Source organism: Acinonyx jubatus, chromosome A1 (genome assembly GCF_027475565.1).
Source record: "Acinonyx jubatus isolate Ajub_Pintada_27869175 chromosome A1, VMU_Ajub_asm_v1.0, whole genome shotgun sequence".
NCBI classification, from domain to species: Eukaryota; Metazoa; Chordata; class Mammalia; order Carnivora; family Felidae; genus Acinonyx; species Acinonyx jubatus.
In genome coordinates, this window is record NC_069380.1 from 164,312,404 (window position 1) to 164,600,761 (window position 288,358).

A 288,358-nucleotide genomic window follows, 5' to 3' on the forward strand; every position below is an offset into this window, starting at 1 on the left:
AACAAGATCCATCTATATGCTGTTTACAAGAGACCCACTTTAGACCAAAGATGCCTTGAGATTGAAAATGAGGGGATGGAGCATCGATCATGCTAATGGTCAACAAAAGAAAGCCGATGTAGCCATACTTAGGTCAGACAATCTATACTTTAAAATAAAGACTGTCACAAGAGATGAGGAAGGGCATTATATCATAATTAAGGGGTCTATCCACCAAGAAGACCCAACAATTGTAAACATTTATGCGCCAAATGTGGGAAAACCCAAATATATAAATCAATTAATCACAAACATAAACTCATGGATAGTAATACCATAATAATAGGTGACTTCAACATCCCACAGCAATGGACACAATGTCACAGTAATGTACAGATCATCTAATCAAAAAATCAACAAACAATGGCTTTGAATGACACACTGGACCAGATGGACTTAACAGATATATTCAGAACATTTCACCCTAAAGCAGCAGAATATACATTCTTCTCCAGTGCACATGGAACTTTCTCCAGAATAGACCATATACTGGGACACAAACCAGCCCTAGGTAAGTACAAAAAGATCAAGAACATACCATGCACATTTTCAGACCACAACGCTATGAACTCGAAATCAACCACAAGAAAAAATTTGGAAAGGTAACAAATACTTGGAGAATGATAACATCCTACTAAAGAATGAATGGGCTATCCAAACAGTTCATTTTTTTTAACGTTTATTTATTTTTGAGACAGAGAGAGACAGAGCATGAACAGGGGAGGAGAAGAGAGAGAGGGAGACACAGAATCTGAGACAGGCTCCAGGCTCTGAGCGGTCAGCACAGAGCCTGACGCGGGGCTCGAACTCACGTACCGTGAGATTATGACCTGAGCCGAAGTCGGACGCTTAACTGACCGAGCCACCCAGGTGCCCCATATAACTTCAAAGAGAAACTGTAATTTAATTTTAAAGCAAAAATTTCCAATATTTATATACTTTAATAATTTAAAGAAAAATATTAAATATCTTCTGCAACTCACAAAACATGTCTATTCATCAGATGCTGGTGGAGGCTAAAAGTTTTTACATTGTCCTCTAGGTTTTTTCACATCTTACCTAATTCTGAAGAAGCAAAGACAGTCACCCGGATTCATGACATATGACAAATTTGGGCCAAAAGGGAGTGGAAAAAAACAAGGAAGATTCTATTATTGTAACCTAGATGTAGAAATTAGATAGTAAGAATGCTTCAGATTGCAGGCTTTAAAATTACACAGCTTTAGTTTGAGTCTTTGCTTCAACATTTCTAAGTTGTGTTGCTTTTGGCGAGTTATTTATTTAAATTTTCTGCTGGTATCAACAGCGAAATGAGGTGAATAATTTCTGCAGTGTAGAAATGCTAGATGGATTAAATGAGATAATACAATAAAGATATTACCACAGTGTCCAGCATGGAATAAACTGATAGAATTGCCATTTGCTCCATCTAATGCAATGATTCCCTAAATTTTCTGCACATTAGAATCAGGGTGCTATTTGAGAATTAATAATCTCTGAGCCCTTTTCCCAAACAATTACATTAGACTCTTCATGGGGGGAACATGGTCTTGGGTACTTACAAATATAGGAGTTTCTCTGGGCTTCTAGGTGGCTCAATTGGTTAAGTGTCCAACTTCAGCTCTGGTCATGATCTCTCAGTTCGTGTGTTAATGAATTAATGAGTTCATGAGTTTGGGCCCTTGCATCAGGCTGTACACTGACAGTGCAGAGCCTGCTTACGATTCTCTCTCTCTCTCACTCTCTCTCTACCCCTCTCTGCCTTGTGTTTTCTCTCTCTCCCTCCAAATAAAAAAATAAACTTTAAAAAAAATCTAGGATTTTCTAATGTGCAGTTGATTTAACTACTACTTTCTAATGGAATGGAACATGGGTGTATACAGTTGACTTATGACTGGAAAAGAAGGCGATTTACCACTAAGACATCACTTTACACCAATCAGAATGACGAGTATGAAAAAGACAAGAAATGACAAGCGTTTGTGATAATGTGGAGAAAAAGGAACCCTTGTGCACTGTTGGTGGGAATGTAAATTGGCACTATGGAAAACATAGTCACTATGGAAAACATAGGTTTTTTAAAAGGTTAAAAATAGAAATACCACACTATCCAGTTATTTCATTGCTGGGTATTTATCCAAAAAAAAAATGGATTTGAAAGGATATATATACCCCTATATTTATTGTAGCATTCTTTACTACAGTTAAAATATGGAAACAGCTCAAATGTCTATCAGTAGATGAATGGATAAAGAAAATGTGAGATAGATAGATAGATGATAGATATATAGATAGATAACTAATGGAATATTACTCAGCCATAAAATATAATGAAATCCTGTCATTTGCAACAATATGGATGGATCTGGGGATATTATGCTAGGTAAAATAACGGACAAAGACAAATTCTATATGATTTCACTTATATGTGGAATCTAAAAAAGCCAAACAAATGAGCAAAAAAACGGAAACAGACTCATAAATATCAAGAACAAATTGGAGGCTTACAGAAGAAAGTGGGGTGGGGGGTGGGTGAAATAGGGGGAGAAGAGTAAAATAAAAAGAGACTTTTCTGAGCCTTTGGTTGCCTTGGTTGTTTCTACATTGATCTTTTAAAATTCCATGCAAAAGAGGCAATTATCTTTTATTTAATTTTTATGAGACTCTTTTAAGTGAAAAGCTTTTTTAAAATTTCTTTCTATAGCTCAGATACTTTCCTAATTCATACATAAGACTTTCTCATTTGTTTTTTAGATTGGCAATCACAGAGCTATAGAATTATAGAATTACTATTAATATTTCTGAGTCTTTATAGAAAATGCTGTGCATGGGTAAATATTTCTCATCTATGCTCAAGACTGTTTCTGAACATTATATAAGTAGATTTTTTTTGTTTTTCTCAGGTTGAACTTGTGCTTTGATTATTCTTTATCAGTCAGTTTTTTAGGTGGCACTTCATATTTGCTCTAAGTTCACTGCAAAACTTACACAGTTAATTATTCTTCCAAACAACTCAGAGGTAAAATTTTACCCACAGGCCGATTTGTTTAAATATGTAAATTTCCTTCAAATAAGGAACTAGAAAAATTGTGAGAAATTCTAAAAAAAAATTATTTGTACAAAGAGCACAGGACACCAGCCCCATGCTGACAGAAGCCCAGGTGTCACACCAGTCCTTCCATCCTCACATTGGCAAACAGAAACCTCTACACTGGAGCCTTTCTTGGCGACTGGGCACTTTTGGAAGACTGAGCCACAGCAGGAGCTGGAGCCAGAGTCACAGCTGCAGCCTGGGCCTTTGTTTGCCTTGGTCTTGGATTTTGGCTGGCAGAACCTGAGACCCTTGGCAATGTGGGCATGAGTGTGTTTCCTGAGCTGAGAGTAAGCAATGTGGGCAAGTCAATTGAGCTTGAGGCTACTGCCCTTTGGGATCTTGGGCTTGACCTCCTTGGGCTTGATGAGGACGTTGATAGCCTCAGCATGTGCACTAATGGCCTTGGCGTTGTTGGCCTGCATCTTCTTATGGCCCTTTTTGTTGTGCTTCTAGGCAAAGTACCTATTCCTCAGGAACTTCAGGTCTAAGTTAAGACCCCAAAAGATTCATATCTTTGCGACTGGGTTTCTTGATGCCATTTCTCTGCCATTTTCGTGACTGATTGTGTGTGGTGTGGTCCTTGGACTTGGCTGTGTCTGCACCAAAGCCCACAGCCCTCAAAGTGCCTTCTTCTTCTTCTTCTTCTTTTTTTTTTTTTTAATGTATTGAAGCTGTTTTCTTTGCATTGGAGATCTGGATCATAGTTTAAATCATTAACCTGATAATGCTTTATAATTACTCATTATCAATGAGGACTCCATGGAACCCTCAATAATAAATTCTATTTGAGAGATTTAAAGAAATTAAAACAGATTGAAAATCAAATTTCAAGAGCTCTTAGAATTATGGGAAAGAAGTACATAGTTAAAGAACACTGTGCTAGGAGTAGCTAGCTTTTCCAGACTCCATCAATACCAGTTAGATACAGGTCACTAGAGCACACACAGAAGAAGACAGTGGGGCTGTGAGTGGACATGGACACTTTACAATCAAACTTCTCTTGCCATGTTTTTTCTTATATTACCAAAAGCTATGATTGAACAACTGGTATTTTTAAAAAGATTTTTCCTCTTCCTTGGGTTCAAAACCATTAAAATTGCTGACCATAATTTCTTAAGCACTAATTAGAGGGCAACTGAAGAAAATCTAGGCAGAGCATGGACATAAGCAATGAATCATGTTAACCACAAACCCCAAAATGCTAACTAAGTCTTTGATGAAATTCCCAGATAAAGATAATTAGCAACATTTCCCTTTGTTTGACTTTTCTTTTGCTTCAGAAGAGAACTTATTTTCATATCACGTGCTTTCTTTGGGGAGAACAATCTGGAATTTCTTAGCATATTTTGTGGTATTTATTTTTCTCTTGATGTATTTCATTCACTGAATTCAAAACCTACAGCATTTTCATCTTATTTGCAGGGCTCCACAATGTGAGATCTCAAAGTACCAAAAGCTATTTAGCTCAGGTTATGTCAACATAGATTGGGTTTGTTGTATCTGGATGCTGGTGCTGGAAAACAAAACAAAACAAAACAAAACACCTTGTTCTTCACTTGATTCTGGCTCCTTACTTCCATAAGCTGCTGGCCATTTCCCCTTCGTTACTTATTTATTCAGCCTAACTGCCAACACTTTTGACCCATTGTTGAGCTTTGATATGTCAACTCTGCTAGATTCTCTAGACTTTCCTTTTATACCCAGAGCTATAAGCATTTATTAACTGTGATCTTAGTAGCAAAATTAGGTCTATATTCAACTATGACCTGATTCCTATTCCCTAGCTTTGAATAGAAGAACTAATCTAGCTCACTTTTTTTGTGTATGTGTATGTCTATCCAACTCTTCTCATGGAGAGTAAGATAAAGATTCATGGTAAGTTAAATTCTATTAACTACTTTCAGAATCTACTATTCCAACCTTCTTCATACACATATATAAAAAAATTAGTAATGTCCTGCTGTCAGAAAAGAGAATATTTGCGTTGAAGAGTGAAAAATGTTTCTCTGACTCTTACCTGTGGAATTGGAGAGCAGATTTGAACTCAATTTACTGATATTTTGTCTTCATAAACACTGAAGCTGAATGAGAACAATGTAGCCTGCTTCTCTAAATTCTTCTTGAACCCTTTATGTGTGTGGGTGATGTAAATCTTCCTCAATCACTAATGATCCCATTATTCTCTGTTCACCTATTCTCTGTTCAGTTATTGTCAATGATTCTCATTGACTCTCAGGGAGAGCCTTTTCTCTTCAGTTGATTCAAAGATCTTTAGTGTTACTTCCAAGTATTTCTCTTTACACTCACCAAATGGCAATGACTCTTCAAGTCTTCTGTATACACCCTATTCTCCAGACTCTTCTCTCTACCCCACATAATCTTGTATTTACCCAAAATGTTCTTTAAGCCTGTTTAGGAGCAAGTTTATTACATTTATATTATTTTATTTTACATAGAATTGCATTCTAACAGACATCACTTTTGGAAGAGTTTTAGTCTCTGTTCTCATTTAGTATTAATTACATGTTTCAGAGATTTTTCGTAGTGTGTGATCTCTTTCATTCAGATACATACACATATGTATATATGTGTATATATATATAAGCAGGGTTGATAATCAAAATAATTCAGTGACTAGAAAGGCATAAGCATAGAGTAAACAAATTAACAAAACAAATCAGTAGTAATATGGCCTATTATATTACACTGGAACATGCTGGCTGAACATTAAATATGTGCGTGTCTGTGTGTGTCTATGTGTCTAATAATTTACAGATATGATTGGCAGAAATGATGACAGGTTTGCATTTTGGAGAGAGATATCTTTCTTTATAGAAAGTTTAATCTCCCTTTCAAGTTACAGTGATTCTCTGTAAGTTCTTAGATGCTAACTCTAAGTTGTCACCAATTTATTTTCATTTAGCTAACAAAATGAACCTTGGACTCCCTAACTAATATCTTGTCCTTGAGAGAAATATCATTGGCCTAGGGGTAACACAATTAATCTATATTGAAGTAAAGATCATTTATTTTTTTAATAGACTGCAGACATGAAACCTCTTTTTAAAAGACATCTTTTATGTTTGTTAGCTTGTTCAGCTGTTTAACTTTTAAAAAGATTGTGAAAATACAATTTCTTGAATTGCATGAAAAGTTAAAGTTATTACCGATTTAAATATATCAATGATATTCCCTACCTGGTATGCTTACAATGTTATAAAATATTGTTCTCAGTTCATTGAACTACTATTATAAGTTTTTACAAAATTTAGTTAAGCATTACAGTGATAGATCATTGATACATAAGGATGTAATTCAAAGTAAGTAACTGCAAATTTCATAAGGCAAACTTTGATTGTAATGTGAATTATGTAATTTTATTAGATAATTATACTTCAAAAATTGAAGCAAAAGTAAACAGATTTAGCTTCTGTCAGATTTAAAGCTATCAGCATTCTTTTCAGTATCCCTCTAGTGTTATTAACATCATATGACAAGTCTCTGATAAAACAATATGTAGGTGGATTTTTTCCTCTGGCTTATACCTAGGTATAAATGTTAATTTTTTTAATGTTTTATTTATTTTTGAGACAGAGAGAGACAGAGCATGAGCAGGGGAGGGGCAGAGAGAGAGGGAGACACAGAATCTGAAGCAGGCTCCAGTCTCTGAACTGTCAGCACAGAGCCCGATGCAGGGCTTGAACTCACAAACTGCGAGATCATGACCTGAGCCAAGGTTGGACGCTTAAGGACTGAGCCACCCAGGCGCCCCATATATCTAAGTATAAATATTAAAAGAAATGAAATTTTAGATTACTAATGATGAAAATTTAAATGCTGTGGTAGCCTATTAGAGAATAAAATGTTGATAAATGGAACCTAGTACAATGCTTGAATCACAATTCATATTCTGTTTAAGTAAGCATTTAGATTAACCCACTGATTAGTTATCGGTGAAAACCATGTGGAGTTTTCAGATAACATAAACTAGAAGGCAATGCACACTAAACGTATACTTTTTATTAAACAAGAATTTATGTTATACCTTAAGGAAGAGGCATTAGTAGAGAATTAGTAACATTGTGTTTAGCTACTTTTTAAGATTTTTTTTCTAATTATCCAGAAACATTGTTCTTTCTCCATTCATGTAATTTTTTATTTGTAGACTAAAAAGGATAATTTTATTCATATAAAAACTTTAGACTTTTCTTGGCAATAGACTGTTTTCATATGAAACCACAATAAATATTTTAGGAAAGAAATTAAAGACATATAGAAACAAGGCACATGTTGAATTAAGAGACACACTATCCTACTTTATAACTGTTATGCTAAATACTCTCTGTAGTGGTGAAATTTACCAAAGCATGGCAAATTTGAAGAACAATTATTCATAGTCACAATCATAAATGACAGCAATCATGAAACTGTCCTTAAAATACCATCTTTAAACAAAAATAATTAGGTAATAATAAAAATATGGCCTCCAACAAAATGTTCAAAAATAGATTCAACCTCTTTTAAGTATACTAAGAAATATATATGTATACCAGGAAATTTTTATTAGAACCTTATTTGGCATTCCTTTTTCCTTCTATTAATTAGGAGACTGTTTATATGTGTATAAGGCAAAATTCTTCTTTTAGGTTTATTATGTATGAGAACATACCAGGAACATAAAGAACTACTCAAAACAATGTAAAGAAGGATCTATATGATCTAAATCCAAAATTGGAGAGTTTAAAAGATGACTCTTCTATATGAAAAGAAATTCAAATGTTTATACCCTTTGTTAAAAAAAATCCCTATCTTCAGATCTAAGCAGTTGAAAGAAGAGAGAAATTTAGATCCAGGTTCTAAATCTAGTTGGTATTTATAAACTTCTGAATATAAAATAAAGTTACTAACACAGTGTTAGTGATGAACTCCTCCTAAGGTGGCCCTCAATAGAAATTTCAGTGAAGGGGTACTCAAATGGCTATAGATGAGAGATTTTTGAAATTCAGTTAATAATAACAATTGCTATTACTCATTGAACTGTAACGAATATATCTGAAAGTATAATCTGTAGGTACTAACATTTTACAGATTAGGAAGTGATACCTAATTTGGGTAGCTGGACTGCTATCACAAAATTAGAGATGGGGCGCCTGGGTGGTCAGTCAGTTAAGCATCCGACCTCAGCTCAGGTCATGATCTCACGGTCTGTGAGTTCGAGCCCTGCATCGGGCTCTGGGTGACAGCTCGGAGCCTGGAGCCTGCTTCGGATTCTGTGTCTCCTTCTCTCTCTGCCTCTCCCCAACATGTGCTCTGTCTCTCTATGTCTCTCAAAAAATAAGTAATGTAAAGAAAAATTTTTTTTAAAATTTGAGATAGATCCAGGTATAGAACTTTGGACTGTCTGATATCAGCATTGGTATCCATAGTGCTACTTTTCAGCTCCTGAATTTTTTTCTATAGCACTTGGATTGAATAAACTTTTAGTTGTTTCTGATGGAGAGTGCATTTTCTACATGCATAGTCACACCCCAAATCCTTTAATGCAATTAGGGAACTGCCTAGGGCATTGTGGCATGAATGAAATATTATCCTTTTCCTTGATGACCTAATACAATAACTTTTTTGAGAAGCTACTATGTTTCATTGTATTTATTTACACATATAGAAGTGGGAAGTGCTGAACTCATGATGCCTTGTACAATTTTAGACAAAAGGTAACTTTTATACTGCTTCACTTATGACAAGTAGTTATTTCCCTGGAAGAGATATTGAGAGATTCAAGAAACTTGTCAGTGTAGCGAGATTTTGGAACTTGTCAGTGTAGACCCAGGAAATAAACTGCAAAAACCTTGGCAACATAAAATAATATAATGGTGACTACAGTTTGGACTTTTGTCCAAAGAAGTTGGGAGACATTGTAATATCAAAGCAAAGGCTTAACTTGTTGGGATCTGTATTGTAGCAAAATGACCTTGGAGCTGTGTGTGAAGTTTGGTGTGAAACGAGGGTAAACCAGAGTTAGAAGACAGAATTTAGACACTATTTCAGTGGTTCAGAACAGAAATAATGAGGGCCTGAATGTTAGAATGAATAAGAAGAAAGGTTTTGATTGATACAAATAAGGGCTACCATTGAGAGAGCTTCATGAATCACTGGTTGGGAGAGGAGGGACAGAATATTTAAAGAAGAAATGATTTGAAGTTTTCCAGCTTGAATAATTATTGGAATTAAAAGTATCAATGACTCAAAAGAACATCAAAGCACTCTGGGGAAAGTGAGTTTTCAAGAAGTGATTCTAGAAGCCCCTTTTTACTTTCTGAAGAGAGAAGGTGTGTGTGTGTGTGTGTGTGTGTGTGTGTGTGTGTGTGTGTATTTTTATTTATATATGCTATATATATATATATAATGCTACATATATATAATGCTATATATATGCTATATATAGATTATGCTATCTATATCTATGTGTATATCTATATACTAATATGATGTTATGGTATTTTGTCATGAAGAAAGACTAAAGTACTATTATGGAGTTGTTTTGTTTTGTTTCTTTTCTTTCTGTCCTCTTGTCTCTGAAGATTTCCTGTATTCTGACTGTTTCCCAACACTAACCTAGTTAGTTTTATTTACTGAACGGTAAACGAAGAGGACTCACCTAAAGGTTCTTGGTTTTGTTTTGCTTTGCTTTGTTTTGTTGTTCTTCTGTTACTGCTAAATCCCATGTCAGGAAAGGACTTAAGATAGCACCAAATCTCGAACAGGTTCAATCAGTTTGAAATTGCTTAAGACTACATTCCAATATTGTTTGTCAGGCCAGAATGGAAGTAAAATTTCCAGACCTCTAGGAAGACACAGGAAGTAGAAAATGAATAAGGCTGATAGTTATTTAGTGGTTGTAAGAGATTGCTGTCTTTACTAGCTGAATTTTTAACATTTTTTTAAATATCACATTTTTGAAGAAGAGCATTACCTTTGTATATCAGGACTAATCATTTCCACTAGCTTGATACCCTGACCAATAAATTAAGAACTATGTTATGGCAGCAATGGCAAATGAAGAACTCAAACAATTACCTGGAGAATACAGCCACTGAACGTAAAAACAAATAAAAAACTGTGATTATATACAACAAGATGCACTACCATCCTGATCCATCTCAAAAATAATTTCCTGATCTATGTTTGGAAAAGAACTGCATTCTGTAACACGTTAATAAAAGTAAAGGAAAATAAATGCAAAGAAAGGAGGGAAGGAAGGAAGCAGCAGCAATCGCTACACAGATTCTAGCTAAAGTTTAAGTTATGGTGAAGGTAAAATATAGCATATACCCGTAAAATTCTTCTAACCTTTATGTGCAATGGCAGAGTTGAATAGTTATGACAGAGACTTGTATAGCTCAAAAAAGCTAATATAGTGACTATGTGGCTCTTTACAAAAAATGTTTGCAAACCTTTGATCTAGTTAATGTTATAATGTTTTTTATTAGGTAATTAGGCATTATTATAAACTTGTTACATTTATATGGTGGTTTATACACACACACACGCGCTATTTAACGTGATAAGATGTAATTCTCTTATTTGTTTTTTGCTTACCTAATAAAATCATATGACCATATGTTTATAATTTCAGCAAGTAATTTATGTACAAAGTCATATTTGATCACATTTTTAATCCTAGTATGTTAGATTTCACAACCTTCCGGCATCATCTCAAACTACTAGAATATTTAAACTGATTCATAGTCAAAGAACTTTGGCAAAAGACTGATCTATATCTCTCTGCCTACATACTGGATTCATTGACCAAATGGTACAATAATCCTGACTAGAAATAAATAGTGAATCACAGGCTGAAAGCTACCTTGAGAACAATTTAATATATTCTGAGAAGAAACTTCTTTAAGACAATTTGACTCTATACTTGTACTTCTTTCTAGTATTGATATTTTGTTGTAAAGATTGTGGTACAGATACTATGTAATAATTACCTAAGATTTATATTAGAACAAGAAAAATACAGCATATAATTTTTTAAATAGGTATCTTGTTTTGCATCCTGTAATAGTTTGAAAAGAGGACTGTACTGAAAAACATTGAAGCAAAACTCAGTGTTAAAAGGAAATCTATTTCTGGTCAATTGACTTTTGAAATGATTTTATAGTGTTGAATATACTTTGAATGCCCTGTAATTTAACACCAGAAATTCATAAGTTAGTATGATATTCTCCAAATGAAAAATTAACTACTTTTTAAGATAAAAGTGTGATCAACCTGTGTGATTTTATCTCTGAGGAGATTCTATGGGCTACAAAATGTTCAAGGTGTTTGGGATATCAGTGTACAATGATTGATGTATAAACAGTTCCTTCTCTCAGTGACTTTCCAATACAGTGCATGAGATAGAAATTAGACAAAAAAAGTAAAGGTAAAATAGTATAGTATAATAAAATATAAAAATAGTGTAATAAAATATTTAAAAATAAATTAGTATAGTATAATATAAGGAAAGGAAAAAGACTAGGGTACAAGGATAATCACTGTTTTTATGATTTATAATTGGAAATAAATGAAGAAAATGTCCAAATGTAAGGATTAACGACACCAATTTATAGTCTTACCAAGCGTAGGGAAGAAAAAATTGCCAGGTATGAATCTCACTCCCATGTCTTCTGAAGTGCCTAGGAGAAAATTGAATGGACAATTATTTAAATGTTCTGTATGTGGGGTGAGCGCTTTGGTGACTTATCCTTGAAGCAGCACCATGAGTCTCTAGATGAACAACAGCAATCCTGTCCAGCTCCCAAGGAAGGCATTAAGGGATGAGGTGGGATTCAGAGTAGAATTAATCTTAGAGGTACTACAAAAAATTTATTAAAAGAATAGGGCAGGGAATGGGGAAGATGGCGGCATAGGAGGACGCTGGGCACACCGCGCGTCCTGCTGATCACTTAGATTCCACCTACACCTGCCTAAATAACCCAAAAACCTCCAGAGGATTAGCAGAATGGAGTCTCCAGAGCCAAGCACAGACGAGAGGCCCACGGAAGAGGGTAGGAAGGGCGGCGAGGCGGTACGTGCTCCACGGACTGGCGGGAGAGAGCCGGGGCGGAGGGGCAGCCTGCCGGCCAAGCAGAGCCCCCGAGTCTGGCTGGCAAAAGCAGAGGGGCCTGGCGGAGTGTGTTCCGACAGCAAGCGCGACTTAGCGTCTGGGATGTCATAAGTTAACAGCTCTGCTGGGAAAGCGGGAAGGCTGGAGGACAAAGGGAGGGAGAGTTGCTGAGCCCCCAGATGACAGAGCTCAGCTTGGTGGGGAACAAAGGCGCTCACCAGCGCCATCTCCCTCACCCATCCCCCAGCCAAAATCCCAAAGGGAACCAGTTCCTGCCAGGGAACTTGCTCACTCTCCGCAAACACCCAATTCTGTGCTTCTGCGGAGCCAAACCTCCTGCAGCAGATCTGACTCCCTCCCGCTGCCACAGGGCCCCTCCTGAAGTGGATCACCTAAGGAGAAGCGAGCTAAGCCTGCCCCTCCTGCCCCCGTGCACCTTGCCTACCCACCCCAGCTAATACGCCAGATCCCCAGCACCACAAGCCTGGCAGTGTGCAAGTAGCCCAGACAGGCCACGCCACCCCACAGTGAATCCCGCCCCTAGGAGAGGGGAAGAGAAGCACACACCAGTCTGACTGTGGCCCCAGCGGTGGGCTGGAGGCAGACATCAGGTCTGACTGTGGCCTCGCCCACCAACTCCAGTTATACACCACAGCACAGGGGAAGTGCCCTGCAGGTCCTCACCACGCCAGGGACTATCCAAAATGACCAAGCGGAAGAATTCCCCTCAGAAGAATCTCCAGGAAATAACAACAGCTAATGAGCTGATCAAAAAGGATTTAAATAATATAACAGAAAGAGAATTTAGAATAATAGTCATAAAATTAATCGCTGGGCTTGAAAACAGTATAGAGGACAGCAGAGAATCTCTTGCTACAGAGATCAAGGGACTAAGGAACAGTCACCAGGAACTGAAAAACGCTTTAAACGAAATGCAAAACAAAATGGAAACCACAACAGCTCGGATTGAAGAGGCAGAGGAGAGAATAGGTGAACTAGAAGATAAAGTTATGGAAAAAGAGGAAGCTGAGAAAAGAGAGATAAAAAAATCCAGGAGTATGAGGGAAAAATTAGAGAACTAAGTGATACACTAAAAAGAAATAATATACGCATAATTGGTATCCCAGAGGAGGAAGAGAGAGGGAAAGTTGCTGAAGGGGTACTTGAAGAAATCATAGCTGAGAACTTCCCTGAACTGGGGAAGGAAAAAGGCATTGAAATCCAAGAGGCACAGAGAACTCCCTTCAGACGTAACTTGAATCGATCTTCTGCAGGACATATCATAGTGAAACTGGCAAAATACAAGGATAAAGAGAAAATTCTGAAAGCAGCAAGGGATAAACGTGCCCTCACATATGAAGGGAGACCTATAAGACTCGTGACTGATCTCTCTTTTGAAACTTGGCAGGCCAGAAAGGATTGGCACGAGATTTTCAGTGTGCTAAACAGAAAAAAAATATGCAGCCGAGAATCCTTTATCCAGCAAGTCTGTCATTTAGAATAGAAGGAGAGATAAAGGTCTTCCTAAACAAACAAAAACTGAAGGAATTTGTCACCACTAAACCAGCCCTACAAGAGATCCTAAGAGGGTTCCTGTGAGACAAAGTACCAGAGACATCACTACAAGCATAAAACATACAGACATCACAATGACTCTAAACCCGTATCTTTCTATAATAACGCTGAATGTAAATGGATTAAATGCACCAATCAAAAGACATAGGGTATCAGAATGGATAAAAAAACAAGACCCATCTATTTGCTGTCTACAAGAGACTCATTTTAGACCTGAGGACACCTTTAGATTGAGAGTGAGGGGATGGAGAACTATTTATCATGCTACTGGAAGCCAAAAGAAAGCTGGAGTAGCCATACTTATATCAGACAAACTAGACTTTAAATGAAAGGCTGTAACAAGAGATGAAGAAGGACATTATATAATAGTTACAGGGTCTACCCACCAGGAAGAGCTAACAATTATAAATGTCTATGCGTCGAATACCGGAGCCCCCAAATATATAAAACAATTACTCATAAACATAAGCAACCTTATTAATTAGAATGTGGTAATTGCAGGGGACTTTAACACTCCACTTACAGAAATGGATAGATCATCTAGACACACGGTCAATAAACAAACAAGGGCCCTGAATGCTACATTGGATCAGATGGACTTGACAGATATATTTAGAACTCTGCATCCCAAAGCAACAGAATATACTTTCTTCTCGAGTGCACATGGAACATTCTCCAAGATAGATCATATACTGGGTCACAAAACAGCCCTTCATAAATTTACAAGAATTGAAATTATACCATGCATACTTTCAGACCACAATGCTATGAAGCTTGAAATCAATCACAGGAAAAAGTCTGGAAAACCTCCAAAAGCATGGAGGTTAAAGAACACCCTACTAAAGAATGAGTGGGTCAACCAGGCAATTAGAGAAGAAATTAAAAAATACATGGAAACAAACGAAAATGAAAATACAACAATCCAGACGCTTTGGGATACAGCGAAGGCAGTCCTGAGAGGAAAATACATCGCAATCCAGGCCTATCTCAAGAAACAAGAAAAATCCCAAATACAAAATCTAACAGCACACCTAAAGGAACTAAAAGCAGAACAGCAAAGGCAGCCTAAACCCAGCAGAAGAAGAGAAATAATAAAGATCAGAGCAGAAATAAACAATATAGAATCTAAAAAAAAGGTAGAGCAGATCAACGAAACCAAGAGTTGGTTTTTTGAAAAAATAAACAAAATTGACAAACCTCTAGCCAGGCTTCTCGAAAAGAAAAGGGAGATGACCCAAATAGATAAAATCATGAATGAAAATGGAATTATTACAACCAATCCCTCAGAGATACAAACAATTATCAGGGAATACTATGAAAAATTATATGCCAACAAACTGGACAACCTGGAAGAAATGGACAAATTCCTAAACACCCACACTCTTCCAAAACTCAATCAGGAGGAAAGAGAAAGGTTGAACAGACCCATAACCAGCGAAGAAATTGAATTGGTTATCAAAAATCTCCCAACAAATAAGAGTCCAGGACCAGATGGCTTCCCAGGGGAGTTCTACCAGACATTTAAAGCAGACATAATACCTATCCTTCTCAAGCTATTCCAAGAAATAGAAAGGGAAGGAAAACTTCCAGACTCATTCTATGAAGCAAGTATTACTTTGATTCCTAAACCAGACAGAGACCAAGTAAAAAAAGAGAACTACAGGCCAATATCCCTGATGAACATGGATGTAAAAATTCTCAATAAGATACTAGCAAATAGAATTCAACAGAATATAAAAAGAATTATTCACCATGATCAAGTGGGATTCATTCCTGGGATGCAGGGCTGGTTCAACATCTGCAAATCAATCAACATGATACATCACATTAATAAAAAAAAAAAAAAAAAGAGAAGAACCATATGATCCTGTCAATCGATGCAGAAAAGGCCTTTGACAAAATCCAGCACCCTTTCTTAATAAAAACCCTTGAGAAAGTCGGGATAGAAGGAACATACTTACACATCATAAAAGCCATTTATGAAAAGCCCACAGCTAACATCATCCTCAATGGGGAAAAACTGAGAGCTTTTTCCCTGAGATCAGGAACACGATGGGGATGCCCACTCTCACCGCTTTTGTTTAACATAGTGCTGGAAGTTCTAGCATCAGCAATCAGACAACAAAAGGAAATCAAAGGCATCAAAATTGGCAAAGATGAAGTCAAGCTTTCACTTTTTGCAGATGACATGATATTATACATGGATAATCCGATAGACTCCACCAAAAGTCTGCTAGAACTGATACATGAATTCAGCAAAGTTGCAGGATACAAAATCAATGTACAGAAATCAGTTGCATTCTTATACACTAACAATGAAGCAACAGAAAGACAAATAAAGAAACTGATCCCATTCACAATTGCACCAAGAAGCATAAAATACCTGGGAATAAATCTAACCAAAGATGTAAAAGATCTGTATGCTGAAAACCATAGAAATCTTATGAAGGTAGTTGAAGAAGATATAAAGAAATGGAAAGACATTCCGTGCTCATGGATTGGAAGAATAAATATTGTCAAAATGTCAATACTACCCAAAGCTATCTACATATTCAATGCAATCCCAATCAAAATTGCACCAGCATTCTTCTCGAAACTAGAACAAGCAATCCTAAAATTCATATGGAACCACAAAAGGCCCCGAATAGCCAAAGTAATTTTGAAGAAGATGACCAAAGCAGGAGGCATCACAATCCCAGACTTTAGCCTCTACTACAAAGCGGTAATCATCAAGACAGCATGGTATTGGCACAAAAACAGACACATAGACTAATGGAATAGAATAGAAACCCCAGAACTAGACCCACAAACATATGGCCAACTCATCTTTGACAAAGCAGGAAAGAACATCCAATGGAAAAAAAACAGTCTCTTTAACAGATGGTGCTGGGAGAACTGGACAGCAACATGCAGAAGGTTGAAACTAGACCACTTTCTCACACCATTCACAAAAATAAACTCAAAATGGATAAAGGACCTGAATGTGAAACAGGAAGCCATCAAAACCCTAGAGGAGAAAGCGGGAAAAGACCTCTCTGACCTCAGCCGTAGCAATCTCTTACTCGACACATCCCAAAAGGCAAGGTAATTAAAAGCAAAAATGAATTACTGGGACCTTATGAAGATAAAAAGCTTCTGCACAGCAAAGGAACAACCAACAAAACTAAAAGGCAACCAAGGGAATGGGAAAAGATATTTGCAAATGACATATCGGACAAAGGGCTAGTATCCAAAATCTATAAAGAGCTCACCAAACTCCACACCCGAAAAACAAATAACCCAGTGAAGAAATGGGCAGAAAACATGAATAGACACTTCTCTAAAGAAGACATCCGGATGGCCAACAGGCACATGAAAAGATGTTCAACGTCGCTCCTTATTAGGGAAATACAAATCAAAACCACACTCAGATATCACCTGACGCCAGTCGGAGTGGCCAAAATGAACAAATCAGGAGACTATAGATGCTGGAGAGGATGTGGAGAAACGGGAACCCTCTTGCACTGTTGGCGGGAATGCAAATTGGTGCAGCCGCTCTGGAAAGCAGTGTGGAGGTTCCTCAGAAAATTAAAAATAGACCTACCCTATGACCCAGCAATAGCACTGCTAGGAATTTACCCAAGGGATACAGGAGTACTGATGCATAGGGGCACTTGTACCCCAATGTTTATAGCAGCACTCTCAACAATAGCCAAATTGTGGAAAGAGCCTAAATGTCCATCAACTGATGAATGGATAAAGAAATTGTGGTTTATATACACAATGGAATACTACGTGGCAATGAGAAAGAATGAAATATGGCCTTTTGTAGCAACGTGGATGGAACTGGAGAGTGTGATGCTAAGTGAAATAAGCCATACAGAGAAAGACAGATACCATATGGTTTCACTCTTATGTGGATCTTGAGTAACTTAACAGAAACCCAGGGGGGAGGAGAAGGGAAAAAAAAAAGAGGTTAGAGTGGGAGAGAGCCAAAGCATAAGAGACTGTCAAAAACTGAGAACAAATATTCATGTGAGAGAGAAGCCAGAAATTTCCCCTTGATCACAATGAGAGGTAAGTTGTCTTTAATATATAAGAAACAGGTGTTAGTTTCCTAGATGCTTGTACTGTTATTAGAAAGCTATCCAGGTAGCTTCTTGTTGGAGAAAGGACAAGTCAAATAATTTGGGGGGGGGGGGAATTGGAGGGTTTAGTTGAGAAAATATAAACCCTGGGTACAGGCAAAGAAAATGAACGTGTTTGAGATTTCTGCCTGTGACATAGTGGATTCCTGAGACAGTTCTAAAATAGAGCTTCAAATGACATGGCTACCAATGACATGGGAATGATGAGGCCTGGAAGGTCTATAGTAGGGAGGAGCACAACTGCAGATAGGCAAAATATTCAGCTCAGCCTGGCACGTGACCCTCCATATGAGCCATCATTTTACCACCAGTACAACCATGCAGACCCTTGCTGGGATCCAATATCTTAATTTCCCCAGTAAGGGCATAAAACAGGCAACCGTACCCTAATTTTGTGCATTGCATTTAAGCTGTCCATGCCAGGAACAACTGTGCAGCCAGCAATCTTCTTGGTTGATTCAGGAGGTAGATGTTTCTCATTCTCAAATTTTCTTTTTGGGTCAGTAACTGGGAATTCCAAAAAAATAAAAATTACAGTTATGATTGGGGAATATACATTGAAACAAGAAGAATGGATTATCAGTACATGTGTGTATGTATGTATGTATGTATGTATCTATTTTTCTCTCTGATCAGTATCTGGAGGTTGTAATAACTTTAAATTTATAATGTAAACTGGAAATTAACTACAAAATTAATCAGTAGTCATGTAGCACCCCCTCCATCAGCCTACTTAAAAGTATCCTAAATGAACATGTAGTCCAAGTAAAACTGAACAAATACATCCTTAAAACAAGTCTCCTCTTAAATATTTTTAAAACTCTAAAAAAACAACAAATTAAAACAAATCTCCTCCTCTCAACAATATCCTTGTCTCTATTTTTTTCCTCTAAATAAATTTCAGAGAAGTCAATGAAATCAACAGAGAAATATAGAGACTGTGCAGATGGAGTGACTTTTAGAAGACAGACTGATATCTAAGCCTTTTAGATTTGACTAAATCTGCTTGAACATATGAAAATAAAAAAGGAAACATATGAGCTGCTCTGGAAAGGAAATTAAGCTCTCAGTAGAATCTATACAAATAGAAGAGTTTTTCCCTTTTGTTTTGGTTTGTTTTACATATTAGGCTTCCATATAAGATCTTGATTTTAAGGAAGTGGTTTGTTGCTTTAAAAATGCATTTTCAAGGATGTTTCTAATCTGGTTTGATGGACTGTCATTTTAAATTAGATGAACATGAATTAAATAATACCTACATCATTAGCTCTATGTCATCAAGCTTGCCCCTTGGTTTCTTTGGGTCTCAGTTCTAGTATTTGATAAACACGGATAAAAAATATATTTTTAAAATTTTTTAATGTTTATGTATTTTTGAGAGACAGAAAGAGAGAGACAGAGTGTGAATGGGGGAGGGGCAGAGAGAGAAGGAGACAGAGAATCTGATGCAGGCTCCAGGCTCTGAGCTGTCAACACAGAGCTATGTGGGGCTCGAACTCATGAACTGCGAGATCATGACCTGAGCCAAAGTCGGACACTTAACTGACTGATCCACCCAGGTGCCCCAGGGATAAACATGTTTTATGATATTCCAGAGTTGCTTTTGTGATTAAATGAAAAGCATTTATGATCAAATGTATACAAGTATACAGACCATTTTATCCTCCTTTCCTTGCCTCTGTATTAGATCTTTTTCTAATATGAAATGTTCTTTCACTGATGTTTCTTAGACAAAAGCATATCACCAAGTCTTGGTAACAATTGTGAGAAAACATTGTTTAGGTGAAAATTTTATTCATTTTTATTTTTTTAATGTTTATTTATTTTTCAGAGTGTGAACGTGAGCGGGGGAGGGGCAGAGAGCGAGGGAGACAGAATTGCAAACGGGCTCCTCACTCTCAGCACAGATCCTGATGCGGGGCTCGCACTCACGAACTCATAAGATCACGACCTGGGCCGAGATCGAGAGTAGGATACTTAACTAACTGAGCCACCTAGGTTCCCCTGTTTAGGTGAAAATTTTAGATAAACATTGTTTACTTTACATATTTCAAGCACCTATAATAATAATCTTAAGCCATTGATATTGTTTCTGACACTCTTCAATTATTTTGGACTGGAAAAAACTTTGACAATTGGCTTTTTTGTAATATATACACATTTATTTACACATCTCAATAGATAGATAGATATTAAGCATTTACCAGGCAACAGCTAGACCTAGTGAATATAGTGACTCAGTAAGATACAAACTATAATCTCACAGGTCCTGCAGAAAGTTAGAGTGATGACACAGAAAGTGTCTAAGGGACTAGTTCAGATCCGATGGCCAGCAAAACATTCTGAGAAAATCACATGTAAGTTTAGGTTAAAATGAGTTCTCCGTAGAATGAACTCTCCCTTAGAAAGATGACAGGAAGAAGAGTTCAGTTCAGCTGGAATAAGTGGTAGAAAAGCCTTAAGACTGGATTGACTTGAGATATTTGAGAAATAGACCAAAGTCCATGGGTCAGTATTTATGGACAGAGGGCAGTGGCAAAAAAGGGGATTGAAGAGAGCAGGGCGTATAGGTAGAGCATCTCTGTAGGATCGTATACCTTAGGAGGCTTACTGTAGGGCCAAGATATAATCTTTTTGTTTTTAAAAGGCCCATTTTTGTTTCTTTGTTGGCAAGGAATAGTCAGGGGTCAAAGAGAAGCATAGAGACCAGTTAGAACACCAAGGTAGAGAATATGTCTCAGGTAGCAGTAAGGGAGATGGACAGGATTAGACAATAACAGGTTATTCCCCATAGCATATGGTTTTATTCATTTACCAGGCACTCCCCTACACACACACACACACACACACACACACACACACGTTATTTTAAATTTCTCTCATTACATTATTGAATCTTTCCTCAAATGTTACCTTTCATCTATTTTAGATGAATTCTGTCCGTTTCCTGAGAATGTATTAATCTGATATTATCAATAATAGTCACAGAAAGCTAATTTGACTATTCAAAAACTTTTCCACCAGTTATTCATTTACTATATCATCTTTAATAAGTGTGTGTTGAGTGTACCACTGAATGAATGAGTGAATCAATCAGAAGATGGGATGAAATTTTCATATCTTTGTTTACAGCCTTCAAATTCTAGCTGTGAACTTCAACGTCCCTAGAGATGCCTTCTTGTTTCTCTGGTTGCATCAATCATCTGTCCATGAATGATCAGGACAGGTTTTATCAGTGACTTTGGTGAATATTTGATTATGCTTCTTCATGCTTTATCGCACTTTGCTTGGTTTGTAGGTGCTCCTGGAACATCTGCTTTTTAATTGGTTGATTCCAAGTCTTTTTTTTTTTTTGGTTGCTATTATATTTATTAATATACTTATTAAGCTGTCTACTACTCTGTTAGACATGTTCAAATAGTTTAATTAATCTTCTTTTTTTGCTTTTTTGATCCAAGTACTTAATTTTTATTAGAAATAGCAGCACAAGCAACTGTCCCCAAATTTGCTCCATCTTTATATTCTTATTCAGCATATCTTCTAGGTAAACATTTCTACAGTTAAATATTCATTTGCTTACTTATCTTTTACTTATTCTGAACTTCTGACTAATCGATGGCCCTTTAATATATTTAATTAGAGTTAGACATTATAGAATAAATAGAGAATATCTAATCGGGCAGTCTCAAGCTTGCCTTTAACAATGCAGTATTTTTACAAATGAAATCATAGCATACAAATAAGAAAATAAAAGAGATAATAGAAAAGTTGTTCTTTCTGAAGGAGCTGGTGAGATGGAACCTTCTAGTTTGTTTCAATTTCCCATAAAGTTGCTTCTGATAAGATTGGAGGAACCCATAGCCTCAAATGAATCCAGATTGCAAAGAATGGATTTAATACAGCTTCTTATGTTACAGATGATGACACAGAAATCCAGAGAAATTTATCCAATACAATGCAGCCACCTCGAAGCATAAGTTGGGGTGGCTTCTAGACACCGGGATCATAAGGTAGCAGTATTAAAAAAATCAGAAAGTCTTTGATGTTAAAAAGACTTGGTGTTAAGTACTGCCATTTACTTCTTATCACTTTTGTGATCCTGTGAAATTTACCTACTTTCTCTGATAATACAGGCTTTTTAGGAAGTTGTGATAATTGCATGCAAATAAATGATAGTGTATAAAATGTCACCATATTCTATTCAGTACTTTCAGTCATCTTATGGTTTACATAGATAATATTATTCCATTTTACAGATGAAAACATTGAAACCCAGGTATTAACCCAGTTAATAAGTGACTATTCTAGGAATTGAACACATAGACATCTGATATAAAGTTCCATTATATTACTGACAACAGATGTTAATTAAAAAAGAAAGGGTGATGGAGAACCAACAGTGCTATATGTATTTAATGTTTTGCATTGCACTTCCAACATAACAATCTCATTTTTAGTCCATACCAGCCTTATAAAGTAGATTTTGTTACTCTTCTTTCACAGAAAAGGGAACTGCAATTGAGGGGTTAAATAACAATGTCACACAAGTAGAAATCAGAAAACTGGATTTTACCTCAGGATTTTTAATCAAGGACTATTTGAAATTCATGGTGATTTTTCACTCAAATATACGATTCTATTAGAGCCAGATTGAATCTGTTTTGTTACTTGGGACAAGTGGAAAGAACCTACTGATCCTTGCTTCCTGTCTTTTCCTGTCCACTTATTTTTGCTAAATCTCAAAATTACACTATAAAACCTGGAATTATTTAAGAACACAGCAGCATAAATTCTTCTTGTATTTAGGGAAATAGGCAGGGCTTCTTTTCTTCTTTCCTTGAACCTCTTGGTACTTACATAATGTTGAAAGCATCATTAGTGAGATGCTCATCAGAATTTGATATGTATGCTGTGTGTCTAATCTGGGAATCTAGCATCTTGGAACATGCATCAGTGCCTGCTGGCACTCCAGACTCATGACAGTACTTACAGAAAACGCTCTGGCAGGCCACAACATAAACAGAGCACATGGAAATTACTCAGGATAACTTCCTCCAGGCTATTCTTTCAGCCACAAGACAATACAATACCAGTGTTCATCTAGTTCTGCTGGAAGTCAAATGACTTCTGAGTAGCTTCCAACATCCTCATTCTTAAATTATGAATCTATCTTCCAACCACAAAAACCTGCTTAGTGTGTATTTTCTAGTAGTTAAGAAATTCACACACCCACAGGGAGCTAACTACATATTTCCATTTTCTTATTTCTTCTGTCTTGCTTTCATAATTACATGTCCGGACCATCAAGAAAACACCCACCACTTTTCTTATATCCATTCCCACAAAACCTAATAAAAACATTGACACCTACCTTAAAGTTCTGTACCATTTATCCTTTTAACTGGTTATAAATATCAATAGGATTCCATTGCGGAATATTTTAAAATATAAAAAAGCATAAAGAACAAAAAATCCTACTGGAAGTACTCCTATATTAATGTATTTCCTTTTGGTGCTATGCTTTGAATGTATAAATGAATGTGTGTCTGTGTAGGAGCCAATATTGATATTACGTTGTATGTAGTAGGTGTATTTATTTATTTTCATCTTATATTGTGAACAGATCATTAAATATTTAACAGGTTGCAGAATATGCCGTCTCATGATTATTTCAAACAATATTTAAGCATTTTCCTATTGTTTGCAATTAGATTCTTTCCAAATGCTTCTCAGTAATTCTGATATTAATCTATTTGTGTGAATAACCTTTGATTATGTCTGACTGATTCCTTAGGACAGAGTCACGCAAATAAATAAAAGCCTCTAGAGGATTACTTCATTTTAAATTTCTTAAAATAGTTTGACACAATTAGTTTTCTAGAAGACTATGGAAATTTATGCACAAAACTGCCACTCTTTCTGGTTATTGTAAAGATACCAATGTCTAGTTTTTGTAAAAAACTTAGAAAACAAAGGAAAAAATAGAGAAAAAACAAAAACTACACCAAGTTATACTTCACCAGATTACCCTAAAGACATTTTTGGAGCGCCTGGGTGGCTCAGTCAGTTAAGCATCTGACTCTTGATTTCTGCTCAGGTCATGATCTCATGGTTCATGAGGTCCAGCCCTGGCTTCTGGTTCAGTGCTGACAGTGGCGTGGAACCTCCTTGGTTTCTCTCTCTGCCCCTCCCCCACTCGCACTCTCTCTGTCTCTCAAAATAAATAAATAAATAAACTTAAAAAGAAAAAGACATGTCTTTCCATACAGATATATGGATAGCTAAATTATAGATGTAGTGAAATAGAGAACTAGAGAGAAAAAAAGACAAACGCTAAGATCTTACTACAGAGATGAGTTCCTAATTCTTTCATTGAATGCTATGACATGCTCACTTTATTTGTTTGTAAATACTTTAATATGAAAAGAAAAAAAAGTTATTACATATATTTATCAAGTAGAACATTTTGGATACTTAGCAATACTCTTCTAAACATTTGCCAACATTTTAATACACTTTATAGTTTCATTTTTATATTAAACCCTTTTAAAATAATTTTTATGAAAGTATTATGAAGATGTAACTTTGATTTTATTTTGTTTATAATTCATTTGTTTATTCTACAATATCTATACAGAGATGGGCAATCTTAACTTATGCTATGCCCATATAAATTAGAAATATATTAATGCTGCTTATTCTGTCCATAGAATTATGATTTATCTCCATTGAACTGCTCAGCTGATCAGAGAAAATGAATTCATATAAGTTTACCTAAAGATATCATAGCTGTACTCGTAAGTATGCACATGCATGCGCATGTGTGTATGTTTAAGAGAATTCCCCTCCCCTACATTACAGCCAAGTCTGGGTATAGCTAAGCCTGAAGTTTTTCCCTAAAGAAGACTAGAAAACTGCACAGAGCAAAGAAAAGTGGAAACATCATGTGAACTCATCAGAAAGTTTAACCTCCCATCAGTCTGGTTTTTATAATAAGTGAAATATTCCCTTGCCTTCTTTTCTGGATCCAAAAAATATGTTTTATATATCATATAAATATTAACTCTTCATCTAAATTAAAGACACTTAACAGCAGGATCTGTGTTTTATAACTCTTTATATCCCCAAGGATCTAGAGCAGCGCTCTGCACACAATACATTTTCAACAAAAATTCTTATTGATTACCATAATGAAGTACATGGTTATTTTTCTGTCTCAGTAAGTTTATCCGTTGGCAGAACAAGAAAGAAGGAAAGGCTGAATTTTTGTCAGTTCACACTGCTCATGCTTTACAGATTTCAGTCACAATTCTTCCCAGTCCCTGCCTTTCTACATGTGTAACTCCGGAAACACACAGTTATTGAGCATCTGTGTACACTGTGCTCCAAGACCTTTATATCTGGGCTCAGTATTTCTTAGTGTTTTTCTTTTTTCCCAAAAAACTTAGAATAGAAAGCTGCAATAACCATGGTGATGGAGGACAACAATAGGGCCTATTTTATAGGTTTGGCTATTTGTTTTAAAGGCAGAAAAATGTACTGTATTATGAACATACTTGGTCTGAAGTATAGATAAAAATACAACAGAGAGGAACTTTTGTGTACTGTATTACAAAATGGCAAAAGGCAGATGGTGCAATAATATTGAAGGAAAATACGAGGACTTAAAATTAAAAGTGCATATAAAAAAAAAGAAATAAAGTGATACAAGTACTAAGGGAAGAACAGATTGTTTTGAGCATGTTTTGTTTAGAAAACTAAATGAGAAAACAAAATTTAGAAGGTAGGTCAAAGGATACTGGGCTTAGAAGAGGACAGACTCAGGATTTACAACCATATGTGAAATACGTTAAACAAAAAAACATGGGGCAGGTGAATGAAAACAACATCCATAAATACAATGATGCAAAAAAAAAGATGTTTTGCATTTAGGAAAATCTAATACCAAGGGGAAAGAAAATAAATGAATAGGATGAAATACATTCTTATACAAAAGCACCTACAAATCTCTACTTCACTTTGCAATGAGAGGAAGCATATTGATATGAAAAAAACAATCAGACTTTAAGCAGGATCAAGTTCGGGGCTGAAAAACTTTAGGTAGCTACGGATAAAATTTGGAATAATGTACAAAGCAAAGTTATTAAAATTTCCTTTTAATAACTGAGGACTTCCATGGAACCAAAATAGAAATAGAGAGTGGTGTTTGACCATGGGATATACTTTAAGGTTGTTAAACAGATGAATTTTTTTTTAGTTTTCCTAGGACAGCAAAACATATCGTAGTAGATGAATTATAACTACTTTTTATTTTAGGTTTGTTTAATTAGAGATTAATCTTGAAGAGAACTGATTTGTAACGGAAAGTTACTATGTAAAGAAAATACATTAGATGTCATTAAAATCTACTTTGTCAAACTTTTTTGTCTGTGCCGCACAAAGACCATGATTCACGTGGGAAGCATGTGGAATATAAGCAGACGTATGGTGCACATGCAACTGGCAATACATTCAGGTGAAAAATTAATCTGCTTTGCATTACTAGTAGAATCTTTGAAAATGTATGTTATTTTAAAAGCAATGTGCTGCTATAATATACAGATGCCAACTCTTCCCTCTTACTCATTAAAAATATATATAAATGTAGAGACTAATCACCACGCATCAAGGTTTTATAAGTGCCATCTGTCTGTCTATTACTCTAAAAAGGGCTGTGCTGGGCACAAAATTAGTTACTCCAGAATATCTCTCAAAGTGCTGCCAACATTTACTACCATGCTTCAGTACTCATCATCATTTCTCTCCTAAACTATTTTTCTCCATTCCTCATTATTTCTGAGTAAATTTTAGAAGTGCAATCTGATTGCGCAATTACTCTGCTAAAAATCTGTATGTGGATTACCACTGCCTTTGTTAAAGCTTAAATTTAGTACCATATTTTACCAGATCTTTCTTCATCTTGTTCCTGAATTCTATTCAAGCTCTGTGACTACCATTCCTGCCATGTATCCTGTGATGCAGGTATATGTCATAAATTATGGTTCATCAAATGGCCAATGCTTTCTCATGGTTCTGTGTCTTGGCAATTACAGCTTGCTGTGCCCAGATCTCCATTTCCCATATTATCCATAGATTTAATGTACTTCCTCAAATGTAGGTTCCCATCACCTTCACCAAACCTTTTGTGACCACTCCATCCTCCCCTGTCCCTAGCACACATACCTAAATTTCACTGGGTGTCTTCCTCCTATAACTCATTAATAACATCTCCACACTATTAAGGTTGCTGATTTCTTTATTTTCTGAGTTGAAAGATAATTTGTTTAGTTACATCCAAGCTTCTGGTAACTTAAAAATTGTGAGTCCTAGTTTCCACATGTGTTAGAACCAGTCTTATTGTGACCGTGGAGCAAAATGAGGTGTGTAAGGTAGATTCTACATAAATGAACGATCCCTTCCTATTGCCCTTTTTCCCCCATTTTCACCAAAATTAGAGTTCTTCATCTGCATATTTTTAAGACTTGGAAAAGTTCCTAGCAGGAATTTAGGATAATATTGATGAAGAAAAGGAAAAGGGAGGATTAAAGGAAGGAGGAAGACAAGGAAGAACAAAAGAGGGCTAGGAAAAGAATTATAGCTTGGAGAGAGTAGGAAGTGGAGAGTAACCCAAGCTCACACAGATGGAGTTGGATCCCCAGATTTCAGAATCCATTTTTCTCTCCTTCCAGAGGCCCTGTCTCGTTGTTTAAAGGGGAACAAGCATCCTCTCCTGTTGCTCAGATTCTGGTTTCAGGTTCTCACTCTTGCTTTTAAACACTGTTTTCTCAGATGTTTGAGGTTTGGGGAAGGAACAGTCCTTGACTCAGGCATTTTGTACCTCATGAAGCCAAGATTGAGATACAATCTATTTAAGTATTTACTACTGTCTCCTGTCTAGACTTATGTTCTGGCTCTTCTCTTATTTTATTATAATGATGTATTTACACCTGTCTTACCCAATGTAAGGCTGCACTAAAATGTTAGTTTTGGGATTTAACAAGTGTGTACTACTCATTTCTTTCCAATTTCCTTACAAGCTTCTGTTTTGCAATTATTTTCTGTTTAAGGGGAATAGTTAAAGGTTAAATCCTGTTTTCAGTTTTTGATATATGCATGGATTAGGACAAGATTTAAATTAAATGTAGGCTTACTTTCTCCTCCTAATACAATATTTTGTCTTTAAAACAAACAGCCACAGAAATGATACCTGAAATAAATAATAGTAATAATATTAATGTCCTCAGCAAATTTCCTTTGTAACCTAGGATTCTGTTTTGTTTCATATTGTTTTAGGTATGTGCTTTTCATTTATGTTCTTGGAAAGCTAATAGATTTCTGAAGGGTATGCTTGAATGAGAACATCTTAAAGTGTTATAGAGAAAAAAGACACTGTGAATCTCAGCATGTGCCATATATTGATCCAACTGGTTGAATTCGTAAACTCAGGTAACTTCTCTCCAAAGCTCCGAGTATGTCTCATCATGATTATTGCTCACTCTTTTAAGTCTTTATTCTTATATCACATTCTAACTGTGTGTAAGTACTCACAGATAGCCTACTTATTAATCTAAGGTAGTAGAAGCTGGGGATTGTTAGACTGCAGAAACAGTTCCTAAGAGATCTGGGTAATTTTAATTAAACAAGTTTTATAAATAAATAAATAGTAGAGTACATCATCCCTAATGACATAAAATGGGGCATAAAATGTCCTTCGATATAAAGTGGTAAAACAAACACATTAAAAAGGAGTTGAAGCTCAGGTCAGAACATGTATAATGAGAAAATGCCTAGAAATTCTAATGACCTTATGGTTTTTTCGGGTAACTTTTATCCAACTAACAAGAAGATTTACATATCATATCAAAGAGATGCTACATTAAGGATGATTAATGGAAAGAGACTTCTCATAATATGCCACAAAATCTTTGTTCTCATTCTTATCAAACTTTTTCTTTTTAATGGATGACTTGGATGAAGATCCAGAAGCCAGGCTTGAAAAGATTATACTACACTGGAGGAATAACTACCACCACATTACAAGAAACAATAATAATAAAAAATACAATTATATGCCCTGGCATTAGGGAAATGTAAAGTATTGGATTCATGGTTAAAAAGAAAAGAAAAGAAAACAAAACAAAACAAAACAAAACAAAACAAAACAAAACAATTGCAGGGCACCAGGGTGGCTCAGTCGGTTGAGTGGCTGACTCTTGATTTTGGCTCATGTCTTGATCTCACATTTCGTGAGATAGAGCCCTGCACTGTCAATGCAGAGCCTGCTTGGGATCCTCTCTTTCCCTCTCTCTCTCTCTGCCCCTACCAGCCATGATCTGTGTGTGTGTGTGTGTGTGTGTGTGTGTGTGTGTGTGTGTCTTTCAAAAAAATAAATACACTTGAAAAAAAAATATTGCACACAATGTGTGAATGGAGGGTTAGAGAAAGGGTTTTGGTAGTTGGGGAGCTGTGTGCTTGGATAGAATTCAAACAAAATAAAATGAAATAAAAAGTCTACTTTGAGGCCCAAGAAAAGAAAACTATTTAAATAATAATAAAAACACAGTATTTGATGAAATAACTGCCTTCAAAAGACTGAGAGCCAATATCTCACCCTGAAGTCTATACTAAAATAGTAACAATACCGTTTTCAAGTCAAAATTTAAGAATATCATGAAAAATCAGCATGTATTCAAAACATGGTGAACAACATGGAGAACATGCCAAAAAGAGCAAAGATATAATTAAAAGTAATGGAATATTGAGACAAGGGTGAGAGAAAGATGCAAGCAGCTAAAATTAGTCTTAGAGCTACAGAGACTGGATAAAGAACAAATGGATATTATTAAGAAGATGCAGATTACCTACCTTACAAGACAATATTTTTAGAAAACTGATCTATTCAACAATGAAATGACCTGACTCAAAGAACACTGAGTTTCTTGTCACTTACAGTATCTGAGATCTATAATGAATGACCACTTGTCAGAGATACTGACATTGATAATTTCTACTTTGGGTGGGTAGTTAGGCAAGGTTATGTCTTGGGTCAGTTCCAACTCAAAATTTCTATGATTATTTCAAGTGAAAGTGAAAAATCTTTTAGATTTGATGAACTCACAGTGACATGTGTAAGTATCATAGATAATAAATGCCTGCTAGCCAGCTGGGGCCAAGAATGAACTCTTCTTCTTTTTTTATTACACACAAAGACTGTTTAAAAATTTATTTGAGGAGCTGATAGTGATTCATCCCCTCAGAGCAGTCATTCTTGAATTAATTTGATATTGTTAGAGGGGCTTACATGGAGGGGAATAACACACACACACACATGCACACACACACATTCTTCTGGGAGTAATATAATAAACTACAGTATTTTTATCACTAGAATTTGTGGTACCAATAATAAGAACTTGCCCTTCTCATGCTAATCTAATAGCAGATATTCTTGTTTTATTTCAAATTCATATATGAACAAAATAATAGGGATTCACATGTATAAGTAGGTCTGAAATATGTCAAGCAATTCCATAAATCTAAGTCAGATTTTCTACATGACAAATAACCATTATCAATCTCACGCTAAGTGGATGTTTAAATTTTCAGAAATCAAAACAATTGAAAAATAAAATCAATCATCATAAAAATCAGAGCTATAGTTCATCAGTCATGAGGTGTCAGAAGGTCCCATATTTCCATAACTCCATTCAATCTGAAATAATCAGACAGTGAAAATAAGTTATAAAATACATAAATGTCACTTTCACTTCCCTAGTGTTTTGAACCTGGAAAAATTTAGATTCACAGAGACTCCACTCAGACATTTTATCTCAGTCTACCCCTGCATCACTAGTTTGCATCACTGCAAAAGGAGAGAAAAAAAATTGCTGAAGCAAGCTTCACAATCTGACCTATTTTGTAAGGATCCTGTTAATCCAATGACCATGTTATGCTTTGGCTTATACTATCAAAATTAATACCCCTGTTTGAAAATGATTCATACACTGCATATGAATAAACCCAACATTTTCTTCTTCTCTTTTGTATTTGTATATAGACCTTGGTAACAAATCTGTACATTTTTTCATTAAAATTATAGTTCAGTAATTATGCACTCCCATCTTGGAATTTCATTCTATATAATCTGTCTCCTCCATCTATTTCTTGCCAATTTATGAATGAACAATTTTTACAGATTCAGGATCTCCATGTGAAGTTATTCTCTCTGTGGCTTACATTTTGGCTGTTGGCAAAGAGTACCAGAGACAGCTCAATCTGATGCCAACTTTGGCAGGACTGAATTTAAGCAGTTTTCCAACATATTTGACTCTGATAGCCTCCTTTCCTCGGTTTATTTGTATTCTGAGAGAACACAATTATAGGCTACAGCAAAAGGGGAATTTAACTTTTTCTTTTACATGTTCTTCATTTATATTTGCATCAGCAAGAATTAATCCATGTCAAACAATATTCCAAAGATCAATCTTTTTCCTTGAATCACATATTAAAATACTTCTGAGTTATTGCTAGTCAACAATGACCTTCTGATCTTAGAGCTTGATCTACAGAAAATGCAGATAGATCTGCTTTGGATTGGCACAAAATGTACTGTTTGAAACATTGCCCAATAACTAGAGACAGAGGTACTAAAGCAGATGATGTGTAAGCAGGTGCTTTTCAGGCCTCAATGACAGCATTAGCAGCTCTGGTTGGAACCAATCTTTGTTTTGCCAGTTCCCCAACAGTGCACAGTGAAGCATATTCTTTTGCTTTCCAACACCAATGTGCTTGTGGAGGCATGTTTTATATTTTATAAACCAGGATAAGTTTGAGATTCTTTACCCAGCTTTGTACAAACTGCTAAACACTTGTTCTGGTGCCCAGACCATGCCCATGCAGTTTGAGGAGTTGACTGTAACAACATCCCTGTTTTGCTGCTTGTAAAATAGAGCTCATAAGAGTTGTATTAATCTTCTGTTGCTGATATAACAAATTGCCACATATTTAGTGACTTAAAACAACAAAAAAATATTATCTTAAGTTCTGTAGGTTACAAGTCCAATTCACTTCTCACTAGGTTAAAATCAAGGTGTTGGTAAGGATGTGTTCTATTTGGGAGGTTCTTTGGAGGAATCCATTTCTTAACTTTTCCAGCTGTTAGAGGCAACCCACATTCCTTGACTGATGAGCCTCTTCCATCTTCAAAGCCAACAACTACCACCCAAGTTCTTTTCCATTTAACCCACCTAGATAATCCAAAATAATCCTCCTACCTGGCAATTAGCAACCTTTAGTCAAAAGTTTGGCTTTCCTTGTCATGTACTGAACATATTCCCTAGTCCCAGGGATCAAGACATGGACATGTTTGGAGGGCTATTATTCTGCCTACCACAGTTGGGGTTAACAATGTCTTTCTCTTATCCCGGGAAGAATTGCTTCACCTTTGATTGTGATTCTAATTTATTTACTACAATTAAATATATAATTGTAAAATACATATCATTTATTTATTTCATATTTTTAAGTGGAAATGCTACCAGAAAAGTGGTCTATACTCTCCTTTTGGCTAACAGCTCATGGGGAGCAGAAGGGAAAAGCAGACAGTTTATGAAACTATGGTTCAATCCTTTCCTTTAACCAACATCTTAGACCTTTTGATTCTTAGGCAATAGATTGGAGCTTTCGAATTCATTCACCTTATTTTCCAAGAACTGTCATAGAATTTCTGGCAACAGCTAAAATTTTTGGAAAACTAAAACCTTGGTGACTTTCAAAATAGTGTTGAATTAAAATATATTACAAACACAATAAAACATTTAGAAGCTATGCCCAATTCCAGGAAGTTTCTTTATTTCTATTTCATTTCATTTCATTTTATTTTTTTTACCTACAAAGACTTATTCCCTGTAGCAAATGGATATGTATAAGGGTAACTTTTTTCATGCTCTTAGTGCTTAAGGATCAATTTAAAAAATTACATATAAAACTGCATTTTTTCAAAAAGGATGAAATTTGAGTTTTTATACTGAAAGTAAAATATGTAAATGTTATTAGAGAAAAATGGCTTTTTTTATGAGACTTATTGCCCAGAAGATAAGATTGAAAATTTCTTTCATTTTAGCACCAGTACTGGAAGGAACTGTGTGTTATTTGCTTTGAAAATTTAAGGCTAACACTGTTTTTTTTTTTCGCACAATTAGATAAATGCAATTTTTGAAATGAAACATTAGAAAAATATACACATTTCTATAATTTCAAAAAGTTTTAACACCAAAATTTTCTTTCCTAGTCCATAATCGTAACGCTAATAATACTGATTCTTAAATCAAATCATATAAATGAATGATTAAGGATATAGATAGGTAGATAGATTACTTAGATAGATATGGATATATACCTGTGTATACATATATACATAATTGGTACGGATAATTGAGTATCCTCTATTAATAGTATTACTACCAATGAACAATGTCTTTTTAAAATCTTTTCATGTTTTGGAGCACTTAGGGACCACATTTCACTACATTTAATTCCATCTCTGAAATTTAATTTTACAGATATTTTTAGTTGAAAAAAATATTCACAAAACACATACATAAAAGTAACACTCTACAAGTACACAGCTTAACGGCTTTTCACAAATTGAACAGAGTTGGGTAGCCAGCATGCGGATCAAGAAGCAAGTACCCCAGAGTCTGTGTATAAGTGGTTTCATCACTGTTTCCACTCACAGAATAACTATCCTAACATCTAATTTTTACTTTATTTGAGATGCATGTAAATGGAATCATGCAGTGTAATTTTTTTCTCACTTCTTTCATTCAACATATTTGTGAGACTCTTGTAGTTGTATGTTGTTCACTTTCACTTTTTTATAAAATTTCATTGTATGATTATACCACTTCACCTATTCACCCCAGTGAAGAGGATTGTTGGGTTATTTCCAGTTTGAGCTATGAAAAGAGTTTCACTATCTTTATAAGTGTCTTTATCGTGAAACACACGCACATGCACAAAGCAATTGTTGGACATGTATCCAGAAGTATTAATTGCATTTCCTTGTGACTACTGAAGTTGAATAGATCTTAAGGTCTTTATTGGCCATTTGATATTCTGTTTGAGTTACTATGTAAATATTTTGTAATTTTTACATTGTTTTTTTAATGGATTCTCGGGAGATCATTGCATAGATAATGTAACCATGGCCCAGGGATACAGTAGCATCTGGCTTCAGGGATCCCAATGAGACCAGGTTCTACCACTCGCTGCTGACAAAATCCAAAGGCAGAGAGACTAGTGGTGGTGAAACAAGAAAAGAATTTATTTCAGTGAGGCTAACCCTGGAAGACAGAAGACTAACATCACAGGACTGTTTCCAAAGTGCTGAAAATATTTCTAGGTTTAAAAAAGAAAAATGTGGGTCAAAGGTCTGGTGGGTATGTGCAGGTAGGCAGTAAAGGTCAAGTTGATCATTGTCTTGGGGTCAATCACAGAGGATGGTGTCAGGGCAGTTCCTACTGCAAAAGGAGGTAGTTTTGGTTCCCATTACAGGGTGATTTGCCTACTGAGATTTTGCCTGAGTTAAAATATAAGTTAGAAAGAAGAATTTATGTCACTGTCCAGTTTTCCCAGCACCATTTGCTGAAGAGACTGTCTTTTTTCCATTGGATATTCTTTCATGCTTTGTCAAAGATTAGTTGGCCATACATTTGTGGATCGATTTCTGGGTTCTCTATTCTGTTCCCTTGATCTATGTGTCTGTTTTTATGCCAATACCATACTGTGTTGATGATTACACCTTTGTAATACAGCTTAAGGTCCAGAATTATGATGACTCCTGCTTTGGTTTTCTTTTTTTTTTTTAATTTTTTTTAATGTGTATTTATTTTTGAGATAGAGAATGACACAGCATGAATGGGGGAGGGTCAGAGAGAGAGGGAGACACAGAATCTGAAGCAGGCTCCAGGCTCTGAGCTGTTGGCACAGAGCCCAACGCGGGGTTCGAACTCACAGACCGCGAAATCATGACCTGAGCTGAAGTCGGGCGCTTAACCAACTGAGCCACCCAGGCACCCCTGGTTTTCTTTTTTTAACATTATTTTGGCTCTTTAGGATCTTTTCTAAAATTTGCATAAAAATTTTAGAATTGTTTGTCCTAGCTCTGTGAATAATGCTGGTGTTATATTGATAAGGATTGCATTGAATATGTAGACTGCTTTGAGTAGTATTGACATTTTAACAATATTTGTTCTACCAATCCGTGAGCATGAAAAGTTTTTCCATTTCTTTGTGTCTTATTCAATCTCTTTCGTAAGCTTTCATTAGTTTTCAGCATATATATCTTTTACCTCTTTGGTTAAGTTTATTCCTAGGTAGTTTATGGTTTTGGTGCAATTGTAAACGGGATCAATTCCTTGATTTCTCTTTCTACTGCTTCATTATTGGTGTATAGAAAAGTCACAGATTTCTGTATATTGATTTTATATCCTGCAACTTTGTTGAATTCATGTATCAGTTCTAGCAGTTTTTTGGAGTACTTGGGTTTTCCATGTAGAGTATCATGTAGTCTACAAAGAGTGAATGCTTGACTTCTTTGTTGCTGATTTTGAATGCCTTTTACTTCTTTTTGTTGTCTGATTGCTAAGGCTAGGACTTCTAAAGCTCTGTTGAATAACAGTGATGAAAAGGGACATCCCTGCTATGTTCCTGACCTTAGGAAGAAATCTCTCAGTTTTTCCTCATTGAAGATGGTATTAGCTGTGTGTTTTTTGTATATGGCCTTTATGATCTTCAGTTATATTACTTCAATCCCTATTTTCTTGAGGGCTTTTATCAAGAAAGGATGCCATATTTTGTCAAATGCTTTTCTGCATCTATTGAGAGGGTCACATGGTTCTGATTCTTTTTTTAATTAATGTGATATATCACATTGGTTGATTTGTGGATATTGAACCAGCCCTGCAAATCAGGAATAAACCCCCCTTGATTGTGGTGAATAATTCTTTTAATGTATTGTTGGATTCAGTTTGCTAATATCTTGTTGAGAATTTTTGCATCCATGTTCATCAGGGAAATTGGTCTGTGGTTCTCCTTTTCAGTGGGGTCTTTGGTTTTGGAATCAAGGTAATGCTGGCGGTGCTGAAGAATGAACCTAGACCACTTTCTTACACCATATATAAAAATAAACTCAAAATAGAGGAAAAGGCTACATGTGAGATACAGAATCATCAAAAGCCTAGAGGAGAAAATAGGCAGCAACCTCTTTGACCTTGGCTGGAGAAATTTCTTACTAGACATATCTCCAGAGGCAAAGGAAACAAAGCAAAAGTGAACCTTGGGACCTCATCAAGATAAAAGCTTCTGCACAGTGAAGGAAACAATCAGCAATACTAAAAGGCAACTGATGGAATGGGAGCAGATATTTGCAAATGACATACTGATAAAAGGTTAGTATCCAAAATCTATAAAAACTAATCAAACTCAACACACAAAGAACAAATAATCCAGTGAAGAAATGGGCAAAAGTCATGAATAGACACTTCTCCAGAGAAGAACCCAGATAGCTAACAGACACATGAAAAGATGTTCAACATCACTTACCATTATGGAAATACAAATCAAAACCACAATGAGATACCATCTAGACCTGTCAGAATGGCTAACATTAACAACTCAGGCAACAACAGATGTTTGTGAGGATGTGGAGAAAGGGAACACTTTTGCACTGCTGGTGGGAATGCAAAGTTGTGCAGCCATTCTAGAGAACAGTATGGAGGTTCCTCAAAAAGTTAAAGATGGAACTAACCTACGACCCAGCAGTTGCATTACTAGGTATTTATCCAAAGGAATGCTGATTTGAAAGAACACATAAAACCCAGTGTTTTTCACAGCAGGATCAACAATAGCCTAATTATGGAAAGAGCCCAAATGTCCACTGACTGATGAATGAATAAAGAAAATGGGTGCCCATTACGCATAATAGTGGACTACTACTCGGTGATCAAAAAGAATGAAATTTTGCCATTTCCAACAATGTGAATGGAACTAGAATGTAGTACGCTAAGTGAAATAACTCAGTCAGAGAAAAACAAATGCCATATGATTTAACTCATATGTGGGATTTTAGAAACACAACAGATGAACATAAGGGAAGGGAAGGAAAATAAGATAAAAAAAAAAAGAGAGGGAGGCAAACCATGAGAGACCCTTAAATACAGAGAACAAACTGATGGGTGCTGGAGGGGTGTTGTGTATAGGGATGGGCTAAATGGGTGATGGGCACTAAGGAGGGCACTTGCTGGGATGAGCACTGGGTGTTATATGTAAGTGATGAATCACTAAATTCTACCCCTGAGCGAATTATTCCTCTATATGTTAACTAAATTGGATTTAATAAAATTTAAAAATTAAAAAAAAGGAATAATTTAATCAGTTGGTAAGTACAGACTGACATCAAAATGGAGGTAGTTGAATTCCACTTTCAATAACAACTTATTATGTTCCAATATGTATTAAAATAAAATAATGTTATTAATATAATTTATTACATTCATTACTGTCAAGATAATTTTAGAAACTTAGGACATTTTGTTTAATTAGTCTTTTTCTATGTTTTGCATTATTTTCTTCATGCACTTTAAGTTTCCCCATTTCAAAAGTCAGTTCTGAGATAAGTAGATGACTGTCTTCTGAGTTGCCCCAGAACACGGTATCATTCAGGTGTAGCTTTACCATACTCTGTTGATATCTTCAGGTTACTCATTTTGCCTTCCTCACTCAATTAAAGATGAATACAGTAGCACAGGGATTAAGTGTGCTGCTTTGACTCCTAATAGCCAAGTTCAAATCCTGGGTTTGCTGTTTACAAACTTGTTGACCTTGGACATGCTATTAACCTCACTTTTAACACCTATAAAAATGGGGAATTATTGACTCTTGCCTTATAGGTCTATTATGACTATTAAGTGAATTAAAGTTACGAAGTCTTTAGAACTCTGCCTTAGTAAGATCAGTAAACAGTAGCTATTATTACCTATGCCTTGTGGTAGAGATCTGTCCAGACAATAATATGTTACCTTTATGTTACTATCATTATAGGTCAATAAATCTTAATTTTACTAAGACTTGTGTAGATTTTTTCTTTGTTTTATTTTTTTTTTAATTTTTTTAACGTTTATTTATTTTTGAGACAGAGAGAGAGGGAGGCACAGAATCTGAAACAGGCTCCAGGCTCTGAGCTGTCAGTACAGAGCCTGACGCAGGGCTCGAACTCATGGACCGCGAGATCATGACCTGAGCCAAAGTCGGACGCTTATCTGACTGAGCCACCCAGGCGCCCCTCTTCGTTTTATTTTTGTTGTTGTTGTTGTTGTTGTTTATTTTTGTTTTTTATCTTAGCCATCAAGTACTCCATTACCTAGTTATATCCTTTACATTCCAGTTGAAATTTCTGAATCCTAAAAAAGTATTTTGACCTTTCTCTCTGTTATCATTTCCAAGTACACAGAGAATAGTAACTCATTTCCTTTGATTCCCTTTGTTTCTCTAAATTTTGATTTTTTGGAATCTCCTGCACCAGTGAGTATGATAGATGTCAAAGAGTCTTCTTCTATGCTTTCTGTTGTCAAAGTGACGATTTCCTTTCATCAATCTGCTTCTCTACTCAGGTGCTAATAACCTTACTTGAAAGTACTAAACACATAGTTCACTAACTGTAAGGGAGAAATTTGCCTTAAAGTAGCATGAATCTTGATAAAGTAAAAGGCGATCAGGATTGGGATCCTAAACAAAGCTGATTAACTAGATTAGTGAGGATCAAATCTGTGTCAGGAAGTCAGGAAAAAATGAATGCCAGGATAGTCAATATTAAATACGTTTGAAATTTAGAATAACGATGTATTTGATTTGGAAGGTTGGACCTGGGAATGATTTTCCCTAACAAATGTTATGAATACCAATATGATTTATATACATCTTTTATTCAGAAAATGTAGAAGACTTCTGTTTCTGAAGATTCAAGATTTGTGTGCCCTGCAGCTATTTTCCAGAAAAGTTTCACTGTTTAGTAGAATAGATACAGCTAGCGTAACGTTTAAATAAATGAGAAAAAAATGAATTTAATTTCAAAATACTTTAAGTATTTATGATTGTACTATAAGGGTGTTAGACTAGACAATGACCAAGCACAGACTTGTCAAAGAATCTTGTATAGGACCTTTTCCAATTTCCATTTTTATTCCTTCATTACTTACATGCATAAAAATATAGGTTTCTTGTCAATGACAATTTTACAGATAATTCACTTATTTGCTTGAAAGCTCCTTGCTTGTTTCCCCTGAGAAGACTAATAATAGACCTCATTATTCTTAAAAGAATCGGTTAAACATAATATAGTTACTGATAAAAAAATTCCTCTTATGCAGAAGCATTTAGCTAGAAATAGAAAATCATATTTTCTGTCATGTTTCAATGATCATAAGTTCATGTAACTAGATTGAGTTACCCTCTCATTCCAATAGAAAATAATTAGTAATTCTTTTCCGTAAGGAATACTATAATATTAAATATGTTTATATAAAGAATTGGTTTTGGGGTGTCTGGGTGGCTCAGTTGGTTGAGCAGCCAAATATTGATGTCACTTCAGGTCATGATCCCAGAGTGGTGGGATCGAGCCCCTTATCAGGCTCCGCACTAAACATGGAGCCTGCTTGAGTTTCTCTCTCTCTCCTTCCACCCTTCTCCCTGCACCACATCTCTCTAATTAAAAAAAAAAAAAAAAAAAAAACTTAGAAAAAAAGAATTGGTTTAAAGATTTAAGATAGTACTGACAATAAGTTTTAACATACCTCTGTGTACAAGATGTAGCTATATGTTATTGAAGTTAACTGCCCAATTACCATAGTAAAAATGACACTTGTATATTGTCCACTTCAAGGTTGTCAACAATAGATGTATGCTTACTACATCAAGTTGACTATCCTTAAAACATTGGAAACTCTTTTATTATAATTTTACAAGCAGTTTTGTTAGTTTTATGAGACCAAAAAGAAAAATCATTCCCCTTATTTTATAAGCATACATTTTCTTTTTTCCAAAAACTCATTATGTACTCATGAAATATTCCTACCCTACTCCAAATTATCTCTGCATCATGCTCATAACCTCAGCACAAAGTTCAATAGAGGTTTATTGAATATGTTGGCTTTAATCATTGCGAGCAGTAATGATGAAATTTCACTAGTTTTTGTAAATATTCTCAGAGGCCAGCTAAATCTCAGTCTGTCCTGAGACCATCCAGTTTCCAGATGGTCTTACAATAGAATCTCTTTCTTTTGCCTTGAAAAAACATGTAAGTTTTAAAAGCCAGAGTTTTTGGTAGTGTTGCACATCTACAAAATACACACACAGGGTAATTACTTCTTGGCTATGGTAACTAATATGTAAATATTTTAGAAAATAGTAAACTAACTTTAAAAGTTTTGCAAGTGCCATTTGCCTGCATTAGGAATGTTTAAACAATGAATTTGCTGAAAACTGTTAAAAAAGAAATCTGGGACGGCAAATGTCATTTCTAATCAATATGTTTTATGGTAATTTTATTCTATTTTTTTTGTATTTTTAAAAACAATACTTCAAAATGTACGTGTGTATAGATATAAACTTCTTTGACACTTGAAATATCCCTATTTTTCTTAAATGACCAGCTTTATAAGTCATTTATTGTTATTCTATTTTGAATACTTGTTTCTAATGAGATGAAATGCCAGTTTCAGGCTTAGTTTTGTGGACAATTAGACACACCAAAAAATCACCACCACAGAATCATTGTTTAGTGAGAGGCCTTAAGCATGGAAATTGCTAAAATAAACTTTTCTAACCACAATGGTAAATGGTTTATTCACAGTGGTAATGGAACTATTTGAGCCACTTAAAGAAAACAAATTATGTAGTTGCATTACTGCCACTGCAGAACACCACTGTTTTGTTTTGTTTTATTTTATTTTATTTTATCATTTTGTTTTATTTTATTTTATTATTTTATTATTTTTAAAATTTATTTATTGTTTAATTTACATCCTAGTTAGTTAGCATATGGTGCAACAGTGATTTCAGGAGTAGATTCCTTAATGCCGCTTACGCATTTAGATGATCCCCCATCCCACAACCCCTCCAGCTACCCTCTGTTTGTTCTCTATATTTAAGAGTCCTTTATGTTTTCTCCCCTTCCCTGTATTTATATTATTTTTGCTTCCCTTCCCTTATGTTCATCTGTTTCGTATCTTAAAGTCCTCATATAGTGAGGTCATATGATACTTTTCTCTAATTTTGCTTAGCATAATACCTTTCAGTTCCATCCATGTAGTTGCAAATGGCAAGATTTCATTCTTTTTGATTGCTGAGTAATACTCCATTGTATATATATACCACATCTTCTTTATCCATTTTACCATCAATGGACATTTGGGCTCTTTCCATACTTTGGCTTTGTCGATGTCACTGTTGTAAACATTGAGGCTGTTTCCACTTTTCCACTTTCTCTTCTGTTGCTTTTTTTTTTTTTTGGACAGTGTGCTTTTCCCGTATTCCCCCCATCTCTGCCCTCTCTCCACAAGCAAAAACATCTCCCTGCCCTCTGCAGCTTCTCTCTCCCCCAGTTTACCTCTTCATGCTGCATACCTGCTGAGTTCTGTGGTTCAGGTTGTGTGGATTGTTGTGTTAACCCTCAAATCAGTTTTCTAGGTGTGCAGGACGGTTTAGTGTTGATCTAGCTGCATTTCAGGGATGAGAGATGCAAAAAAATCTTCACTGCTGTTCTGCCATCTTGACCCCTCCTCTAGAACACCACTGTTTTAATAAAATGTGTATTATTTTTTACTTGCTCCTTTTCTCATTCCTCCTCTGTCGCCACCAAACTGAGTCCCCACTAAAAGTTTAAAAGTCACATTTTAATCTGATACACAAAATATTCAGAATTAATGTTCTGGTATTACTTTCCAAGTTCAAAGAACCAAGAAAACATTCTGTCCTCTTGACTTCTTAGGATTTGGGTTTTCTTGAAAATCATGAAATAATTTACATGTGGCATGGCAAATTTTTGAAAACAAATATATCTGTATGCTTTTAAAGCAATATTGTTTAAAGTATATTGAGTGTTTATTTGCTTTAGTTAAGCTGATCTCCTTCAAAACAATGGTAAATGCACTTATACTCATTTTAATGATGAGAATATTTAAGATTCTTCAATATGTCCTCCAACTTAAAAGAGTGTCATCCAGGTCAAAAAGCCATGTTAAATAACTAATCATCCTCAAGATTAATTTTTATCATTAATAAGGTATTTGAGAAGAGAAAAATTAATGTGAAGTATATTTTTCATGACAGTATTAACTAAAAAAGCCAAATTTTAGTTTACATTAAATGTGGATACATCAAACATTGGAAAGGGAGTAGACTGCCCAAAAAATGAAATTCTTAAGATGATGGGCCTGGGATGGGAAAAAAGTACAAATTCTTATGAAAAACTATATAAAATTTTAAAAAACACACAAAGAAATAATTTATTTTTCTCTTTGGATTTTTTTGTTTTCTTTCCTAGTTTCAGCAGTCTGAGTTCCATATAGTTTTAGTAACCAGGCATAATCATTCTTAACTACACACACACATACAAACACACATTTGTGCCTCTATGTATGTATGCATCACTTTCTGTTCTCATGCCACTTATATTTTTGTCTATATTATCATATTTGTTATTAAATGATTGTTTTATAAGAATAAATTGTAGAAATTACAGTAGGAACTGTAGAATGCTTAATAATTAAAACAATTTTGGGGGGGGGAAGGGCAGAGGGAAGGAGAAAGAATCTTAAGCAGTTTACACACCTGGTGCAGACCCCATGACAGCACTCAGTTCCATGACCCCCGGATCAAGAGCTGAGATGAAATCAAGAGTGAGATACTCAACTGACTGAGCCACCAGGTACGCTGAAATTGTAATAATTTTAATTAACTGTATGTCATGGAATATCTTGTATAGCACATCCTGAGGGTTGTTGAGTAACAGATTAAAATTTTATTAAGAAAGCAAGATAAAAAAAAAACTTAGAAGCTTTGATTATCATACACTAAGGACAGCTGTGGTATTCAAAGCTAATGGTTGGAGAACAATCACCTACTGCAAAATTGATAGTACAGATTGACCGTGAAAGTACCATTAGAGTGGAAAACACACACACACACACACACACACACACACACACATCTTTATCTATTCAGGAAAATAGACATTGAGTATTTTGTGTGAAAATATCTGTTTTTCTACAATGTAATTTAAATGTTTCTTTCCTCTCTCCCTACAACTAGAGCTGCAATACTTCAAAACATTTTTTAATTAATTAATTAATTTTTAAAATTGTATTTATTTATTTATCTATTTTAAATTTTTTAAAAGTTTCTATTTATTTTTGAGACAGAGAGAGACAGAGCATGAATGAGCCGGGAAAAGACAGAGAGAGAGGGAAACACAGAATCTGAAGTAGGCTTCAGGCTCTGAGCCATCAGCACAGAGCCCAATGTGGGGCTCGAACTCACAGACTGGAGATCATGACCTGAGCTGAGGCCAGATGCTTAACCAACTGAGCCACCCAGGCACCCCCTAATTTTATTTTTTTTAATTTACATCCAAATTAGTTGGCATATTGTACAACAATGATTTTAGGAGTAGCTTCCTTAATGCCCCTTATCCATTTAGCACATCCCCCCTCCCAGACCCCCTCCGGTAACCCTCTGTTTGTCCTTCATATTTATGAGTCTCTTATGTTTTATCCCCCTCCCTGTTTTTATATTATTTTTGTTTCCCTTCCCTTACGTTCATCTGTTTTGTCTCTTAAAGTCCTCATATGAGTGAAGACATATGATATTTGTCTTCTTTGACTGACTAATTTCACTTGACATAATACCTTCCAGTTCCACCCACAGAGTTGCAAATGGCAAGATTTCATTCTTTTTTATTGCTGAATAATACTCCATTGTATATATATACCACATCATCTTTATTCACTCATCCATTGATGGACATTTGGGCTTTTTCCATACTTTGGCTATTGTTGATAGTGCTGCTATAAACATGGGGGTGCATGTGTCCCTTCGAAACAGCACACCTGTATCCTGTGGATAAATGCCTAGTAGTGCAATTGCTGGGTCGTAGGGTAGTTCTATTTTTAGTTTTTTGAGGAACCTCCATACTGTTTTCCAGAGTGGCTGCACCAGCTTGCATTCCTACCAGCAGTGCAAACGAGATCCTCTTTCTCCGTAACCTCGCCAACATCTGTTGTTGCCCGAGTTGTTAACATTAGCCATTTTGACAGGTGTGAGGTGGTATCTCATTGTGGTTTTGATTTGGATTTCCCTGATGATGAGTGAAGTTGAGGATTTTTTCACGTGTCAATTGGCCATCTGGATGTTTCCTTTGGGGAAGTGTTTATTCATGTCTTTTGCCCATTTCTTCACTAGATTATTTGAGTTTGGGTCTTGAGTTTGATAAGTTCTTTGTAGATTTTGGATACTAACCCTTTATATGATATGTCATTTGAAAATATCTTCTCCCATTCTGTCCGTTGCCTTTTAGTTTTGCTGATTGTTTCCTTCGCTGTGCAGAAGCTTTTTATTTTGATGAGGTCCCAGAGTTCATTTTTGCTTTTGTTTCCCTTGCCTCTGGCGATGTGTTGAATAAGAAGTTGCTGCGTCCAAGATCAAAGAGGTTTTTGCCTGCTTTCTCCTCGAGGATTTTGATGGCTTCCTGTCTTACATTGTGGTTGTTCATCCATTTTGAGTTTATTTTTGTGTATGGTATAAGAAAGTGGTCCAGGTTCATTCTTCTGCATGTTGCTGTCCACTTTTCCCAGCACCACTTGCTGAAGAGGCTGTCTTTATTCCATTGGATATTCTTTCCTGCTTTGTCAAAGATTAGTTGGCCATACATTTGTGGGTCCATTTCTGGGTCCTCTATTCTGTCCCATTGATCTGAGTGCCTGTTCTTGTGCCAGTCCCATACTGTCTTGATGATTAAAGCTTTGTAGTAAAGCTTGAAGTCTGGGATTGTGATGCCTCCTGCTTTGGTTTTCTTTTTCAAGATTGCTTTGGCTATTCAGGGTCTTTTCTGGTTCCATACAAATTTTAGGATTATTTGTTCTACCTCTGTGAAGAATGCTGGTGTTATTTTGGTAGGGATACCATTGAATACATAGATTGCTTTGGTAGTATCAACATTTTAACAATATTTGTTTCTTCCTATCCAGGAGTATGCAATCTTTTTCCATTTTTTGTGTCTTCTTCAATTTCTTTCATAAGCTTTCTATAGTTTTCAGTGTATAGATTTTTCAACTCTTTGGTTAGATTTATACCTAGGTATTTTATGGTTTTTTGTGCAACTGTAAATGGGATCTACTCCTTGTTTTTTCTCTGTTGCTTCATTTTTGGTGTATAGGAATGCAACTGATTTCTGTGCGTTGATTTTATATCCTGAAACTTTACTGAATTCATGAATCAATTCTAGCAGTTTTCTGGTGGAATCTTTTGGGGTTTCCATATAGAGTATCATGTCATCTGCGAAAAGTGAAAGTTTGACCTCATCCTGGCCAATTTGGATGCATTTTATTTCTTTGTGTTTTCTGATTACAGAGGCTAAGACTTCTAATATTATGTTGAATAACAGTGGCGAGAGTGGACATCCCTCTCTGGTTTCTGACCTTAGGGGGAAGCTCTCAGTTTTTCCCCACTGAAGATGATATTTCATCATTGGGTCGTTCATATATGGCTTTTATGATCTTGGGGTATGATCCTTCTATCCCTACTTTCTTGAGGGTTTTTATCAAGAAAGGGTGCTGAATTTTGTCAAATGCCTTCTCTGAATCTATTGAGAGGATCATATGGTTCTTGTCCTTTCTTTTATTGATGTGATGAATCACGTTAATTGTTTTGTGGATATTGAACCAGCCCTGCATCCCAGGTATAAATCCCACTTGGTCGTGGTGAATAATCTTTTTAATGTATTGTTGGAGTTGGTTGGCTAATATCTTGTTGAGGATTTTTGCATCCATGTTCATCATGGAAATTGGTCTGTAGTTCTTTTCACTGGGGTCTCTGTCTGGTTTTGGAATCAAGGTAATGCTGGCTTCATAGAAACAGTTTGGAAGTTTTCCTTCCATTTCTATTTTTTAGAACAGCTTTAAGAGAATAGGTATTAACTCTTCCTTGAATGTTTGTTTGAATCCCCTGGAAAGCCATCTGGCCCTGGACTCTTGTTTTTTGGGAGATTTTTGATTACTAATTCGATTTCCTTACTGGTTATGGGTCTGTTCAAATTTTCTATTTCTTCCTGTTTTAGTTTTGGTAGTGTATATGTTTCTAGGAATTTGTCCATTTCTTCCAGATTACCCTTTTTATTGGCATATAATTGCTCATAGTATTCTCTTATTATTATTTTTATTTCTGCTGTGTTGGTTGTGATCTCTCCTCTTTCATTCTTGATTTTATTATTTGCGTCCTTTCCTTTTTCTTTTTTATCAAACTGGCTAGTGGTTTGTCAATTTTGCTAATTATTTCAAATAACTAGCTTCTGGTTTCATTGATCTGTTCTACTGTTTTTTGGGTTTTGATAGCATTAATTTCTGCTCTAATCTTTGTGAATCCTGTCCTCTTCTGGTTTTTGGGTTTTATTTGCTGTTCTTTTTCAGCTCCTTAAGGCATAAGGTTAGGTTGTGTATCTGAGGACTTTCTTCTTTCTTTAGGAAGGCCTGGATTGCTATATATTTTCCTCTTATGACCGCCTTTGCTGTGTCCGAGGGTTTGGGTTGAGGTGTCATCATTTTCATTGACTTCCATATACTTTTTAATTTCCTCTTTAACTGTTTGGATAGCCCATTCATTCTTTAGTAGGATGTTCTTCATTCTCCAAGTATTTGTTACCTTTCCAAATTTTTTCTTGTGGTTGATTTCGAGTTTCATAGCGTTGTGGTCTGAAAATATGCATGGTATATTCTCGATCTTTTTGTACTTAGGGCTGATTTGTGTCCCAGTACATGGTCTATTCTGGAGAATGTTCCTTGTGCACTGGAGAAGAATGTATATTCTGCTGCTTTAGGTTGAAATGTTCTGAATATATCCGTTAAAAGTCCATCTGGTCCAGTGTGTCATTCAAAGCCATTGTTTGCTTGTTGATTTTTTAATTAGATGATCTGTACATTGCTGTGACATTGTGTCCATTGCTGTGGGGTGTTGAAGTCACCTACTATTATGGTATTACTATCAATGAGTTTCTTTATGTTTGTGATTATTTGATTTATATATTTGGGTTTTCCTACATTTGGTGTATAAATGTTTACAATTATTAGGTCTTCTTGGTGTATAGACCCCTTAATCATGATGTAATGCCCTTCATCATCTCTTGATGCAGTCTTTATTTTAAAGTCTAGATTGTCTGATAGAAGTATGGCTACATTGGCTTTCTTTTGTTGACCATTAGCATGACAGATGGTTCTCCATCCCCTTACTTTCAATCTGAAGGTGTCTTTATGTCTAAAGTGGCTCTCTTGTAAACAGCAGATAGATGGATCTTGCTTTATTATCCATTCTCTTACCCTATGTTTTTTGATTGGAGCATTGAGTCCATTGACATTTACAGTGAGTACTGAAAGACATGAATGTATTGCCATTATGTTGCTTGTAGAGTTGGAGTTTCTGGTGGTGTTTTCTGGTCCTTTCTAATCTTTGTTGCTTTGGTATTTATTTATTTACTTATTTATTTATTTATATTTTCATCTTTTCTCCCCTCAGAGAGTCCCCCTTAAAATTTCTTGCAGAGCTGGTTTAGTGGCCACAAACTACTTCAGTTTTTGTTTCTCTGGGAAACTTTTTATCTCTTCTTCTATTTTAACTGACAGCCTTGCTGGGTAGAGAGTTCTTGGCTGCATATTTTTCTGACTCAGGACATTGAATATATCCTGCCACTCCTTTCTGGCCTGCCAAGTTTCTGTGGATAGGTCTGCTGCAAACCTGATCTGTCTTCCCTTGTAAGTTAGAGACTTTTTTCACTTGCTGCTTTCATGATTCTCTCCTTGCCTGGGTATTTTGGGAATTTGACTATGATATGCCTTGTTAATAGTTGGTTTTTGTTGAATCTAATGGGAGTCCTCTGTGCTTCCTGGATTTTGATGTCTGTGTCTTTCACCAGGTTAGGAAAGTTTTCCACTATGATTTACTCACATAACCCTTCTACCCCTATTTCTCTCTCTTCTCTTCTGGGACCTTTATGATTCTGATGTTGTTCCTTTTTAATGAGTTACTGATTTCTCTAATTCTTAAATCATGCTCTTTTGCCTTAATGTCCCTCTTTTTTTCTGCTTCATTATTCTCCATAAGTTTATCCTCTACATCACTGATTCTCCGTTCTCCCTCATCCAACCTTACCACCACAGCATCCATTCTTGAGTGCAGCTCAGTTATAGCATTTATTTCATTCTATTTTTTACTTCTTTAATCTCTGCAGAAAGGGATTCTAATCTATTTTTGACTCCAGCTAGTATTCTTACTGTCGTGATTCTAAATTCTGGTTCAGCATCTTGCTTTTATCTGTGTTGGTTAAGTCCGTGGCTGTCATTTCTTTCTGCTCTTTATTTTGGGTGAATTCCTTCATTTTATCATTTTGAAGGGAGGAAAGAAATTAATGAGTAGAAAAAATTAAAATTAAAAAATTAAAATTAAAAAATTAAACTCACGCACACAAAATTGAATAAATGATGCTAGATCCTAGGTGTGTTTTGGTCTGGGGGTTAAAAGTGGCCTGATAGATTAAAAAAAAAAAGGGGGAAAGAAGAAAAAATAATCATTTGAAAATTTGAAAAAATGAATACAATGAAGTAGAATAAAATGAAATGATGGACGTAAACTAGAATTTGAAAAAAAATTACACAAAAGTAAAAAATATAGTAAAAAAATAAAGAAATTATTTTTAATAAAAATTGAAAATAAAAATGAATTTTTTCTCTTCTCAAGAAAAAGAAAAGAAATGAAAAAAAGAAAGAAAGAAAAAGAAAGAAACAATATTGAATAGATGGACCTGCTAACAAACTGAAATACGACTGAAATTACTTCGTTTTTCCCCTAGAAGTCAGAATATGAAGCACTTTATTGTCCATAATTAGGTGGTGACACTTGAAGAGCAAGGTTGGCCCAGTTGGGCGGGGCTTATTGTAATGGCACCGTTCTCCACTAGATGGCAGTGCTAGTCTACTGGGGGTGGATTGTTTGGCGCTAATAGGTGCATATACGCATGCACGGGATCGGTGAAAATGGCATCACCCAGATACCCAGTCTCCAGTATCGGAATTCTGTTCTCCCCAATCAGCCATCACACATCCATCCTTTGTCTTCAGCTTTCATCCACTCCCTGCTTTTACACTGTCCCTAACTGAGCCCCAGGTAGTACCTCTCTCCTGAGTTTTGTCTCAGATGTGGCTGTTTTCCCCGGGCCCTTACTTCTGAGGGACTGTGGCTTTGACCCTTTCCACCCCTCTGAGGGAGGGTCTCACCAAGCTATGGCCAAATATGGGCTGCAACCAGGAAAGTTAGCATTATTTTGTTGCTGCCGATTCCTAGAGACTGTGGTCAGATGCCAGCCTGCCCCAGAAGAAATTCGCGAGATAGTGTAGCAGCAGCATTTCAGGGATTATCGAAAATCTCAACACCCATCTGGCACCAGGCTTCACCTTTAATGACTTTTTTCCAGCATCAGTGAATGTGGCCGCTCTCTGGTGTCTGCTGGGCCCAGGTTGCCTCACAACCTCTACCAAATGTCCTTCCAGCAATGGAACCGCTTTTCCCTGTGTGGCCTGAGAACCTCCCAGACCCCACTCTATTCCTGGGGATTCACCTTTCCCATCAGAGCACCGCCAGGTATGGAGCTGCGGAGTTGCAGCCTTTGCGCTCCCCTTGTTTACAGTTTTAATGGAAGTTAAACCCTCTCCTCTCTCCTTTCTCCCTTTTTAGTTTAGGCCCTGCAGCTGTTTCCAATTTTCCACTTTCTCTCCAGCTGCTTTTGGGGGGGGTGCTTTTCCCATATTCTCCCTCCTGCCCCCAGTCTCTGTCCTCTTTCCGCTCACAAAAGCAGTTACAGTAAGGGGTGACCATCTGCAGACCAGGAAGACAGTACTCACGAGTACCCAAAGTCACAAGAGCGATGAGAAAAATACATCTCTGTTGAAGTCACTTGATCTGTGTTATTTTGTTATGGCAGACCTAGCAGATGAATTTACTGGGTTTTACTGTTACATGGGCATTCTCATTTAATCCAGTAATATCTCTGAGGATATCAAGCAGGCACAGAATTAATTCAAATTTGGGATTCATTGAAAGTGTTTTTAAAACTTATTCTTCTTAGGGGTACCTGGGTGACTCAGTCAGTTAAGCATTCATTCAGCTCTGGATTTTGGCTCAGGTCATGGTCTCTTGGTTCATGAGTTTGAAACCTGCATCAGGTTCTGCACTGACAGTACAGAGCCTGCTTGGGATTCTCTCTCTCCCCCTCTCTCCACCTCTCTCCCCCTCTCTCCGTCTCTCTCCCCCTCTCTCTGACTCTCTCCCACTCTCTCTTTCTGTCTACCCTCCTCTCAAAATAATTGAATAAACTTTAAAAAAATAAATGAAACTTATCCCTAAATATTTCCTGAAAGTATAGAATATGGAAACAAAATTACAAATAACACTTGAAAAGTTAAATATTGAGCATATTAAAACTGATCAGTCTCAAACAATTTATTTGTAAAATTAAGGTATTAGAATGTACATCCCTTAGTTCTGCAGTTAGTCTGACCATTTCATAATCCTGTTTTTTAAAAGTATATTTGGTAGTTCCTTTAAATGGCAATCATTTTAGTTTATGAAACTGAAGACTATTGTCCTTTGTTGTGGAATTAGTCAATTTTAAATGCAAAAGGAAAGGCTGTATAGGTGACCTGAGAATAATCAGCATCAATGTGAAAGTTATCTATAGTTGTAAAATAATGATCTAAAAAAGACAGAAGACAAAAAGGAGGTCAAAGACAAAAAAATTACTCTGCGGTAATGCCTAAAGCCAGCCACTGAATTATGTATCTGGATTTCAGACTCCATCATAGAATAAAATCTCAGACTGATGCTCTTAGGTATAACTTTTTTCCTATTAACGTTACTATCTAACTGCTATATAAAATGTGAATATACAACACATACAATATATTGTAGGATTTAGGAAGATCTATAATAATGAGCTTCAATTTGGGCTTGTAGGTGCATCATTAAAAGTCATCCTCCTTATGTGACAAATTAATAAATAAAAAAATAGCATTTAAATGCCTAGAACAATATTTTACTCCGATGACCTTAGAGTCATAGTTGGAATTGATACTCATGATTCCACACTAAGAACTTGTATTAATAGCAATCTTTAAAAACAACACATTATAAAAACGATTAGAAACCAATCAAAGATATCTTTCTTCTTAATGGTAAGCAATGATTTTATGACATCTCAGATCAATTTTTTGTTCCAGTTGTTCCAGCCCAGTTGTTAGTAGAACACATGTGATAATCACTCCATGAGCTCTATGAGTTTACAAGTTAATGCAAGAGTAAACACACACACACACACACACACACACACACACACACACACGGAGTTTGAGAAAGAATAATATGGAGATTTTAGTACTGTTTTAGGTAGAGCAGCATAGTCACTGAAGGTCTTTTGAGAGTGGCATTTAAGATGAAATCAGAATAATAAATGAGGTTTCAGAAGAGAAAGAAGAAAGGGAGAGATTTATCAACAGGAGAAAACATTTGGGAGTATCTTCAAAACTTGTCATGGGAAAAAAGAAATAAAATGTCAAAGACAATGAAAAAACATAAGAGAGAGAGAGGAGAAAGGAGTTAAAAAATGAAGAGAGATATAAAGGTCAGGTAATCAGGTCTTGTAGTCCTATTAAGGAATTTAGATTTATTTTTCTAAATTAACAGGAAATAATAAAATATTTTAAGAAAGATTTAATACTAAGATTTATCCTAGACACTGTAAATTTAGCAGATATTGGTATAATCTATTGAGATACAAGGGATTTTTTTAAATATTGTTTTCTTTTTTTTTTTAACTTATTTCAGTTAGGAATCAAGGGTCCAATGTAAGAAGTGTTAATATTAGGATAACTCTAATGCATCAGTATGAATATCCAGTTAGAAAGATATCTATAAGAAAGGTCTGGAAAAAATATTTTTTAAATATATGTTTTGGTAAACAGAAGAAATATAAAGTTATGAGAAAGGAAGAAATTAGCTGGATAAACTATAGATATAAGGGAGAAGCCTTAGAAGGTCTGGAAAAGTAAACTGAAAAAAATATCTAGAAAGAAAATTAGAATTGTGTGTGTCATGGCAGATATGGAAAGAAGGATCTAGGAAGGAGTGGTCAACTCTGTCAATATTGCTGGGAGGTCAAGTAAGATGAAAACTGAAAACAGATTCTTTTTTTGGCCATTGATGGCGATCTTGGAAGTTTTAGCAGAGGATTGGGAACCAAAGGCATATCAAAATAGATTTAATGAATGCATGAAAGCTTCATATAAAATTTTTATAAAATTTTATTGAGAGACACTTATAAAAGCTTAAATAAATGGAAAAATACCTTATGTTCAGTGATCCAAAATTCAATATTTTAATGATGTAAAGTTTCCTCTAAAATATCTATAGATTCAAAGCCATCTCTATAAAAACTAACAGATTTTACAAACATTATCAATATGAATTTTAAGATGTATGCACCAGGGGTGGCTGGGGGGGTCAGCTGGTTAAGCCTCTGAGTTCAGCTCAGATCATGATCTCACACTTCATGAGTTTGAGCCTTGCATCAGGCTCTGCGCTGATAGCACAGAATCTGATTCTCTGTCTTTGTCTCTCTCTCTCTCTGCCCTCTCCCATTGGTGTTGTCTCTGTCTCTCTCAAAATAAATAAATAAGTAATGAAATAAACGAACAAATAAATAAATAAATTATAAATAAATAAATAAAATTTATGCACAAGATTATCCAAGAAAATTTTGAAGAAGAATTGGGTGTTTAGAGGGACTTGACTTACCTGATAGTAAATGTATTATAAATTTTTAGCAGTAAAAACACTGGTACAGTAGAGTGAAAAAATGATAAATTAATGTCAACTAAGCAGAATACATAAACCTTAAACAAACTCATGCATACATGGACACTTACATTTGTATGTGCGTGTAACTGCATATTGGTGAAAAAAGACAGGATTTTTCAATGAGTTATTATAGAACAACACTGTAAAGGATTTAGAAAATAATATAGTACACACCATCTTTATGTTTCCTGGATATGTTGAGACTTTTAAAACAAAGACAAAAAGCATTAACATCTCCACAAAGATTAATCTGAATAACATTAAAATATATCTATCGTCAAAAGAAACTAAGAGTCAAGTTAAAATAGTAGCCCTATGGTGGAAAAAGATATTTGCCACAAATTTAACCTAGTATCTTAGTATTGAATATTTAAAGTGCTCCTAAGGACCAGTAAGGAAAACTAAAACCTACTATCTAAATGAGCAAACAACTTGAGCAAGCTGCTAACAAAAAAAGAAACTACAAAGGCACCTGGGTGGCTCAGTCGGTTAAGCATCCAACTCTTGGTTTTGGCTCAGGTCACAATCTCAAGGGTTAATGTGATAGATCCCTGCAGGGAGCCTACTTGGTTTCTCCCTTTTCCTCTCTGGCCCTCCCCCTCTCATGTGCTCGCTCTCTCTCTCAAAATAAATAAATTTAAAAAAAAGGAACTACAATGGCCAATAAATAAAACATTAAATAACACCTAAATTAATTAGAAAATTCTACTTACAACCACAGGGAATACTGCTACATATTCACGAAATTTGAGGGGGTTGGGGGAGTCTGTCAATCCGAAATGTTGGTGAAGAGGTGGAGGAACAAGAATTTCTGGTATCATTGTAATTGCTATAACAACTTGGGAAGACAGGTGGATAGTGTCAGAAGATACGCTGATGATACATTTAGCCTATGACTAGCAGCTGCACTCCTAGATTGATTGCCTAAGGGAATTCGGTGCCCATGTTAACCAGGAGACACATATATGAGTGTTTATGTCAGCCTTGAATGAGTAAATGCTGAAAACAACTCAATGGTCGCCAACACTAAAATCAGGAAATAAATTAAGGAAAGCACTTTACAGCAACAAAAATGAATTAATTGTGATTATATGCAGAATGTATAAAAACAAACATAATATGTAGGAAAGAGAAAGAAAGAAATATATACAGTTCACTTTTATTGATGTACCTTATTAAAGCTGTCAAAACAAAATTATTTTAAATAATTTACACATTGATTTATACAAGCAAAAGCAATTAAACAATTAACATAAAAGTCAGGAGAGGGGTTACTCAAGGGGTTGATGGAAGTGATTATGGTCTTTATGTATGGCTTTGGGGATCCTGGCAAATTTTCTATTTCTTGACCAGATCAAAAAACTTGTTTGCTCAAGGGTTCACTTCATATTTGTCCTTTAAATTTCACATTTATTTATATGTATTTGCCTGCATATTAATGCACTCATCTGTGTGCTAATGCTAACAACAACATGCACACAAAGCAGAATTAGTCGAATATTAAACAGTGACTCTGAAGAAGTCTATAAATAGGAGCAGAGCTACAGGATGGTCATAAAAAGATGTAAAGTTAAGATGGATTTTGTAAACATGGGTGGTGCTCAAGCATTTTATTGATGTAAAAAGTCAGCCTTATACATAATTTTTTTAAATTACTGCAAACCTGCTAGTTAATATCTTTCTATACTTCATTATTAGATAGTACCACATTTTTAAAATATATTCTTAGCGCTAATAGTTTGCATTTGGAAAGTTGCTTTCTTCAAAATCCACTGTAGTATTGCAAAAATGTGCTTATGGTAAGCAAATACTTACTGAGATCAAAAAGTTTAGCTTTCAGAATTTAGAGCAAAAATAATTTCCATTTAAATATACATAATATTCACATGATTGTACTTAAGTTGGAAAGGCAATAGAAAGAGAATAACAACACTATATAACAGATTTTGCAGGTGATGAACACATTCTACAATAATAATGGGATAAAAATGTCATTTCTTGCTGCAATTCACTTATTCCTAGAACAATGTTTGAAAAAGACCAGTTAATAATAAAAGAAAGGGAAATTACAAAAACAAGGCAAAATTACCCTAACACCAACTGCCAAAACATTTTTTATATACCACTTTGGGTTTTTCCATCTTCACTGAAGTATAATTGACCAAAATTATTTATATTTAGATTGTATGATGTGATTTTTAAGGTGTACAATAAAATGATTTAATATATACATATACATTGTGAAATTACCACAATCAAGGTAACTTACACATCTCTCATCTCATGTAGTTACTGTATTTTTCCTTCTTGGGGGGATGAGAAGGCTTAAAATCTGTCTTGTAAAGTTTTAAGTATACAATAAAGTATTTAAAAAATTTTTAACATTTATTTATTATTGGGGCGCCTGGGTGGCTTAGTCGGTTGAGCGTCTGACTTCAGCTCAGCTCATGATCTCACAGTCTGTGAGTTCAAGCCCCACGCCTGGGCTCTGTGCTGACAGCTCAGGGCCTGGAGCCTGCTTGGGATTCTGTGTCTCCCTCTCTCTCTGCCCCACTCCTGCTAATGCTCTGTCTCTCTCTGTCAAAAATAAATAAACATTGGAGTACTACATGGCAATGAGAAAGAATGAAATATGGCCCTTTGTAGCAACGTGGATGGAACTGGAGAGTGTTATGCTAAGTGAAATAGGCCATACAGAGAAAGACAGATACCATATGTGTTCACTCTTATGTGGATCCCGAGGAACTTAACAGGAATCCATGAGGGAGGGGAAGGAAAAAAAAAAGAGGTTAGAGTGGGAGAGAGCCAAAGCATAAGAGACTCTTAAAAACTGAGAGCAAACTGGGGGCTGATGGGGGGTGGGAGGGAGGGTAGGGTAGGTGGTGGGTATTGAGGAGGGCACCTGTTGAGATGAGCACTGGGTGTTGTATGGAAATCAATTTGACAATAAATTTCATATATTTAAAAATAAATAAATAAACATTAAAAAAATTTTTAAAAATTTAGTTATTATTGAGAAACATAGAGACACAGAGCATGAGCAGGGGTGGGGCAGAGAGAGGGGAGACAAAGAATCCGAAGCAGGCTACAGGCTCTGAGCTCTCAGCACAGAACCTGACGTGGGGCTCGGGCTCACAAACTTCCAGATCATGACATGAGCTGAAGTCGGTCGCCTAACCAACTGAGCCACCCAGGTGCCCCTACAATAAAGTATTAATACCAACAATCATAAGTACATTAGATCCAAGAATTTATTCATCTTATAAATGAAAGTTATACCCTTTGATCATCTTCCTATTTCCTCACTCCCTAGTCCTATCACAACTTTTTTTTCCACTCCCCGTTTCTATTCGTTTGACTTTTTTAGATTCCACATATAAATGATATCACAGAGTATATGTCTTTCTGTGTCTGGCTTATTTCACTAAGCATAATATCTTCCAGGTTCATCCATATTATCACAAAGGACAAATTCTCCTTCATTTTTGTGGCTAAAAATATTCCATTGTATATATAGATCGCATTTCCTTTATTCACTTATTTTTTAATTAAAAAAGGTTTATTTATTTTATTTTGAGAGAGCATGAACAGGGGCAGGGCAGAGAGAGAGAATCCCAAGTAGGCTCTGTGTGGTCAGCACAAAGCCGGATGTGGGGCTTGGTTTCATGAACCATGAGATCATGACCTGAGCTGAAATCATGAGGTGGGAGCTCAACCAACTGAGTCAATCAGGAGCCTCTCTTTATTCTTTTATTTACAGACACTTAGTTTGTTTCCATGTCTTTGCTATTATGAATAATGTTGCATTGAACATGTGCAGATGTGTCTTCAAGATAGTGATTTCATTTCCTTCAGATATATAGCTAGAAATGGAATTATTGAACCAGGTAATCATTCGATGTTTAATTTTTTGAGGAATCTCCATACTGTTTTCTATAATGGCTGTACCAATTTACTTTGGATTAAAAGTGATTTTATATTCTTATGAAGAAGATAGAATTGGACAAAATTTATGACTTAAATTAAATAGATTATACAACCATAGAGCAAAAAATACAAATACAATAGTTGTTTCAGAGTATATGTATTTTAAAATTCATATACGTAAAATTTTGGAGATAGTTTAGTCATTTTTATGACTGCTTTATTATTCAAAAGATACACAGCACATGACTTAGAATCACTAAATATATGAATGAACAAAGAAAATATTATTGCCAATTATATATGTGTCTATATGTGTGTAAAGTTCTATGTACACTCTTATTTTTCACAATTTATTGGATTTCAGTGACTTGTGGCAAAGAAGACTCAGGTCTCTTTACTTCTCTCCATTTCTGTTCCAGGGCAACAGTATTGCTAGGTTGTGATTATTTTGTGTCTCATATTTCACTGTTTTTCCATGGATAGAAGAAATTTATTCACATGGGATGGGATAAAAATGTGTCAGGTCAATGTCTTTACTCCGTGCTCATATTCTACCACTAAATCACCACTCATTCTGCCAAAACAAGAAACTAGTTCATTGATTTACAATATGAATGGCCTCTGTCTGTTGTTATAAACACACAAAGCAGAGAATCTTTCAGGACTTTGTAATAAAAAGTCTTGGATGTGAGATGAATGACCTACAAAAGATGAGGAAATCTACCCCTTTCTTCACCTCAGTAATGTCTGTTCTGTGTGTAGAGAGTTGATTTCTGCTCAAGGGATATAAAACTGCCCATCTTCAGTTGCATCAAAATTCTTAGCAGTATTAGGGGCTCTGAATGAATTAAGCTTTGTATATGTCCCTATACAGAAAGATTTAAAAGATTAAAAAAAAATAAATGCCTCAAGTTTAACTAGAGGGATGTGTGTGTAGACACACATCTTCTCAGGCAAATTTTGTGTGTCACTTTTCTCATTTTATAGGAAAGATCATAAAAATAATTTTGATTTTTTTCTCTACAAATTTGATTAGAGTTATTCCAACAGTAATCTTTGATCTCCAAGTATCTTCTTCTACTTTTCAATATACAACCTAATTTAGCCTAAGTTGTCCTCTAACTCACTCAACATTTTTAAAAAAGAATTTCTGATCTACATTTATCTGACAAGGTGATGTATCTTTTTGAAGTTTTGTCTTCCTTCACATCATGATGGCCTGTCACTCATGTGACAAGGAGTTTAAGATGAATGGAGTTAAGGAGAAAGGTCAAATAAAATGCACTGCCAGGCTCTGGCATGACACAATCCATCAAATGAAAGAGCAAAACCTCTTTAGCCTGTAAGCATTCAATTACAAATTGTCAAATGTTCATGATAATCCTAACTTCTGAGATAAACTGAAAGTGAAGTTTCAAAAATGGAAAATGGCACTAATTTAGTGAAAATAAAATTGGACAACCTTCAAGCATTTTTCTGTTTTTAAATGAACATCATACTAAATTATATCTTCAGAATTTGTTTTATTTCAGTGTTTGATTTTATTTAGATTTAAAACTGAATGCTTCCATGTTAGAAAATTGCTTTAAGGTTGCCTGCAAAATAGCATCAAATCTCAAACTCAGTGATTTTAGCAAATATGAAATAAACTCACGTGCCCAGATAATAACAGGTGCAGCATTATATTTCACTATCTTAGAGCTTACAAGTTAATAAAAAGATCAAGGAATATAAATTTGGATATTTTCAGGTGAAAGCAGTTATGTTCTAATGGGGGAAAATGGTATGAATGGCCAAAGGGACTAGTAATTTGACTACAATCACTAATCACTAGTTGGATTTATTACAAAAGTTGAGGTTGTAAAATACCATGTTAAAATTTTACTTTTTCATACTCTAACTTCAAATTTTGGAATTGATATTCATACCAACCTTGAAAGAAATAATTATCATCATCAGAACTCTAAGCAGTTAACAATCACAACATAGTCATACCTTGTTAAAAAGGTCACATAATGAATGAATTTTGGAATCCCAATAAAAACTAATGGAAAAAGATCAATTAGCAGAAACAGAGAAGCATTTGGGGGGGAAAAGCCCATTTTGCATGGAAAGCTTCCTATTCTTTTTTACTTGGAGAGGGGCTATATTAATGTCTCCAAAGCAATTCATTCAAATTTCCTAATTAATTTGTTCTTCACAAGCTAAAAAAAACAATCACTTGAATTTTAACTTCTTACTTCGCCAAGTAAAGTTTTCAGTATACTCAAGCTGATCTTACTAGTAGTACTTTCAGTAGAAATATCTTTAGATTTTAAATTTAAGTTAGTTTACTAATTCCATAAACAAATAAGGCTGGTTTCTTAAGAGTAATTATTCATATTTTAAAGTATTTCATTATAGGCATGATTTAGTACATATTTTAATCACTTCTCTTGTGCTATATAAAATTTATCACTTATGTCAGATATATCCATATATATGTAATTAAGAATATCTATGTATGAAAATTATTTGTATATTCTTTGCTGTGGCTTCTCAAGTATTGTGTGTTGCGTATCATAGATATCCTTCTCTGTCAAGAATGTGTTTAAGTTGCATATAATGACTCTTATGTTTTCTTAGTTCAATTAAATTTTTATTTCCTATTCAACATCTCAGATGAAATGCAAACTCATTACTATAAATTTTGTTAAGAAATTAGATCATACCTGAGAACTGAGATCTTTTGATAAATTTCTACCTCCCAAATTTTTATGACATGATCCTTTTTTGAAAGGAAATCAGCTACTTAAGAAATGAGGTAGGAACCTGGAGTAGTGGGGCAGATAGACAATTATTTTCCAACTTAAAAATGCTAAAGAATATTCAGAACTTTTTCATGGTATGGTTTTATTTTCAAAGTTAATATAGTTCTCAGATGATATCTGTTCATTTCTTGAGTACACTTTAGAAAAGATAGTTCTAAGATACCAAATAACAAGATCACAAATAAAATTTTCAATAATATTACATTATTGATAATCTGATATCACAGCAAAAAAATTATAACAGAAAATTTGAAAAAGAAGTTTTACTCTTTGTCTTGCAACCACACTATCTTCATATATTGCTAAGAAGTTGATATATATATATATATATATATATATATTTATATTTATATTTTAGTGCAATCTAACCAGTACAGAAACATTTCAAATGTGTGAAATTAATAATGGACTGATCACAAAGCATTTAGCAAACATGGTATCTGAAAAGAACTACTAATTACCATGAAACAATTTCTGCAGGTGCTTGGAGTGGGTTAACATTTTTGAGTGATAAAAATTAAGCTGTTCAAGTGTAAAGGGACAATGATAAGCTGCTTTAGTTGTGACTAAAATTGTAACTGCATTAGAGTCACTGGATCAGGTAGGTGATGTCTCTCTAAAGTGATTGTCATCTAAGAATCTTACATCTCAACCTGACAACCAAGATATATAGAAGTTGATGAGCCACCAAACACCTCAGTGCCCCTTGTTTCAAATCAGATGGAACGCAGGAAGGAGGGATAGCTACCTGTCACATCATAACATAGTTGAACATACTGGCTAGGGAAAAAGGTCACAGGCCCAAAGGATAGAAAAAGAAAAAGAAGAAGTACACATAATGATGATTCACAGTCTTTCATTCCAAGATCTGGCCACTTGCTTTTTACCAAACACCTGCTAGAGTTGTATATATGATTTTTGTAAATGAAACTGTAGCAGATTATATAAGATGAACTTTATAGAAATGACAGAGTTTTAAATTATTGCTAACCACTTTGTTCTAAGGCTAACCAGCTTGTTGTAGGATAATCAATGTTTCCAGTTCACAGTACAATATGAAAGTATATTCAGAAGTGTAAAAGTATTTTTAGGAATGAAATTCTTAAAAATAATCCACTATTCAAGTTAAATAGTAGAAAATTAATACAGTAATTAAAATTACACATTGTAAAATGTCTTCTATTTTAAAATACTCCTCAAGTGTTATAGGAATTTCCCATTTTTCCAGTTTTATTGAGATATAATTGACATATGGCATTGAACTAGCTGAAGGTATGCAACATAATGTTTTGATATATGTATATGTTGCAAAATTATTATTATGAGTCTAGTTAACATCTTCACTTTACATAGTTACATTTGTTTTATAATTAGAACTTTTAAGATTTACTGTCTAGAAACTTTTAAATATGTAATACAGTATTAGCAATGATAGTCACATGTATATCCCCAGGATTTATTTATCTTCTAGCTGAAAGCTTGTACTTTTTGAGCACTTTTACCCATTTATCCACCCTCTGACCCTCACCTCAGCAACCACTGAAATGTTCTCTGTTTCTTTAGGATTATTTTTTTAGATTACACATATATTTGAGATCATAGAGTATTCATCTTTATCTGTGTAAGTTATTTCATTTAGCATATTGCCCTCAAATCCATCCAGGCTGTTGACACAGTTTCCCTCTTTTTATTCCTAAAATATTCTATTCTCTCTATATATACATATACATATACATATACACCACATTTTCATTATTCATTCATCCATGAACACTTAGTTTACTTCTATGTCTTGGGTATTGCAAATAATGCAGTAATGAACATGGAGATGGAAATGTCTCTTCAAGATAGTGATTTTGTTTCATTTGGCTATATGCCCAGAAGTGGGAATGTTGAATCATATGGTGGTTCAATTTTTAATATTTTTGTATAAACCTCCGTATTTTTTCTATGGTGGCTGTAGCAATTTGCATTCCCATCAACAGTACACAAGGATGCCCTTGTCTTTACATCCCCACCAACACTTGTTATCTCTCATCTTTATCAGGACAGTCATTCTAACAGCTATAAGGTGATATGTCACTTTGGTTTTCATTTTTATTTCCCTGATGATTAGTGATGTTGAGCACCTTTTCATGTATCTGTTGGTCATCTCTAAGTCTTTTTTGCAAAGATGTCTATTCAGTTTTTCTGCCCATTTTTAAATCAGATTGTTTTTTGCTATTGAGTTGTATGAATTCTTTATATATTTTGGATATCAACTCCTTATCAGATACATGATTTGCAAATGTTTTCACCCATGAAATGTTTTGTAGATTTCATGAATACAGCAAAGGTGTTTTGCAGTACATAGTAAATGGGCTAGAGAATGCTTTTAAAAGAACAATATTCCTTGCCATGTCTCCTGATTATATTGTGAAGTGTAGTGCTTTGGACAGAACATGAATAGAGACAACTTTACACATAGTGATGGTGATATGACAGGAAAAACACATTGAGGTACCATTGGAAAGAAACACATTGAGGTACTATGGAAAGAAAAGTTGTAAGTTTTCATGTAGAATGCAATTAATATTTTAATTAAAAAACTATATTTAAACAATATGTTAGAAACTAAAAGTCATATATAAAAACAATCCCCTCACTTCAAAAAGTAGGTTATTTTGGGGGTGCCTGAAGGACTCAGTAGGTTGAGCATCTGACTTTGGCTCAGGTCATGATCTCAAGGTTTGTGTGTTCAAGGCCCACATCAGGCTTTGTGCTGATAGCATGGAGCTTGCTTTAGATTTTCTGTCTCCCTCTGTCTCGCTCATTCTCTCAAAAATAAATAAGCATTAAACATTTTTTTAAATCAAAAACTAAGTTATTTGTAATCTTTGCTGATATTATTCCTGAATTGTTATTTTATTCTTCAGGCCTCCAGCTATTCACTCTTCTACTAAGAATCAAAGATCTCTAGCCCTAGTTCAGAAAGTAGTGTAAAACGTGAATAAGAAGTTTGCCAGAATATTAGTCAAACTTAATACTGAGTTCGAGGCTTAAGATGGCTATGCAGATCCTCTTTATATAATATTGGGCATACTACATAATTAATCATATCCTTGACTTATGAAAATATCTTTAAGTTCAGTAACAGTTGATGTTAAACCAGATGCACTAATCTTTACAAAGTCAGTGATCAATGACTATCAAAGATCAGCAATTAATTGCATGAACATATCTATCAGTAGCCATTTTTCAAAAGTTATTTTTATACATGGGGAAAAAGCTAAACATTTTTACAATGTAGTATTTTTTTAACCCTCTAACATTACATAGTTTGTGTAAATCGCTGCCTTTATTGCTCCCTTGCCAGGCCTGGATCTCCCAGAAGTTAGCAAGAAAGATTTTGAGCTGAATTTTCTTTCCACTGTGACATATCACTACAAATTGTTTCCAGCAAATTAAGTTACCTGTGGTAAAATTAACTAAAGTACATGTCTTTGATCATTAAATCTAAGGGTAAAACATCTAAGCCCAGCCAAGTAGCTGTAAAGTGACCCTGTCTGAGGCTCTCCAGGCTACTATAATAAAATACCTTAGACTGGGTGGCTTAAACAACAAATGTTTATTCCCTATAGTTCTAGAGGCTATGGGGTCCAAGATCAAGGCACCTAAAGATTTAGGGTCTGGTGAGAGTCTGCTCCTGATTCATAGATAGGCTTTTTCTCACTGTGTCCTCATATGCCAGAAGAGGAAAAAGAGCTCTTGGAGGTCTCTTTTGTAAGGGTAGTAATCCTTTTTCAGAGGGCTTCACTCTTGCATTCCCACCAACAGTGCACAAGAGTTCCCTTTTCTTCATTCCTCACCAGCACTTGTTCTTTCTCATCTTTTTGATGGCAGTCAATACATGTGAGATGTGAGGTTATATGTCACTGTGACATGTCATGGCCTTTTAAAGACACACTTCCTAATACCATCAAATTTGGGTTTGGATTTCAACATATGAATTTTGTGGAAACACCAATATTTAGTCAATAAAAGAACTAGTGTTCAGAAAGGTTAGAACATTTCAGACAGACACAGAGTGTGGAGAAGATGACTTCCAAGTATCTAGAATGAAATATGAGGCAAATAACATTCATTACTTGAGGTACGCAATAAAACATAACCCTTGCAAAGGAAACTGAAATGTCTTTCAAGTTTATGTGGAAGAGAAATCTTTACTGGAGGCAGCTTATTTAGGAACAATTCCCTACTACTATATTGACATTCCAGATACATATTCTAAGCATATGGAAGAAATTGATGTTGTAAGCATTAAGTTAAACCAAAAAAGATGTTTAAACAGGTAATACAATGGCACTAAATTCATATCTATCAATAATCACTCTGAATGTAAGTGGACTAAATGCTCCAATCAAGACATAAGGTATCTAAACGGATAAAAAAATAAGGCCCATCTATACACTGGGGCCATTTAGACTCATTTGGATCCAGACACTTCCAGATTGAAAGTGAGGGAATGGAGAAACATCTATCATGCTAATGGATGTCAAAAGAAAGCCAGAGTAGACAAACTTCTGTCAGAAAAACTAGATTTTAAATCAAAAACTGTAACAAGACAAGAATGGCACTATATCATAATAAAGTGGTCTATCCAACAAGATCTAACAATTATAAGTATATATGCCCCCAATTGAAAGAACCTAAATATATAAATCAATTAATAACAAACATACAGAATTCATTGATAATAATACAATAATAGTAGGGGACTTTAACATCCCACTTACAACAATGGACAGATCATCTAAGCAGAAAATCAACAAGGAAACAATGGCTTTGAATGACACACTGGACCAGATGAACTTAACAGATACGTTAAGAACATTTCATCCTAAAGCAGTAGAAGACACATTCTTTTTGAGTGCACATGGAACATTCTCCAGAATAGGTCACATCCTGGGTCACAAATCAGCCCTCAACAAATACAAAAAAAAATTGAAATTATACCATGCATATTTTCAGACCAACATGCTATGGAACTTGAAGTCAACCACAAGAAAAAAATTAGAAAGAACACAAATTATATGGAAATTAAAGAACATCCTACTAAAGAATGAAAGGGTTAACGAGGAAACTAAAGAAGAAAATATTAAAAAAAAAGTATATGGAAGCAAATGAAAATGAAAACACTAGAGTCCAGAATCTTTGGGATGAAGCAAAGGAAGTGATAAGAGGGAAGGAAGTATCTAGCAATACAATACTATTCAAGTAGCAAGATAAGTCTTAAATACACAACCTAAACTTACACCTAAAGGAGTTAGAAAAGGAACAGCAAATAAAGCCTAAGGCCAGCAGAAGAAGGGGAATAATAAAGATTAGAGCAGAAATAAATTATATAGAAACAAACAAACAAACCAACAAACAAAAAACCCAGTAGTACAGATCAATAAAATTAAGAACTTGTTCTTTGAAAGAATCATTAAAATTGATAAACTCCTAGCCAAACTTATCAAAAATCAAAGAGAAATCATGAATGAAAGACGGGAGATCACAACCAACAAAACAGAAGTACAAACAATCATAAGAGAATATTATGAGAAATTATATGCCAAAAATTGGGCAATCTGAAAGAAATGGATAAATTCCTAGAAACATACAAACTACCCAAACAGAAACAGGAAGAAATAGAAAATTTGAACAGACCCATAAATAGCAAAGAAATTGAATCAGTAATCAAAATCTCCCAACAAACAAAAGTCCAGGGCCAGATGGCTTCCCAGGGGATTGCTACCAGATATTTAAAGAGGATTTAATACCTATTCTTCTCAAACTGTTCCAAAAAAATATAAATGGAAGGAAAACTTCCAAACTCCTTCTCTGAGGACAGAATTACCTTGATTCCAAAACCAAAGATCTCACTAAAAAGGATAATTACAGGCCAATATCCATGATGAACATGGATGCAAAAATTCTCAACAAAAAGGTTAGCAAATCAAATCCAACAGTACATTAAAAGAATTATGGGGCACCTGGGTGGCTCACTCAGTTAAGCGTCTCACTCTTGATTTTGGCTCAGGTCATGGTCTCATGGTTTGTGAGATGGAGCCACATATCAGGCTCTGTGCTGTCAGCCTGGAGCCTGCTTGGGATTTCCTCTCTCAATCCCTCTCTGCACATCCCCTCCTCAAAATAAATTAGTAAGCATTAAAAAAAAATTCCTAGTGTGCTTTGGAAATTGAAAAACAAAAATAAATGCAATGTCAGATTAACACTTATTAGTTTATTAATGTAAATCAGTCTACTGGCAGAATAAAGGAAAAAGAAGCAATATGATAAATTCAATAGATGTATAAAAACCATTTTACCAAAATCAATACCCAGTCATGATTAAAATAATAAAACAAACTTCTACTAAACATTGTATTAGTCCATTTAATAAATCTAGAAAAAGAAAATTTAAAAATATCAGAAAGGGCAAAACACAACTGTCATTACTTAAAGATAACATTATTATCTGCAAAATTCTATAAAATATACAAATTTTTAAAAAGTGAACTTACCAATATCCAGGACATAAGATCAAAAAAACAAAAAAACAATTCAGTTCAGGTCATGATATCATGTTTGTGAGCTGGAGCCCTGCATCAGGCTCTGCCTGAAAGTACAGAGCCTGCTTGGGATTCTCTCTCTCCCTCTCTTCTCTACCCTTCCCGTTTGCACACACACATGTGCATGTGCTCTCTCTCTCTCAAAATGAATACATAAACTTAAAAAATATATACATACAATATGATTCCACTTGTAAGAACTTCAGAACCAGGGAAACTAATGTAGAGTGGGCAAAATCGGAACAGTGGTTGCCTGAAGGCATAACTGTTGACAGAAAATGGATATGGAGCAACTTTCTGTGATAATGGTAATGTTTGATATTTTCACAGGAGTGCTGGTTACACAGGCATATTAATTTGTCTAAATTCATTATATGTGCATCAAGATGCATGCATTTACCATTATATAATTTTAACCTCAATAAAACAATAAAAGCCCTGTACTACAACCTTGAACTTTAAAGGAATAGAAAGGATGAACGTATATTGGTTAAATTTAAGATTCACAAACTTTAAATACAGTAATACCTGACAGACTTTAAAATCATTATGTAGTCTATTTAGTTTTCTTGGGATGTTTCTACTTCTCAAAATTCAAACCTTATAACTGAAGGAATAGAAAAAATGATGGAGGACAGCTTCAATCACCAGAAATAAAGAGAAGATCCATGGGTAATATTGTTCATTTTTGGATAGATTATAAGAAAGGTGACAAGAACCCCATGTTTCTCAAAAGATGTAGGAAAAATTTAAACTCTAGAGAGATTTACATGAGATAAGAAAAGAATATTCTGATATTATATTTGGTGTAACCTAAGAAAATTCCCCAAATACTTGGTGATTATCTTTTTCTGGAGATCCTACAAAGAAAATAATTTTTTCATATAGTTGTCATTCTACATATAGATTCTGCAATTTCTTGATATCCCTTTCAATTCTGTGGATGTGGCTACCTAGGGATAAATAAATGTAGAAACAGAAAGCATTAAAGCATTTGTGACTCCACTGCTTCTAAAGCATAATTCATACAGTAGAAATAAGACAACTGAATTTTATGCCTGAGAAAAGGTAGGTTATGTGTCCCTTAAGTCTAAAGTGACATAGTATAAATGGATTGCTCCGTTTTTAGAAATATATCAACTAAAACACTGCTAAGGGTTAGTATGGAAAGGCATATTCTTCCTAAATGTCAAAATATATAAATATTCATAGCACACATTGCAGCCCACATTTTAATGCACTGCCTACGTTATACCATTGGAGTGAGAGACTTGTAAGAACAGTTGCTCATGTAACCGTGATACCACATAGTAATGGGGGGATAAAGGTCCCTAAGACAAAAATGGGCACCAGCATAGATACTTCTAGAGAAGGTCTATTTTTTTTTCTAAATGGCTTAAGTGCTTAACAATCATGAAACTTGTTTGTTTGATATCTAAAAAATTTACATTATTTTATAAAATGAAGAAATGGAAATCCACACAAGGTCCACAAAATTAGGCTTTATCATTTACTAGAAAGGGAAAAATCCAAAACAAAAACAAAAACAAAGAAACTGAAAGATTACAGAACAACTATTATACCTTGGAAAATAATATTATACTCAAAAGAGATTTTTTTCTTGGAAAAAGGATGTTTTTTGGCTTAAATAAATTAATGAATATCCTATTACTAAAAGAATGAATAACCCTTGGTGAAAATAATTTTTCTGAAAACTGAAGAACGGGCAATGCTGGTACAGTACAACTGCTAGCATTAACTTAAATTATTTCTAGTACACCTGTGTGTTCACAACGCTGCCAAAAGTAATATGAAAAGGTGGTGGCTGCATGCATGTGTGCACATAGTGCACAAATGCATAGTGCACTTCACAAGTGCTCTCGCTGAGCATGCAACCTTTAAGTCATCACTAAAAAACGCACACGTTATTTGAAATAATAAAATAATCTATACACTAATTTAGTTATCAATATCATATCTGAGATGAACATAAATCAACCATTTGGAAGATGAGGGGTAAATGCAAAGCTGAGGGGAAATTTTGAGCAAGAACACCAAGAGATATTCTTCATGGAAATATTTGAGTCCGATGAAAAAAAGTCTCTGAGTTTCCTGTTAATTAACCTACTGAATTTCCAAAAATATTTAATAATCATTAGGATATTAAATATGCTTCCCCAATCATATACTATAAATTTATTATTTTCTTTAAACTTAATTTCTTAAAACTTAACTTTGAAATATATCCCGAATATTATTGGAGTCACGTGTATTCTAGGTTAACAAGTATAAGGGGTAATTCTCAAAATTAGATACCACTGGATCTTTAGCTAGTACTCTACCAATAAAATAGATATTAAAGGTTTCTTCTAGAATCATAAAATCAAGAAAGAATTGGCCGTATGCACAAATATATAGTAAGAGATCATTTATTCATCTTTTCCTGATCTAAGCATTCCCTCTTAATATGTCTCAAATGTTCAAGAGTTTCTTCTTGCATACATTTAGTAGGTAAACATTACTGCATTAAATACTGTTAATACCAGTAGTATTAACTAGATTTTCCTACTTAATCTATTTTTATCGGGAAATTTGTTTTTAAATATGGGTTGTAGTACCAAAATAAGTATATGCCAAAGAGATAGTGTTACGCTTGATTTTCAGTTTCAATTTTATATATCTGTTGAGACTGAACATACCATTATTTGGGAAAGAGGTATTGAGTTTGTATTTAGTACTTTATAAAATATGTGTTTTTAGTTTTGCTTGGCTTTTCACTTTTATTGAACTTTTTTTTCATTTATAAGCTTTTAATTTGATGCAGCAAAATTCATAGCCACAGTAAATTATAAAGCTACAGTATTTGTTTTAGTATTTTTATAGTATAACTCATAAACATTGTTTAATTAAAAAAATAAAGATTATTTTGCCCTGTGGATCAATATCATGTGAGTGATCTTAATAAAGTCACTTTTTATCATTATTTTTTTTACTCCGCAAAATATAGTCATCTGTTATGGAACTATCACAATAGTTCAATGGCTTAGGCTAGTATTGAATAGTTAATTTAGTTAAAAACATGTTTTATTTCAAGATATTTTACAACAATAAAAATGACATTTCCACAATTTACACTGCATAAAAGGTGACCTTGAAGTCAGTGCACTAGATTTTGTTGAAAGACAATTCTACATGGATCTCTCCTTCTTCCATATATCTTGCAAACAGAGGCATGAACTATCTCTTTTTATGAACTACCTTTTCAAGGATGCTTGTTCAGCAAACATTGTTGGAATATAGCGATAGTGTATCTCTTTGAAGCAAAGGGCAGATACGTTAAGTCCCCATTAAGAAAAGTTCAGGCTTCCCAAACTTATGGTTTCTCCCTGTAATGCAAACCAGTACACATTCAGATATTAGTCTGAGCACAACTACATCACCACATGGGAATCAGGGTCAAATAGAACCGACCCAAAATACACTAATGCTCATGATGCTTGCTGTGATGTGAGTAACAAAACCCTTTCTGCCTAGCAGTCTCAGTCAGCATCCATAAAACAATGGCAAGTTAACTTGTTACCTTGCAAGTAGGATAACATCTCAGATCTTTCACAGTTCTTGACTGGTTGGCATTGAGAATATGATGTTGACAGAAATGGTTTTCTAGAAGAAGAAGGATGAGAGCTTCTTGGGCTAGGATAGGGAATACAAGATGACTCCCTGGGATCAGGATAGTGCATGTTCTTGCCCTAGTAGTGAGCAACGAGGAGAGGCTATATCCCAATGTCCTAGTGAACGGGAATAGAAGAATCAGTTTTTAGAGGCTGAGCAGTGAAAGCATTAAGTCAAGCTGTTCACATGTTGTGTCGTTTGTTGTTCACACTCCTCTGAGGGGACAGTGAGTGTTGAGAAAAGGATATCATTATGTAATGGAGAGGCAAACTCCATGGTCCTAGCTAAAATCCATGGCTCCTTGGCAACTAAATGAAGATGCCCCAAAAGCTAAAACAAATACTGTCTGCAAAGAGGAATTTTCAATTCCATATGTAGCTTTGGGCAGACAGAAAACATTAGAAAAACATTTTAGTTAAGCCATGAACAACGTGGCATAAAAATGAAAGCAAATGCAAAGACTTGCTTAAAAACACAGTCATTCTCTCCCTGTGTACTCTGTTTCCTTTCTCCCTCTCTAACATAGCCTTAGCTGGAGACTAAACTGGCAGGTTAAAGCACATCTCTTTGGAGCCACAAACTGTGGAAACAAATCATGGCTTCTTGCTGAGCCTTCTGGTCACTATAGTAGGTTGAATAGCAGTCCTTAAAAGGTATGTCCAAGTACTAACCCCTGCTATCTATGAATGTTATTTTATTTGGAAATAGTTCATTTTCAGATGTGATTAAGTTTAAGATTTTGAGATCAAACTGGATTTAATTTGGGCTCTAAATCCAATAATTTGTATCTTTATATGAGAAAGGAGAGGAAGATTTGAGACATACAAACACAGAAGACACCCAAAGAGAAAGACCACATGAAGACTCAGGAAGAAAAGTGATACATTTACAAGCCAAGGGACACCAAGGATGATCTGCAGCCACCAGAAGCTGCAATTGAGGCATGGAACAGATTTTTTCCCCCGAGCCTTCATAAGGAACCAATCTTGCTGACATCTTGGTTCTGGCCTCTAGATCTATGGGAAAATAAATTTCTGTCATTTTAAGCCATCAAGTTGTGGTAATTTGTTAGAGCAGTCCTAGAAAACTAGTCACTATTTGCTGCCCATAATAAAGGCCTATTCTCTGATAAGAATGACTGAAACCAAGTTGCTGATTAAACCTGCACTAACCAGATTGCACTAATTACTGCCTGCTTAAATCTATCATCATTCCAGATGTTGCAATACATTCATCATCAAAGACTGGAACTCTATGTGTACTATTTCCAGGTTATAGGACTGATGCTCCAGTTTCATCAGCTGACTTTGTCCATACCACTATGGCCCTTAACATTAATATGAATAATATTTGACTTTCTAGATCATTTGAAGTCTGAAAGTGGTATGAGTTTTATTGCAAAAACAATTCAACAATGGGCTGAGTGCCCTTTAATGGAACTTCCACAGTACCTAAGATACATAAACATCTGGTATTGCTGAATACTGGAATAGTCTCCTCAAATATTACTCAAAAAGATTTCTGATTCTATATCCATTACCTCTTTCTGGTCTTAACAATACATTTTGGTTATATAAATGCAGCTGTCCCCAGAAAGAGTTCATCTCCTCTTATTCTTAGCAGTGATCAGAGGGTAATGAAAGAAGTAATAAGTTGAGTACATTGTTTGCCAAGTCCTCTACAGTGACATATATAAGGTACATAATAGGTCTCTATTAGTTTTATGAAAGTTACTTTGTCTCTTTTCTCCTGGTTCTTCTGGATGAAAGCTCTGAGTGTAAAGAGGGTATATTTAGAATAAAAGTTATAGTATAGCTCCTAGAAACACCAGTTTTTCAGAGGCAGGGGAAACAATTATCCCACCACTTTTACAGGGAATATATTAAGTCCTTGAAAGTATAGGGGGAAGAATAACTTTTTTAAAGCTATCCCTAGAGCCCTCTTCCTCATGAAGTAAAATACACTCTGGATTTTTTTCCTACTCTCATTCCTGCAGCCCTCTGTGGTGGGCAGAATTATAAGTTGGCTTCTATCTACCAATGACCTCCCCTACTGTTGTGATCATTGACTTCCTTTCTCCTTGAGTGGAATGGGTTTTGAGACCAGCTTCTAAATAGTAGTATGAGATGTGATAAGATGTCTCTTCCTTGATTAGGTTACATTATATGGCAGTGATAAAGGGCTTTGACGCCTGTGACTATGTTAATAGATATATTACAACTATGCTTTGCTAGCATGATCAGAAAAAAATCCCTTTGTTGGCTTAAAGAAGTAAACTGCTAAGTGAGATGGCCCATAGAGAGAGCCATATGTCAAGGAACTGCTCCTAGCCAATAGTCATAAAAAAAAAAAAAAAAAGACTTCAGTTGTACAGCCACAGTAAATAAACTCTACCAGCAACAAAAATGGGCTTGAAAGTAGATCTTTCTCCATTGAAGCCTGTGATGTTATGCGAACACAGACCTAGACAGCACCTAAATTACAGCTTATCAAGACCCTGAATCAGAAGGCCCAGATAAACTGTGCCCACACTGCTCACATACAGAAACCATGATATAATAAGTGTGTGCTGTGTTGAGATGCTAAGTTTTTGGTTATTTGTTATACTACAATAGAAAACTAACATAAAATGTCTTAATTCTTCTATTGGATATCATCACCTCCCATGGCAAATACTACCTGATTGTTGGAATGGACAAAGGACAGGTTGGTCTAACTTCTCTTATGAAATACCTCAAGAACAAAGGGTAGGTTCAATTACTCAGACTGAATACAGACTTTAAAGACTTACCAGTACAAAAGGAAATGCACCAATGGAGCAATGGAAGCAACTGTGACCTCTGCTAATGTAGGTCCCATTTGGAGGACCTCAACAATTCTAAATCACAATTACTTTCCAGGGGTACAATGTGCATCCTTGGGACTGTTTCTTGTGTATAATACAGGCATTAACTTGCCTCCCTCCCCAAAACAGTGATGTGCACTTTAATGGTGGTCATAACAGACCTGTAATTGCTTAAGGGGACACCACCTGTAGATCACGTAGCACTCAGACCTTGAGAGGTTCTCTCCTAAATTGGATATCTCTTGGACACTTAGAAAAATTTCTCGGGGAGGGAGTATTAATGTTATCATATACACAGTGCAGGTAAATGTCTCTATAGTGGGAATTATACAATTAGAAAAGGTGTTATGAAATGAGTTTATAACTCATTAGCTAAAGAGATCAGTGATGCCATCTCAGACTCAGCTCACTAACCATGACAGTTGTGGATGACAGAATTACCTTAATTGTCCCCCTTGTAAAATAAGGTAAGTCTATATATTTACTAATATATCATGTTGTAGCTTAATGAATACCTTAGCCAAGAGGAAAGGTCAATACAAAAATGCCAATTAGATAAAAAAAAAAGACACTTAGTATTTTAAGTTAGACACTGGTAGTTTACAGAATTTTTTGACTATTTCAGTCTGGGACTGTTAAAGGCATGGTTGAAACAAATGACAAAGATTGGTCCCATCATGCATCTTGAAGTTCCATTGGTGTAGACTTAATTAAATGGCTGAATTAAAACAACTGAATTCATTTGGTCCCAGTCTCTGATCATCAGGTTATTTAGAGTGCCTAATAAAGAGGTTTAGCCATGAAAAAAAAAAATCCAGTCCCAGGATGGTGCAGAAACAAGGAGTGGATATTATTAGGAGACATTTCTCAACAGATCTCTAGCATTTCTGTATATCTAGAAAACAGAAGCATGTAAAGATGCTCATGTGGTAAACAATCTTGAAATACAGAGAGTTCATCTCCTTTCAGAGCAAACAGTCATGCTTATTGCTCATTATAAATTATTTGGATTTTCTGAGCTCAAGGTTCTGTCCTATAACGTAACCTGGATGCAGGCATATCAGGGTAGCTCTGTGTGGCTGAATAGGACTTGAAGTGCAGGAGGAATCAATGCAAATATTATGTTCACATTCCATGCTGTAATGTGAGAAACAGTCCTTTGCTCTTACCTGGAAGTCCTGCATGTACCTTCTGAGAACATACTTAAAAAACTGTGGCAGGCTAGCCATTTAGCTTATAAATAGGGTAAAATCTTAAATCTTTTATTGTTCTTTACAGATTTTAAAATACCTTATTTGTTGTGAAATTTGAGAATGCTTATAGCCAGGGAAGAACTTTTATATCCAATTTTTAAAATCAGTTAATTTTACTAAAGAAATAGAAACAATGACATTATTTGCATTTGTATTATATCAGAAATAAAATCATATTCTTTTAGCTATGTACTTAATCACTGTTGTTTGAGATTTTTTTCCTCAGTGATAGAGTTTATTTAATTATGTTTTCCAACAACTAACAACTGTCCATTTATTTCTCCATTTTCTCATAAAAAAGTATTTTAAAATATTATCTGATCAAGAGCCAAAAATAAAAATAGTTTACAGTATATAAATTGAATAACAAAATATTTCTTGAGATACCATACTTTAGGAAGTGATTAGGATTAACCATTTTGAGAATAGGTAAAGACCTATGCTTGTAGTTTTTACACCATAAAATTCATACCATTTTGCAAATTAACATTTTCCTTATAATATGATCTCTCAGTACATTCACATCTACATCATCCATTTTATCATGGTCTGGTGTATAGATATCTTGTAATGCATTTAATAATTCTCTTATGATGAATAATTTGGTGATCTCTCGTACTTATTTTTGTGTTAATATAAACAATACTGAAATGAACATCTTCATTCCTTAGATTCTCTAGAATACATTCCTGAAATTGGAATTGCAGGATTACATATAATTTAATTAATTTTCCTCTCTAATGTTTTTAAAATTTAAGTTAATTTATTTTACATCTAAATATCCTTCCTTAATATACAAAAAGTTGAAAAGCTATAACTAATGTATGTCTCTGTCATGAAGAAATAAACTGAGCTATGAAAATTCACCAAAACTTATAAAAATGCACCAAAAGCTGAACTCAAGTAAATGAACCTTATCTTTAGAATTAGAAACAATGAATTAATTTTAATGAAATAAGTATGATAGATATACAATAATCATGAGGGAGATGATATACCTTATTATGATGTTAATTCTTTCCAAAAATTCATCTATAAATCCAATGAAGTCTTAACCAAGAGAAACTATCAGCTAAATAAAAGCAAAGTTGGCTTCTTCACAAAATCTCATTTTATGAAGTATATAAAATACAGTTAAGGAGGTAATATGGAAACAGAATTATTATCCTCACAATCTTATTATAAACAACAGAGAAAGTATTAATGATTAACAACTGCAGTTGACAGTTGAAGTAGAGCAAAACTTTATCCCCTAAACTTAGAGAGTAAATGAACCACTTTTTACTGAAGATCTGCAATGAGTCATGCCCTTTGTCGGTAGCTTTATAAATATTACATTGAACCAGTAATTAGTTCAAATGAACATACTGAGATAACCATACAAAATGTTTTATTTACTCTCTATTGCTATATTTCAATGGGTCAAAAAGAAAAAAAAGAATTACTATTGGTTCTTTAAAACACCTTTTTCCCCCTGAAATCTCGATCTTGCACCAATTCCTGTTCAGACACCAAATGCTGACTCAGTGTCTATTATATCTCACTACTTATATTTGTGAATACTAACTTAATGCTTTGACAACTGGCTGTTTATTTCTCTGAACCGGTTACAGTTGACCTTTGAACAACACAGGTTTGAACTGCTCAGGTCCAGTTATACTCAGAATTTTTTTGTAAATACAGTGCATTACTGTAAATGTATTTCTCTTCCTGATAATATTCTTTTTACTTAATTTTTTTAACGTTTATTTATTTTTGAGACAGAGAGAGACAGAGCATGAATGGGGGAGGGTCACAGAGAGAGGGAGACACAGAATCTGAAACAGGCTCCAGGCTCCGAGCTGTCAGCACAGAGCGCGACATGGGGCTTGAACCCACGGACCGTGAGATCATGACCTGAGCCGAAGTCAGACGCTTAACCGACCAAGCCACCCAGGCGCCCCGTCTTCCTGATAATATTCTTAATAACATTTTCTTTTTTCTGGCTTGTTTTATTGTAAGAATACAGTATGTAATATATATAACATGTAAATATGTATTAATTGACTATGTTATCAGTAAGGCTTCTAGACAACAGTAGGCTATTGGTTGTTAAGTTTTGGGGGAGTCAAAGTTATATGTGGATATTGGTGCAGGGGTGTCAGCACCTTTAACCAGTGTGTTGCTCAAGGATCAATAGTAATACCATTTAAAAAATTTAATATATGTAGTTATCCTTTAGACAAGATTTGATCTAAATACTATATTCTTATTTAGATATTCTTTACCTAGTTCATGAGACCAATTTATAATTTGATATATTTTTGAGTAAGATAGCATTTATTTAACCCATCAAGAATATTTAAATAGATGAATTTAGTGGACCAATGAAACTTACTTTCTGCCATATGAATAATATTATAGGAACAATCTAAATGTTTTCCAAAATGATGCATTTCAATAGGCACATTGGTAGATAGACTCTTAAGTGTAACCTATGAACATGCTGAATTCCTAATATTAGTAAAATCTTACACTGGCCTGAGGATTAATGAGGTGACTTCTAAATGTTTATTTATTTTAAAATAAATTTATTTATTTACTTTGAGACACAAAGAGAAAGCATGAGCAGGGGAAGGGCAAAGAGAGAGAGGAAGAAGAGAATTCCAAGCAGGCTCCACGCCATCAGTGCAGAGCCTAACACAGGGCTTGATAGCACAACTGTGAGATCATGACCTGAGCCAAAATCAAGAGTCAGATGCATAACTGACTGAGCCACCCAGGTGCCCCAGGTGATTTCTAAAAAAAAAAAAAAAAAAAAAAATACCAGATGAAGATAGTTTTTGAAAAACTATGATATTTATATGTATTTTTTAAGAATTATAGCTAATAGGAATATTTATTGACCCATGTGGTTGTATCTCTTCAGGTTGATAAACAAGAGCTGAAATTAAAATGCCTCGTTGGAGCTCAACTTATATAGATTTTCATTTCACATCCTGCATTTATAGAACTTGGTATCTTATTGCCTTCTGTCGCCTCTCATTAACTATGTCAGTCTATCTCCACACTGTACATCACATATTACAAGGATGTAATGCAGCAGTGGAAAGGAAAAGAGGATCCTATTTGTATTGGCATCATATATCCACTTTGAATTGAGATACTGTCTGATCAAGATCCAAGAAAAACATGAAGAGAAAAATGGACCAGGCCTCCATCAATATTGCCTTTTGAAATGATTGAGAAATGTGGTAATACTTGATACAACTGGATTTCTGTCACATTAAATAACAGATGTTCTGGGAGCTCCTTCACTACAACAATCTTCATCCCCATATCCAAATGCATTCAAAGTTCTATTAGATATACTTAATGACCTGTTGCCCAAATTTTCCTTCTAATTAAATTATATCATCTAGGTAAATACAAGTAGGAGAAGTTAAATTAAATTAAAAGTAATTTTTTCCCTCCATTATCTTGAACACTGAGATCAAGCCTTTTTTTTTTTTTCAACTGAAGATTATTCAAGATAAAAGGTTATTCCATTTAGAGGAGAAAATGAAGATCAGTGATAGTTTGAGTACATAAACAGCATGAAATTTTGTAACTACAGAAAGTAATTAAAATGCTGTTGGCACTTTTGTGAATTATAATTGTTTTGTTTGGTCAAAAGCATAAGCTGAAATTAGCTTGTCTAAGCAGTCTGCCCCCAAATTATAATGTCTAAAACTTGTTTATTTGATAAAACCTATGTTTTAGATGATTATATTTTTGTTCTGTTTTGTTTTTACTTTTCTATTCAGGAAGGATCATGGCTTCTTTCTGAAGACATTAATAAAAGGAAACTACATTTCAATAATATCAAAATGTTTTGGAAACAAAAATGGATTATTTTATTAGCACTCAACTTAAGTTCTGAAACTACACTTTCCCACCTCATATTACTCTTGGGAAAAGAGTAGATTAAGATTTATCTTCAATTAAATTTATGATTCAAATAAAAGTTTTTGATATTTTGATGAGCGCTGGCATGAAATACTGGCAAAATCCTCATTTGGATCTGTTTTAAGGAATGGTTGGAAATGGTGTTCAAAATATAATGTATTAATATCTTGCACAAGCTCTAAAATATGTTAATTGTCCTACCAGAATTTCATTTGCCATAGGAACTATGCCCTTTTTATTTAAGTAACTACCTGACAGTAACAGAATGGGCATGAAGAATGGAGTCTGTAGAAATGCTTTATCAAAATTAAAATACTCAACTTTTTCAACTATCTTTAGAAAACAAGTTAAGTAAAATATTTATATCTAGAATACTTGAAATGTAAGAAATAAAATTTCTTCACAAATTGAATAACTGTTTCTTAACTATCCAGACAAATTTTCCACCTTTTTTATACGATAAAAGGAATATTTTGTTTTAGTTTTAAACACAGTACAATAATCCGTCTATGTATTCTTGGCATTTTTATACTAGTTGAGTAGTAGAATTTCTCATTTGTTTTGCAGTTGTTTTTAAAAGGTACTACCTTTATTTAGAAATAAATGGAAAAATCTTTGGATATTTATTAAGTAACAAGAAAATAGTGATTATAAAAAAAAACTGATATTGAGAATTGAGTTGTTCCCTGTTTCTTATATTTCAGTATCTTTTCCAAGATGCAGTATTTAAATTACATAATTTTAAAAGTCTGAATACAAATATTCAGTGAACATTGACATTGAAGTCATTTTTAAATCATTATTTATCAGTTGAAATTTTTTCTGATTTACATTTAGAATTTTATTTTAATACTGAAGTTACATGATTTGGAATCATGAAAAAGTTAACTGTTTTTTAAAGTTTATTTAGAAAGAGACGGAGAGAGTGCAAGTGGGATAGGGCCATGGAGAGAGGGGGAGAGAGAGAGGATCCCAAGCAAGCTCCTCGTGCTCAGTGCACAGAACCCAACAAAGGGCTTGAACTCACAAAACCACAAGATCATGACCTGAGCCGAAGTCCGACACTTAACCAATTGAGCCATCCAGGCATCCTCTGGCAAAGTTAACTTTAAGATAATTTTAGATGATAAGAAAATTGCCCTCTCTAAATGCATATGATGCGTAACTCTGTGACCCAGTTTGGCATGTGTTTATGCATCTTAACTTTTTATACATACATATACAAAAAGACTACACAGCCAATTCTGAAAAATGGTTGTGAAAATACTAAATTATTGATTCAAATATATCCTGAGTTTTGGAGATGTTGACAGAAATGTCTAATCATTTGTGCATAATTAGAATTAGAGTGGCTACCTGTATGTGTTTCTAGGGCAAAAAAATTTTTCGCTTAAATTAAAAAAAATTCATGTGGATATTGAAAGATAAGAAAAATGACACATTTTTCTTCAAAAAGTGGGGCTATCAGGGACACCATTTCAAAAAAAGAATGTGCAATTAACAAAACAGATAAAAGTAAACTGAATATGAGACATCATGTCATATTAAAAGAACAAAGAAAACTAACTGTAAGAACTCCTAAGGAATATAAAAAGATACATTAATATCATGGCAGTGTTTAGAGAGTATATTTATTTTTACAACTATCTTCTACAGTGTGCACTTAAACTATATTTATAAAGCACCAAGTTAAATGTCTATTTATAACGTATTTTCTTTTTTCCAGCTTCATTGAGGCATTACTGACATATAACATTGTGTGAATTTAAGGGACAACATGATGATTTGCTACACATATATATTGTGAAATGCTAACCACCGTAACATTACTTACTACGTCCATCACCTCACATAATTACCTTTCTGTGTCTGTATGTGATAAGAACATTTAGATCTATCCTTCTGGCATCTTTCAAGTATATAATTGTTAACTATAGTCACTACGCTGTGCATGAATTCTTCAGAACTTACTCATCTTCTGACTGAAAGCTTATACCCTTTGATCAAAATCTCACCATTTCCCCCATTTTCCAGATGCTGGCACCCCCCATTCTATTCTCTGTTTTTATGAATTCAGCTTTTTAAGATTGCACATAGAAGTGAGATTATACAGTGTTTGTGTTTCTCTGTCTGATTTTATCTCATATAGTAGAATGCTCTCAAGGTCCATCCAGATGGCAAGATTTCCTTCTTTCATTAGGCTGAATAATAATCCATTGTAAATGCATTTTATCTTAGGTGTTGTGAATGATACTGCAATGAGTATGGGTGTGCACACATCGCTTTAGGACCTTGATTTCACCTCCTTTGAATATATACCCAGAAGTGGGATTGCTGTATCATATAGTAATTTTATTTTATTGTTTACTTGTGTTTTAATTTGAATCCAAGGTAGCTAACATGAAGTGTAATAATGATTTCAGGAATAAAACTTAGTGATTCATTACTTACATATAACACCCAGTGCTCATCCCAACAAGTGCCCTCCTAACGCCCATCGTCTGTTCAGTCCCTCTCCCCACCCAACACCCCACCAGCAACCCTCAGTTTGTTCTCTGTATTTAAGAGTCTCTTATGGTTTGTGTCCCTCTTGTTTAATCTTATTTTTTCTTTCCTTCCCTTATGTTCATCTGTTTTGTTTCTTAAATTCCACATATGGGTGAAATCATATATTTGTCTTTCTCTGACTTATTTCACTTAGCATAATACCCACTAGTTCCATCCATATTGTTGCAAATGGCAAGATTTGATTCTTTTTCATCATCAAGTAATATTCCATTGAATATATATACCACATCTTTTTTATCCATTCATCAGTCAGTGAACATTTGGCCTCTTTCCATACTATGGCTATTGTCGATGCAGCTGCTATGAATATTGGGGTGGATACGTCCCTTTGAACCAGCATTCCTGTATCCTTTGGATAAATACATAGTAGTGCAATTGGTGGGTCATAGGGCGGTTCTATTTTTAAGTTTTTGAGGAGCCTCCACACTGTTTTCAAAAGTGGCTGCACCAGTTTGTATTCCCACCAGTAGTGTGAAAGGGTTCATCTTTCTCTGCATCCTTGCCAACATCTGCTGTTGCCTGAATTGTTAATTTTAGCCATTCTGGCAGGTGTGGGATAGTATCTTATTGTGGTTTTTACTTGTATTTTCCAGGTGATGAGTGATGTTGAGCATCTTTTCATGTGTCTGTTAGCCATCTGGATGTTTTCTTTGAAAAGTGTCTATTCATGTCTTCTGCCCATTTCTTCATTGGATTACTTCGTTTCTTTGGGTGTTGAATTTGATAAGTTCTTTATAGATTTTGGATAATAACCCTTATCCAATATGTCATTTGCAATTATCTTCTCCCATTCTGTCAGTTGTCCTTTAGTTTTGCTAACTGTTTCCTTCTCTGTGCAGAAGCTTTTTATCTTGATGAGGTCCCAATAGTTCATTTTTGCTTTTGTTTACCTTGCCTTTGGAGACGTGTCAAGTAAGAAGTTGCTGTGGCCAAGGTCAAAGAGGTTGTTGTCTATTCTCTCCTCTAGGATTTTGATGGCTTCCTGTCTTACATTTAGGTCTTTCACCCATTTTGAGTTTATTTTTGTGTATGGTGTAAGAAAATGGTCCAGGTTCATTCTTCTGCATGTCGCTGTCTGGTTTTCCAAACAGCATTTACTGAAGAGACTGTCTTTTTTCCATTGGTTATTCTTTCCTGCTTTGTCAAAGATTAGTTGGCCATACATTTGTGGTTCTATTTCTGGGTTCTCTAATCTGTTCCATTGATCTATGTGTCTGTTTTTGTGCCAATACTATACTGTCTTCATGATTACAGCTTTGTAATACAGCTTGAAGCCCGGAATACTGATGCCTTCAGCTTTGTTTTTTTTTTTTTTAATTTTTTGAGGAACCCCCATTATTTTCCATAGTAGCTGCACCAATTTATGATCCCACCAACAGTGTGTAGGATTCTGTTTTCTCCACATTAGTGATGCCACTTATGACCTCTTGTCTTTTTGATGATAGCCATTTTATCAGATATGAAGTGATATCTCATTGTAGTTTTGAGTTGCATTTCCCTAATGATTAGTGATGTCGAGTGTCTTTTATTGTACCTATTGACAATTGGTAGGTCTTCTTTGGGAAAATGTCTATTTGTCCCTAAGACCATGTTCTAGTCAGATTATTTGTCCTTTTGGTATCGAGTTGTATGGGTTTCTTACATTTTGGATATTAATTCTTAACAGTTTGAAAATATCCATAGGATGTCTTTTTGTTTGTTGATTATTTCTTTTACTATGCCAAGTTTTTCAAATTTGATTCATTCCCATATTTATTGTTTTCTTCTGATGCCTGTGTTTTTGGTGTCATAACCCAAATCACTGCCAAGATCAATGCTATGTATCCTTCCAGGAATTTTGCCATTTCAGGCCTTTTGTTTTTGAGTCTTTAATCTTTACAAGTTAGTTTTTGTGAGTAGTATAAGATAATGGTCCAGTTTTATTCTTCTGTATATGATTATCCAATTTTCTGAAAATATCTTAGTGAAGAGATGAATACTCTTCATTCCCTTGCCATGTATTAGTTGACCATATATGTGGGAGTTTATTTCTGGACTCTAAATTCTGTTCATTGGTCTATGTGCCTATTTTTATGCCAGTATTACAGTGTTTTGATTAGTACAGTTTTGTCATATGGTATGAAATGAGGAAGTGTGATGCCTCCAGCTTTGTTCTTGTTTTTCAGAACTGCTTTGGCTATTCAGTTCCATACAAGTTTTAAGATTCCATATACACTTTAGGATATAATTTTTTTCTATTTCTGTGAAAAATTTCATTGAAATTTTCATAGAAATTATATTGAATCTGCAGATAACTTTGGGTAGTATGGACATTTAAAAATATAAATTCTTCTAATCCATGAACACAAATAGCTTTCCATTTATTTGTGTCTTCTTAAGTTTCTTCATTAAAGTCTTTTACTTTTCAGTACACAGATCTTTCACTTATTTGGTTAAATTTATTCCTAAGTATTTTACTGCTTTCGAGGCTATTGTGGTTTGAATTGTTTTTCTTGTTTAGCTATTTCATTGTTAGTATATAGAAACACAACTGATTTATGTATCCTAAAAATTCACTGAATTAATTTACCAGCTTTAATAGTTTTTGGTGAAGTCTTTATGGATTTTCTATTTATAAAATCACATCATCTGCAAAGAGACAATGTTATTTCTTCCTTTCTGATTTTGGATGTTATGTTGAGCTATATATTCCTTCTATATCCAATTTGTTGAGAGATTTTATCATGAAAGGATGTTAACTTTTGTCAAGTGCTTTTTCTACACTTACTGAGATGATCATAGGAATTTCATCTTTTATTCTACTAATGTGGTGTATCACATTTATTAATTTGCATATGTTGATCCATCTTTGCATCCTAGGAATAAAACCTACTTGATCATGATGTATGTTCCTTTTATAGTTCTGTTGAATTTCATTTGCTAATATTTTGTTAAGATTTTAGCTTCTATATTTATCAGAGTTATTGGCCCTCAGTTTTTTGTAGTTCCCTTATCTGGTTTTAGAATCAGTGAAATGCTGACCTCATACAATGACTATTCCCTCCTATTAAGATTTTGGAAAATTTCCAGAGGTACTGGCATTAATGTTTCTTTGAAGATTTTGTAGAATTCACCAGTGAAGCGATCTTCATTGCTGGGGTTTTGTTTGTTGGAAAGTTTTTGATTACGGATGCAATCTCCTTACTGGTTATTGGTCTGTTTGGATTTTTTATTTCCACAGGATTCAGTATTGTTAAGTTTTATGTTTCTAGGAATTTGCCTGTTTCTTCTAGGTTATTCAACTTGTTGGCATATTAATTGTTCATAGTAGTCCTTTCAATTCTTTATATTTCTGCCATATCATTTATGCCTCCTTTTTCATTTCTGATTTTATTTACTTAAGCCCTAGCTCCCGTTTTCTTAGTCTAGATAAAAATGTGTTAATATTGTTTCCTTTCACAAACAAGGTCTTAGTTTTCTTACTGTTTTCAATTGTTTTCTGTTTTCTATTTTATTTACTTTTGCTCTCATATTTGTTGTGTCCTTCCATTTGCTGACTTTGTTTTGTTTATTCTTTTTCTATTTCCTTGATGTGTAAAGTTAGGTAATTATCTTGATCTTTTTTCTAATCCAGAGGTATTCAAAAAATAGAGTTTGAACTCTCAACAAAGAGGAAGTCACATTATCTGAGATGCTAAGATTCCCATATACCATTAACACATAATAATATCCAAATTAGTATCTATCAAAAATCACATCATTTCAAAAATACTACTATGTAGAGAACATTGATTCTGAAGCACAGACCCGGGAGTTGGCAGCCAGGAGAACAGTGGGCTCACCTTGTCCTGCTGATCGCTTAGATATCACCCACATCTGCCTAAATAACCCAGAAAACCACCAGATGACTAGCAGAATGTACTCTCCAGAGTAAAGCATAGACAAGAGGCCCACAGAAGAGGGTAGGAAGGACAGAAAGGCAGTGCGTGGTACATGGACTGGAAGGGGGGCTGGGGTGTTGGAGGGGCAGCCTGCCAGGCAAGGCAGAGGCCCAGAAGTCTGGATTGCAAAAGTGGAGGGGCCGGTCTCTGTGAGTTCTGACAGCCAGCAGGACTTAACATCTGGAATGTTAAAAGTCAACAGTGCTGCTCTCAGAGAGCAGGGAAGGAAAGAGGACACTGGGAGGGAGAGATGTTAAGCCCCAGAAGACAGAGCTCAGCTCAGCTCAGCTGGGGAACAAAGGCACTGGCAAGTGCCATCTCCTTCTCCCATCCCCCAGTAGAAATTCCAAAGGGAACCAGTTCCCGTCACCGAACTTGCTTGCACCGCTCAAACGCCCAATGCTGTGCTTCTGTAGATCCATCACTCCAATGGGCCTTCCTACCTCCCTGTGCTGCAGTGCCCCTCCTGCAGGGGACCACTGATGGCAAAGCCTGCCCCTCCTGCTCCTGTCCACCTTGTGGATCCATCCCAGCTAATACACCAGATCCCATCAAAGCAGCATCACAAGCTTGGCAGTGTGCAAGTAGCCCAGACAGGGGCCACACCACTCCACAGTGAGTCCTGCCCTTGGGAGAGGGAAAGATAAGGTACACACCAGTCTGACTGTGGCCCAGCGGTGGGCTGGGGGCTGGCTTTGGATCTGCAGCCCTGCCCACCAACACAAGTTACTCCTGACAGCACAGGGGATGTGCTCTACAGTTTGGAGTCACTACAGGGACTATCCAAAATGACGAATCGGAAGAATTCTCCTCAAAAGAAACTCCAGGAAGTAGCGACAGCTAACAAACTGATCAAAAACTATTTAAGCAATATAACGGAACAAGAATTTAGAATGATAGTCATAAAATTAATCGTTGGGCTTGAAAAAAGCATAAGGAGGGCAGAGAATCTATTTCTACAGAGATCAAGGGACTAAGAAATAGTCATGAGGAGCTAAAAAATGCTATAAATGAGATGCAAAATAAAATGGAGGCGGCCATAGCACAGACTGAAGAGGCAGAAGAGAGAATAGTTGAATTAGAAGATAAAATTATGGAAAAAGAGGAAGCTGAGAAAAAGAGAGATAAAAAAAATCCAGAAGTATGGGGGGAGAATTAGAGAGCTAAGTGATTCAACCAAATGGAACAATATCCATATCAGGAATTCCAGAAGAAGAAGAGAGAGAGAAAGGGACAGAAGGTGTACTTGAAAAAATCATAGCTGAGAACTTCCCTGATCTGGGGAAGGAAAAAGGCATTGAAATCCAAGAGGCACAGAGCGCTCCCTTCAGACGTAACTTGAAACAATCTGCATGACATATCATAGTGAAACTGGCAAAATACAAGGATAAAGAGAAAATTCTGAAATCAGCTAGGGATAAACAGGCTCTAACTTACAAAGGTAGACCCATGAGAAGAGTGGCAGACCTAACTACTGAAACTTGGCAGGCCAGAAAGGAATGGCAGGAAATCTTCAGTGTGATGAACAGAAAAAATATGCAGCCAAGACTCCTTTATCCAGCAAGTCTGTCATTCAGAATAGGAGAGATAAAGGTTTTCCCTAACAAACAAAAACTGAAGGAATTCATCACCACTAAACCAGCCCTACAAGAGATTATAAGGGGGATTCTGTGAGTGAAATGTGCAAGGACCACAAAGTACCAGAGTCATCACTACAAACATGAAACCTACAGACATACAATGACTCTAAACCCATATCTTTCAATAATAACACTAATGTAAATGGGACTAAATGTTCCAATCAAAAGACATAGGGTATCAGAATGGATAAAAAAACAAGACCCATTTATTTGCTGTCTACAAAAGACTCATTTTAGACCTGAGGACACCTTCAGATTGAAAGTGAAGGGATGGAGAACTATCTATCATGCTACTGGAAGTCAAAAGAAAGCTGGAGTAGCCATACTTATATCAGACAAACTAGACTTTAAATTAAAGGCTGTAACAAGAGGTAAAGAAAGGCATTATATAATAATTACAGGGTCTATCCATCAAGAAGAGCTAATAATTATAAATATATATGTGCCAAATATGGGGGCCCCCAAATATATAAAACAAATAATCACAAGCATAAGCAACCTTATTGACAAGAATGTGGTAATTGCAGGGGACTTTAATACCCCACTTACAGAATGGATAGATCATCTAGACACAGGATCAATAAAGAAACAAGGGCCCTGAATGATACATTGGACCATATGGACTTGACAGGTATATTTAGAACTTTGCATCCCAAAGCAACAGAAGATACTTTCTTCTTGAGTGCACATGGAACATTCTCCAAGATAGATCACATACTGGGTCACAAAACAGCCATTCGTAAGTATAAAAGAATTGAAATCATACCATGCACACTTTGAGACCACAATGCTATGAAACTTGAAATCAACCACAGGAAAAAGTCTGGAAAACCTCCAAAAGCATGGAGGTTAAAGAACACTCTACTAAAGAATGAATGGGTCAACCAGGCAAGTAGAGAAGAAATTTAAAAATATATGGAAACAAATGAAAATGAAAATACAACAATCCGAACACTTTGGGATGCAGCGAAGGCAGTCCTGAGAGGAAAATACATTGCAATCCAGGCCTATCTCAAGAAACAAGAAAAATCCCAAATACAAAATCTAACAGCACACCTAAAGGAACTAGAAGCAGAACAGCAACGACACCCCAAACCCAGCAGCAGAAGAGAAATAATAAAGATCAGAGCAGAAATAAGCAATATAGAATCTAAAAAAACTGTAGAGCAGATCAATGAAACCAAGAGTTGCTTTTTGAAAAAATAAACAAAATTGATAAACCTTTAGCCAGGCTTCTCAAAAAGAAAAGGGAGATGACCCAAAGAGATTAAATCATGAATTTAATGGATTCTGAGAAACTTAACAGAAGACCATGGGGGAGGGGAAGGAAAAAAAAGTTAGAGAGGGGAGGGCCAAACCGTAAGAGACTCATAACTGAGAACAAACTGAAGGTTGATGGGGGTGGGAAGAGGGGAGGGTGGGTGATAGGTATTGAGGAGGGCACCTGCTGGGATGAGCACTGGGTGTTGTATGGAAACCAATTTGACAATAAATCTCATATTAAAAAAAAAGAAACTGAAAAAAATAATTCTGAAGCGCAGAAAATTATCTGCCCTTGTGATTCATTTAACAAAGATTTTAATTTAGTATTATGTGACCAATAAAAGATTAAATCGCAAACTGAAAATTTGAAGCAAAGAAAATTTTATGTATTCTGTAGTTAGTATGTGTGATAATACTTTCATTTCTCCTCTTCTCAGTTCTGCTTTCTAAGCTGATGTTCAGATAAAATTTTGGAGAACTTAAACATTATTGTTGAGAAACTTGTAAGACTAATGTCAAAAAATCCATAAAAGTTTTTTGTTGATGGAAATATATCCATTGCATCTATAATTTTAAGGGAAATGTGGCATAATGTGCTCTGAGTCATGTGAGAAAATTATTTTCCTATAAGGGACAAATCTATGATTTAGTAAGAATTGTTTCCCCATTTTTTGATTATTCTATCCCGCAGTCATATTTCCTTCTAATAAAAGGCTATATAAATGTTTTGTAGTCTATATTAATAGCTACGATATAATGTTTATATACTCATGAATGACATCATTCTCTGAAAGAGAAATTAATCAATATTGACCCACAATAAAATATTTATAAACTGACATATGTCAAATTTCCTATTTATGTATAACAAAGTCTGTAAAATCACCACAACACTTAACACTAAATCCACCCAGGGGCACCTGGGTGGCTCAATCAGTTAAGCGTCCAGCTCTTGAGTTTGCTTCAAGTCATGATCTCACAGTTCATGAGATCAAGCCCCATGCTGGACTCTGCACTGACAGTGTGGACTCTGGTTGGGATTCTCTCTCTCTCCCTCTCTCTCTCTGCCTGTTTCTCTCTCTCTCTCTCTCTCTCTCTCTCTCTCTCTCTCAAAATAAATACATCCTAACTAATTATGACCAAGTAATTTGAAATTTCAGAATGAACACACAAGTACAGGTTTTCTGTGTTTATTATCCTAAAGTCCACATGTCTCTCATGACACTATTACTTTGCACATATTGTTTCCTTCTAGCTCTTTTTTCCATATGTGTTTCAATAAATTGTAGATATTCTTTGAGAGGTCTTCTAGGAAGTCTTTGTTATCTTCCTATCTGCTCACCTCCTACAGCTTCTCTTTTCCTCTAATATACTAGTACACTACATGCTCAACTCTACTATTATACTATTTTAAATTCTTTTCTTCAAATCAACATAGAGTACTCTTTACAAAGCTTTGTACCCTTAAAAAATCTGCATATATTGCATAATCTAGTGAACTGCATTATAATATTTAATAAACGAATAAAGTAATAAGTCAGAGAACAAAGTATTTAAAAAGTGGAGCAGTAAAAGTGGATTTACAGAAAAATGAAAATAGCAGTTTTCAATTTTATTTTATTTATTTATTATTATTTTTTAATGTTTACTTTTGAGAGAGACAGAGAGCAAGAGCATGAGTGGTGAAGCAGCGGAGAGAGAAGGAGACACAGAGTCCAAATCAGGCTCCAGGTTGTGAGCTGTCAGCACAGAGCCTAATGCAGGGCTGGAACCCATGAACCCTGAGATCCTGACCTGAGCCAAAGCAAGAGGCTTAACCAGCTGAGCCACCCAGGTGCCCCACATCTTTCGATTTTAAAGATGGCATTACAGGCAAGAATTTTTCACTTAAATTGTTGCAGCTGAGAAGACTGTTACATCAAAATCACTCTCTCTGTCTGTGTCTCTTTCACTCCACACAGAAACACTGTTCTGAATGTTCTGAACATGATGATTAGCTTAGTTTGATGCTGTTAGAGTTTGAGAAAGCTTAATCACCTTAATTTTAAATGGCACCCTGTTTTCTGAAGTTGTTGTCCAATGATCCATCATTATTATATGGCATGTTCACTCAATCTCTTTTTGCCTCAGTTTATGTTATAAAAATGTTTCCATTTCTTTCCTTTTTCTGCCCCTGTTCTTTCCAGTTAAAAAATTGACCATTCATAAATTCCTTGGCTAATTCATGAATTTCCCCAATGTTTTCACTTTGTTGTTTAAATATTGAAGAAGAACTTAGGTAGCAATTACACCTTCAAGAAATGGATGTTAAGCCTCTATTAGATTCACATCCAAAGAGTGTAAGTTATGTTAAACTCTATAAAGTTTCTGTTTGTTAAGGAAATTGACACCACACAGCAATTGACACTGCATGACAACTGTGTGACTTCTAAAGTTATTAAAAATAAATAAAAACCATCAAAAGAGAAGCATTTGTGTAAAACACTGATTTTATATGACAACCTGAAGTTGAACATGTTTCCCATTATTTTTGAGCCCTAATGGCCCTGTTTGCTTTCTTACAAAGCATAAGTATTTCCATTTGATTATAGTTACTTACAACTTGTTTTAGTTACTTTAGTAGACTGCAAGCCTCTTGATGGAGGAGAGAATAGCACTGAAGTATTTGTTTTTCTCATCTTTGCGAGTTACTTACATGGCATGAAGGAGAGAATAGTATCCTTTGCTTTATTCCGAGAGGGAAGTGATTTGCTTGTTCATCCTTTCCAAATCTATCTGATTTGAAGGAAACCTTATGGAAGAATAGAGTTTCCCCATGTGTTCTAAGTGCTTAAAAGCAACTGTGTTTAAAGCATAAAGTTTTGAAGTAGTCTACTCAGTTTTTAACAGTTCTCATCTGGAAATGGGGATGTCTATCCTAACATTTTTTCAACTGTGGTTCTTGAACTACCTCAGTAGATACTTACAGGTATTATTTATATATGGCACGCATGAATCTTCATTTTCAACAGTGTCCTGTGTGATACTCATGCTTGCTAAATTGAGAGAATCTAGTATGGCCTCTGAGAAAGTGACTACCTAAAAGTAACACAGGTTCTCAAAGATAAAACAATAAGACTGGTTTTGAGAATGAATGTTTCAAACTCAGTGCTGCTCAAAAACCTAGTCATGTTGTTGGGAGCAGATCGCTGATTCAATTTCATTGCTGGTAGATCAGTCTGTTCAAATTCTCTATTTCTTCCTCCTTTAGTTTTTGGTAGGTTATATGTTTGTAGGAACTTATCCATTTCTTCTAGCTTATTCAATTTGTTGGCCTATGATTTCATAATACTCTCTTACAATTGTTATTTCTGTGATGTTGGTTGCTATTTCTCTTCTTTCATTTGTAATTTTGTTTATTAGGGTTCTCTCTCTCTCTCTCTCTCCACCTTTCTCTCTCTCTCTTTTTCATGAATCTGGCTAAAGGTTGATCACTTTTGGTGATCTTTTCAAAGCACTAGCTTTGGCTTTCATTGGTCTATCCTATTGGTTCTTTTTAGTGTCTGTATCATTCATTTCTGGTCCTATCTTTACTATTTCCTTCCTTTTGTTAGTTTGGAGTTTTGATTGTCCTTCTTCTTCTAGCTTCTTTAGGTGTAAGGTTAAGGCGTTTATTTGAGATTTTTCTTGCTTCTTGGGGTAGGCCTGTGTCTTTCCTCTTAGAGTGCCTTTTCTGCACCCCAAAGATGTTGGAAATCTGTTTTGATTTTCATTTGTTTCCATGTAATTTTTTATCTCTTTATTTTCTTGTTTACGCCATTCATTGTTTAGTAACATGTTATTTAACCTTCATGTATTTGTAATGTTTTGAGATTTTTGTTGTTGTTGTGGTTGATTTGTAGTGTCATAGCTTTGAAGTCAGAATGACTTTCATCTTTTTGAATTTGTTGAGACTTGTTTTGTGGTCTAATATGTGATCTATTCTGGAGAATGTTCCATGTGCACTTGAAAAGAATAGGTATTCTGCTGTTTTAGAATGGAATGTTCTGCATATATCTGTTAAATCCATATGGCCCAGTATGTCATTTAAAGCCATTGCTTTCTTGTTGATTTTCTGTTTAGATGATCTGTCTATTGATATAAATTGGGGGTTAAAATTCCCTGTGGTTATTGTATGACAATTGATTAGTTCCTTTATGTTTGTTATTGACTGTTTTATGCATTTGGGTGCTCCCATAAATATTTACAATTATTATATTTTCTTGTTGGATTGTACCTTTTATTATCACATAGTTCCTTCTTTGTCCCTTGTTACAGTCTTGGTTTTAAAGTCTATTTTGTCAGATATAAGTATTGCTACCCTGGCTTTCTTTTGATACCATTTGCATGATAAATGTTTCTCCATCCCCTCACTTTCAATTGGCAGGTGTCTTTAGGTCTGAAATAAGTCACTTGTGGTATATGGGTCTTGTTTTGATCCACTGTGTCACCTTACGTCTTTTGATTGAAGCACTTATTCCATTTACATTCAAAGTAATTATTGATAGATATCCATTTATTGCCATATTATTACTGGTTTTGTGGTTCTTTTTTGGTTTCTCTCTGATCTTTTCTTCTCTTGCTCTCTTTCACGGTTTGTTGACTTTCTTTAGTGATATACTTGGATTCATTTCCCTTTATTCTTTGAGTATCTATTACTGGTTTTTGATTTTTGCTTACTATTTTCATATAACATCTTTTGCGTATAGCAATCTATATTAAGGTGATGGTCACTTAAGTTTGAACTCGTTCCTTACTCCTCTCATCCTCACCTTTTTGGCAGATGGTGTCATACTTTAAATACTTTTATTTTGTGAGTCCCTTCTCTTATTTTTATAGATATACTTCTTTTACTGCTTTTATGCTTTCTAGTTTTCTTTCTTTTGTTTGTGGTCTTTCCTTTTTGCTCAGTGTCTCCTTTAATATTTCCTGTAGGGTTAGTTTAGTGGTCCTGAAGTACGTTAGTTTTAGTTTGTCTGAGAAACTCTTTATCTTTCCTTCTGTTGCAAATAATATCTTTGCTGGATACAGTATTCTTGGCTAAAGACTTTTCCTTTCAGCAGTTTGACTATATCATGCCATTCCCCCTGGAGTGCAAAATTCCTGCTGAAAAATCCACTCTCAGCCTTATGGGGTTTCCCCTGTATGTAACTGCCTTGTTTTCTCTTGCTCCTTTTAATTTTTTTTTCTTTATCACTACTTTTTGCCATTTTAATTACATGTGTCTTGGTGTGGACTTCTTGAGTTGTTTTTTTGAGGGGATCTCTGTGCCTCCTGGATCTGGATATCTGTTTCCTTCCCCAGGATAGGAAAGTTTTCAGTTATTATTTCTTCAAGTAAGTTTTCTGCCCCCTTCCCTCTGTCTTCTTCTTCTGGGATCCCTATACTATGAATGCTGTTACACTTGAGGGAGCCACTGAGATCCCTAAGAATATTCTCAATTTGCATAATAGTTTTCCCTATCATTTGCTCAGCTTGGTCACTTTCCATTTCTCTGTCTTTTAGGTCATTAATTCATTCCTCTGCTTCCTCTAGCTTGTAATTTATTTCATCAAGTTTATCTTTAATTTCATTTATTTTGCTTTCATCTCTGATTGGTTCTTTTTTGTTTCTTTGTTAAGGGTTCACTTATTTCCTCTACTCTTTTCTCAAATCCAGAGAGTATCTTTATTGTTATTACTTTAAGTTCTCTATCAGGTATGTTACTTATATTCATTTCCCCTAGGTCTCTTCCTGTGGTTTGGTCCTTTTTTTTTTTTTTTTTTTTTTTTGGGGGGACATATTCCTTTGTGTTCTCATTTTGTCTTACTCTCTGTGTTTGTTTCTGTGTTTAGGAAAATCAGCTACATCTCTTCTCTTGATGGTAATGGGCTTATGTCCAATATGACTAGACATATTAACAGGTAAATTCTACTAAACATTTAAACAGGAGTAAATACCAATAATTCTCAAACTATTCCAAAATATAGAGGAGGAAATAAAACTTCCAAATTCATTCTATAAGACTAGTATCATCCTGATACCAAAACCGGATAAAGACACCACATAAAAAGAGAACTACAAGCCAATATCTCTGATGAACACAATGCAAAAATCCTCAACAAAGTACTAGCAAACTGAATCCCACAATACATTAAAAAAAACATACACCATAATCAAGTGGGATTTATTCCTGGGGTGTAAGCATGGTCAATATCCACAAATATGTCAACATGATACATCATATCAACAAGAGAAAAGATAAAAACCATATGATCATTTCTTTTTTCTTTTAATGTTTATTTATTTTTGAGAGAGAGAAAGAGGGAGAGAGAGACAGAGTGTGAGAGGGGGAGGGGCAGAGAGGGAGGGAGACAGAATTTGAAGCAGGCTCCAGGCTCTGAGCTGTCAGCACTGCTGAAACTGACAAGCCATGAGATAACCTACTGAGCCACCCAGGCACCCCTGATCATTTCAATAGATATATAAAAAGCATTTGAAAAACTTCAAAATCCATTCGTGATAAAAACATTCAACAAGGTAGGTCAAGAAGGAGTATATTTTGACAATGAAAGCCTCATATGGAAAACCAAGAGTGAACATTATACTTAGTGGTGGGAAACTGGGAGCTTTTCCTTTTAAGGTTGGGAACAAGAGAAAGATGTTGACTCTGACCATTTTTATTCAACATACATCTGGAATTCCTAGCTATAGCAACTAGAAAACATAAATAAATAAAATGCATACAAATTAGTAAGAATGAATTAAAACTATTTGCAGATGACATGATATTCTATGTAGAAAACCCTGAAGACTCCACCAAAACACTACTAGAACTGATAAATGAATTCAGTAAAGTCATAGAATACAAAATAAGGTACAGAAAACTGTTGCATTTCTATACATGTGAATACTTCTATACATGTTATACTCCTATAACAATGAAGCAGCAGAAAATAAAATGAATAAAACAAACACATTTATATTTCCACCAAAAGCAATAAAGTATCTAGGCATAAACTTAACCAAAGAGGTAAAAGACCTGTGCATTAAAACTATAAAAAATTGATGAAAGAAATTCAAGATGACACCAAGAAATGGAAAGACATTCCATGCTTATAGATCGGAAGAAAAATGTTAAAATGTCTTCACTACCAAAAGCAATCTCCAGATTTAATGCAATCCTTATAAAAACAGTAACAGCATTTTCAAAGATTTAGAATAAACAATCCTAAATCTGTATGGAACCACAAAAGACCCCGGATAGCTAAAGCAATCTTGAAAAAGAAAAATGAAACTAGGGTATCACAATTCCAGATTTCAAGTTACATTACAAAGGTATAGTAACCAAAAAATATGGTATTGGCACAAAAATAGACACATGGATCAAACGAAAACCCAAAAATAAACCCACAATTATATGGCCAATTAATCTTCTATAAAGCAGGAAAGAATGTCCAATGGGAAAAAGACTGCCTCCTCAACAAATGGTGTTGGAAACACTGGACAGCAACATGCAAAATAATGAAACTGGACCACTTTCTTACATGATATACAAAAATAAATTCAAAAAGATTAAAGACCTAAATGTGAGACTGGAACCATAAAAATCCTAGAAGAGAGCAAAGGCAGTATGAAATTTCTCTGACATTGACCAATAGGAACATTTTTTAGATGTATCTCCTGAGGCAAGAGAAATAAAAGTAAAAATAAGCTACTGGGATGACATTAAAATAAAATTCTTTTGTACACTGAAGGAAACAATCAACAAAACTAAAATGCAACCAGTTGAATTGGAGAATATAGTTGCAAATGACATCTCTGATAAAGGGTTAGTATCCAAAATATGTAGAGAACTGATATAACTCAACACTCAAAAATCAAATAACCCAACTAAAAAATGGGCAGAAGACATGAACAGATATTTCTCTAAAAGATATACAGATGGCCAACAGACACATGAAAAGATGCTCATCATCTCTGATCATCATGGAAATGCAAATCAGAACTACAGTGAGATACCACCTCACATCTGTCAGAATGACTAAAATCAAAAACACAAGAAACAAGTGTTGGTGAGGGTGTGGGAGAAAAGGAACCTTTATGCACTATTGGTGGAAATGCAAACTGGTGCAGCCACTGTGGAAAACAATATGGGGTTAAAAATTAACTCCTCAAAAAGTCCAAAGTAGAACTACCCTAGGATCCAGTAATTACACTATTGGGTATTTACCCCTAAAATACAAAAACACTTATTCAAAGGGATGCACTCCTATGTTTATTGCAGTATTATATAACCAAATTATGGAAGTAGCCCAAGTGTCTATCAATAGATGAATAGATAAAGAAGATGAGTTATATATACAATGGAATATTATTCAGTCATAAAAAACAATAAAATGTTGCCATTTGCAACAACGTGGATAGAGTTATTGAGTATAATGCTAAGTGAAATAAGTCAGAGAAAGACAAATACCATACGATTTCACTCATATATAGAACAAAACAAATGAACAAAGAAAAGAAAAATAAAGTGACAAATGAAGAAACAGATTCCTGACTAAACATGATTATTGGATGATTACTGGAGAGGAAGTGGGTAGGGGGATGGATGAAAGGGGTGATGGGGTTTAAACAGTGCGTTTGTCATGATGAGCACTGGGTGATGTATGGAATTGTTGAGTCACTATATTGTACACCTGCAACTAATATAACACTGTATTTTAATGATACTGGAATTAAAAAAAAAAGTTAAAAGCCTTGCCATGTACGGCTATCACTAGTCTACCAACTCCAGTGAGTTTGTGCAAAACTGCCCATACAGGTACCATAGACTTTTCCTAGCTACAATGTATATTGGACTCATGACAATAAGGCTAAATGGTACACTTTACCTTCAAAGCAGAGAGGTATTTTCAAACACTCAGTATCTCAGCTCATGAAACATGTAGGACTTAGCCTTTGAAAAGCCTGTGCATAGAAATGAGAAAGGTGGGCCTTAATGTCAGGAACTTGGAAACCATATTCTTGAACTCTTCATTTGAAGTTTTTAAAATAAAGTGAATTATTAGGTGGCTTTACTGAATGCTCAAGGGTTGAAGTAATTTCAGTCTATGCTTGATGTAAAGTTCAAGTATAAAACTGAATCAATTTTTTTCTTCTCTACATTTCTTGACCAAAAGATTTAAAAACATGTATATAGGATAGTGAATTTATAGAGTAATATTGTAGTTTCAATTTTATTGCTTATCCCTCCGGAAAGCACTATAAATTACTCCAGAGAATGGAATAAACTTTCATTTAGACATATGTGGCAAAAGAGAAAGAGAAAGAATACAAAACTGTAATAGTGACAAAATATTTTCAAATATCATAATCTCCTTTATTTTCATACTACCATTTACAAAGTAAGCAGATACTTTATATATCAGAAATCATTATATTTCAAGTAATAGAAAAATGAACTAATTCAGACTTTTAAAATAAAGGGAATTTTTAAGTCACTTCACTGTACAATGTGTGGGTTATTCTAGTTTCAATAGAGGCTGATATCTGGGGTTCCAGCAATATAAACAGGACATGCATCACTCTCAGCTATTTTTCCTTAATCTTGCACCCATTTTGTGAGGCACTCTGTCTTTGCATTTGCAAATAGGGTGTTAGCCTCTTCTACTACATGCTCCCGTGTTCATAGGCAGCAAGAAAGAGAAATTCTGCTTTCTTAACAGCCAAATAAAAGCCATATAATTGAGACCCATAAGCTCTGTTTGCCCTGACTATTTCATATTTACTAACCTGGAAAAATTATCTTGTCCAAAAAGGTAGGTCATGTTGACTGGATTTAGCCAATCTTTGGGCACCCACTAGAAACAGAGGTGGAATAATCTATCCCTCATAAACATTGTAGGTGGGAAATTCTGGGTACTCTTAGAAAGATGATTAAATGATAAAATGCCAACTAGTAGATGTCCAATATATTATTGAAAATGGATACTTTTTAAGAAAAATTGTTTAATAATTTTTGAGTCTTTTTTTTGAAGAGCCAGAACTTTCTTTCTTACCTCAAATTGGGCTATAGAAAATTTTCTGACTGTTAAATTGTCTTTCATGGTTAGAGACCTAGCTTTTCATTATTTAGTGAGCTAGGTGAATATTACTACTCATCCAAAGTTCATATTTAGATTATCTTTTATTTAGAAATAATGTCAACTGCAGGAAACCAACTACATTGGCTTAAAAAATATGCTATCTCCCACCCCCACCCCCCACTCCATGTAATGTACAGTCAGAAGGTAAGCAGTTCAGAAGGTGGTCAGGTTTTCAGTGGCATAAGAGACAGGATATCTGTGATTCTCTATGCCCTTGGTTACCAGTAAGTGCAATAACTTTATACCTCCAGAGACCTTGCCAGCAACTGGAGCAGAAAGAGGAGCAGAATGGGCTTTGGCATCAGAAATTATCATACCTCCTTGGCCACTCTAGCTTTAAGGGACTCAGAGAACATGAGGACTTTTGTTTTTCTACCAGAATAAAACTGAGCAAGAGAGAAAGAACAGGAAGAAGGTGCTAAGTGAGTCAACCTATATTGTCTTCTCCAGATAATATTCTCTATTTTTTTATTGCATTAACCTATTTAGTAACAAAGAAGAGGCCAATCCTAAAAACATTAAAAGCCTGAACTATATTAAGCCTAAGTCTAATGTAAAGAATCTAGTGATAAAACAGATCCACTTAAGGGCTTTTAAGTTTCTTGCTTTAGGCTAGACTAAGATTTATTTCACAAGGAAATTAGAGGTCAGAGGGGGTGCTCAGTACTTACCATTGCTGGTAACTATATACAGGTACAGTCTTCAAAAATGAACTGTATACATTACTCAATTATAAATATAAATGGTCCCATGGTGTAGGAAAACTTGGTTGACTGTCATACCATGGTAGTCATCTTAAAGCCTGTTTTTTAAAAGCACTGGATTTTATGTGAAGAACAAAGGCTGAAGAGTTTCAAGCGCAATAAGAACATTCCATTCAGTTTAAACATTCTTCTTGCATACAGGAGAGTCTGAGCAAGAAGGCTCCCTCCGTTTTCTTTTTCAGATTCACTTTCCCAGTAAGGGAAAAGCCCTAAAAAAAAGGATAATGCTTAGTAGATGATCACACTTGACCAGAATTTAATGAGAGAGATTTTTTTGTGTGCATCTGCTATAAAACTATATGTGATGATACATTCTACTGTATTATTCAGTGTCCTCTAAAAAAAGACAAAAACTCCCTCAAATTTCAAAGTTAGGGGAAGAAAACACTTCCTAAATAACTGATATGTTTTTAGATTATATAACCATGTATAAAAACCCTTCTACAGGCAGTGTATGTAGTTTCAATGATAAAAACAGAAAAACAAGGTGAAAGGGAGAGACAGAGGAAAGAAAGGCATATATATATGTATATATGTGTGTGTGTGTATAAAAGTGAGTACTGCTTTGGTTTCTATTCTAGATATATCACAATGAGAGAGAAAAAAAGAAAGAGCTTGATAGACCAAGAGACTCTAGAAAATATCACGGAGGAGCAAAACTCTAAGTTAAATGTGTCAATGAAATTTTGTGGGGTGGATGTGTCCTAAAAATATTGAAATGCAGAATTTAGTGGCTAGGAGCTTGGTTTAGAATCAACAGACCCTCCAGGATTAATTATTAGCAGTGCAACCTTAAACAGATTACTTAACCTCCTTGAAGTCAGTGTCCTTCTATGTTAATTGGGAAAAACTATTGGTGGTTTACAGTGTTATTGTGAGAAATGAATAGCATTATATCTGTGAAACACCAATCCTAGTGCTAGTGCTTAATAAGACTTAGTATCATTTGAGGATTTTATCATTTATCTCACCCAAGCAAAAAAATATACCAAAAATATGCAAATGTATCAAAAAACCCCCTAAATATAAGCATATAACAAGATCTATTATTTTAAAGTTTAACAGGGTAAAATATGAATATGTTTGTATAAAATTTGATAAATTGTATAAATTATAGGGTTTTAAATGTCATCTTTAAGAAAAAGGTATAAAATGCCATACATGGAACCCAGACTGTGGGAAAAGCTGTGTAAGGAAAAACATTGATTCTTTAATAAACAGAAAGAAGCCAAGAGAAATAAAGTACATTAAGCCTGTAAAAGGTTGCCTTGGAAATATTTAGATACGACATTTGTTAAAAAGGGATTGTAGATTCTGCTTTGACATTGATAAGAAAACCTGGAACATGTAGGTCCCTGTGGCAAAGTCCAAAGCATTACAAATGTTAACACGTAATATCAATGAAGTTTTTCATTATCCACTCATTCACTCACTATACTTCAGAGTAGGGGTGTGTCTTTACAAAGAAAAAACAGCATGTGTTATTTAAGCAGAAGCAAAATAACATGGTTAGTTTGAGAAATTCAAAGAACAACGCTGAAATAATAGAGAATGAGGTTATAAAGATGTAGTGTGATCATACTGTATAATTTTGGATTTTATTCCAAGTGGTACACTGCATCCTAATATCCCCCAAAATATATAGCAAAATAACCACATACTTCAGCCTACGTTGATAAATTCATAAGAAGGAGGTATTAGTTGAACATCTTTTGTAATCAGTTTCAGACTGGTATAAGTTTAAATTATGAGTAGGCAGGATTCTGCAATTTGGTTGCCAAGCAAGTGATACACTTCTATCTGTATTGCAGTCTTGGAGTGGGCAGAGATGGTAGAAGGAAGTATGCAAGGTAGATCAAAGAAACTAGACACACTTTAAAAGCCCTTGAAATAAACCCATCTCCTGACATTTTAGTTATTAATTGTATTTGCATTTACTGGTTTGCTTTTTTATTTATAAGATTATTTCTTTTTTTTAATTTTTTAATATTTATTTACTTTTGAGAGAGATACATAAGCATGAACGGAGGACAGGCAGAGAGAGAGAGAGGGAGACACAGACTCCAAAGCAGGCTCCAGGCTCTGAGCTGTCAGCACAGAGCTCGAGTCAGGGCTCGAACACGCGAATTATGAGATCACGACCTGAGCCAGAGTTGGAGGCTTCGTCGACTGAGCCACCCAGGCTGCCCTATGTAAGCTTGTTTCTGAGTGTAATTACATTCCTCTGTTGATTTATAATGCATCCTATATAAGAATTAGACTTTTTAAGGATTTACAAATCCTTACATGAAACTAAAGTTTGGCTAGGATGTCAAGCAAAGCACATAGCCATACACTGCTGTAGGAATGTCAGTTTGTACATACACTTTGGAAAACAATTTAGTGCTGTAATAATACCATGAAAATACAAAAGAAATAATAAATACAAAATTCATGCTATTAGTTACTTCCTAGCTGATTCAGCAATGGTCACCCTTGATGTTTCAAAAGCAAGGCTGTTTTTTAATTGATTGGTGTTCAGGAGTTTTCTTTTATTATTGATTATTACTCTTAATATTGCATGTGTATTTCATAATAAAACGGAAATAAAACCTTTTTCAGTATGAAAGTAATCATCCCAAACTGAAATTGTTTACATGCATTTCATATAAATGTTTGTAACAAAGTTACCTCATATGGTTTCTGATCAATTTCTAAGCTTTAAAGAATAAAATGAACAGTCAAATCATCGTTATAAAGGTGACTTTATCTTCTACATAAAGATGAGAAAATATTCTTATTGAAATAAGGGAAGACTATTATTGGCACTCTGCGATGCCACAAAAGTATGTATACATCCTTATACATATATCAAAAGGCTTTCACTACAAACTTGTGTTCTCCCTTGTGAGTATTCAGAAATATACGCCTCCAGTAGCTAAGCTGTAAGAGTTGGAAATTAAAAAAAAAAAAAAAAAAATAATAATAATAATAATAATAATAAGGGAAAATTTAAATTTTCCTGGCCTCTGGCATCTATGTAAGACAACTACTGCTAGATGCAATGATTAACTCTGCCTAAATATTAGAACCACTTGGAAGAAATTTATCAAATCCCAATGATTTGTGCCTCACCTTTAGAGAATGAGATTTAATTGGTTTAGGTGGAGCCAAAGCATCTGTAGTTTGGAAAAGATCTCCCAGATGATTCTAATGCACTATCACTGTAGTTCTTGAACTTTGATCACCAGACTAGCAGCATCAGCACCTGTGATCTTTTTACCCATTCTTACTTAGGCTCCACCCCCCGAGCTGCTGAATCAGAAACTCTGGTGTTGGGGTCCAGTAGTTTGTGTTCTTACAAGCTTTCCAGGCGATTTGATGCTTCCTGAAGTTTGAGAACCAGTACGATGTGCTGTAAGGTATTTCTTTTAGATTTTCTTTCCTAATTTGCTCCTCAGTAGGGAAAAAACGTCGTATCAGATTGGAAATTTTGAGACCAGACACTGAGTCTGCTAGGCTTAGCTAATGTTTGCTGAATATAATTGCTTAGGGGTAGCGCTAAACAAACGTTTGTTACTGTAGCAAGTGTTTGTGTAGAATCCTTGAAGTGTTTAGGGTTTGGCCCAGTTTAAAAGTTGATGGTTCCACCACATGAGGACATGTTTAAGACTCATCTTTTTAATGGCTTCTTGGCTCCATTTTAAAAGCCCTTGACAGAAGTGATTGCATTTTATTTTACCTTTTGGATTAAACAGCAGATCCCTTACCCCTTTGGATCAAACAGCAGATCCCCACATACTTCAGGTGGGGGAATGGGTTGAAGCCACTGGTGAAAATTACACGTTAGAGTTTAGAAAGGTTTTTCATCAAATGGATGTAGTAGAAAAGCTAGATGGTGAGAGAACAGGAGAGCAAGTTGTGGTCAAAAGAAGGAAGTAGGTACTGGAAATTGTAAAGCGTGAGTTGAGACTGTATGAACATCGCTTGGAATATGCTTTACGAAGCAGGATGCAGACTCTGAACGTGATGTAAACGTGTTTAACTTGTTTCTGTTAGTCTGTGTGTACTGAGTACAGAGGACTGTTTAAGATGTGGCTGCAAATCCTGGTCTGACATTTCCTGTGTGGTCATTTCCTAATCGGGCAGGTGCAGCTTGTACTTTCTCCTCCCCTTGCATTTATGTTTAAAGAGTATCTTGTGGATATTTTAATATGCATTTCCTTGATAACTAATGTGGTTGAGATTTAGTTCTATTCTGTCATTTTTATTTCTTTTATGAGGAAGAGTGCTCTGTTCAATTTTCTGTTTTCTCATCCACTACTTTGTAACATTGTTAATTTCATAAAAATACATGAATATCTTTCTTATAATAAAAAAACCAATATTCCTAATACTGGTTCCCACCCTTGTTACCATTTGATAAGTCTTGCATACTCTTTTTATGTATGAGTATTCATAGAAATGCCTAATTTTAGTTTCACTTTGTGATTGTACACATACCATATCATTGTTTTTGTGCTGATAGGGAACTTTTTTTCCACAAAACAGTAAGCCCTGATCTGTCCACATCAGTGTCTATAGATACACAATTTAACTGTTACATTATATTCTAGTTTACAGATGGATATTTTAGGGACATGTGGAGTTAATAACATTTTTCATTAGGAGCAATGTATAATTGTGTCCTTGCCCACCATACCCTAATATGGTAGAATATAAAAGATCATGTCTAACCTAGTCACTGTTATCCCTGGGGCCTGGAAGGTCATTGGTACATGGTTGAAAATAGATAAATATTTGCTCAATAAATGACTGAATGGCTACACATACTAGTTGGCCCTTCAGTACTTAGAGGGACTTAAACTGTAAGTCTAACTATACAGGATCCTTTTGAATTCGGATGTCAAGATGGCTGACCCAGGGATATGTAGATTTCAAAGTTTTCTAAGGTATTTTTTTTTCAGACTTAAGTATGAGAAAAATTATTTTTCAGAGTAGTGTTTCTCTAATAATTATGCCAAGATCAACAGCAAGATTACCAAGAGGGAACTTGTGAAGAATGCAAATTCTTTGGCTCCAACGAAGATCTACTAAATCAGAAACTGGGGCTGGGGTCCCACAATGTCTGACTTAACAAGCCCACCAGGTGATGCGAATTTCTGAGAACCACTGCTTTAATAAATAACTTGATTTTGATTGAAGACAGCTGTTTTTAACTAGCTACCAATGGTAGTAAAAATTAGCAGTATTTTTTTCCATTAAACATTAAAACATGAAATAAATTGTGATCATAACCTACTATATTTATTATGCCAGTGGAGAAAAATAGAGAAGTTAGAGTGGATTTCATGGGGAGCCTATATAAACAATCAAATTATTTTAATACCACATCTTAACCAGTGTGAAAAAATAATACTGTTCTCAAATACACAATGTTCTTCCTTATTATTTTTTTAAATGTGTGTGCTTCGGTTATGGGGAAGTACATAGCACAACTTGTATAAAATACATGGTAGTAATTTTTTCTTAAGATTGGGTTTCCAGCACAAATAGGGCTATATTTTTATAATTAGGATGTTTTTTTTAATCTCTTTAGTTCCTTTTCATCAGTACATTTATGAAGATGGCAGAAGATATTAAGAGGTCTGAGGTTTTTTTCTTTTTTTTTCCCTCCCATTTTCCTTCTAGTCACAGAGTACTTCAGCATGTTACAATGCAATTTCACTCTCTAGGAGACGGCTATAATTCATTTCTCTTTGTAAACTGAATCAAATGCTGAGAGTATTATGGAGAGCCTCGGCTCAGGACTTCAACACTAGGCTGAGAGGCCTGCTAAGGATGGTGCAGTACAAGTTCTGGAAGCCTAATTGACTCAGTTTGTTCTGTAATAATAATTACAGCCTTTCTTAATTGAGGCCTGTGAAATCTGCCAGAGAGTTTTTAACTCCCTTTTTCCTTTACAGATTTAATCAAAGGTCAGACTCTTTTAAAATGAGAAATTATTATTTTTTATGTATAGTTATCTCCCTAAGGAAATGCACTGGTGTCTTATGAATTACTGATTGCAATTCAGGCAAGGAGCATGTACCTTTTAGGATATGTAAGAAATAGAATGAAAAACATTTCAATGAACACAATTTCCCTTAATCTCTCCTGAAAATACGTCACAGTTTCTATCACTTAGAAGGAATTAAGTATTTGCTTAAAAACTCATCGCTTTAAAATTGGTCAGTTAGAATTTGTCTTTCTAATAAATGGAAATCTGTTTCTTTAGTAGCCAGAAGAATTTTACCAGTTTACTGAAAGTTACTGTTTACCTTGTTGCATTGCCAACTTAAATATCTTAAAGATTTTACTCAGTTACATGAAGAAAAGCATATTCAACATTTGCAAATAATCACTTAATGTATGTTTTTATTTTAAAGTATCTCAAGTCCTTTTAATGAGGAGCTTATGATAGACACAGAAGAAAAAAAACCTATAAGAATATTAGGGAATTTTGGGGGTGCTGGGGTGGCTCAGTCCGTTGAAAGTCGTACTTTGGCTCGGGTCATGATCTCAGTTTGTGGGTTCGAGCCCTGCGTCAGGCTCTGTGCTGACAGCTCAGAGCCTGCAGCCTGCTTGAGATACTGTGTTTTCCTCTCTCTCTGCCCCTTCTCCACCTGTGCGCACTCTAGCGTGCTCTCTCTCTCTCAAAAATGTTAATAAAGTTGAAAGAATATTAGAGAATTTTATATTTCACATGACAAATCTACATGTATTTTATACAAAAATAAATACTATTTAGCCATACATAGCTTTAAAATAGGGTACAAAATTGGGGCACCTGGGTGGCTCAGTCAGTTAAGCGTCTGACTTCAGCTTGGGCCATGATCTCACAGCTCATGGTTTTGAGCCCCCGTCAGGCTCTGTGCTAACAGCTCAGAGCCTGGAGCCTGCATCGGATTCTGTGTCTCCCTCTCTCTCTCTGCCTCTTCCCCGCGCGGGCTCTGTCTCTCTCTCTCAAACATTTAAAAAAAAAATAGGGTACAAATTTAAATGCACCTTGGTTTCTGTTCTCAAAGTATTTTAATCTGGTGAACTATTAAGATACTCAAAATCACTAATGTTGTTAAGAGGCTTATATATTGATATAAAAATCACTTTTGGAGGCTTCTCTTAATTAAAACTAAACTGCAATGAATTTGTCTTCCTTCTACTCCCCTACTTCACACCAGCACTCCTACACTTCTTTTTTAAATATACAGCAGGACTTGGCAATAAACAACTCTGAGAAATTAAAAAGAATTAAGTACAAACTGATACGGAAAAGTCCACTGGTATGCTAGTCTCAGATGTTGGCCCTAATAGCTGAGCCTTGGGTTCTGAGAAGCCGGGTAGGGTAGAAAACACAACTTGGGTTTGATGAGGAACTTGGAATTAACTACCTTCAATAAAGCTCAGAAGCAAATGAATACTTGATAATCAATGGGAAAGGAGGTGGAAAAAAGCCTATCTTTGAAAATTTGAAATACCATGACTGGGCCACTTCAGGTTGTGGCTTGTGAACTCCAAATACCTGAAAAGTAAGAAAAACCTAAATCCATAAAATAAACATAAATTGAACAATTATGTGCATTCATCAAGTTCACAAAGAAATAAACACTGCAATAGCAGTATTAGTTTCATAACCACAAAGGGATCCCCACTGAAGTTGACACCATAATTAAGAAATTTATAAAATAAGGAGAAAAATCCTATATGATGAGTCCATACATCTGATAAACACAAAGAACCTCTGAAAAGAGGACAGTTACCTGGAAAATAATATGAAACAAGTAGGATTTAAAAAAAACTCTGAAGTGTTTAATTATTTTTGAGAGAAAGAGACAGAGCGTGAGGGAGGGAAGGGGAGAGAGACAGGAAGACACAGAACCCCAGCAGGCTCCAGACTCCATGCTGTCAGCCAAGAGCTTGACACGAGGCTCGAACCCACATACTGTGCGATCATGATCTGAGCCGAAGTCAGATGCCTAACCAATGAGCCACTCAGGAACCCCTGAAATAAGTAGTTGTAAAATAATTACATGCATAAAAGCTGAGTTAGGGTCTTGGGGGGAACAGTAAAACAAATGGGGATATTAAAAAAACAGAACTCCTAAAAACCAACATAACTATTCAAATTAATAACTCCTATGACAGATTAAATAGCAGATTAGGCTCTGGAAGATTGAAATATGGAAGGTGATTTAAGGGAAACCCAGAATGCAACTATAGAAAAAATGATAGAAAGCATGAAAGAGGGGTTAAAAAATACAAAATACAAAATGAGAAAGGCCTTTGCACATCTGCTAAGAGTGTCTACATGAAACGAGAAAGATGGGGAAATATCAAATGAGATAGTGGCTGAACAAGTTGGAGGGTTGAAGAAAGACATGAGTTTTTAGAAAAACACAATAGATCTTCAACTCATGATGAAATGACAGAAAGTAAAAGTCAAAAAGCACATTCTAAACATTACTGGAAAGAAAAATTTCTACAAAAGGAGAAGCAATGAAATTGGTACAAGATTTTTCATCAGCAGTAATAAATCCCTGAACATGAAACAATAGCCTGAGAATGCAGTATGGGCAGAAAACCTGGATTTCTTTTCCAGTCAAGTCTATTGACAAAAATAGGCCTACAGAAAACATATTTCTTAAGATGTCACATTTGACATTGTGAAGAAAAAGATGTTCAAGCTTACTAGAACAAAAATACATTTCAATTCCTAACTAATGACTAGATTATATGAGTAAATAAAAAGGAAGGAATAAATTTGCCTTTACTTGCAGTGATGTGATTGTCTATGTAACATTTCAGATTTTCTATGTATTAGAAAAAATTAGCATTTAGCTATTGCTCTTCATGTACAATTAGCAAAATTAAAATGCAAAATTAAAAGTAATTGTATAGTAGTAATAAGCAAATAAGAAATTGACTTAAAATATTCTCTTGGCATTACAAAGTAAAATAAAAGGTTCTGAACTAAATAAAAGATGAATAAGAATTTTATGGAGAAGTTGGAAATTTACTGAAATGACTTTCTCTCTTAAGTCTTACTTTTTCCAAATGCAAACATACCACATGCCCCTTGTAAAAGATAAAATGATTCAAGTGATTAATGTGTATTACAAAAATTATATTCTCACATCATCTGCCATTCTCAATCATGTTAAATATTTGTGTATGTTTTTTGAGATGAAAGAAAGCATAAATGATACATGTAAGTTTTAAAGCATATGAAAACTGATGCTATACTTAAGAAATGAACCATTATCAACACCCTTCATGGTTTGCCAGCAGTGTAAGGTAATCACTGTTAAGAATTTTTTAATCATTAAAAGAAAGTGTTTAAATACTTAATAAAGGGGCCCCTGGGTGGCTCAGTCGGTTGAGCTTCCGACTTCGGCTCGGGTCATGACCTCGCGGTCCGTGAGTTCCAGCCTGGCGTCGGGCTCTGGGCTGACCGCTCAGAGCCTGGAGCCTGTTTCAGATTCTGTCTCCCTCTCCCTCTCTCTCTGACCCTCCCCCGTTCATGCTCTGTCTCTGTCTCAAAAATAAATAAACGTTAAAAAAAAAACTTAATAAAGCGGCAATATACCATGTGCAAAGCTAGAAGAAAACCTATATTAACGATAGCTTATTTCTATAATATATATGGATATACATATATACACATATATGTGTGCATACACGTTTCTATTTAAAGTTCTTATCATTTTTGGTAACTTGGCAAGAGGATAATAAAAATCAAAATGGAAAAAACAGAGCAATGGATAACTAAATTATCAAGAAGATAACAGAGTAAAACATATTTACCCATAGGAATGTATAAGGTGATAACCCATATTTTACAGTCATAGAAATAAAGAGGTTGTATATTGGCACAGGTAGACTGTATGAATAGGATAGAGAACCCTGAAAGATAACAGAATGCAGAAACCTAGTACTGATAACATTGTGTCCATGTCAGTTCATAAACTGTAACTAATATACTGCTCTGGGGGCAGGTGTGGATAATAGGGGACCTGCTTGTATGGAAGGGCAGAGGGCATATGGGAAATCTCTGGACCTTCCTCTCAGTTTTGCTACAAAATAAAACTGTTCTAAAGACCAAAATCCATTAAAAAACTAAAGAAATTGAGCACATAGTAGCAGCAGCTGGAAAAATGGAAGTTACACAATTGCTGCCAATATGGAAAGAAATGATATAAAACAAATTGTATTTTTAAAATTCTTAGTTCAATAATCAAATATTCAATATTTTAAAAGTAAAATATAGAATAAAATATTAAATGATTATGAGTTGCTTGAATAATATACAAAAGGCACAAACCACAAAATAGAGGTATATGTTGACATAATTTAAAAATGGATAAATAACTTATGAAGTTCATAATTTGATATATAAATCAATTGATAAATCCAATATACATATTTCTTAAAATCACAAAGAGTTACATGCAAGATATTGGCTGGAAGAGAATATGTATAAAACATGTTACTAGCAAAGAAATATTTTGCAGTTTTCAACACTATGGACAAAAAACTAACTCACAAATTTTAAAAATCTTAAGATGAAAGAAAATGGATAATATATATAAACAGGCAATTTAAGGATGAGGAGATCTAAAAGGAAATATACAAAAAGTTGCTAAAATTCACTTTGTAATCAGGGTAATCAAGAACAATTTCTTATAACCGACAAAAAGCTATAACTAGATATATGTAAAATTGACAATATTATCAATAAATGATCTCTTATTTAAATTTTAGGATATGTGGGGTGCTTGGGTGACTCAGTCAAGCGTCCAACTTTGGCTCAGGTCATGATCTCACGGTTCATGTGTTCGAGCCCCACGTTGGGCTCTGTGCTGACAGCTCAGAGCCCAGAGCCTGCTTTGGATTCTGTGTCTCCCTCCCATGCTGCCCCTCCCTGCTTATGCTCTGTCTCTCTCAAAAATAAACATTAAAAAAAGTTAAATTTTAAGATGTGAAACAAGTGGACACATGTCCATAAGTATAAAACTGAAATTAAGAACAGTGAGAGGTCTGAAAAATCACTCTTCTTGCAAGGTAACAATTTATCATGTCAGTTTCATGCACGCTAGTAGAAGACACAACACGCAGGATCTAAGACAAAAGACTTTATTACTCATGGCATAGTAGATAGCTTGAAAATCAATTCATCTTCGTTCCTCTGGCCCAACACTTCTCATGGAGGTAAATACTATGTACATAATGCACCTCCCTCACAGTTTAGGAAACCAGATCTTAGGAAACTAGTAAACCTGCCCCAAATTTCTCCTGGAAAGAGATGTTTTTATTATTAGACAACAAATGAATGCCCCAGAGGGAGATTCTGTCTTCTAAAGCTGTTCATTGCAGAAATGTCTTTGAAAAGATAATATGTAAACTTATATAAGATATTCATAGATGCTATGGGAAATTGTCTCTCAGTAGTAACAAGAATGGAAATGACCCAGTAAACTTCAAAATAGTGATAATATCTGTGGAGTAAAAACCAAACAACCCCCCCCCCCAAAAAAAAACCAGATTTCTAAGATGCTTTCAAAAATAACACTAATATTCTATTTATTTCAAAAAAATAGGGAAAGTCCTACTTACAGAAAGGAGGGAGTAGCTGCTGCCTAAAACAAACAAAAAGTGGATTAAGAAACAAATTATTAAAAGCCATCACGGAGCTACTAAGGCAATGGAACTTAGAAGATTCTCCACTTGATTTTAGCCAACAGGCTGAGAAGCAATGGGACCTGGAAGATTCTAGAGAGAGGAGAACTGTGCAGCAGACTTTCTGTAGCTGATTTTTCTCAGGGAGTATCTACCAATTCTAGGTATAGGCAGGAGACGAAGTGTCTCTATTTTTCCCATTAAGAGTTGCCACTACCAATACGAAATGACAACAGCCAAGATATTGGTGGTTTTGCAAGACTTGAGTAATGTAGTTAAAAACTTTCCAATCTCAAACATACAGTTACTCTTATGAAGACCTTTTCCAAATCCTAAAGCTATATTGTAGAGAGACAGGTCTTAAAGGTACGGTGACAAGAGAATTGGAAAGCAGGGGGCTAAGACTCTCCAGGAGCCGAAGCATCAGTCTCCTGGCTCAAGCCTGTTTTATTTTTGCAAATTGTCTGATAACAGCAAGCACATACAACAGAGTATTTGGAATCTTGACAGGTCGTGCACCTGCAGTGTATTCCATACTGGGCCATGAGTACATCTGGCACCAGACAAAACATTCTTATCCCAGGCCTGGCACCCATATGATGTCCTTCTGGAGAGAATGAGCAGTCCCAGTGGCCTTCCGTCCTGGGAATGAAACTGCTTTCAGTTTCGTCCTGTCCTGTCCCTTTCCTTTAGGACATTCTTACGATGCCTCTTGTCTCTTGTTCTCCAACATTATATGGATTAGAAGGGAGTATATACTTCACAACCCTTTTGCTGTTATTCTTAACCATATGACTTGCTTTGGTCTATGAGATTTGAGCAGAAGTGACAGTGAAACAGTTCCAAATTTATCATGTAGAAGATGCTGTATATTTCTAGTGTCCCTGTTGGGAGTTTTTGACACTGTTCAAGAAAGAACATATTTGAGGTAGCCAATATCCCTGACCTGAGTTTGATAGATTTTGAGTATATCAAACTCACCTAACCAATTCTACCATCAATACAGAAACCAAAAGCCCTGAAGGAATGCCGATTAACGTATGTCACTGAGATTTTGGTGGTGTGTGCTATATAGCATCGGTGTGATACTAGATGACTAATACAGAAATTGGTACCTAGGTGAAAATTGTTAACAAAATCTTAAACATGTAACACTGGCTCTAGGGAAGGTGTTAGATAGTGAGTAAAGTGTCAGCAAATGCTGGGATCAGTGGACCCATAGTTATGGAGTGCCAAAATACTTGCTAAAGCTTGAACTCCAATAAACGGAAAGAAAAAAAAATCTAGTTTATAATCTTGTGGAGCTGGGTGAGGGACCTATGAGACACAACGTTGGATGAGTGAATTGTCTGCTTCTGTTGTAGATCACACGTGCCTATGTGCAAAAAAAAAGCTAAAAATATATACAAGAAAATTACTGAAATGCATACGAGAATTTATCAAGTAAACAGATTATATACAAAGTTAGAGTCCAGTACTTGGCATACCTGTACAGTAGCCAAACCATGAGGATCAGATTTTTAAAATATTTCCCTGTACCACAACATCAATAGCATAAAATCTGTAAATGGTATACAAAAGATATATAGTAAAAACTAAAATTATTGAGAATAACTAAAGGAGACATAAATATTTCATGGAATAGTAAATCAGTTATACTCTATAGAGGAAGCACAGCTCCAAAAAAAAAAAAAAATCCAACCAGTTACATTTTTTTGAGAGGAAGCAAAGGCCTAACAAATTCTAAAGTTTATATTGAACTCCAAAGGCGAAAATGACCCTTGTGAAATGCAAGTAGAAATGATGGACGATGAAGAGTAGAAATGTGATAAATATAAATGCCTACTGATTGTAATTACCCCAAATAATAATGCATTGTATTTTTCAATATGTGTACAATTAACAAATATAATATTTACAGCACAAAGAAAAATAGAAGATCTAAATACTGCCATATGTTTCTAAAAATTTAATCCATTATTAAAACTTTTTCAGAAAGAAAAGTCCAGACTTAAATCATTTTGCAGGTGAATCTTCCAAACCTAGAAGGAGGAAACATGACCAATCTTATATAAAGTCCTCTAGAGAATAGAGAAAGAATATTTTCCAACTCTTTAAAGGAGACCCTGTATCCTTCATAATAACCACAACAAGGACTTTATAAGATGACAAAAAAAATCCCTTCACAAGATAGCAAATCAAACAGGTGAATTATCAAAAGTATACTGTATCATGACTAAGTGACAGTTACTCCAAGAATGCTATAGTGATAGGAAATCAGTATAATTTAACATATTAATCAAAGAAAGAAAAATTACATAACCCCAAAAGTGAAGAAAACTATTAAATCTTAACATGCAATCATGTTTAAAACACAAAAACTTTTTATATTAATATGGGGGAAAAGGACTTCCCTACTCTAAAAAATAGCATCTGCCAAAAACTTAGACAAATATCATGCTCAATGGCAAATTACTGAAATTCTTCCTCTAAGGAGAGCAAAACAAGAATGCTTGCTTTCAACCTTTCTAATTAATATTATCCCAAAGGTCCAGGCCAAACCATTAAGTGTTGAAAATAAGTAATTAGTATAATAAAAGAGAAGGAGAAATGACTTAGATTACTTGCCAGTGAAATTATTGTATATAAAGAATGAATAATGAATGATAGTGAATGGTTAAACTGGTTCATCCAGATTATTAAATAGAACTCAGCTAAAAAGGAAACAGATTATAGATATACAAACAACCATGAAGATGAATCTCTGGGAAATTATGCCAAATGAAAAAAAAAATCCAAGGTTTACATACTATATTATTCTCTTCTTATAGTATATCTTTAACTTAAAAAAATACAAATCTCTATGAAGAAAACACAAATGGAATTTCTGATGAAGCTGTACTTTACCAAGAATCCTTAAATTATAGATACAGATAATTCACATTCACTTAGTCATTTATCCATTCTTTCCAAGGTAATATTCTATCCTTTTACCGTATAAGCAAGTAACTGCACCAAAAAAGTAAGAGCCAAAAAGAAAAAAAATGCACAAAGTACTAAAGGATGTCAAGATGTTAATAATTGTGTAAAAATTAGAATTTTAAAATACAGTTGAATCTTTAAAATACCTGATGAGAGGGGCGCCTGGGTTGCTCAGTCTATTAAGCATCTGACTTGGGCTCAGGTCATGATTTCACAGTTCCTGAGTTGAAGCCCTGCGTCTGGCTCTGTGTTGATAGCTCAGAACCTGGAGGCTGCTGTGAATTCTTTGTCTCCCTCTTTGCCCCTCCTGCTCTCTGTCTCTCACACAAAAATACATAAAAATCGCACACACACAAAAATTAAATACCTGATAAGATTAAGAAAATCATTTCAGTTTTATACACACAATTTGCCTCATGACAAAGCACTTACAAGAGCTACAAAATTTAGAAATAAGATATACATTCTTTGTTCACAGAACTAATAATAGTCCTTAATCTTTTTATTTTTCTCTTAGTTTCAGGTGTAGAAATTAGTATTTCATCACTTGTATACGGCACCCATTGCTCATCACAACAAGTGCCCTGCTTAATACCCATCACCCATTTAACCCGTCCTCCTGCCCATCTCCTCTCCAGGAACCCCTCAGTTTGTTCTCTATAGTTAAGAGTCTGTTTTCTGGTTTCCCCTTATTTTACCCCCTACGTTTATCTGTTTTGTTTCTTAAATTCCAGATGTGAGTGAAATCAGACGGTATTTGTTTTTCTCTGACATGCTTCACTGAGCATTATACTCTCCAGTTCCATTCATGTCACTGCAAATGGCAAGATTTCATTCTTTTTATGACTAATATTCCATTGTATGTATGTATGTGTATATATATGTATGTGCATATATATACACATTCACACACACACACACACACACACACACACACACACACACACACTTCTTTATCCGTGTGTGGTTCATTTTGGCCATTCTGACAGGTGTGAGGTGATACCTCATTGTGGTTTTGATTTGGATTTCCCTGATGATGAGTGATGTTGAGCACTTTTTCATGTGTCAGTTGGCCACCTGGATGTCGACTTTGGATAAATGTCTTTTCATGTCTTCTGCCCATTTCTTCATTGGATGATGTGTTTTTTGGGTATTGAATTTGGTAAATTCTTTGTATGGTTTGGATACTAACCCTTTATCTGATATGTCATTTGCAAATATCTTCTCCCATTCTATCAACTGCCTTTTAGATTTGTTGTTTGTTTCCTTTTCTGTGCAGAAATCTTATATCTTCATGAAGTCCCAATAGTTCATTTTGCTTTGTTTCTCTTGCCTCAGGAAGGGAAGTGAGAAATTGCTGTGATGATGTCAAAGAGGTTACTGCCTGTGTTCTCTTTAAGGGTTTTGATGGTTTCCTGTCTCACATTTAGGGCTTTCTTCCATTTTGAGTTTATTTTTGTGTATGGTGTAAGAAAGTGGTCCAGGTTCATTTTTCTGCATGTCGCTGTCCAGTTTTCCCAGCACCACTTGCTGAAAAGACCGTCCTTATTCCATTGGATACTCTTTCCTGCTTTGTCAAAGACTAGTTGGCCATACGTTTATGGGTCCATTTCTGGGTTCTCTATTCTGTTCCTTTGATCTGAGTGTCTGTTTTTGTGCCGGTCCCATACTGTCTTGATGACTACAGCTTTTTAATACATCTTGAAATTAGAATTGTGATGCTTCCACCTTTGCTTTTCTTTTTCAAGATTGCTTTGCCTATTTGGGGTCTTTCTTTGTGGTTCTATACAAATTTTAGGATTGTTTGTTCTTGCTCTGTGAAAAATGCTGGTTGTATTTTGATAGGGATTGCATTGAATGTGGATATTGCTTTGGGTAGTATAGACATTTTAACAACATTTATTCTTCCAATGCATGGGTATGAAATGTTTTTCCATTTTTTTGTGTACTCCTCAATTCCTCTCCTTAGTGTTCAATAGTTTTCAGAGTACAGATCTTTTACCTCTTCGGTTGGGTTTATTCCTAGGTATCTTATGGTTTTTGGTATAATTGTAAATGGGGTTGATTTCTTGATTTCTCTTTCTGCTACTTCATTATCGGTATATAGAAATGCAAGAGATTCCTGTACAGTGATTTTGTATCCTGAAACGTCATGTATCACTTTGTATCCTGAATTCATGTATCAGTTCTAGCAATTTTTTTGGTGGAGTCTGTTGGATTTTCCACATAGAGCATCAGGTCATCTGTGAAAAGTGAAAGTTTGAATTATTCCTTGCAGATTTGGATACCTTCTATTTCTCTTTGGTGTCTGATTGCTGAGGCTAGGACTTCCAGTACTATGTTAAATAACAATGGTGAGAATGGACATCCCTGTCTTATTCTTGACTGTAGAGGAAAAGCTCTCAGTTTTTCCCCATTGAAGATGATATTAGCTGTGGGATTTTCATATATGGCCTCTGTGATGTTTAGGAATGTTTCATCTATACCTACTTTGTTGAGAAGTTTTATTATGAATGGATGTTGTACTTTGCCAAATGCTTTTTCTGCACCTATTGAGAGGATCATATGGTTCTCAGCCTTTCTTTTATTAATGTGGTGTATTATGTTGATTAATCTGTGATTTTTGAACCACCCTTGAAACCCAAGAATAAATCTCAGTTGATAATGGCAAATGATTCTTTAATGTACTATTGCATTCAATTTGCTAGTATTTTGTTGAGAATTTTTGCATCCATGTTCATCAGGGATATTGGCCTGTAATTCTCTTTGTTAGTGAAGTCTTTGTCTGGTTTTGGAATCAGTATAATGCTGGCCTCATAAAATGAGTTTGGAAGTTTTTTTTTTTTTTTGCATTTCTATTTTTTGAAATAGTTTGAGAAGAATAGTTATTAAGTCCTCTTTAAGTATTGGTAGAATTCTCCTGGGAAACCATCTGGCCCTGGACTTTTTTGTTTGTTGGGAGATTTTTGATTATTGAATCAATTTCTTTGCTGGTAATCTTTCTGTTGATTTTGTGTATCTTCCTGTTTCAGTTTTGGTAGTTTATATGTTTCTAGGAATTTATCCATTTCTTCCAGATTTTCCAATTTGTTGACATACTATTTTTCTTAATATTATCTTATAAACATTTGTATTCCTGTGGTGTTAGTTGTTATTTCCCCTCTCTCATTTGTGATTTATTTGGGTCCTTTCTGTTTTTGGTGGTTAGGGGTTTATTAATTTTATATATTATTCTATAATACATTTGAAAAGACAATTTTAGAACATACTAGTGGTTCCCAGAGGTTAGGGCTAGGGGAAGGTGGTGGTGGAGTGAAATGGGTGCGGTTATAAAATGCAACATGAGTGAGCCATGTGGTGATGAACTACCAGTCTCTCCACTATAATGGAGGATACACAAACCTACATGTGTAATAAAGTTGTAGAAAGGGGAACAGATGTACAAATTGACACACCAAAAGACTACATGTAAAACTGGTGAATTCAAATAGGTTGTGACATTATAGTTTTACAGTATTACCATTGATGGGAAAATGGGTAAAGTATACAGAGCTCTCTGTATTCTTTCTTACAACTGGATGTGAATTTAGAATTATCTCAAAAATGTCAATTTAAAAAGTTATATGGAGGCACCTGGGTGGCTCACTCTTTTTAAGCATCTGACTTCAGCTTAGGTCATGGTCTCATGGTTCGTGAGTTCGAGCCCAGCTCCAAGCTCTGTGTCTCCCTCTCTTTGGCCCTCCCCCACTTGCTATCTCTATCTCTCTCTCTTTCTCTTTCTCTCTCCCTCAAAAAAAAAAAATAAAAATAAACACCAAAAAATTTAAAAATAAAATACAGTAAATTCTCCTATCAACATATTGTCTGAATTTAACTTAAATTTATATTAAATGGCCAAATACTGTTAGCAATTTCAAATGTCCTTTATACACTGAAGTTTTATACTACCCTGAATTAATGACTTTAAATAGCATTTTTATGACTACTCATAATTTGGGTAAAAAACATTAAAATCTCTACTTCTATTTAAAGTCATGATTATTAAACTTAACTGTTCTCAAATGAATTCTGAAAATTCAGTTATTTTCTCAAATGAGCTTTCTCTTTATTTCTCCAAAAGTATGTCAAACCTTTTCCCTACATTCTCTAACCGTATACTTCCAATTTACTCTCATAACTTGACCTCATTCCTTGAGAACATGAAACATACTTGACAGGAACTACTTAATCTTCTTTCTAAAGCATCTAATAAATTGAACTGCATTTGGAAATCTTTCTTCCCATCAGAGTCAGTTGGGACAGTTGCCTCCTATTAAAAGCTGATCTTCATACTAAGGCTCTGCCTTCTTTTGCTTGACCATTCATTAACATGAGGAAGGGTTGTCAATAACACCACACTATTTCTTCTGAAATACCTTCTACTCTTCTGCCCAAAGAATCTCAGACCTTTCTTTGTCTCCACGTTCTCTACGTGCTTGATACTTCGGAGTACTTCAGAGTTTGAGCCTATCTAATTTTCTTTCCATTTGCAATCTTTTCTAAAATGCTCAAAATGACCAACTATATGCCACAGATTTCCAAATGGGTACCTATAACTAGAGTTCAGCTAACTCCCTATGTGCAATCTCCTCTCGAATTTAAAACTTTCATCAGCATTTCTACCATAGTGTTTCTTGTCTTAGTAAATAGCATACTAACTCCTTAGTTATTTAAGAAAATCTCACAAACATGCCACCATGTGTAATCAAATTAATCTCTCTGATGTATTTAATCACTGCATCAGCAAATCCTATTGATCGTTATTCCAAAAAGAAATAGAAAATCTCATTTTCTCTAATACTATGAACTTTTCTAAGCTATTGTCTTATCTTACCTATACTGCTTAAAAAGCTTTACCTCATTTCTGCAATCTCATTATTCTTTGCCTATAATACTACACATTTCCTTAGGTTTTCATTTTCCATTGAATGGCCTCAGTGGCCTTTTAAAAACACATTAAACATTATATCTCCTTTAGTGCCTTCCCTTTCTAGACTAAAATTAAGACTCCAAGGATCATAGCCTGTAGGAACTTACATGATCTATTTAGGAAATCAGATAATTTGGCTTTTGCTCATCAACCCCCATTTTTATATCTCTATGCTTCTCATATACTTAAATCCGGACATATTGTCCTTCTTTTACAACAATATGCCAGAGTATTCCTCAACACCTATATTTTCGATATTCCAAATTTCTGGAAAATTCTCCATACTTCTTAACATTTCAAGTTTTTGGAATTTGAATCTCAGATCAATAGTCATCTCTTCAAAAAGGTCTTTCCTGACTTCACCACCCAAAGTATCCTCATATCAAGCTACTCCCCTTGATCCCATCACATATAATTTTTCATTTAAAGAAGTAAGAATTGATTGACTTATTTAATTGATTACTGACTGCTTTGGTGCACTAGAATTTGAGCTTTAAGGGTATGGATATCATTTGTCAAATCCATCTCACTTCCAAGTGATTAGAATGAGACTTGAAACACAGAAGCACTCAATAAGTATTTTGAATATATGTTAATAGTAGCATGCTCTCCTTCAGTTATTGCCAATTTTTCTTATCCATTTTAAGAATAGAAAGATCTAAAGACAATCCTTATATATCTTCTGGGATCCTTCTAATTAATCATTGCATATAAGAGTGATATTTTAAAACAATTCTGAGTAAGACAACTCATGCTTAAGTATTTCCATTGGCTTCCTATTGTTCTTAGACTAAAGACCAGACTGTAACTATTATACAAAATTTTCGATGGATTGGATTTTGCCTTTCTTATTGTTTTTTCACCATTATTTTCATCATATTCATTTTAATATCAGCTGAATTTTGTCTTATTTCAAAGTTTCCTAAATGGATTAGCCTTGTAAAACCTCAAGTTACTTATTTTATCCTAAGAGAAGTGGTAAAAATTAAGTACAACATATTAACAAATAAGATGGAAAATTGAAATGAATGTAGCCCTAATATTTTAATGCATTTACTTTGGAAATTGAACATGAATTTCAAAATATTCTCACTACTTCAAAGGATTTCAAGTGTGCTAAAATATATACAGGCAGCAATTTTTGTCATTGGGAACTTTTGCAAGTATAGTTGTCCAATAGGATATTATTTCAATAATTTTTAACAAAAAGAAGAGTTACGATTATTCATAAAATGTTACCTTCTCAATCTACAAATATGTTTATCCTTGTGTAGATCATAATTCTAAAATGTAATATAAGATTATCAGTTCTTGGTAAAAAATTAAAATATAATTTCAATATTATGCTAAAGGCATTGTTATGTGTCATCCATGAATTGGCTTTTTATATTGCAATTTAAGGATTTTTTTACCTAATTTAATCTGCAATTACCTTAATTTTAATAGTGTAATAAATTGCACACAGTTAATTAAGCATTAGAGTCATTTTTTAAAAGTGTGAATCAGTTGAATAGTGGCATGGTTTCAGTGAAGAGATTCCAGGTTAAGTTATAAAATTTAGTATAACTGACATACAGCTATATTGCTTATTTTTTCCCTTGGATTTGGATGAGCAAATCACGTTACATCTCCTGAGGCCAACATTAGAATGAAAACATTTTAATGAAGAAAAAACACATTTAAAAGAGCAATTTTTTAAAACATTTATTTTTGAAACAGAGAGAGAGAGAGAGCATGAACAGGGGAGGGTCAGAGAAAGAGGGAGACATAGAATCTGAAACAGGCTCCAGGCTGTGAGCTGTCAGCACAGAACCCGATGCGGGGCACGAACCCACGGACCGTGAGATCATGACCTGAGCCGAAGTCAGACGCTTAACTGACTGAGCCACCCAGACGCCCCAAAGAGCAATTTTAAAACGTAATATGAGCTTTATTTTCCAGACTTACAATTGGTAAACATATAAGGAAATATTTTTGGAATTCAAATGGAAAGCAGTAAATTCATGGAGTGCTGTTTACAAATGAGTCTTATTAGCTATAGCTATGTAAAGGTGTGCTTAAGAAAGAAGATAGAGAAACAACTTAGAGTGGATCAATGGAGAAGTAAAGTTTCAGAAGGTGAATCTTATCTCTGAGAGAGCTAATCCAAACAAAGGAGAAAAGAATATCTGTAGATTCATGGCACTTCAATATCAAAATGAGACACACTCAGGACCTGGACAATAGAGGCTCTCACTAAATATTCGTTCATATTCTCCCATCACTTGCACTTAAACATTTTGGAAAAAATATTGTGTGTGGTTGTTGTTTTGCTTTTAAAGATAAAGGATTCCTTCTTAGACAAGAAACAGACTGAATGAAATGGAGAGAAAAAAAAGCTACCAGTGCCCGATGTGCCTTAAAATATATATAAGTGTGCGCACGCACACACATAAACACACACACATTTCAAAAAAGATAGTAACATAGTATCAATAGTATGTATTAAGCTTGATTTTAAGCCAATCCCACACGTTAATTTATTTCTTACAACTTTGTTAAATTAGCACCATGATTACCTCCATTGACAAAAGAGAGTAACAAAGCATAGTAATTTCCTTAAGGTCACAAAGCTGATCAAAGTGATGGAGTCACATCACACTAGATACTCTACAAACAAATGTACAAGTCAAATTCAGGAGCTCTTGTTATGAAGCTTATGAGGACTCCATCTTTCCCCTTCTCTTGAAGTCTTTAGGTACCCTTCCTTCACAGCCTCACTTAGTCTAGAATCACTGTCTTACAATGAAGCAACTCTACAATTCCATGATTATGTTTTAAAAGGACTATTTCATCCTGAAATCCTGAAATCAAATTATTTCAAGGAAATATTTGTGTATTTGCTGAAAGTGTATCACATGGGTACTCAAAGTATGCTTACAAAGTGTTATAATATCCCTCCATCTGATCCTCATGTACGACAGTGAAACTTTTGAAAGCCCAGGAAATCTGCCATAGAGAATAGTTCACTGATACTAACATCTTTGTTCTTCAATGTCAATGTTGCTTCATCCTTACCTGTTTACAGTTGAATTTTGATACTATTTTGAATGAATTTTAAAGTGATTTTTTCCACCAAATGAAGTAAAATGAATCCAGAAGGAGGTGTAAGCAGTGTCCTTTCAAACTCTCTTCCTTTTGTACTGTCAGAATTCTGTGTAATTTTAACATAAGGGATTCAGTCTATCACTGAATGGTTTTATTTTATTACACCATGATAAGTGATTCCAAGTAGCCTTAGTTGTTTAGTCATAGCCCTTCTGTCAAAAAAATATCTAAAGAAATGTGCAAAGTACAAAGCTTTCCGCTAAGAAAGGGAGGCAGGTAATTAATTTAGTTCCTAGAAAGATGATAATTATCCACTTATCCAAAAGCCATTCTGCTATTAGTAGCCATTGCTTTTAAAATTTTAGAATCCATAAGAGCATTTCTGAAATTAAAGTCACTATTAAAAATTACTATTTTACCAAGAAGTGATAGTAAGCAAATTAGGTGCCTAATACAGTTTAGAATTATCATCAAGATATATAGCCTCATTTGTAGATATTTCAGTGAAATTTTAAATTAGCCTATAGAGGAAGAATACTTAATAATAAAATAGATATAAGAAGCTCAATAGATTTGACCTGACATCTATATTAACTATGAGATTCAAATCAAGGGCTAGTCATAATGAACCAAACAGAGCTAGCCCTGTGGCTCGCTCTTTTCTTTCTTTCTTTCTTTCTTTCTTTCTTTCTTTCTTTCTTTCTTTCTTTCTTTCTCTTCATTTGTTCTTGTTCTTTCTGTGTTTCAAACATAATGATTAGCAGCTGCCTGAATCTTCTAGAAAGGAAAATACAAGAAACTAAATCCCTGCTTTCATTCTTCATTTGTGTCTGACAATTAAGGTAATATGCTTTTATCTTTGTATACCTAATCAAAAGCAGACCTTGCAGAGTCAGGAAGGCACCAAAATGAAAGCAAAAGATTCTGGCCTTAGGAAGCATTTTAGGGGAGATGTTAAGTCATAAATTATGCATAAATAAAGCCATATTAATGTATAAATTGAGAGATTCCCTTTTATACTGTTTTCCTAAATGGGCTCATCACTAAAATAAAAAGAAAATATGATGCAGTTTCTTTCTGTTTGCTAAACATGCTTACCATTTTTCTTAACACAGAAAAAACCCATAAAAATATTAAGTGGTTTATAGGGCTGCAAGGTCCCCTCCAGTTACTGCCAATTTTACTTGTTAGCTTTAAGAATAGAAAGATCTGAAGACATGCTTTATTTCAAGAATTTCAAGCCTAACCACTTAATCAAAAACAGTTTAGAAGTTAAAAAATGGGTATGACTTCAACACATTCTAGCATGCTGTCAAAGAAGCTCAGGTGCACATTTTCCCTGGCCGTTTTTGTCTTTAAGGAAGGAAGAGACTCTGATTCCAAATACACATCAATATTTTAATTGACCTCTTGTTCTCATTTTCCTTAATGTTACAGAGAGAAGTCTGTGCCTTTACCTGTTGAAAAACAAAACAAACTTCTTTCTCACAGAGGTTGGGGGCAGTATTACGATATTTAAAGTATTTTCAAAGAGGCTTTGACCCTTGTCAGAATAATTGTTAGGAATATATTTACTTATATTAAAAACATGCTTTGTGGCACCTGGGTAGCTCGGTCAGTTGAGTGTCCGATTCTTGGTTTGCCCATGCATATTTGGGGACAAATCTGACTTAGGTCATGATCTCAAGGTTTGTGAGTTTGAGCCTTGCATCATGCTCTGTATTGATAGGGCAGACCCTGCTTAAGATTCTCTCTCTTCGTCTCTCTGCCCCTCCCCCACTTATGCTCACTCTCTCACTCTGGCTCGCTCGCTGTCTCTCGAAATAAATAAGTGAATAAAAAAATATGTGTAATGGAACAAGAATAAAATATTACTACAGTCTCTATGATTCAGATGTGACTTACCATTTATTGTCAAATTAAATCTATCTACTATTAGATAGAAGTATACATGGCTTTGGGGCCTGGAAAAGTAGATGTCTATCTTCCTCAATCATCATACACTTGGCTTTTTCCAAGAACGGAGTATATGCCAACTACTGGGATAAAGTTGGAATACTTGGTTTATGGATCCAGACGATTCATTAATGCAGCATTTCTTAAACTCTTTGACATCTCTGGATCATTGAATAGACATTTGGAATTGAATGGACCATAACATTGAGGTAAATTAAGAAAAAGTGATTTATTGGGAAAGAACACAAAGTGTTATAAAAATGTTAATAATTTCATATTAGTAACAACGATATTGTTTGCATCTTACGTTAATACTTCCAGTTCTTATTTAATGATAAATAGCTATTGTTGTCAGAAGTTTGCATATCCAGGGAGTTTCTTGTCTTAAAAAACCTAACTTATATTTCTTATGTCTTACTCAAAATAAACATACACACTCACTGCTTGGAAAATTGACACACACACACACACACACACACACACACACATACATACATAGGACGGAAATATGGAGAGATTTCTCCTTAAGGGAAATGGGAAAGTTTCAGCACTTCATCAGAGATGGTGATGTTAAAGGATTGTCACGAGTTCCTAAGTTCCTGGTTTCCTGACTTGAATCATATATATGTGTGTGTATATACACACACATATATACACATATACATATATATGTGTATACATGTATATATGTATATATACACAGATATATGTGTATATGTGTATATATGTACACATATACATGTATATGTGTGTATATATATTCCATTCTTAGCTTGATAAAGGCTACATTCTTAAAAGGAAGACGTAGACTATCAAATAAACATAAAATGAAATTTCAGACAACAATGTATGTTTTGAAGAAAAATGAAGCAATATATAGAAGGAAAAGAATAAGAAGAGCTATTTTATTTTTGTGGGATTCTCTGTTAAGGCAAAATTTGAGAAGATGTATGCAAAAGTGAGAAGCAAACAAAAAGTGTCTCAGGCAGCAAGAGCAGTGAAAGTGAGATCCTAAATGGGGGAATCCTTGGCAGGAAAAAAAACAAACAAAAAAACCCACAAAAAATAGCCAAGCAGTATGAATGGAGTGAGAAGGAGCATGGTAGGAGATTAGGTCTTAGAGAGCAGGACATGGGAGAGGTTGGGACAGATCATGTAAGGTTTTTCAAGAAGAGTGTTTTAAACTAAATAAAGTATGAAACCACTGAATGATTGAGGATAGGGAAAAACCAGTTCCTGCTGATATGTTTTTAAGAACTTTGATACTTTATATATAAACAATTATAGGAGCACAAGAATGAAAATAGTGAAACAAGTTAGGAGGCTATGCAATGATCCAGATGGAGAAGATACTGACCTGACATAAGTTGAAGCAATGGGGGAGGTAAAAAGTTGACTGTATCCAGGATATATTATGATAGCAAAGTGCATAGGATTTACTAATATATCAGATACATGCTATGAGAGAGAGGAGGCAAGGATGACTATAAAACTTTTTCCAGAGCAATCAGGTGAATTGTACAATTTCTTAAGATGGGAATAAAATCAGCTGGAGAAAGGTTCAGTAGTTTTGTATTGGAAATGCATTTTGGGATACTCAGTAGACATGCAAGGTGAATTGTTGAATGTGAAGCAACGTATATGACTACAGAACTCAAGAATGAGGCTGAAATTAGAGCTCTATATTTGGCAGTAAGAAGCAAATCGTGTTTCAAGCCATGGGACTAGGTGTGATCACACAAAGTGCAATTAGGTAGTGAAGAAGATGCAAGGAGCCTGACTCAGCAGGAGCAGCCAGAGAGGTAGGAGGACAAAACAACTGTTATTGAACTCCAAATACATACTCATTTAATGAATATAAAAATAAATCAGTTTGCTTATAAATTGCAATCCACAGTGAGGTTTGTCAAAAGAGTGTAAATCTATTTTTGTTGCCTTTTTTTTAGTAAAAAAACACTACTACTGATATATATATATATATATATATATAGTATATATATACACTATATATATATACACACAATATATATACTATATATATACATATATATACTATATATACACTATATATATATCTACTGATATATATACATATATATGTCTACTGATATGTATATATACACACACACACATAAATGCCTAAATGTGTGTGTGTGTGTATATATATATATATATATATACACATACATATATATTTGCTTATAACTGTTCTTTGTATATAGAGCAATGCCTCGCACATACTTGGTACTCAATAAATATATGTTAGATAAATAGGGGGCTAAGCAGAAAAACAGTAACATAAACAAATTTGCTTTGAAATTGTTACTCTGTAATGTGGAGAATATTCTTTGGCAAGGCAAAAGTGTCTATGGGAATAGAGTTAAGAATGTACTGTACTAACCCAGGCAGGAGAATTTCAAAGCATGAACTATGAAGAAGGAAATAGAGATGATGAAAAACAAAGATGTGAGAGCTATTTAAGAAGTAAATTACAGAGCAGTAATGAATCAGTACTGGGAATGGACAAAGTGCATAGGGTAACTTCTAGATTATTCACTATCAGGATAACACAGTCGTTCTTATTACTATTCTAGGAATAAAGGAAAAAGGTGTCTTGGAAGGTTGGGGGGGGCATGGGCTCATTCCAAAATATGCTGCATTTATTACCTGAAAATGTAAGAGGTTATTAGAGACACAGTTCTGGAGTAGAACAATGAACTATGAGTTGGAGACACTTTTGAGCCATCTGTATATAAGTAACGACTGAGACTATTAGATGAAATATCTTAGGCCATATAGAATAAAAGAAAAGATAATTTAAGACAAATTGTAATGAACTAAAAAATACAACACTGAGTGAAGAATGATGAATTTGCCAACAAAAAAGCCAAGTCAGACCAAAAGATAAAAATAGAAAATGAGAATGATAATTTATCATGGAAGTCAAATTTTAGGAAAGTAAGTTTCAAAAGGATGTAATGATTGACAGTGGTGGAAAAGGGTGAGACTTCTGTCTTGGGGAATGGCATATTTGTTGATGGTCCCTCTACAAAGAGATAAAATCACTAACTTAAAAAAAATAACAGCGTAAAATCTGACAATATGGTAATAAATTATGAGGTAAAAAGATTTCCAGAGTGGAACAAATAAATATTATTTAAGGAAATTAAAAAATGGCTGTTTTCAAATGCTATTGAGAACTAAAAGTAAATACTAGAAAATCCTTGATGGTTTTAGAGAAAATAATTTTATTGGTTTCCTTATCAAGAATTGTTTGAGGCACTATTGTGCTTGAAGTCAAATTGGACTGGTAGAGAAATCTGTACCAGGTGAATAAATGAAGAGCATGAATATTACCCTTTCTTTAGAGAAGTAGAGCAAAGTACTGACAAATAATTGACTGATAGGGCAATAGCTATCAGATGATATGGGGTGGTGGGGTTTATTTACTTTTCTAAGGGAAAATCACTGAGGGTACTAAAAATAAAAAGCCCTACCTATACACATAAATACTTCTTTGCTACTCCGACAACTCAATCATTTTTGATCCACTTGCAGTTTATTGCATAGATTATAAAATGAAAAACTTCTTTATAATGTATATAATTTCATTAACAAGTAGGATACTTCTCTTTCAAATATAGATATACACTTCAGTAATGCATATATGTATACATGTGTGTGTGTATCCATATACATAGGATATGTGGATAAGCTTTGTGTGCATATGTGCACACACACACAAACATCCTATGTACTTTAGTGATATCAATCATCTAAAAAGAAAGCAAATGGATATGTTTACATAATAGTAAATATTTTTTCACATCATGTATCATTGATTTCATATCACTGTCAACATTGCATTTATGAAAAGAATATTTTCCAATAGCTACTTCTGTTTTTCTGAGTGTGTGACTAAGTTCAGAATTGGTTTTATATATTTCTCTGCAAAAGTTGTGATTTTTAACCTCTTTTCCATCTAAGGAGTAAAAATATTCATAAAGCTTCTGTAATTTTGTTCTCTACCTTACATTTAACAACTAATCATTTCAATAAAAAGCATGATCACAAAATTAGTATTAATAACACAGTTTGGAATAATACTATAAGCATACACAGAAGACCTCCTTACAAAGCCAGAATATGCTGCCCTATACCTAGAAAAATTACTTGATGTTTATTGTGTACATATCAACTGTATTCCAGAGAAGTCGCTTGGGTTTGACAGAAAATGATGAAAACTCTCTAGTGGTTTTATGTTACTCTTTGAGAAACATTTAAGACACGATGAAATTCTCCAATAAAATCCAGTTTTAGAATACTCATCCTTAAACATCCCATTAAAAAAAGTTATCTTTGATGGCTACTTATGTGAATTAGAGTTTTCCCAGCACAAGGTTTGCACATTCTATGTGTGTTCTAAGTTCCTACATACATTATCCTGAATGTATTTTTCACATTAGTTGGTCCATCTCCACAACTGTTAAATCATTTCTGAGTCACTGATTCATGTCTTAAATTAGAGTAATGGCACTGAAATGTGACCTATGATAAATTATTAAACATAAACAATAAAAAGTAAATGATGTGAAACACTTTGACAAAAATTACCAAGCCTTGTTTAATGAATTGTAACAGAGACCAACTCAACAATGTGATTTTGTAGTTCATGGGAAAGCTTTAAAAATAAAGAGATTGTTGGGTCGCCTGGGTGACTCAGTTGGGTAAGGGTCCGACTCTTGGTTTCGGTTCAGGTCATGATCTCACAGCTTGTGAGATCAAGCCCTGCTTCAGGCTCTGTGCTCACAGCGTAGAGCCTGCTTGGGATTCTCTCTTTTCCTCTCTCTCTGCTCCTTCCTTGTTCATGTGCATACACACATGCTGGCTCTCTCTCTCGATAGGTAGAGAACTAAGAATATAACAATATTGAATCAAAATCTGAATGGATTATACATTTCACCTTTCAGATTGGGTAAACACAGAAAATTGTTTCTTCTCTCTCTCACCCTACTCTAAAAAGCAGCAGCTCCATCTGCAGAAAATGTGTTTGACCACAGAGAGCTGCAATGGTCCATTTACCACACTTTACAAACACTGCACTAATGACTGCTTCCTTATCACTCTTCACCTATTAAGACGTGCAATAAACACATCTTTTAAAGTTTTACATTACTGTGGCTTCAAATACATCTTTTATGTGCAGTAATGATTTTCTAATGAATGTATATACCTCAATGTCTTCTAAGTATTGATTAGTATAAGCAGGCTAATTTTAATTCCTAGCAATTTCCATTTGTCAACGAGATCTTTATCAGTTTCCTACTGTATGCCTAGCCTCATTAAGAAAAAAAGATTTGGGCCAGAGCTACAAAATTGCGACTTTTCTTTCTTAGAAGAAAAGGTAGTGGTTAAAAATTACCATATTTAATGTACAATTCCTTGTCACTTAAAAATAAAACATTTTCAACAAGAATGTAAAAACATTAATTTTGAAAAAAAAAGACACCAATAATAGTTTGATTCTAATGTTACTGGTAGACTTCCTCAAGGGGTGAAATTGACATGAATTTGTTTTAGCCCTTAATCATAGGTATTTAACACAGTACAATATATTCAATAAAATTCACAATAAGTATAATTTTGCTGACTCTAATCAAATAAGTATTTTTGTCTTTCTCTATCACTTTAACTTTATGTAACATGTTACATTTACCAGCTTTAAAAAGTATAATCCGAGGCTTTTTCGCATGAACATTTTCCTTTATCCTTCATGTTTGTCATTTTTTTATTTATATAACATTCCTTTTAGCTCATACACCATAATGTTTAAACACTTCCTTAGACATATTTAAATTTTTTCAATTTTATGATTTCACAGGTAAATTTTTAACAAACTTTCGCTAAGCATATAGCATTCTACTTTATTTTTTTATTTTTTTATTTTTTAAGTTTTATTTATTTATTTATTTTTCCAATATTTGAAATTTATTGTCAGATTGGTTTCCATACAACACCCAGTGCTCATCCCAAAAGGTGCCCTCCTCAATACCCATCACCCAGCCTTCCCTCCCTCCCACCCCCAACAACCCTCAGTTCTCAGTTTTTAAGAGTCTCTCATGCTTTGATTCTCTCCCACTCTAACCTCTTTTTTTTTTTTTTCTATTTTAGCATTCTACTTTTAGAGAACTGTTTCCTTAAGTCAAATTTTCAGAAATGGGATGACCCAATCAAGAGATTGTTTATAATATATTTTGATTTGAGTCATGCACCATATTGTTTTCAAAAGATCTTACCAATGCGTAATACCAGATTTCTTGTGTAGGGAAACACTTTGAAAGTTTCTTGACGTATCCTGAAATTGTTTTGGGATAACAACTACAAACTAAATTCTTGGTGATGTTTAAGTGGCTATTAAAATGTATTTTTCATTTCCTACTATCTAAACTCTCCCCAAGGTTTTTTTTTTTTCCCCAACTCTCTGCATGTGGCTGTAAATTAATAAGTTTCATTGATATCTCGGTGATACAGCAATGCCCACAAACTTGCCATTCTGTGATGTTAAATAAAGCATACTTGAGTATAAAATTCTTATAAAAGTGAAATTTAGAGTCAATTCTAAAACTTAGAAAATGCTCCAATGCGACTTCCCTGAAGAATAGTATAAGTGTCATCTCTCTGAAGAGGAACTGAACATACATAAATGCACTGCCATTTTGAACGTCAATAACAGTACCTGAAAAACAAGTAGCTCATATTTTGCAATAGTTATTCTCATGTGGTGTTTTGAAGTTGGTATTTCACATTCTGAAAGTCACATACTAATAGTGAATGTAATAAATAGATTGAATAAGATCTCCTGGTTGATTTTTGTTCACAGGAGAGAATTTAAGGTTTTTTTTTAAGAGACTAACTTACCCCCCTTTCTTTGGATTGAGTAGAACATCTAGAGGACTGTACTATGGCAGCACGCTGTGTTTAAAAAAAAAATAAACTGTATTTTTAAAAATACATATGATATTCCACTTTGATCAATAGAAGGCCACGCACGTTTGGAACTAACAGGTCATTTAAATGGTATATATCAAATAGCATAGGGTGCAACAATGACCTAGCTTAACAGGGAAATTGCAAACTAGTTTTATTCAATTCCTTCATAAAATGAGATAGGAAAAATGTTTGTTTCCCATATCCTATTGCCATACAAAATGTCCAGGACCACCTACTCCTATTCAGATGAGTCTAGTGGTTCAAACTGTGAGATGGCAAGTGGTCCAAAGGCTATAAATAAACAGGGATGCAGAAGCAGCAACATTCTAGAACTTGTGTCCTTTTTCATGTCAATGACTCTTATTTGTCCACTCTTTCCTTTCATACTACATATCCCCTATGCCATCAGTCTCTCCCTCTCCTCATTTACCTCAGGTCTAAAATCATCTTTGGATGGAGAAAAATTGCTCTCCAAGCACATGTTAGAATCTTTCAGTTTATTACTTAGGCTATTGTTTTCTCTACTTCGTTTTTGTTTCTATGTATGCTGAGAGAGGGGATGAAAGAAGCTTAAGGTTCCAATAAAATGCTGGAAGGTAAGTAGGGAAATGCGTAGGCAACACACAGGTTAATACTTCTAGACTTAACCCGGCTACCTGTGTTATTGCTTACAAGATAACTTCAAATCCTAGTTTCCCTTTGTAATTGAGTTTAAAGCTCTGGGTAGTTTGAATCATTTTTACATAAAGTGTAGGCAAGAGGTGAATCTAGTTGTCATTGCTCCTTTCATTTTTCCTTGTGAATGGAATCGAGGTCATCAAGTATTCCCATTTCTAATAGGAGAGTCATAGTTATGAATTCGCAGGCTAACATCTGTAAGTTCCATTATGTTCTGTTACCTGAGAAAATCTCAGAGTGATTTAACATCCATGTTTAAACAAATAACTGAAAGTTCTTCAATTTGAAGCACTCTTTTTGAATACCAGATATAAAACTGTAGATTTTAATTTAGCTACAACATACTCATGACTGAAATAAGCTTGAAACTTTTCTGCTTCTAATTTTTTAAGAAAGGAATCCTTTATATCTTTCATGGAAAACATACAGCCTCTCCCAAGGTTGACCTACATAAAATCTCAGGCTTACTTGCAAAATAAATTTCACATGTTCTATACTTCATTATCTTAAGGAAAACATGTTTCTTCAGCTGGATTGTTTGTAGTTTACAAATGGATTCTCATCCTTTGTTGGGATATAATTACATTGGCTTTATGACATTATTTATAGCCTTATAATCCATTACATAATACATTGAGTCTCTCAAACAGTGCTGTGACTGGGAATCTGTGTGCTCTTAGGGAAGGATACAAGTAAAGTATAGGGGGGAATTAAAGACCATTTTCAAAGCTTAGTAAAAATCCCTTCAATTAAAATTAAACGTACACATTTTTCCTTCATAACTGTGCACCTTGAAAAATGCTTAGGTAGTAGGTTGTGCATTTGCAAAAGGTATGCAAGAACGTATCAGCAACTTAGTCCTACCTCATCATTGTTTCATGCTTTGCTTTGCTCAGATCTGCATGGCTATCCTCTATCCCACCATGAGAAGGTACTTAACTTTCTCATATCAGCTGTCATCATGTCATTTTAATGTGATTTGTTTTTCTTTAACTGATTGTCACCCTCTAACAAAATGGACTCCTTCAGAATTAGAATACTGCCTGCCTTCATTGCATCTTCCCACAACTAATAGATCACAAATAATTTACAACTTCCATCAACCTTTGAAAAATCTCACTTATCTTTCATATACGCTTCTTACTTCTCCCCAAGTAGGATACACATTCTAACTAGTATTTTTTTTGGATTAGCAAAGGTGAGCACTATGCCTTGGGCCCTAATTTTTTATCACATATTTATTGATAATGATAATGCATTTAATTGTATCAAACTCTTTCTGCTTCTTTTAGCCCAAAGGTATTTCTGTGTTACAAATAATTGATTAATGTAAAACAAATCAATATGCAAAATAAGAGTAAGTCATAAACTAAAAATACATAGAATAACAATTTTTGAACATAATTATTTTACCTCATTAGAAAGACATCAGGATGAATTGTCCAACATTGTATAATGTCCAAATGCACAGTTTTATTTTTAAACGCCCTTGCCTATTTATTTTATATATGTGCAATCTTAGATTTAATTCATATATTAAAAAATAAATATGCATTAACCAAATTCTATATAGCAAGTACAATGTTTATATCAGAATGCATTTCTTCTTAAGTTTTATTAAATATAAAACATAAACCTCTGCCTTTCTTACATCTAATGTTTGGTTGTTTTTTTATGAACCACAAAGGTGAAGAGAAATTCTACATAGAACATACTACAAGTAGAGGCATCTGTTTATTAAGTAGCTTCCTATACTTCGATATTAATGACTATATATCTCTTAAGAGGCAAAATCCATGATAATTTGGGATTGCTTTTATCATATGCCAATAATAATACCTAATAATCAAGATAAACACCTCTTATAATTGAGTAAATTTTTTTGGAAGTGGGTAAAACAACTAAAATAATACTCTCCTATTTCAATTAGACATTCATAATTTTAAAATAAAAATACTTTCAGTAAAAATTTATCCTTAGTTTTTATAACTTATTGCATTCAGTACAATTCCCTATATCTGAATCTGAGCCTTACCATTTACTAGAGGTAGAACCTTTGGGAATTTTTAACCTTTCTAAGCCCTAGTCACTTTATTTATAAAATTACATCATGTGGGTTTTTTTTTTTTTTTTGAGATTTAGAAGAGACTTCAGATGGATAAAATGCCTGACAAATTGTAAAAGCTCTATAAGTATTATTTTTATTGTATGGATTTAATTTTAATAGTATAATGATTTCTCTTGTAATTCTCTGCTGAAAACATATGCAAATAAAAATCTTCTCAAGAACACTTAGTCTTTCCTCCTTCGGGGGCATCCAGCTTTTTATGAGATAGAAAGAATCTTCTGTCCTTGGAGAAGTCCTTCAAGTAGTACCTGAGTGTCAGTCAAATGGCAGTTATCATACATCTATTATAGTTAATGCCTTTCAAGATATTATCCTCTCACAAGCCCAAGGACTATAATTATTTGGAAATAGATATTTTCCTTAAAATTGGTATGCTTTAACCTGTTTGAAACCAGGAGGTCAAGGAATATTTAAATTATAGTCTGTTTCCTTCTTACTTAGAGTTCAAAGTTTTTTAAATGAATATTTCAATTACATAGGTCTTCTTAGGCTTTAAAAATAATAGAAAAATGTCATTTGGGTTACTTTTTACCCAATCATAACTTTATCATCTGTCAACTCACCAAGGCCCATCTGGAAGTGTTGCCATAGAAGTCTGGGCACTTAGGGCTCTCATTCTTCTGAATGGCTTCTGGCTCTTTGGCTCATTCTCTTGTGTATTCTAACAACACAACACTGGGACATATTGTTTATATAAATGTCAATAAAATGAAATTGAGTCCCACAAATAATCCTATCTAAACGTTTTCCAACATTTTACTTCCAAAAACTACCTCAAGATCTTCATAAACTTATTATCACCAAAAGGCATAGTGGGATTACTTTTTTCAAAGAAACACTACTTTAAAAAATCCATTATAAAGTCACAATCTTTAACAAGTTTAAGGATTATGATGAGTTTCAAAATCAAATATGAACTCATGCCTTACATTACATCATAGTAAAGAGATGTGGACTATCGACAGTTTAAAATCAATTTGTTCTATCTGAACAGAACACAGATCATGAGATGAATAAATAGAATTATACACATTGTGCACAAACAGAAGTTGCATTCTCCAACCAAATAAAAGTCTTTTTATGTTTGTGAGCCAGGAGGTGGGGAACAGGGGATGCTTGTTAGGTATTGATTTTTGTAGATGCACACATCTGCATAATGATCTTAGTTAACAGCATTACCTAATACAAAGTGCATGGAGATAGCTAAGCTGTTTAGACTGCCAGAGGAAGTAAAAAGTAGAAAAGAAGCTGGAGCCTACCTGTGCCTTGTTCTATGTATACAATAATGCAGCAGGAGTTCAAAGTAAAGTCAAGAAAATACTGAGCAATGGGCCTTTTCCCAAATGTAAGGCACGGTAAAATGTTTAAATACGCAGACTTGTTTGGAGAAATTTGTCCAACCTTCTTATTTTAAATCTGTGTTTATATATATTATAGACTATATATTACTCCATACCCGAGTTTTTTACTATATTTCTGAGATACCACTTGATAGGTTAGTTTTAGATGCATCATCTAGAAATCACATAATTATTGAGTATCTACTCCGAATTGGGTCAATCAGCAAAGAAGTGAACACAAAAATCAGGATGCCAGCTTTTGTGGAGCTTTGTAATAGTTAAAATTATAATCAACTAAACACACATATTTATATTAATTTTAGATACTTCTGTAAAACTTTATACTTAATTTTTAAGTCATATTTATAAAAGATAATTACTTAGTTGATTTCATTGCTAAGTATACATTTTCAAATTTGTGCCAATCTAGGGATGCTTTGCTGATAGGTTTCTCCCTTCTTTCCTTCCCCTTGTGCTTTCTTTTCTTTTTTATAATTTTAAACTCAGAACATACATATCAATTTTTTTATTTTCATTATATTCAATTTATGGATCTAAAATAATTGACTTTAATCATTTCCCCTAAAAATGGACAACTATTTATGACATTTTTACTATTTGTAGTAATGTCCCACTGAACATATATATTGAAAGAGTGTGTGAATTCTAGTGCATATTATGAGTATCTTCACAAGATAAATTTCTAGAAATAAAATTGCAGGCTCAAAAAGTGCATTTGAAATTTGGTGTTGTGTTAAAATATCTTACCTTGAAAAAATGTTATGCCAACTTATATACCAATATTATAGTATAAGAATACCTGTCAAATCTTTGCTTCATTAATCCATTTATTCATTTATTCAAGAAACATTTATTGCATACTTACAGTATGCCAGGCACTATTATAACTAATGGATTATCACAGAGAACCAGCCAAGAAATTTTGCTTCCATATCAGAATCTTATATTCTAACAAATAATTAATGAGGCCTGTCCCAAAATACTTGATTTTGTGATAGCCTTCTGGCCTTAAAAACATAAAATAAAAAAGGATTTTGAGAAAAAAAATTCTCTATTTGAAGACCACTACAAAACTCAGATAATGTATCCTGGTGAGAACTGAAAATACACAAGATTTATTTACAAAATAAGAGTCGATTTAATTACTAAAAGGCATTATAATTATCTCACACATCTTATTTTTGCAAAACATGAAGAGGTCAAGGAGAAAATTATACTCCCTTTAGGGCCATAATTTGGTATTTTAGCAGCAGAATGCAATCCTAGATCACTGCGCCCTTAAACATTCTCTAATAATGATTTCATTCACTTATTTCTTTGCACATTACCTAGTATAATATTGTATTATTTTAATCGTTATCCTTGTATTTCCCAATATTTTCACATTCTACAAAAATCTTATGGAGATAAATTTGAGCAATTAGTTTCAAATATTTAATATTAATTTATGAATTGGAAATCCATGCACAGGGTTACAATACATGCTACATAAAAGACGTATAAAGTAAATTAAGTGTTCTTTCCATTGCGGACCCAGAGCCATCCTGGTGGCAGCCATTATTGTATTTCTTGTGCATACTTCAAGAAGTAGTGTAAGTAGTCTAGGCATATGTACTGAAAAAAAAGGTATGCATATAATTTATTGACCAAACTGAGACATTTTTGAAAGTGAAATGGTGTGCAAGTATTATGCCAGGACAACAGGTAAAAATTAGAAGGTAGCAAACTGAGATAGTTGGTCATCCTATATGTGTACACATATATTGGGGTGAATATATATTTTAATTTGATCTATATAGCATCATACCTCACACTCTTCTTCACCTTCCTTTTTTCACATAATGGTATATTTTGGATATATTTGCAGAGATTATACATAAAATTACTAATCCTTCATAATGTCTACATGGACATCTCATTATTTCCCCTGTTGACATTTAGATTATTTCTGGTTTTTTACTATTACAAATAATGTTGTATTAAATATCCTTAAATACCTCTATATCTATCTATATTTCTCTATATATAGGTCATTTTGCTTACATGTAAGTGTATATGTATAATCAACTGATAGAACTGTTGAGTTAAAACCTATGTGTCTTTAAAATTTTGATGGATATTGCTAAGCTATCATCTTGAAAAGTTCTATCACCAATATAGAGGATCCCCTTATTTACTCAAATGATTGACAGTGCAGTGAATTATCACAATTCATTATGTATGTTAAATTTATTAATATTTAAAAATTATGTCTTGTTAATTAAAAGAAATAATGTTTATTTTTGAGAGAGAGAGACAGAGACAGAGTGTGAGCAGGAGAGGGGCAGAAAGAAAGAGGGAGACACCAAATCCAAAGCAGGTTTCAGGCTTTGACCTGTCAGCCCAGAGCTCAACATGGGGCTCAAACTCATGAACCATGAGTTCAATGCCTGAGCCCAAGTCAGACACTTAACCAACTGAGCCACCCAGGCACCCCATGTCTTGTAAATTTTTATTTTCCTTTGTATGCAACTCTCATTTAACATGTTTTAATTTCTTCATGCCCATTTTTTGTATGAAATTATTGATCTTTGCCTTATTAATTTACAAGAGACATAAGTTATTTTGTACTGATGGATGAATTCTCATCCATTCAGACATATGCATTGGGTAATCAATGCCTACATTTCAGTTTTATTCTTATTAGCGATGTTGGTTGTTCATCAAAAGAAATTCCAATTTCTCAAGGATTTGATTGCTGAAGTCAACTGAGGACTCATGTAGGCATCGGAGACAAAATCTATAATGGGGCTTTTCTCAAACAGGAACCTCAGTGAAGAGTGACTAGACATCTCCATGGCTTTCACTCAAGTGCATACCTAGTATTTATTTAGTAGAAACTTTGGAGCAGAGTGGCAGGTTGTATAAGTAAAATGAGAAGATGGTTTTAAATAACCTCTAAATCTCAAAAGCTTGAAATAACAAAGTTTCATTTCTTGCTCAAGTTACGTAAAAGCTGTGGCAGCTGCAATTCAACTACCTGCACCCCAGTAGTCTTCTATGGGTCTTTTTTATTCTAGCAACCAGGCAACAGCCTATACTGAAGTGTGCTGTTCACATGGCAGAAGGAAAATAGGAAAAGTGCTGAATCATATTGTCACTCATAAACTTTCTTCTCATTGTACTCAGACTTGTTCACACATTCTACTGACGAGAAAAGTAAAACGAGAAGTTGATGAGCTGAGGAAATGTACTCCTCCCATAGGGAGATATTGACCCTCACATGGTAATGGACAGGGTTAAATAATCCTGTTACAGCAAGTAATTGGAAAGAATATTGTAATCTACCACAGACAATATTTTGGCTGTGTTGTTCATTTCCTTCCTTTCGTTAGTTAAAATGTCCTTATTTCCTTCAAAGGAGTTACCAAAAAGTCCTATCAAATCACAGTGTTAAGGCTCAAAGTCCAGGATCTTGATACAGCCTTGGCATTTGTTCCAGATGTGAATCTTCTTGATTCAAAGGCTGGAGTTTGAAAAAGATTACCTGCGCGCACACACACACACACACACACACACACACACACACACACACCTCTAACAACAATTAGGGATTAATCACACAGTCTTTTTCAGATAGAAGAAATGGAGATACAAAGCAGTTGATGTTCTATAACAATGCTAAATTTGGGGGATAGGGAATAATTTTTAATGCACTAACTCACCTCATCTACTTCTTGGAAGTAGCCAAAAAACTAATAATTCTCTATAAGCCCTTAGTTCTGTGCTCTGGGAGGTCCTTCCCTATTATTCTCTTCAGCCACATCTGAAAACACCTTTGAAGAATATGCACTCTTCAGCCCGGCTGCAGCTTGTAGAATATTAGGCACCCAAATATCATCTTGAGTTTTCCATAGTCTTTTTTTTTTGACCAAAGGTGCCATGGCTCATTAATGACTGAATTGAATTTTTTTCTACTTGCTTGCAGTCAGCTCCATATGCCAACACTTCACACCTACAATTCTTTTAAAGGTGGATATCTCTTTTCATGTGTACATATTTGTATTTGTGAAGTCATATTCTAAGTTGGGGCACTAACCATCCTTGTAATTTCTAAAGGCTAGACTAGTTGCTCTATACAGGTGTGTGTGTGTGTGTGTGTGTGTGTGTGTGTGTGTGTGTGTGTGTGTGTAGGGGGATAATCATGGTGGATGGAATCAGAATTTTCAGCAATAGACCTTCTTTAAACCACACATGATCTTTACCTTTCCAGCTATACATGTGATCACCATTAGAGATTCAGAATTTAGAAAAATTCAGAATTCAGAAGTTAGATTCAGTCTTTAGAAAACATCCTGAATTCTAAATATATGTCGGGATAGTAATGAGTAATAGCAGCCTAAAAAGGAAACTTACACTACCCAGATATGGTGGTTGTAAGAAGAGATTTCTGGAAGTATTATTTAGAAATTATTGATGTAAAAGTTACAAATATTAACTTCTATTTGCTTCTTTGTATTTTCTAAACAGAGGCAGGTTATTATGTTAGATGCTCTTGTAACATCAGGTTTTTATGCATGCAGGAACCAGTTGTTAATTGATTCCTCCAAAGGAGAAAAAGAGGAAATAAATCCTTAGCTAAGAATTTTTCTCTTGTAATGTTTTGGCTAACAAATATTCTTTCTCAAGAAGAAATTTTAAGGTGACAATGTTGTATCTCAGTATCTATCATATTAAACAACAGAGAAAGAAAATCTTTCCTATACTGTAAACAAGATGAAATTATTTAGGTATTTTTGATGACATTTATTTTTCTTACTGAAATTAAAATCAATATACATTTTCCTTTTCTTTCCTCTATCAATATGTATTTACTGGCTTACCCTTTGATGGTAAGTGCGCTATTCACTTGAGATGAGGTATGCAAAATGCAAACTTCCTTATGCAATCTGGAGTAAAATAAGAAGGACTGAGCAAGCAGTCCCCAAACAGTAGAGTACACACTAGTCAGGAATAAGGGGAGTGGCTAAATGAAGAGGCAAGAAAGTGCTTCTGGGAAATACTGGGAGAATTCACAGAGGAGGTACCTAATAGAGTCTTAAAAAGTGAAAGTAAGATACTGTGAGTGGATACAACATCAATGCAAACAGAAGAAGCATGAGAAAATAAGGACAATGAACATATTAGCATACCTGAAGTCTAACTTTCAAGAGAGACCTGAGTCCTAGACTGGTCAGCCCTATGAGATATACTAAGAGAGGGGCGCCTGGGTGGCTCAGTCGGTTAAGCATCTGACTTCCGCTCAGATCGTGATCTCTCCATTGTGAGTTTGAGCCCTGCTTTGGGCTCTGTGCTGACAGCTCAGGGCCTGGAGCCTGCTTCTGATTCTGTATCTCCCTCTCTCTTAGCCCTCTCCCGCTCACAATGTCTCTCTCTCAAAATCAATAAAGATTGAAAAAAAATTAAAAAAAGAGAAATATACTAAGAGTAAAACTATTCTTCAGTGTCACACTATTTATTTATTTATTTATTTATTTATTTATTTATTTATTTATTTATTTATTTTTACTAAGTGTAGTATTATCAGATGAAGGATTTAAAACCACGAACCTGATAGGCTTGGGAAATGGATTGGCATAGGGTGATGTTGACATCAAGGAGACCGAGCTATTGTCATTATAAGTGAGACAAATACAGATCTGAAATAAGACCTTAGCCATTTTCTTTCAAAACTCACTTTTTGAAATATTTTAGGCATCTATTTCAATAAAGGTATTCTTTCTACCTATTTCACTACAAACATTAATAATTGCTTTGTGCTACTACCATAATTCTGAAGAAAACCCTAAAATTTCACTGTTTTTACTTAAAATATGCAATAGTCAAATGTCCAACCATTTTAAAAGATTATAATTGATAAATACAAATGCATAGCTTCTTTAATTTCTATAAGGAGAAAGGACAAACATGTTGAATGTTTTACATAAAATATTAACCCAACAAGCAGACAGTTACCATTTTTAATTCACATTGCCATTCCTATTTAAGAGGGACACAAGATAAAATGGAGGAAAATTTACTGAACATTATCTGTTTAAGCAGGGACCTAATCCGGTGGTTTAACTCTCCTAATAAATATTGCTCCACATAAGGGCTGTCACTATATTCTGTACTACACAGCATATTTTACTTAGCCAAACTAATTATCAATAAATCTGCCAGAATTCACTCAAAATATTCTCCTAATTAATCAGAATAGGAATAAATGAATTGAAAAACATTATTAGCCCATGAAAGAAATCTTACCAGTTTCTAGAGTTACTTAACTGATTTGTCTGTCTTAATCCTGGCATACCCATCAGCCTTTGCCTTTCAAGCCAGTTAAAAATATTCTGATTACCTGGGATGAAGAAATTATAAAAACCTTTTAACAGCACCAAATAATTGTGATTCTTAGCTGGAATACATTTATTTGCTCAAGCACACTTGATTCTGGTAATAAAATTCATGTCTCTATTCATACACTAAAATAGTAACCTCTGTGGTTCTTCAATCTTTAAGTGACTCCTGTTCTTTTAGAGTACTTTCATTTACTTTTTTTTTGTTTTGGCTCTTCCATAATTTCTTTTGATCTCTTCCTCAACAATTACCAGTGACTGTGTCAAAAATACTTTCAACAAAATTTTAAATGCCTTTTAAGTATAACAATTAAGCTTCATTAAGGCATAACAGTCTAAATCTTAACAACAATAATCAGTACTAAATGAAACAGACAACCTTCCATTTGTTTTTTTTAAATAGTCATAAGTGTTTTATTTTTTTAATATATGAAATTTATTGTCGAGTTGGTTTCCATACAACACCCAGTACTCATACCAACAGGTGCCCTCCTCAATACCCACGACCCACCCTCCCCTCCCTCCCACCCCCCATCAGCCCTCAGTTTGTCCTCAGTTTTTAAGAGTCTCTCATGCTTTGGCTCTCTCCCACTCTAACCTCTTTTTTTTTCCTTCCCCTCCCCCATGGGTTTCTGGTAAGTTTCTCAGGATCCATATAAGAGTGAACACATATGGTATCTGTCTTTCTCTGTATGGCTTATTTCACTTAGCATCACACTCTCCAGTTTCATCCACGTTGCTACAAAGGGCCATATTTCATTCTTTCTCATTGCCCTGTAGTACTCCATTGTGTATATAAACCACAATTTCTTTATCCATTCATCAGTTGATGGACATTTAGGCTCTATCCATAATTTGGCTATTGTTGAGAGTGCTGCTATAAACATTGGGGTACAAGTGCCCCTATGCATCAGCACTCCTGTATCCCTTGGGTAAATTCCTAGCAGTGTTACTGCTGGGTCATAGACTAGGTCTATTTTTAATGTTTTGAGGAACCTCCACACTGTTTTCCAGAGTGGCTGCACCAGTTTGCATTCCCACCAACAGTGCAAGAGGGTTCCCATTTCTCCACATCCTCTCCAGCATCTAGAGTCTCCTGTTTTGTTCATTTGGCCATTCTGACTGGGGTGAGGTGACATCTGAGTGTGGTTTTGATTTGTATTTCCCTGATAAGGAACAACGTTGAGCATCTTTTCAAGTGCCTGTTGGCCATCCGAATGTCTTCTTTAGAGAAGTGTCTATTCATGTTTTCTGCCCATTTCTTCACTGGATTATTTGTTTTTTGGGTGGAGTTTGGTGAGCTCTTTATAGATTTTGGATACTAGCCCTTTGTCCGATATGTCATTTCCAAATATGTTTTCCATTGGCATTCTGTTGGTTGCCTTTTAGTTTTGTTGATTGTGTCCTTTGCTGTGCAGAAGCTTTTTATCTTCATGAGGTCCCAATAGTTCATTTTTGCTTTTAATTCCCTTGCCTTTGGGGATGTGTCAAGTAAGAAATTGCTACAGCTGAGGTCAGAGAGGTCTTTTCCTGCTTTCTCCTCTAGGGTTTTGATGGTTTTCCTGTCTCACATTCAGGTCCTTTATCCATTTTGAGTTTATTTTTGTGAATGGTGTGAGAAAATGGTCTAGTTTCAACCTTCTGCATGTTGCTGTCCAGTTCTCCCAGCACCATTGGTTAAAGAGACTGTCTTTTTTCCATTGGATATTCTTTCCTGCTTTGTCAAAGATTAGTTGGCCATACTTCTGTGGGTCTAGTTCTGGGGTTTCTATTCTATTCCATTGGTCTATGTGTCTGTTTTTGTGCCAATACCATGCTGTCTTGATGATGACAGCTTTGTAGTAGAGGCTAAAGTCTGGGATTGTGATGCCTCCTGCTTTGGTCTTCTTCTTCAAAATTACTTTGGCTATTTGGGGCCTTTTGTGGTTCCATATGAATTTTAGGATTGCTTGTTCTAGTTTTGAGAAGAATGCTGGTGCAATTTTGATGGGGATTGCATTGAATGTGTAGATAGCTTTGGGTAGTATTGACATTTTGACAATATTTATTCTTCCAACCCATGAGCAAGGAATGTTTTTCCATTTCTTTGTATCTTCTTCAATTTCTGTCATAAGCTTTCTATAGTTTTCAGCATACAGATATTTTACATCTTTGGTTAGATTTATTCCTAGGTATTTCATGCTTCTTGGTACAGTTGTGAATGGGATCAGTTTCTTTATTTGTCTTTTGGTTGCTTCATTATTAGTGCATAAGAATGCAACTGATTTCTGTACATTGATTTTGTATCCTGCAACTTTGCTGAATTCATGTATCAGTTCTAGCAGACTTCTGGTGGAGTCTATTGGATTTTCCATGTATAATATCATGTCATTTGCAATAAGTGAAAGCTTAACTTCATCTTTGCCAATTTTGATGCTTTTGATTTCCTTTTGTTGTCTGATTGCTGATGCTAGCACTTTCAACATTATGTTAAACAACAGCGGTGAGAGTGGACATCCCTGTCGTGTTCCTGATCTCAGGGAAAAAGCTCTCAGTTTTTCCCCATTGAGGATGATATTAGCTGTGGGCTTTTCATAAATGGCTTTTATGATGTTTAAGTATGTTCCTTCTATCCTGACTTTCTCGTGGGTTTTTATTAATAAAGGATGCTGAATTTTGTCAAATGCTTTTTTGCGTCGATTTACAGGATCATATGGTTATCTTTTCTTTTATTAATGTGATGTATCACATTGATTGATTTGCGAATGTTGAACCAGCCCTGCATCCCAGGAATGAATCCCTCTTGATCATGGTGAATAATTCTTTTTATATGCTGTTGAATTCGATTTGGTAGTATCTTATTAAGAATTTTTGCATCCATGTTCATCAGGGATATTGACCTGTAGTTCTCTTTTTTTACTGGGTCTCTGTTTGGTTTAGGAATCAAAGTAATACTGGCTTCATAGAATGAGTCTGGAAGTTTTCCTTCCCTTTCTATTTCTTGGAATAGCTTGAGAAGGAAAGGTATTATCTCTGCTTTAAATGTCTGGTAGAATTCCCCTGGGAAGCCATCTGGTCCTGGACTCTTATTTGTTGGGAGATTTTTGATAACCAATTCAATTTCTTCACTGGTTATGGGTCTGTTCAAGCTTTCTATTTCTTCCTGTTTGAGTTTTGGAAGTGTGTGGGTGTTTAGGAATTTGTCCATTTCTTCCGGGTTGTCCAGTTTGTTGGCATATAATTTTTCATAGTATTCCCTGATGATTGCTTGTATTTCTGAGGGGCTGATTGTGATAATTCCATTTCATTCATGATTTTATCTATTTGGGTCATCTCCCTTTTCTTTTTGAGAAGCCTGGCTAGAGGTTTATCAATTTTGTTTATTTTTTTCAAAAAAGGAACTCTTGGTTTCAATAATCTGCTCTACAGTTTTATTTTAGATTCTATATTGTTTATGTCTGCTCTGATCCTTATTATTTCTCTTCTTCTGCTGGGTTTAGGGTGTCTTTGCTGTTCTGCTTCTATTTCCTTTAGGTGTGCTGTTAGATTTTGTATTTGAGTTTTTTCTTGTTTCTTGAGATAGGCCTGGATTGCAATGTACTTTCCTCTCAGGACTGCCTTTGCTGTATCCCAAAGCGTTTGAATTGTTGTATTTTCATTTTCGTTTGTTTCCATATTTTTAAAAATTTCTTCTCTACTTGCCTGGTTGACCCATTCATTCTTTAGTAGGGTGTTCTTTAACCTCCCTGCTTTTGGAGGTTTTCCAGACTTTTTCCTGTGGTTGATTTCAAGCTTCATAGCATTGTGGTCTGAAAGTATGCATGGTATGATCTCAATTCTTGTATACTTATGAAGGGCTGTTTTGTGACCCAGAATGTGATCTGTCTTGGAGAATGTCCCATGTGCACTCGAGAAGTATGTATATTCTGTTGCTTTGGGATGCAGAGTTCTAAATATATCTGTCAAGTCCATCTGATCCAATGTATCATTCAGGGCCCTTGTTTCTTTATTGACCATGTGTCTAGATGATCTATCCATTGTTGTAGGTCGGATATTAAAGTCCCCTGCGATTACCACATTCTTATCAATAAGGTTGCTTATGTTTGTGAGTAATTGTTTTATATATTTGGGGGCTTCCATATTCGTTGCATAGACATTTATAATTGTTAGCTCTTCCTGATGGATAGACCCTGTAATTATTACATAATGCCCTTCTTCATCTCTTGTTACAGCCTCTAATTTAAAGTCTCGTTTTTCTGATATAAGTATGGCTACTCCAGCTTTCTTTTGACTTCGAGTAGCATGATAGATAGTTCTCCATCCCCTCACTTTTAATCTGAAGGTGTCCTCAGGTCTAAAATGAGTCTCTTGTAGACGGCAAATAGATGGGTCTTGTTTTTTTTTATTCTGATACCCTATGTCTTTTGGTTGGAGCATTCTGTCCATTTACATTCAGTTTATTATAGAAAGATATGGGTTTAGAGTCATTGTATGTCTGTAGGTTTCATGCTTGTAGCGATGTCTCTGGTACTTTGTCTCACAGGATTCCCCTTAGGATCTCTTGTAGGGCTGGTTTAGTGGTGGCGAATTCCTTCAGTTTTTGTTTGTTTGGGAAGACCTTTATCTCTCCTTCTATTGTATATGATAGACTTGCTGGATAAAGGATTCTCAGGTGCATATTTTTTCTGTTCATCACATTGAAGATTTCCTGCCATTCCTTTCTGGCCTGCCAACTTTCAGTAGATAAATCCATCACTAGTCTTATCAGTCTCCCTTTATATGTTAGAGCATGTTTATCCCTAGCTACTTGCAGAATTTTCTCTTCATCCTTGTATTTTGCCAGTTTCACTATGATATGTCGTGCAGAATATCGATTCAAGTTACATCTGAAGGGAGTTCTCTGTGCCTCTTAGATTTCAATGCCTTTTTCCTTCCCCAGATCAGGGAAGTTCTCAGCTATTTCTTCAAGTACACCTTCAGCACCTTTCCATCTCTCCTCCTCCTCTGGAATACCAATTATACGTAGATTATTTCTCTTTAGTGCATCACTTAGTTCTCTAATTTTCCCCTCATACTCCTGGATTTTTTTATCTCTTTTTCTCAGCTTTCTCTTTTTCCATAATTTTATCTTCCAGTTCACCTATTCTCTCCTCTGTCTCTTCAATCCGAGCTGTGGTTGTCTCCATTTTATTTTGCAGCTCATTTATAGCATTTTTAGCTCCTCCTGTCTGTTCTATAGTCCCTTAGTCCCAGAGAGCAATAGAGTCTCTGCTGTCCTCTATACTGTTTTCAAGCCCAGTGATTAATTTTATGACTATAATTCTAAATTCACTTTCTGTTATATTGTTTAAATCCTTTTTGATCAGTTCGTTAGCTGTCGTTATTTCCTGGAGATTCTTTTGCGGGGAATTCTTCCATTTCATCATTTTGGATAGTCCCTGGGGTGGTGCGGAACTGCAGGGCACTTCCCCTGTGCCGATTGAATAACTTGTGTTGGTGGGCGGGGCCGCAGTGCGACCTGATGTCTGCCCCCAGCCCACCGCTGGGGCCACAGTCAGACTGGTGTGTACCTTCTCTTCCCCTCTCCTATGAGCGGTATTCCCTGTGGGGTGGCATGGCCCATATGGGCTACTTGCACACTGCCTGGCTTGTAGTGCTGGGGTCTGGCGTATTAGCTGGACTGGATCCGCAAGGTGCACAGGAGTGGGAGGGGCAGGCTCAGCTCACTTATCCTTTGGTGATCCACTTCGGGAGGGGCCTGCGGCACCAGGAGGGAGTCAGACCAGCGCGCCCGGAGGGATGGATCCGCAGAAGCATAGCATTGGGTGTTTGCGCGGTGCAAGCAAGTTCCCTGACAGGAACTGGTTCCCTTTGGGATTTTGGCTGGGGGATGGGCGAGGGAGATGATGTTGGCAAGTACCTTTGTTCCCCGCCAAGCTGAGCTCTGTCATCTGGGGCTCAACAACTCTCCCTCCCGTTGTCCTCCAGATCTCCTGCTCTCTGAGCAGAACTGTTATCTTATAACCTTCCAGATGTTAAGTCCCACTTGTTGTCAGAACACACTCTATCCGGCCCCTCCGCTTTTGCAAGCCAGATTGGAGGGTTCTGCTTTGCTGGTGGGCCACCCCTCCACCCCAGCTCCCTCCGGCCAGTCTGTGGAGCGCGCACCGCCTCTCCACCCTTCCTACCCTCTTCTGTGGGCCTCTCATCTGCACTTGGTTCCGGAGAATCCATTCTGCTAGTCTTCTGGTGGTTTTCTGAGTTATTTAGGCAGGTGTGGGTGGATCTAAGTGATCAGAAGGATGCGTGAGCCCAGCATGCTCCTACACCGCCATCTTCCTCCGACAACCTTCCATTTGAAGATAAACTGACTTTATTTCTTTTCAAGGCTGAGGATCCAACTGTCTGCCCTTTCATAGGAATTTGACCTTAATATTTGTAACTTTGTTGCTTTATTCTGTGCTTCTAAGCACTTACATCATCCTTTTTTCTAAATCTCTGAAGGAAATATCTTTTAAATCACCATGAGTTTTCCTAAGTGGAGAGTATTAAAAAAGTGGGGAAGTATAACTACACTGGAGAAACATGGCAAACACTACGTCAGATGGGTGATAAAGGCTAATATCTTCAGTGAAAAATTATTTTGATTTTACTATCATTGATATATGTGATAAGAATGACCTTCAACTTTGTAGTCTTCTTCCTAAAGCCTTGTAACCCCCCTGTAAACATAGAAGAACAAAACAAAACAAAACGAAAAATGGAAAACATCAGAAAAACTCAGAGTTGTTTTACAAAAAAACCTGACCAATACTTCTCAAATACATCAACAGCATCATAAACAAGGATGTTTGAGAAACTCAGAACAGAGGAAGCTAAACAAACATAATGATTAAATGTAAGGTAGTATCATGGGTGGAATCCTGGAACAGAACTAGGGCATTAGAGAGAAACTAAGGAAATCCAAGTAAAGCGTTGGGTTTAGTTAATGGCATTATTACCAATGTTGGTTTCTTAGTTTTCACAAATGTATGATAGCAATGTAAAATGTGAACTAGATGAAAGTTATTCAAGAGGTTTTTATACTCTCTTTGGAAATTTTCTATCTACCTAATCCTATTCTAAAAATGTTTTAAGTTTATTTAAATTTTTTTCTTAAAACAGGAAATCAATAACAATGTAATAAACAGGCAAAATAGCCTCACATGTGTACTTGACAAATAGTATATTGATTATTAACAGGACTTCCGCATGCATTTTATACCATGAAGTATTTTGTACTGTGGACTTGCACGTTCTGAGTTAAGCTGTAATCATATGGTAAGGGGAACACTTTGTCAAAATTACTCTTGACAGTCTATTAAACAACCACAAAATATGGAACATACTGTCTTATGTATACTACATTCATTGTAGAAAGTCATATCAATTCTTACAAATCCTTCATAGTCAATGTTCCTCCATGGTCCCTTTCCTAATAAATATAATCCCCCAATTTAATCTTCCTAACCACTTGAACAAACAGTGTTATTCATGTATTTCTCACTGATGTGGGAACTCTTTGGAGAATCTCCACTTTCCTTTCAAAGACACTAAAATGTGGGTTGATAACTTAAGATCTTACTGTGTTTATTCTCAGAGGCACACAATCTTTGAGAAAAATGCTGAATCATCATCTCTGATTTTTCTTTATTTCCTAACGGTTCAAATGAGTTCTAGCAGGTACACGTGTGACTCCACTGTTCCTCAGAATGTTGAATGCCTTTATTAGTATTTAGACATTTCATGACCAAAAGGACAAATACTTTATTTAGGTAGGAAAGAGCTAGGTATTGGTATTTTTAATTGGAATAAAGTCAGTGAACTATATAAAAGAAAAATTCATCTAAATATGAAAACTAGAAAATCATAGATGATCATCAAATTGTTGTTTGGTCAGTTTAAACATTAACTTTGAAGCAATTACATCTAATCCTAGTGTTGCTATTGTGCCATTAAAGGAGGTACCATTATTTTGGTATGTGATGTTGGTTATTTATCTTGACACTGAATTAAAAATCCTAAATGAAAATTACAAAAATTCTTGATAAAACTATTAAAAATTAAAAATTTTATCAAGTAATAAAGAAAAATTAACCAAAAAGTTTAATTGCTTATTCAATATTGATAAAGAAAAAAGAATAATCAGAAGTTTCATCTGTTAGTAAAGATTTTACCTAAGTTATATGAAGTAAAGATGTAGCAACTAAAATGGGCAAATTTGGTGTTGTTCATTGAATGTTACTGATTGTTGACCCTTCAGGCATATAGTACACTTACTTGACACTCAATATCACATGGGTCCAATTGAGAAGTTCTCGCCAGTGGTGTATGTAAATGATTTGTAACACTTCTTGGTCAAATGTTTAACTGATTGTACAAATCTCCAGACCTTTATTTTTCTTCCAGCAATGTGACAAACAATAGTCAAAATTGTGTTTGCCCCATCAGTCTGGTTCTACTTGTCACTCTGAAGTTCTACTGAATGGAGTTACTCTCTTGACTAGGTTGTCTTTTTGCATGAGAAAACAACCAGAAAATAAAAAATAAAAAAACAGAAAACAACTGTGTAATTGTAAGTCACTGAGAATTCAGAGTCCCTGGTTACCAATATCATAACTTTTGCTTAAACAGTGACAATACCATTTTTTAATTGAGGAAACACCATATAATTCTAGCCCTAAATAATTTACTATTTTAATTAACTACATTCACTGAACAAACTAATTAAATAATTGCCAGGCTTTTCACTTCACAATGGATTTCAGGCACATAAGAAATTTAAAAAAAAAAACCCACATTGTTTTAAGCATGAAAAGTAGACATTTAGTTGTAAGACATTAGAGATAATATTCCAATTATAGTATTATCACACCCTACACTAAAGACCAGCATTGAGCTAACACCAATATTTGTACAAGTGAAATTAAGAGCATTCAAAAAAATTTGAAGAGCTAGGACTCATGTATATGCCTCGAGTAGGAAACTCAGTGTTTGCTTTGAAGGAATATTCAATGAATGTTTCTCCTCTACCAAAATCCTTCCTGTCTCGTCTTTAATCATCCATACTACACAGATAGAACATTTTTCTAAACTCCTACAATACTCACAGGGTATGTTAAAAAGTTAATGTATATTTTCTTTTATTTTAATCATTACTTTATCTGTAATTATCTGCAATAATCTCATTTTCTCAGCACATTGGATAGCAAGACCAGAACCTTACGACTTTTTTCATAGCTTACCCTTCCAACTACTTCAAACAATCCTAGGTATTTTTTTTAAGCTGGAAGATTCAAATCTAACTTAAAATACATATTTTCCATGAAAACTTCTTAAACTAATTTCAGTGTACTTAGATAAGGTTCTTATTTCTACACACATCTTCAATATTTCTATTCCATAAGTAGAGTATCAATTCAAATTTATTAACAAACTCTGACATCAACAAGTTTACTCACCTAAGTGTTATATTTTCTTTTTTTCTCTTGTATTCCACCATATTTCCTAAATTTTACGTCTATGTTCTAAACTCTAAAGAAGTCTTAACTACTAAATATAGGGATGTATATGGGTCTAATAAGGAGCATAGATAAGCCAGAAAACCCTATAGGTTGATTAAATTTGGAAAACAAGTTTAACTTGATCAAATATTCTTTATCAAGTATGCTTTTTAAAGATAAAAATTTTCAATCTGGGAATTACATAAAATAGGTTATTAAAATCTCTCAAACATATGTGAAAAAATTTCAACTCATTCACAGAGAAATGAAAATTAAAATCACAATTAGATTCAATTAAAAACCCACCAGATTAACAAACATTTAAACAGATCTGAAAATGCTGAATATGGATTAAAATATGAGTACTATGAGTGCAAACTACTATACTACTTGGGAACATTATCTGAGAGATTTTAAATTATATAGATTCTACAGAAGAGCAATTCAATTTCTATACACATATATTCTAGAAAAGCATTTGTTCATGTGTACCAGAAGATACGTACAAAAATGGTTTTAGTAAGATTTTTGTAAACTAGTCTGAACCTATATGAACCACTCCTAGAATGGGCAAATTTTTATTATATTCAAGCAATGTAAAATTACATAGTATAAAAATAAAGAGAAGAAAAATTCCTCTATTCTTTTAGATTCTGTGCCTGGGTCTAAGATTTTAACTTACATAAAATAGACTAACATAAAAAAAGCATGCTTATTTTCTTTAATATTTTTATGTGTACAAAGGAATTTTCCTGAACTGCCTGTTAGGACCAAGAGCTTATGTACGTTTTTAACAAAGTAATGATAAATTTGTGGAGAAATGACAAGACAAGGAAATTTAATCTAGGGGCAGTAAATTGTGGGAAAGTGGCTGCATATATATTGGTGAAATTAATGCAAGATAAGGGTTATTTTATAGATTTTTTGAATAGGTAAAATTTGGCATCATCTGTCAGAATCCAGTAATAAGAATTTTCTTTTCCCGGCCCAGAGGGGGCACCTTTCTCATGGTGAATTTTATGACATGCTTTTAGGTAGAAAGGAGTTCTGAGAGCTCTTCCTGTGTCTGCTAGACCTTCAGTGCCTTCAGCTCAAAAAATTCAATATGCTAAGTTACATATTTTGGGCATTACATGTTTTGAATCCCCTTAAAAGTGATGGTTAATTTTATGTGTCAAGTTGATGGCTGAGAGATGCCCACATTACTGATAAAACATTTCTGGGTGTGTCTCTGAAGATTTTTCTGGAGTACATTAATATTTGAATTAGTAGACTGGATAAAGAAGATCACCAATGCTGGTGGCACCGTCTGATCATGTGAGGGCCTGAATAAAACAAAGAGCAGAGGATGGGTAAACTTTCTGGCTGCATAAGCTGAGACATCTATCTTGTGGCCTCAGAAGCCAGCACTCCTAATTCTAGGGCCTTTAGATTCAAACAGTGACTTAACACCATTGGCTGCCCTGATCTCAGGCCTTTGGACTAGAACTGAATTACACCACCTGCCTTTCTGGTTTTCCAGCATCCAAGGCTTCCTATTGTGGGACCTCTCAGTCTTCCTAACAGAGTGTGCCAATTCCTATAATAAATCCCTCTCTCATTTCATATCTCTTTCATTTCATATTGTTGTGCATTGTTGCGTATTAAAGTTTTCCAGAAAAACAAAAACAGTTTATGTATGTTGTGTGTAGATATATGTAGATACTACATAAATTAGTTTTTGAATTCTTCTGCAATGCCAGAATGCATTTTTAAAAATCTATATATAGAAAGAGAGAAAAGAGAGATTCTATTTTTGTTTCTCTGAAGAATCCTGGCATAGGCACTACAGAATAATATAAAATAAGCTGGCAATACTTTGCGTAGGAAGCAAAGAACACAATTTTACATAGTAAAATCTACATAGTGTAGATTAATTTATATAAAGTTCAAGACAAGGCAAACTAAAATAGTGTTGTTAATTGATAAATACATAGTAAAATAAAAATAAAATAAAAATAAAAATAAAAATAAAATAAAAAATCAAGAGAATTATTACAAAGATCAGGAGAGTGATCATTTTTGCAGGAAGAAATATTTTGGAAGAGAGGCATACAAAAGGTTCAAGTACTAGAAATACTCTCTTTTTTGAACAAGGGAATGGTTATATGGATATCCATTAATACTTACATACATGAGACATATATATATTCTTGTGTTCATATAGTATTTATCACAATAGTAAAAATCAACCAGCTTGAATTGTATATGATGTAGGCTAGAGTAACAACAAAAAGGGTAGAGGGGAGTAAGAAAATAATTATTAATATACAGAAATGTATTGGTTTATTTTCCTGGGATCTTGATAAAACATCTATTAGCTAAATATTTCTTGGCATAGTTCAAATTTATAAAGGGCTTAACAAATGAAATTGACTTCTATAATAAAGAGACAAGATACCTGAAGAGCCACAGCACAGACAGCTTAATTGGGTTTCATTAAGATTTTGATTATATTGGCATATATAGTTATGCAATGTGGCATATGATACTCAGACTATCAGGCTAGTAAATGACTTCAGAATTAACTGTGGCTTTTGGAAATTAGGTGATTAGTGATTTAAGAGCAAATGGAAATAAAAGAAAATGGAAAAGAAATAAAGGAGCACTTGGGGAAATTTTGTGTAGTCATTGTAAGATATTAATCTTTGCCATATTATTTTTCTCTCACTTAGATTATGCTCCCCATTTAAAAAAATGAATATAGATATTGTAGACTTCAAATATTCATTTATGTACTATATATAAAAGGTTTTTTATTATTTTTATAGACCTGAAAGTACAAGCAATCTTCTTAGTTTTATAGATGTTGTTCCATAGGTAGTCAGTGCCTACCTCCCAAAGGCTTCTTTAAGGATCCATGAGGAGTTTATTCCTAAATTAAAATGTAATCTTAGAGTAAAATTCAAAATGACATTTTAAGCCCATTTTCCTTTTTTCACCTACTTTAGCCAGTAGAAGATGTAAATTTTCTATTGCATAACCATTTCTAAAGGAAGAAGACATTATGTTTACATGCATTTTGCATAGCATAAACTAAAAAAAAAAAGTATACCTTGTGTTTAGCACTTATAATGCATTTTCTATATATTGCTCTCCATTTCTTATGTGTGCTCTCACCAAATAATACATGTATGAGCTGTGGTGATTTTTTCCCCATCAATACTGGTCCTATTGATCCAGAAAAATATTCTCTCACACACACGAATACTGGTATATAAGATGGAGAGATAGTATTCAATAATATGGCAGAATAAACAATACAAATAACCTCTCTAAAGACGCATAGGAATTCTGGCTTTAGAACTTAGAAGAAGACACTTAGGTGAAAAATATTATAAATATCCCCTCAATTATATGAATGAGTTCACAAGAAAGTAAACAAAATCCCCAGATGCCAAAAATGAAGAGGAAGCCAAAACCAAAGTGGCTGCATGGATACAGTATTGGAGGCATTGGGGGTCCATGAAGTGGGAAGTCAGAACTGAAATGCCAGAATAATGCCAGCAGAGAGGCATCTACTGCCAGTAGAGGGATATAATGAGAAAAATCACGTGCCTGCCCTGAGCTCCAGTTGGAAAATAGGTACCTGTGAAATCGTGACTAAAGATCTGCTTTTTCACGAGCTTATAGTTTCGGAGATCCTTGCCAAGCAAGACCAAGATAACTTAGTTATACAATGACCCTCAACCATGGCTGCACAAAATTTGTACATATAAAGCTTAACAACATTAACATTATAAAATTAGCACAAAAATGAATGTGCTATAATGAAAGAATGAGAAGATTTAGACTCCCAGAATTTTCAGATAATGGACTTTTGGAATATAGAGTATGAAAAATATATTTTGAAATTTAGTAGATAAAAAAATAAAAAATGAGAAGGAAGAAAATAACAGAATAAGCCCCCAAATAACTAAGTACATTATTTAAATTATCAAGTACAACTTACTAAAATAACAAATAAGATTATTGATATTGTATATTCAGTGGATTGATAAAAAGCTTAGATACAACTAAAGACTGATTAGCTCAAAAATAATATAGAAGGGATTATCTATACCAGCACAGATAGAAGATCAATAAAAAAATAAAAATTAAAAAACACGTAGAAAAGTTTAAGAATGCTAATAGTCATTCTAGAGAAATGGACAAGAAAATGGAGACACTATTCAAATAAATGATAGTTGATATTTTCCTAGAATCAATGAAATATGTGAATTTCAAGATATAAAAAGCACAAGATCTGTAATGAATGTTTATATACATGGTAATAAAACTTTAAGGCACCAAGGGCAAAAACATTTTTAACTTTCAAGTGTATAATAAATTCTTAATTATAACCCACTATACATTAGATCCCCAGAACTTATTCATCTTTATAACTGGAAGTTTGTACATTTTAAGCAACATCTTAGTTCACCCACCCCCAAGTTCCTGCTAATCACCATGCTAGTTTCTGCTTCTATGAGTTCTACATTTCATGTTACACATACGGGTGATACAATACAGAGTTTGTCTTTCTCACTTAGCCTAGTGCCGTCAAGGTCCATCCATGTTGTTGCAAATAGAAAGTTCTCCTTTCTCAGAGCTGAATAATATTCCATTGAATATACATACCATTTCTTCTTTGTGCATCGTTTGATAGGAAATTAGGTTGTTTACATATCTTGACTATTGTGAATAATACTGCAGTGAACATGGATGGGCAGATATCTCTTGAAGATCCTGTTTTCATTCACTTTGGATATATATCCAGAAGTGGAATTGCTCTATCATATGGTATTCCTGTTTTTAATTTTTTTAAAGGACACTCCTTACTGTTTTCCATAGAGGCTGTATCAAGAAAATACTGGCCTGGTAAAGTCATCTTGGAGTATTTCCTTCTCTTCATGTTTGAAAGAATTTGAATGGATTGACATTAATTCTTGAAATGTTTCATGGGATTCACTAAGGAAGCCATCTGATATTGGGCTTTTCTTTGTTGGGAGGTTTTTGACTACTGAATAAATCTCTTTACTAGAAAGTGGTCTGTTCAGATTTTCTATTTCTTTTTGATTTAGTCTTGATCATTTCTTGGAATGATTCTTTTCTGTTGTCCAATTTTTTACTGTATAATTGTTCATAGTCCCTTATAATTCTTTTTTTGTTTCTGTGATATTAGTTGTAATATCTCATCTTTCATTTCTGACTGAGTTCTCTCTCTTTTTTTCCCCTTAGTCTGGCTAAAGGTTTGCTAATTTTGAACCAACTCTTAGTTTCATTAATCATTTCTATTGTCTTTTTAGTCTCTATTTATTTCCACTCTGACCTATTATTTCCTTCCTTCTACTAACTTAGGTTTTGTTCTTTTTCTAGTTCTGCGAGGTATAAAGTTAGGTGGTTTGAGATTTTTCGTTTCTTGATATATACTATGTCTTTTGATTGGAAAATGTCAATTTACATAAAACGTTTATTGATACTTATGCGCTATTGCTATTCTGTTAATTTGTTTTCTGGCTGCTTTGTAAAGCTTCTTTTACTTTCTCCTTTATCATGATCTTTTTCCCTTTGTTATTTGATGTTTTTCTACAGTGGTATGCCAGTATTCTTTTTATCTTCTGTGTATCTACTACAAGTTTTTACTTTGCGATTACCATCAGGCTTACATAAATCTAGTTATAACAGTCTAAGCTGATATCTATTTAAGTCTGAACACATATTAAGCTCTATATTATTACCCCTCCTCCCACACATGCATTTTTATATTTTTAGTGTCACAATTTATATCTTTTTACTTTGTGTTCACTCACAGATTATTTTAAAATTATTTTTGCTACTTTTGTCTTTTAACTTTCATGTTAGATTTGTAAGTGCTTTACTTGCCACCATTACATTATTCTGAATTTAACTATATATTTACCTTTATATATTTAACTATTCTGAATTTCACTATGTATTTATCCTTTCATGTTTTCTTTTTCCTACTTAGTGCTTTCTTATTTCATCTTGAGGAAATCCCTTTAACACTTCTTGTAAGGCTAGTCTAATGGTGATGAAGTCTTTCAGCTTTTACTTAGCTGGAAAACTGAGACTGTCTGTTTCAATGTATTTTCTCATTCAAACAATGTATAGGAGTCACTCAATTTATAGATTTATTTCGGTGATAATTTCCCTATGTACAACTGTACCTTTAGTGTGTTTGTGAGAAAAGGGGAGTTTAGGAATCTCCTATGTTACCATCTTTCAAAAATCCCTCCTTTGGGGAGCTGTCCAGCTCAGGTGGTAGAGCATATGACTCTTGATCTCAGGGTCATGAGATTACTTAAAAAATAAAAAAAAAATTGGGGTGCTTGGGTGACTCAGTCGGTTAAGTGTCCAGCTCTTGGTTTTGGCTCAGGTCGTGCTCATGGTTTCATGAGTTTGAGCCCTGTGTCAGGCTCTGCACTGACATTGTGGAGCCTGCTTGGGAGGCTCTGTCTTTTTCTCTCTCTGCCCTTCCCCTGCTCATGCTGTCTCTGTCTCTCTATCAAAAAAAAAATTAAATAAAAATATTTTTAAAAATCCTGTTTCAAAAGGTTTTAAATTAGCCATAAAGGAAAGGCATTTTAAAGAGAAATTATGATGATTAGACTTACAGCAGACTAACAATTACAAGAATAGATGATAATACAAACACTGGGGAAAAGTTCCTACAAATGCAGAGAATATAACCATCCATAATTGTATACCTATTTAATTTTTACTTAATGAAAAGTTGAAGAGAATTTAGACAAATTGTTGATTGAGTCTACCACTTATTAACCCTCAATACTAAATGTTTAATAAATTTACTTCACTATAAATAAAAAAGGGAAGAAATAAGAAGGAATAGTGAGCAAAGGAACTGGTACGTATGTAATGTAAACATATTACATATGAAATGCTAATATCCAATATATGTTGGGTGTGGAATATAACATATAAGTAAAATATACAGGAATAACATGTATCACAGAAAACAATTATTAGTTTTGAGAAGTTCTAATGGCCTCACATACTTCTTAAGGATAATGGAACTAGTGGTGAGTACGTGTGTGTGTGTGTGTATGTGTGTGTATATGTATATCAGTATATGTGTGTTACCCATAAATACTTACAGATAAAATAGAGTGTATAGTTCTAAAACCATTAGAAGGAGGAAAAAGGAAAAATGTATTAAATCCAAAGAAAGCAACAAAAGAGATTAAGATATTACAAAATAAGATTATAGCAGGAAGTCGCAAGCATTTATCATTGTGATACCTGTAAATGGTAGAAATTTTCCAGTTAAGTACAGAAGTCATAGGAGTAAATAAAAAGAAACAGAGACAAACTTTGTACTATTTATAAACATAAATTAGAATGTCAAAGACTGGAACTGAAAAGACAAAAGACAATTAAACTCATCAATTAGCAATGAAAATAAATGGTATAGTGAGGTTACTATTAGACCAAATAAGTTTTCAAGCAGAGAGTCATCATGCTATAATAAGATATAATTTGGAGTTTGTATTTGCATATTTTATCATCATCTCCCTCAATCTTTTGACACATATAAATACGTAATATAGTCTCAAAACACATGAAGAAAGAATGGACAGAATTCAACCGATATCAACAAATTAGCCATCAACCCTATTCATATAAAAAACTGGACACATTTTAAGCCTTAATGCAAGACTTAGAAATTTTCAAAGACCACATTTTGTGATCAAAATTCCAAGTTTTTAATTCTTTCATAAATTTCTTGAGAAGCATTCTTGATTACAGCAATACCTGAGTTCTTAAATACTTAAAAACTTTTTCAATTGCTTTCATTTTGAAAGCAAAGGTTGGCTGAATATACAACCCTTGGTTCATAAAAAAATACCATTAAGTTAAATATATAAAACAAGGTTACTATGAGAAGTTAAAAAAAATATAGTAAATTAATAGAATATTTTAATTTATACCACAAAGAGAAATCATAATGTGATTAGGAAATTCAGCACCTGTTTTATTTTTATGAAAAAGAAGAAACTGTTAGAGAAAAAAAAATAAACCTGAGATTTCCCAGTTGAATAAAATCCATCAGCAAACAACAGTGACAAATAAATAATTAAAATATTTATTTAAAATCAGAAGTAAAAATACATGCTTGAGTGTTTTCATTACTGCCTTTCAATATTTTATTTGAGGGATTAGGTAATGTAAATTACAAGAAAATGAAATAAAAATTATAAGCTATTAAAAAAACTTCATTACTTACAGATATCTTTATTCTAACAGAAAATTAAATAGAATTTATAGACATTTATTTGAATTTATTAGGTCAATATGCAATCAATTACAGCTTCATTATATAAAATGAATTATTTTTTCAGTATCCTAGAAACAAAAATAGAAGCCACATAATTGAAGAATAATTGCATTTTTCTAAAAGTAAAAATATTGGGGGGCACCTGGGTGGCTCAGTTTGTTAAGTATCTGACTCTTGATTTCAGCTTAGGTCATGATCTCAAGGTTCATGAAATTGAGCTCCATGTCAGTCTCCATGCTAACAGCATAGAGCCTGATTGGGATATTCTCTCTCTCTCTCTCTCTCTCTCTCTCTCTCTCTCTCTCTCCCTCCCTCCCTCCCTCCCTCCCCAGCTCCCTCTTTGTCTCTCAAAATAAACTTTCAAAAGCAATAAAAACGTTAGGTTGCGATGACTACATTTAACAAAGCTGTGTAAAATATTTTTGAAGAATATATGATTTTATGAAAAGACATTACAATGGAAAAACAAAAAGGAGAAAGAGGAGGAGGATGACAGGGAAGGAGGAGCGTGTACCATGTAATGAATGGAAACACTACCATATACATACCATTGCACTCCAAATTCACCTATAAAGTTAGTGTCATTCCATTTATAATGACAACAGGTTATACTCATGAAAATTGTAAAGCTCATGCTAAAATACATGTGGAATGGACAAGAACCAAAATTTTTGGAGACAGAAATGAAGAAATTTGCTATCTCAAGAATAAATTGATGATACTTAAATTTACATAGTACTTTTTAGCTGCCAACATTATTGTTTAATGTTTACATTTAGGGGAGCCTGACTTCAGCTCAGGTTATGATCTTGCAGTTGGTGGGTTTGAGCCTCACATTGGGCTCTGTGCTAACAGCTCAGAGGCTGGAGCCTGATTTGGGTTCTGTGTCCCCCCCACCTCTGCCCCTCCCTTACTCATGCTCTTTCTCTGAAAAATTCTTAAAAATTAAAAATTTAAAGTATTATTACTCTCCACAACAATTAAGTAAGTTCTCCACAACAATTATATAAGTTATAAAATCCCTATCTTGTAGATGAGGAAACAGTGATACGGAGGACAGATAATTTGTCCATTTTCACACAGTGTAGAGACTGAATTTAAACCTGGACCTTTTGGTTGTATAGTCTTGTTCATAATTATTATATTAATAAATGTCAAAACATTATTGAACTTTGAGCATTATTGCAAAGTGTTGTATTAAGCAGGTATAAACAGAGATGCTAACTGATCAGAATAGAAAGCCTGGAATTTGGCTAAAAGATGTAGGAATGTTTACTATGTAGCAAAGATGGTTTTTTAAAAAAAATAATGTTGATTTTTGAGAGAGAGACAGTCACAGAGTGTGAGCAGGGGAGGAGAAGAGAGGGAAAGAGACACAGAATCCGAAGTGTATCCAGGCTCTGAGCTGTCAGCACAGAGCCTGACGCGGGGCTCAAATTCATAAACCACGAGATGAAGACCTCAGCTGATGTCAGATGCTTAACTGACTGAGCCACCCAGGCACCCCAAAGATGGTTTTGAATAATCAGGATTGGAAGTAAGGTTTGAACAATTTGATAAAAAAAAATTCCTTGGACAATTCAAAATTACTTGCAGGTAAATTCAAGGCTGAAATATATAAAGTAAAATTTAAAATGTCTTTATAATTTTAAAAATTTTGTTTTGAAAAGGATTTTTAACATAGACACAAAAACAAGTAGGAAGAAACTGATTATTATAACCATGTTAAATGGAAAACATCTGTGTTTCTATAGCTACCAAAAAAGGACAAGAAACAAGTGACAAACTAGAAGATATTTGCTACATGTATCAAAAGTTTTGGTATTCAGAATATTTCTTTTACAAACCACAAATGAATAATAATGATTATTATAGAATTATTTTTATGTAATAAAATTATAATTTTACTTTTTTGTATTTAGATATACTTTATTATAATTTAATGTTTATATTTACATGTTACTACTTATAATAATATTTTTATATTTACATTGTTAAAATTATAATGTATAAAATACAAAGTATAGGTTTAAAGGATATACCTGCATATGTGCTGAGGTAGAGATGTATAATATATTATGGCAACATCATTTAAAAAACTGAAATAATTGGAAACAAATCAAATGCCCATTGCCAGAAGAATTTTAATGGAAATGTGGTATAATAGATAAATGTCATAAACCAACTGGGAAAATTATACAAAACTATTATAATGTATTTAACTTTAACTCTACAATACAAACATAGTAAATGTTTATGGATACATACATGTGTATTAAAAGTTTGAGAACACATGTGGAAATGCAAAATTAATGATAATAGCCTTTTCTGTGGAGAGATGAATAACGTGGAAAGGAAATGGGATGGGGAGTATTAAAGGAGCCTCCATATATTGTGTGCTTTATATCTGATGCTGGTTTGTAAACCACAGTAGTGTACAATATAGACTTTGGCTTTTTTTTTTTGAGAAATTAATAATGTAAAATATAATATGCTCTTTCATTAAAAATTCATTAAGAGTTGGGGTGCCTGGTTGTCTCAGTTGGTTGAGTGTCTGACTTTGGCTCAGGTCATGATCTTGCAGTCAGTGAGTTCGAGTCCTGCTTCTGGCTCCCTGCTGACAGCTCAGAGCCTGGAGCCTGCTTTGGTTTCTGTGTCTCCCTTTCTCTCTCTGCCCCTACCCACCTCACACTTTCTCTCTCTCTCTCTCTCTCTCTCTCTCTCTCTCTCTCTCAAATATAAATAAACATTATTTTTTTAATTTGTTCATGGTTGTTAATTTAGGAAGAAAGAAGATTTAAAAAAAAAACTCCTAAGTGATACAATTTATTAATGTTGCAGTAAAACCCTTCAGTGTGTCTAATAATAGGACTATGGGCTTTTTGTCTGCCTTCTGCAGTGTCTATGCTGTCAAACAAATTGTAGTTAAGGTGGTAACTGAGTATTGCCGTATACTGATATCTGAACCATAACTGGGATGATTTTGAGATAAAAAGTAACACCATGGTGTTTTTTTTAAATAATTGTTGCTTATTCTAATACTTTTCAAATAGAGATGGAAATTAAATGAGGATGTTTCTTTACAAGCAACATATTTCCAACTAAACTTTTAACTCTCAGTTCATCTAATACTCAAATTTAACAAAGTACAACTTGTACAATGAATCAGAGATAATCATTAATTACTGCATGCTCTAAAATGGGTGTTATCTTTGTGTAATTGTTTTTATTTATGGAGAAAATGGAATATTTGCACTTGTCTGTAGGAAGGCTAAATCTCATACAGATCAAATGACTTAGAAGATACTGTTATCACAAAGGAATAAAGTACATTTGCCTAAAATATATTTGTTTTTAAGTGCCCAAGCTGCCATCTTTAAAGTCTTGTGTCACCACTATCCCAAGCCTAACACCTTCCACCACATACACACACACTTGCTTCATTCTTTGTCACTTACCTGCAGTTTCTATCTGAGGTCCTAAATCATCCTTCTGTAGTTTTCCTATTTCACAAAAATGCATAGCCTGTTCTAAAGTCTGTCATCTCCATGTCTCTGAGGACCATCACCTACAATAATTCTGGCATCTGAAGTACCACAGTCTTTCAATTAATCTCTCATCCTTACAACATGTTTTGCAAACTCATTAGGAACTTCCAACCACTGATTACACAATTATTTTTTTTATTCTTTCCATCTCTTCACAGCCAGATTTAAAAAATAAGCTCTATATACTTATCTCCCACTTATTCTCTCTTAATCTGGAATCCCTTACTATGAAACTTAAATCCTACCATTTTACTGAAACTATTCTCGTGAATATAACCAACATCATTGTCACCAAACCCAAGGAATGTTTTCAATCCATATCTTCATTGAATATTCAAACTTATTAACATAAACACCTTTACATAAATTCATACCCTGTAACAATTTTAATGGCATCCTACATGTTTATATATTAACTTATCCAAACATAATTTCCTTATCTTAGTATTTATTCTATCCACTAGGTTGCAATATTCATTACCTTCAATTTTGTACAATTTTCCAGGTCATTGACATTGACTTCTATAATGTTGAATAAATTTTGGCTGGTACTGCTTACCATTTCTTTCTTGAGGTCTGTCTTGGCTAATGTAACATCAAACTTTCCTGATTTTTCTCCTACACCTATGGGTTTTCCTTCTCTGTCTCCTTAACACTCCTCCTCTTATGACTAATTATACATGGTGAAATTCCTTAGAACTGTACCCCAAATCGACTTTTCTCCTCAGGCTAATCTCTCTACATAGATGATATTATCCACCCTAATAGTTTTGATTATGAACAATATGATAAGGGCACCAACACTCAGGTATCATTAATTTGAACCTCCTTTTTGACACATCTCATTATGATGGCTTAGATGAACAGTATCTTCTTCCAAACCCCTTCCTCCTCTACTATACAGCCTGATGGAAATATAGTGGGACAAAACTCCAAAAGAATGTTGATTATGCATATTTAAAAATCTTAAAATATTTAAAATTTTGGATTGAATAGTGCATTGCTAAGATTTTTTTCTAAAAGCAATATACTTTCTATGCATACTTTCATATATTTTAAAATATTTCCATATATTTTATATATTTGTCATTATTATATATTTCTATTTTATACGTCATGGATAAATACATAAAACATTGTAGTCTTAGTGAAAAGTTGCAGAATTCTAGTCTTCATCAGTAGGGGTTTGGTGGAGCTATTTTGGTTTACAGAGACTAAAAAATAGTAAAACAAAACAAAAAATTGTTTTTAAACAAAAATATTAATGAATATATAATATATATGATATATTACTAACCAAAAAAGTAGTGTTCAAATGAATTTATAGAACATTCATCTTAACAATATGAGAACAATCCTTTTTCTAATGAACATAGGAGTATCAGTCATTTTCTTTCATTATAAAGCTATCTATTTTGGTGAAAACAATGTTAGACCTTAACTGATCACTCAATTTATAAAAGCCAGCAAGAAGTTAATGAGTTTTTAAAATGTTTATTGATTTAATTTTGAGAGAGGGAGTGAGCACAAGCAAGGGAGGGAGAGAATCCCAGGCAGACTACATGCTCAGCATGGAGCCTCATTCAAGCACAAAGTCCCACTGTGGTGCTGGATCTCACCACCATGAGATCATGACCTGAGCTGAAATCAAGAGTTCGTTGCATAACTGCTGAGCCACCCAGGACCCGCAAGAAGTTAGTGAGTTTTTACTTGTGAATTATTTTTCTAGTTTTCTCTTGTTTGGAAGATGAACGGTAGAGAGTCTCATTCCTTTCCATCATGGAGCCAATACTGGAACTGCAGTTGGTTTGTAAGAAGAATGTAGACCTGACTTAAAAAAGACTTTTGATTATGAATATAAATCAAAACTACCCTCCACAGTGAAAGGCAACCTTTAGTGTGGGTATTAAAGTATTATTTGGGGCACCTGGGTGGCTCAGTCTGTTAAGCTTCCAACTTTGGCTCACGTCATGATCTTGTGGTCTGTGAGTTCAAGTCCCACCTTGGGCTCTGTGCTGACAGCTCGGAGCTCCAAGCCTGGAGCCTGCTTTATATTCTATATCTCCTTCTCTGTCTGCCCCTCCCCCTCTCGTACTCTGTCTCTCCCTCAAATGTAAATAAACATTAAAAGTTTTAAAATAAATAAGTAAATAAATAAAGAAAATACTGCCTTATATATAAACCTAACTACAAAGTTAAATATGTCAACTGCTTTGTATATAATAGGTAGTTCTATTTTTTGAGAAGAATTATTGCTTACTTCCTAAGAATCATTTTGACTATTACTGTGTAGAACCTATATATGGGATTGCTAAATAAGAATTTAATTACTGATACTGACACATTAATGTTAGCAGTTTAAAAAATATTTTCTCATCCTTTTCCCTCTATTATTTTGATAATATTTCTATTCCTGTGGAATAAACTAGTTAAAGTATACTTTTAAATAATTTGTTTCAGTTTCACTCACAAAAAATAAAAATTATGAGATATTAACAGAGGCAGTTATATAAAAAATACCATTTTGGGGTGTGTGTGTGTGTGTGAACTTTTTTCCTTTCTTGAAAGATGACCAAATTCAGAAAACAACAAAAAGTAAGCTGTAGCTACTCTAATCACCTATATCCAGAAGTTCAAAATATTTTTACCTCTACTGCTTGCTACAAATTTATTCAGACTAGAATTGCCAGAGGCAAAATCTGAATTCTGCTTTGAAAGTCCGTGAAGGGGAATTAATGTCCAATTTGATCTGTTAAATTAATTAAACAAAGTGACCATTAGACTGATGTGGTTCTGATGCTGTGGTGTGCTTATGTAAATAAGCAAACCAAATTCTAAGCCTGTAATGCCTCCAGTTTACCAAACCAAAATGCTAAGGACAACACATCACAAACAGCTAGGCTTTAAGCTGCAGTCAATCAATAATTTCCTTACACTGCTTCTGCCTTTTCTCTCTAAAAGTCACTCTGCTAACACCCATCGCTGCCGATGGGACACTCTTAACCACTTCCTGTTTGGAGCTACCCAATTTAAATACATTTTTGCTCAATTAAACTCTTAGAAGTTTTAATATGCCTCAGCTTCTCTTTTAGTAGTTCTGGAATCAGAAGAGGAAACTTAGAGTGACCGCTGAGAGCCCCCAGGATCAAGGAGCAACCAGGCTTGAGTACCTGCTCAGCCTCTGGGGCAGCATTAGTCCTCTGTAGTGGGTGGGTGAGTTTCTGCTAGTTCCTGGATCCTAGTTCTACAACGTTTGCATTACGAGTTTTCAAACTCTGAGCACTGCTTTTTCCACATTGGGTTCAGAAGCCACCACAGTGAGGCTGAGTCTGACTTGAAAACCAGACTGGTTATAGACTTGGATGGGTCTGACTTAGAACCCGACTGCTTCTGGGCATCGGTTCCAGGGTCAGACTGGGTGGGACAAAGAAACAAGTCTCGTTGAGGGGTCAGACTGGTTATGACTTAAATTCTATCCCAGTACAGTTATTGTTGAAGGTGAGGAGAACTGTTGGGGCAGCCAACTCACTCCAGAGCCTGTAGACAGAAACCTGGGAAAACTGACAGAAGCGGGCAAAAGGTAAGATTTTTTTTTTGAGAGAAAGAGAGAGATGAGCACAATCTGGGGAGAGGCAGAGAGAGAGAGAGAGAGAGAGAGAATGAACATTTTCTTTTAATGTTAATTTTTCAGAGAGAGAGCAGGTGCAGGTGGGGGAGAGGCAGAAGGAGAAGGGGACAGAGGATCTGTCAGGGACAGTGGGCTCTGCACTGACAGCAACCCTGATGTAGGGCTCAAACTCATGAACCATGAGGTCATGACCCAAGCTGAAGTCAGGCACTCAATTGACTGAGCCACCCAGGTGCCCTGAGAGGGAATGAGTATCTTAAGCAGACTTCACACCAGTGCAGAACCTGACATTGGGCTCATCTCACAACTATGAGATAGGGACCTGAGCCAAGATCAAAAGTCAGAGGGTTGGCTGACTGAGCCATTCAGGTGCCCCAAAGGTAAGAATTCTTAATGATGTCACCTCTCCCAGATGTCTGTGGTGCCTGGTCTAGAGAGGAAGGAAAAATTTCACCTTGTCTCTTTTTTTCCTAATTCAGATTGTCAGGAAAAAAAAAATTAGTTATTGATCCTTTCTTTCCCAGAGACAGATATTGCCATATAGTTTGTCTTGTTTTGTGCTCTGAGAACTTGGCTTGCCAACTGTCAGGTTGGGGATCCTCAAAATATGGCCAGACACAAATGTGGGTTGCATTCCATTTGCAGCTGGAGTCTTAACACTGTTTTTCAGCTCTCAGGAAAATTGCCCAAGTCTTTCTTTTGGTTATCTTTGGGAGTCTGTGCCAGGAATATTTACTGTTTGCCATGGCTAAAACCCACAAGATATTGAAATTTTTTTTTCTTTTAAGTAGCTCTGTGGTCAGAAGTTGGCCAAATTGGAAGCTGATATTTAGGATCTGATAGGAACTTTTAGACCTTCTTGCCTAAAACTAAAATGAAACTATGTACCCAAAGAGAAAAAAAAATTATGAATCCTTTTTGGAAGGATTTCTTAAAACTTTCCAAACAAATGCAGCTCTAAATCTAGAACATAGGAATCTTTTGACTTCCATCTTAGTTGAAGATCTCTCTGGTATAAAAAAGCGAATTGAAGATAATGTAGTCAGATGGGCTGAATCAATTTCTTCACATCATCCAGGTTTCAATAGAATTCGTTGAGGGATTAAAAACAACTGTTTGTCTTACAAATTGAATCTTCAGAAGAACATAAATTTTACTCTAGAAACTATTCAAAGCCCACCTATCCTTTGTACTAATCCCGAAACACCCGCTACTCTTCCCAAAAGACTTGCAGATATTGTAAAATAGGCAGTATCTATGTCTATTTAGGTAAATTATAAATGTGTGATATTTTTCTAACTCTCGATGTTATTGCCAAAATTAATTTGTAAAGAGCTCTATTTAATTGGCTTAAAGACAAATAAGTATACAAATCAGGTATACTCTCAGAAATAAACTAACACAAATGTTTTTCAAGTTCCTGTGATATAGGATAATCTTCAGTAAATAAAAGCTAGTTCAAGTTTGTTGGTTTAATAAAAACAGAAATGTTTTTAGAGTTAGCAGCCTTAAATACAATACTTTTATTCCATGTAGGTTTCACTGAAAAGCAAGATCATTTCCAAATAAGATAAAATACTGAAACATTCGTTACTGATCACAGGTTTATTCAGTTTTGGCTTTCTTTTACAGAGGAACTAAAGATATCTGGGTGTATTCGTAAACATGTTTTGTGTTACACTGAAAACTATACTGTGAGGAAGAATAAACTCCTAGAAATTGTGAAATGTACCTATAAATTTACCAATCTGGAGGATACAAGTGTAGCCAACATTCCACAACTTATTTCTTAGTTTCCACTAGGAATAAATGATTCTAAATGTTCAGAATTCTAATCAATATTTGTAATTTAAAACTTTTTTCACCTCTGTGTAACATTCTATATTTGCCTTTAAAATCTGGTCACTTTAGTTAAATAGATAATTAAGTATTATTTCATAATGATCTGAGATCCTATTTCATCAAATATTCGTAACTTTGACACTTTAAAACTTCCCCAAATCACACACACAATTGGAAACATTGGTTGTATTGCTAAGGCTTGACTGGAATGTCATATTTGAAAATATGCATAAAATCAGATATAACCAGACAGTTTTAAGAAACTAAGGTTGACTGAATGGAGCCAATAAAAGCCCCTTGTAAAACTGTCCTGGTGTCTTACGTACAAAGTTCCTGAGAGGCTTACCAGAGTAAGGAAGGTCACTCACTGGCAGGCCCAGGAATCTCAGGATAACTTGGGTACCTCAAGAGGAGAGGAATTTGCCCAAATCTATAGGTACTTCAGGTGAAATCTGATGGAGGGTTCTGGGCTTGGCTTCTTAGACCAGAGTGGCTTTAAAGTCCAATCTAAGATTCCTTATGTAAATTTCTAGCAAAATAGATATTAAAAGAGCCTATGTGATTAGCCACTATTTTTGATACACTTGTGTAAATAATCAGGCCAAGTTTAATGGGACTGGACTTATTTTGCAAACAAATTAGTCTTACTGTGATTATCTTTCATAGAACTGAGGGTGATTATAGAGGAAAAATTTTATTTCAACAGAAAATTATAACACAACCTTATAGATATCAGATTCTAAGTCTGTTCATTGTCTCTGAAGTTTTATTATATACCTGCAAACCAAGCTGGATCCCAAATTCTCCTAGTTTCCTCAAATATCTGGCTATAATTCTCCAAACTAATGTTTTTAGTTTTCTCCCACCCTTCTGATTTGGAATCATTAAGAATAAAGATGGCCGTTGAACCTCTTTGGAAGGGACCATACCAGGTCCTCCTCACTACCCAGATAGTAACCAAACTTTAGGAACTTGAACCTTGGACCTACATCCCCCAGTTAAAAAGGGCTCTGTCCAACTCTTGGAACCAGCTAGAGATCTAGAAATAAAATAGAGCAGGGAGGTTCCTCCAAGGAGTAGACAACATCTTGGGGTGGGTAGGTTGCCCAAGATCAAGGATAAGATGTTCATCTCTAATATGAAACCTTTATTCCTTTTGCCTTTTTGCTATTTGCTTTTTTCTTTAGTGAATAAGGAGGAAGACCATGCTCGTTAACCCTGGCAAGTAGTGTTGAATCTACTGCTAAGGCCATAGCAGAAAAAAAAATCCCTAGACTTTCTTGCCTAGGTGTTTTTAGATTATAGAATTGCTTTAGAGTACTTACTGGCTGAACAAGGAGGAGTCTGTGCCATAGCAAATACTTCTATCTGTACCTAGATCAACATTGCTGGTACTATAGCAAATACAAGAAATAAGCCACTTGGCTGAAACAGATTGATTTCCCTTTCGTTACATTCTTTGATTTATTTGATACCAACTGGCTTGGTTCATGGAAATGCTAGCTAAGGAGTATATGTCAGTCTTTTGGCATTATCCTAATAATTGTTATCATTGTAGTTTCCCTGGTACATTATGTTCTGTCAAATGTTTTAAATGAATGTTCACAGCCATCAGCAATACATCAGATGATCTCATTGTGCTTAGAGAAACAGAAACAAGATGAACAATGGGATGAACAGCATAAACAATTCTCCCACGAATCTGACATCGTAATGTGAGTTTCACAATGAGACAAGAACAATTTAACTCTGATGGAGACTGAGAGTGGCACCAGCAGCAAATTTTTGTTTAATCTCTCATGTATGAGAGGATGACCAAGTGAGGGGAATAGTTAAATTGATTAAACAATGAGGCCATTAGACTGATGTGGTTCTAATGCTGTGATGGCCTAAGTAAGCCAATCAGAATCTAAACCTGTAAATGCCTGAAGCTTATGAAACCAAAATGCTAAAGACAATCAATCACTAATAGCCAACGACGCTCTAAGCTATAGCCAATCAATAATTTCCTTACTTTGCTCCTACCTTTTGGCCATAAAAGTCTCTCCCTGAGCTCCTGAAGCACTCCTGGCCACTTCTGACTTGGCACTGTCCAATTCTAATAGATTTTTGCTCAAATAAATTCTCAAAAGTTTTAATATATCTCGGTTTATCTTTTAACAGGTGTAAATTTCTCTTTTTGGCCCTTTATTTTATTTTTCCTCTTACTATGTTTATAACATGATGAAATATTTTCCTTAATCTTGAATTGGCTTATGGGAGTCTTCTGTCACTTGTGCCATTCAATAATAAATAACACAAATATTAATTTAGCATAAGAAGGAAAAACTTTATCCACAACAGTCACTGTTCATTGGCACATGCATTAAATCCATATCTCTGAGGCAAGTCAGTATTGATTTCATTCCTACTAATTATCTTATAATGAATACATTTTTAACGATTCCATACTTTTCTTCTAAACAGATGTTTCTTTAATGGTGTTCTTTTTTTTCTGCTGTTAGACTGTTCAAATAAGTTGGCACCAATTTGTTAGGTTATAAAACTGGGTATTTTGTTGGAACCAATTTTGTATTAGCATAAAACTTCAGTACACTTGGTCCTTAGTGTTTCCCCATGGAGAGGATGTAGCTTTTCTCACCATTTAATTCTTTCATTCATCAGTGTTTTATTTGCAAATTGAGGTTTCTTTGGTGGGTATCTTTTTCTGTGCTAATAGGCTACTAGCCAGTTTTGCCCAAGAATTGTGTAACCCTTCAGGGTTAATTTCAAAAGCAAAGTAATTCAATTTCCCAGCAATTCCCTAGAAAAGATAAGTACAGGACAGGATGAGTGCAGACATAGAAGCGAGCTTTAAACATTCCTTCTGAGGTAGACATATTTATTTATCTCTACCCTTAAACCTTAATTACACAGAATGTTGGAAACAATGGCAGACTCATCACTTGCACTTATTACTGTAGGCACAGGCCATGTAAGTTGTGAAGGAAAAACTGAAATAACCCAACTGAATTTTTAGCTCATAGGTGAGGTAAGTACGTAACTTTCAAAGTAATTGTTGACCATTTTTTAATTTTTGCCATAAAAGCAAATATAGGATCTCAATAAAATCCATATTACTGATGAAAAATGCACCTACCCGCTCCAGTTTTACCATCATATCAATTTTTCATGACTGAATCTGACATTATCTCTTCCCCTCTCCTCTTTTACATGATAAGTGAAATAAACTATAGAGGTAAAAGAAACTTGATGCCTCATGCAAGTTTCATAGAATAACGAAGCAGAATTTGCCCTTTTCTCCGTGTTCTCTCTGATAGTGTTACATCATTACCTAAGAATCACGTATACATGCCAAACACTGGAAATCACTTGATTCTATGTCACCCTTTATTATTATTACTTTGTTTTTATTTTTTAGTTAAACTCTATACCTAGCCTGGGGCTTGAACTGAAGACCCAGAGATCAAGAGTCATATGTTCTACCAACTGAGCCAGCCAGGCACCCCTTATTGTTTTTTTAAAATGACTTTTAAAGGGAAAATTTCATTAAGTAATCTTGATTTTCTTTGTACTGTGAAGTAGTCTTTTTAAGTTGCATGGAAATAAAATTAATTTTTTTGAAGATATGGGGAATTGTTTTTCACATGATAGAGAAACAAATCCCCATCCTTCAAAAAAGTCACCATTTCCCTTATGACAGATAAAAATATCCATGTGAATATAATTCTGTGAGTAAAATATTACAATTTTAAATTACATATAATAATCGTTTATCACCCTGTGACTTTTTTGGTTTAAAAATTTGGTGTTTATAGAGGGATTTATTGTTTTAACTATGCCTCACTTGCAAAATTCCGAAATTAATAGTGAATGCTTAACACAAAAAGTCATAAAAGGTATGTACCATCTTCCCTGATGTGTTAATTGATGTCATCATGTGATTTTCAATAGTTTTCCTTTACAAATGTGACATCACAAATCTGTTATGAAGACAATGCCCACTTTTTTTCCTTATTAAAAAAAATTGTTTTAATGTCTGTTCAGTTTTGAGAGAGACAGAGCATGAGCAGGGGAAGGGCAAAGAGAGAGGGAGACACAGAATCCGAAGCAGGCTCCAGGCTCAGAGCTGTCAGCCCAGAGCCCCATGTGGGGCTCAAGCCCCTGAACCATGAGATCATGACCTGAGCTGAAGTTGGATGCTTAACTGACTGAGCCACCCAGGCTCCCCTCACATTGTGTTTTTGAAGAATCTTAGTATAGTGCCTAGATCATAATATGGAACTATGAAAGAAAACTTATTAAGTTAAATTACTAAATCGAGAATATGCCAAATAAAGCCATTGATCATTGATATTTTAAATCTAATGTTTTAACATTTGTTACTAAATTCCACAAAATTTCTAGTGACTCTCATTCCATACCCTACTGCCTCTGTAGAATAAATTCTAAAGAATGAGCAGAACTTAGAATATATATGTGTGTGTGTGTGTGTGTGTGTGTGTGTGTGTGTATTATATATATATAATAGTCCCTAGTTATTTGCATGCACTTTAAGTTAGGCTGGACTATGCTTACAATCAATTATAATACTCTTGTTTCCTAAAACATTGAACTCCAGAACAGATTGCTTTTGCTCTCATCCATTTTTTCTTTCTCCACTTGCCACTATCTAAAATTATCTTGCTCCCTTTTGTTTGTTTATTCTTTTGAGGTAGTAATTTAGTTGTTTATTAGCTATATTCCTCACTCCCAAATCCCTCTACACTCCCAAAGCCCCTAGCTTACACAAAAATATTTCCAGAAGAACAGGGACTTGGTTCATCTCATTTATTACTGTATCCCCCAGCTCTTAAGATAGTGCTTGTCACAGAAGACATACTAAGTAAACATTTCCTCATAGCTCAGTCTCTGAGATTTTGCATGTCCTTTATTCCTTTTCATTAGTGTTGTGTATACTGTTGTAGGTATAGTGTATATGATTCCCCTTACCATTGAGTTATCATCCAGTTGATCTCCATATTTTTCTGTTCATTCATTTCAGGCTGAGGTTTCTTAGCACATTAGTAAGTCAAAACCATTTGTTTCCAGCCTCTTCTGAGCTGAGATGTTGTCCTACTAAATAATGCAAAGCATATGTTACTATTTGTTCTCTTGAAATTGCAGGTGTAGACTCTGTTAAAATGAGAAATTGAATGTCCTGTGTTGCTCATTCCTTCATTTTGCTTGTTGAGTCTATCTAAAACTATTTGGAGATGTTGACAACTAATGCATTGTTGTATTAAACTCACAGCAGATAGTATTTTAGTAGATATAGGTAGCTGTTCATGGATACATTTTTGAACAAGCTATATTCCTTATCTTCATTTCAATAGTCTTGTCATTTATCCTATTTTTATTTGGAATCAATTTTACTTATGAAAAATATTTGATTTGTAGTTCTTTTCAAATTCAATAAAATATGTTTCTTACTTTCAAAGTCCTGGAATGTACTAGAATTAATTTATGGATAGTTTTAATGACTATTTTTTTTCAAATCTGTAATGAATCTTTTTTTTTCTTTTTAGCAGTATTTCTTCTGTGGTTACCTAACATTCTAATTTAATATTTGAAAACCACGAGACCAGCGATGCCACCCTATGTTTTTTTAAAATGTTTTATTTATCTATTTAAAAATTTTTAATGTGTTTATTTTATTTTTGAGAGAGAGAGACATAGAATGCAAACAGGGGAGGGGCAGAGAGAGAGGGAGACACAGAATCCATAGCAGACTCCAGGCTCTGAGCTGTTAGCAGAGAGCCCCCCCTCCATGTGGGGTTTGAACCCATGAACCGTGAGATCATGACCTGAGACAAAGCTGAGTGACTGAGCCACCCAGACACCCCATTAAATATTTTATTTATTTTTGAGGGAGAGGGAGAGAGAGAGAGAGAGAGAGGGAACAAGCAGGTGAGGTACAGAGAGATTGAGGGAGAGAGGATCCCAAGCAGTCTCTGCACTGAGAGCAGTAAGCCCAATGCAGAGCTTGAACTCATGAACTGAACTATGAGATCATGACTTGAACCAAAGTCAGATGCTCAGCTGACTGAGCCATGCAGGTACCCCTCCACCTTGTGTTAAATAATATTACATTGCCAGTATTCAGTTGTGTTTGATATATAATGTCCAACCGAAATAATCTTACTTAACACTAAAGGTGACTTTAAGAATAAAAACTATAGTAATAAGAAAAAAGAATTTAGATTACCATACAGCAATAAATATTATAAATAAAATCTCTCTATATCTCAAGTTGATTTTCAGACTATAGTGAATTTTATCATTTCCATTGTACAGGGTTATAAATTCTTGAAGGGCTTTATGTCACAAAAAATTGTCACATATTCCTTAAAATCCTCATTCTTTTTCCCTTAGGATAGTAGTTTAATTGTTCTTTTTCTGCCTCTTTTTCCCCCTATTGTGGGAAAACAAAATTTAGTAACAAATGATCTTGTCATATTTTGTGGACAAATTTACTAAGATGTGCGACAAGAGATTCTGTTATAGATCAGATTATATATATTTCAAGAACAGATATATATACATATACATATATATATGTACACACATATATGTGAGATATACAACATTCATGAATGGAAAGAAAGAAAAACAGACTAGGAAAACTAGTAACAATGGGAACATTTCCTGTCAAAAACTGATAGTACATATTTTATAGATAGAAAAATATTATTTTTAAAACATGGCAAAAGAATGATCTAAAAGGTCAGTGGAACAAAATACATAGCTTATAAAGTAACCCTAAAATTCCAAATTATGAAAATCCATGTGTGAAAAATAATTAAAAATACACACTGAAAAGTTAACAATGTGTTTGCTTTGAGTAATGATGAGTAATTCATTTTTATCCTTTTTCTATTTTTAAATTATTTACAAAAACTGCATATTTTCTTTATAATTAAAAAAACCCCTCTAAATTCTAAAAATTTTGAAGTGTTTGGGTTTTAAAAAATGATAATATAGACTAAATGATGATAATAAAATGTAAATCCGTTTCCAGGGAAAAATAATTCTTCACATTTACCTGTAAAATATTTAACCATTGGAACTGAAACTTCAGAATTCTGGATCTATTAGTAATCCCAATAATGCCTTTCAAAATAGTGGGTTTCTTATGTTCTGTTAAGAATTAGCTAAGCCATTTCACTGACCATCTAATTGGAATTTTGGTTGGTTTTAAAAAATTTCTAATTCAATTTAATCTAAGCCATCATGTGAGGAATAATTGATTCTTTCTAAAAGAAAATAGATGTTATTCCAGTATGAAGATGGTCTTTACAAACAAGTTTTTTGGTCTATTTTTCTCTGTCTCAGAGATGAAGAAAGTGGTTACATTAATATTATTAATACATTATTACCATAATACAATTGTTTTCTGGATTCCTTTGCAGTATCACTTACATTACTCTTGCATAGCCAACCAACTAATTAATTAATTGTTTTTTAAATACGGAAATAATCTTTACACCAAAAAAGTTGAACTAAAAAGTAGGCTCAGGAAAAACAAAACAAACAAACAAACAAAAAACCACTATGGCATCTGTCTTCCTTATAAATTAAGGAATTTATCTGCTTTAAAAATGTCAGTATCAAGACACTACAACTATTAAATTTTTGAAAGCAACTTCTGTACTGGAAATATTTTTGTAACTTTTTATTAAAGTGTGCCTCCTAGTTAGTGTAAGATCTGTTGAAATGTTTGTTCTTTCACTTGACTGCTCTTCATTTATATAAAGAATCTATATAGTCCCAGAAAGTTTGGGGGTTAAATATCAGTACTTCAATAGTTTCTACAATAGTGTAGTTTTTCTTTCTTTTTTTTTATGTTTATTTGCTCTTGAAGGAGATAGAACGTCAGTGGGGAAGGGGCAGAGAGAGAGAGAGAGAGAGAGAGAGACAGACAGACAGACAGACAGAGACAGAATCCAAAGCAGGCTCCAGGCTCTGAGCTTTCAGCATAGAGCCAGAAGCAGGACTCGAACTCACCAACTGCAAGCAAGATCATGACCTGAGTGAAGTTGGTTGCCCAACCAACTGAGCCACCCAGGCGCCCCTACAATAGTGTAGTTTTTAAACAGTTCCATTCTGATAAACTTCATTTGGAGCCTCCATAATAAGTTAATATACTTTACAAAATTTTCAGGTGCCCCTGTGCCCTAGTGTCTTGATCATGCAGAGTGACAGAAGGCTGTGGCTCTTAAACTTTTTCACATGAACCACAGTAAAAAATAAATAAAATAACAGATAGAATGATAGATAGAAATAGATATAGATATATTTCATCATAATTCACTGCATAACATTATTGGGTATATTCCATGCGCCATGCACTCTGCTGTGTCATGTACTAGGTATTCAGAAGTAATGGCAGCAATCAAAAACTTTAGCCCCCATGTAATTAATAATCTAGGCCTATCCGTCTCTCTGCCTGCATCCCTCAAGTAATTATTCCTTTGTATGAGTAATGCAATCTTATATTTCTTATTCCATCTGTCCACTCTGATCCTATTCTCTTCTTTTTAGTTCTAAAAAATAAAATAAGGTGCTCTTTATGACCCACTAATTGTCTCAAGACTCATTAATGGATCTTCTTTAAAGTCTGCTTTGAAAAATACTGCCATATAGGTGTTACATACTTTAGAAGCAGCCTAGAATTTATTTATATCTCATTGTTGGCTTCTGTCACCAATTTAAACATCTAGTCTTTTTCACTGAGCTGCTTTTGAGATAGGACTCTCTGAATCTATGTTTATGTAACCTGCTTTTAATCTAAATGGGGAATCTTATATTTATTTCTGTCAAATTCTTCTTTATTGGTTTTAGTCCATCATTCAAGCCTATCAAGATTTTTGAAATCCATCACTGTCATGAAATATATTGGATAATCCTCCTAAATCTGTCATCCACAAATACGAAAAGGGTGGCTTCTATGTCATGATCCAAGTCACTGATAAAAAATACTGCAAATTCTTGTACTTTTCCTTTAGAGATCTCCTTAGTGTTGGCATGGATCCATTAATCAACATTTTAGAGTTGTATTTGCGTGTCAAAACACAAATCTCCCTTAATTATTCTAAGGCTCAGTCTACAGTTTTTCATTATACTAAAAAATCTTAAACTATCAAATATGTACTGAATTCTTGATTTTTATGTTCCCGAGATATGATAACCCATTCAGAAATATATAGTTTCTGTTTACCCCAGTCCCAACTAGTTGCAACTAATAATTGCCTTCAGTTTACGAGTTCAGCTCAAGAGCAAATAAGATTCTCGTATCATAGTGTCCTGGGAATCATTCTCAGAACTAAGGGACGGTCTAGAACTAGCCTTCACTGATGCAAGTGCTGAAGGGATAAGCAGCATTCTTGGTGGTCACAAAATCATTCAGCTATTGCTCTTCAATTTACCATTGATTTCCAACAGATATGGCTTTTTATTTGGGCACCAGGTCTTACTGTCGATAACAAGTCTTGAACAGGACTGGAGTTGGGTAAGCAAGGGCTAGACACTCTTAATCTACTTTTAAAAAATCTTTTTCTGGCCAGACATCTTACTTTGGATGTAACTTACACTTACCTCAAAGAATGTTATTAAAATGATATCATTAACATAATATAATTAACAGGATATTTTCCCTAGGTAAGAGCATAGGGCAAGATATTAACCAGGGATGCATTTGAATCCTTACTCTATTTACCAATTTTTATGTAACTTTTGTAAGATCTTGATACTTGTAAAGTCTCTGTTACTTCATGTATAACCTGGAGTTAGAAATACATACCTCACCTACCTCATAAGTTTCGTGTAAGAATGCAGATTATACTGGAAAGAATACTAAATGTTCACTAAATGGTGGTATGAAGGAGCATGAGGCAACCTGAGGGCAAATACAGGCTAACAGCAACCCCTCTCCCCCAAGCAAGTGGGATATGTGTGATATTCCTCAGACACTCCTAGCTGTCCAGGAACAGGGGAAAGGAAAGAAAGCAAATGGTTGACTGATAGAGATCACAGTCATGCAGGACAGGAGTCTCCTTCAGTTTATGGATAACTTAGTAAACTGCAAGAAAAAGGCAATCTTCTCCATATCCTAATCTCCAGAAACCGATAGACTCCGTTTCCCGGAGCCCTTATATCTCCCTCATCAAGATGCAAGGAGGTTTAAGTGCTTGCCAAAGGAAAATAAAACATTAAATTCCCTTGCTTCCTACAGCCCATTGACAAGTTGTTGAAACAGGCAGAGTAACCTTCCTGTAGGAGCTCCGCTGCTTAGATGATAACATTTTTCTGGGGGCAAAAGGGAATCTTGGCTTAACATTATCCTGACCCCCAGGATCCTGTGTCTCCTTAAACACATTAAAATCCCTTTGCAAACCTCCTTTATCTTTAACCCCCAGGTATAAGTTGGCAATTATACTCTAAGCATATGGTCCCTGGTATACATCTGAAGGGTCTCATGACTGAGATTTTACTAAACAGTAATAAATGATGTTTTCCTAACAACAGCTAGCCCCGCAAGGTCCTGGAAACCTTGCTCCCAAAATTCCTTAGTGACTTAACACTGTCCCTAACCCCCTCCCAACCTGAAGGTATGTAGTCAGTCACTCTTCACAACCCAAGTGCAGCTCTTTCTGCCCACATGTCCTGTACCCATTCTTTAATAGAATCACCTTTTTGCACCAAAGACATCTTCAAGAATTCTTTCTTGGCCGTTGGCTCCAAAGCCCTACCATCAGCCCAAACCCCATCAATAGTATAGTATCAATTGGTATATTAGTATCATCCTTTAAAATGGGTCACTGCTTCATCTGCAGAAATATCAAATTCATAATCCAAAGGGGGAACAATTTTCTACAGCATCATCTCATTCTACAGATGCTCTCTTTTTACTTCTGTGTAAGATTATTCCATCCCTCAATGTTGTCCATATTTCTTCCTCCGGAAAATGCATGCGCATTTCATTCTTTATAGGCATTTATATGCTAGTCCTAGATCTGCAATTATTCAGCAGATCATTTAATCTCTCTGAGCCTCATTTCCCTCATTTGTAAAGCAAGAAACCAACACTTAATTTGAGGCAGTGTTTTAATGGACGTAACATATGTAAAATTTTTAAAGCAGTGATTGACACACACCGAGTGCTCAATACATGGTAGTTATTTTTATTTCTAGATTTTTTTCCTATTCATTTTTTAAAAATGCAATCCATAATAAATAAGAAAGGAAAAAGAGGTCTTCAGATATTCTTTTTTCCAACAGAAATATTCCTCTGTCCTCCCACAAAACTGCAATAACCTTTCAAACCTTTCTCTACCTTCCTCTTTAAGCAACTAACTAATAAATCTAGAAGAACAGCCAAATTCCCAGTGAGAGGCAAAGTGCAGAGCAAATATATCTGGCATAGTAGTGAGAAGGCATCTTACTATGAAAAGTGAAGGAGTTAGTAATTAATTGCATAGCCTTTTAAATCAGGCAGACAGAACTGGGTCTGAATTTAATCTAGACATTTACTTGCTGAGTCACAATGTAGAAGTTACTTACCCTTTCTTAGCTATTTCCTATTATATAAAATGAGCATAATAATAGCATTTTGTCACTCAGTAGAAAGTGATATAAATGAGAAATGTTTAAAAGTTTAATACTTAGTACTGGCAGGTAGCAAATAATTTATAAATAGAATCTCATTGCTATTTCTCCTTCCACTGCTCCATTTAAAACCTCCTTTCTAATATTTTTCATTGATAATGATGATCAAAATTATTTTACCTTTGGAATGTGCATTTTAGCAATGTGCATATTGCGTGAGTTCTTCAGATAAGAACATTTAGGTATCCTGTAGTATTATTAATTGACCATGTCAATTACAGCAGGATTTACATGCTCATCAGAAGGAAATGATAGTCTCCAAATGTCTAGTTTCTGTCAACAATTTTAGTCATGGAAGACTATAAAAATCTTATTGTTTTGCTGTTTTTGTTGCTGTCATACTTGATGTAGTTGTTATTCTTACTGCATGTTTTAACATTTTGTGTCCTGACTCTTGGATCAAAATACTTCAATGACATTTCACCCAAGTCCAAAGATATATGGAAAAAAGTAAACATAATTTCAGTACTTCCCGGACCCATGTGTAGCTTGTAAGAGATTCCCAAATTCTCAGGTTGGGAATACAAATGTTAGAATTTTAAGATTGTTGGTTTGGAAAAGTAAGATTGTAGAAGACTGTTGGAAAGCATCTCCTAGATATATTATCTTTCTACATGGACTAGGCACCTTTAAAGTGGAAAAAGCACTTTTCAGTCTCTTAACTCTTTTGAAAGTCTCCACAGAGGGAAAAAAAACACAACTCATTTGAACAACTGGGAAAATGAACCTAAAAATAAAAGTATCTACAAAATAAACACTCATTACAAATCTTCTGTGTTTCACAAATTATTTTAAGGCTAAGGGTACAGTGATAAGAAGATTAGCCCTGCCTTGGGGAGCAGGAAAAGGCACACATAGAAACATTGAGCAAAATGCAATGCTTAATATGCCAGAGTTAGAGATCTATTGAAAAGGAGGGAAAAATATTTTTGTATCTATTTAAGGCTTTACAGAGAAGGCAACATTTAAGTCATGAGAAGTTCAATACATGCACCAAAGATTAGGCTCTTAGGAGTTGAAAGAGAAGAAATAGCAGATGGAGAGTCTCAACTGATGAGAGAGAGAGAAAGAGAAGGGCTGGCCAGAGGAGGGAAGCAGAAAGAAAGGGAGGGGAAATAGAGAAGGGAAGGAAAGAGGAAAGAAGAGAATATAGGAAGTGACCAAATAGTAGTACATCTTGGGCATTAAATATCCTATTAGTACTAGCTGGATATTGATGAGATTCTAGTGGTATCAGATTATTTGGTATAAATAACGAAGCCCTAAATCCATAAATCAATAATTTGGTTATCGCATATTATTTTTTAAAATGCTTAGTTCTGGGCACCTGGGAGGCTCAGTTGATTAAACGTCTGACTCTTGATTTTAGCTCAGGTCATGATCTCACTGTGTGAGATCAAACTCCATGTTGGGCTCCTTGCTGACAGCACAGAGCCTGCTTGTCATTCTCTCTCCCTGTCTCTCTGCCCCTCCCTCACTCAGTGCATACACTTTCTCTCTCTCTCTCTCAAATAAATATTTTTTTCCTCATGAACATAAATACCAAATCTTTAATAAAATTTCAGCCTATTAAATCCAGTAACATGTAAGAAGATATTCCATAATAACAAAGTGGCAGTTATCCCAGAAATGCAAGGTTACTTTAATTCTTCAAAACTAATGAATGTAATTCACTGTATTACCAAAAGAAAAAAGAAAACAAAATCACATGATCATTTAATAGCTGCAGATTGGTCTTTTGCTTTTCTTTACATACATTTGTTATTTTATTTTATTTTATTTTTTCAATATATGAAATTTATTGTCAAATTGGTTTCCATACTACACCCAGTGCTCATCCCAAAAGGTGCCCTCCTCAATACCCATCACCCACCCTTCCCTCCCTCCCACCCCCCATCAACCCTCAGTTTGTTCTCAGTTTTTAAGAGTCTTTTATGCTTTGGCTCTCTCCCACTCTACCCTCTTTTTTTTTTTCCTTCCCCTCCCCCATGGGTTTCTGGTAAGTTTCTCAGGATCCACATAAGAGTGAAAACATATGGTATCTGTCTTTCTCTGTATGGCTTATTTCACTTAGCATCGCACTCTCCAGTTCCATCCACGTTGCTACAAAGGGCCATATTTCATTTTTTGTCATTGCCATGTAGTACTCCATTGTGTATATAAACCACAATTTCTTTATCCATTCATCAGTTGATGGACATTTAGGCTCTTTCCATAATTTGACTATTGTTGAGAGTGCTGCTATAAACATTGGGGTACAAGTGCCCCTATGCATCAGCACTCCTGTATCCCTTGGGTAAATTCCTAGCAGTGTTACTGCTGGGTCATAGGCTAGGTCTATTTTTAATTTTTTGAGGAACCTCCACACTGTTTTCCAGAGTGGCTGCACCAATTTGCATTCCCACCAACAGTGCAAGAGGGATCCCATTTCTCCACATCCTCTCCAGCATCTATAGTCTCCTGATTTGTTCCTTTTGGCCACTCTGACTGGCGTGAGGTGATATCTGAGTGTGGTTTTGATTTGTATTTCCCTGATAAGGAGCGACGTTGAGCATCTTTTCATGTGCCTGTTGGCCATCCGAATGTCTTCTTTAGAGAAGTGTCTATTCATGTTTCTGCCCATTTCTTCACTGGGTTATTTGTTTTTCGGGTGTGGAGTTTGGTGAGCTCTTTATAGATTTTGGATACTAGCCCTTTGTCCGATATGTCATCAAATAAATATTTTTTAAAAGGTTCAGTTCTCAACCACAACTAAATGAATGTAGTAATTATACTTCCAAGATTAACACTTTATATAAAACTTAAAAAAAATTTTGTCCCCGAAACCCCTAGTGTAAATGGAAGGTATGTGTTAAAGACTAAATCAAAGTTTTCTAAGTGAAGTTTCTGAACCTCTTCTGCCCTTTAGTGATTTTTATCACTTTTCTAGCTGATGACAGAATCTACCTTTTGACAATTTATTTGTGATTTAGATAAGCCCACACTGAAGCAGATAATCTCATAAACTGAATTATCAATCATATTTGTTAGATTGTTAGAAATCTAGGGAGAAAAAAATTATAATTTTTATAACTTCTATATTTGTTTCCAATAAAAAAACACGTTCTTCATTTATGTAGCGGTATTTTTACTTCACAAAAACATTTTGTAGTTCTTTGAACTTGAAAGTTTAAATCTAAGAGTAAATTCATTACTTGATTTTGCTTATGTGTTACATTATGAAGTATTACTTCATTCATACATAAGTTACCTTATGAAGTATTACTGAATCCTTAAAATTAATAAATATAAAATATATCTTTAGTATAAAGTCCTATTCAATCAGAAAAAGTCAATGTGTAAGACATTATGACTGAATAATCCAGCTGGTTACTTGCTTTCCATACTTCACCTTGAAACCTAAATTAACTACATCATAATACAGAGTTCTATAGGTTATCAACAATATTTTGAATTATATTTGAAGCACAGAAATAGCCTTTAAGGTTACTTTCTCTGTTATCCTAATTGGCTAGCAGTTTCTCCTAAGTACTAGCTAATTGGTATAGAAATAAATCATAAGCCCATTTTACTCTAAGGTAAAAGGTCAGCATGCACCCTCTAGTAATGTGCTATTCTATTTTTCTGGCATATATTTTGCAGATAATTATTGTTCTTAGAGTCAGCACACTATAGGCTCAAATATGACTGTGGATTAATTGTATTAATTGTGATGATTGAACTATTTTCCCTCAAGCTCCTATGGACTCTGATCATGACACATAATAGGCAATCATTTACAAAGACTGATGGAAATTTCAAATTTAAATTGTATCGATAATTATTGTTTTAGTTATTTTGACTTGCTGAATAAGAGCAAGCACATTACTGGCATTTATGAAAGAAAGAAACTTCACAAATACCAGGCACACACTGACAGGTCCTGGATAAAAATGGCAAGTTAAGGTGAAGGTGTTGGAGTGACCAAAGTATTAAGGTCCAGGTGGCCCATCAATGCAAAGCTGGCACATTTTATATACTGTAGAGAAAGGATGGGACTGGGGCACCAAGACATAACTAGCCACAAACCGTGCTCATTCTCTTATTGATGTAAAGAGAATATTTGTTACCCATAACTAAAGGGAAAATAGGTAGTTTCCAGAAGGAAAAATGCACAGAATAAAAGAGTACACATTTTACAAGAATATATTTAAATTAAAAAAAATAGTATAAGTTCATTAAGAGGATCTCCTGTAGGGAGATGGAAATTAGAATGTGATTTGGTGATAAAGGGAATTAATTAACAAAATACATAGTCTCTAATGAATTGATTTAAATCAAAACTTCAAGAAAAATATCTTACCCAAATTCGTTCAAATAAAAACAGAAAACCTTAGTCCAAGAAAATTCACAATGCTTTATCATTACCTACCAATATACAAAGATTAAAATTGTTTTGAGAACAATAGTCTTCAAATTCGAATATTCCCCATAAGATAAAACAACACTATGGGAATAAATAGATATTCCTATTTCCCTAATGCAGAATCACTGAGAGAGATGAAATTAAGGTACATTTATGAAAGCACAGAGCACCAAGACTGGCACAAAATAGACCCTGGCCTCAGACAGGAATTAAGATGTGAATCCCATATTCACAGGGTACCCACATTCCATCTAAAAGCACAGGACTGGCTCATTTCATAATCACAGTTCTAGCTACTCAGTGCTGCTCATTCATTTCTTACCATTCTCATCATCCTTTTTTTTTTTTTTTAAGTTTATTTATTTTGAGAGAGAGAACAGGGGAGGGGCAGAGAGAGAGGAAGAGAGAGAATCCCAAGCAGGCTCTGGTCTGTTAGCCTGGAGCCTGACTGATGTGAGGCTCTGTCCTGAGAATCGTGAGATCATGCTCTTAGCCAAAACCAAGAGATGGATGCTTAAGCAAATGAGCTACCTAAGCGACCTCCCTTCATCCTTTTAAATATTCACTCTCCTGGTCATATTTAGTAGCTTTGAGAACTAAGGCTCAAAGCTTTTCTGGGACCTAAGAAGACATTTTGATGATAGATCTAAGAACCACTGTTCTGCTTCCCCTTATCTAAATAAATAAATAAATAAATAAATAAATAAATAAAATTTCACATAAATGCATTTTTGTCTTTACCTGCATTGTAAAGAATAGATGTTAGTTTGATCAATAAGAGTGCAGAAGTACATGGGCTCCTGGGTGGCTTACTTGGTTAAGCGTCTGACTTTGGCTCAGGTAATGATAACACGGTTTGTGAGTTCCAGCCCCAGCTTGTGTTTCTCTGTCTCCCTCTCTCTCTGTCTGCCCCTCCACTGTGTGTGCTTGCTCTCTTTCTCTCTCTCAAAAATATATAAACATTTTTTTAAAGTGTAGAAGCACAGACTGTTGCCACTGCTTGGGTTCAGGTCAAGCTTTCTCACCAGCTGTGTGAAATTTGGTCAAGCTGTGTTACTCCTATCAGTTAATAATTCTAAAACATACCTTTTTTCTCAGTGAAGTTATTGTGAGATACTTATAACCTCACATATGTTTTCCATTTTTAAATTGTGGTAGAATATACATAGCATAAAATTTATTACTGTAACATTTTTAACTATTCCGTTCACAGGTATTAAGTACATTTATACATACTCTTGTGCAACCAACACCACCAGAACTCTTTCCATCTTGCAAAATTGAAACTCTCTGCCCATTAAACAATAACTCCTTTTCATTTGCTCTCCCCTCAGCCCCAGGCATCCATGATTCTGCTTTCTATCTCTACAATTGGGTCTACTTTAACTGCTTCTTAAGAATGGAATCATACAGCATTGTCTTTTTGTGACTGGCCTATTTTATTTAGTATTACGTCCTCAACATTCATCCCTGTTGGGGCACCTGGGTGGCTCAGTTGGTTGAGAATCTGACTCAGGTCATGATCTTGTGGTTTGTGAGTTTGAGCCCCACATCAGGCTCGCTGCTGTCATTGTGAAGGGAGCTCCCTTTGGATCCTCTGGCCCCTTCTCTCTGCCCGTGCCCACTTATGTTCTCTCTCAAAAATAAATAAACATTAAAAAATTTATCCATGTTGTAGTATATGTCAGAATTTCCTTCCTTTATAAAGCTAATACTATTCCATTGTAAGAGTTTAGTACATGTTACTTATCTGCTTATTTGTTGATGGACACTTGAGTTGCTTCTATTTTATTTATTTTAAAAATGCCGCTATGAGTATGGGTATATAAATATCTCTTTGAGATCCGGTGTTGAATTTTTTAACTATACCCAGAAGTAGAATTGCTGGGTCATATGGTAATTCCTTTCAATTTTTTTGAGAAACCATGGCAGCTATACCATTATACATTCTCCAGCAATAATCCACAAAAGTTAAACTTTCTTCACATCCTTGCCATCATTTCTTCTTCTTTGTTTTTTGATAATCATTTTAATGGACATGAGGTAGTATCTCATTATATTTTTGATATGCAATTCCTTAATGATTAGTGATGTTAAGCATCTTTGCATGTGTTTGCCATTTTTATATGTTCTTTGGAGAAATGTCTATTTAAATCCTTTGTCCCTATTTACAATGAGCTGTTTGCTTTTGGGTGTTAAGTTTGAAAAGTTCTCTATGTATTATAGATACTAATCTGTTATCAGATATATGATATGCCAATATTTTCACCAATTCTGTGTATTGCCTTTTTGCTCTATTGATAGTATCTTTTTTTGTTTTTTTAATGTTTATTCTTTTCTGAGAGAGAGACAGCACAAGCAGGAAAGCAGCAGAGAGAGAGAGAGGGAGACAGAATCCAATGCAGGCTTCATGCTCTGAACTGTCAGCACAGACCCTGGCGTGGAGCTCAAACTCAAGAACCATGAGATCCTGACCTGAGCCAAAGTGGGAAGCTTAACTGAGTGAGCCACCCAGATGCCCCTGTTGATCGTATCTTTTGATACACAATTTTTAAAGAAATGTTAATGAAGTTCAATTTGTCTGCATTTTCTTTTGTTTCCTGTGCCTTTATTGTCACATTTAAGAAGTCATTGCCGGGGCACCTGGGTGGCTCAGTCAGTTAAGCGTCGGACTTCAGCTCAGGTCATGATCTCGCGGTCTGTGAGTTCAAGCCCCACATCAGGCTCTGGGCTGACAGCTCAGAGCCTGGAGCCTGTTTCAGATTCTGTGTCTCCCTCTCTCTCTGACCCTCCCCTGCTCATGCTCTGTCTCTCTCTGTCTCAAAAATAAATAAATGTTAAAAAAAAAAAAGAAGTCATTGTCAAATAAAATGTCATATTTTGTTGTATGTTTTCCTCTAAAAGTGTTAGTTTTAGGTCATACATTTAGGTCTTTGATACATTTTTTAGCTAATTTTTGTGTTATTGTATTAGGTGAGGGTCCAATTTTATTTTTTTGCACGTGCATATCCAGTTTTTCCAATATCATTGAAAATATTGTCTTTTACTCATCACATGGTTTTGGCCCTCTTACTGGAAATCATTTAACCATATGTGCAAGGGTTTATTTCGGAACTGCATTCTATTCTTTTGGTTCATACTGTCTGTCTTTTTGCTAGTACCATATTATTTTGATTACTGGAACTTTATAATGAGCTTTGAAAAAGCAAGTATGAATCTCCAGGTTTGTTCTTTTTCAAAATTATTTTGGCTATTCAGGGTCCCTTCAGATTTTATGTGAATTTTAGAGATTTTTCTATTTCTACAAAACCATTATGAGGGTTTTCGTAGGGTTTAAATTAATTCTTTATACCACTTTGGATAGTATTGGCATCTCAACAATATTCATTCTCTGATCCAGGAACATAGGATATCTTTCTCTCCATTTGTCTTTAATTTTTTTCAGAAATGTTTTATAGCTCTTATGGCACAAGTCTTTCATCTTCTTAGATAAGTTGATTCCTAAATATTTATTATTTTTATTGAACTGTTTTTTTTAAATTTCCTTGTAGATCATTTATTGATAGTATATAGGATTACAACTTGGTTTGTATACTGCTTGCCTTATATCCAGCTACATTGCTGAATTTATTTTAATATTTTTCTGTAGAATCTTAGAGTTTTCTAAAGATAAGATTATGTCATCCATTAAACAGAGATAACTTTACTTCATCTTTTCTGATTGGACGACTTATTTATTTTTCTTGCCTAATTGCCCTGACTAGGACTTCCAATTCCACATTGAGTAGAGGTGGTGAAAGTGGGCATTTTTTTCAGTCTTTGACTATTGAGTATGACTGTTGCTGTAGATTTCTTATATATGTCATTTCTTCTGTTGAAGTAGTTTCTGTTCCTAATTTGTTGAGTGTTTTTATCATGAAAGAATGTTGAATTTTGTCAGTGCTTTTTCTGCATCAATTGAGATAATAATTTTAAATGGTTTATTATCCTTCATTTTGTTAATCTGATATATTGAGTTATTTCCTTAGGTTGAATGGTCCTTGAATTCCAGGAAAACCTCCCACATGATTGTCTTTTAATATGCTGTTGAATTTGGTTTGCTAGTGTTTTGTTGAGGATTTTTGCATCCTTGTTCATAAAGGTAATTGGTCGGTAGTTCTTCTTTTGTGTAGTGATTCTGGCTTTGGCATCAGGATAATGCTGGCCTTATAGAACACATCAGATTTTTCCCTCCTCTTCAACTTTTTGGAAAAGCCTGAGAAGGATTGGTGTTAGTTCTTCAAATATTTGGTAGAATTCACCACTGAAGCCATCAGGTCCAGTGCTTTCTTTGTCAGGTTGTTGTTGTTGTTTTAACTAATTATGGGATATTCAGATTTTCTCACACTCTCTCTCTGTCTTTCTCTCCCTCCCACCACCCCCACCCCTCTGGTTTGTATTTAGGAATATTAATCTGATTCAGGAAGCCAGAGCTGCAAAAACAGCTCTGTGGTAAGCCAATATCTGATCTTTCCTTGCTGCTATGAATATGCTTCTACATATTTTCAGGTTCCCATGTGGAAATATCTAGCTCATTAAAAAAGATGAAATTAAATGTGATCTGGAACCTTAGAGAATAAAGTGTTCTATAGGGCCATATTTGTCAGAATGTCTAGCTCCAGTCTGAGCATCAAGGCATAATTGTTTAGTTAAGAATTCTCTAAGGAATTTGCCTGCCTTCTGTATATTGAGTATTGTAAATATAATTTGAGTTTTCCTTTATAATCCAGGCAATTATTATAAAATCAGTTTGGGTGTTGTATTTTATAATAGTAATGGTTCCAAGACATATAAAAGTGTTCAGGGCTTGTGGCACAATATTAGTCATGTTTTTATTTTATTTTATTTTATTTTATTTTATTTTATTTTATTTTATTTTATTCTATTCTATTCTATTCTATTCTATTCTATTCTATTCTATTTTATTTTATTATTTTTTTAGTTTGTTTCCTTCCTACTTCACTGTCACCTTTCTCTCCTAAAGACAACAATGTAGAAATCCATCATCTTTCCAAGTTTGCTGCTTCCCAATATCATGTGCTTCAAAACAAAATAATGAAGCATATATAAGTTGTGGGTAAGAGTAGCTAGCATCTGGCTAAAGGAATGTGTAGTTTCCCTATGAGTAAAAGACAGGAACTTAAATGTATTGACTCTGATTTTTAGCTGGCCGGCCAGTGACTTACATATTCTCTTCATATTCTCTCTACCTTATTTGCCTAGAAAACTGGCCTATTGCATTAGATGCTAACACTTTATGGGTTGTAAATTGCAAAGAAGTCAAGATTGAAGGAAATTGAAGAAAAATTGAGAAAAGTGAGGCTAGGGAGGTGTATCTTCACAGCGACCCTATGGACAAATATGTCTCAAAAGAATCTCAGTAAGAAAATGATGGTAGAAAATGTATTCATTGGCTTTGTTTCATTGATCAACATTGCCTCATAGAGATCAACTCCCTTACACATGTTGGTTGTGCTGTCCACTCTGAGTGGTTACCAGAGCTAGCAAGTTTCCAGACGGCAATGATAGCACCCAAGTATAATCCACAGGGTGCAGGGCAAGCCAGTAAGTGAGTGTGAACTGGCAATCCTCCTTGCCAGGCCTAGTAAACTATTGCACTTCTGTGAGCTCACAATAGGCCTTTTGTCCTCTTCTTGGCTCCAGGGGAACAGAGACTCACCAGGGAAGGAGGTCAAATGGCCTTGAACAAGGCTTGAGACAAGTTACAGTTGGGATTGTATCTCTGAGAGATCTGAGAGCAATTACTGCAGTGGGCTAGTCACAAAAGCCTGGCCCTTCTGAGATGTATATGAAACATTCCAGGAACCTATTTCTGGTGATGATGGAAATCCCCTTTGGGCCTACAGATATGCTTCTGGGAATCTTTCTCCAGAATCAGCATAGTAGTCAGTAGAAAATCATGCCTGAGGGATCCATGTGGCATGTATTCTAGATCCAAATATTTTAAATTTTTGTTAGGTGAGGGGACACCCAAACAAGTACAGATCTTCCTTAACTCAAGATGAGGTTATGTCCCAATAAACCCATCATAAGCAGAAAGTATCATGTTGAAATTACATTTAATACACCTAACTTACCAAACGTCATAACTTAGCCTAGCCTACCTTAAATGTGCTTAAAACAGTTACATTAGCCTACAGTTGAGCAAATTCATCTGACACAAAGACTATTTTATAGTAAAGTGATGAGTATCTCATGTAATTTATTGAAAACTGTACTGAAAGTGAAAAACAGAATGACTGTATGCGTACAAAATGGTTGTCAGTATATCAATTGCTTACCCTTGTGAACCCATGGCTGACTGGAAAGTGGGCTGGCTGCTGCTGCCCAGCTTTATGAGAAAGTGTCTTACTGCATACAGCTAATCTGGAAAAGATCAAAATTCAAAATGTGAAGTATGTTTTTTTACTGGATGCATATTGCTTTTGCACCATCGTAAAGTCAAAAAATTATAAGCCAAACCATTGTGAGTCAAGGACTGTCTGTAATCTAAACTCCATCCTCACACTTTCCATTTGTTTGATAACCAGTAAAAATTGATTGAGTGTAGTTTTCTCTTTTAACATATATGAAATGCTTTCTACACAGGTGTGATATTTAGTGTTTACAGATTATTTGGCAGGGTACATGTAGAACCAGAGGGAAATAAGACAACAGAATTTTTTAGACTACTTTTTACAATGCTTTGGGAAGATTTTCTTCAATATTTATTTCTGGAGGCTGAATTATTATAGACTCTGATCATAAAACCATAAATTGGAAGTTACTTATAAAGTGTGTGTGTGTTTGTAACCATATAATTAAATTATATTGAAATACCAAGATGAGATGGCATTTTAAGTATGCATCATTTCTCTTCTATATTAAGCAAATAAATATGTTTTTTCTGATGTTCTAAGATTTTGATAATTTCTTCTTAACACTGGTAGTTTTTGCTATTCTGAAAATAATTCTTAATAAAGTTGAAAAACAGTGAATTATCAAGCACATACTCACACACAAACACAGAAGTTATTCATCTTCACAGCACACTGGAAGTCCAGTAATGAGATAAATAATAATGTAATTTAATTTTATGTGTTTCCAGCAAGTACTAGGCATAAAAAAGGTCTGCTCACTAAAATACCAATAAAATCTGGGAACTTCCTTTTAAAAGGGATCATTCTGCCTCTCTATTTACTCTCTAGTTAATACTACTCTTTTTATCAACTTGTTCAAAAAAATAGTTGTTTTGAAAGAAAAAAGAATGCATTCACATAGGCAATGTCTCTGCATTCCTGTGTCTTTCCAAAAAGGAGCAGGAAAGGGTTTCAATAATCCTAATTTCTGGGCATCCGGCAAAAACTGTTTGTTCCAAATCCATACATATGCTGAATCACAACCTCGGAGGAGGGAGATTTTGCTATGGAAATTCAGTGAGCAGTAATCTTAACATTGACTGAGGATTAAGTAAATGGTGAGAAAATGGAGATCCCCTTGTACCCAGCAGTCCTTATAACTGCTAATTTACTACATGATGCTAATTAAATGAAGTTAGCCTCATAATGGCAATGTATGGTGCCTGTGTAGGAAAGCTGTTAACATAATTATATCTCTAACACAGGGGGCAAAGCAGATTACAATTATTAGAAAGCCATGGGATACAGACTACCCTGAGCTTTACAACATTAGGAAGTGGATTTACAATCCTAAATTTCCCAAATACCTCTACATTTTATATTTAAGTTTCTATTCCTTAGGTAGCATTTAATAGAAATATTTGAAAAGTGAGCATTCTTCCATATTGATATTCTGTCAATTTTCAAATTCAGAAGTGAGAGACAGAGTATGTGTTTATGCGTAGAAGTGTGTGTATGTGGGTAAAATATATTTTGGTGTACAATTTCCTGCCTTGTCAGAGAATTACCTCTTTGGAAAGATATATGATGTGACAGTTATATATCAAACCCTAAATAAAAATTGATATATAAAAATGAAAATATCTTAATATGCAATACTGGATCCCATCTCTCACATACTTTCTATCTCTTATCTCCTACCAAGGCAACATATTATTGAATATCAAAGAATATCAGACTGAAAAAAGGACAAATTCTCAAAGTTAAAGTTATTTTCAAAGCCATTTTGCCTTATTAAATACTCCTGGCCTTCAGTAATGCCCTAACTCTAGTATTACACAAAGGGGGAAAAAAGCTGGCAAAACAAACTTGCCCATTTTCATAACACTTGTTTATTATTTTTAATAACTAGTTTTAAGAAAGGCATACTTTGTAGTACAAACAGAAATATTTAATTTAAACAAAAGCAAAATTTTTAGAGTGAATCTGAGCAAGTAAAGAGGGTAGTATTCAAACACCAACAACACACACACACAAAAAACTAAAGCCTGTAAGCTAGTCATGTACAATATAACAAATATTTTAAATATTATTACTCTTGAATTCTGGTTAATCTGGCTTTTTGAAAATTCTAAAGTGTTATAGTGTTTGCCTTGAATATCTGAATAGTATAGAATATCTTTAGAAATTAATTAGCTGATTAAAGATGAAGGCAGCAGAAACTTTCTAACCTCTAATGAGTTACAAAGAAACTGGATATTTATTGATGACAGAAGAACTAACGTTTGTTTATGCCCTTCTGTATTTCCGGAACTTAATATAGATTGTCTAGTTTAATTTTCAAAACAATTATACAAGACAAACACTGTTATTGTTTTGCTTTTATTGATAAGGAGTCAGAGATTCAGAAATGTCAAATAACTTGTCCAAGGCCACCCACCCAACTTCTCTCCACATCTACTTATGTATACCATCATCCATGCAACCCTGATATCCAGTACCCTTGGATGCCAAACAGGCCTCAGAATTTACTTTCTTAATATAAAAGAACAAGAACTTATGTTTATATATTTATTTTTGTTTTAACAATTTTTATGTTGAAGAAAAGACAGAAAATGATACTATGAATACCCATATATTCATATAACCATCATTCAGAGTATTCAAATGTTAATTTTTTCATTCTTTGCTTTATACATATATTTATATTTAAATAAGAATTAGAGTTACCTTTGTGCTTTTGCCCTGATCTCTGTTCTCTTTATTACCTCCTTTAATGTGTAATATTGCCATCCACACTCAAAATATCAGATCTGTACCTGCAGCTAAAAATATTATATAAAATACACTTATTTTATATGAATGCTTGTATGCTGAACCTATGCAACTCTTCTCATTGAACGTTAAGTTTTAACATAAATTAGATAATAGAGATTTAATTCACCAATAATGGGAATGGATACATTTATACAATGGAATACTACATAGCAGTTTAAATAAATGAAATAAATTTCTAATTAGTTGGAATATATTCTATTTTTAAATAAAATTTATTTTTTAAAATGCATTTATTTTGAGAGAGAGAGAGCAGGGGAGGGGCAGAAAGAGAGGGAGAGAGAAGAGAATCCCAAGCAGGCTCTGCGCTGTCAGTGCAAAGCCTGATGTGGGGCTTGAACTCACAAAGCATGAGACCATGACCTGAACTGAAATCAAGAGTCGGACGCTTAACCAACTGAGCCACCCAGGCACTCCAAAATTTATTCTATTTTAAATGACAAAATAAGTGGCGTGTACTATTATTGGGTTGTGAGGCATTGATTAGAGAAGCACAAATTAATCAAGAAAAGCAAGGTATAATGTTAGCTTTGAAATTTGAGAACAGTATGTAAAGGTACAAATTGATAACATATCCACCAGTGAAAATTTAGTACTTCATTTTGTGACTTTCTCATTCAGTACTCTTATTTTTATTGTGAATGTGGTTGAGATTTCTAATATATGCCATAATTGCATACACATGTGTATGTGTATATATGTATATATTCATGTATATGTATATATTCATAAATACGTTCATGTACATTGTATATGAAAGAGTATATAAATATATAGGAATGGATATTATATGAAGATAATATAGATAGTGACATTATTTATATAGTATACAAATATAGATCAATGTTTTTGTTTCTTTAAAAATTTTAGTTAGATTTTTATTTACTTATTTTTATTTTTATAAATGTTTGTTTATTTTTGAGAGAGGACAGAGTGCAAGCGGGGGAGGGGCAGAGAGAGAGGGAGACAGAGAATCCAAAGCAGACTCCAGACTCAGCTGTCAGCACATAGCCTGAAGTAGGGTGGAACTCGTGAACTATCATGACCTGAGCCAAACTATGAGATGATGATCTGGCCCAACTAACTGAGCCACACAAGCACCCCTAGTTAGATTTTTAAATCCTCAGTTCTTGTATTTTAACTTGTGATAAAAATTCTTTTTGTATTTTTCCTCTCATCATCCTTATGATTTCTTTAGACTTACCTAACTTTATTCACCTATCCCCTGAGTTTTATATTTCAGTGTATATGCAGTTAAGATGTAGTTTGTGAGTAACAGAAAACCAGAAAAAATATCTTGCATAACAAGTCTAGAGGTAGTATAGCCTCTGGGATAGATATCTTGTACAGTTCAGTTCATATTGTCAGTATCAAATTTCTTTCCATTTCTTTGCTTTGCCATTTTCTATGCATCTTTATAATTCCACTGATAGCCTCATATATAACAATATGTAATGTTTATAGCACATAATATTTATATTAGTTGTCATACACACACACACACAGATACCTTCTGCCTATAATTTATATATAACATGTCATATATATATATATATATATATATATATATATATATATATATATATATATATATCTGGGTGGTATCTGGGTATCTGGGTGGCTCAGGCTCAGTGGGCTAAGCATCTGACTTCGGCTCAGGTCATGATCTCACATTTTGCGGGTTCGAGCCCCACATCGGGCTCTGTTCTGAGCTGGGAGTTTGCTTCAGATTCTGTGTCTCCCTCTGTCTCTGCCCTTCCCTCACTCATACTCTGTCTCTCTCTCTGTCAAAAATAAAAATAATAAAAACATTTTTAAAAATATATAGGCAGAATATTCACATAAAACAATCTAGTTGAAAAGCTAAACTTTTTTTTTTCTTGTTAGGACAATGGTATTGTTTCCATCATATCTCCTTGACCCAAATTCTGATGTATTCCCATTCTAGAATGAAATCATTAGCTGTGTAGTGGGATTTTCTGTGTATCAATAAGATCTGTCTTTGGAAGTTGGTCTTTAATAAGCACCTTGGTGGCATTTAACTAGGTAGATGAATAGGGTATGTTTGAAAAAAATAAAATAGAATTTCTATTTGAAGGAAAAATGGTGAAATAGTGCTGGTAAGAAAATGAACATTGTTAGGGTATAATCACTGTTTTCAATTTCAGAAAGTTATCTGATTTTTTTCCAATTCTGTCTTCCTTTACACATAGTCATATATTTTTCTTTGATTTTAATTTTTCACTTTAATTTTCAAATATATTTTTTAGTGTCTTTCAAATTATTTACAATTTTTCATTCAACAAATCTTTAGTTCTTTTCACTTTTATTCACTTTTTCCCCTCTGTTTTTTTGCAATTTTTAATTTTGTTCATATTTTGTACAGAGTTCATTTTTTTCCAGTTCAGTTAATTGTAGATAATAAGAAGAATCTGACACATAATTTATGAAATTTAGACTAGTAATTTCTTATAGTTAATTCAGGTTAGAATTATTTGGGTTATTAATTTCTAAAAGTTTATTTTTTTCTCTCTCAAACACTCCAACATCTCTTTATTTTTCTGGGCGGTGAACAGTGTACATTTAATCCCCTATTTCTTGTATGGATCATGTCAAAGAAAACAAAGCAAGGGCACATTTTATTCAGTAATAAGTTACTGAAAGTGGTAAGAGGGTTCCCCATGAACTGAATTCAACTTCCATTTGTACAGAGGTGACTATGAATTTTAAAAGGAAAGTGAGGAGGTAAGAGGGGGTACTGGGGTGGGGGACTATTGAGCAGACTCAGGGGAGAAGAAATTTATAAAAGCAGAAGAGGTCTTGGTCTGTATGACTAGACCATCTGGGTTTGCTAACTGGTGCTAATGGAACTTAGGCTCCTATCTTCCCACAGAGACTGAGAGACAGGATTCCTATGTTCAAGTGTTGGCCGGAGGAAACAGTAAATACTTTGGGCAGCCTTGCTCTTTCTCAGGCAGACATTTTAAAGGGAGCTGGGGTCATCCTAGGGATATGGCCTTGAGCTATTACAAACTATGCTAGTGTTTTTCAAGTCTCTTGTGTCTATGAGTGAGTGAATGAGTGTGTGTGTGTGTGTGAGAGAGAGAGAGAGAGAGAGAGAGAGAGAGAGAGAGAGAAAGGGAGTTGGTGGGGTAGATAAAATCACATGTGCTGTATTTCCCAATAGGTTTTAATAAATGTTGAGTCCTAGTCAAGAAGAGGGTTCAGGGCAGTCTGACTAAAATTTGGTCAAGAAGAATCTGTCAACCATTACTTGGAGTTTCAGTAGTTCTGCTTTCTACAGCAAAGGCCACATTCTTCTCAAAATAGGAATCACTCATTTTCTGGGTCAAATTGTAGGAGTGTTATCTCCAGTGAGTTACTACAGAGTTAGCTGAAATGTGTTCCTCTCACTTAGATTTCTCTCTTCCTTTCTGGCTTATGATGGTTTTTCCTTTGTTTGAAAATTGTTTACTGTGTGTTTGAAATATATTTTATCATAAAGTTCAGCATTTCTAAGGTGTTAAAAAGGACAATTCACTTCAGTAAAATAAACCAAAATTAAAATAATATGGTATATAATATCAAATTGCCAGAGGAATAATAGAAATATTTTTTTTATTTTACCAGTCAAGCATTCTACCAGCTCAAATATTTATCAATAATATGCATAATTATATTTTAATTCCTGTGTATATAATAGAACGAATGATAATTAATGTTATGCATTTGTGTGAGGCTACAAAAACCGAATTGTTAACTAGGGATACTATAGCAATTCTGAAGTACATTTGAGGTACAAGTTCCCCCCACCCCATTCCAGAAGTAGAGCATTCCTATGAAGCCTTTTGTAAGCCAAAATGGCATAAAGTGAAGAAGCAATTACCATTACTTCATATGGAAAACTTTTTGAGCATTTCCAGGCCACCCGAATAACCTCTTTTAGGTTTTTCTGATACCTTAGGACACATCTTGATAACAGATGTGGGAAAGAAATTGAGATAAAGCATAGATGCTCACAGACACAGCTCAAAACAATGGCAGCTTGATGCTGAGGTGCTGAGTGTAGTTCCCAAGGAAGAAGCTTGGAAGCGCCACTCTCACTGCTTGCGGTGTGTGGTGCCTCTATGATGGCTAGCTGCAATACAAAACAAACATTGAATGCTCTTTTTTTGGTGTTTCCCTTTTTTCCTAAAGGTGAAAATCCTCTTCAGATTTCTTTCAGTTAGCAAAAACAGGTATATTTGTAGGTCTTCTTAAAAAATGATTTGGTGCATTGTGAACTTGCAAAAAGCAGGGGATACCTGTCACTGAAATATTGTCCTAAATTATGTTTCATTCCATCAATCAAATATGCTCTAATTTGCATACATATAATCTATTCTTTATGGTTTAGAAAGTACTTAAACTGCATTTGAAGATTCTGAAGTCACAATTTAAACTCTAATTAAGAGCTTTGAACTTCTGTGATCTACGTGGTTTGATTTTTCCATTCCTGATTTTATATACCTTGCATATTCCATTTACTACATAATGAAACTATAATTTTCATGGAGTATTATGTACCCTCTGAATTTTAAGTTGTATTTCCATAGTATATGAAACATGACTGCAGCAGAGGCAAATTCTTGTTGCCAAAAACGATACCTGTGGCAATTTTCTACATTTATTTCCAGAATTCTCATCCTGCACATTTCTTGAAAATATTTAACTCAAGTGATTGGAACCAAAACTAATTACTTGAACACGATTGCCTGAATTAAACCAAGTGTTTTCTTGTGAGATTTCTGCGACAGTGCCATACATCGTGGGGTGAAAGACATAAACCTGGAGTGCCCAGAAGTGTGCGGTATACATTCATTTAGATTAATTCTTACTAAAGAAAAAAAAGAGGCACTTCCTTAGATACTAAGCCATAGTTAGAATAAAATATAGTAAAACCTTGGTTTGAAGCATAATTCATTCTGGAAACATGCTTGTAATCCAAAGCACTTGTATCTCAAAGTGAATTTCCAGTTAGAAATAATGGAAACTTAGATGATTCATTCCACAACCCAAAAATATTCATTTAAAAATTATTACAATACTGTAATATAATACAAAATATTAAAATACAAAATATAAAGAAAAATAAATGAACCTGCATTTACCATTGAAAACCTTAGAGGCTGGTGTGAAGGAGGCAAGAGAGAAGAGGGTTCTTTTATAGGACAACTTTCACTGTCAGTAACAGAATTACTGCTATCTTTTGCCTCAAGGGAATCTTTCTTTTCGTGGAACTTTAACAAGGAACCTATCCAATGACACTTGCTTTTGCCTCCTTTTGAGGATTTTGTGGAAATGTGACATTGCATTGTCACTGAACAGATTCATTGCTTGCCCTGTTACAGCCTTGTTCAGATGGTGATTTTCTATAAAATCTTGGACTGGTTCCCACACTTTACATATCTCCATAATATCATTTGAAGTGAGGGATTCCTCGGCCTTTTTCTCCTCCTCCTCTGTGAACAAGATGCACACATAGACTTCTTATAAAATCTTGCAATTTTGGCTACTCGTGTACCTTGTTCGTACTTCTTGATGATTTCCTCCTTAACTTCCACTGTAATCATCTCCTTCTTCTTACTGTATTTCTTTTCACCCTTTTTCTTCATGGGGCCCATTGTATATGCTCATGTGGATGTTGACTACAGTACAGTATTAATAAACTCATTATATACTGTATTTATTGTAACTGGCAATAAGGCACCAGAGGAAAGGGTTTATATCTGCAGGCTGCTTGACCTAGAATGAAGCAAAGCATTCCTAAGCTTACTTTTGTATGGAAAAGCAAAGGACTGTCCATACATTCTTTGAAATGACAAAAAAATATACTAATGCCAATTGTAGGCCCCTTTCAACATTCTGAAAAATCACTGATTTCTGCCAAACACCACAGCCTGTGACCAAGGATCCGAGCATGGGAGATGATCACCCACAATCCTGCATCAAGAGAGAGAGGGAGAGAAGAACCATCATTTCAGTTGTGATCATGGGACATTTGGTGTCGCATACTATTCATATTGCAAGATATTGCTCATTTATCATTATTAAAATTCACTAGATATGTTGGCTCATCTTGAGGAACACTTGCATAACAAGTTAATCGCGATGCAAGGTTTTACTATACTGTTTTTAAAAATTGTTACGTGTCTAGGGTATTATACTAAAAAGTAAGACATGTAAGTTTAATATAAGATATGGTCTGTGTGCTTAATGGATTTATAATCTACTTGGGAGAGTGGTGATTTAGTGAAACCATATCATGTTTATGCTAAGTTCCAAATTAGACTTTTAAATAAAAATAGAGCTAGGAGGACAGAAACAGAAATGATTACCAGGCTCAAGATGTTCTCAGGAAGTTGTCAAAGAGCAACTGAATGTTAGACTGGGACTCAGTGGAGGAGAGATAGGTTTCATATCAAATTTTATAAACTCAAATACCCTTTGGAGTCAACCCATGGCTCCGGTGGAAGCCACATCCTTCAGTAGGTGAAGTCCTAACAGGGAGATAGCCACTCAATTTGATTGGATTCTGCAAGAGTTGACCCAGACTTGGCAGATATCCCAAATTTTATGAGAATAAGAAAATGTGAAATTTATATTAAATGTCCAGATTTTTAAATACTAACAAGCAATAACATAAAAAACCCCAACCATTTTGCAGGACAAAAAAACCCCGCCAAAAACAAAAAAACAAATGCAGTTTTAAACCCACCATTGCTGCTGGTGTGAAACATCTGATTTTAAATATATAGCTAGTTAAAACAGAGTGGAAATTGCTATTTCAGTTACTGTGCTTCAGACAGTAGACAATTTTTAAGCTTATATGGAGAGCATATTGCATAATTGGAGGGAAAAATATGTACCAGTTTGGCTAAATAGCTGCTGTGGTGGGAATTAAAAAAAAATGTTTTTAATTATTTGAATGAGAGTTATTATGTCAATTTTTAATTGGTTTCTAGGGCAAACAAGTTGATAAAAGTGGGACAGGCCAGGAGCCAAAATGATCTACTGACAGGAAAATATCAATTTCTCTAAATAATAAGACACCATAAGAAAATACTTTTATAAAGAAAAAACAAGTTGTATATAAAATATCTAACAGGGTTTTATTTCAAAGATTGAAATTTGTAGAATATTTTTTCAGAAGAAAACCTTTTATAAATAAATTTACAAATAAATATAGAACTGCCAATAGAATTCTAAAATTTATATGTGTTCCAATATGCATAAACACAATTTAATTTTTAAAAACTAACTTGTCTTTCCTTTATTCTACTTGAAACCCATTGGTAGATACGAAGTTGGAGATAACCTCAGTAGACATATGTAAATAAAAGTTTTCAGAAGGATTGCATGACCTCTACTCCTACCTAGTGTCATGGTGATAGATGGGGTTACCGTCTGCCCACTTATACCTTCATCACTTTGTAACAAAGCTCTCTTTGGCCTTCATTTATTTTTTCAGACAAATTGTTTTTTTTTTTTCAAAACTGCAAATTAGAGAAATACTTTAACTTAAAAATTCTTACTGAGTTACAAGATTTTAGTCAGTAGGCATCTGGCTGGTAAATAATTGAAAATTTACGTATACTCCAAAAGTATAACCAAAGGTATTCATATAGAATGAAGATGTTTACCATCTTGTATTTGTATTTGTTCAACATATGTTATCATAGTATTTGTTATCCTAAAATGTTTATATAAGTATGGATCAATATAGGGCAAGTAGGTCAGATATATTTTTTTACAAACTCTTTTGATGAATATGTCTTCACCTATTTGAAAGTTAATTAAAAGTTCAACTTTATTTCTTCTTAGTAGAGGTTTTGTGTTAGAAATTTGTCGTATTGGTGTCCTGAGTTTAATTATTGTCACTTTTGGATTAAAGACTTACCTGCTAATTTATCACACATACCTGACATTGAAATTAAGTTTATAGAATCATCTGAATTTTGATTCATGGATAACTTGAGAAGTAAAGATTTCATTAGAATTAACTGGTAGGAAAATTATTGAAAAGTCCTTAGCGGTGAGATTTTAAAAAAAGAAATGCTGGCGACACGCCTAAAGGAATAAAGACTGACAAGACTGTGCTGTCACACAGTTTTCATGATTAAGTATATTTATACTTTTTGTTGAAACTCCTATAAGTAATATGATGAGTAAATTTACTGAAAACTATCTAGATACATATATATATATATATATATATATATATATATATATATATATATGTAGATATAGAGATATAGATACCTTATTTGGGAGGTGAATTGCAACAAAGAAATCTCAATGGGAAAAATCAAAGATCAGGGGAAGACATAGAACTTGATCAGTTTTACTTAATGGTCTCTACAGTAGGGGTATTTTTTTTTAACCTGTAACTTTAATATCTCAGTTCCTTAAGAACTTCCTTCAAGTTCCTTGAAGCCATGGATTAAAGAATAGGAAAAAAAAATAGAACCAAGAAGAAAAAAGATTTTCTTCTGTTTTCCGGGAAAAACAAACGTTTCTCAAAAATTGAAAAAGAATTTAAAATTACCTATTGAGTGAATGAAAATAACATAAGAGGGAATTTGCCAACCCAGGTGTAAATATTTTCAGTGTTCTGGGTACAATTCAAAAGTAGGGCTGGATGAGAATTTATGAGGTGCTTACTGGGGTTTCAAGACTATTGCCTGACAAGGGATTTGACCTTCCTCCCACTGTGAGTTACACCTGATCAAAAATTGATAGCTTGTATTAATTCAAAGTTGATTTAGGTAGTTCAATTTCAGTTCATTTTATTAGGTTATAGAAAGAATGAAAATGTTCTGTATGATAAAATCAGGAAGCAAGAATTTTTCTCACAGTAACACAGGATCAAATTTTTAGTAATGGTTTTTGCTTGGTTCAATTGGCACATTGAACATTTCCATGTCCCTAAAGATGAGTAGTTTGATCGAAAAGAGAGATGTCCAGGTGCAGAAATCTAATAGTACTACTCAGTATGACTTAGATAGCAACTCCTCAGTAAAAGAAGAGAAATTACTTCCAGAATAGAGACTGCTTAAGCAGACACCATCTCGAAAACTCACTGAAGTTCTTAATAATTTTGTTGGCTCACAAAGCAGCCCCTAATAATGTTTTCAACTATATGCTAACATTGTTTATTTTTAAGGTGATACCATGAAAAAATATATTATCTGTGTGTGTGAGTATGGCTGAGAAGCTCAGTGGTATCAATTAGTCATTAAAGCACCATCAAATATATAGAAATGATGGCTGGCAGTGGTAACAATTCTAACAGCCTAACAGTCTGTCAGGTTCCAATTCTTTACCCTAGAGTCCTGGATGACCCAATGCCTTTGCTTGAAAAGTTACTCTATTGACAGAGGTATATTTTAAGATCTATATTTTGCCTCTAATTTTTTACTTTTTGTGAAATAGTTATTGCAAGATGCAAATTAATGTATTTGAGGAGGTATTTTGCAGTTAAAATCTGACATAATGCTTAATGATATAAATCTCTGTGTCTCACACTTCTGAAATATTGACAAATGGTAGACTTCTTTTCTTCCTTTACCTTATTAGTGAATATTCAGGAATATAGAGTTCGTTACAGTGTTGAGTCCAATCTGCAAAATTGGAAAGGTCAGCAGATGTGTGTAATCTTCAGTATACACTTATGTTGTAGTTGTTGTTTTAGTTCGTTTGTGATGATGCCAAATTATTTAAAACACAAAATATGAAAGCATTGTTGCCCTTACATTAAACTTTAGTATAAATTGAAGCTTTAAGAAGCCTCATGTTTTTTCAATAAAAACATAGACATATATTTCTGATAAATACAGCTTTTAATTTTCAAAGTAGTATTCAATACACAACGGCATTACAATACAGATGGCAATACACATGGTATTTCAAATGGTTGAAATTCCTTTTTTAACAAAAATATTCACTACTGTGTTTATAAAATTGAGTTGATCAAGGATAGTGCAAGACACTGAAGATAAACCAGGAAAGAGAGAAGAGTTTGGGAGCTAAAACAGCATGTACAACATGAGGAAAACACTTCAGTAAGTAGCTTATCTCCCTTTATGCATACCAATCTGAGTAGAAGAGAAGGAGACAACAGAAAGAAATGTAAGAATGGTTGACGGACTAAAAACCTGTGAGGAATATTTGAGTGCACAATAAAACTTAACCTTTCAGTCATCAAACAGATCTCAGGGCACCTGGGTGGCTCAGTGGGGTAAGTGTTTGCTTTTGGCTCAGGTCATGATCTCATGGTTTGTGAGTTTGAGCCATGCATTGGACTCTCTGCTTGTCAGCACAGATCCTGCTTCTGATTCTGTTTCCCTCTCTGCCCCTCCCCTACTTTCACTCCGTCTCTCTCTCTCTCAAAATAAATAAATTTTTTTAAAAGGCAAAGAGATCTCCATTCCTCAGTCAGAAGTTGTTAGCATGTGTAGTGATGGCATTGTGAAAATAACCATATAGAGGCATCAAAAGACATGAAATAGGCAATGAGACAACAGTGACAGTGATTACAATGAATAGAGGAATTTACAAAGTCTCCCAGATGGCTGAAATAACAGGAAATTGTATAGAAAGCAGGAGAAAAATGGATAAAGGCCAAGTGGTATTACTTTCAAACTATCTAAAGTGAAAGGATAAATTGTTACTGTTGCTTTTTTTTTTATAAATTTTCAGTATGTTGCAGACCAATACTTTTGTGAAGTGAAATAAAAATAAATTATACCAAGAATTAACTGAACATGGATTAAAAACCTAAAGTTAAAAGGCAAACTATAAAACACATAGAAAATAACATAGGAGAAAACCTAGATGACCTTGGATATGGTGATGACTTTCTAGATGCAACACCAGAGGCACAATCCATGAAAGAAATAATTGACAAGATGAAGAAGACAAACCACAGACTGGGATAAAATATTTTCAAAAGGCACATCTGATAAAGGACTATTATCCAAAATACACAAAGGACTTGTAAAACTCAACAGTGAAAAACAACAACAGCAACAACAAAAAACCAGATTAGTGAATAAGACAAAAACTATAATAAACCTCTCACCAAGGAAGATACACAGATGACAAACAAGTATAGGTGAAGGTGCACCACATCATAGGTTATTAGGGAAATGAAAATTAAAACAATAATGCAATACCGCTATGTACCTATTAGAGTGGCCAAAATATAGAACACTGACAACAATAAATGTTGATGAGAATGTGGAGCAACAGGAACTCTCATTTATCACAGATATGGCAAAATGATACAGCCATTCTGGAAAACATTTTGGCAGTTTCTTACAAAATTAGCATACTCTTAACGTAGGAGTCAGCAATTGTACTCCTTCATATTTATCCAAAGGAGTTGAAAACTTATGTCCACAAAAAACCTGAAGATAAGTATTGTTCACACGTTTGTTTGTAACCACCAAAGCTAAGAAGCAACCAAGATGTCCTTCACTAGGAGAATGGGTATATAAACTGTGGTACATGCAGAAAATGGAATATTTTTTAGAGTTAAAAAAGATATGAGCTATCAGTCCATGAAAATACATGGAGGAAACACATGTTACTAAATAAAATAAGCCAATGAGAATATGATACATGTATGATTCCAACTATGTGATATTCTGGAAAGGCAAAACTGGGATCAGTGAAAATATTCATGGTTGTCAGGATTTGACAGAAGGGATGAGTTAGACTGAGCATAGAGAATTTTTAGGACAGTGAAAATACTCTGTATGGTATTATCATGATGGATATGGCCATTAAACATTTGTCCAAACCCACAGAATGTACAACACCAAGAGCAGATTGTAATGTAAATTATAGACTTTGGGTGGTTATGTCAATGAAGTTTCATCCATGGAGAAAAATAGAAAAATAGAAAAATAGCTTGGGTGGCTCAGCTGGTTAAGCGTCTGACTCTTGATATTGGCTCAGGTCATGATCTCACAGTTCCTGGAATTATGCCTCGCGTCAGGCTCTGCACTGTAAACACGGAGCCTCCTTGGGATTCTCTCTCTCCCTCTCACTTTGCCCTTCCTGAGCATGTTCACTCTCTCTCAAAATAAATAAACCTTAAAATCTGAGAGCAAGATAAATAATATTTAAAAGTTAATAAAGTGTCATCCTATTAGGGGATATCAACAATGGAAGAGACTATGCAGGTGGCAGGTCAAGGGGTATATGGGAACACTCTATCTTCTCAATTTTGTTGTTAATCTAAAGCTCTAAAATTTTCTTTAAAAAGCAAACAAATAAGTAAAATAATCTTGCCTTCTAAATAAAGAGACTTGATGAAGAACAACAATCATTTATTTAGTAATGAATATAATTTACCATAAAGTACAAATTACATATTTAGCTAACTTCTTTGAAAATGGACTTGCAAATACATAAACATAATGGTATACGTATAATCATCCTCCAGTAAAGACAATGTGAAGTTCTATTTGTACATATAACATAGTATGCTACTAAGACAGGTTATCTAATTTTTAAAATGTTTTTGAGTGTCCATGGAGCATTTCTCCTTTTTCAAGTGCTATAACACAAGTGCTATGTTTTCTTACACAGTTGCTATAGAAACTCTGTATGTTATTGGATAGTAAATTAGGAAACTCATAAAGCCTTTTTATAACACAAAGATTAGAAATCTTGTTTGGTTGCTGCAGTTATTTGCAATGTATCCCTAAAAAAGAATTGAATGACTCTAATCAAGTAAGTGATGTTTCTCATTGCTACCATTTTTCTTGTAGATTTCCTTACCTAGAGTAAATAATGATACTGTGATGAGTAGTTAATGGATGAAGAAAAACATCTTATATGCATAAATTCTAAGAGTTTACAAATACACATGCATATACACATATACATATGTATGTGTGTATATGTGTGTATTTAAGTGTACACATACACATATGTATACATAGATGTTTTTAAAAGCTTTAATTAATTCAAAGTTGTAATTCATAATTGCATAAATGTTTGCTTCTGCGTGTACCTATGAAGGTGAGAGAAAAATCTTCACAAATAACACAAGCTCACTGTTGAACCATTACACCAATGTATGCTGAGAATATTAAAATAGTTTCTATTATATTGTGTCTTTCTGGACCTTTATGTCCATCATCCTTTAAATAACAGTGAATATATAAAATGTTAAGATGTGGGAATTTAATTTGTACTGCTGACAAAGTGAGATTGTAATGGTTGTAACATTCTGTTATCCATGGAATTTTCTATTCTTTGGAAGTTAATAGCTCTCTTTTAAATACCAACTTTTTAATTCAAAACACAAAGATTGGGACTACACTGACATAGTGAAGGGCAAGTAATATGACATAATCACTTGGTGAAATCAAGGTTTGCCTTTATTGCTTATTTGGAGAAAAGGGCCCTTTGATGCCTTTAAGGTGGGCTTCCACATCACCAAGGAGAACTAAAATGGTCACTAATGTGGAAGAGCTGTAAGGTAGAGAACAATCTTAAAACGTTACTAATATTTCTCTAAGAATAAAAACCTAAATAATTTATTAAAAGCTTAGAAATCAAAATGGCTATACAGGCAAATATAGTTGCGTTTGGTAAATGTGTATTCCTCACAGAGAAATGTCATTGCTCACCATCCAGCTCACTCGTCAAATATCAGAGTATCTGAATATTGGAAGTACCTTGAAGGTAGAGGGGTCTTATCTGTATGAAGCAAGTGCCTAATGTCTAATAGCTGTTGACTAAATGTTTGTGAATGAATAAATGAGAAAGTAGACTGCAGTCTGACTTTTCAGGAATACGTCTCAACCCTTCCAAGTTCTATTTTCTTGAGAAGCATAGTTGAGGGGAAAAAGAACATCCATTTTTTTGCCTATAATGTTTCAGTATATTGGTCATCAGTAAATAATGTGATGCATGGATGATACATTGTATTTCTTTTTAGTAAAACTCTGATATGATTAAAATATAAGTAAGCTGTTTTCTATTTCTAGACAAAGTTGCACTTTTCTATTTGATGAATCTTCCTTGTGAAATAATAATACCAACACGGATTTAAAATAAATAAATAAATAAACAAATAGAATGTAGCCATTCTCAGTGGGAGAAAAAAGTGATCAGTCAACTCTGTGAGATCCTTCTAACCTAATATCTGACAAAGTATGGTCCCTGGATCAGAAGTTTTATAATGGCCTGGGGAATTTGGGAAAAAATCAGTTACATGGACCAATCTCAGACCTACTGGATTAGAATCTCTGGGAAAGGTGAGGCTTAGGAAGCTGTGTTCCTAAAATGACCCCAGGGAATCATTATGTTCATTCAACTTTGAGAAGCACTGAACAGCCAGATGGGCCTTAAGACATGGACATAGGCTTGATTTTTACTCACCACCTCTCGTTTATTTTCTTGAGTGGTACTTTGCAAATATGCTGTTGAGTAGAAATAATTAAAAAACACTACCACATACCTGCATTAAAAAATAAATACATGATTTGTTGCCACAGTTCAATAAGGTAATGTCAACATATACTGACACTAGAAAACCAGTGACTATGAAAGTTCACTCATGCTTCCTAAGAAGGATCTCTGATTAACACTGTTTATCTGAGATTCTCAGAAGTTCGTTACATTATGTCAGCTATTTTCATAGTGTGTTAGGATTTTTAAGAATGGCTTAAACTTGCTCAAAACTACACACATAATAATAAGATAAAAATTAGAAAAATAAATCTGCCTCCTATTGAGTACTCAGTTATGCCAGGCACTCTTATGGGACCCTATCCATACACACTTGTGAATTTCAAATATATGGGGATATAGTCCTTCTTATTTAAAAAAAATTACCTTAAATTTCCAAAAATAGTTCAACAAAACATCTCAGTGTCTGCCAAAATTTGTGCTGTAAAATATTTCTGCCAGGTTATTCTTGAAGCAAATGTGGTCAATATGTTTGGAATGTATTACTACGCTCTATTGCTCTGTTGACAAATTCAAAGTAGGTATCATAATATTAAGGGTTCTGAGAAGTTGTATACTAAGGATACCAGTTTAAATTGTCCTCCAAGTATTTTTTACCATAATATTATGTTTTATAGTAGTATAATAGTTTCTAATGTCACAGAACTGGTACTCTAACAATATATTTTTAGAAGGATTCTTCAGTTAAAATATTTTTTTTGAAAGATAACCTAGGATTCAACTATTTCTTGCTCCTAAATCCAGAAGAAGGTGTGCACATATGTTTAAGGCATTTGTACTAATCTTTGAGACATTGTAACTAAATATTACATTCTAGTCCTAATATACATTTCTTACCAAACTTAATGGAACTGTCTAAGGTAAATTATTTTTGATACCATATTGATAGATCCCAGGAGAAATTTTTGAAGTCCAAGTTAGATTCAAATACTTACAAATTAGACAAAGAGTTTGCTGCAGTCACATTGACAATAATATTATTTCACTGTTTTGTGATTGAAGTAAACACAATTTAAAAATAGTTTGAAGTAAAGTCAAAAAATACAATATTTAGACAGGGTATAAGTGGCATAATTGACATCTTTTAAGAATAAGATATTGTTCAGTTATTATTCTTTTCATTTTTCTATCTTCTTGTCATTCTTTGACATCACAAACAAACCATGATCTATCCTTTTCAATGAATGAAGGGTAAAGTGACATCAAAATGTCTCTTTTTATGATATTTACCATTATCAGTCAATGGTCCTTTCTTCCCATTTGTTTTGAATTAGATATAAAATCCCTGTCATGGAAAGACATCATCATTTTGCTTTAAGCCTAACATGATTTGTTTCTTTTTTAACATGTGATATGTGAATAATTTACTTTCTGTTTTACGTGTTTCATAAATATTTTTGTTGTACTTGGCAATTTTATCTTTTCACCCCTTTCTTTAGTAAAAATACATTTGTGAATACATAAGAGTGAATATAATGAAAATGATCAAAGATTAAAAATTAGTTATACATTGAAGGTTGTGTTTTTTATAGTAGAAAAATGACAACCTTACAAGTTCCATGGAAAAATAATTTTAAAATATCTCCAGAGCTCTCAATTCTCAATAAAAATTAAATGGAAAGATTATTGACACAATGAGAAAAGAGAATATAAAGCATTTGGGTTAAAGCAATGAGTCTGATTTTCTCTATTTACCAGTGCACATTATGCCACCATTTTACTGTATCATAAGTGTGGCTTAAAATAAATGAAAATTGTCCCTAAAATGAGTTTCAAAAAAGTATACATGTGTATGAATCTGAAGTCAGGAGGTAGAAAGAAAAAGGATTCAGTCAGTACCTCCAAAGTTAATATATCTCAATTCTATTTTTAGGCCATGTTAAGATCATTAACAATTGTAATTGTTTTTCAGAAATCTAAAAATATTCTTTATCAATACTACATTGCAAACTGGACAGCGTATTCTTTCAATTTCATAGTTGAATAATGTTTCTGTGATGAATGGGGTCTTCAATTATTTCCATTGATTATTATGAATTCAGCTGCTCATGACAATATGATGAGGATATATGTCGATAATTTTTAGGTCTCCCGTTAATGTAGTATGCTTAATGAAAAAGAGGCAAGTGTAGCCAGGATGGCCGTAGAAGTTTTTTCGTTTACCATACAAAACCATTGATTAACTAGGCTGGATCTGAACATTGCAAAATGGTTAATGTCTCAAAACAATTAACCTCTCAAAATCATTAATCTTTCAAAATACATAGTATAACCATTATTGTTAAACTAGGTTAGAAAATAATAGTATGTGATGGTATAATGGCTTTGATTTCAAAGAACTCACCTTCAGCATACTTTGTTAAAAGTGGGTTTCTTTAAATTTTTCTTGTAGAAACCTTATCAGGACCAGTTTCAATAATTTATTTAATACATAATTTATACCTGAAAGGTTGAAATTCTTATAGATCAATAACCATGCATATTTTTTCCAGGTATGTATGCTGAAGTGTTTGGGTAAAGTAGATAGCTGAAATGTGGTGATATTTTTAACTTAAAATATTTAATGAAACACAAAATTAACCCATACAGCAAAACATTAATACTTGTAAAATTCATATAGGACTATTACATAAGTCTCTCTAATTTATGATTAACATTTGGTAGTGAAAATTGGAAACAAATCATTACACAAAAACAGATGTAAAATAATAAAAATAAGAGTAAGCCTTTCTTTTTTTATGATTTGTGTAAAGAAAAGCTTTTAAAATAAGATAAACACTAACAAGACCATAAGAACTAACTAATTTGATAGCATAAAGTGATGCAATTTTGAACTTTACACACAATCAATACTAAAGGAGTCGTCAAAAGACAAATCATAAACTGGAAAAAACTGAAACCCAGAAACCTGCAAAAAGATTGTTATTTTGTCTGTATGGCTTATTTCACTTAGCATAACACTCTCCAGTTCCATCCATGTTGCTACAAAGGGCCATATTTCATTCTTTCTCATTGCCATGTAGTACTCCATTGTGTATATAAACCACAATTTTTTTATCCATTCATCAGTTGATGGACATTTAGGCTCTTTCCATAATTTGGCTACCATATGGTTTCACTCTTATGTGGATCCTGAGAAACTTAACAGAAACCCATGGGAGGGGAAGGGAAAAAAAAGAAGTTAGAGTGGAAGAGAGCCAAAGCATAAGAGACTCTTAAAAACTGAGAACAAACTGAGGGTTGATGGGGGGTGGGAGGGAGGGGAGGGTGGGTGATGGGTATTGAGGAGGGCACCTTTTGGGATGAGCACTGGGTGTTGTATGGAAACCAATTTGACAATAAACTTCATATATTGAAAATAAAAGATTGTTATTTTGTATAAATGTCATATGCAAGCCAATAAGAAAAGTAAAAATAAAACAAAAATTGGTTAAATTGCATGTATTCAAAATGATAATTGGTAGTTCCAAGTTATTGATTCTTACAATAGCATATGAGAGTTTCTGCTTCCCTACCTTCTTGCTAACTTCTATCAAATTTAATATGTAGTTTCTAATTTGATAGGCAAAAATATTTGATTATTTCTTATATTGGGAAAGAGATACGTTTTTATGTGTCAGAAGCTATCTGTTTCTTTTTCCATTAGTTAATTACCTATTCATATAATTATGTGAAAAAATAAACACACACACATATATATCCAGAGTGTGTATACCTATGGGAAGTAGAACTCCCATGAGACTCAAATTTTAATGTATTTCCTTTTGTACTCTTTTAACATGAGTATTTTCTTTTATAATATAAATTTTTAAAAATATCCAAAGTAGGTAAAACTGTTTATCAATATAATACTCATGTTTTAGTATCGAGAGATAAGATTTTTTTATAAGATAGCAGCAAATATATCTTCACTCACAATTAAGTTATTTCTGGTCTTGTGTTGTTATACCCAAGTGATCTGAAACGTTATGACACAAAATTATGCTGTCAAAAATAGGAAAATGAGTACCAGCTCCATCTTTGCCAGGAAGGAAATGAAACTGAGTGCCTCAGAAATGCTTATATTGAATGATCTTAAACTTCATTTTGGATTTAGGTAGGGGCTCATTATTTACTGAAATCACCTTTCATCAAGTTTGCTATCATTGATTGAATTCAGACATTCTTTTATTATATCCAAATATCCCGTGGAAAGAAAATAGCTTTGGAAAAAAAAATCTGTCAACCATTGCATGTATATTCTCTCTTCAGTTGCAACAATGAAGATGTTATTTCCCAAACCAGCTATTTATTTAAATTACCAAAATTTATGAAAAAATTTATTTAAATTATAAATTTCCTAACAAAACCAGGTTATGTCACGTCTATCCCTGTTCCTTACATACATGTATTGAGTTCATCTATTATCAGGTTGAGCTTCTTTTTTTTTTTAATGTTTATTTATTTTTGAGAGAGAGAGAGAGAGAGAGAGAGAGACAGAGTGTGAGCAGGAGAGGGGCAGAGAGAGGGAGACACAGAATCTGAAGCAGGCTCTAGGCTCTGAGCTGTGGGAATCAAACCAATGAGCAGCGGGTTCATGACCTGAACTGAAGTTGTATCCTTAATCTACTGAGATACACAGGTACCCCTCAGGTTGAGTTTTGATAATCAGATTTTTGTTGTGTTTTTTTTTAATGCTTATTTATATTTTTGAGAAAGTGAGAGCACAAGCAGAGGAGAGGCAGAAAGAGGGGGGGAGAATCTTTTTTATTTTTATTTTTTTGAGATGAAAATTACAGATGCTGAATTTATTAGAAGGAAGAGCAAGGGTGCCTAGGTGGCTCAGTCTGTTAAGCCTCCAACTCTTATATATATTATGTATATATGTATATACATATATACATATATGTATATATGTATATATGTATATATATTATGTATATATATATATAAAATTTATTTTCAAGTTGGCTAACATACAGTGTTATATACAGTATAAATACAGTGTGCTCTTGGTTTGGGGGTAGATTCATGTGATTCATCACTTATATAACAATACCCAATGCTCATCCCAACAAGTGCCCTACTCAATGTCCATCATCCATTTCCCCCCTCCCCAACCCCCTCCAATTAACCCTCAGTTTGTTCTCTATATTTAAGAGTCTCTATGGTTTGACTCTCTCTCTCTGTTTGAAACTATTTTCACCTTCCCTTTCTCCCATGGTCTTCTTTTAAGTTTCTCAATTTCCACATGTGAGTAAAAATATATGATATCTGTCTTTCTCTAACTGATTTATTTCACTTAGCATAATAGCCTCCATTCCATCTACATTGTTGTAAATGGCAGGATTTCATTATTTCTTATTGCCAAATAGTCTTCTATTGTACATATAAACCACATCTTCATTCATCAGTTGATGGACATTTGGGCTCTTTCTCTAATTAGGCTATTGTCGAAAGCTATAAACATAGGGGTACAAGCGCCCCTATGAACCAGCATTTCTATATCCTTTGGATAAATTCCTAGTAGCACCCTTGCTGGGTCATAGGGTAGTTTTATTTTTAATTTTTTGAGGAACCTTCACACTGTTTACCAGAGCGGCTGCACCAGTTTGCATTCCCACCAACAGTGCAAGAGGATTCCCATTTCTCCACATCCTTGCCAGAATCTATTGTTTCCTGAATTGTTCATTTTAGCCATTCTGACTGGTGTGAGGTGGTACCTCAATGTGGCTTTGATTTGTAGTTCCCTGATGATGAGTGACGTTGAGCATCCTGTCATGAATCTGTTGGCCATCTGGATGTCTTCTTCAGGAAAGTATCTATTCATGTCTTCTGCCCATTTCTTCAGTGGATTATTTGGTTTTTTTGGGTTTGGAGTTTGGTAAATTCTTTATAGATTTTGGATACTAACTCTTTATCCAATATGTCATTTGCAAATATTTTCCTACATTCCATCGGTTGCCTTTTAGTTTTGTTAATTGTTTCCTTTGCAGTGCAGAAGGTTTTTATCTTGATGAGGTGAGATCCCAATAGTTCATTTTTGCTTTTATTTTCCTGGCCTTTGGAGACCTGTGGAGCAAGTAATTGCTGCTGCTGAGGTCAAAGAAGTAGTTGCCTGTTTTCTCCTTTGGGGTTTTGTTGGTTTCCTGTCTCACATTTAGGTCTTTCATCTGTTTGGAATTTATTTTTTGTGTGTGGTGTAAGAAAGTGGTCCAAGTTCATTCTTCTGCATGTTGCTATCCAGTTCTCCCAGCACCATTTGCTAAAGATACTGTTTTTTTTGTCTTCCATTGAATATTTTTTCCTTCTTTGTCAAAGATTAGTTAGTTATACATCTGTCAGTCCAATTCTGGGTTCTCTATTCTATTCCACTGGTCTTTTTGTCTGTTCTTGTGTGAGTACCATGCTGGCTTGATGATTATAGCCTTGCAATAGATCCTAAACCCAGGATTATGATGCCTCCACTTTTGATTTTCTTTTTCAATATTACATTGGCTATTTGGGATCTTTTGTGGTTCTACACAAATTTTAGGATTGTTTGCTCTTACCTTTGAGAAGAATGCTGGTGGAATTTTGATTGGGATTTCATTGAATGTGTAGATTGCTTTGGGTAGTATTGACATTTTAACAATATTTGTTCTTCTGATCCATGAGCACGGAATGTTTTTCCATTTCTTTGTGTCTTCTTCAATTTCCTTCATAAGTTTTCTATAATTTTTGGCATACAGATATTTTATATCTTTGGTTAGGTTTATTCCTAAGTATTTTATGGGTTTTGGTGCAATTGTAAATGGGATTGATTTCTTGATTTCTCCTTCTGTTGCTTCATTATTGGTGAATAGAAATGCAACTGATTTCTGTTTTGTATCCTGTGACTTTGCTGAATTCATGTATCAGTTCTAGCAGCTTTTTAGTGGAGTCTTTCAGGTTCTCCATGTAGAGTATACTGTCATCTGCAAAAAGTGAAAGTTTAACTTCTTCTTTGACAATTTGGATGCCTTTTATTTCATTTTGTTGTCTGATTGCTGAGGCTAAGACTTCCAACCTATGTTAAACAACAATGGTGGGAGTGGACATGTCTGTCATGTTCATGACCTTCGGGGGAAAGCTCTCTGTTTTTTCCCATTGAGGATGATATTAGCTGTGGGCTTTTCCTATATGGCTTTTATGATGTTGATGTATGTTCTTTCTATCCCTACATTCTTGAGGGTTTTTATTAAGAAAGGATCCTATATTTTGTCAAATGCTTTTTCTGCATCTATTGACAAGATCATATAGTTCTTATCCTTTCTTTTATTAATGTGATGTATCATGTATCACATTGATTGATTTCTGGATATTGAACTAGCCCTGCAGCCCAGGAATGAATCCCACTTGACCATGGTGAATAATTCTTTTGATAGACTATTGAATTTGATTTTATAGTATCTTGTTGAGAATTTTTGCATCCATGTTCATCAGGGATATTGGCGTTGTAATTCTTTTTTGTGGGGTCTGTATCTGGTTTGGGAATCAAGGTAATTCTGGCTTCATAGAATGAGTCTGGAAGCTTTATTTCTGTTTCTATTTTTTGTAACAGCTTGAGAAGGATAGGTGTTAACTCTGCTTTAAATGTCTAGTAGAATTCCCCAGGGAAGCCATCTGGCCCAGACCTCTTATTTGTTGGGAGATTTTTGATAACTGACTAAATTTCTTCACTGGTTATGGGACTGTTCGATTTTTCTATTTCTTCCCATTTGAGTTTTGGTAGTGTGGTGGTATCTAGGAATTTGTCCATTTCCTCGAGGTTGTCCATTTTGTTGGCATATAATTGTTCATAGTATTCTCTAATAATTGTTTGTATTTCTGTGGTGTTGGTTGTGATCTTTCTTCTTTCATTTGTGATTTTATGTATTTGGGTCCTCTCTCTTTTCTTTTTGAGAAGTCTGGCTAGGGTTTATCAATTTTGTTTATTCTTTCAAAAAACCAGCTCTTAGATTCATTGATCTGTTCTACTGGTTTTTTGGATTCTCTATTGTTTATTTCTGACCTAATCTTTATTATTTCTCTTCTTCTTCTGGCTTTGGGATTTCTTTGCTGTTCTGCTTCTAACAGGTGTATAGTTAGATTTTATCTTTGGTATTTTTCTTGTGTCTTGAGATAAGCCTGGATCACAATGTATTTTCCTCCTAGGATTGTCTTTGTTGCATCCCAAAGGGTTTGGACTGTCAGGTTTTCATTTTCATTTGCTTCCATATAAGTTTTAATTTCTTCTTTAATTGCCTGGTTGACCCATTCATTCTTTATTAGGATGTTGTTTAACCACCATGTATTTGGAGGCTTTCATTTTTTTGTTCTTGTGGTTGACTTCAAGTTTCATAGCGTTGTGATCTGAAAATATGCATGGTATGATCTCAATTCTTTTATATTTTTGAGGGGTGTTTTGTGACCCGGTATGTGATCTATCTTAGAAAATGTTCCGTGAGCACTCTAAAAGAATGTGTACTCTGCTGCTTGTGGATGAAAAGTTCTGAATATATCTGTTAAGTCCATCTGGTCCAATATATCACTCAAGGTCATTGTTTGTTTATGACTTTTTGCCCAGATAATCTGGCCATTGCTATAAGTGGAGTATTAAAGTCCCCTACAATTACAGTATTCCTATCAATAAGATTGCTTATGTTTGTGATTAATTGATTTATGTATTTGTGTTCCTCCAAGTTGGGAGCATAAACATTTACAATTGTTAGCTCTTCTTGATGGATAGACCCAAGAATTATGATATAATGCCTTTCTTCATCTCTTGTTACAGACTTTAGCTTAAAATCTATTTTGTCTGATATAAGTATGGTTACCAGCTTTCTTTTGACTTCCAGGAGCATGATAGATGGTTCTCCATCACCTCACTTTCAATCTGAAAGTGTCCTCAGGCCTAAAATGGGTCTCTTGTAGACAGCATATAGATGGATCTTGTTTTTTTATCTATTCTGAGACCCTGTATTTTTATTGGAGCATTTAGTCCATTTACATTCAGAGTTATTATTGAAAGATATGGATTTAGTGTCATTTTGTTATCTGAAGGTTCCATGCTTGTGGTGATATCTCTGGTTCTCTGTAGTCTTTGCAGTGTTTCACTCAAAGAGCCCCCCCTCCCCCCCGGCTTAGGATTTCTTGCAGGGCTGGTTTAATGGTCATGAACTCCTTCAGTTTTTGTTGGGTCTGGGAAAGCCTTTATCTCTCCTTCTATTCTGAATGGCAACCCTGATGAATAAGGGTTCTTGGCTGCATATTTTTCCTATCCAGCACATTGAATATTTCCTGCCACTTCCTTCTGGACTGTCAAGTTTCAGTGCACAGGTCTACTACTATCTTTGTGTGTCTACCTTGTAGGTTAAGTCCTGTTTGTCCCTAGCTGCTTTAAGAATTCTCTCTTTATCTTTGTATTTAATCTGTTACACTATGATATGCCATGGAGAAGACCTATTCTTGTTTAATCTGAAGGAAGTTCTTTATGCCTCCTGGATTTGGATGTCTGCTTCCTTCCCCAGATTAGGGAAATTCTCAGCTGTAATTTGTTCAAGTAAACCTTCTGCCCCTTTCTTTCTCCCTTCGTTTTCCAGAACTCCTATGATACAGATATTGTTATGTTTCATTCAATTACTTAGTTCTCTAATTCATCCCTTATAGTCTAGTATTTTCCTATTTCTCTTTTTCTCAGCTTCATCATTATCCATAATTTTATCTTCTTATTCACTTAATCTCCCCTCTGCCTCCTCCATCCTTGCTATCACTGCATCTAGTTCATTTTGTAACTCATTTATAGTATTTCTTAACTCATCAGGACTATTTCTTCCTTGTTCTCTTCAGCAATAGAGTCTCTGCTGTCTTCCATTATTTTTTCAAGCCCAGCAATTAATCTTATGACTATTATTCTAAGTTCTTGCTTAGTTATGTTTTTTATACCTGTTTTGAGCAATTCTCTAGTTGTCACTTCTTCCTGGAATTTATTTTGAGGAGAATTTCTGCATTTTGTAATATTGGCTAGTTTTCTGTCCCTTTTATGTTTTAATAGGGGGGTGGTGGTGGAAGAGGCCTTATCCCATACAAAGAGAGAAATGACAGGGAAGGGAAAACGAAAAGAAAAAAAAAAGATCAGGCAGAGAATCAGAGAAATTATATGGCTTAATCCAGAGAGAGAAAGAGGAAAATAAAGAAGGAAAATGTCTGGTTAAACAAACCAATAACCAATATAACCAGACTAGAGAAGGGAAAAAAATAAGGGGTGAAAAGGAAAAAAATATATACACACACACAGAAAGAGAGAGAGAGAGAGACAGAATAAGAATTTACCAAGAATCAAAGCAGAGAATGCAAAACCACTGGACAGATATCTGACGGTGCCATGGAACTGTTTCCTACCCTGGTCTGAAAGACAGATTGTCTGGTTTGATCAGTGTCAATCTTGCTCTGTTAGATATGCAGTTACCAGGCACAGAGGGGCATGGTTTGGTGTAGGCAGGTCCAGCCTCCACTGCGGGCCTGCTGTCTGTTCCCTGAATCCCCACCTTGTTGGTAATGGGGAGAAAAATGGCAACATCCCAGTCTCTCTTCCATAGGCCAGGTGTCCCAAATCACTCTGTTCAGGCCATCCTTGCAGTGCTGTGTGGTCACAAGCAGGCCGGTTTTGTTCTGCTCCACAGTGTCCCATGCCTCCCAGGTGCTTGGCTGGGATTCAGACCTTGACGTCTTAAAGGCTCCCACTCTGTGTGCCCTGGTTCTGTGCAAGTGTGCCACTCCACCCAGCTAACTAAGGGCTTATGGATCTTCACAGTGCCCAGCAGGTACCAGTGGGCTTCTCTGTCTCACTCCACCATCCCCAGTGTCTCTCTGGTGCTCAGCTGGGATTCAAACCCTTATGGCTTAAATGATCCTGCTTGGCACACCCCAGTTCTGGTGTACTGTCACTCCAGGATAATGTCACAAAGGGCATCTGGCTAGCAGGCGGCCCGCGGGGTCTTTTGTCCTTGGAATGGGTATTTGCCTTCTTCCCACAGCACTCAAGGGAGAGGATTGCTCTCTCCAACTGTGCCTGGGAGCTAGATACCAAACAGGGGCTGGCTCCCCTCCTCCACAGGCATTCAAACAGGGCTAAGAAAATCCCATAGTTGCAAATTGGTTCATTCTCCGTTTTTTCCATTCCCTGGTCCATGGTTTTTCTCTTGACAAAATAAAATCCTACACTTCCATAGCCTCTCTTTCTCTTCCTTTTGTCTCTCCACAGAAGGAGATCCCTCCCTTCCATTCCTACACCCCCCATTTTATCTCTCCCAGTTTGCAATCGTGCAAGTATGGCTCTCCACCTTGTCCCTGTGGACTCCTGGAGACATTTCTGTCACTCTGTAATCCTGGGTTCCTGGAATTCCAAGGCTTCTGGTCTCAGTACTGCTGTGTTTGAGGGTTGAGAGAACTTCAGGTCCCCCTACTTCTCTGCCATTTTGACTACTCACCAAACGGGGAGAGAATCTTAAACAGGTTCCATGCCCAGTGTGGAGCTTGACAAAGGTCTCAATTCCATGACCATGAGATCACCACTTGAGTTGATATCAAGAGTCGGAGACTTAACCGACTGAGCCACCCAGACATCCCTGTTGTGTTTTGATGGTTCAAACACTGAATTCATCAGACATCTTCAATATTCTCATATAGAACACTGTTAACTAATATTTGGGTGAATCAAGGGTTCCAGTGTGGATAATTAATAAGGAGAAAAGCCCATGATGAATTCTCATTGAGCCATGTATTTTTTTTAAATTTAAACCCAAGTTAGTTAACATATAGTGTAATAATGTTTTCAGGAATAGAATTTAGTGATCCATCATTTACATGTAGCACCCAGTGCTCTTCCCCACAAGTGCCCTCCTATTATTCATGCCCATCACCCATTTAGCCCATCTCCTCACCCAACACCTCTCGAGCAACCCTCAGTTTGTTTTCTGCATTTAAGACTCTCTTATGATTTGCCTCCCTCTCTGTTTTTATCTTATTTTCTTCCATTCCTATATTCATCTATTTTGTTTCTTAAATTCCACACATGAGTGAAATCATGTGATATTTGTCTTTCTCTGACAGACTTATTTTGCTTAGCATAATACACTCTAGTTTCATCCACGTTGTTGCAAATGGCAAGATTTCATTCTTTTTGATTGCCAAGGAGTATTCCATTGTGTGTGTGTGTGTGTGTGTGTGTGTGTGTGTGTGTGTGTGTGTATCACATCTTCTTTATCCATCAGTCAATGGACATTTGGACTCTTCCCATATGTTGGCTATTGTTGATGCTGCTGCTATAAACATTGGGGTGCATGTGTCCTTTCAAAACAATTCTTGTATCCTTTGGGTAAATACCTAGTAATACAATTGCTGGGTTGTAGGGTCATTCTATTTTTAATTTTTCGAGGAACCTCCATACTATTTTCAGGAGTGGCTGCACAAGTTTGCATTCCCACCAGTAGTGCAAAAGAGTTCCTCTTACTCTGAATCCTTACCAACATCTCTTGTTGCCTGAGTTGTTAATGTTAGCTATTCCAAAAGGTGTGAGGTGATATCTCATTGTGGTTTTGATTTGTATTTCCTGATGATGAGTGATGTTTAGCATTTTTTCATGTGTCAATTGGCCTTCTGGATGTCTTCTTTGGAGAAGTGTCTATTCATGTGTTTTGCCCGTTTCTACACTGGATTGTTTGTTTTTTGGGTGTTGAGTTTGATCAATTCTTTATAGATTTTGGATACTAACCCTTTATCTAATACATCATTTGCATGCATTTGACCTGCCCAGTTTCCTTAGTGCTAGAGAAGATTGCTAGTCCTGGGCCTTTGGCTTTTGTTTGGGAGCTGCAATGTATAACAGCATTAGCGTCAGTACCACCACCACCACCAGCAGCAGCAAGAGTCATTCAAACCTATTTTCTCTTCCAAATTTGACCTAATTATGCAATCAGTCAAAAAGATATGAATGCAAGGTAAGAAGAATTTACATTCCTTTTAGGAACTCACTTTTATTAAATGTCTTTAACTGACTTTAACTGACTATCAAGGATTCAGAGTCAATGTTATATAGAGGAATTTGGGTTTTTTTATTAATTGCAAGAGGAAACTAAAGTTAATTCACTAACATTGAAATCCTTAAATAATTATCAAGCTACTATATACATTTGGACAGTCATGTGGTCTATTTTGCATATTCGAAAGTCATTATTATGCCATAGGGGAGGGGAGAATCCAAAGATATACTGAGATCAAGATGAATGTCTAGTCTTAATTTTGATTTTCTGAAGTTTCTCTATCCTGAATAAAAGTGGCAAAAGTAAGTCTCATGCCCATAAAGTTGTGGTAGTTATCAGAGTCCTTCACTCTTAAGAGAATGTAAAATTATCCAATGATATTTTGTTTTCAAATGCCCTAATCTGTAAACTTAGTCTAGAGTTTTCTTTCTGACCATTAGCCATGTTCCAGTCTTCAAGACTTATTTTAAAATAGCAGTTTATAGCTTCACAGTGTGTTTGATCCAATTTTGCCAGAACTTTAGAATCCCAGTCATCTGCAGTAAAGGTGTTTATTTGAATCATCTTTCACCATGTCTTTACCTACTGCTGTCTAGTTCATCAAACTTCCAGTCTGTGCTTTGTCTCTCTCCTTGCTCTGAATTCCCAGTTCAGTGAATCTGTCTAATATTAATATGTGGAATGACTCATCTAATATTTGAGCCATAATTTAGCCATATGACAGATTTATTTGCAGGAGAGAAAGAAAAATGAATTAAATGATAGAATATGTTGAGTCTCTTCAACTTTTGATACTGCTGTGTATTTTTTTCACTATTTTTAACTAGAAACACAGAATTCACTGCAAGAATGGTAAAATGGAACATATATGCATAGCATATGAAACTACAGATTCTCTACTTTACACATAATTAATTATTATGTGTTATCATTAGAGAGCAATTTCAAATTTGTAAGCATAAAAACAATTCCAGATTCTCTGCAAAAAGGGACATTAAAAAGACAAGGCAATGAGGTATAAATTACTCTTGCTAAAGAAGTTAAGGACGAAGAAAAAAGATATTGGCAACTGGCTACATAGTAGACTAAACAAAATAGAAATTGATCTTTTTATTAAGTTTTCAAAGTGAAATTGTCTGTATTTGCTTACTATTTTTAATTATTTCATTTCATTTATTTTCTAATTGTTTGGATGCTACTCCCTACTGAAGTTAGGAGTCACAGTGGAAAGTAATGGTAAATAACAAGTGCCCTAGTGTCCAGGCAGAAGTCTCCCACTAAATAAATAAAGACACTCACAGAGGAGAACATATCTCATCAGAGTTCTTCCAAAAGTCACTGTTGTTGGCCTTTATTTTTTTATTCTTGCCTTTTTATGCCTTTTTTTTTTATAATTTAAGAATTAAAACTAAGCCCACAATACTAGAAGTTGAAGGGAGGGATGCAGCCATTATCCCTTTGTTTCACTCGTTATATATGTTTCCATGTTTCTGTCACACTGGAAGCTGAAAGAGAAATGAACGTATTGAATTTTTAATGGTATATTTGTTTATGTTCAGTTTACTATTAAGCCCTTTTTCCATATTTTCCTAAATGCTGCCATGGCTATCAGGAACAATCTTTTCATGTCCATATTTTTCATTATAGGAAAAAAGCCTGCTGATGAATTTCCCAATATTATCTATTTCCCACTGCACACCTTGGGGAAATTACAAGCTTCATTTTCAACACATGAGAAATAGGTGAGAGCTCATTTTTAAAGCAAAATTAAATATTGCCCTCTAGTATTCTGTCATACTCTTTTTTTTTCTGATTCATGTTTATACACATTCATACTCAGAGGGGCACTACATCTAAAAATAAACAAATAAGCCCGCTGTGTGTGCCTGTAAACACAGAGACTGATGGTTGTATGCATGGTATGAACTCAGGAATTATGGCTTAGCTCCTGCAGAGGCATAAGAAAATTACATAAACTTTTGAGGCTGGAGTTTATCATCCATTTAAAAAAGCAACAATTCCATGTCTAGTGTATAGCTCAGTGAGATAAGGGTCATGCAGCCTGAATGAAACATACTTTTCTACCCAGTCTTCCAACTTTCTCTGTGGAAAGTCACAGGGACTGACAAATTTTCCTCTCAGTTTTTTTCCAAGATGAAAACTCTTGATAAGGCAAAAAAGAAAATCACACAGAATTAACAACCAGGTAAGCAATTAGCCTTTTTGCTCAAAGATATTTTGCCTGGTAATATTTAGATATTAGTGCTCAGCATCAGTATTTTCTGTAAAAATATTTATTCAGGACCTAACATGGACAGTGAGTCATTCTGAAAGATACAGAGTAAAAGTTCATAATCCTCTCATACAGTTTTCATGCTATATTTACTTAAAACATTAAAATTAATAAAAATAATACATATGGGAGGGTACAGTACTTGTATTTACTCGAAGTCGAAGATTACTGTTGCTTAATATAATATGCATGAGAAACTCTGATTGAAAATTTCCCACTGTGTTCTCAGCTCCCAAAACTGTTCCTTCCAAACCTTGTGGTAGATCTCCCGTAACATTAACACATAACCTTCATTGTGCCACTTTTGCTGGATCAAAATTGCCTAGCTATCAGCTGGTAAACTATAAGAACAATCTCTCCCTGTTCCAAGAAATGTTTGACTAACCATTCCCCAAACCTACTTCAACTTACTCCTCTGCAAAGCACTACAAAAGCTCTGCCCTTTTTCTTAAAGATAAAACACTCTTTCAAAACCGAATCTGTTGTAGCATTTTTGAATAAAGGCTTCCCTTAATGGTGCTCAGGTTAGTTTTCCTCTGCCTTTTTTGATGCTGCCACTCAGGTCATACTTAGCCCATGTCACTTCCTAGAGAGAGCACAACAGGACCTCTTAATGTCTGTCTTTTCAGAATCCCAGAGCATGGAAAGTTAAGCAGTTTGTATTTAGGATGAACATGCCTATTCTTTACTTCAAGTGATGCTTACACCTTTACTCTCCATCTTTTTTGACCTTGACATAGCCTCTTGATTGGAATCTGTTTGACTACCCAAGGTACTCAAGAATAAGGTAGTGTATAGTGCCAAGACTCTTGCCTACTCTGTGTCTATTGTTTATTATCATTTGTGTATGGGTTTCTCATTCAATGAAACTGATTTGTTGTCCACCTGATAGGTATAAGTGTATAATGTGAATATAACTAAACATTAGAAACTCTGGCAAGATTTCACCAATTAGTGACTTCATTGGTTTTTTTGTGTAACTTTCAATATACTAATAATTTCCCCAAGGGCTTTCCTATTAAAAATGATTAGTTAAGAATCCAGTCCTAGTTCTCAGATATTGGTGCCTATACAAGTCTCTGATTTAAAACAAAAATGAAAAACAGAGCTCCCTGGAGAAATGGATGATTTTAATACTTGGACAGAACATATACAAAATGAATCTGGGTCTTCTCGTATTGCCAGAGAATGAATAGAAGATAACTAAAAAGACACACATATATATACTTTGATGGGGGATATGATGAAGAGGGATAAATGAAGATTGAATAAATAAATAAATTTGGGTGGAGAGAAGAGTCTCTTATAGAGAAGACTTCCAAATCATTTATTTGTTCTTTATAAGGGGGAATATAACTCCCCATTCCTTAAGTGTGGGCTGCACAAAGTGACTTCCTCCCAAAACCTGCAGTTTGGAAAGGGGGAAAGAAAGTAACTTTATAGTGGAGAAACATGACAAAAAATGATCTCATGTAGTTAAGGTCAACATCATCAGTGATTAACCATGTTGATAATACGTGTCCTTAAAAGACGTGATGAAAATCACACTTTTCTTGTGTGAAAAACCAAAACCCATAACCCCAATTTAATCATGAGAAAAAAGTCAGGAGAATTCCAATAGAGAGGCATTCTACAAAATAATTGACCAATAAACTTCGAAACTGCCAAGTTAATAAAAAACAAGGAAAGTCCGAAAAATTATCATAACAAACAGGAGGCTAAAGAAACATGGGGGACTCGGAATAAGATTCCAGAGCAGAAGAATACATTAGGTAAAAATTAAAATCTTAATAAAGTGTGAATTTTAGTTAATCATAACATATCAATATTGGTTTGTTTATAATATACCATAGTAATATCAGACATGGAAAGTGGATACAATAATATGGGAACTGTATTATTTATTCTCAATATTTTTATAAGTATAAAACTTCTAAAATATAAAGCATATTTAAAAATCTCAGTCTTATAAATAGAAAAAAATTTCATCTTAGACTTTCAAGGTCATTATCATTGCCACCTTAAAAAGAAATTCTAGTCTCTCTCAGGGAGAAGATGTTACAATTGTTCTTACTGTCCTATTAACATTTTTGGTTAAGGTCTTAAGCCTGAGGTCACAACTTTAGTTAGAAAACCAAAGATTAGAAAGCAAACCGTACCCATTTGGAATTATAAGAGCTTGCTAAACACTTTATAAACTTTGCTCAGAAAAAGAAAAATTGCAGACCAAATTAACAGCCTCTAAGTTAAGCAACTGGAAAAACCCATGAACAATGAATCTTTATACTAGTCTAAACAAAGACACTTGTCAATATTTTATAGAAAAGAAACACTAGAAGGAAAAATGTTGTCTTAGCACAAATAAATGAATTCAAAAGGACAAATGTCAATCTTTGTGTGACAGAATGGTATTTATCATTATTGTCCTTAATATAAGCAGGAAATGTCCACATAATTACCAAAAATAAAGTTCTCTTTTTATTTGATTGTGTCATCAAACCCATTACCATTCCATCCTTCTTTTCTTAGGGTAACAATCTGATTTCAAGTGTTGGAATTTCAAATACCCCTCAAATTGTGCTTTTGCCTCAACCACTTCCTGTTTTCTAAGGCACCTTCTGGATCCTCTCACTAAACTTTACCTCTTATTGATTCCACTCCAAGAATCTGTTCAAGACCTATTTTGTAAATTTGATACTACTATTAAAGTGTGGATAGGTCAGCTTCTTTCTGGAACTCTCAGGAGAATAATACCTGGCCTATAACTTAATGATTGTGCACATTATAACCCATCACCTGATTTATCTCCAACAATGTTAGCGCCTGAATCTGTCCCTAAATCCTCAGGCCAAAGATAATTCAGAAGTGGGATCTACATAAGAGAATTAAATTATAAAAATCTCAGTTAGTCTAGCTATACCCTTAATAAAATTGACCAAATTTTCAGTACAAAAGGATGGTATTAAAAGATTATATTTCATCATATCTGCAGACCTCCAGCAAGGATTTATCACATGTCTTGCGGGCCCAAATCAGTCTGTTAGCTATTTTTGTAAAAACTTATTGGAACACAACTATGAGCATTCGTTTATGTATTTTGTATGGTTGTTTTTGCACTATGACAGATTTGGGTAGTTCTGACAGAGAACAGGTGGCCAGCTGAGCCAAAATATTTACTGCCTGACCATTTAGAGCAAAAAAAAAAAAAAAAGTTTATTGAACCTTGATCTAAGTTATGATGTCATATAAAATAGAAAGCTATTTGCCCCTTTAAGTTCAAATGCTAGTTACAACTTTTATTAGCTGATTACTAAAAAACAACTTAGAGGATATCTTAGTTACATTGGATACCTTATATACTTGATTCAAACTTTCCTGCACTGGCTATCCCTTTAAATATCTCAGAAAATCTGATACTCCAGAGGCCTTGCTTTGAACAAACTCAATACAAACTGACTTCTTTAAGTGAAAGGACTTACTCAAACCCTGCCTACCCTTGGCCTCACTAATTACCATAAATCCTATTTTCTGTTTGTACATAAAAAGTATGGACAAGCTTTGAGGGTTCCAACTGAACAAATGACACACTATTTTAAGTGATTATGGCCACAACTGTTGAAAGATTTAAAGCCACCAATTCAAGGTATACTTTAATCTCTCAGTGGGATAAATACAAAGGATAATGGTAGTTTATAGGTTTTAAAGTGTATGTAGAAATGAAAGGCACAAAATAATAGCACAAAAATAAAAAAAAATATATGAGCGCAGTCAAGTCATTCTAAATGTTTTGAGTGAAGGAACATTGAAAGTATTGATTGATGTTAGACATTAATTAGCCACTCATGAAATTTTAATTTCTATAATAACCATTATAAGAATAGGAAGATAATGAATACTTAAGAAATTTTAAAAGGTAAAATAAATGTTGAAACTATTCAAATAACCCAAAGAAAGAACACAATGAGAAAATGGAATGTGGAGCTCTTGGGATAAAACATAAAATAATAAAATGTCACACCAAAGCATATTAATAATCACACTAAATATAAATAGACTAAACATTGCAATTAAAATATTTCAGACTGAAACAAAAACAAAGCTTTAAATGGTAATTTATATGTTCTTTAAAAGGGACACAGAGCATATAAACAGAAAAGTTGAAAATAAAACTAGAAAATGACATACTATGCAAACACTGATCAAAACCAAACAAAAATTGACAGAAGGGAAATAGTCACATATACAATCATAATTCTTTATTTCACTAATTTCTATAACTGATAGAAGTAAAAAAGAAAAGCTAAGATAAAAAGATTAACTAATTGATATAATAGAACACTGAAGCTAACAATTGCATGTTTTTGATGTACATAGGATATTTATAGTAATTAGAGGGAACTGTTATCCACAAACACATATATATTAAAAGAATAATGCCAACTAATAAATGATAAATATATTTAAAAAATAGAAATAAAAAAGGAAAAGGATGAATATGAGAAAAGAAAGAAGGAGAAATTAATGAAATAATAAATGTAAAGAGGCAAAAAACAAAAATTGCCTCTGAAAAAATTAAACCAATTAACTGCTGACAAAGCAGATAAATTTATTAAAAGGTAGCAACACATGATAATAAGTATCAAAATCTAAAAGGGTTTATTACCATATATTTTATACTCATAATAAGAAGACATTATAAACATTTTGTTCCAATAGATTTGTAACTAGATGACATATGCTATTTACTCATTCTTCCACATATGATTTTATTGACTCCAATAATGGCCTGGACATTGCCTTTGGAACAGTTCTCCTGCAACCAACACATATAAACTTTGAGTAAAATGTAAAGTCAGCTATGTGAATACACTGGAGAGCAACTAACAATAGACAGAATCTGTAAGAGTCTCTATGCCTGGACAAACTTTAAGCATAAGATGAGTATAGTGGCTTAATGATATCAGATATAGTAGACTACAAGACAAAATCATTCAAATCAGTTTTATTTAAAATAACTTAAAGTGGAAAGAAATTAGTTTATTCTTTTTTTAACCAACAGGACAATATATAACAAACTGAGGCATATTCATACAATAGGAAACTACTTGGTGATAAAAAGTGATGGATTATTGTTGCATGTAAAGCCATAGATGAATATTAAGCATGTAGGAAAAAAGGCGTCACACAAATGATCACAACCTGCATAACTCCATTTATGAGTCATTTTAGAAGGGACAAAACAAATATAGGGAAAAAATCAAGAATCTCATTTCCTCTGGGGTGTAGACTAGCATGAAAGAACTTTCAGGATGATCATAATATTATGTATCTTTAGAGGGGGTTGTTACAGATGTATACCAAAATTATTGCATGTATACTAAAGACCTGTGCTTTTAAGTCTATGTGACTTTTACTTAAAAATTATAAACACATATCAAAATAGTTAACATTGTTAGTGTTGAAATTTTTAGGGCTGCAGCATGTGCAACTTTGAGATGAATAAAAAAATAAGATAGTTTGAGGGATGCATGCAGGATGAGTACTTGGAATACATGAGGAAGCAAACGGCAAAATATTAGTCTAAGTAGTGGCTATGTAGGTACTCACTGTACAAGACTTTTAACTTTTCTTTATGCTTGAAAAGTTTTACTGAAAAAATTAGGGGGAATGATATTCACAAAAGTGGAAAATAAAAATATCTCCATTATATCATTTGAAGTAACCATAAATAAAAATCTCGCCATGTAAAAACTTCAAATCTAGATGGCTTCCTATTGAATTCTCCTAAAAATATAAAAAATAATATCCCCAAACTTGAACATTATCATGAAATATAAAAAGAAGACAAATATTCCCAGAATATTCTTAATATCCAAAGCTAATGACACTGAGATAATTACAAAGGATATTACATTGAAAGAAAGTGGTACTAATCCTACTGAAAAAGCTAATTAAGTCCAGAAATCTGTTGAAGAAAAATTGAGTACAAATAAGTGTTTTATTGAAGAAATGCAATAATGATTATACATTAAAAATCAATATAAATGACCCCATTACAGAATAAAGAGAGAAAAAAAAGGGTGAGATAATTTCAATAGGTGCTAAAAAGGTTTTGAAGATTCTCAACATCCATTCATGTTAAAAATACATAGCAGGAAACTTGAATACGTACTTCCCCAAAGTGAATATCCAAATTTTAGTAAATATGTTAAAAGATGCTCAATCTTATTAGTCATCAGGCAAACGAAAATTAAATTATTAACATGACATTCTTCAGGTTTCAGTCGAAAATCACTTATACCCAAAGTCAGGAAGAACTTAGACTGAATGAAAAAGACATCAATAGATGCCAACACTGAGATGAAAGAGATGTTAAAATTATCTGACAAAGACTTTAAAAGTATCCTTCATAAAAAGACTTCAACCAGCCATTACAGAGACCCTTTAAACAAAAGATTTTTTTTTAATCTCAGCAAAGAAATATAACATATAAAGAAAAACCAAATGGAAATTTTAGAATTTAAAGTACAATAACCAAAATAAGAAAGTGAGACAGCAGAATGGAGGGCACACAGGAAAGAATCAGTGAAGTTGAAAATAGAATAGAGAAGGGAAGTAATGTTTTTATATTTTACTTAAATGGGCACAATGTTAACATTAATAGAATGTGACATTATGTATAATGAAATGCTTAGAGTAAATGACTAATAAGATTATTCAAAGAGATGTACTCAAAAATACTTACAGATAAATAAAAACTGAATCTAAAAAATACATTAAAGTAACCCACAGAAGGCAAGGAAAAGAATACAGAGAAATGACAGAGCAAATATAAATACAATCTTTTGTTTTTCTCTTAAACTTAAGCCTTACCATGGTGATAATTCTGTTAAATGTGACTGACCTAAGTATACCAATTTAAAAGAGCGTAATCAAATAAAAAACATAAACTCAAGTATATGCTGTCTGTTGAAGCTTATTTATTTCAATTTCCAGTATAGTTAACATACAGTATTATATTAGTTTTCCAGGTGTACAGTATAACCATTCAGCAATTCCATAATCAGCCAGTGCTCATTACAACACCTTAATTCCCTTCACCTATTTCACCCATTCCCCTACCCACCTTTCCTCCGCAACCATCAATTGCTTCTTTAAAGAGTATGTTTCATGGTTTGTCTCCCTCTCTTTTTTCCTTTCCTCGTTTGTTTTGTTTCTTAAATTCCACATATAAGTGAAATCGTATGGCATTTTTCTTTCTGATTGACTTATTTCACTTAGCATTTAACTCTCTAGGTCCATCCAGATCATTGCAAATGGCAAGATTTCACTCTTTTTTATGGATGAATAATATTCCATTTGGAGAAATGTCTGTTTATGTCCTCTGCCAATTTTTTAATCAGATGATTTGGTTTTTGAGTGCTGAGTTGTAGCAGTTATTCATATATTTGGATATTAACCCTTTATTGGATATGTCATTTGCAAATACCTTCTTTCATTCAGTAAGTAGGTTGCTTTTTAGTTTTGTAGAGTGTTTCCTTTGCTGTACAGAATATTTTTCTTTTGATGTAGGCCCAATAGTTGTTTTTTGCTTTTATTTACTTTGCCTTCATAGAGATATCTAGAAAAAATGTTGCTACAGCCAATGTCAGAGACATTACTACCTGGGCGCTCTTCTAGGATTTTTATGTTGAAGCTCATTTTAAATATATAGACTGCACCTTTTAGGATGAGCACTGGGTGTTGTATGGAAACCAATTTGACAATAAATTTCATATATTGAAAAAAATATATAGGCTGGTTGAAAGTATAAGAGTATAAAATGTTACATTATGTAAAAATCAAAAGTAATCAGGCATGGCTATATTAACATCAGATATTACTGACTTCTAAGCATAGAAAATTACCAGTCACAGAAGAACATGATATAATGATAAAAGTATGAATACACCAAAAAGACATAGTAATACAATTTGTGTATGAACCAAAGCACTGATGTGTGAAATAAAAACTAATAGAACTTAAAAATCTCCAATTATAACTGTGATTTTGTCTATTCTCCTTTAAGACCCTTTGCAAATAACTGACAGAACAACTAAACAGAAAATCCACAAGAATATAGAAAACTTAAAACACCCATCGACTGACAGAATCTAATCAACATTTTTAGAATACACCATTCAATAACAGGAGAATACATTTTATTTTTAAGTATTCAAGGAATATATACCAAGATAGACCATATCCTAGGCCAGAGAACAGATATGAGAAAATCTAAAACAAAGAACACAGTGTGTTCTTTAAAGAATCAAACTAGAAAGCAATGACAAAAATAATTCAAAAATCACCAAATACTTGAAAACTAAAGAACAAACTATTAAATCACCCTTTGGGTAGTTTTCAGGTTAAAGAAGTCTCATTAGAAATTTATAAATACAGTGAAATAAATGAAAATAAAATACATTATATCAAAATTTGTGGGACACAACTAAGGTAGTGCTAAGAGAATGCATATATTAGAAAAAATGGAAATTCTCAAGTGAATAATCTGAGCTCCCACCTCAAGACAGAAAAAACGAAGAGCAAAATAATCCAGTGAAAGCCTAAAGAAAGACCTAGTCATAAGAGCAGAAATCAATGAATTTGAAAACAGAAAAACAATAGAAGAAATCAGTGAAACAAAGAGCTATTTCTTTGAAACTATCAATAAAATTGGCAAACCTCCATCAAGACTGACAAAAAAAGAAAAGACAAAAATTACTATATCAGGAATCAACCAGGAGATACTACTGAAGACCCTGAAGATGTAACAAAGTTAAATAATAATGATTTCCAATAATAAAAATAAGGAATACTACAAACAATATTACACTAATAGATTGGACAACTTAGATGAAATAGATCTGTTTCTGAAAACAAAAGCCTTGTAATTAAAAAAAAAAACTTTTATTATATACTAAAGAGTTTATTACCAGTCAGATGTTACCTGGATTCATATGCTGAGGGCATTCATTTTAATTTGAAGCAAATAACATTAAAATTGAAAACAGAGATATATATGCCCTTGAAAGTTATGAGGACATGCTTTTTCAAGATCCAGAAGTGCATTAAATGCCTTCACATCATTTCAGGCTCCTAAAATGTATTTCTAGTATAAATTAATAGGCATAATATTCACATATAGTTTATGTTAATTCTAAAAAATTGTAGGCAGATGTATTTTAGAATACCTGCTAATTGAGTATTTATGCCCAATGACTGGCCCTGAACAGGCTGTAGAAGTTATCAGAGCTTTATTTTAGGAAATTTACTAATAATATTTTTTAACATGAAACACTGCACTGAAGAAGTATGCCGTTCAAAATTTACTTGTGTGGGTAAAAGAGCTGTAGCAGTGAAAGACATCATATATTACCAAATAGTTTACTGATATTATACATAATAAAATGCTGAATGGATTTTTATGTTTTTGAAATTCTAGGCAGAGTTTTTTCTTAATATACTATGTTCTTGTAAGTTCTTCTTGTAAGATAGTTTAAATGAATTGGAATTGACCCTATGTCAGTAAGAACTTACCTCCAGCAATATTTACCATAAACCCAATTACTGAGATTATTAGTTTTTAGTTTTTTTACAAGGTCACTGTAAAAAGTTGACATTCTTGTAGTACTCTGTGAACATACTTCAACACCACAAGCTTTTCTTCAATGAAACAGGTGATACTAAAATTTTTTCAATAAAAGATTAACATTTCCAAATTTCAATGTTCATGGAAGTTATAAACCAATGTGAATATCTAAATAAAGAAATTTAAGGACTTAAATAATACAAGTAATAATTGAATAATAAGGCTTGGGAAGGATAAAATATGTCTCTGGTGGGAACCACTCAATATTTTCATCAAGACACTTTCCTTGGAATAAAAGTATATAAGTTATTTCCTCTTTGTACTCCATTTTTCCTGGAAAATAGAAGTCCAATTTGTTTATATGTTTCAAATCCACCCTTTTACTCAGAAAAAAACTAAAAATATTCTGATTTAAAGACCCTCCCTAACCTCATACAATAGAGGTAGAAGTAATTCTCAAAAAGGTAACTGAGATGATTTGAACCAAACCAAGGGAAACAGATGCTGGCCAGCTAAAATGTAAGAAAACATTTAATAATGTTGTCTCAAAGAACCAAGTAAACTTTGTGAACATCTAGTCAATTAAGATAGTCCTATGCCACTATGTAAAATACTCATTTTAGTAATGATCTGTAACAATAGATGGATATTTTAACTGTTGTTTCACCATGAATGAAACACTTAAACATGTCTACATCCTATGCCTGTAGTCATGTATTCCTTGGAATTTCTGGTGCCTTAGAATGGCCTGATGGGAGTAAATGTGGACAAAGAAAAAGAAGGCAAGATTTTTGTAAAATGTTGTGTTTCCTAACAAAGGAAGAATAATACTGAAAACACACACTTTCTGAGGAGAAAGCTCAGTAAAGCACTTTTTCCTTATTTACTATTTCCATTTTAAGAATGAGAATGGAATGCTAATTGACTAAAAGTACTACTTACCTTACTCTTTTAAAGAATATCAAATTACCTGTATAAGTCAGTACATTTGATACTCAGTTAAGAAATAATGCAAAAATGTTCTTCAAAGTCAAATTCTTAGCCTGCAACCCCAGGATACCCTCAAGTTTCAAGATCAAATCAAGGAAGAGATCCAAATATTTTGTGGTTTTACATTTTGTATCTTAGCTTTCTTTCAGATGCAGTCATGGTTGAGACATCTCACCTTTTCCAGAAAAATACCTTGGCTGTGATATTGGACTTGCCAGTTGGAGAATAATATCTAGGGTGTCATACGGTTATTCAACTTTTAAATCTCTACCTTTATACAGTGATCAACAAAAATTACTTCCTATTTTTATTTTTTTAAATTTTTTATGTGTTTTTTTTGAAAGAGAGAGTGTGAGCAGGGGAGGGGCAGAGAGAGAGGGAGATACAGAATCTGAAGCAGGCACAGGCTTGGAGCTATCAGGACAGAGTCTGATGCAGGCTTTGAACCCACAAACTGTGAGATCATGACCTGAGCCAAAGTCGAATGCTCACCTGACTGAGCCACCCAGGCACCCCTGTTTTTATTTTTAATCCTTACCTTGCCATATTAAGGGATGTGCTTGTCCACAGTCTTGTCTGATGGCATCAAGGAATCAATTGCTTACTAGTTAAAAATGGTGTCATTTTCAGCATAGAATTAATGGAAAGGTTGATTAAAACATGAGGTTTCACAACTGAGTCTATAGTTTGATTTTATCTATACTGATTTTATGTAAAATTGTCTTAAAACTTTGAGATATCAAGAATAAGGCAAGGCAAGCCCTGTAGGCAAGGCAACTCTTGTAGGGACTAATGATACCATGGGAAATGTACAACTAGTCTTTTCTTATGAATCAGTAAAAGCTACCCCTCAACAAGACTCCTTGTTCTGAAGAATATCCTGCTTGAACAAAATGATTGAGATTCAAATACCCTCCACGTTACTGGATTGATGGATTAGGACAATTCCAGTGAGGTTTACTACTACACAGTTTCACAAGCCCTCCTCCTACCTGTATCTTTCATTTCTCAGAAGCTCATCCTAAAAGACAATCAGAATTGATGATACAGACTCAAAATAAGGAATTAAATATTTGCAGGCAATGGGATGTGTGATTCTGGCTTATGTTTGACTCAAGCTATATATCCTTCATGGCTATCCATCCTGAAACAGTAGGCATGATGAGATAGAACAGCTGAGTGTGTCAACATAGACTAAGGAGCTATAATAAACATGAGAAGCCCATGGCCCTGGTGGTGTAATGCCATGTTATTCAAAGTGGGGCCCATGGACTAGAAATTTGGACTTAGTCACTAAATCAAATTCTGCATTTTAAAATTCTCTCCTGCTGAATTGTATACATAGTAAAAGTTTGAGAAGTTTTAGAAGTAAATCTGAAAGTAAAAATGAGAAGACTTCCCTTTTCTAAAACTCCTTCCTTTATAACCTTCAGTAGAATCAGTAAAGTAGTAGATATGATTAGCCTGAAAACATGAGGGGCCACTTGTGATCCCAGTTCTAGCAAGTGGAGGGAGCAGGAGCAAAAGCATGTTTTCTCTCCAAGAAGTAAAAAAAGGAACATAACTGGCAACTTCGCATTGAATAAATTTCTGATATTCTTGGATATTAAGGTGGGGGAAAAGATCTCAAGACCCAGTGGTGTATGGCTGTCATCTAATGTTATTTACATGCTGAAACCTTCTACTTTATATATCTAATTCCACTCTCTTTGTGTGGTTTCAAATCAGATTCTACCGTCTGTTTGATATTTCTAGTTGGATATTTAACATCCATTTACTTACATGTTAAAATTCATATGCTTAAATAGAAACCTCAATTCCCCACCTCTAGCCAAATCCTTTCCCATTCTCCCCCACTTGGATAAATGGGACCATCATCATAGGTTATTTTAAGCCAAAATATTAAAAGTCATATTTGACTCCTCTCTTTCCTTTATACCCTACATTCACCCAAAGCAAGTCATGTAATCCCCACCTTGACATAAATGCTGAGTAACATCAAGACTTCTTTAACATGAAAATTACCCAAAGGATGATTAAATAGTTTGTTCTTTTGTTCTCAAGTATTCAGTGACTTTCCAGTTATCTTTCTGTTAGTGCTTTCCAGCCCTCACTGCTTTCATAATGACCCCACGTAAACAACCATAGACTGTGATAGCCTTCTTAATGTTCTTGCTGTATTCATTTTCTGGTCTCCTTAGTCAGTTTTTTTATGGAGCAGTCAATATGGTCAATTTGATACTTCGATCACTTTCGGTTCAAAACTTCCAGTGGCTTCCATCACAATCAGAATAAACAGTCTCCACCTCAATCATAACCCATAAGACACTCACGCTGGACTTCTAATACCTTCAAGTCACAAGGGTTTTCCTTGCATTTGAATCTTTCTATTTACCATTTCATTTTCCTGAAATATTTTATACTGTATGCTGATTTTGCATGAAGGCCTCCTTTGATTAATGTGTCTAAAATGGTCTGTTATTCTCTATTCTGTCCTCCCATTTTATTCATCTGATATCATGTAATTTGTGTTTCATGTCTTTTTTTCCCCCACTTAAATGTAAGGTCCATGAAAGACCAGAACATGAACTTTCTTACAAATAGTATAGCCCATCCTTGAACACAGATGCAATTAATAAGTATTCATTAAATATTTTACAGGAGGAAATTTGAAGAGAAATACAAATGGGTCCTTGATTTTATTATAGGCCAATAAAGCCATTCAGCTAATTAGCTCTCTCTTAAAATAAATGAGGAAAGACTGGTAGGGAAAAAAAAGGAGAGACAAGTAATTTACCATGTTCCCCTTATAGAAAAAATGAAAAGCAAAACAGCCACTAACAGTTGATATATAATATATTTCACTGACTGATTACTTGATTGATTCATTAACAGAGTATCTACTATGTGCCAAGAATCCACCCAGAACCATGAAGACACATGGGAAAAGGAAACAAGTCTTGTAAAGTACAGGTCCTCATAGACATAGAACAAATTATATTTTGATCTAATAATATTTCAACAAAGCTACACAGCAAAGAATATTATCTCTGATAAAATCCACCAAAGCCATGCTTTCAATTTTTGCATTTTTCTGTTCCTTGTTGTTTGCCCTCTGACCAAAAGTTAAAATGGTAAAGAATTTATTGTTCTTTTTTAAAATGTTTATTTGTTTATTTTGAGAGAGGCAGGTAAAGGCAGAGAGAAAGAGAGAGAGAGAATACCAAGCAGGCTGACAGCACAGAGCCCGATGCAGGACTCACTCCTACAAAGCATGAGATCATGACCAGAGCCAAAATCGAGTTGGATGCTCAACTGACTGAGCCAACCAGGTGCCTCAAGAATACCTTATTCTATTTCAAACCTCTCCTGATTAGTCATGGCTTTGTACCATTTATTTCCAACTCTGAAATTATAAGATGCTCAATTCGCATGATAACTCATTTATCTAAACTGCATTCACTCAAAGCTTGACAAGGAAAAACAACAATAATAACAACAACAATAATAACAAAATCTGACCAGCGATTTTCTATATTTTTTTACTTGATTGCCTTTTAAACATGATCAAATTTATAGCATGATTCAAAATGCTAAAGTAGCCCAGACTTGGGATTTTCAAAGAGATTTTCAACAAGAACGTCTCTCTCTCTCTTTCTCTCTCTCTCTCTCTCTCTCTCCCCCTCCCTCCCACCCTCCTTCTCTCCCCCTCCCTTCCTCACCACCCCCCCCCCACACACACACACACAACTGTCCTGATAACATTATTGGCTTGGCTAAAATTTTTCATGGTGACTCAACACTTTTCTTAACACTTTCCATATATGCTGGTGATATTCAATCTAAACTACAGATACTCTTAAAATGACATGAGAAATACAGGGCACTGCAGTTTTCTATGTTAGAATTTGAAAAAAGGACCCAGGCTCTTTCAGCTTATAACCTGTAGTTCCTGACTTCAAAGTGTGGAATGTCTTTTCCAATGATTGAATGATTCTTTGTCATCTTATTATATACTTATTGAGCACACTCTAAAGGCGTTAATGTGGATGTTACCGTGAGTTTTATGCTTGCCTTCAACAGCAAACAATTGCCTCTCCAGCACTGCCGATCACTGCCCAGAAAACCTGAAGTCACCACAAATTTTGTTAGAATGCATCAAACATACCTCACTGCATATGCTAACAATAATCAATCATGTTAAAAATTGTATGGCCTAGGGTCGCCTGGGTGGTTCAGTCGGTTGAGCGTCGGACTTCATCTCAGGTCATGGTCTTGCAGTTTGTGAGTTCAAGCCCCGCATCGGGCTCTGTGCTAACAAACAGCTAAGAGCCTGGAGCCTGCTTCAGATTCTGTCTCTCTCTCTCCCACTCCCCTGCTCATGCTCTGCCTCTCTCTGTCTCTGAAAAATAAATAAATGTTTAAAAAAATAAAAAAATTGTATAGCCTATAAGTACAATTTATAATATAAAATAATAAAATTTGAAGTACCAATTTCATTTCAATATTTAAACAGTACTCCCTCAAATCCATCTTATATAGAATCACTAGCATTCTTATTGTTGGGTGATTTATAAAATGCGTTGGCTTAACTATTTAGGGGGTTATAAGCTGAAGACCAAAAAGCCTGTCTACCAAAGCAAACAACAGAAAAATATCACTTGCTTTTTAGTGATTATGAGCACATGTACTACGAAAAAATGAAACTATAGGAGTGAGTGCTTTCTTTTGTATAATCCTGGGGCTTCTGTCTTGCTAGAGATTTTCCATTTCTTCATGCAGTTAGGCAAGTTCTCCTCTATGCTGCAGGGATTAATCAGAAATGTGAACAATCATGGTGAGAGCAGTTGTAGTTTGAATGAGTGTGTCATTGGATATGTGAGACTTTACATTCTCAAAAGAAGTAAAAGGATAATGGACTTTTAAGAAGTAAAAGGATTGATGAACTTTCGATAGGAAATGACTAGGTGCCATGACTTATCCACCAGAAATATAAGGGCAGGTTTTTACATATGTTTGGTAGAAGGTTTGTACCGAAACAACTTCAAAGGCCACATGCCAACAGACACCAATCTAATTCCAACAATGATTATATTCCCTGAATTTCACTATCTAGTTAGTTTAGCTCAGTAAGTCCAAACGTGCCAAGTCAAGTCAGGTTTGTACTTTCTTTGGAATGATTTCCATACTCCATTAAGGTTTTTTTTATTTCCCCCCATGTAAAAACTAGTGTATGCCTTTAACATAAAATAAGTTTTTTTTTTCATCTGCTTGCTTTTCAGGTATACTAAGATCATGCAGTAAAATACAATAACCCAGTATGTAAATAATGTCAAAAAAAATAAACATTTGAGGTAGCACAACTGGCAGAGAAGAGGGGTTTTTCACAAGTCAAACTGAGAACATGATACAAAAGCCAATTATTTTGAACTAGTATCTTTTCCAAAAATCATTTGTCTAATGAATATAAAATTAAATTTCCAGCCAAAGCAGTATTGAGAGCCTAAAAGTTGCTTTGACCCTTGTCTTAGGCTCACTTCTGCTTCACATGTCTTAGTCTTTTGGACGGCAAAGCTATGGAAACTCATAAAAGCATTCAGGTATCCTAGGGACACATGTATGCAAGATCTTACGCCACTTTTGGTCTATCTAACATGAGGTAGCACTGTATTCTTTGACATCAGACTTCAGATTTAACAATGTCACATTGACACCTGTAACAGAAGAAAAACAGTTTTATAGTTTCTAAGAAAAAGATAATTTTCCACTATGATTGCAAACAAGACAAGAATTCGGCTGAAGGTAAACTTTGATATTTGGATCCTTTCTACTATTTGTCTATGTTATAAGGCAAATTGAGCTCACTTCACTTTTTGAGTGAACTTGCCATGATCCATCAATTGCCCCTTTAACCTAATATTAGTTGACAACAAAATTTTATTGTTACTGATTTTACAACAAATATCCTGATTTATTTAAAGATGCATAAATATGAAACTAATATGGAGGAAGTGGTATACAACTTAGTTGCATATTGATAAAGAGAAACCATACTCCTGTTCTTCTAAAAATAAAAACAGAAAAGCCCAAAATAACAAGATAAATAGCAGATAAATGGTTTGGGGAAAGCCAATAGAGCACAAAGCAAAGAACTTGAACCAGGAAGTAAAAGGGATAGGACTAATTATGTATTTGTAGAGAGGCACCATTTATGTGTACTTACAGCTATCTTGGAGATTGATAAGAAAGGTAATCTGAATGATTTATGCTTGATGTTTTTTTATACATTTAGTAAAGTTTATATTGCATGTTACAACACACTTTCTTATTAACTATTAATGCAGAAGTGTCTGAATCTTAATCATTTATTATATTCATAATAGTTTATCTATTCTTTCTAAATTATTTAGAGTAAAAATTTTTTAAGCATTATCTTTTGAAGGACTTCTACTCTAGTGAAGCCAGAAAACATAGCGCATGGTCAGATAGTGATCTGAAAGGAAATAATTCTGTTTCTTGGTAGAGCAGAATTCTTAAGCCCTAGCTCACAAAGAAGAAACAGTGCAAGTTATGAACGGATACCTACATAGAACCTCTTAGCTATAATTTTTCTTACAAAACTTCACTCACAAAATTTCAACATTGAATTACATGCCAACATGTTGCTCTATTTTGGGTAGGTCCATTAATTTCTGTCCACTTATTATTATAATTTAAAAACCATTTCCCCGAAAGATTTTAAGAGAACATTAAATCAATAAATGTCAACACCTCATATAAAATGGAGGTGATTTATTTCTTTACTTCATCTAAACAGATAATTGCTTAGAATCTAATGGGGACAAACCGGAATTCAAGGTAACTGGAGCAGTCAGTTATAATATTGCGTATAGTTCAAAAGGTAAAAGAAAGAGCCACAGGCATTTATATATTGTTGAACCTTAGTACTAAACTATTTTACAGGTCTGATTTGTTCTTATTCTCAGTACAGCTTCACAGAAATACCTAATACCTTATTATAAAACAAGCCAACCCTCACCCCCAAGAAAAAGCTGAAGAAAAAAAATAAACAGACTTTATTATGAGTAGCAATATCCTTTTAAATAACAAAAAATAAGCAATATTTTTAATGTTTATTTTTGAGAGAGAGAGAGAGAGAGAGAGAGAGAGAGAGAGAGAATGAGTGGGGGAGGGGCAGAGAGAGAGGGAGATACAGAATCTGAAGCAGGCTCTAGGCTCCCAGCTGTCAGCACAGAGCCTGATGTGGGGCTGGAACTCAGAAGCTGTGAGATCATGACCTGAGCTGAAGTTGACGCTTAAATGACTGACCCACCCAGGCACCCCTTAATCAATTTTTTAATTGCAAAGAGTAGAATAATACAGATAAATGCTTGACTAGTCATTTCTTTATGCCTAAGTTAGAAAGAAAGTTATGCCTTTGACATCTAGTTCTAGCCCCCCCCTTTTTTTCAAATCAATCATTTTACAAATAAGGACACTAAGACCCAGAAAATTAAAGTTTTTCATCAGAAGTTATACATAAACCTATTACCTCTAGGCCCAATAGAATGTATTGAGTAGGTATTTGTAGTGCTAATTCCGTGAGGGGTCTCTGTTAATATATACATATGCCAGATTTTGTTCATAATGTATTTAGAGTTAAACCAGTGTGAATACTAGTGACATGATTCCTATTTATTTGGATGGAGAGGCTAGGTGTCACCAATACTCAAATTTGAGGCTCTTTTCAGTACAAATCATTATTGATCTGCTTTACACTGTAGGAAAAGATAGTAGACTCAAAGAAAGAGAAGTTAGCTTTCATTTACTGTTCTAAGTTTTGAGCAGACCCACATTTCAAGATTTTATCTTGAAATATTTATGCTTGCAAATCAACACAGCAAGAGCCACACTGTGCCCTTTTATAGTTCTTTTGAAATGAGAAAATGACTTCGCTGTTGATGACTTTATTTATTCACTCAGATTCTTCCACTTTATAGGTAACTCTTTGAGAATATATAAAGCCTAATAGAGTTTTTGCTTTTTTCTTTTGTTTGTTTAGATGTGTTTTTTTTTAATTCTCTGTAATTTTTCATTTAGAAAATACTTGGAGTAAGTAAGTAAATAACTTGAAGATAGAGTTAGGAATTTATAAAACTTTCTGGCTATAGTCTCTAATTCAATAGCTCCTGAACTTTGGATGGCTTATAAGGCTCATGATTTTGACGAATTCCGTCACTTTTTATAGTGCCTTTGTCTTTCAATGAATGTTCAAGCTAAGTTTTTTATCAATTTCCTGGAAAGCCAGGTCTCTTTCTGGGCTATTTCATTAAGCGTTATGTATAACCGAAACATGTCTGCTGAATCCGTGTGCAGCAAAGGGCAGAGGAGTATGTATGTAAATCATGTGCCCCACTTCCTACCTGTGAGATGTCCTCCCAACGTAGTGATGATCAGACAAACAGGTTTCCCAGGGAGCTCTTTAGGAGGACTATGGATATCTTTTCATTTAAGTGATTACAAGGCCTTCTGAGACAAAGTCATTTTTCCCTCAGGCAATAATCTTTCATCCTTTAGGGTTCCAAAGGAGAATCTCATTTCTTGTACTCACATGACTTCAATCTTTGAAGATTCATTTCTCTGCTTAAAAAAAAATAAAATGAAATAAAATGGAAGGAAAGAAAGAAAGAAGGAAGAGAGAAAGGAAAGAGGAAGAAAGGGAGAGAAAGAGGGAGGCAGAGGTCACATGTTAACATCCATCTTTGTTTGAAGGGAAAGCCTTGAAGCTTGTTTATTCAAATGAAAACTTTATCTAAAATCTCTCCCAGATTATAATGAATTATAAACTGTTATTTGGCATAAACCTCTCATCAGAAGTTCTAATACTAGCTATAGAAATATCTTAAAATTTTTTAAACCAGAAATTCTTGAGCCATTACAGGGGCACCTGCGTGGCTCAGTGAGTTGAGCATCCAACTTCAGCTCAGGTCATGATCTCACAGGGTTTGTGGGTTTGAGCCCCATGTCGGGCTCTGTCCTTACGGCTCAGAGCCTGGAGCCTGCTTTGGATTCTGTTTCCCTCTCTCCTTGCCCCTCCCCTGCTCATGCTCTCTTTCCCTCTCTCACAAAAATAAATAAACTTTAAAAAAAATTTTTAAAGAAATTCTTGAGCCATTACAGTAAAAATTTTACCCTTTAGTAATTTTTGTTCTTTTAAGGTGGAAGTTATTTACGTGAACAGCCCAGATGTAACATAGTGATAGGCAACTCTGAAATAAGTTTGTGTCCAAATTAGAAATTATTTTGCTATTCATATAAATAGAAAATGTAGCTACATAAAAAATATTTCCATTGAAATGAAATTTAGAAGGACAGGAAAACTTAAAGACAATGATCATCATTCAAAATAGCCCTTAGTACCAAAATGCTGATTATCTTTTTTTCTTCTTAAATTTTCCCCCAGGTTTACTTGAGATATAATTGACACAAAGGACTATATAATTTTAAGGATAACTGTACAATAATTTGGCTTACATATATTGTGAAAGGGATACAACAATAAGTTTAGTTAACATCCATCACCTATATAGATTTAAAAAGAAAAAAAATTTTTCCTTGTGAAAAGAACTCTTAGGATCTGTTTTCTTAACTTTCAAAGATACCATACAACAGTGTTAACTATAGCTATCATGTTGTTTATTACATCCTTGGCACTTGTTTATTTTTCAACCAGAAGTTTGTACCTTTTCACCACCTTCCTCCAATTCTATCTACTCCCACCTACTGCCTCTGGTAACCAGAATCTCTTTTTGTATGAGTTTGGTGTTTTGTTTCCCTTCATTCCTTTTTTAGTTGTGTTTTAGTTTTATATTTTTTTTTTGCTCTGTTTTGTTTTTGTTTTTTGTGATCCCACACCTAAGTGAGATCATAAGATATTTATCTTTCTCTGTTTAACTTCACTTAGCCTAATGTGCTCAAGGTCCATCTATGCCACAAATTCCTGATTTCTATTTTTTATAGCTGAATAATATCCTTTGTATATCCATATATACCTCACAACTTCTTTACCCATATATCAATGGATGGGCACTTAAGTTGTTTTCATGTTGGGCTATTGTAAATAGTGCTGCTATAACCATAGGGGTTGCAGATATCTCTTCAACAGAGATTTTTGTTTCCTTTGGATATATTCCCAGAAGTGGAATTGCTGGATTATATGATAGTTCTGTTTTTAATTTTTTAAAGGAAACTCCATACTGTTTTCCATAGTGGCTGTGCCAGTTTAAAATGTGACCAACAATGCACACATTTTCCCTTTTCTCTATATCCTTAACCAGAATTTGTCTTTTTGACAATGGCCATGCTAACAGGCCTCAGGTGATATCTCATTGTGGATTTGATTTGCATTTTCCTGATGATTAATGGACCTGAACATTTTTTCATGTATCTCTTGGCCATTTGTATCTTATTTGGAAAAATGTCTATTCAGGTCCCTTGCCAACTTAAAAAATTTTTTTTCTTAATGTTTATTATTGAAAGAGACAGAGAGTGAGCAGGGGAGGGGCAGAGAGACAGGGAGACACAGAATCTGAAGCAGGCTCCAGGCTCCAGGCTGTCAGCACAGAGTCCGACATGGGGCTCGAACTCAAAAACCACGAGATCATGACCTGAACTGAAGTCGGACACTTAACCGACTAAGCCACCCAGGCACCCTGCTAATTTTTTAATTGGATTATTATTGATTATTATCATTATTATTATTTTGCTATTGAGTTGTATGAGTTCCTTCACATATTTTGGAAATAACCCCTTATCAGATGTATGATTTGCAAATATTTTCCCATTCTGTAGGTTGTCTTTCATTTTTTTGACAATTTCTATTGCTGTGCACAAGCTTTTTAGTTTGGCATAGTCCCACTTGTATATTTTTGCTTTGTTGCCTTTACTTTAGGTATCCTATGTAAAAAAAAAAAATTGTTGCCTATATATTGTTGAGAAGCTTTTTCTCCTGTTTTCTTCTAGAAGTTCTGTGATTTCTGTTCTTGCATTTAAGTCTTTAATCTACTTCAAGTGAATTTTTGTGAGTGATGTAACATAAGGGACAACTTTCATTCTTTTACACCTGAACATCCAGTTTTCCCTGAAACGCTGATATCTATCAATAAATTTTGTTGGCTTTTATAAAATGAGTCTCTTGAATTAGAATTTACATTAGAAGTGCATACACAAAAAGGCATTAATTCCACATTTGCTCAGGAATTGTTTGGTGGATTTTGTATTCAACTTACGTATATATGGCACACCCAGAAATTTTTTATATGATTTTGAGGTAAAAGGAAGCAAACTCAATGAATCTTCAAATCTGAAAGCTGGCAAATAGCAAAGCCCCTTTATATAGATCTGTTGTGTACCCACAGAATTTGCCACTGTGTATGTAATTGCCACTATTCCAGTCATTAATCAACCAGGTGGCACACTCATGACCTAGTTTTAGTGGGAGGGCAGAAGGGGAATCTGAGGAATCAAATCGGTGCCACTGTGAATGAATCTGTATCCTCCATTTAAAGAAACATTTGGGTTGTTTCAGTGACTATACAACATGTGTCTCCTTTTGTTTGATTCAATAAATTTTGAGGATGTCTTGTGAATTCAGCTCTCAATGTGGAATGGAAAGCATGATTTGTATACTTGTGCTTTTTTACACCATGACTGTTGAATTTAAAAATGCTCTCTTGTGGGCCCATTCATTTATTCATTTATTCATTATCCCTTGAGGTCATGAGCACCCAGGATTTACAAACAGTAAATAAACTATACCCTGGGGATTTATGTAATAAATAATATATATTGTTTTGTCATTAGAGGTTTATCATTTTATGATGAAAATTGAGATGTTATTAAAAAATACATACTAGAAAATAATAAAGTAATGATTATTAATATTTTAGTATAGTGATTTATTGATAATCTAATGTAAGTTAGCAGCATTACATATATTATCTCATTTAATGATATTTATCCATTTAATAAATAACTGATAGGAAGTCCATAGCAAAGCATCTGATCCAAAGCAAGTACTCAATGTATGGTTATAATTGTAATTCTTAATATCAAGTAATATTATTGTTCCTGAGAGCAAAGGGAATTTCTATTATGAAGATGTTAGGAACAGAAACAGATGATAGAGGCAGGATACAAATCTATGTATATCTGAATGAAAATGATTATGTTTTTGGTTTTTATGATGAACATACTTATTACCTATGGACATGGCATATGGATTATGATTCACAGCCTCACTTGAGTTTGGGTTTCTCTTCTGTATCTTACTGATTTGCTTATTTCTTCCTAGTACATAATGAGGACATCTTGTTAACATTTAGACATTTAACAGTTCTAAGAGGAAGGAATGCACCAAGTCTAATACCTAGATGTGGAATGAAATAAGACTGATAATGAAGTTTCAAATGTTCTGTTTATAAATTAAGTCATAGAGACTCAAGTAAATTTCTTCCAAGACAGAATGAACTTTGAAAGAGTGATATTTGACTTTCTAAGTTGGGGACATTGTTATTTCTAAGTTTCTCAGTATATACAAATGGAGACCATTCTTGACAGGGTACTTAATTGCTTGATCTAGGCATGTGACCACATAAAGGAGAGGAATAATCAAACCTGCTGCTAGTATCTAGAGTTGTACTCTCCAATATGGTAGCCACTAGACATGTGTGGCCATTTCAATTCAGATGTGCTATAAGTGTTAAATATAAACTAGATTTGGAAGCTTTAGTATGAAAACAAGAATGATTTTTACCTTGATTATGTGTTGAAATCATAGTTTTATATTACATTAAATCAAATACAATATTAAAATGTATTTCACTTTTACTATCGTTAAGGTAGTTAATAGGAAGTTTAGGATTACTAATGTGGTGTGAAGAATATTTCTCTTGGACAACACTGATCTAGAATTCCATGAGGACTTTTCACCATCTTGTGGAAACTTATGGATAAGAAAAGGAAAAGCCACATGAGTGAAGGATTAAACATGCAGACACAGACAAGACCACACAGAGATGGGGAACCATTTCATTAGAATATGGAGGATGGGTCATTCCAGAGCAGGGAGGCATCAATTAAATCACCATATTTCCTACAGTAGCTCACTAGCCTGGAGTGCCCCCCTCCCAGCATAAAAATCACTATCTTCCTTCTACACTTCATCATTATTATTATCCAGTGGTATCTTCAATGTCATCAGAGAATATTCATAGGATAGTAAGATTAAATACCTATGTTTTGCCTATATAGAAGATTTTATCCTTTTAAATATCTAGAGGGCTTTAATTTGGTATCTTGTCATTGTTTAACTGGGTGCTAACTATGAATTTTTAAAAATTCTTAATGTTTTATTTATTTTTGAGACAGAAAGAGAGCATGAGCAGGGGAAGGGCAGAGAGAGAGGGAGACAAGAATCCAAAGCAGACTCCAAGCTCTGAGCTGTCAGAACAGAGCCTGATACAGGGCTCGAACCCACGAACCCTGAGATCATGACCTGAGCAGAAGTCGGACGCCTAACCAACTGAGCCACCCAGGTGCCCCTATTATGAATTTTTTAAAGAGGTTTTTGTGTAGTAGCTCTAGCCAGGAAAAATGCAACACTGCCTACCTTCCTTAAATAATGGTGCCTTCATTTTATAGGAATTTCAAAATTGCATGATTAAATATATAATACACACAAATGGCATTTTTATTTTCTATAAATTATCCCTACTAGTAATATCATTATCTAACCCATTACTCTTGGAGAAAAGTATGACAGGAAAGAAAAGATACAGTAACAAAAGGCAAATATGTATGTAAATGATAATATATTATTACTAGCCAGCTTTTAATGAAATAAATGGCCATATTTTGAGATAAATCATCCCACTTTGGACACTGGTACTTACGAAAGGTGTTTGTGTACAGTACCAGCAGGAAGAATTGGAATGTGAAATCACTCAGACCACTAGATCCCATCAAGACTGCTATCATTTACTGAAAACTCCAGATGGAAATTTAAGGAGGAAAGAAGAGAGGAAAGGAGCCCAATTAAGACAGCTCAGGATTAATTTTCTTTAAGGAGCATAGTTACTCAGCTGCTTGACATTAAGTTCTTTCTATAACAAAGCCACATCTGTCACTACTTATCTTCTCTGTAAGCAAGGCAGGTATCATACTGCAAAATTTTCTAAGTAAGAAATTGTTCTTTTATATTCTTTTTCTCCATAAATTGTTTCCCAAATTCTGTCTTCTTATTTCTTCTGTTTCCCATTTATAACTAAAAAAAAAAATTGTGGTTCCTTTATATTGAAGTGTCTTTGGTGGCTCTCTCTCACATAAAGAATTGCTGAAGTAAAGAAATACTTCACGGTGTAGAGAAAAAATGTATTTCTAAATCTGTTCAGCTTGTGTTCATAGTTTTGCACATGGTTATTCACAGTTACTTTACATGTGGCTTATAAGAAATTTCTCTATTTCTAGACAAAGCTATTTAATCAGCCTAATACTGGTATGGCTAATATAATCATTAAACCATTTAGTTTGTATTGCAAACAGCAGTTAAAGTTATGTTTGGACCTATCCAGGAGTCAAAGCCTTTTGTGAATAGGTACATTTCTCGCTTACCCAATGTTTCCCATGTAGGCCATCAGAGCAAAAGAGGGTGAGAAGGCCTGTATTTCATAATGTTTTATTTTTAATTTTTTTAATGTTTATTTATTTTGAGAAAGAAAGAGGGACAGAGAACAAGTGGGGAAGGAGCAGAGAGAGAGGGAGACACAGAATCTGAAGCAGGCTCCAGGCTCAGAGCTGTCATCCCAGAGCCCCATGTGGGGCTCAAACCCATGAACCATGAGATCATGACCTGAGCTGAAGTTGGATGCTTAACTGACTGAGCCACCCAGCCACACTATAATCACTCTTGAGATAGAAACCAAATGGCTCATACCTCTCTTAGTTTCAGGGATAATCCTTTTATTTAATGTCTAAAAAAAAAGAAGGCAAGGACTACATCTCAGATACCCAGAATTCTTTTCAGGAATAGGATTTCCTCCCTCAACTAATAATCTGTGATTGGTTGGGAAATATTTGTATGTTCCATAAATGTATCCTGGTGGCTATTTATCACCTCCAAAATATGCCTGGCCCTGTAGTGTCTTTATTATCTCTTCCTACATCTTGAGATTTGGTTCCTTTGTTTATGATATTATTAAATAGTGTTCTTTCCCTTCAGAGCACTCTCTCAATTAGTAATGTATTAGGAGAATTATTTGATTATTATCCGTCTTCCTCATTTGACTGTAGTATCATAAAAAACAGGGATCATGTCTGTTTTCACAAATTTTTATACCTTCAGTTCCTAACACAATGCCTAGTTCATGATGAGTACTCTTAAAGTAACTGAGATTTGGGGAGTGAAAGAACATTTATATTTTGCATGAATTGCTTTGCACTGAGTTGACAAAGGTTTGTCCTTAATTCCTAAAAGCTTATTTCAGGGCAAGATGAGTCAAACTATACTCTAGGATTAAGGATAATAGAAATATATAGAGTACCTTCGGGTCCAGTACTCATCAGGTCTCAGAGCGATGCTCAGGTTCCCCCAGTGAAATGTCAGATATCTCATCACCTTACACCTAATCCAAACACCAATCACAGAGTGAGGATGACTTGGTGGGTCTTCTGCAGATTTTCTGCCACAGGATATTTTAGAGTTATTCTCATAAAGAAACTTCATTAGCACTTGGGATAACAATCAACACTCAGGAATAAGAACAATGTAATTATAAGCACCAATAAACTTCCAAACTCTAGCTTATGTTGTATTTAAAAAACATATGTACTTTATTATGTATGAAATCTCCCACCACAAATCATATCAAGCCTAAAGATATACTAGTCAATTTTTAGGAAATATAAAATATGAAGAAAGATGTAAAATGATAGGCTAATATCAGGAAAATCCAGTCTTTGGGAAATTCTATGAATCTAGTTACTCAACTTTTTTTTTCAACAAACAAATTACAAGGGGAGAAAAAGAGATATAATGGAATCTATAATTAAATATTAATTATTTAGAATTAGAAACTAAAAAAGACCTAAGAAACATATTGATCTCACTTGGTTCCAAATTAGATCAAATTATTTTTTAATCTGGGCATTTGATGATAGTAAGAAAATATTAATTTTCAAGTCTGGTAATATATCGTGGTTCTGTTTTTAACAGTCCATTTCTATCTATCCAGATGAGATTTTTTAAAAAATTCAGTTCATTAAGTTCATTGACTTGAACCTAAAAATTAAATAAACATGAAAAATCAACATGTCCAATCTATTTAATACCACCCAAGCAGAGTCACTTTCTTTTCATACTTTTTCCTAAAGTATGTCAGAGTATTAGATTTAACCATTCCACCTGCAACACTACAGTCTTTTTACTTTCCTACCAGTAAATTTCAGGATAAAAAGACATACCTTCATTTCCCAATAGCAAACAATTTTCATGCAAGAGAGGCACCTGATAATGAGCTTGTATTTAAGAAGAAGAAAAAAAAAACACTGGGAAACAGAGGAATTTACTAATTCTCTAGTGGGAGTCTATTGCTAATAATACACTGATTTTCACCAGGAATAATAAGTTAATACTTGATTAATTTGGGTAATCCAATTAGTGCCAGATTTTTTGGTATATGTGTGTCCCAAGCATATTTTGAGATTTTAAAATTTTGTGAGGCATACTTGAATTGGTTAGATTTCTAAAATTTTTTAAATTTGCAAGTTTTCTTTTTTTAATGACTTAATATAGTATTTTTTATACTTGTATTAAGAAAAATAATCTATAAAAACAATTATAAATATTATTTAATCATGACATAAAATTTATAGATTGACATATATTAAACTTTTTCAAGAGATGGGACTCTAATTCATTGAAATAACAATATTGAAAACTGTAACACATTCAAGACTTTTTAAAATTTTTTGTATTTCAAGATACCCTTTCTTAATAGAAACCTACAACCGAACCAGTGATATATTTAAATGTTTCTTTCTAAGGGCAGGGTTGATGGAAATTGAAGTAAATTATCATTAATAGCAATACTAGATACTGTGGAAAAAATGAACTTTTTATTCAATCATACTTCTCTAGTACTAGCTGGTAGATACATTTTTTAAATGCTGTCCTTCCATGACCTGAGGTGTGACAGAATGCGAGGAGGAATCATTGTGATACTCTGATTTGGTATCAAAGCAAACATTTTAAACTATTATCTTTTCTCTCTCTTTTTTTGACAAAAAATTTTTCCATGAAATTTACCTTTTTCGAAAATCAAGAATAACTTCACTTGGCTTTTACATATTGATATTAAAAGCATTAAAATATAACTTAGCAATAAACTCAAGACCTTTTTAAAAAGTCTTTTCTCATTATATTTTTTAATAACAATGATTGGAGTGGTGTTTTGAAGTGTATTACAAAGGTGAGTGGATGAATTTTGCATGATGTTTTTATAGTTCCAAAAATTAATTTAATAATTAAAGCCTTGCAGGACATTTTGTAACAAAGGTAAAAGGCATCATGGAAGGCAAATCAAAAGGAATATGTTCTTCATCAGGCTAAATGGTTTACACATCCATTAGGTCAGAAACCCAGGTTGCTACTTCATAGCCAGTGTTCAGTGAAAAGTGGTGATTCCAGCTAGCAACAGAATTACAGAGCTATTGAATAAAGAGGTCTTCTGAATCTTCTAACTTGAGAAGCATACAGCTTACCTAAGAAACAACCTTGGACATAACAGAGTCCCTCATACCCTATCAACTCATATATGATGCAACGGGCAGCCATTATAGATAATAACCGGAGCAAGGAATGAAATCCTTAGTTCTATGAATTTTCATCTTTATAGATTATGGAGTTAATAATATAATTGAATACTCATCTGTAAGGTAACAACAGAAAATTAGCTTAACTACATTCAAGAAGCGAAAGAAGGTGTGGAGAAAAAGAACATAGGAACAAAATCCCTGAAAGTTAAACTGAAAGAGATACTAGAAGTCAACGTTACACATTTAGCAAGTTATTGCTCTGAATGGTTACTTCTAAAGGGCAAAGCCTAAGAACTAGTTGCATGTAAAATAGAGTACATATTCCTAAAGAACATGATGTTATAGTTTTAAAAGTTCTCCCACCAGACATTTCTGCAGGACTCAATGGCTGCCAAGCACTAACTATTAAGATTTATTTCTAGAGGAAACTTGGTGTGCAAATCAGACTTATATAGTTGAAAAGGATAGGTATTAGGTGTACACACAATGAAATTTTATCAAGTTGGGGAGTCTGTGTGAACTGGTGTGGGGGTCTGAGGTAGTTAAGAACATGGATCTAAATATCAGGTAGCATGGGCCCCAGGCAGGCTCACTCAGCCCTAAGAATCTGTAGGCAACTGTCTCTCAACTGGTAAACAAACCTTATATAACTCCTTTTTTTTTAACCTGATTCATACACAAATGACGTTTAATTTCATGCTAGGGAACATATACAGCTAATGCTCTTGGATTTTTAAAAACACTGTAGGCTGTATTTAACTTTGACTCCTGTATTTCAATATTTATTTGTTTAAATCACATATATTTTTTCAGATTTTGAGGGCTGTCAGTACACTAAAAACTCCATAATTTCCATGAAAATAATTTAATATCTTTATCTGACATTATAAGATTCACTGGGTTTATTTTTACATAGACCTATAACTTTTAAGTGATGTGAGAACTAATAGTATTATATATAGACATTGTCTTGCAAATCTGTTTGAATAAAGGACAGAGTTTATTTACCTCAAATTGTCTGTCAAGCCTTTTAGAATTTTACTGTTGTGATTAGTAAAGTTTTTTTCTGTGCCTTAAAATTTGTTATTAAATGTAGATAAATTTGTAAGTATATTTACTCAAACATTGGGACTTTAGACTTAAGTCACCGGTAGTTTGCGGTAATCTTATATTTGATGAAATTTCACATATGGTTTGTAATCATGATAAAATTATCTTCTATGGATATTAAACACTCTATGAAACTTTTGTAAATCAAAAAGAAAGGCAGACATTTATACCTCTTGACATTATACTCTATTGCTACTATTTCCTTATTCTCTGCCTTTGAAGAAGATTCAGAGATTTTTTTTACTCAGAAAATTTGCCCATTTGTTTTCTTCAAAAGAAATAAAATAGGTTTTATAACAAATAATAGGGTATATCTAGTTAGAAAACATTAAAGTAGGCAGGTATGATATAATCTCAATAAGTTCTTGATTTAAAAGTATTAATCATGTGTCTGGCAAAGCAATTGTCTCTAATGTACATTTCAAGACATCTGTGAAAATTCATAAAGGAAATGTGAAGAATAATGCAGCACATGTATTCTTTACATCTCTTTAACTGGTGATTCCACCAAGCAATTTAGTAATTCTATATGAGATAATGATTAAGTTGTGAGTGAGGTACAAATCACCACATAAGAAACAAATGTAATAGATTTTTCCCACTAACAATCTCAAAATCCAATTTTATCTAAATGTTTTATTAATGACCTTTATATTCAAAAGATTTTTGATAAAATATAAAAGTCGGTACCAGTGCATTACAACAAAGGTTGCTATAAGGTCAATTTATGTTTAGTGTAATTATAGATTGGAGATATGGTCTGTGTGGCCTTGCTATGCAAGTGGAGTTCTTGTTTAGATTTGCTATGTTATTGAAATTATAGTAAGTGCAATATCATTGACTTCAATTACTTTTTAGTGAAGTATAACATGCCTATGAAAAACTTTAACACATTGCATATTACTAGCACACCAAAGTTCCTCCCTGACATCCCTCCCAGTCACCAATATTTCTCCCTAAATGAAACACTGTCGTGATTTCTAATTCTACATATCAGTTTTACCCAGTTTTGAACTAATATAAATTTTATAGGGGTTCTTTTTTGTATATGTTTTAAGTCTTCTATATAAGTTATGTTTGTGAGATGACATTGCATGTAGCAGCTTATTCACTTTGATTGCTATATAACACTCACTATTAATATACCATAGGTAATTCATTTATTCTATCGTTGATGAACAGCTGGGTTGTTTACAGTTGGGGGTCATCGTGAATGAAGCAGCAAGGTCATTCTTATAAGGAATTGCTGAGTTACAGGGTATGCATGTAATCAACTTCGGCAGATAATGCCAAATTGTTTTCCAAAATGTTGTTACCAGTTTGCACTTACTACCGGTGTAGCAGAGAATTCTAGCAATGCTGCATTTTTGCCAACAATAGGTATTGTCAGTCTCATATTTTCTTTTGGTTTAAGGTATACTGGTGAGTTTGTAATGATATCACATTGTGGTTTAATTTATATTCCCCTTCTATCAATGGCTTTGAACATTTGTTTATGTGCATGTTAGCCATTTGGGTATCCTGATCAAATGTTTTCTCATTTGTGTTCTCTGTCTTCTTTTCTCTTGATTTATAAGGATATCTCATACATTCTGGATATGAATCCCCTGTGGTTTACATGGATTATCAATACCCTCCTCCACTCTGTGGCTTATTTTTTTATGCTCTTAATGACATCTTTTAATGAGCAGAAATTCCAAACCAAGATCAAGGGAACATTTTCCTTTCTAGTGATCTCACTGTTATCCCTACTTTACACACTTGTATGTACAGACACAGAAGAGAACTTTAAAAATTCCCCTTTCTACCATATGAAGCTCAATTGAGAACTGAATCTCACTACTGTTAAAAACAACTTATTGCTTCCATATGGTTTGAATAGTTACATACGTAGCTTCAACGTTTTTTTCTTCATTTGACAGTGTGTGGGTCAGGAATCATCATCAGTGACAACCCTAGCATAGGTGATATCCTGAGCAGATTATTATCGAGCAACAATCATGAAATGAAATATATAAAAATAACGGCCAGAAAGAGCTCACAGATAGTAGAGGTTTGATTTTGCTAAACTTTGTATACATGTGATTATGTCAGTAAAAAAATTTAAAGAATACAAAATTGGAATTATTATAGTACAAAACAGGGAATAATGTAGTGGGTTAGCAATTTTTTTTAGTTATTACTGTATCTTTAAAGAATGGAAAAATATCTTATACATTGGGCTACAGCTATAATAAATTATAATCAATTTAAAGTTTCTGTTTGCAAGTCTTAAGCTGCAGATTTATCAATGAGTTTATCAGGGTTATCTTTTTAAACTATGGTCAGTAGGCAATATAACCAGATTTGTAACTTTAACTCTGCTCAGAGCTGATTGACAAAGTTTTCATTAATTTTAATTTCAAAAAAATTTCACATAATACAATGGGCATACACAATTTTAAAAATATCTAAGGTATAAGGAAAATTTTTGGCATATAATGATAAAAATCCCTTTTTATAATAAATTCCAGAAAGTACAATATTATTATATGTTGTCATTTCTTTAGGATCAATTCTAATAGTTGCCAATATTTTAAACACAGATAAAAGTCCAGGTGATCAAATTTTGCTCTGCCTTTTTTCAATCACTGGGCTATCATTTATTACTACTCTGCTGTTTAAAGGGAGCCTTGAACTGTGCTTAGAAAGATCTCAAATGATTCCAAATGTTTATGAACTTATTCTGGAATCAAATGCATGTATCAAACCCAGCTATATAACTGAGAGGTAAATTAAGTTCCATGTAGAATACAATGTTTACCAGAGGGTAAGTAGCAAAAAAGTGCTAATTTGAAGCTTACATGTATATTACTAAAACTCAGTAGCAACGGTAGCAATTGTTTAGAACTTAGAACAATGCATTTTCTTTCTGGAAGGAAATTTTTATTATTGGCTTAAGGCATGGTGTTAATAAAAAGCAGGTTGACTTTAGTTGAACATTATTATTTTTAAATTCTCTACAGACAGTGCACCTCATGGATTGCTTATACCACAGATGGACTGCTCCCATGCCTCATCTTTGACTTGCCTCTACCAATCATTGTGAGTTTTTAACTTTAAAAATAATCCAAATGTTGAACTCTTTAATGATTGATGCCAATACTTAATGGCAATGCACTGAGAGGAACATCTTTGACATGTTAAACATTACATTTTTCTCTTGAATATCCTATTGACAGCATTAAATGGTATTCACATTGCCTCTCAGGGAACAGATGTGTAATATTTAAGTCAGGAAGGTTTATCACAAACTAGAAGCATAGTAGCATTCTCATTTTGTATGTATAAACTGTATTCTGGCTTCACAGCTTTCTGATGTTTATCACAGTGAGTGAGTACCATAAAGTGCTCGTTTTCCTCACTCTGTCTTCAACAAGGATTCTAATATTAATAAAAACATTTTTTTTACATTTTCATGTACTTTTTTGGGTTACACAAACTACAGAATATTTTTATGTACATATACATACAAATCATACAGATATACAGTTTCTTATTGCTATCACAGCTCAGATGTTATTATTTCCATTTTCTCAACTGAGGAATCTGTGATTCTGAGAACATTAACAATTTGAGCACATGGGTTTATTCACTCAACAAATATTTATTTAGTCCTTATTCCATGCCAAATTCTACATGAGGAAACGGGAATAAAACAAGGTCCATACACAATTATTCCCCTCAAAATTTTTGAGTAAATGTAAGGCTAAGCTTGAACTTGACCCAAGATTTCAAGCTCTTGGCCCATGACTAACTCTACACTACGACTCCTGAGAACCTCAATTAGCAAAGGCAGATGTGTTGGAAAATCCCTGCAAGAATGTGTTCAAAGTAATGAACATTGCTGAAACTACATGTTTTATACCTTAATAGCTTCATGTCTCTGCTGTCTTGGTTTCAGGCTTTTGACATCAGGCTAAATGCAGTATCCTATATCTTCTTATTGGGCAATACAGAAGATCAGTGGGGACAATGTTTTAAAATATAGAATATCAGAATGCATTCTAAATTGTGCTCAGGGCTGTGTCTTCATTCCTTCAGACAAGAGCCAAAAGTAAAAGGAACATTCTCTTTAATGGTTGTAACTACATTGATTTTTTTTATCATTGTCACAGAAGATGTAAAAGATTTTTTTAAGACGATTCTTTTCATGATGATGATAACATTTATATTCTACTAGCCTTCTAGAGAGAAAAAAAGCAGAGTGTATGTCTCTTATTGTGTACAAACAATGGAGTTGTTGCATAATGAAGTGGAAAAGAAAGTAAGTGAACACAATATCATTATAGTATATTATAAGCCATTAACAGCATGTGAGAAATAAGTGAGTTTTGTTTGAGTGTCCAAAGTTCTTTCAAAGTAGCTGAATAAGTAGTTGATACTTACACTGTAAAGAGATTTTCTAAAAAAGTTGAAGAAATAACTTTTGTGGTTCTAAGGCAGATCCCTTAAAATATGAGAAAAATGAATTAAAAAAACGAAGAGTGCAGCTACTCAAGATGTTATTGTTTATCAAAATGTATTAACAATTCATGAGGTGAATGAATAAAGTCCTTCCCATATGACTTAACTTTCCTTTGAAATGCTACATATTTGCAAGTATATATGTCTTGTGATATTATATACACACACACACACACACACATACATACACACACACACACACATACACACACACACACACACACACACACCCCTTTCCTATGCCATAAAGGATTTGGGGTTTTCAGTCTGAATAATATCTAACCTTACATCCACTATCTGCATAATTGTGACAGGGCAATATTGGGTGTAGCTTGAACTACATTAGAGATTATTTATCCAAAGCCTGTGAGATCTTCTTAATCACGGTGTCTCACCTACTGAATGGTTGGTGATAATTATCTGTCATCCCAGAAACATTGGTAGGAAATATATAGTGTATTGGGCAAAGTCAGTAAAATGTGGTTTAGAATCTCAGACCCACTGCTTTCTAAAAGTGCAATAGCAGGGACACCTGGGTAGCTTGGTTGGTTACGTGGCTGACTCTTTGTAGCTCAGGTCATGATCTTACGGTTCGTGGGTTTGAGCCACACATTGGGTTCTACACTGACAGTGCAGAGCCTGCTTGGGATCTCTCTCTTTCCCTCTTTCTGTCCCTCCCTGCTTATGCTCACTCGCTCTCTCTCAAAATAAATAAGTAAACACTAAAAGATATAAAAGTGCAATAACAATATAGAATACAGTATCTGTGACTCATGGTTATTATAGCTTTTTCCTAAAAATCTCCTAAAAAGAAAATTGCCTATTTTTTCTCTACAAATTGGCTAAAACTAAATAAATACTGGATGATGATAGCTCTTATTATCAATATTAATAATATAAATATCAAATCAATGATGATATGAAACACTGTTCATAAGGTTATTCATGTACAACTTATGATTTCATTACTATTATCACTAACCTTAAAAGATATAATAAGTTATAATTTTTTCAATAATCCACATATAATACTCAGTTTCTTTCTCAGGTAAATATAACAGCTAGAATCTCAGAATAGGACACAAATAGCCAAGTGCCCCTAAGTCAATATGACTTTCCAGATTCTCCAAATTCTTACACTGTTTTTCATATTTGACTATATACGGCAAGTCCAAGAAAGAAAAACAATATGCTAAAAGTAAATATAATTATATATGACTTCCCTATTTTATACAGTAAACACATATACTATGATAATGGCTAATGGATATTCAGTTGAGTTTTTCTTAAAGACTCTGTAATAGTTATTTTCATTAGAAGAGCATTTTTAATTATGGGTTGTCTATCTTCAAGGCATTCTCAATAACTTCTAAGCTTTACAAGAGTGAGGATCAATTGGAAAGTTGCCCTGTATTTAACATAGGCATGCCCTAGAAATCCTTGGTTCTACAAAGCATTTATTGAAATCAAGATTCACTTTTTAAATCCATCTCTAGAAGAAACTCTATTGATTCTTCTTCTAGTAAGTGGGAAGTATAATGATTAGTGAGCAAAAACAAAACCTTACAATGTTCAGAGAGAAAGAGAACACACACCGATAGCTCCGCCGAATGACTCAAATTCCTCCTAAGATTAAACACCAAGTAAAGCAGTTGTAACGCTGTGGCTTCAGCAATTCTAACAAAACACCTCACGCCTCTGTTGCATGTGAAGTGTGTTACATACTATTTTTCCCATGTGATAATGTATGATTTCTCACAGAAATTGCTCTTTCTCTTAGTGTATTGTGTTCTACCCATTTTATTTAAAATATTTTACTTAAAAGATAATATGCCATAAAACTACAATAAAAATTTTATATGATTTTACATAGCCCACCTCCCTCTGAAAAATTTATTTCTCTCTTAATTTTAGCACATCTATTTTCAAAGTTAGTTTGAGGTAACAATGCTTTGGAAATGATTACTTGGGCAATTCTCCATTTGTGAAAGTCATATTGAAATAGAATTTAGACAAGGTAATCTCACAAACCGATCATCGATATTTTTAGAAAAAATAAAGCCATATTGAAGGCATTATTTACAAAGTGATGCATAATTGCTCTACTTCGGGGAATATATGCCACACACACACACACACACAAAAGGAACATAATTTACTTATTGTTCTCTTTCTTAAACACTAAATGTATTAGGAAAGGCAATAAGAGTACCTATGGAAAAGCAAGGAAATCATTTGATCACAGTAAAATTTCAAGAAATTATGTCTGATTAGGAATAACATATACAAACTCACTGACCTTATACTACAGAAGATTGATCTATTAATGGTTGAAAATGAACAGGATGGAAACATGATAGTAAATGCAATATGAGAATATCCAAGACCCTATGAAGTTTTTGGAGAGTGATCAGACAAGTTTCAACTACTCGCATTTAAGTTCTTCAGGATTGTACTAAAACCAGAAAATAATAGGTGCTGACAAACTCTACATTGTAACCCACAAACATTTCAGCCTAGCCATCTTCAAGACTTAGAGGATGTAAAATTGGTCCTGCAGCCATTAAGCTACCACCACTCACCGACAGACCAAGAAAGAGAATGGGTCTTTGGACTTGTCCCTTAAAGAGGTTGTGCTTGTGAAAGGAGGTTGTCAAGAGAAGAACTCTGTCTTACTAGTACTTACAAGGTTACTAGTAAGAAGAAGAGGAATCTAGCACATCATTCTCTTCTCTCCTTGACACCTACATAAGTTGTACACTCTGTGATCTCTTCCTTTCTCATATCCGAGCAGTTTCAAGAACAGGATATGACTGGGTGGATGAAGTGGAAACCTGGAAAAGTAGCTGTGCTTGAGCTATCCTGCCTGCACTCCACATGATAAGAATGTTTTCCGGGCAAGGAAATCCCAACAGTGTATGCCCTGGTCGGGGAAGAGCGAAGGGAGAATGAATGCGGTTGTGTCCAAGTGGGACCTCTCAGATCAGGTATTCTGAAGAGGCCTGCAGAGGTCTCAGGCAGACTTCAGAGACTACAAATGCCCAGAGGAAACTAAACAAGCAAACAAAAAAACCTGTCAATATCAGTTATATAAACAGCCACAATTTAGAAATAAGAAAATAGTGACTTGCTTGGATGATATATGTCCCATTTCTACCCTTCTACTTGTCTAGTAAAAAGGAGGAGCAGGTATTGAGGCGGTAGGGAGTTTCACCCTTCATTACTGTTTAATAACTTAATGTTCTAAATCAAGATGGTGAACTACTCATAACAATAAGGTACCATCTGAAAACTCTGCAAACCTCTCTGACTGCCGACAGTAACCAGTTGTAGGTATGTCTTTTTGCTTGATCCTTTCCAGAAACTCTTATTAAAACTTATAACCTCATTTATATAAAGGAAAAGCCATGTTTGTGCTTTATATTTGGGAGTGATAAAGAGAAAGGAGCACTCCTAAGGGTGATGATAGTAACTGCAGAGGTCTGAGGGTATGTCAATGGACGTAGACCATGATTTAATTCACATAAAAACTAACCATGTAGCAATGACGTGGATGGAACTAAAGAGTATAATGCTAAGTGAAATAGTTGGTCAGAGAAAGACAAATACCATATGATTTCATTCATGAGTGGAATTTAAGAAATAAAACAATGAACAAAATAGGAAGAGAGTGAGAGACAAGCCAAGAAACAGACTCTTAACTATAGAGAATAAACTGATGGTTACCAGAGGGAAGGGGGGGGATGGGTGAAAAAGGTGATGGGGATTAAAGAGTGCACTTGTCATCGGGAGCCTGGCTGGCCCAGTCAGTTAAGTGTCCAACTTCGACTCGGCTCATGATCTTGTGGTTCGTGAGTTTGAGTCCATGCCTTTGTGAGTTCCTAGCTCAGAGCCTGGAGCCTGCTTTGGATTCTGTGTCTCCCTCTTTCTTTGCCCTACCCCACTTGTGCTCTGTCTCTCAAAAATGAATAAATCTTAAAAAAAATAGATTAAAAAAAGGAGTGCACTTGACATGACCTTGGGTGACGGAATTGTTGAATCTCTATATTGTATACCTGAAAATAATATAATATTATATGTTAACCAACTGGAATTAATATAAAACTAAATAAATAATTTTTAAAAGTTTACACCAAAAATAAACTGTAAAACAAAAACAAAAACCTCACCATAGAAATGATGTACCTACTCATGGGACACAGACATGCTGCATTTATGTAGCCATCCTCAGACATAGGAATACTTCAAATCTCAGCAAATGTAATAGAAAATAGCATGGCCTAAGCAGAGGTATATGACATCAATGAGTGAAAAGCAATTGATAGTAAATTTACTTGGCCATAAATTATGTGAAATTATATTGAGAATTATTCCCACTAATTGCCTTAAATTAATTATAAAATTGCCCCTAACATTGGATTTATAAAGCTATCATTTGGATTGTTCAATCTTCTATAAAATTCAGTCTTCACTTAACTCCATATAAATTACAAACTTTTGCAGTCACACACTGTTCTTTTCAAGAATATTTTGAATAATGATTTTAATAATATTTTACTCATATTTGTATGACCAACCCTGTTGATTGTGATACATATCCAATAATAAATCAGTCAGAGGTCTGAGTCAGAGGAAGAAACAGTTCACATTAATTAATGCAGTGAAATTTAATTTTCCTTTTTTGGTGAGAAAATACAGAAGCCCAAAAATAAAAAGAAAAAGTGGTATTAAGTGATAGAGTCATTCAGTGCTGATATTAAACATCCAGTCTACCTGTAATAATTACTGAATCATTCTCATTGAAAAAGTTAACTACACAAAGCCTCTGTTTCAAGACACTAGGCTGAGCAAATATGTATTTCTTTCATCCTTCTAAGACCCTTCAAAAATATGAAAAACGAAATCCCTTCCCTTGCAAAAATACCATAAGAGGCTGAAATATTTAAATACATTTTTAGATGATGGAGAGGGGATGGACGCACAAAGGACATATTAAAAGAACAGAGAGAGAATAATTAACAGATAAACCAAGGAGAGACCCAAAGTGGAATAATTAGATTTGTTGAGGAGACTAAGAAGATTGGTGGAAATGTATTTCAAGAAATTTCAGGGAAAAGTATATGTTTTTTTTACAAGTTAAAAAATCCATTTGAACATTAAACATCCTAAGATACAACGTATTCCATTTGTCATCCTTAGATTATGTTTCAAAAGTTATTAAATTTTACTTTAACTGTAATTATAGAGAACTTAGTAGAACACGTGATCTAAACAATGATTAATAGCAAAGTTCTTTTGAGATTTAGGGTATTAACTATGAAATGATGTAGCATGCTGTTTAGGAACACACATTATGGAGAGTCTGGATGACTCAGTCGGTTGAGCGTCCGACTCTTGGTCTTGGCTCAGGTTATGATCTCAGGGTTCATGGGGTTGAGCCCTGTGTCGGGCTCTGTGCTGACAGCACAGAGGCTGCCTGGGATTCTGTCTCTCCCTCTCTCTGCCCCTCCCTTGCTCTTTCTCTTTCTCTCTCTCTCTCTGCCTCAAAATAAATAAATAAACTTTAAAAAAAAGAAAGAGGAATGCACATTATGGAACCAGATAGACATAGGTTCAAATCTTGCCCTCCTACTCAATAGCTAAGGATTACTGGGAAAATGACTTAACATACAAAGCCTCAGCTTCTTTGAGAAGCAGAGATGAGGACAGTACCTACTTGAGAGTATCTGCCACATAGAAAAGATAAACCCAAGTAAAGCCTCTGGTTAAAACGGCATTTGGCACATTCAATAAACGTTAGCTTTTCTGTTATCATCTATGATTTTCACAAAGGGTCAATATTTCTTCCTTTCTCCCCCCCCCCCCCATATTAACTAATGTAGCAATACAGCTGTACATAAATCTGATTCTTCACTTCACATTCTGACTGAGCAGACAAATGTCTGCCTCCCAGGAAAAAATGGAAGAAATACTTTCCCAATCCTAGCTGCACATATGTACTCTTGTTCTTAATTTGCTATAAAGTGTATACATAGAAAACAAGAAAACGATGGTTAAGAATAAGAAAATCAAATCAAATGATTTAAGGTTGCAGCTGGAATTTCATAGACCAAAGGGAGTTCAGAAAGAAGAGCTGTGTTTAGATTATTTTATATAATTTTGCCTTTTCCTGACAAGCAATGTACCAGAGAATGAATCCAGATTTGATCCTTTCCTGACAAAGGGAAGGAGTAAAAGCCAGATTAGATGTTATAACCAAGTGTATACAAAGGCCAGATGAAGGCACAACAGGGGATTTCTCTTCCTCGTCATTTTATACCTGCAGGCTGTGTCTACAGGTTTTATTTGTTCCGTTTCTTATGGACTGCTATATGTAAAGGCATGAGCCAGAGATATGGTCTCAATGTCTCACCTCAAATAAAAGGACATTATTAACGTTAGACAAAGCCACTTCACCATCACCCTCTGGTTGAAGATAATGCTTTATGAGAAGACTAGGTAAACGAAACTTCTCAACAAAGTTGGAAAATTGGAGTTTCTTTAGGGAAAATTTTGGTGTATTCAAATCAAGTCCATAGTGGCCCCTGGGAAAGACTCAAATAAAAAATTCTGTTAAAAATAGCTGCCATATTTTAATTAATCATCTTTTCTCATTCAAACCATTCCGTTCTGGCATGTAACACGTATTATGCTATATGATGAGCACTTAAAATTAGTTCACTTATGTAAAGATATAATGAATATATATGTTTCACATTTATAAAATATCCATACTTATTTAACTTAATATTAGATGCAAACCACTGCGAACCACTTCCTTGCTTTAAAAAGAAGGTTTTTAAGTGAGATGAACTAGTAAGGTACTGGAAATGCAGGAGGTGATTGCCGAGGGGTTCCTGAAGTTGCTTTCCATGGAATAAAAAGCCAAAAGAAAATAAACAAACAAACAAACAAATAAATAAATGCTTAAATAAATGCTAAATAAGTGTTAAAACAGAGGATAAAAGAAAAGGGAACAAATCTCAAAAAGCAGAAGTAGAAAAGTATGTGAGATTCTGCTGAGGATATGTGGAAATACAAGCACATTGGGGCAATAAAAAATAAAAATTAAGCCCATGCCTAGACTATTTGTCAAAAACAGACTTTTATGAGTTAGTCCCCGAGTAGGAGGTCAAGCTATTATATACAACCTTATGACTTGTTATAAGCACTTTAAAAAATGAAAATATTTCAAATTATTCTCCATGTGCCATTACAATGTGTTTTGACTGCCTTTTCTGGGTCACACACCTGTCTTAAATGCATGAAACCACAACACCCTCCTTCAAGTTTCCACTTGATTCAACTCTTAGAAAACTTGTCAAACTAAGTCCACCTGGGTCCATTTGCTTCCAGATATTCTTACACCTGTGTGTAACCTGACATGTCAATGGGAGCATATGCATGTCTCTATCATTTATGATCACAGAGATTTATTTATGCTGGAGCTAACTTCTGTATTACATTGCCCTTGTGGGCAAGAAATATATCTTCTTCTTTTTAACTTCTTATGGCAATACAGTATTGAGCACTTGGTGGACTATTAAAATGTTTGGGATAGTCTTATAATACTTGATGAGAATTAAGATTCATAAATGTTTTAGGACTCTAGGGGAGAAAGATGTATTTCAGAATCATCCTCGTTTACAATAAAATAGAGGTCTCAAAAATAGATGATTAACATAAGTATTATATAACAAGTATTTTCCTACCACATAGAATTAAAGATAGAAGGGGATTGTTGAGATACATCAAAAAAAAAAAAAAAACTTACATGCATTTCTTCCACTGGTATTATTTACAGATTTGTTCAACAAACATTTATTGAGCACCTGTGCTCCACTTGGGACACACTGATGAATAAGTAAAGTTTCTGTCCTATAGGGGCTTACAATTCAATAAGACCAGGAGGGCTATAAGTAAATAATGGCACAGATTCAGCAAAAGCATAGATATTCCCACAGTGCTATGGGAACACAGAAGAGAAACACATAGTTATGAATTTGTCATTTATCAGAAAAATTTTGAGGACCAAATATGTTCAATGGCTTTTGGATAAATAGAGATTCAATAACGAATAAGCATTTATAGAGTTTGTATTCTGGTGAATGATAATAGCAAGTAAGCTTATGATATGTATGATAGAAGGAATGCAGAATTATAGTACCCTATGAGCATGCAGAATTATAGTACCCTATGAGCTAAGACAGCTTGCCCACATGCAAAGTGTGTCCCTTTCACTTGCTAAAGTTCAACATAGGATAAATTAATTAATGTCCCAATACCTCATTTTCTTCAACTCTAAAGTGTAGATAATAACCATGCTTAACTTACAGCATTATTGTGAGGATTAAATACTTTAATATATGCAAAGCACTTAGAAGAATTTCTGGCATATGTTAAATACTACATGTATTTGATATTGTTATCATGCTATGACACCACATTAAAGGGATCAAATTGAGACTTTGATGCTCAGGAAGACTCTGGAAGGGAGTAATATTTATGGTAAAAATGGAAATATCCTAGAGGATAGCTGTTGGAAGGTAAGAGAGTGAGGTAAGGGGAGAGAAAAAGAAAACTCACACTAAAGAATTTTTCCAAACATCTAGAAGTAGAAAAGGTCATAGCATATGGGAGAAATTATTTTTTGATAATTTTGATATTTTTAGAGGGAGGGTGATACAAAAACTGGAGAGGACTAAAAGTTTGGAGAGAAATAAGAGGCGGATATGAAGTATCTGAAAGAAGTGGTACCAAGCTAAATTTTTAAGAATCGGTAACAATTACACTTGATCTTAGCCAAAAGGCTGAAAAGTGATGAAAATTGTCAATAATTAAATGGATCAACGAGAGGAGACGTAGGAGTTGGGTGACATTGTAGTTTGTTCCAGGAGCTCCACACACTGGTTTCACCAACATATAAAGTGTGAGAAACATGGTGAAGGGAGATGAAACTTTATAGTCACATAGGATCAAAGTTTCAGAGAAGGACTAGAGCAGAGATACTTTTCACTGCCATGAAATGCCTCTTGTGCATTTTCCTGTAAATAATTGGGAACACTGAAGTATTATCCTATGAGTGATAGAGGACATTGCAAGGAATTTCAACTGTAAATATGATAGGTAGTTTTCTTTCATTGTGGGGGATGGGTTGAATCCATATGACCTTCCTTATTATGAGGTTATTGAAATAATACAGGTAAGAACTGAATGAAACCTGAATTTAAAGTGGATATAGTAGGTATCAATAAGTGAGAAGAAATATTTAGGATTCATAGCGATGATAGTATTGTGGGCTGCAATGTAATGAGGTAACATATGCTTGCCAGTTTTCTTTTTTGGGTGATCAGAGGAATATCGTGGAAAAGGATGGAAATATCTTAGATTAATTTTGAGCATGATGAATATGATGGTGGCACATTTAAATAATGTGTTATGCAGATAAGTGTCATATAAGCCATCAGGAAAGATATCAGGATGTAAAATGCCAGTGTTCATTTAGCTCCCTTTAATATTTTGTGGAAATGATGACAGTGGTTGAGACCACATTTGGTGGGTGTTCAGAGGAAGTAAATACCAATAGGCCAAGTTTAAAATTTGGGAGTATACTGGTATGTCAGAGAGGGACCTGCAAAGAAGGCCATCAATGAATAGTTCCAGAAGCATTTAGAGACTGGAGAGACAATATTTATATGGAATTCAAAACACTTCTAAGTGGACACTTCTAAGAAGAATAAACACTAATTAACAGGGTTGAATTAGTTGAAAGGCAGTCATACAAGAACTTGCTCTTGACATTGTAGAGGTCATCAGGGACCTTTGAAAGGACAGTGTTTTCGAAATGATGAGGGAGAGAAAAGACCACAGTAGGCTGAGAATTGAATGAAGCATGAGTCAGAGAGTCAGTGACTATAGTTACGAAGGATGAAAGATTAATGACAAGGCATTTTTGAAGAAGCCTGGCTATGTTTATTGGGCTAAATTTAGAGGAAGAGTGAGTAGATAAATAGAAGTTTGAAACTTAATGGTGGCAGAAGAAGAGGAGAGGAATGAAGATGCAGAAAGATGATAGTGGAGAGGATGGGATTAAGAACTACTGTGGAGGCATTGCCTTTGAAAAATAGGAGGAAAAATAATTTGTAATGCTAAAAAGTAGAGTAGAGATGGAAAGGCAGCTTCTACTTTTAAGATTCTAAGAGATAGGCATAACTGGTTCAGCCTCTTTTCCTTCCCCACCTCTTCCTGCCTTGAATGTTAATGCAAAACTTAGAGGTGGAGCTGCTCTGTATAGCCAAACTGGGCAAATTGTGGGTTATAGGAATGTGGACTGTGGTGTCAATGGGGTGTTGAATCAAGTCCAAGAGACTCCTCTCTCCAAGGTTATAATGACTAAAATGAAAAAAAAAAGCACAGAAGAAAAATGTTCACCTATGACATTTTATTTCAAGTGTTTCCTTCTTTTTTTCTTTTTGTTACTTATAGCCACAATAATCCTAATACTCCATTAAAAAAATATCTCTGAAAGATAGGAGAGGGAAAATTAAAAAAAAAATGTTGAAGTATTTTTACGTCAATTGTATTTAGCTGGTATTCCATAGGAGCACAGAGAGTAGATTTGAGTCTGAGTTGGGTCTTGTTTGGTAGTTATGGAGGAAGGTCAGAAGTGTAAGAGTTTTGAAATGATGAATCATGCCTGGGCCAAGGTCCAGGACCAAACTGTGAGAATAAGTGACAAAGTGGAGTAAAGAAAAGTTCCCTGGTATTGAAATGGCCAAATATCTGAAGATAAGGAGTTGGATGTGTTGTCCATGTGAATGCTGAACAAACCAAGCCCAACAGCATAAACTGGGGGTTAGAGGAGTATTTTGAACTAGTCTGATTGTAGTAAGTAATATATCTTACTTCATGTATTCAGATGCCATTTATCAGAAGATAATTTCCAGGTCTTTATTTCTAGTATTTCCTGTACTTACTTGTCTTCAATTTCCAGAGTTATATATTAAGCCGCCTCATTAATATCTCCATTCGGATAGCATATTGACATATAGAAGTTAAAATGTCCAAAACAGACTCTTTGATTCATCTCCCCAAACCTGCTCTATCCTCAGTCTTTTTCATTCCAGAAAAAAGCACACAAATCACCAATATTTTTGAGCCAAAAACTGTGCTCCTTCTAGGTCGAATCCATTAGTTCATCTTCTGTCTTCAAATATATGTCATATCTGTCCTGTTTTCTCCATCCCCACTGTTGCAACCTAATTATAGTTGGCATATAATATTAGTTTCACGTGTTCAACATAGTAATTTGGCAATTTTGTACATTATGAAATACTTACCATGAGAAAGGTAGTTATTATGTGTCACTACACAAAATAATTACAATATTAAGAAGGAGGGGTGGTTAGCTCATATCACATCTTTACAGAATACCGTCTATAAATTACTAGACATTTATATAATTTTATACCCAAGACAGAGCAGAACTAAGAACATTCTGATGAAGAGAGTATATGAACAACCATGCTCAGGCAGAGGAAGTCCACACCAAACAGGATGTCATAAAAAGCACAAAACAAATGTAGATGCTTTATATTTTGGCTGAGCCCCTGTTGGTTCTGTGCAGAATATCAATGCCAGTAATCAAGGTTTATTCCTGACGTATAGTTCTAAACTTTTTTAAAACAAATCTATCAGGGCTGCAACTACAAAAATTAAAAATGGCAAAGACTGAACATAGACATCAGGATTATAGTTTATGTTATCTTAGAGTATATATGTGGAAAACTAAAACAATGTGAGCAAATCTAGATATTAAAACAATTTATTCTGAGGTTCTTAAGATATTGGTATGTGGATACATTAAATGACCAAAAATTGTTATGATTGAGTACTTAAAATGTTTTAATAGCATTTATGAAGATATTTCTTATGTCGTAGTAGATTGTTTAGGCTACAATAGGAAGGTATTCAAAGTAGAATACAGAATAACACACACAATATATAATCTACATGTGCAGAGAAAAATACAGCTATTAATTTATCAGAATTTTAACAATAGATATGTGTGGGTAATAAAACTGTGGATGGTTATTTTTTTTCTTTAAACCTTGCCATATTACCCAAATGAACATGCATTATATTTAAAATCAGACATAATAAATGTTTAATAATGGAATTCCCTTGTAAATAAATAAATGCTTCATAATATTAGACAAATGAGAAACACACCACTACTTGCTACAGTATCAGTTCTCCAGAGATTTGTGGCATACTTTTCAGAGTTTTCATATTTGTAGGGGCAAGAGTTGAAGAGAAATAACTAATTTCTCCATCCCCAAAGCGGCTTTAACTTCAGATCTCAATTCATTGACAATCTGGTCAGATCATTTATTATATCACAGTTAGTTGGCCAGAGGCTTCCCTTTGCCAAGGAATTTTGGCAGGCCAACTGTTGCAATGAACAACGTGCTGCATTGTATCTTGAAAAGATGGAAACCACCTTGCTTTTCTGTAGCCAAATGTGAGGTCTTAGAAAAACCTCAGCATGACAAAAATAGTTAATTTTAAAGTTTTCCATTTATGACAAGTCATTTTTTTAGGACTTTTATTCTACTTTAGCATTTGATAAATATAAGGAAGACAAAGAAACTCATTTTGGATTTTATCCAACCACAGTTTTGGGTGGAGAACGCACACTGATTAAAACATTTCAGTAGACATTTTCATCCTGTCCTCTGCCGACCAGCTTGGGAGATAAATGTGGAATTACTATTTTCATGTCAATTATATTGAGTCATGGATTTTGCACGGCACTATACATTTTAGACATGTTACTGATTTTACTCAATGTATATACATAGTAAAACATATATTATTCAAATACATTCAAAATATACCACATAAGCCCCAGGCATATGTTAAACAAGTCAAAACTATATCAAATCTGAAAAATAATTCTTTAACCAATGGGAAATAGTTCATATTTTACTTGATTATACTGCATGCATTGTGCCTGAATATTCAGGATGTACATTTCATGCTGTAAATCTGAGATAAAATAAACATAACATCATAATCTCTTGCCAATATCTAAATCTTTCCTCTTTTACGATGCCCAATGCCAGATAAACAATTTGCATTGTAAAATTTATAGATAATTTATAACTTTCAACAAGATAGTTTTATTTTCAATTACTAGAGAGTCTTATCAGTGCTTTGGATCAATATATCATATGGTTAGAAAACTTAAGTTTTTCAAAATAAATTTTATGTTTATACTCATCATTCTGCTTTTTTTCCAACTGAAATAAGCAACTCATTCTTTTTAGGTTTAAGCTTTCAAATCATACATTCTTCAAACAAAGACCAAAATGGAAGATGGACCACCAGTAGATTTCATTCTGTCCAAAATGTTCTACTCTAACTACACAATTCATCTTTGAACATAGGGCTTACAGGCACTGACCCTCATGTATTTGAAAATCTGTGCACAACTTCTGACTCGCCCCAAACTTAACTATTAATAGCCTACTGTTGCCCAGAAGCTTTATCAATAACATGCACAGTCAATTAACACATATTTTTCATGTTATATGTGTTGTACATTGTATTCTTGTAGTCAAGTAAGCTAAAGAAAATATTAAGAAAATCACAAGAGAAAATATATTTACAGTACTATACTGTAAAAAATCTGTGTATGAGTTGACCTACATAATTCAAACCCATGTTATTCAGAAGTCAATTGTAACTAGAAGATTGTGCTCAACTAGAATATTTTTAGGAAATTGATATACAAAGTTTTAATCCAATGTATCTTTCCAGCTTCTTCCTCTCTCTACATAGTTATACCTACTTCAAAGTTGATGTCCCCTGATGCTTTCATGCAGCTGCCCAGCTTCCCAAAACTAGACTTCTTCCAGCTTACCCCATGATGTTCTTGAGGTAAAGCTTTAATGACATACAATTTTGGCAGAGAGAGGGAGGACATGCTTGGACATGTCACCTTGGACTGTATTATACCTTCTTTTTACTTAAACGTGTATGTATTTATCTCATCACCTCAAAGAAATGCTCTTTGTACCTCCCATGGCAGAAAATTGATACATAGTGTAGGGGGAAAAAAAAACAAAAAACAAACAAACAAAAGACCCCAAGAGATACCCTTGTTACATACTAGGGTTTCTTTGCTTACCAAATCAGAGGTAAAACATACATTTGTTCAGAATTCTGGAAATAATGCCTCTGTTGCTCTGGTCTAATCCACATAGTTTCTAAAATTATTTCCAAGTGAAGACAAAAACATTTTGGAAGATCCATATGGTGATACTTGCTCAGAACCAGATTTATGGTATCCCTTGAAAGACATGATGGTCTGTTAGCATCAATTGCTCAATTATTGGGTAAATTCTATTCTCAGAGGCAGGGTTCAAGTGTTCCTATCAATCGTCAGCCAACAATGGTCAATGGAAACAAATGGCTAAGAAAACAAATTCATCGTGTCTCATGTTTATGTATAGCCTGTAAGCTGAGAATGGTTTTTAGATTTTTAAAGGTGTGAAAAACTCAGAAACAATAGTCCATGACCCATTAGAATGAAATTAAATTCAAATTTCAGTATCTAAAAATAATATTTTGATGCAAATGGCTACACTCATTCATTAATGTATAGTCTATGCCTTCTTTTATGCTACCATGGCTAAGTTTAGTACTTCTGACAGATGTTAATAGCCCACAAAACCTAAAATATTTATATTCTTGCCCTTTACAGAAAAGTTTGCCAATCCCTGGTTTATGGCATAGCTTTTTCATTACTCACACCTTCCCTCTATCGCCTGGAGAGATTAAGACAACCTGCACCAAATCCCCAGTGACACACCACCTTCAGACAAAAATGCATTTGGATAATTTTTGAAGCAGTGACACACACACACACACACCCCACTCTTCCACCTCCATGGCCCCAGAGTGACTTTTTCAGAGCATGGTTCCAAATTTACCTGCTTAAAAGCCTTCAGTGGCCCCACTGCCTTTAGGGTCCATCAAAACTCTCAAGTTTGGATTTAAGACCCACCCAAGACAAATATGAGCTAACTTAATATTCCCTTCTACCCCATAACCCAGACTTACCAAAGCCCAATGTGTGCTCTCAAGTCTCTGTGCCTTTGAGTTTCCTTTCTGTCTAGAATTCTGGTCTTCCCTTTCTCTACCTGGTAAACTCAATACACATCCTTTAAAAAAACAAATCAGATGTTACCTCTTCTATGAAGTGATCTTTCCTGATACTTCTGATCAGAATCTTTTGGTTAACAGATTTCTGTATGTTGATTTTGTATCCTACAACTTTACTGAATTTGTGTATCAGTTACAGCAGTGTTTTGGTGGAGTCTTTAGGGTTTTCTATACAGAGTATATGTCATCTGCAAATAGTGAAAGTTTTATTTCTTCCTTGCTGATTTGGATGCTTTTTATTTCTTTTTGTTGTCTGATTACTGTGGCTAGAATTTTAAATAACAGTGGTAAGAATGAACATCCCTGTCTTGATCCTAACCATAGAGACAGGGCTCTCAGTTTTTCCCCATTGAGGATGATATTAGCTGTGGGTATTTTATATATGATCTTTATTATGTTGAGGACTGTTCCCTTTACACTTACTTTGTGGAAGGCTTTTATCATGAACGGATGTTGTACTTTGTCAAATGAAGTAGCACTTAATCTTGATAAGTCTCTATTGTCAAAAAAAAAAAAAAAAAAGTCCAGCTTCCTTTCCAATCTTACTTCAGATTCTTCTCCAAGATTCAAGATTTCCATTAAGTATAAAATAATCTTATTGGTAAATCCTTTTTCTATCAGGTAATAATTACAAACTAAGGGTTATCATTCAGTATAATAATGAGCAAGTCAACAATAACTATTAGCTTTCATTCCAGTGTGTATTATTGATACTATCCATTTTTCTGCAAATTAGACGATTAGAAACTATAGTCTTCTGGAAAAAAAATTGACATCTTCTATAATAATCTCTAGGATCATCAGGCCTTTAATTACCTCTGTGTTAAGGAAACAAAGAATACAAACCCATTTAAAGTAAAAAGCAAAATAGTTAATTTTTGGAAGAAATACGTCTACTAATAGCATTCAAAGTAAAGGAAAACAAATTAAAAATTGTTTTAGACATGTGTTCACTTAACTATATCTTCAGAAAAAAAATATCAAAGATGGTATGATTCCATCTTAAATCTGTGATAAACTTGCCTGATGCTTTATTACTCTGTTTCACCAAGTGCACATTGGAAAGAATAGGTATCCTTTTATACTAGAGAGAAATCTATAAACCTAATGATTATACATAATTATTTTTAAATATATAGAAATGGATAGTTATATTAGAAATGTTCTGAAGAAAACCGATGTGTAATTTTAAAATGTAATGACTACAATAAAGTTTTTGTGATATCAGTTTACCTAGAGTAGGTCCTATGGCACTTTGATATTTCCTCTTCTAGATGATTTCTTAAAATTGGTTAACATATTATCAGAATTACACTGAAGTGCCCATCACTGCATAAGTCCTATTTTTTTTTACTATAGACTGACAAGATTCTATTACCAAATCAGAGTATGCTTTCTTTTTAGTATATTTTTAATAAGATTGGAACACAAATAAGAAAAGATTCTCCTGAGGAGGGCACCTTTTGGGATGAGCACTGGGTGTTGTATGGAAACCAATTTGACAATAAATTTCATATATTGGAAAAAAAAACTGAGAACAAACTGAGGGTTGATGGGGGGGTGGGAGGGAGGGAAGGGTAGGTGATGGGCATTGAAGAGGGCATCTTTTGGGATGAGCACTGGGTGTTGTATGGAAACCAATTTGACAATAAATTTCATTAAAAAAAATAAAGAACAGAAAAAAAAGAAAAGATTCTCACTATTATATTGAACATTTATTGGAAGTTTTATCACCATAAAGAAATGATAACTGTAAGTACTAGAAAGCAGAAGACTAAAGCTAAAATAGTTTACAACATTATTATTCTTTATTCAAAGAATACCTGAAAGACTATTAGTATATATAAGTTGAGCACAGGTTCATTTATGAAATAAGTATACTAACAATGACCAGTTACATAAATGGAACAAAAGGACCCATTCACAATAGCAATATTATTCTTTTTTTAAATGAGAGTAAACTTAACAAGGAAAAATCAGATTGAATATAAGGGGAAAAAAAGTTTCTGAAGGACAGCAAAGTTGACTTCAGTAAATAGAGACAAACTTTGGTCTTGAAGGAAATTACTCAGTATTGTAAACACATTAATGTAATTCAAGTCAATATATACGTATTATATGCAATTATAATGAAAACTGTATTTTTTAAATTTTGAGGTAATGTTAACATCCATCTGGGATGTTTCGGCAGAAGTACACAAGAAATGATTGATGAATGAATGAATGAGTAAAAGATGTTTGAATTCAAGTGCCCATATCTTGGCTTTTAAAACCATTATCAGATTAGAGGAATCAGGGTTCCCTTGGATAAAAGGCTGTTTTAGGACTAGAGCAGGAAATATACAAGATGAGTCTAATTCTCATTCAGAAAAATAGTGCTCAAACAACAACAAAAACCACATTTATGTCATGTAGCAAAAGGAAGCAGGAATTAAGGGAAAGAGATCCCAATGGCTATAATTACAACAATTTGAGCAACAACATGAAATAGTATAAAATAAATATTCGTAATTCATATTTAATAGAAATAAATTGAATAAATGAGAGAGAATAAGCAAATATCCCATGCAGAAGAATTTCAAACAATTTATATAAGTACTGCACCCTCAAGTAAATGGAGTGAGCATAACTCCCTATTCCTAAATGTGAATGACATAGAGTGACTTCATTCCAAAGGGTATAGTATGAAAAGAAGAGGGAAAAAAAGAGTTTCTTCATGTTGGAGAAACCCGACAACACTACCTGAGCCAGGTGATCAAGATTAACATAGTGATAAGTCATGTTGATAGTTTATTCCTTTGATACAATGTTATGAAAAGGGCATTTTTCCTCTGTAGCATTCCTTCCAAAAGCCTATAACTCTAGTCTAATCTTGAGAAAAACATGAGAAAATTTTCAATAAGAGGAAGTGTACAAAATATCTGACCAGTACTCCTCAAAACTGTCAGGTTTGTCGACTTACTTCCCTCCTGGCTGCTGTAACAAAAATACTATAGACCGGATAGTTTTTAAACAGGAATTTCTCACAGTTTTGGAGACTGGGAAGTGCAAAATCAAAACACTATCAGCTCTGGTATCTGGCAGAGCCCATATCCTGGTGGATAGACTGCTGTCTTTTCAGAAGTGGAGGGAGTGAGGGAGTTCTTTTCGGGTCTTTTTCTTTTTTCTTTTTTTTCAATAGATGAAATTTATTGTCAAATTGGTTTCCACACAACACCCAGTGCTCATCCCAAAAGGTGCCCTCCTCAATACCCATCACCCACCCTCCCCTCCCTCCCACCCCCCATCAACCCTCAGTTTGTTCTCAGCTTTTAAGAGTCTCCTATGCTTTGGCTGTCTCCCACTGTAACCTCTTTTTTTTTTCCTTCCCCTCCCCCATGGGTTCCTGTTAAGTTTCTCAGGATCCACATAAGAGTCAAAACATATGGTATCTGTCTTTCTCTGTATGGCTTATTTCACTTAGCATCGCACTCTCCAGTTCCATCCACGTTGCTACAAAGGGCCATATTTCATTCTTTCTCATTGCCACAAAGTACTCCATTGTGTATATAAACCACAATTTCTTTATCCATTCATCAGTTGATGGACATTTAGGCTCTTTCCATAATTTGGCTATTGTTGAGAGTGCTGCTATAAACATTGGGGTACAAGTGCCCCTATGCATCAGTACTTCTCAGGTCTTTTTCCTGAAGGCACTGATCTCATTGGTAGGGCTGTGTTCTCATGACCTAATCACCTGCAGTAGGTCCCACCTCCTAATACTATCACATTGGGGATTAGAATGTCAACATATGAATTCTGCAGGGACATCAACATCAGTCCACTGCAGTCATCGAAAGAAAAAAAAAGGAATAAAAGTCTAGGTAACTTTTACAGCCAAGAAGAACTTAAGAAGACAAGATGACTAAAAGTAATGTGGTATCCTGGAGAGATTCTAGAAAGAAATAGAAAAAAAGAGCAAGAGAGAGGGAGGGAGGGAAAAGAAGGAAGGAAGGAGGAAAGAGAGGAAGGACAGAGGAAGGAAGAGAAAGAAGAAAAGGAAGGAAAGAAAGAAAGACAAGACAGGACATTAGATAAAGACTAAAAACAGCTGAAGAAAGTGTGAATTTCAATTAATAATAATATATAAAGATTGATTCATTAACTGTGACAAAGGTAATATACTAATAAAGATGTTAACAATTTGTAAACTGCTGTAGGGTGATTAGGAACCCTGTGCACCATTTTTACAATTGTTTTGTAGACATAAAATTGTTCTAAAATAAAGTGTTTTTTTAAGGATGTTTGGAATACCATACTTTAAAGTTTACTATAGAGATGTAATAATTTCTAAAGCATAGCACTGGTACAAATTTAGACAAGTAAATCACTGCATAGAACATAGTCTAGAAACACACTACAACTATATACTAATCTTCTAAATCATTAATTAAAGAAATATTTATTAAAAACCTTTTAAGTGCCAGACACCATTCTGAGCAATGAAGATAAAGCAGTGAACCAAATATATCTCCCTCACCTCTTATCCCCCTACAAAACTTCCTCATTAAACTCATATTCTAGTTGAAAAGACAGGCAATAAACAAATTAGTAAAATGTGTATTTCAGGTGTTAAGTGCAATGAAGAGTAATAAACAGCAAGACGAATATGGAGTACCAGCTCTGGGGTGGCAATCTTAAATAGAATAGTCAAAAAGGCCTAACTTTCAGTTAGCATAATTTAAGAAAAACTGAGAAAAGTGAAGGAGTGAGCATTAGGAATATCTGGGGAAAGATCAATTCATAAAGAAGGAAAGTGAAAGTCCCTGAAATGACTATTCTTGGCAGATTTGAAGACAAGCAAGTGGATTGGTGTGACTAAAACAAAAGAAGAGAGACCCAGAACTCTAGGCTGTGAGACCAGGGTGGTGACACAGTGAATATTCTTGAAGACTATCATAAGGGTTCTAGAGATTTTCCTTGGAATGAGGTACTTTTAGATAGTTATGAACAGAAGAAATATATGGTTCAATCTGTATATTAAAAGCAATGATTTGGTTATTGTGCTGAGAATTGAACGTAGGGGGAAAATAGTGAAATCAGAAGACGAATTAAGCGGCCTTTGAAATAATCCAATAAAAAGGGATAGTGGCTTTGACTAGGATGGTGACCGTGGAAGTGGTGAATTTTTTAAAATTTTGAATGGAAAGCTGATGTTGCATTATCATTGACTAGATGTGGGCCTTCAGAGAACTAGAGGAGCTAAGATGAATCCAAAGCATTCGTCTTGAGCAACCCAGTGGAATTCCTTACTATTCACGGAAATGAGAAGGACTATAGAAAAAGCCTATTTAGGACCAAAGATAAAAATATTTTGGTTTAATTTTGTTAGACTTGAGTTGCTCCTTAGATATGCAAATGATGATATCAAATAGGTATATGAATATATAATTTTGAAACAGTGGAAAGCTCTGGAGTGGAAAATAAATCTCCATGTAAATGTACTTAAGCCAAAGAGAGTGGACAAAATCATCAAGGAAGTAAATGTAGAAATAGAAGAGAAGAGGTCTAAGAACTGAGCTCTAGGAAACTCAAACATTAAGAAGTACAGGAGATAAGAAGCAAATCAAGGGACCTGAGAAGGCACAGCTGGTGAAGTAAGAGAAAGGAAGAAGGAGTAATCAAATGGGTCAAACAACGGTGTTACAGCAGGTAAGAAGAGAACTGAGAACTGAAATTTGCATTTAGTATGTTAAATAGGGTAAAACAATTAAGGGCCTTGAAAGACCAGCCAAAGGTTGATTAGAGGGTGGTGAAAGAATTGGAAGAGAGAAATTTGAGCCAACAGCTTAGACAGTTCTCTGGAGGTAGAATTTATAATTGTTTGGAGAAAGATTTGATTATTGAATAAAGAATGATGAAACAATCAGTTTACACTTATAGAAAAAAACAATAGAAGGAAGACAGAAGGAATGTGCAAATAAAAATACTCAGAAACATTAAAATTTAAATGTAAGTTTATAAATGTATTTAGATCATTATATGAGGGAAGATATATGTATATATATTTATATTTATTTATGCATATCTGTATATGTAATTACACATAGAATATATTTAATCAAAATATGAGTGGTACAAAACAGAATGAAATGCTAAAGTTTTTTAATAAATAAAATTCAGAGCTTCTATGTGTTCACAAGACATTATAATACAAAAAGATAAGTTAATGACAACTTGGAAAAAGGTTATAATTTATAAGCATTATACAAATTATTTGTCGTTTGTCTCTTGGTCCCACATTTTTCTTTGCCTTAAATATGCTGCTTTATGCCTCTATAGCAAGGCACTTTAAACCACTTTCCCCAGCCTCTGTACCTGGCTAGTGTCTGATTAACTCTTGTCAATGGAAGAGAGAAAATAGACATTAAAAGGAAGGGAGAAGGAAAATGCACGTTCAGTGTCTGGCTCTGAAAGTGGCAGCAGTTGGTGGCCTTGGCACTAGTGATTGGGGCGGGCAGATAATCATGGCCTCTCGCAGCCCTGGAAGCACCAGCCCAAACAAGCGTTCCCTCTCTGAAGGTCTCTCCTCAGCAGTGTCAGTGCCACTTTGCAGATAGAGCTGCTGCAGCTGTACCTACAACCAAGCAGTGGCAGGTGCAGGCTCATGGCTCTGGCTCAGGGGCATTTGTGGCTTTCTCATCTCAGGATAATATCCCATCATCCTCTTCATTTCTTTTCCATGCCCCCTCCCTTTTGGGTTCCTCCATAGGTTCCAAAACTTTTATACCTTATTTCATGTATTAAATTCTCTCTGTGGTTTCTATTTTTTGACTGGATTCTGATGGATATGGAAGGCCAAAGTTTTGATGTCCTTAATATTTAAACACAAATAAATGAAAAGTGAATGTGCCAATAATAATGGGTAAAGGAATGAGTGATTTGCTATCATATAAAAGTGCCTAATATATGTATAGATACACATGTATAGTTTCAAACGCACTGGTACTAAAAATGAATTCTTGGTGAGATTTAATTTTTATTCATCAACTGAGAAAGACTAAGGAAATTACATATGCATTATTGCCAAGTGTAAATTAAACAGGAACTTTTATACACTGCTGCTGAGAGAAAGTTTCCAGAGGACAATTTGGCAATATATACTAAAACCCTTAAAAATGTGCATACATTTGACTCAGCAATTCTTTCTAAGAATTTATCCTAAGGAAATAAATATGAATGTTTCCATGAAGAGTTTATGTCAGTAGTACTTTGTTAGCAGTAGTAAAAATTGGGGAGAAATAATCATAGGCAGTTTTTCTAAAGTAGGAAATATTTTATATAAAATATGTTGCATTCATAGAAAGGAATAATCTACAGCCATTAAAATTTTATGAAAGAAAAGTATTTATTAACATGGGGGAAATGATCAGAATATATATTTAAGGAAGTAAAGAAGAATAGGTACTATATAAAATCTTATTTATAACCATTATACACACACATATCTATCCAGCAGAATAATATTTCATGGACTCATGACACAATAGAGGTTCCAACCCAGTAAGATGACAGAACAAAAACTTTCAGAATAAATATTTGAGAGTTTTTATGACAGGAAGACCTTTCTCTCTGAGACTCCTGACAGGGATAGAAGGTAGAATCAACTCCAGTGAATAAAAAAGAATGTTTATGGAAAGGGTTTGGATTGGATTTGCCTTCTCTTTTGGAAAGTGTTTCTCCAATGCTGTGATTCCCAACCTCCTGCCCACTCCCTCGACTATTCTTTCACAGGAGTTCTGAAGAGCTCCATCAGGTAGCTTGGGATGCCTTTCCAGTATTTAAGAGAACACGCTGAGCTGCTGTCTGGAATATTCCAAAAGTATAATAAGAACAGAAGACATGGCTACTGCCCTGAGGCAGCTAGGGAGGAAGAAGATATTTGGGAAGTAAACCCTCCCAACTTAGACTTAAGAATGATTGGGAAAGAGAGCCTAGAGCTATTGTAAAGGCTGCCCATGAAGACTCCCTGGAAGGTTCTACAGCACATGGATTACAGGAAAAACTAGGGCGGCAGGAAAAATGCTTTCCTGGAAGACATACATTACAGCCATGCAGAGTTGTGGCAGGAGTGGGCAGGTGAGAGGGGCCTTTGAAGGACCCAGGAAGTACCATGAAAGACCAAGTCAGAAATCACACATACCCACTGCTGTGAAGACCATACATTCCCTTTCCTCCGTTTCTCCTACCCTGAGCTTAAGATTATGAACCTTAATTCATAAGGAAGAGATCTTGAGGTGGCGAGTAAGTAGAGCCACACATCCATATAAACACCCTCTACTGCTCTAGGACATAGATTATATGTGTCTACGCTTGTGTGAGTGAGGTTTGGGGGGAAACTCAGGGGATAAGAGCTGAGTTCCATACCCAGGATGATGTAGTAAAGTATCAGGCCAGCAAGGTAAAATTATGTGATGGTCCAAAAAATGAGCAAATGTAATCAGCTGTGATTATGAAAAAACACTATTTCATCACAGATGGGATAGACTTTCAGTCAATTATTTTGGGCAATTCTATAAAGACCTGACACCAGAGTTGACATCCAGCTTAAAGGGATTGGAGATAGGTACACAAAGTAAGACTCAAATGGTATGTCAGCTGTTTCTAGAGATGAGTCAGTTATTCAAACAAGGAAAGCTGGTTTCTTAAAAGAGTTAATTCTAATTTTGTTTTTAGCCATTTGGTTAGTAGTGATAAGTAACATGATTACTTTTCCTAATTTTTTAATCAGTTCTCATCTTTTCTAATCCCTTTTTGCTCAAGAACCAATCTTTAGTCGCTGCAAGAAGACAGTAAGGATGACCCAGTCCTAACCTACACAAAGTATCAGAGACCGCCTTGACTCAGCAAATAGCTGCTGTGTCAGTCTCTCAGGGAGTTGGGCTCACTAGGAAATTAGTTTTCGGGGGCACTTCACCTTCTGGCTATTCTCCTAAAGGATTGTGTTAATGGACAGGGGCAGCCAGTGTACTTGATTTTGAAATTTCATGTGACCTTATGTCTGTATATAGTATTTGGGGCACAGTCCGTCCTACATAGGTTTACCTGCTTTTTTGCTCTTGGAACAAATTGGATAGAGTGGCAGGAAATACTTCTATATGCCGGTATTCACCAACTGTGGAAAGAAATCTGAATGATAATAGAATTGCTTTATCTAAAACCTTAACCTTTAAACCAAAAATTTCACTGACTGTCCAGAAATCCTCAAGTGAGCTGATTTAAATGAAATCATAATTAATATATTTCCATTTTTAATGAGAAGTATTTTATTGGGATATATCATGTATACCAAAAGGTCAGATCACCAATTATCACCAATTGAAGTGACTGACTTATCTTCTCTTTCTGTCTGCCTACCTGTCTCCCTCCATATATATATATAAACAATATGTGTGAGTGTGTATCTGGTATATAAAAGCATTCTCTCTTGCAAAATACAATCAAAATATAACTTTTTATTTTCTCCCACTAACAATTAAAAGGTATTTGTTGTGAGAAATTTAGATTTTCCTTTGTCCCTTGTTGGAACCTGAGAGTCTGGCTGAGACTCCCCACAATCTTATCTTTCTGGGCATTCTTTGATATCAAAATACCTTCAGTCACTTTTAATTATAAATAGAGTCTTAGTTTAGCAGCTCCAATTTTACAGTCCCAGAAAATAAAACTGTGAACCTGCCTTAGTATTTGGATTTTCTCGCTTCCCCACGGCAGAGCCACAGTGGGGAGAGTGCTTCCCTGTATTATTTTCTCTGCTCATAGCATGTCCTCTCTCTAATGCTTTATAACTGCTTGGTTCTCACCTCTTCTAATTCATAAGGTTTCATAATCTTAATAAGGGGGTAGACAAATATAATCTATGTTCTAGTGCAGTAGAGGGCGTTTATATGAATGTGTGGCTCTACTTACTCCCCACCTCAAGATCTCTTCCTCTCCTTCCTATTTCTTTCTTACTCTCATCCAATATCTAGACCTTTTTTTCCCCATAATCAGAGACTCTTTAATATCACTGCCAAAACAAAAGAACAACTGCTCCAAAGCCTACTGTTTAGCACAAAAGAACCAAATGTCATTCTCTTATATCTCACAGTCAATTTCCAGGAAGGGACAAAAGCAACATAAATTGATTTCCCCTTGGATTTGAATTTTGCAAACCCTCTTTAAAAAGTCTAGTTGCCTTCAGTAGTTCTAGGTAAAATAAGAAAAATATATCTCTTATTTTCACTATTTTTCCTACTATTTCACTGTCCATATCTTTAACTCATTCCTATCTGTGCTCAATCTCCCTTGTTAATGTTTTCCTCCCATTTTTGTTTCCTTTGATTCCTTTCCTAATTCATGTTCTTGCATCAACCTTTCCTCATTGTTTCCTATTATGCCTTTCTTCTGTACTCCATCTTCATTTCGTTATATGTCAAGGTTAGAAAATTTGATTTGAACCCAAGTTGTTCTTACTTCAGTGATTATTTTCTGTCTGCTTTATCCAGCTGTTTGTTTATGCACTGGTATTGACTACTTTTTTTTTAACCAAATTCTATCATGTTTTAAAATGCTTAAAGTTATCATATAGCACATTGAATCATTTTACATATGATTCTAAACATATTTAATTAGAATGTAACAATATGGCAGTACTAAACCTAAATACTATTTTTTAGTCTGCTAGTTTTAGACTTCTTTTTTTTTTCTTTTTCTTTCTTCTTTTTTTTTTTTCAACGTTTTTTTTTGGGGGGGGGGACAGAGAGAGACAGAGCATGAATGGGGGAGGGGCAGAGAGAGAGGGAGACACAGAATCAGAAACAGGCTCCAGGCTCTGAGCCATCAGCCCAGAGCCCGACGCGGGGCTCGAACCACCGGACCGCGAGATCGTGACCTGGCTGAAGTCGGATGCTTAACCGACTGCGCCACCCAGGCGCCCCTTAGACTTCTTTTAAATAAAAAGTATGTTCAGATATAGAGAATTTTTGTTTATATTTGTACCTTTATAGTCAATATAAGAAAACATTATTCAATATTTATTATATATATAGATATATAATATGTAGATAGATTTATATTATCTCATATCTTATTTACTCTCTCATTTAGCAAATAGCCCTATGCACCTACATTATCTTCTGTATTTATTTATATATTTACTTCGGATAAGAGACAGACATATCAATATAAAAATTAAATTAGAGCTATGTACAAGGTGTTGTGGAATAAGGGATACAAGTAGCATATATCATAATAACAATAATAATGATAATAGCCACAGTAACTATCACATGGAATACTTTCAATTAAGTAGTATTCCTATACATCTCCATTTTACGGATGAGAAGAGAAATAGTTTGGGTAGTTTAAATAATTCCAGGGGCACCTGGGTGTTTGAGTCTGTAAAGCGTCCGACTTTGGCTCAGATCATGATCTCACAGTTCATGGGTTGGATCCCCACATGGGGCCCTGTGCTGACAGCTCAGAGCCTGGAGCCTGCTTCCGATTTTGTGTCCCTCTCTTGCTCTGCCCCTCCCCCAGTCGTGCTCTGTCTCTCTCTCAAGAATAAATAAAAAACATAAAAAAATTTTTAAATGAAAAATAATTCTAGATTCATGTAGAGATTCATGCATTGAAACTGTCAGTTAAAGCCAAGATTTGGACACTTGTCTGACTGCAAAGTCTGTTCACAGTATTGTATTGCCTCCATCTAAAACTTGTGCCATTCTATGAACTATATGAATGTATACACTCATAATGGTAGGCACAAATAATTTTAACTCAATAAAAGCAATTCTAAAAGGAATTTTCACTGGAAAAACATTTTTCATCCTTTGTGTTTCACAAAGGTCTTATTGGTCAGTATATATAATGCATTGTGATCACTGACAGCTTCTACCTATAGTACCAATTAAACTTTCTATCAAATGATTGCCTTTGAAATATGTTCAATGTATATTTAGGTTGTAGAGTAAGAAAGAGAAGGATGGAAGTCTGTCTGAACTGTGCTCAACCATGTCATGCAGTGGCAGGGACAAACACATGAACACAGTAGTAGTTAAACGTGGCATTGCTCACAGCAGTCTAGGCTAAACAATTAGAGACATTCTTCACAGGGGAATTATAGAAATCCCCAATTAGGTAAATCTCTATCTTCTATGTTCTAATTAACTTTAAAGTCATTCTATATATTTTACCTCTTCGAATAATCTGGAAAATGCTCATCAATGAATCAATGGTTGATGGGCTTCTAAAATTTTTACATTATATGAATGACAACTTGTCACTGTAAAATTATTTCATAAGTGAAATTAGAGTTCAACCGGGAACTTTTGTGTCTCATGAATTGAAATGCCTAACAAATTTATAACCTAAGATGTTACATACATTTGGTAGAAAACATAAAATAAAACCATCATTTATGGCACACAAAAGTAAGCGTCACAGGCATAGAAGAAGTTGACATTGACCACCAAACTCCTATCAACTGCTAGCACAAAAGTTCACAACTGAATGGTAGATCTGATTCAAGACTATAACATAGTCCCTAAATAAAACTATTTTTTAAATGATGCAATTTTGAGATTGTATTATTACTCCTATCAATGGTATCTTTGCCACTCTGTCTAAAAGACATTTTAGATCCCATTATTGTGTGTTCATTCAATAGTTTCTGTCACTGAGGAATGAATCCTAGATATTTTTTGAACCATTGGTCATGTTTTTATTTTTTCTAACTCCTAGACAAGAATTTCCATTTAAGCTAAAGAAAGATGTCTATAGCCAGCCATGTAGAATTTGTCAGCTCAAAATTGTTAAGTGTTCTCTAAATCCCTTTCTTACATTTGGCAAGTCCATTCCATTCTTCTCTACTCATTGCCTCTTTGCTTACATCTTGCTCACAAATCACTTCTCATAAAGCCATTGTAAGTGATCTACCTTCAGATCTGATTATCCTGTTTACAGCTTCTCTTAGCACTTAGTTTGAAAATTTTAGAAATCTTATTTGTTAGCAACTTTTCTTGTAATATTTTGTATTTTCCCACATACGCTTATTTCATAAGACATTGAATGAGAACTTACACATTTTCTAGTCTTGTACCTCCCCAGAGAATATTTCAAGTTTCTAGCTTTAACTGTTTGCTTAGGATCCTTTATATAACTCCACTTTATTCACAACCTTCTCTGCCAAAAGACTATACAAGTGGAAGGAAAACATACTTTGCCTTTTGATTTAAATTTTCTAGTACAATCCTGAGAAAAAGTTGCAATACATTTGTCTATTGAGCGCTTAACAACAAAGATAATAAAGTATTTTTTTTAATTATGTACTATATGTCAGAGAGTGTTAAACACTTTATATATTTAACTGAGAGCAACTGTCATGTGCAACATTATTTCCAAAAACAAAGAAATTGAGGCCTTATTTAAGTAATTTGGCCAATGTCACACAAAACGTCCATGAAATTGCCAACATTCTAATCAAGGTTTGTCTGATTTTTTTTTCAACGTTTATTTATTTTTGGGACAGAGAGAGACAGAGCATGAACAGGGGAGGGGCAGAGAGAGAGGGAGACACAGAATCGGAAACAGGCTCACAGGCTCCGAGCCATCAGCCCAGAGCCTGACGCGGGGCTCGAACTCCCGGACCGCGAGATCGTGACCTGGCTGAAGTCGGACGCTTAACCGACTTCGCCACCCAGGCACCCCAAGGTTTGTCTGATTCTAAAGCATGTTCTAGTTAAGTATGAATAGTTTCCCTGCCAATGTGTGAGTAATCAGAGCACAGAGTCACCTGTGGAATAAAGGTGTATTGAGTGTTCTATCCACACTCTAAACATGTGATCAGATGACAAACCAGAGTTTTCTCTTGCTGGCATAAGCTTCATAAATTGTATCATTAGTACATTTTCTTTGATGACAATATTAATACTAGATACATTTTAATATAACATTGTTTTTACACAATTTTTTGAATATGATTTTATTTCTTATCAATTTTATGTCTTGAGATGAATTGCAAATTACTTTGTCTAAATAAGTGAAACTTACCTTTTTTTTTTTTTGTCTAAATCCAGCATCTATATGTAATAGTAAAAAGAGAACTAGCCTACAGTCTGACTTGCTGAGTTGTGTCCTGATTTGGTCGCTGAAAAACTATGTGACCACATACAAGTTATATAGGCCTTCTGGACCTAAGTTTTGTTTTGTTTTGTTTTGTTTTCTTATGTGTAGATATAAAGGATTGGAAATGACTCTCTTTGTAATATTACCCAATTATAATAGAAAAAAAAAGTTTATTATGTAGTTATTAAGGACATATATACTCATGATATAAATAAATTAATTAAATGACCTACAAATAAAGTGAACGAAAAAATAAGTGATAGTACTATTATGTGCTCCCTGGGTTTATTTTTAAAAACTGGCAAAAAAAAAAAAAAAAAGAAACCCCTGAGTTCTTCCCAACCATATACATGGGCAAATCAAACTAACTCTCATAGAACCCATGTCTTAAAAAAGCAAGTCTATTTATCACAGCTCTAGAAGGCAAACAAGGAAATGGTCGTAGAAAAACTAACCTCCTGTGACAGCTATCATTAAACACTCAAAGACTAAGCAATTTCTCAAAGAATGAGAGAGGTAGATAGCAGTGACTATTCTTGGACCATGGTTAATTGATATCAGAACCCAACTTCAGATGTTGTATAGTAGGCATTTGAACACCTACACCCTGGTACCAGACTGCCTGAGTTAAATGATGGCCGCACTCAGGGCGCCTGGGTGGCTTGGTTGGTTGAGCCTCAGACTTCAGCTCAGGTCGTGATCTCACCATTGGTGAGTTCGAGCCCCGTGTTGAACTCTGTGCAGACATCTCAGAGCCTGTAGGTTGCTCCGGATTCTGTGTCTCCCTCTCTCTCTCTGCCCCTCTCCTGCTCGCTCGCTCTCTCTCTCTCTCTCAAAAATAAATAAATATTAAGAATAATAATAAATGATGGCCGTGAACTCACTATCTCTGTGAACTTTGTTAATCTTTTTAATGCTTCAGATTGAGTTTCTTTGTATATTAATATGCCTACCTCACAGAGTTGCTGTGAAGATTAACGTAGTTAATACAGGCAAAGCATTCACGAAGTGCTTTATTAATCACTCAATAAATGTAACTTATGTTAGTGGAGGGTATAAGCTAAAGATTACAGTTGGTTACCTAAGCATCAGCTTGTGACCACAGGCATTTTTGTAGAACATTTGTACTTTGCATCGTTAGAGGAGTACTACTTCTTTACCAGTCCATATCCTGCAAGAATGCTATATCAGAATCAGTGTCTTACTTTTAATTGTAATAATCACAACAAACATGGCAATCTATTTCCTATTTATAAAATTGTATTATTGGAACAAATTTTAACAAAGAATGTGTCCTTATCAGTTCTCCTTTACCCAAGATAAAATGTTCCTGGTAATATCTTTCCACCCAAATAACCTATTTACATAGATGATAAGGCAATTAGGAATGATTAGAATTATCAGATTTTGACCAGATCACCTCTAAAAGGTTTGATAGTGGGAGTGAACTTTGGGAGAACAAACAAGGAAATGATAAGGATAAATGGGGAAGGTATTTCTTTCAGAGTTATGGCTTGGTGAAAGTCTTAGAAATTAAGAGTGAATTTGTTGAACAATACATGCAATCAGGATTTTAAAAAGAAAAAAAAAGACAGCTTCCTAAGTATGAAAAAAAAAAACTTTTTTTGAGGGGCATTGGTTTAAATACTGGAAACCTATTTCTTTGCATTAGTCAGAGCAAAACTCTAATGTAGACAAACCTCTCATTAATTTCAGATATATTTGATCTGTAGAATGTACCGAATGATAAAGTAGCTGGGAGTGCATAAAGAATGGGCATGCAAAGGTAAGATGGTAAATATATGCTGCACAATTAGAAGTAGAGTAAATTGAAGTCCGTCTAACATGAGACAAAACCAAATCAACAGGCACCTGCAATAATTTCAGGGTGATCGGCTACTCAAGACATGAAACCAACTTGGACCTATCAAAATAAGAAAAAGGCAGTGCAAAAACAGACCTCTTAGCCAAAGTGAAAATGAAAACTGAGAAATACCACACCAGGAAGCTTT

General features: G+C 34.5%; 1 pseudogene; it reads right to left on the reverse strand.

The window, feature by feature from the left end:
- Positions 1-3,245: 3,245 nt before the first annotated feature.
- LOC106979781 (60S ribosomal protein L29-like) lies at positions 3,246-162,145 on the reverse strand (annotated as a pseudogene).
- Positions 162,146-288,358: the final 126,213 nt, after the last annotated feature.